The following is a 220,399-nucleotide window of genomic DNA, read 5'->3' as shown; positions in this document are numbered from 1 at the left end:
GGACTGTTGAATTTTATTTTAAAATTTTGCAACTATTTAGATGATATTATAGTTTTTCTTTAATATATTGATGAGGTTAACTACAAGAATATTTTTCCTATCTTGGTTATGAAGTATCAACCTTTTTATATATTGCTGGACTCAATTTACTAACATTTTACTTAGGATTTTTACTTCTTTGTTTTTGAGTTATGTATGAGTAATATTGGTCTGATTATTTTGGTACAGAATTTACATTGGCATTGTAGAGTGAGTTGGGAATATGTCCTTTCTTTCTATTTTCCGGAGGAACCTATGAGAGAGTAGAATGATCTATTCCTTGAAAGTTTAGATGTGCTTCTAAACTTTCTTAATGTTTCTGGACTTAAAGTTTTCCTTTGATTAAAGATTTCATCAATATCTTTAGTAATTATAAGATACGTTTTCTATAGTTTAGAACTTACATTTTGCTGATGAATTGAACTCTTTATCATTATGCAGTGATCCTCTCCATCCTTAATAATATTTTTTGTTCGTCTATGTTATCTAATATTAATTTAGCTACACTAGCTTTCTTTCAGATAGTATTTGTCAGGTATATAATTTTCCATACTTTTACTTTCAACCTTTCCAGATTCCTGTGTTTTGGGAGTACCTCTTGAAACAGTGCCTCAGATTTTTTAACATTCAGTTTGACAACTTCTGATTTTTAACTGAGGCGTTTAGCTAATTTACATTTATTGTGATAGTATATCCAGACTTATTTTTACTATCTTTTTTGGGGGGGAAAGTGTCACTTTTTTATATACTTCTTTTGGGTTGATTGGTGTTTGTTTTTTTATTGGCTTATGTCATTTCCCTCCTTCTATTGGTTCGAAAGATACATATGCATGTATGTTTGTACGTACATATATATGTGTCTTATTTGTATTATTTTAGTGAATACCATTGACTTTTTACCACACATATTTAACAAAGGCCAAAGTTATTATACTAATTCACTTCTCACACAAATGCAAAGGCATTAGGACACTTTAACTCCAATCACCTCTTTTCTGATTTATTGTTCCCAGCATTTTAGTTCTGACCTTGTATTAAACCTATAAATTTTATATTATTATTGTCACCATGATTGTTTTCTACTGACAGTTTTGTTTAGATTCACCATATTTACCAATTTCTTCACTCACTATTCCTGTTTTCATTTCAGGTCTTGAGTCATGCTTCTTCTTTCTGAAGTATATCTTAGAAGTTCAGTTAGTCAAGTCTTCCAGTTGTAAAATCACTTTGTTTTAATCCGTATTTCACCCTCATTCTTTTTTTTTTTTCTTTTTAATATTTGGCTTGTATTTAGGATCTGTTATTACAAAGACAACATGAGTCTTTACACAGCAAGATCTCAAAGTCTGGCAAGATGCCCACACTGTGAGAGGTACGTAGGGACTGAGACTGTTCTCGAACCAGTAGAATCACCTCTACAAGCCCACACTCATCCTGGAGTATATTCTCAGACTAATTTTTCTTTTTCATCCTTAATTATTTCAGTATTTACCTCTCAAAGATATACATAAATGAAAAGAACAATAATAACATAGCAAACATATCAAAACACAATACCATGATCATATCTAAATTATTTTTAAAACCAGGAATCTGCTTCTTTTTGACAAACATTATATGTTTTACTTATTGGAGGTATCTAAAGTAGTCACATTCATAGAGACAGAAAGTAAAATGTTGGCTACCAGTGGTGGAGGTAAGGGGGAAATAGGGAATTATTGTTTAGGGGTATAGAGTTCCAGGTTTTCAAGATGAAAAACTTCTCTCAGACTAATTTCTTCTGCACCCCACAGCCTGTGGGATCGTCTCTGACCAGGGATTGAACCCACACCCCCTGCAGTGGAAGCATGGCATCTTAACCACTGGACCACCAGGGAAGTCCCTCTTAAGATGGTGAGTATCCAATTCTCAGGTCTTTGAAGATATTATTCTACTATCCTTTAGCTTCCAATGTTGCCATTGAGAAATCTGCTAACTATCTGATTCCTTCTTTTGTGAGTAATGTTGTTTTAATATCTAGCTGCTTTTGAGATCTTTTGTTTTTCGTGTTCTGCGGTTTCACTACAATGTTTCTTGGTGTGGATTTCCTATTGTTTATCCTGCTTTATACGTTATGCTCCCTACATCTATGGAGTCATGTCTTTTTTCTGCTCTGGAAATTCTCAGCCATTACTCCTTCAAATTTGGCCTCTCCTTCCTTCTTCTTTGATGTTGATTAAATGGATTTTTAGAACTTCTCAGTCTATCCCGCATATTCCATATCTTTTTTCCTGTTTTTCATATCATATCACTCTGTGCTAATATGTCTGAGTAATTTCCTCAGATATGTCTTCCAAATCACCATATTTGGTTAATCATGATCTATGAGAATACTGGGTGCTCTCTTATGGAGAGCATCCTTATTTGTGCTTGGAGTGAAGGAACGCTACCCACCTGAGGCTGCTCTAGCCATTTGAGGGTCCTGATAAATATGGGACTCTCACGTGCAGCTTCTTCAACGTAGAGCTGAAGGCTTAGTCTCCCAATATTGTTTATGGGTCTGCTATACATATCTGGTCTTGGGACGACCATGCATTTCACATTTATTTACTGCTCACTGCCCCCTACTCTTATTTTAACACACTTTCAGCCAAGCAACCCATGACAAAGTCTATTTATCCAATATAGAGGTGTTTTGAGAAGAAGGGTGTTTCAGAATATCTGGTCTACTGTATTCTGAGATACCATTTGAATTTTAAAAGCCTAAAGATGGGACTGTTAAATTTCACCATGTTTTTGGCATATTCCAAATTATTGAAACAATTTTGAACCCTGATTTTCTTCCCAGCTTTGTTTGATTTAAAATTTGATGACAAGTTCAGATCTCTGTTTATCTAAATTCTTTTTTTTTTTAATGTCATGGACATAGAATTGGAGAATTTCCATTAGAAAATTGCTTCCAGTCTGATACTGTCAGATTAAAGAAAGTTGGGCCACTGTTGTTTAACCTTCTACGAATCCACTGAGCTGTGATGTTATACAGTCTAGATTGCTTCGTCTTGCCCATGAACAGGTAATAAAATGTTTTGTCCAAAGCCTACTACAGTCTGTATACAGTTCCTACAGCAGTCTTCAGATCTACTTATGCTAGTAACTGTTGAACAATCCCTCCTTTGGAGTGATTATGCATGCTGAACCCATGTGAGCTCTTGGTAGTTACCTCTTTTGTTTCGGTTTAATAATCATGCTCAGAACTTTGCTAGAAATCAACACCATCCCTCTTGGTCTCTAGATTCCTATATCAATCTTTCTCCCTATTTGAGGTGGGACCCTAACTCTAATTAGAGTCTTGTGGCATGACTTGCCGAAGATCACTGATTGCGTCTCTGAGGTCATACTCAAATATCCTTTTGGTTCCCTGGGCAATAATTTCTTTTGATCTGGTAACTGGGACTAATTTTTTTGTTGTTGGGTGTTCTTTCCATGTCTATTCTTCCTATTCTGGACTTGGTTTCCCTCTTCGTGATGTTCTAACCTGACCAAATGGAAGCTCTTTCTGTGTGATGAAGATGAAGTAAACAGGAACTTGGTGGTTTTGCTTTCCCTTTGCCATCTGTTAGCGTTACATATGCTCAGTTCCTTTTTTAAATTCATCTTCTTGATCCAAATCTGAATTTAAATTAAACTTTTTCTGTCTTTGGCATTCCAGTCTCAACCATTCTGAGTATTAGTCTCTCTTGCTGCTTGTTAAAAGTTCAGGTTAATCTTTTGGAAAATTTCCATTATCTTCTAACTTATACACAGGTGCTTGGAAAATACTTGTACAGTGTTGGGGAAGAAGAAAATTTCCTCTACCCTTGTAAGTTCTTTTGGCTGGTCTAAGAATTAAACTGACATGAGACACATTAACAGACGAAAATCAAACAAAAGTTTAATAATGTGTATATAAGGGAGAGACCCAGGAGAACTGAGTAACTTGCCAACATGGCCCAAACCCTCACCTTAAATATCATCTTTGGCTAAAGACAAAAAAGGATGTTTGAGGGTAGTGGTTTGGGACTTTACAGGGGAGAAGGCAAGTCACGAAGATGGAAAAGCAAATGTTTGGGCTTCCCTGGTGGCGCTGTGGTTGAGAGTCTGCCTGCCAATGCAGGGGACACCGGTTCGAGCCCTGGTCTGGTCTGGGAAGATCCCACATGCCGCGGAGCGATTAGGCCCGTGAGCCACAACTACTGAGCCTGCGCGTCTGGAGCCTGTGCTCCGCAACAAGAGAGGCCACGATAGTGAGAGGCCTGCGCACCGCGATGAAGAGTGGCCCCCGCTTGCCGCAACTAGAGAAAGCCCTCACACAGAAACGAAGACCCAACGCAGCCAAAAATAAATAAAATAAATAAATAAAGAAGCTTTCATTTAAAAAAAAAAAAAAAGAAAAGCTAATGTTTGATAAATAAGTGTTTGCTGGGCCAGGCAGAGACAGTGGACACAGAGTGAACTCTGCCCTCTAGGCCCTGCCGGGGTTTCCCCCACCATGCCTACTCCATATTCTTTGAAGATATGTCTGATGATAACTCTATCCTGGGAACAGCCCCTTTATCTAAATTGTTTAGGCAGCTAAGGGAGAGGTAAAAAGAAAGATTTCCTGAGTCTTCTGTTTCTTAAAAGTAAGGAGCCTAAATTAATCCTCATGCCAAAGAGACATATTTTGAGGTGGCAAATTTTGCTCCCCTGCAGCAGTCACATTGCTCTCTCAAAGGCTTCCCCTTCCTTCCCATCCAGGACCTTCTCTGACCTAGGCCTGTGCTCAACCGGCATTTTCAACAAATGAATCAATAGTGTAAGGACTGTCGTTTTAGAGCCTCCTCATTATTGAGTCCTTGTTTCCATGATCATATGCTACATTTTGACATATGTTGACTTGTTGTCTCATGATATATTTTTATTTCTTGACTCTTGCTTTGATGTTCTGTTTTGGGGGTGTGTAATAATTCATCCTGTAATTTAGACTAGAGTCAAAATGTATCTCCCACAACTTGATCCTATGCATAAACAGAGGCTTGACAATTATTTAATTCACAAATAAATGTATAAGCAATATTTTGAATTTTTTGTAAAGAAGATGCTTTTTTGCCTAAAAATGTTAGTATTTCATAGATTTGTAGATATAAGCTGCAAGGTGAGCTTTGCCATACCTTTCATAACTAATTCCATTACTAGTTATGGCAGTAGGCATCTTAGTGGTTAGAACATAGATTTTGTGTTCACACACAGCTTGGTTTGGATTCTGGCAGTATCAGCTGCGTGATCTTGGGTAGCTTAACCTCTTTGAGACTCAGTTTCCTCATCTGTCAAATGGGGCTAATAATAGTACCCACTTCATAGGGTTGTCGGGATGATTCATTGAGATAATATATGTAAAGCACTGAGCACGAAGTGAGACACACAGGAAGAGCTCAACACATGGTAGCTAATATTTGCCTGCTCTGTGACACTCATCATGTTGGCCCCTGGGGAGATGGAGGTGGAAAAGGAGTTCACAACTCAGTGGAGTCAAGAGTCACTGAAATGAGTAAATATAGCTTCATGTACAATGTGCTACAAGGGTATGGATGATGGAACAGTTAATTTTTTTTTTTAATAGTGTGGTTTTTAAAATAAATTTATTTATTTTATTTATGTATTTTTGGCTGCACTGGGTCTTCATGGGCGAGCATGGGCTACTCTTCCTTGTGGTGCGTGGGCTTCTCATCGCGGTGGCTTCTCTTGTGGTGGAGCTCTGGCTCTAGGTGTGCAGACTTCCGTAGTTGTGGCACGCAGGCTCAGTAGTTGAGGCTCGTGGGCTTTAGAGTGCAGGCTCAGTAGTTGTGGCACACGGGCTTAGTTGCTCCATGGCATGTGGGATCTTCCTGGACCAGGGCTCGAACCTGTGTCCCCTGCATTGGCAGGCGGATTCTTAACCACTGCGCCACCAGGGAAGCCCCAGAACAGTTAATTTTGCATAGGTAATCAGGGAAGGCTGCTTCAAGGTGCTGACATCTGAATAGCCTATTGGGCAGGGGGCTCAGTGGTTGGCTCAGAATTGCCATGCAGTAAATTTTTGGAGAACGGATTGTGCAAAGGGCTCATAGGCCCAGGGATGCTGCCCAGCTGGCATCTGTGTACATGTGGTATCATGTATTTATCATTTTTCTCCTATGTATATTTCCGTATACTATTGACTTTTTAAAATATTTATTTATTTTTGGCTGCATTGGGTCTTCGTTGTTGCACGTGGGCTTTTCTCAAGTTGCAGTGAGTGGGGGCTACTCTTTGTTGTGGTGCACAGGCTTCTCACTGCGGTGGCTTCTCTTGTTGCGGAGCATGGGCTCTAGGCGCACAGGCTTCAGTAGTTGTGGCACGCGGGCTCAGTAGTTGTGGCACACGGGCTTAGTTGCTCCGTGGCATGTGGGATCTTCCTGGACCAGGGCTCGAACCTGTGTCCCCTGCATTGGCAGGCGGATTCTTAACCACTGCGCCACCAGGGAAGCCCCAGAACAGTTAATTTTGCATAGGTAATCAGGGAAGGCTGCTTCAAGGTGGTGACATCTGAATAGCCTATTGGGCAGGGGGCTCAGTGGTTGGCTCAGAATTGCCATGCAGTAAATTTTTGGAGAACGGATTGTGCAAATGGCTCATAGGCCCAGGGATGCTGCCCAGCTGGCATCTGTGTACATGTGGTATCATGTATTTATCATTTTTCTCCTATGTATATTTCCGTATACTATTGACTTTTTAAAATATTTATTTATTTTTGGCTGCATTGGGTCTTCGTTGTTGCACGTGGGCTTTTCTCAAGTTGCAGTGAGTGGGGGCTACTCTTTGTTGTGGTGCACAGGCTTCTCACTGCGGTGGCTTCTCTTGTTGCGGAGCATGGGCTCTAGGCGCACAGGCTTCAGTAGTTGTGGCACGCGGGCTCAGTAGTTGTGGCACACGGGCTTAGTTGCTCCGTGGCATGTGGGATCTTCCTGGACCAGGGCTCGAACCCGTGTCTCCCGCATTGGCAGGCGGATTCTTAACCACTGTGCCACCAGGGAAGCCCCTCCATATACTATAGCATTTAAGTCTCAGCCTTGTTGCGTTTGTACTTGGCCTTTGTACTTATTGTTACTTATAATGCCATCAGAGCTTGTGTGTGATCCTTGATTGAATAGTTACTAATATATTCTTATTATTAAAAGACTCTAAGTCCTTTGGGGCAAGATGTGTTCACCCAGAGTGTACCTGGAATGTAGTAGGTCCTTGGTAATATTCGATGAATGAATGAATGAATGAATGAACTTCTTTGACTGCTTGCCCCACCACTGGCTATGGGATCTTGAGTGAGTCAGTTAACCCCTCAGTGCTCCCATCTGTAAAGTGGGTTAGCACATCTCACAGGGTTATTGTGAGGACTAAGTGAGGTGATGTCCAGTGCCCGATCAGTAATAAGTGTGCATTAAGCAGTGGTGACCATTGGCACCACTCAGTTCTGACTGGCATGCTGCTGAGTCCAGGAGGTGTCCATAGACTGTGGGGCAGGGTGAAGTCTGGGGCCCTTTGCTGCACCAGCTGGCAGAGGAGAGGTTTCCAAACTCTTTCCTAATGCTGGGGTGAGATCTGTCAGGTAATAAGGAGTTTATACTTAAAATGACTGACAGTGCCATTAGGAATGTGGATTGCCCCTGGGACTCCTCCCTGGCCTCCCACCCACCGCTCATTCCTCAGAGACAGTGAATGCAGCATTGCTGACTTGAGGTGGGACCACAGGTGAGCCCCCTCCTCTCCTCCTGCCTTCTGAGCTTCACTGTGAAATAGAAGCTAATTAAGGCTTCTCTCCTGTCAGTCACCAGGTGGAGAGGAGTCACAGGGAAGGTGACTCCCACCTGGAGCTCAGTGTATCTAAATAAAAAACTCTGGGGGAAAAAGAAAAAAACCTCTCTGGATTTAGAAACTCCAGACCCTAGGAGGCCTCTGGGGCCACAAACTATGAATTAGAAGAAAAGATGAATTACCCATTTTTAAGGTTTTGGAGAGGAAAAGAAATTAAATGTAAAAGACAGGTGTTTTCCAGTGTTCCAATACACCAGGTAAAGCTTATTGATGGCTTCCAGCATGGGGCCTTCCAGGAAGTCATCCATGCATTTCATTCCCTTATTTATTCATTCACCCCCTCAACAGCTGTTTGGTGAATGCTCCCTGAGCCTGAGATTGCTAATAAGTGGTAAGTGAGGACTAAAGGTCAGTCTTAGTCCCTGCTGCCTCTCTGGGCCTGCTCTGGGGGTGTTGAAGGACTGCTAGTTTGAGGAGAGTTAAGGCCAGAGAAGGTAACATGGCCTTGATGAATAAATTGTCCCCAAAGCTCTGAGAACAAGTCCATGAAGCAAGTCAAATGAAGCTCTTGAAGTCTGAATGATGAGGTGGCCAACATCTTAGAAGAAGATGCTCCAGCTCCAGCCAGGGAGATTGTCCCAAACTCTGGATGGATTCCAGCAGCCCTGACAGAAGCAGATTTTACAGGGTGGTCACCAGTGGCCTCAGAGATTCACCTTTGCCACATCTCTGGGGCTTCTCATCCACGTCCCATCCTTAAAACCCAAGACCTGCCCAAGTCAGCCAGGCTTTGCCAGTCTGGAGGGCTTGGCAGGCCCGAGGCTGCCTTTGTGGTGGATTTAAATGGACAAGAGAGTCCTGCTGGGTACTGGTCCCACCTAGGTCTGGAGTGAGAAGCAGACAAGCCAGGGATTCAGTGCAGGAGGAAGACACCTCTGCCGCAGCCCCCCCCCCCCCACAGTGCTCAGCACATAGTAAGTGCTCAGTAAATATTAGTTAAATGAATGAATAAGTACTTTGGTGGAAGAAGCCCACAATACAGTGTGGGTCCAAAGGGAACTTAAGGAAGGCTTCCTGGAGGAAGTGACATTTGAATTGAGGTATGGAAAAGAGAGAGGAAGGAGTAGCCAGGCCAAGTAGGAAAGGATGAGAGCTCTTGGCAAAGGCCGAGGTGGTAGAGTTCAGCCCAGGCGCCCTTGGAGTGCTGGGAAATGAGGCTGGAGTGGTAAACTGAGGCCAGATGTTCAAAAACCTAGGCATTGTGGCAGATAAGTTAGACAGAAAACGGTATTTGACTTTTAATGGGTGATAACTTTTATGCTCCCCTCCCTATTTTTTTGGCCTAGTGAGGTTTAGTTGTCCTTAAAATGAAGAAATGGCCAGAGCGGGCATTTAACCAGTGGTGGCTGAAAGCCTTACAAGATGGCCATTTTTGCCCCCAAGAGCTTTGGAGCTAGACGATCCAGGGTTGGAATTCCCAGTTCTGTCCTTTACAGGGCAAGCCCCTCCTCAGAATTCTGAAACAGGAAGCCAAGCACAATGTCCACCTCATAGGATCAAATGAGATAACCCATATAAGGTAGGGTTACTTTGCTTGCCCGAGAACCTATCTGTCTCTCCGAGCCCTTCGGGGTCAGAGATCCAGCCTGAGTTACTGCCGGGTGCGGTGCCCAGCAGCGCTAGGCACACAATAGGTGCTCAGTAAATGAAATAATGCCGCGACGAATTCTGGCGTCGCACTGTGAAACTGTGTGTGGCCCTCTGGGTTCCGATCCCTCCCCCAGGCCACAAGTGAGCGCCTTCGGGGCGGGGCTGGGGTGTTTGGGTTCTTCTCTTCCCCCACCCTCGCCCCTGGCTCCGCGGCGTGAAAACAATAGGCGCTATTGGATGCCTGGAGACGGGTTGCTGGGGTCGGGTTGTGCGGAACACTAACTTTACACTCCGGGCTTAACGCTATAAACCGGGGGCGCCGGGGAGCTGGTGGTTCTCGCCCCTGAGCCCCCAAGACAGAACGCGACAGCCGGGGAGCAGCGCTGGGGGCCGGGCGCGGGCGGAGCCGGCTTTTCTGTCGGAGGACGTAGGCCCTCACGCAGCGCCTTTAAGGCTCCCGGCCGAGCCGGCCCCGGAGCTGAGAGCGGCGCGGGCGCGGGCGTTGCTGCTGGACCTGAGCAGGGGCCCGGGGCCGAGGACAGGCGTCTAGATAGTGCGGCTGGTCCCAGGCTGCTGAGGTCAGGTGAGGTGAGCGCTGGTGGGGCGGGGTGGGGCGGGCTGAGGCGCGGTGGGGGTGTGCACGTCTAGGAGGGAGTATCCGGGGGCTCCTCCAATGGCCCCGTGACCTACCCTCCACTTACCGAGTGCGGGCTGCCTGGCCTCGCTCCAAGCGGCACGAGGTGATGAAGAGTCGGGAACCTGCACCTCCCTTTTTACTCCGTTCCCCCCCCCTGGCATCAGCCCCTGCGCGCTTCCTTCCGGTGCCTGGATAGGTTTGACATTCCCGAATCCGTGGTCCCCCTACTTCCCGGGCCCGGGGTGCCTGCTTTCCTAAGGCCGCGGACAAGGTGAGGATGGGTCGGGGACCTGCAACCTCTTTCTATTTGGCCTCCCCGCTGCTTGCGCCATCATCAACCCGTGTGCGCTCCCCACCCGATTGCCTGGGTGGTTTGGAGGCTCCTGCACCCCCGTTTCTCCCACTTTCTGGGGAAGGGCTGCTGCTCGGCTGCCTTCCCAGCCGCAGTCGCCTGCCCCCGTCCTGCCCCCAGACATGTGCACCCCTCAAGACCTCTCCCAGCCAAAATCGACCTCCAGCAGCCTTTCAGCTCCCCTTTTCCCAGCCTGCCCCAATTCCCTTGCCCTTGCGCCCTCTCCTCCCCACAACTGGCGAGTCAGGATACTGGTCCAAACACCCTGACAACCCTGAGCCGGCCGGCCGACAACCGCGGCATCCCCAGCCCACTCCTACAAGGGCTTCTTGGCAGTCTTGGAAATGCGGATTGTGTAACGCCAGCTGCAGGGCAGAGCACGTGCGGGTTTGCACCCCTGAACCCGCAGAGGAGTGGAGGAGGCCAAGTTGACAGAGTGAGGGAGGGAGGGAGGAAGAGGTTGCCAGAGGGTGAAAAGGCTGTGCATCCAAGGCCAATGTATGAGTCCTTTTTTGTGCCCCCGGGCCTGGCTGGTTAAGTAACAAAAGGTCCCTTCTGAGACCAGAGGCGAGCATTTGTCTCACCTCTCGCAGGCTCAGAAATCCCTAATGGCTGACTCCACCTGGCTGGGAGTTAAAAATAGTTTATTAGTAATGATAGCTGACATACAATAAGCAAATACAGGGTGCCAGGCCCTTTCCTAAGCACCTTAAAAAAACTTACCTGCCTTATTCCTCCCAACAGCCCCATGAGGTAGGTGCCACCACTGTGCCCATTTCTTAGAGGAGGAAGGTGAGGGGTTCAGAGATGGTTCCCTCCCAGGACACACAGTGAGTCTGACCTCAAAGCCCCCATTCTGAACCACTAGACTTATTTTATTGTTACTAATAAATTCTTATCAACAATATTTTTAAAATATAGGAAGTTAGAAATTAGAGAAATTAATAACCTGTGTTCCTACCATCAGTTTATTTTTCTAAAATTAGGTTTTCAGACCAGCAAGAGATCCTTGGTAGCCTCCTCTAGGATACTGATGCCCAGAGAGGAGAAGGGACTTGCTTGAGGCCACACAGCCTGACAATGCCAGGACCAGGGTGCAAAACAGGTCCTGGGATGGTTACTTGGGTACTTCCTGGGTTCTCTGATGCTGCCTCAGCCTTTCAGCCTAGGCCCCTGGAGACCCTGCCCCCTCCCCCTCTGCATTGTGACCTCCCCTTTCCTTCTCTGCTTCCTTTGCTTTAGCCCAGGCTAGTGAACACACATTCTTCCTGCTGCTGCCTTTGCTTAGGCTGTTCCCACCTCTGGGAATGCCCTTCATGGAATCTCTAATGTCTAAATTGTCAAAAGTTCAGAAATAACAGAAGTAAAACCGCTGAATCACCAAAGTAGTAATTTATTGTGCACACACCAAAAAGACAGAACCCGGAGCACTCAAACCAAAACAATGGAGTGAGGGTCAGGGATATATTATTATAAAGCAGCTTACATAGGGAGAAAGCAGTGACGGTTTATTCTTTACAGTGGTTGGTTATAGTATTAGAATTTTCTTAAATAACAGGGAATTGGTTAATAGTTACCTCATATCAACCTTGGGAAGCAGTTAAGGTTTTGCTTATGATTTTTAGGGACATAAGCAAGAAATGACCCAGGTCAAGTTAGTCTTGCAAAATAAATTAAGCTTTGTTTGTATGACTAAACTGGTCTCATCTGCTCAGGGAAGTTTTAAGGCTGGTCTCCATTTGTTTTTGATTTAACAAAATATTACCTACCCCTTAGGGTCTAGCTCATCTGTCCCCTCCAAGAACACTCCCCTGATTTCTCCCCTGCCCCCAACTAAAATTTGTTTCTTTCTCCCTTGGGATCCCATAGCTGGGATCCTACTACCTTCTACTCCCATGACGGCGTTTGGAAAGTTCTGCAGCACGCATCTGTCTTGTCCTCTTGGGTGCAGTTGTGCTGGCAGGATCACGAGTGTTCCCCAAGACTCCTCTTCCACCTGCCTGGTGAAGCCCCAGGACAGACAAAGAGGTCCATGGGGGATGGGGTGGTTTCTGAAGTAAGGATAAGCTCAGGATTTCTGAACCCTGCTACCCCAAACTCCCTTCATTGAGCTGCAGCTGATCAAAGAGAGAATGGCTCAGTGTGGTACCGAATGTTATAATTACATGTTTGTTTTTGTTTATAACCCAAAGGATTCCCACCAGAAAATCAGAGAGACTTGGGTCCAAATTCCATTTCTACCACTTGGTAGCTGTGTGGCCATGGGCCAGTTACCTAAACTCTGAGCCTCAGCTTCTGGTAATAGTACCTGCTTCAGAAGGCAGTGGTGAGATTTAGATAAAATAAAGCACAGGGCCCAGCATGTGGTAAGCACTCAGTAAGTACCAGCTATTATGAAGAGTGAGCACCACTTTGAATTACTGGAGAATTATTAACTCATTATTAAATGGCTCATACTGACGCTGCTTAGAGGTGGGTCAAGGGCGTTCCGGCCAAGGAGAGGTAAACATTTTTTTTTCTTTTAATTTATTATTATTATTTTTTAAAGATTCTGTACTTTAATTTATTTTTTATTTATTTATTTTTGGCTGCATTGGGTCTTCGTTGCTGCACACGAGCTTTCTCTAGTTGGGGCGAGCAGGGGCTACTCTGTTGCGGTGCGTGGGCTTCTCATTGCGGTGGCTTCTCTTATTGCGGAGCACGGGCTCTAGGCGCGCGGGCTTCAGTAGTTGTGGCACGTGGGCTCAGTAGTTGTGGCTCGCAGGCTCTAGAGCGCAGGCTCAGTAGTTGTGGCGCAGGGGCTTAGTTGCTCCGTGGCATGTGGGATCTTCCCAGACCAGGGCTCGAACCTGTGTCCCCTGCATTGGCAGGCGGATTCTTAACCACTGCACCACCAGGGAAGCCCTCTTTTAGTTTTTATAGGAGTATAGTCGATTTACAATTTTTTTTTTTTGAGATAAATATTTTTTGTACTCAGAAAGGCCAGTGAGAGTTTCTTCAACTCCAAACCATCCATTGCCTTTACAATGAGATAGAATTGCCTTTCTATTTTTTAGCTTTTTAAAAATTTATGAACTTCTAGTTCTGTGAGGATCTGCGCACCTGGAATGAATGTGTGAATGCGGTTTGTTCAATTGTAAGTGATTATGAAACAATGATAGGAGAAAAAAACTTGCTCTTAGAGATGACCTTGGTTTGCAGTGTGTGTTGGTTCAGGCCTATCTTGGGTACAAGAGGTTCCATGCAAAAGTTATCTGGGTTTGGAGGGAAGGAAAGCAAGAGTGTTTTATCCTAGTACTCTAGTGAACTGCTAAGAGTGGAAATCAACTTTCCTGTGTCGTGTTCTTTTCCAGCTCCTGGTTATTCTGATGACTAGATCAATTATTACAATGATGAGTGTTCAAAAGAAGAGGGCCAGGAATGCCCCCCTCAAAGCTGTGTTTGGAATATGCTGGGAAGCTAGTTATGCAAGTTGAAAAAAAATTTTTTATTTTAAAATTTCTCCTAAATTGATTCTTTGTTGGAATACATTAGGATCCCATTTGATAATTTAAGGACTGTTGAGTTTAGATATTTTAAGACATAAGGTTTTGTAGGTTTCACAGTTCTATGGAATTTAGCAGACTTTAGGACTTTTCTTTATTTCTGTGACCCTGTAGGGATATAAACACTTATTGTACTATCCGTTACAGTGACCTTTAGCCACATGTGGCTATTTAAATTAAAATTAATTCAAATTAAATAAAATTAAAAATTCTGTTCTCGGTCACACTAGCCACATTTCAAGTGCTCATGTGCCATGTGGCCAGCAGCTACCGTATTAGGCAGAGCAAATAGAGAACATTTCTGTCTTCACAGAAAGTCCTATGGGATAGCACTGTTTATATCTATAAGGCCATGGGAAAGCCACTTGATTATGGGGTTAAGTTCCCTTCTTTCTGGCAAGTCATCTGCAGGCCAAGAAATGGAGTGTGCAGAGAATGTTTTACTGTCAAGAATGAGGATGTTAATAGATCCCCTTAGCCTCATTTTGGCTGAATGGCTCACTGGCTTTTAACACTGCCGGATTCAAAGGATGGGAGAGAGGGTGGAATCAGATGAAATGTCTCTGGGCAGTGCATCTCTTGGCTGCATGTTAGAACCTAGAGAAGGTTAAAAAATACCTATGCCTGGACTCTGCCCCAGGGCAGCTGAATCTGAATCTCCGAGGGTGGTCCCTGGAATCCCAGGAATCTGTATTTTTCTTAAAGCTCCCTGGGGGATTCTGTTGTGCAGACCGGGTTGAGAACCACTGCCTTCAAGAGAACAACTGCCTTCTAGACTGTTCCCTTAAAAAAAAAAAAAAAATTCCTGAGCACTGGAAGAAAATGTTTCAAGGTAGATTTGGTGAGTGGCTAAAAATGCTCCTGATTAACTACAGTAATAAAGGTTGGAGTCGAGTGGGCTCACTTCCTGTAGAAGTGGTCTCCACTGAGGGCAGCTTTCCCCCTAGGGAGCATTTGGCAGCATCTGGAGACATTTTTGCTTGTCACAACTTGGGGGCCTCTCTCCAGTGGACAGATGCTGGGGATACTGCTAATTACCCTCACAATGCATAGGAAATGCATAGGAAAGCCCCTCACAACAAAGAATTAATCCGGCCCCAAAGACATAATTTTTGCAAACCAAAGTCCTCCCTGACCTTGGATGTAGTTGCCTCTTCAGAAGAGGTCAAGGGGGCTTCCCTGGTGGCGCAGTGGTTAAGAATCTGCCTGCCAATGCAGGGGACACGGGTTCGAGCCCTGGTCTGGGAAGATCCCACATGCCGTGGAGCAACTAAGCCCGTGCGCCACAGCTACAGAGCCCGTGTGCCACAACTGCTGAAGCCCGCGTGCCTAGAGCCCGGGCTCCACAGCAAGAGAAGCCACCGCAATGAGAAGCCGCACACCGCAAGGAAGAGTAGCCCCCGCTCTCTGCAGCTAGAGAAGGCCAGCGCGCAGCAACGAAGACCCAACGCAGCCATAAATAAATAAATGAATGAATGAATGAATGAAAGAAAGATAGAGATCAAGATATCCTCCTAAACGGAACCCTCAGAAACCCTCTTGATCATATTTCAGGTTTTTCAATCCCAGAAGCTGTGTAGGGTGTTGCTGCCCGTGGTTGGATGCCTTTGGGGCTGTACCAGGGAAGCTGCTGATTCAGGGAAGCTGTAGCTCCTGCTGAAGGTGTGGGCAGGTTCTTACTTACACTGCTGCAGGTTGAGATCCTCTTCTTGTGAAGTAATTACCCAAAGTGACAGCAGCCTTTCTCCTAGGTGGTTTAAGCTGTGGCTTTTGGCTGTTGGTATTGGGTGTTTGATCTGTGATATACCCAGAATAGGATTCAAGCTTGGACTTCCCTGGCGGTCCAGTGGTTAAGACTCTGCACTTCCACTGCAGGGGGCGCGGGTTCTATCCCTGGTCGGGGAAGTTCCACATGCTGCGTGGTACAGCACCCCCCCAACCCCGCCAAAAAAAAAAAAAAAAGATTATATGGAATAGGATTCAAGCCTTATATGTGATAAAGTTTGGGAACTGAGCTATGGGTTACACTCTGGGAATATAAAGATAGCAGGCATCTGAACAGACCTGGGCACGGTGGCAGTGCAGGGTGATGGAGGTGTGGTGTTTCTGAACACAAGTTCGTGTGCCCGACACACAGAAAGGCCAAACAAACCAAAACGTCAGAGTTTGGAGCAGAGAAAGTTTATTGCAGGGCCAAGCAAGGAGAACAGGTGACTCATGCTCAAAAACCCCAAACTCCCTGATGGTTTTGGGGGAGACCGTTTTAAAGTCAAATTTGGGGTGCAGGCTGCAGGTTGTGAGTTTCTTCTGATTGGTTGGTGGTGAGGTAACAGGGTGGTGCTCCAGGAATCTTGCGCTCATCCTGAAGTTACCATCTTCCACCTGGGTGGGGGACTTAGTTTCTGCAGAAGAGGTCAAAGATACTGTGATGTATATTCCCTGAGGAGGAACCAGGACCCTGCCCCAAGGCTGCACCATTCTGACGGCTCCTCTGTTTCTGCATTCCCTCTCTTCCCTGATTAGCAACTGTTTGAATCTTCCCTTTGGAACTCAGGGAAGGTCAAGGAGGCTGAATGAAGCCTACAAACAAGAAATGGAGGACACAGAAGGGCTTTTGTGCCTAGGACAGCGCCATAGGGTCCTGCTCGGTTTCAGTGGCCGGGCTTTCTAGCTCCGCCTAGGAAGGCAGGCCAGCTCTTCCCGGCTGTGCTGTGAGCAGTCCCCATGCATCATCTCATTTTGTCCCCACACCGAGGCTCTAAGAGGTTCAGTGACTTGCCAAGGTCACACACGGATCAGTGACAGAGCAGAGAATTGAACCCAGGTTATGGAACTGCGCAGCTGAACCCTCAGAGGAGCATTTACAGATGGGGTAATGTTTTCATAGCCAAGACTTGAAGGATGAGCCAGAGCTCACCAGGCAGGGGCGTGCTAGGGAGAGGGGAGCATTTGTGCCAAAGCTGTGCGGGTGTGAAGGAGCGTAAGGCGTCGGGATTGCAGATCATTCAGGGAAAGGTGGGGCGGGGGGGCCTTCCATGTCATGCTGAGGGCCACTGTGAGCCACCAGTGGAGTAGGAGCAGAGGAGAGAAGAGCTGTGTGCCATTGGGCACCTGGCTTAACCTCTCTGGGTCTCACCTTCCCATCTGAACTGGAGCCGCTAAAGCTACACTGCTCTGATGAGGAATGTTCATTTTCTCGGTGGCAGTAATGAACAAAGTGAAGGAATGGCCTGCGGTGGCGCTGCTGGGGCCGCCCTGCTGATTCATGGCTTTCATGCTTTCACTTGGTATTTATACCAAGTGCTCACCAAGTGTTACCGAGTCCAAGCTAGCTCTGCTCGCTGCACAAGAGGCCAGTGAATCGGAGACGAGGTGTTGAGGCAAGGAAGACGACTTTATTCGGAAAGCTGGCTGACCGAGAAGATCGCAGACTAGTGTCTCTGATAAACCATCTTATCTGGATTTGGATGCCAGTTTCTTTTATAGAATCAGAGAGGGGGAGGTGGTAAGGAAGTAAAGTAATAAGGCAGAATAGAGAGGGAGAGGCGGAGAGGAAGTAAAGTAAAAGGGCCATCGGTCTTGCAGAACCATCTCTTGGAAGGACCAGCCTCCGTGAGGGGATGTGTTAGTTTCTTTTTTTCTTGCAGCCGTTGACAGGTGGGCAGGGTTCCCTGAGGCAGGCCATTAGATATGAGTATAATAACAAAAGCCACGAAAAGCAAAGTTTAAAGTCAAAGAAGCAGATCCAACGTGGGGTCCCATTTAACTCTTCCCTGTCACACAAGGGCAAGGCACGTGTATGCTAAAGTACCATGGCAGATGCAGAGATGTAGTAAGACTTGTCTTCAAGGAGCTTGCAGCCTAGTGGAGGGTACAGCCAGTGTTTTCGTGAGTATTATGGTAAAAGATGCAGGTCATAAATACTTGTAGGTGTGGAGAATGAAGCCGAGGTTGCTAATGGCTGGGGGACTGAAGGAGATAACTCTTAGTTCTGCCAGAAAGATTTGTTAGGGGATGGGGATAGATAGAGGGTATCGTCCAGGTCGACAGAAAATGGGGCAGTGGAGAAAAACACAAAGCCAGTTCAGGTACAGTCACCAGAGGGTCAGATTATCAGCCTATCTAGTAACAGATTCCCCATAGTTTCCAGGTTTTAGCGGGGAAGCAGACGTTATAACAGGAAAATATTCATTAATGGACTTGCCACTTACAAACTTGGGTCCCACCCCATCGTGCCTCCTTCTCTTTTCAACACTGGTGTCCAGCCACGCTCCAGGAGCATCTACCTCTTGGTCATTGTCTCTCCCAGGTCGTAAGGACATTTTACAAATACAAGACAAACCTTGGAGAGAGAGACATGGGATTTCATGAACTCACCGCAGAAGCCGCTTGACTGTGGAGGCAGTAATAGATGGGGTCTGGCAATGTGACACCTGTTAGTTGATGATGAGAGGGTGGGACTTGAAAATCAAAGGATTGAGAGGCCTGGGGCAAAGCAGTAAAGCATTTTTGCAAAAAACGTCCGCTGTGACAACCAAATGTTAACTGTAAGGACTTACCATACTCTAAGGCAATTTACATGCGGTTTATTCTTTGTTCTAGGAATTAGCACAGGATGACAGTTATAACTTAAATTTTGTTCCATATTTGCTATTGATCTTAGGATAGACAGATTTTGATTTTTGTTTACTTATTTGGATAAAGTTCTAAACAAAACTGTGTTCTAACTATGAAATTTTGAGCGTGGCATCACCTTTTTCTGATGCTGATTTCCCTGGGTTACAGAGATCTCTGGGGAAGAGATTCTGGCTAGAGAAGGTAGGGACCAGCTCATGAAGGGCTCTGAATGCTGAACCTCATGCTGGGAGCCAGAGATCTTGTCCTGGTAGAACCTGCCAGCTGTTTGTAACAGGGCTCGTTTTTGTCTCACACTGGCTTTGTCCCTGCAGTTAGAAAATACTGTAGACCAGCTTCCCTCCTTTAGAAATGACAAAGCCCTCTTTAATCTCCTTGCTTTTCTTTTGAGTTCGGAGCACAGATTCGAGCAATGGGAGAGTGTTTTGGGGCCCTGAGGTTCTATTTCAGGCCTTCTGCTATTGCATACCCATATAGAGGGCTATTTTAATTCCTTTCAGTCATGTGGAAAATAGTATGTGATGCTCTTTCTAGCACTTTACCTTTGAGAGCTGATCTCAGCCAATGACAGTGCATGTGTTCGCATTAATTCATAGAGCAGTGTTCGAATTAAAGCTTGTTCTGGGCTCCCTGAGAGCCTGAAGACTTTGTGGTCCTTGGAGGTAAAGGGTCAAGTGGCTTTCGGCTCCTCTTTTATCCAGTGGAAGACTGGCTTGTATTTCTGTAGGGTTTTCTTGCTTTAAGCATGATTTCAAGCAGGTGGTTATTTCAGACTAATCACCACAGCCTACATCTTGATCCCAGAGGCTGATGCTTTGAAGGTGCTGGGCTAGTTCAGGATACGTTGTGCATGTTTCATTGCCTTGCTTCTTGGCCAATACAATTTTTTTAGAAGATATGCCACTGGGTACATAAGCCACCTGCCTTCCAGCTGAGCCCCTGATTGATCTGCCTGCCTGTCTCTCCTCGGCTGTGTCTCTTCTCCTCAGGATTGGGTAGCAGGGTTTTCTGGTTCTCTGATTCTCTGTCTACAGGACCAGCCTGCTAGGCTGAGCTTCCTTGCCCACAGTGCTGCCCCAGGTGGCAGAAGCAGGGGATGGGGCTGTGGGCTTGGCTGGCTCTCGAGCAAAAACCCCCATGGGGAATCAGCTGCTAGTGATTTGGTACAAAGCAGGACGGAGTGAATCTTCTTATCAGTACCTTTCCCAGAACCATGAAGGAGATACACTTTCTGTGGCTATTGAGCATGTGAAATGTGGCTAGCGCAGCTGAGGAGCTGAATTTTACGTTTTATTTAGTTTTGATCATTTTAAATTTAAACAGTCACCATGTGGCTAGTGGCTACTGTATTGGACAATGTAGGATAGACCACTGTACTTGAGTTTATATTGTATTTTTAAAAATATTTTATTTTATTTACTTATTTTTATTTTTGGCTGCATCGGGTCTTAGTTGTGGCACGTGAGCTCTCTTCTTTGTGGCTTGCAGGCTCTTCACTGTGGTGCGTGGGCTTCTCTCTAGTCGTGTCGTGCGGGTTTTCTCTTCTCTAGTTGTGGCGCGTGGGCTCTGTAGTTTGTGGCACGCGGCTCAGTAGTTGTGGTGCATGGGCTTAGTTGCCCTGCGGCACTTGGGATCTTAGTTACCCGACCAGGATTCGAACCTGCGTCCCCTGCATTGCAGGACGGATTCTTTACCACTGGGCCACCAAGGGAGTCCCTATATTGTATTTTTTAATTAAATAGGGAAAACCTTGAACATGCACATGGTAGCAATTCAAAAAGTACAAAAGGATATCAGTGAAAAGTCTCCCTCATCTCTGCCCCTAGCCTCTCAGTTTCCTTCCCAGCCCCAGTCATGATTACCATCTGTATCCATCCTGAAACATTTTACACACATATAAGCATAACATGCATATTTCTCTCTCTCTCTCTCAATGCAAGAGATGTTATTCTACCCATTCTCTTCTGTTCCTTGCATTTTTAGTTAACAGTGTACCTTGGAGGTCATTACCCGTAGAGACAAATATGCCTCATTATTTTAATGGCTTATAGTTAATTTTATTTGTATTTAATGGCTATACATTATACTTCTTTATAAAGTTGTACCATCATTTACTTAACATATCCCCTACGAGTGGGCATGTGAGTTCCAATTTTTTTTGCCATGATAAGTAATACTATAACAAATAACCCTTCACAAACATGTTCTCAAACATGTTCAGGTCTGAACACAAATAAGTTCCTAGAAATTAGATTATTAGATCAAAGGTATGTGTACTTACATTGCTGGAGATTTTGCCAAAATGCCATCTTTAAGGGTTGTTGATGGGAGTATAAATCTGTACCTTGCGTGAGGGCATCTATTTTCCCACGGCCCTAGCAGCACAGTCTGTTATTACACTTTTTGTTCTTTGCCAATACAATAAACAAAGATCACCATCGCCGTGTAGGTTTAATTTGCATTTCTCTTGTAAATGAGATTGAGCATCTTTTTATATGTCGAAGAGTCATTTGTATTTCCTTTCTGTTACATGATCTACTCAGATCATTCGCCCGTTTTTCTACTGGATTTTGTTGTTGTTTTTATTGATTTGTAGGAACCCTTTATGAGTCTGTCGTCTCTGATATGTATTGACACATTGTAACCTTGCCCATGATATCCTTTTTTTTAATATTTATTTTATTTACTATTCATTTTATTTATTAATTTTGTTGTGCCGGGTCTTAGTTGTGGCAGGCAGGCTCCTTAGTTGCGGCTCGCCGGCTCCTTTAGTTGCGGCACGTGTGCTCCTTAGTGGAGGCCAGCAGGCTCCTTAGTTGCAGCTCACGGGCTCCTCAGTGGTGGCACGCAAACTCTTAGTTTCGGCATGCATGTGGGATCTAGTTCCCTGATCAGGGATCGAACCTGGGCCCCTGGCATTGGGAGCATGGAGTCTTAACCACTGCGCCACCAGGGAAGTCCTATGATATCCCTTTCCATGTGGACATTTAAAAACATTTTTATGCAGTCAGCTTATTAATCTTTACGTTATGGCCCCTAGGTTTTAAATCTTAACTTAGAAAGGCTTTCCCTGTGAAGATGTTTTCAAACAGAGTCCTCATGTTTTCTTCTAGAACTTTCATGGTGTTATTTTTTTTTTAATTTTTGAATTTTATTTATTTTTTTATACAGCAGGTTCTTAGTCATCCATTTTATACACATCAGTGTACACATGTCAATCCCAATCGCCCAATTCATCACACCACCACCCCCACCCCACCCCCACCGCTTTCTCCCCTTGGTGTCCATACATTTGTTCTCTACATCTGTGTCTCAACTTCTGCCCTGCAAACCGGTTCATTTGTACCATTTTTCTAGGCTCCACATACATGCGTTAATATACGATATTTGTTTTTCTCTTTTGACTTACTTCACTCTGTATGACAGTCTCTAGATCCATCCATGTCTCAGCAAATGACCCAATTTCGTTCCTTTTTATGGCTGAGTAATATTCCATTGTATATATGTACCACATCTTCTTTATCGATTCGTCTGTCGATGGGCATTTAGGTTGCTTCCATGACCTGGCTATTGTAAATAGTGCTGCAATGAACATTGGGGTGCATGTGTCTTTTTGAATTACGGTTTTCTCTGGGTATATGCCCAGTAGTGGGATTGCTGGGTCATATGGTAATTCTATTTTTAGTTTTTTAAGGAACCTCCATACTGTTCTCTATAGTGGCTGTATCAATTTACATTCCCACCAACAGTGCAAGAGGATTCCCTTTTCTCCACACCCTCTCCAGCATTTGTTGTTTGTATATTTTCTGATGATGCCCATTCTAACTGGTATGAGGTGATACCTCATTGTAGTTTTGATTTGCATTTCTCTAATAATGAGTGATGTTGAGCAGCTTTTCATGTGCTTCTTGGCCATCTGTATGTCTTCTTTGGAGAAATGTCTATTTAGGACTTCTGCCCATTTTTGGATTGGGTTGTTTGTTTTTTTAATATTGAGCTGCATGAGCTGTTTATATATTTTGGAGATTAATCCTTTGTCCGTTGATTCGTTTGCAGATATTTTCTCCCATTCTGAGGGTTGTCTTTTCGTCTTGTTTATGGTTTCCTTTGCTGTGCAAAAGCTTTTAAGTTTCATTAAGTCCCATTTGTTTATATTTGTTTTTATTTCCATTACTCTAGGAGGTGGATCAAAAAACATCTTGCTATGATTTATGTCAAAGAATGTTCTTCCTATGGTTTCCTCTAAGAGTTTTATAGTGTCCAGTCTTACATTTAGGTCTCTAATCCATTTTGAGTTTATTTTTGTGTATGGTGTTAGGGAGTGTTGTAATTTCATTCTTTTACATGTAGCTGTCCAGTTTTCCCAGCACCACTTATTGAAGAGACTGTCTTTTCTCCACTGTATATCCTTGCCTCCTTTGTCATAGATTAGTTGACCATAGGTGCATGGGTTTATCTCTGGGCTTTCTCTCTTGTTCCATTGATCTATATTTCTGTTTTTGTGCCAGTACCATATTGTCTTGATTACTGTAGCTTTGTAGTATAGTCTGAAGTCAGGGAGTCTGATTCCTCCAGCTCCGTTTTTTTCTCTCAAGACTGCTTTGGCTATTCAGGGTCTTTTGTGTTTCTATACAAATTTTAAGATTTTTTGTTCTAGTTCTGTAAAAAATGCCATTGGTAATTTGATAGGGATTGCACTGAATCTGTAGATTGCTTTGAGTAGTATAGTCATCTTTACAGTATTGATTCTTCCAGTCCAAGAACATGGTATATCTCTCCATCTCTTGGTATCATCTTTAATTTCTTTCATCAGTGTCTTATAGTTTTCTGAATACAGGTCTTTTGTCTCCCTAGGTAGGTTTATTCCTAGGTATTTTATTTTTTTTGTTGCAATGGTAAATGGGAGTGTTTCCTTAATTTCTCTTTCAGATTTCTCATCATTAGTGTATAGGAATGCAAGAGATTTCTGTGCATTAATTTTGTATCCTGCAACTTTACCAAATTCATTGATTAGATCTAATAGTTTTCTGGTGGCACCTTTAGGATTCTCTATGTATAGTATCATGTCATTTGCAAACAGTGACAGTTTTACTTCTTTTCCAATTTGTGTTTCTTTTATTTCTTTTTCTTCTCTGATTGCCGTGGCTAGGACTTCCAAAACTATGTTGAATAATAGTGGTGAGAGTAGACATCCTTGTCTTGTTCCTGATCTTAGAGGAAATGCTTTCAGTTTTTCACCACTGAGAATGATGTTTGCTGTGGGTTTGTCATATATGGCCTTTATTATGTTGACGTAGGTTCCCTCTATGCCCACTTTCTGGAGAGTTTTTATCATAAATGGTTGTTGAATTTTGTCAAAAACTTTTTCTGCATCTATTGAGATGATCATATGGATTTTATTCTTCAATTTGTTAATATGGTGTATCACATTGATTGATTTGCGTATATTGAAGAATCCTTGCATCCCTGGGATAAATCCCACTTGATCATGGTGTATGATCCTTTTAATGTGTTGTTGGATTCTGTTTGCTAGTATTTTGTTGAGGATTTTTGCATCTATATTCATCAGTGATATTGGTCTGTAATTTTCTTTTTTTGTAGTATCTTTGTTTGCTTTTGGTATCAGGGTGATGGTGGCCTCATAGAATGAGTTTGGGAGTGTTCCTTCCTCTGCAATTTTTTGGAAGAGTTTGAGAAGCATAGGTGTTAGCTCTTCTCTAAATGTTTGATAGAATTCACCTGTGAAGCCATCTGATCCTGGACTTTTGTTTTTTGGAAGATTTTAAATCACAGTTTCAATTTCATTACTTGTGATTGGTCTGTTCATATTTTCTTTTTCTTCCTGGTTCAGTCTTGGAGGGTTATACTTTTCTAAGAATTTGTCCATTTCTTCCAGGTTGTCCATTTTGTTGGCATGGAGTTGCTTGTAGTAGTGTCTTAGGATGCTTTGTATTTCTGCGGTGTCTGTTGTAACTTCTCCTTTTTCATTTCTAATTTTATTGATTTGAGTCCTCTCCCTCTTTTTCTTGATGAGTCTGGCTAATGGTTTATCAATTTTGTTTATCTTCTCAAAGAACCAGCTTTTAGTTTTTATTGATCTTTGCTATTGTTTTCTTTGTTTTTATTTCATTTATTTCTTCTCTGATCTTTATGATGTCTTTCCTTCTGCTAACTTTGGGTTTTGTTTGTTCTTCTTTCTCTAGTTCCTTTAGGTGTAAGGTTAGATTGTTTATTTGAGATTTTTCTTGTTTCTTGAGGTAGGCTTGTATAGCTATAAACTTCCCTCTTAGAACTGATTTTGCTGCATCCCATAGGTTTTGGATGGTCGTGTTTTCATTGTCATTTGTCTCTAGGTATTTTTTGATTTCCTCTTTGATTTCTTCAGTGATCTCTTGGTTATTTAGTAATGTATTGTTTAGCCTCCATGTGTTTGGGTTTTTTACGTTTTTTTCCCTGTAATTGATTTCTAATCTCATAGCATTGTGGTCAGAAAAGATGCTTGATATGATTTCAATTTTCTTAAATTTACTGAGGCTTGATTTGTGACCCAAGATGTGCTCTATCCTGGAGAATGTTCCGTTGCACTTGAGAAGAAAGTGTAATCTGCTGTTTTTAGATGGAATGTCCTATAAATATCAATTAAATCTATCTGGTCTATTGTGTCATTTAAAGCTTCTGTTTCCTTATTTATTTTCATTTTGGATGATCTGTCCATTGGTGTAAGTGAGGTGTTAAAGTCCTGCACTATTACTGTGTTACTGTCGATTTCCTCTTTTATAGCTGTTAGCCGTTGCCTTATATATTGAGGTGCTCCTATGTTGGGTACATATATATTTATAATTGTTATATGTTGTTCTTGGATTGATCGCTTGATCATTATGTAGTGTCCTTCCTTGTCTCTTGTAACATTCTTTATTTTAAAGTCTATTTTATCTGATATGAGTATTGCTATTCCAGCTTTCTTTTGATTTCCATTTGCATGGAATATCTTTTTTCATCCCTTCACTTTCAGTCTGTATGTGTCCCTAGGTCTGAAGTGGGTCTCTTGTAGACAGCATATATATGGGTCTTGTTTTTGTATCCATTCAGCAAGCCTGTGTCTTTTGGTTGGAGCATTTAATCCATTCACATTTAAGGTAATTATCAATATGTATGTTCCTATGACCATTTTCTTAATTGTTTTGGGTTTGTTTTTGTAGGTCCTTTTCTTCTCTTGTGTTTCCCACTTAGAGAAGTTCCTTTAGCATTTGTTGTAGAGCTGGTTTGGTGGTGCTGAATTCTCTTGGCTTTTGCTTGTCTGTAAAGCTTTTGATTTCTCCATCGAATCTGAATGAGATCCTTGCCGGGTAGAGTAATCTTGGTTGTAGGTTCTTCCCTTTCATCACTTTAAGTATATCATGCCACTCCCTTCTGGCTTGTAGAGTTTCTGCTGAGAAATCAGCGGTTAACCTTATGGGAGTTCCCTTGTATGTTATTTGTCGTTTTTCCCTTGCTGCTTTCAGTAATTTTTCTTTGTCTTTAATATTTGCCAATTTGATTACTGTGTGTCTCAGCGTGTTTCTCCTTAGGTTTATTCTGTATGGGACTCGCTGCGCTTCCTGGACTTGGGTGGCTGTTTCCTTTCCCATGTTAAGGAAGTTTTCGCCTATAATCTCTTCAAATATTTTCTGCGGTCCTTTCTCTCTCTCTTCTCCTTCTGGGACCCCTATAATGTGAATGTTGTTACATTTAATGTTGTCCCTGAGGTCTTTTAGGCTGTCTTCATTTCTTTTCATTCTTTTTTCTTTATTGTGTTTCGCAGCAGTGAATTCCACCATTCTGTGTTCCAGGTCACTTATCCGTTCTTCTGCCTCAGTTATGCTTCTATTAATTCCTTCTAGTGTATTTTTCATTTCAGTTATTGTATTGTTCATCTCTGTTTGTTTGTTCTTTAATTCTTCTAGGTCTTTGTTAAACATTTCTTGCATCTTCTCCATCTTTGCCTCCATTCTTTTTCCGAGGTCCTGGATCATCTTCACTATCGTTATTCTGAATTCTTTTTCTGAAAGGTTCCCTATCTCCACTTCTTTTAGTTGTTTTTCTGGGGTTTTATCTTGTTCCTTCATCTGGTACATAGCCCTCTGCCTTTTCATCTTGTCTGTCTTTCTGTGAATGTGGTTTTTGTTCCACAGGCTGCAGGATTGTAGTTCTTCTTGCTTCTGCTGTCTGCTCTCTGGTGGATGAGGCTATCTTGGTGTTATTTTTTTATGTTTAATTCCTTGACCCCTCTGAAACAATTCAGGGGTTTTGTGGATTTACCTTCAATCACCCATCTATCCGTCTCCTCATTTTTCTGCTGCAGCGCCTTTGCCAGCATCTCTGCTCTGTCCAGCCCTGTTTTTGAGCTTTGTGGTCCCCTCTCTCTAGCCACTCTAGTAGAAATATTGTATTCATTTGCCCATTGGTTGCCACCTTCCTCTCATTCCTTTCTGAGTATAACTTTAGGTAACCCTAACCCCAGATGGAGAAGGGGAGTTTTAATCTTTATTTGAAGGTCTTAGTTAAGTTTGAAGCCTTCAGAACCTCCTCTCACCCAAGCATGCCTGTTTCCCTTATTGCCTTTCTCGCTCCTGCAGCCCAGGAATCACCAGCTCAGTCCCATGCTTTATCCTCATCACAGATTCCTTCTCTGACCTTCATACCCTCCTGGCCAAGCTCTTTATCTCACTTGCCCTGCCTACCCTTTGTGCAGGTTGTTTAATTAGGGGAGGTGACCTGAACCGGAGGGAACTTTAAAGCCACAGGATATTTGCACTTCTCCTGTGCCAAGGAGGAGATGTTCCCCCTTGCTGGTTGGTTGTTAGCACTTCATTCATATTCTCTAATATGATTTAATGCTTTGTCATTTTCTTTCCTTTGATTCCAGAGTCTCATTTTCAGCTTCTGCCAGAGCCAGTAGCAGTTGGGAAAGAAGGCTGTGCTCTTCAAAGAGTGAGTATGGATTTTTAACACCATATATTACAGGGGGGGAAAAACAGGCAGCCCTTTAATGAGAGTGGGGCTACTCTGTAAGCTCCCTGGCACCCTTCTGCAGGCCAGCCTATTTGGGGGCAGAGGTGTTCTCTGTTTCAGTAGGTCTGGTGGGGAGGGGATTGGGCACCTGAAGATTTTTAAAGCTCAAGATATATATCCAAAAGCCCTCCCTTCTCAAAGACTGTGCCTGGAGCAGGGCTCTGAGTTTGAAGGGCGTCAAGGAGACCGGGGCCTGTGGGGACCAGGATGCTTTCCTGGGGAGTGTGACACTTGAATCAGCCCCAAAGGCAGAGAGGAGTTCATCAGGCAGGCGGGACAGGGAGTGCTCCACACGAAGGGGACAGTGTGAGAAAGATGAAGTGTGAGGCTCTGCGGGGCGTTCGTGGGGGTAGGAGTTGGATATTTGGGGTGCAGGCGGAGGTGGGGGCCAGGAAGTTGAGTCGAGATCATACGGAGTGCTCAGAGTTCACACTAGACCAGAGCCCCCAGTCCTTGGCGTGAGCTGAGAAGATTCCTCTGGCAGCTGGTGGTGGAAGGACTGAATGGGGTGTGAAAGAGCAGTCTTCACAGAAATGGGAGCAAGGAGAGATGAGGACCTGGATGCAGTGTGGTGGCTGAGGGAGCTGTGGTCTGACTCCTACAAAGTCTCACACCTGGTGGAAATGTTTCTTCCCCCATGACATTCCTAGTAAATGTTAAGCCAAAGGAATTGGTTGCAAGAGGCTTTCGGGGGTGTAGACCCCCTAAAACTGTGCTGTCCAATGCAGCAGCTCCTATTCATATGTGACTCTCAAGCATTTACAATGTGATGGATGTGACTGAAGGACTGAACTTTGAATTTTATCTAATTAATTTAAATTTAAATAGCCACCTATACACAGTGCAGTTTGTCTAGACTCAGACAAGTTGGCTCCAGCGCTGGCACCTCCCCACCGTTGCCTGACAGGAGTGTTGAGCAAGGAGGAAGAGTGAAAGATGCATCGGAGTCTGGGAGGCCAGACTGATGGGGATACTGTTGGCAGAAATCGACAAGTCAGGAGCAAGGGGAGAGATGTACCTAAGACCTTGTAGGACAGGACTTTTGGGTCATGGAGATAGTCAAGCAGGCTTCTGGAAAAGTCTGGAAGAAGGTCCTGGCCAGGTATGTTGATTTTCACGTTTCCTGTAGGAGGGAGTAGCAGAGGGTGTAGATATGGTGAGCTCTTCCAGGAAGACAATGAAGAGCACATCACAGGACTGTTCAAGGGGGCAGGTAAGGAGAGCATCATGGGACTATCAGGGGAGAGCGGGAGCAGAGAATTTTAGGAACCAGGCTATGCATGCTCAGAGCCATGGCTTGTCTGAACAGCAGGGGTGTCTGAGCTGCCAAGTACAGAGGAGGAATGGGCTCAGCCAGAGTGAGGGGGAGACAAGGCCAGGAGGGCAGAGGTGAGCACCTTATGGCAGCAATCCTAGGGTCGTGCCACACTTTCAGTGATGACTGGGCAGGCTTAACTACTTCCTTGGAACTTTCAGTGTGATTTTCCTTCGCGATGGAGAAGATTACTGTGACGAGGCGTTAGAACTGCTCATTTCTCAAATTACTCTGTCTCATCGATCCTGGGGCTTCCATACAAGAGAATCTTAGTATCTTTTTTAGCTGTTGGTCATTAGTGATAGTTTTGAGGAATCGGTTTATCTTTACAAGAACCTAGTTTCAGGGCTTCCCTGGTGGCACAGTGGTTAAGAATCCGCCTGCCAATGCAGGGGACACGGGTTTGAGCCCTGGTCCGGGAAGATCGCACATGCCACGGAGCAGCTAAGCCCGTGCGCCACAACTACTGAGCCTGCGCTCTAGAGCCCGCGAGCCACAACTACCGAGCCCACGTGCCACAACTACTGAAGCCTGCGTGCCTAGAGCCCGTCCTCCGCAACAAGAGAAGCCACTGCAGTGAGAAGCCCACGCACCGCAACGAAGAGTAGCCCCCACTCGCCTCAACTAGAGAAAGCACGCACGCAGCAAGGAAGACCCAACGCAGCCAAAACTAAATAAATAAAATAAATTAATTAATTTAAAAAAATTTATTAAAAAAAAAAAGAACCTAGTTTCAGAAATCAGTGTTGGGTAGATGCAACAATGTTTAACAGCTGGGATTTTATACTCAGATTTCAGGAACTTAGTGCTTTTGCCAGGTGGAAGACACTGTGGAAAGAATTTTCATATTGTAGAATTAAAGAAAAAAATTATGAGCAGCACTGGTTAGTTTTTTGTTGTTGTTGTTTTTTGGTCTTTTTTGGGTGTGTCAGTTCTTAGTAGCAGCACATGGGCTCTTCGTTGTGGTGTGCAGGTTTCTCTCTAGTTGTGGCGTGCGGGTTTTCTCTTCTTTAGTCATGGCGCGCGGGTTCCAGAGCGTGTGGGCTCTAGCAGGCTCTCTAGTTGAGGCCCGCAGGGCTTAGTTGCCTGCATTGTAAGGCGGATTCTTTACCACTGGACCACCAGGGAAGTCCCAGCACTGGTTAGTTTTTCAAAGACACCAGCAACAATAAGGTAACAAGTTGTTAACTTGTAAAATTAGCATGTTACTTCCTCTTAAAATAGTTCTGGAGAAGTGCAAAGAATGTCTATGGGAACACTGAACTGGGAACACTGAACTCCTGTGCCTTTTGTGTAATTGATGCACAATAAATATCTGCTTAGCAAGTGCTGAGAGAAGGCAAAGGTAGCATGAGCCAGGCACACCTACAGGATTGGATTGAAATGCAGCTCATGCCATGTACCAGTCAAGTGACCTTGGGGGCATTTGTTAGCAACTTCTGTAAGCTTCAGTTTCTCCATCTTTAAAATGTGAGAAATGCTTCTTACTCCCAGTGTTGTGCAGGATAAAATGAGAGGATGTATGTGGACCACCTGCACGGGGCCTGGCATACAGCAGTCATCCAATACATGGAGGCTGTCGCTCTTCTATCTTTGGCTATGGTGGTAGTGGCCATGGTCATTATTGTTGTTGCTATAGTTATTAAAATAATCATTATTTTGAAGAGACCAGGACTTTAGTTTGTCAAAATTGATGGCATATGAGTAGATGTCCAGGGGAAGGCAAGATTCTATAAAAGTGTTTTACGTTCTATTTATTCTTGGAATTTTGCTTTATACCTTAAGATTAAAGTATCAGAACTCAGGATGACGGGTTTTAAAAGTCAGTGAGAACATTAAAAGACAATTGTGATACGTTATGCCTGACCTCTAACCCCCGACTAAACTTGGGAACATGAGTCCAATGTTTATCTGGATCTACTGATTAAGTTTTGTCCCTGCGCTCAGAGATAAAGGCCCTGAATGCACAGCTTGGATGTTAACAGGGGAAGGCCACGTGGCAGGCTCCGGTCTCGGGGTGAGAGCGTGTTACCCTCCTTGGTACCATAAAGGCCAGCTCTCCTTCCTGATGTCCCCTCGTGTCAGACTGTGCCGCAAAGCCGCTGAAATCACTGTCATTAACACTGGGCTGTCTCACGTGACACACCAGATACGTAAAACGAGTTCATTTTTCTTTTTCAGTCTATTCAGCCATTATCAAACACCAGAACATTATCAAACATTACCACGCACCAGATATTTCCCAGATACTGTTTTAGGTTTTGGGAAAAATGTAACAGGGAACGAGATTCTCGTGGGGAGCCAGCCAGATCCTACTCTTCAACTGTCTGGCATAATTTCAGAAATGTTTTAAGTCACCAGAGTAGGAAAAGGCAGACGAGATGTTTTGGACGAATGTGCTCATTAACAGATGAGGAAACCAAGGTCTCCCAGCCGGTGCGTGGAAGAGCCAGCGGAGCGCCCCACCCCCGTCCATCACACACATCTGCCCCGGTGGCAGCCATTCGTCTGTCACCACCATGATGTTCACCAGATCCGTGTATCACCTATTAGCATTTTTCTTTAACTCATTTCCTTCTTTTAACTTAGATTAATGTGCATCACTACCGTAAACTGAAAATATCCATAAAAATCAACACAAACAACGTTATTAAATAGCTAGATACTGTTGCCTGCGGGAGGCTCAAGGGTTAGAAAGCTATTTAATAACCACACTGAGAGTTTCTCTTTGACCTAAGCAGGGCGGGAAAAGAACTGCAAAGAGATGACTTTCTCAGTATGAGTGAGTGTTTCCTGATGCTGTGTAGCCCTGAGTGTCCTCCTGCGCCCTGAAGTCATCTTGCAAACATCAGTTGTTTGGGCCCTGTGCTTAGGGAAGCTCCACGCTCTACCCCTTAGTTGATGTTCAGTCATTGGTGATTCTGGGTTCACAAGGCTTCAGTTTTTCTGTGTCCAGCTTCCGCCTTGGGTGCATAGAACATCCTATAAACAAACCCCAGCAGGGTAGGGCAGCTGCCTTTTCAAAGGCTGGGGCAAGTCCTCTGTAAAACGAAGGATGTTGCAGAGGTAGGAATAATGGTCAGCTCTTTATAGAAAACTTAGAAAACATTAGTGTCTTCACTCAGGGCCTGTCTGTATTTGATGTCATCAGGGAAAGTGTGCAGGATTCTTTGTAACAAGTCCAAGCCTTGCTAAATTGATGATGTTCTGCAAAAGCTCCTCATTAAAGACTTTATTCTGCCGTTAAGTGGAGGATGGAGCCAGATAAAACCTTCCCCCAAACTGACTGACATCCCTAGCAGGCATTGATGAAGCCATGAGGTTTCTTTTTGATGATCATGACTTCATGTTGGGGCTCCCATCTCCAGTGTCAGAGTCTGTGACATATATGGCTTTGGGCATAAAATGTTCTCATTCCTAGTCTAAAAGAACATCATGCAATTAACTTCCTGCAGCTCAGGAATCAGAATTCACGGTGACCCTCAGCAGTTTTTAAGGCCTTTATGTGATGTGGAAAAGTCCTCTTGAATCTGACATTTCCCATCTTCATCAGCTCTTGTGACCCACACTATTCACATAGATTCGTAAAATTCCCTTCACTCTGTGATTAACTTGCTTACCCCTTGACAGTGGGGCCTTTGTAGCACCGTAAATTGTACCCAGCATTAAATAGGTGACTCCTCTGGGGAGTTTTGTAATTATTGAAAGAGAGAAAAGTCAGGTCTCTTATAGCATCATTGGGAACGGTTGTCCCTAAGACAAATAGGATTGAACCCATTTTGTAACTTTGATTTTCATTAATTCATTTGCACCTTATTTGTGTCCTGGGCTTATTCTAGGCACTGAGAAAGAACATGTATGATTACTCCTACCCTCTAGGAGCTCTGGTTCTAGGAGGAGAAAGAGGCCAGTGATTATAAGTGTGCTGGAAAAAGTGTTTACAGTGACTGAGAAACTGAGAGGACAGTTGAATCAGAAACACAGACAGTGCTTCTGCCCCTGAGAAGGCGGCAGCTTTCATTACCATAGACTCAGTACTGTCCCCGGATAGAGTGTGTGTGAAACTGAAAGGAACCATCTAACCCACCTACAGACATATCTGTTTCCCCCTCTAGACCGAGGGGCTTGTTTCACCAAACCTCTCACAAGAGACCAAACATCTAAATGGAGATGTCACATCTTCATGGAGAAATCAGGGGTGACAAATGTGGGTATTTAACAGCAGAGAGGTTACAAAGATTGAGAAAAGGCCATTTGAAAAAAATTAGACCAAGTGGAGTTAGGAGCACAAAGAGTGGGTCCAAGTCAGAAACTTGTTTTATAATCATGACTACCAGCTGAGTGACCTTGGGCAAGTTACTTAACCTCTCTGTGCCTTAGTTGCCTCAGCCTATAATTAGGGAATAAAACACTCACCTTGCCTGTTTGATGGAGTTGGTGTGCTCAATCAAGGGTTAGCAAATTACAACCTGAAAGCTGTTTATTACAATAAAATTTTATTGGCACATAGTCACACCCATTCATTACATGTTATATGGCTGCTGTCTCACTACAAGGGCAGCTTGAAGAGTTGCAACAGAGACCTTATAACCCGCAATGCTGAAATATTTACCATCTGCCCTTTACAGAAAAAGTTGGCTGACCCCCATGCTCAGTGGTCATACTGTGCCGTCATGAAATCATTATAAAATTGAAACACACATCAGTTGATAGAGGTGTATGGGACAAAGCCTTCCACTTCACAGGAAATATAAGGAAGACCATGATTTGCTAGATGTTTGCTTTTTCTTGAAGAAGGCTCTTTTTTATGTTAGTGAGATACACACTTAACACAAGTGGCCAAGTCCTCAGATGGCAAAGGGCCACACCTGACTTACAGATCCTTGCAGGAGTTGTTTTCTCTATTGGGGAGGATGATGGGACTTGAAATATTTTTTATTCCATGAAAAAAAAATAAACCATGTTGTGAGTAAGTTCATGAGACAGGACTGGGTGGGGACCTCTAATTCAGTGGTGATTTCTAGAGTGCCTAGAAATGGGTCAGGCCCTAGTCTGAATGCTGGGGATACAGTCCCTCCCCTCCTGGAGCTCACATCCTAGCCTTCAGATGGGTCCACCAAGTCTATGGAAGGACATCAGAAAGTATACTGAAAACTCTGCTGTTCTAATGTGTTCCCTCCTAACTTTTTACTGTATATTACTTATATTTGAAGTCTATGCCTGTACATGATACATAACCAAAGATTTTAAAGCGTAGACCGTGAAAAGCAAGTCTCCCTCTATCCCTGACACCCATCTGATTCCCCACCTCAGATGCAACCACTGTTGCTGGTTTCTTGTACACCTTCCAGTGATAGTCTGTATATAGATAAGCATCCATGTGTACATGTGTATTTTTTCCTTCCTCTCTTCCCTTCCTCCCTTCCTCCCTTCCTCCCTTCCTTCCTTCCAGGTCTTCTGTCCTCCCTAACTTTTCATTTTTAAAAATTGCAAACCTAATAGGAAAGTTAGAGGTTACCAGTACATTTCACCACACTTACTTTATTTCTCCCTCCCCTACACACACACGCACGCATGCACACACGCAGGCAAACCCAGATGCACACACATGCACACACATGCACACTCAGATGCACTCATGCTCACACACACACGCACACGCACATATACATTTTTTCTCTCCTCAACTTTTAAAAGTGAGTAGCAGATATTACTATTCTTTATCCCTTAATACTTCAGCAGATGCTAGGAACAAGGACGTTCTCTTACATATAAACATAACCACAATTTCATCACCACACTCACTAATACAATAATATTGTCTAATAACCAGTCCTTACTCAGATTTCCCCAGTTGTCCCCACAGTTTCCTTTATAGCTTAAAAAAAAATCCAGGATCATCTTAAGGATTCCTCATTACATTTAGTTGTCCTGCCTATTTAGATTTTTTAAAGCACTTGCCTACTTTTGTTTCCTCCTGATCCTTGCTCTCATTCTGTGTCATTCACTTCTCTGTCCCACTTTGCTTCTTCACCTTGTCTCCTGAGACAGACTTTTTTTTTTTAATTTTTAAAAAAATTTTTATTTATTTTTGGCCGCATTGGGTCATTGTTGCTGCACACGGGCTTTCTTTAGCTGCGGCGAGCTGAGGCTACTCTTTGTTGCCGTGCGTGGGCTTCTCATTGCGGTGGCTTCTCTTGTTGTGGAGCATGGGCTCTAGGCACGCAGGCTTCAGTAGTTGTGGCATGCAGGCTCAGTAGTTGTGGCTCGCGGGCTTAGTTGCTCCAGTGCATGTGGGATCTTCCTGGACCAGGGATCGAACCCGTGTCCCCTGCATTGGCAGGCAGATTCTTAACCACTGCACCATCAGGGAAGTCCCTGAGACGGAGTTTTTCAATACTGTCTCTCTCTTCAGCCCCTGCAGGTGTCAGCCAGCCCTAAAGAGCAGGATGGATCTTGACGTGGTTAACATGTTTGTGATCGCGGGCGGGACGCTGGCCATCCCAATCCTGGCATTTGTAGCCTCATTTCTCCTGTGGCCTTCGGCACTGATAAGAATCTATTACTGGTAAGTTCATTTTATAGTTCAAGTTTTCAGGAGTATCATGACCACGCCATCTTCCTGCTTGTCCTTTTTGGTTGTGGCTGTTCAACATTTATCATGAAATATTTCAAACTTACAGAAAAGTTGAAAGACATCCTTTCTTGGATGTTGGGAGTGTTCCTGAAGTAGTGGTAGCTTCTCCCCAGGTAAATTCTTCCAGGTTTCTGATGGTGTCTTTGCTCAGGAGACCACCCTGTCTCCCAACATCACTGATTCATGGGAATTCCTTTGGTTTTTCTTGGTCGTTGGATTCTGATCCAGTGATGTCTTGACAGGTACAGTGAAATGCACTGAAAAATGAGTCAGAAAGAGCAGGATCGTGGAGATGGCATGGGTAGGACAGAATGGTTTTAGATTTTTTAAAAAACAATCATTAGTCGCGCCCACCCAGGGATGCCAAAAAAAAAAAAAAAGTGTTCATTAGTAAAGTGACGGAAAGGAAAAGAAATTTCCAAAACTTCTGTCATTCTTGAATCACCTTTATGCTTCTTGCTCTATCTGCATACCACCTCTACTTTTCTTCTGTATTTTCTTTAGATTGACTTTTTAAGAAAACCTTCAATCAATTTAAGAGTGACATATCACTACCTTAAGTGGAAAGCTTGCCATACATGCCAAAAATATTAAATTAATATAAGAAAGTAAAAATAAGCACAATGCCATTAAACTATGTTCATAAATTCTAGCCTAGATACCATTGCCTACCAAAGACTCTCTCCTTTCTCTTTGGTACAAAGTCTGAGAGGTGTGAAAGGTATAGAGCCTTTCTCCTTGATGGAGTCAGAAGGTTAACAGTTGAAAAGAGAGAAGCTTTCTCATGATGTGCTTCAGGGACTTTTCATGCCACAGTCCATTTACCAAATAAAATCACCTCTTACACTCCCATGGATTCGTCCCATGATGAAGGAAATACTGAAATAGACCTGGTTCCTCTCTGTGCCGTAGGGAAGCACACTGAGATTTTATCACGACTTCTGGAACTTAGGACTGCCTTCTGTGCCCCGAGAGAAGAATGCAGGGAGGTTGTGCTTGTGCCCTTTATCTGCCCTCCCTTCTGGCTCCCTTTTGTTTCATTAGAGTGTGGAATTTTCCGCCTGCCAGCCGGGCTCTGATCCTTGGAAAGAAGCTAATTGAACAGAAGGGAGCTTTCATGTTTCACTCACTCTTGTGGGGAGGTGATGACCCCTTCATAGGGTCACCCAGGACCCGCCTCCGCATTGATGAAGCTAAGACTCCGGCTGCTTAAGTGCCATTGCCCTTGAAGCACTGGCAGTAGGAGTGCTTCGGGGCCAGGGCTCCCATGTGGCCCCTGACACGGAGAGGCCAGAGTGGTGTGCCCCTCTGCACCCTGCAGAGGCACCGTGGACCTCCACATGCAAATTTCATTTTTCTTGAAGTGAAGCAGAGAATGCAGTTCAGCGATGTGACCCATAACCATGTACATGGCTGCACGCAGAGGTGTGATTATTCTGCCCACCACCACATGCGGAAACCAGCCTCTGCTGCAGAGTCCCCCAACACCCGAGTTCCTTGGGCCATCACGGAGAAGGCTTTCAGAGTCAGAATGTTAGAATAATTCTGATGCTTGATCTCTCAAGAGAAAATTAACTTCATAGCAAATAATTCACTTTTTTGAGTTAAAATTCATATAATTTAAACGTCACCATTTTAAAGTGTGCATTTAATTGGCTTTAATATATTCACCTTACTGTGAATTACCACTATCTCATTGAGAACATTTCCATCTCCCGCAAAAGAACCCCCCTACTTGTTAGCAGGTACTCCCAGTTTTCTCCTCTCTTCATCCCCTGGTAACTAGTAATCTACCTTCTGTCTCTTCGGATTTGCCTGTTGTGGACATTTCATATAAATGAGATCGTACGATTTGTGGTTTTTTTGGGTCTGGCTTCTTGCGCTTTTCAAGGCTTACTCATGCTGCAGCGTGTATCTGTACTTTGTTCATTGTGATGGCTGAATAATGGTCCATTGTATGGTTATACCACATTTTAGTTATCCAAATGGACGTTTGTGTTGTTTCCACTTTTTGCTATTATGAATAATGCCTCGTAGCAAATAATTCACTTTTATTAACAAGTAATACCACCAAAACCCAGCGAGGCCCCACAGAGAACATTCAGTCCTTTATTATTTGACGGCGCAGATGCAGGTGACCTTAAAGCCTGCCCATGCCTGTCACTTCACTCAGAGCTATAGCTGGAGAATGAACACAATGCTCTTTATTTTGTGAACTCAGCCACACAGGCCAAGACGAAACCCAGTTGGCTGGGGAGGGTGAAAATCCTAGAAATCCTTTCGGATTATGCCGGGTAGCGCTGTGGCAGAGGGGCTGTGATTATAGTAATAGAACCCGTAATGCCATTGCAGAGTCGCCGGAATTCCTGTGAGCGGCTTCCCCCACCCCACTGAAACGCACAGCCTGTTTCCTTCAAATCACCTCACTGCAAGGGACACTTTCACAGTGGTTGTCATAGGATGAGCAGCTTTGCTGTGAGTCACTTATGTCCCATAACCACAGCTACTCCTCCAAAGGCCTTCATTTACTCCGCTGCCCGTAACGACCACCCATAGGTTCACCCTGCAGACCTGGCTTAGCCAAGTTAATTTTCAGGATTGCGATGTGAACAGGAACAGCAGGCAGTAGAGGTAGCTGGGCATCCCTGATACCCCAAGCCACGCTGCCGAGTGAGCATATGGGTATGAGGAAGGCATCTCGGGGCACTCTCACCTGGACTTCCCTCTGGGTCTTCTGAGCTCCTCAGGGCACAGTGTCCCCGGTGGGTCACAGCCAGCCTTCAGAGAACTCTCTCTGGGTCTAAGTGTCCCTGGAGCGTGGCTAGCACAGTTCCACAGAGATGGGGACTCTGATAGCTCCTGCAGGAGATGGCAAACACGTGGCTGTGAGAATCCACAGAGAGCCACACTGGAGATGCCGTGGCCACTGTGGGTGACATCAGGGGCTGCTCTGGCTTTCGTTGTGTAAACTGTCAAAACTGTTCACCGAATGAAAAAGACTGAGATTTTTAAAGATTTTTGTTTTCCCAAAGAAGCTCAGTTGTGCGATCAAGATAAGAAATCATACATATAAGAGAGAGAAGAGGATTAATTGGAAAAGAGGAAATAAAACTGCTGTTGTTTTTGATGGCATGATTGTGTACGTAGAAAGTCCAGAAGAATCTATCAATAATTTGTTAGAATTAAAAATGTGAGGGGCTTCCCTGGTGGCGCAGTGGTTAAGAATCTGCCTGCCAATGCAGGGGACACGGGTTCGAGCCCTGGTCCGGGAAGATCCCACATGCTGCAGAGCAACTAAGCCCGTGCACCACAACTACTGAGCCTGCACTCTAGATCCCGCGAGCCACAACTACTGAAGCCGCACGCCACAACTACTGAAGCCCGTGTGCCTAGAGCCCATGCTCTGCAACAAGAGGAGCCACTGCCATGAGAAGCCCGTGCACCACAACGAAGAGTAGCCCCCACTCACCACAACTAGAGAAAGCCCGTGCGCAGCAACGAAGACCCAAAGCAGCCAAAAATTTAAAAATTAATTAATTAATTAAAAAAAATGTGAATTTGGCAAGATTGCTAAATACAAGATAAGTAAACAAAAATCAGTTGTATTCTTATATAATAGCAACAAACAAATAGAAAATATTTGATCCTCCCTCATCAACAAATATAAAATACCTAAGAATAAATCTTAGTAGAAGAAGTAGAAACAACCCAAATGTCCATCAACAGTTGAATGGATAAACAGATATGGCATATCCATACGATGGAATATTATTTAGCCTTAAAAAGGAATGAAATACTGATACATTCTATAATGGATGAACTTGAAAACACGCTAAGTGAAATACGCCAGACACAAAAGGCCACATATTGAATGAACCCATTCATGGGAAATGTCTAGAATAGGCAAATCCATAGAGACTTGAAGTAAACTAGTGGTTGCCAGGAGCTGCAGAGGAGAATGGTGAGTGAGTGCTCATGGGTATGGATTTCTTTCTTTTTCTTTTTTAATTGTGGTAAAATATGCACAATATAAAATTTACCTTTTTAACTATTTGTAAGTATATAGTTCAGTTGGGTTTCTTTTTTCTTTTTTTTTTTTTTTTTGAGATTGAAGCACTGCAAGCTTTATTCAATGGCCAGAGAATGGAGAAGTGGGAACTTAGTTTACAACTATCAACTTAGTTTACAACTATCACCTTAATGGCGAGAAGGATTTGCTTTTTTGGGGGGGGGGGCGGATATAGTTTTTTACAATGTTGTGTTAGTTTCTACTGTATACAGCGAAGTGAAGTAGAGTACCCTATGCTGTACAGCAGGTTCTCATTAGTTATCTATTTTATACATATTAGTGTATACAGGTCAATCCCAATCTCCCAATTCTTCCTACCCGACCCCCCTTTCCCCGCCTTGGTGTCCATACGTTTGTTTTCTACATCTGTGTCTATTTTGCAGTCAGGTTTCTTTTTGATAAAAATGTTCCAGGATTAGTGGTGATGGTTGTACAACTTTGTGAATATACTAAAAACACCTCAGTTGTACCATTTAAAAGGGTGAATTTTATGGTATGTAAATTATATCTCAATAAAAAGAAATGTATATTCAACATCCTTGTCCTTAGGGAAATGCAAATGAAAACCACAGTGATATACTACACACACATTAGGATGGCTATTATTAAAAAAATGGAAAATAGCAAGTGTTGGTGAGGATGTAGAGAAACTGGAACCCTTGTGCTTTGCTGGTAGAAATGTAAAGTGGTATAACTACTGTGGAAAAGTTTAGTGGTTCCTTAAAAAGTTAAACACAGAATTACTATGTGATCCAACAATTCTACTTCTATACCCCAAAGAATTGAAAGCAAGGACTCAAACAGATACTTATATACCAATGTACATAGCATTATGCACAATTGCCAAAAAAATGGAAACAATCCAAATATCCATCAACAGATGAATGATAAACAAAATGTGGTATATACATGCAATGGGATATTATTCAATCTTAAAAAGGAATAAAATTCTGATGTAGGGTACAACATTGATGAACCTTGAAAACATTATGCTAAGTGAAATAAGCCAGACACCAAAGAACAAATATTGTATGATTCCACTTATATGGCTATCATATTTGTCACAAAATTTTCCTCAATTTTCCCTGGAATTTTGGCAAATGATATATTTGAAGGACAGAATCTTTTTTATATAATAATAAAACTACCATTTATTGAATATTTCCCGTGTGTTGGGCATTGAACCAGACTTTGTAATGGATTATCTCTTTTAACCTTAACCATATCCTTAGTAGAATGCAACGTTTTCCCATATTATAGATGAGGAAATTGAGTTTCATGATCATATAGCCAGTAAATGAATGAGCTGGGATATGAATGAGTGAACAAATTCATGTTACCATATCATATTTCATATCATGAAATATGCATGTTTTGTCATGAGAAGAGCTGTTAAGCTAGCCAGTTTTATTGTGTCTTTAATGTTTTGAATAGGCAATATATTCATTGAAAAAGTACTAAAAAAAGCATGGTAAGTCTCCCTCCCACCGCTGTTCCCTCTCCACCTACTTCTCACAGTATTTCCCACCTCCGCTCCAGATACTCATTTTAGTAGTACCTTGTATATGCTCCCATGCATTTTGTATGCAGGTATGAGTAAATATGAATATATATCCTCATCTCCCTCTCCCTTTATTTTACACAAAGGGTTAAAGTTGGTCCATTTAGTCTATTTGCTATTGTAAGACTTGGCTACCTCTTTGGTGCAAAGTATACCACAGAGTGAATCTCTGATAGAATTAATTATCTTTCATCTTGGAGAGATTCTTCATGCAGAGAGTTCAATTTGTTTAGATGGTAATTTCATATTGAAATCAGTTTCAGGCCAAACTCCAGCACTGCCAAGTCTTATGTAACCAACAGAAGCTGAGCTTTCAACCAGCTGCCATATGTTGTAAGGAATAAAACCAGAGGACTGATGAGATAATTCTTAAGAAACACGTTCTCACTCTCAGAGTCTCTAGGAAAAATATATCTGGAGTGGAAGGCAGGGGAGGGCATATGACCTTTATCAAGCTTATCCACCATAGTGGAAATAATGTCTGTACAAAACCAAATGTTTGTTACCATAAATTCTGCATCACAATTAAAATCCAAACAGTTTTTTTTTTAAGCAGTCAAATCAATCAAAATCCAATACTTGAGAATGAAGAGCTTCTTTGAAACCACAGTAACACTTAAATATGGTTAAGACTCTGATGGCCAGTCCTTGTGTCTGAGTGATTCCCTGGGCCCAGCAGAGGGACCAAGTTTCCAGAGCCCTGAAGACAAGGGATAACACCCCAAAATATGGTCTGATTTTCCACTCCACGTTCATTGGCCAGGCAGCTGCTAAGAACAAAGGCTGCATCTCCCAATACCTGGCAAACAAATGCAGCATATCCTCATAAATTGATTGCTTCTCTGAGGTGCCCTCCAGTGTATTTGTGGAGAAGCTTCAAGAACAAGTCAAGGAGCAGCTGTCCTTCAATGAGACTGGAGAGGTTCCATGAAAGAATCTGGATGTCATGAAGGAGGCAATGGTTCAGGCAGAGGAAGCCGCCGCTAAGATTACTAGGAAGCTGGAGAAACAGGAGAAGAAACGCTTAAAGAAGGAAAAGAACAGCTGGCTGCAGTTCCCCTTGCATCTTCAGAAAACAGCATCAGTGCTCAGGGGGAGTGCGAGGAGACAAGTGCAAGACCCACAAAGAAGACAGTGAAAGCTCCAGGAGGCTTCTCAGGAGAATGGCACAGAAGATTCTTCGGTCTCTTTCTCCAAACCCAAGAAAAAGAAATCTTTTTCCAAGGAGGAGCTAGTTAGTAGTGATCCTGAAGAGACAGCCGGCGGTGGAAATCTTCCCAAGAGGAAGAAATCTTTCCCCAAAGAGGAACCAGTTAGCGACCCTGAAGAGTCAGGAAACAAGAGTGTCCCAAAGAAAAAGAGGAAATTCTCCAAGGAGGAGCTGTAAGCTGTGGACCGGAGGAGGCTGCTGGCAGCAAGAGCAGCAGTTCCAAGGAATGAAAAAGTTCCAAAAGCTACCCCAGGAAGACTAGAATGGACCTTTCCCTGGTGGGGTGTAACCTGCGGAGGTACTTCCCAACCCATCTCCTGTATCCCAGTAAAAACGAATTCACAAGAAAAGATAAATAAGGTTAAGACTCAAATGCAGAAATTTGGTGGATTGAAAGGCTAATTAAACTTCCAGCTTGCTCAAATAGAATTACAAATAGGCAAAGTAGTGTTTTTCACAGCAGTCACTGGAATCACCCACACTGGACAGCTGTGAGGTATGTTGAGCCCTGAGACAATAAGGAATCCAGGCATCCATCAGACAGCCTCCTGTTGTCCTTTCTTCCCATCCAGAGATTTGTGGATGTGGAATGACACCACCGCCAGCAACTGCAGCCTTGATGAGTCCGATTCTTCATCTCCGTGAGTAGCAAGTTGTAGGTGACAAGAGGGAACACACTTTACCTTTAAGTCTTTTGATGCATTTTCTTCCAATTAAAGTACCTCTGCAGTGAGGTCCTCTAGGACTCCAGCGCGACTGCCCTGTACCCAGAGTCACTGACGCCCACAAGTCCACAGCTGCTCGTCCCAGATTTCAGGTGTCAATGAACATGGTCCACCAGGAACTGCAAGCCAGCTGTCTTTGAGGGGAAACCACCTTTGTCTTGGCATCTCTGGAGTCCTTCCCAGCCTTACCACGAGCCGTTTCCAATTCTGCTGAAGCTCAAACAAGCAAGGCAGAGAAAGGACTCAAGTCAGACACCCAGTGAGGTCCCATTGCCTGCTCCTTCTTTGCACTGTGATTCAAACTGCTAGAAATTCATGTTAACAAAGGGTTATTATGTGTCATGCTTCTTAAGAAAACACCCCCTTTTCCCTTTCTAATAGACTGCTTAGTAACATATATACATGTTACTTACAGAATATTCATGTAAGGTGCTTTCTGGAATGGTTTGGCTTAGTGCTCCTTGAGGGTGAAGCTCTGGGGACCCCAGAGACATGCGTGGAGGACGAGGGCTGGGAAAAGTGTTGGTCTTACTTCAGAGTGAGACGATACAGAGTCCCCCTCCCGAAGCTGCTTCTCTGGAGCTCAATGACTTTGACTTGCTTGTATTTTCTGTCCCCAGGTACTGGCGGAGGGCACTGGGCATGCAGGTGCGCTATGTGCGCCACGAAGACTATCAGTTCTGTTACTCCTTCCGCGGCAGGCCTGGGAACAAGCCTTCCATCCTCATGCTCCACGGATTCTCTGCCCATAAGGACATGTGGCTCAGCGTGGTCAAGGTGCAGTCCTAGAGCCTTCTCTCTTCAGAGGGTGTCACTCAGTCAAGAAGAGGTTTCCACTTGGACACGATGTCATCAGGGGTAGAAAGCAAGGGGAACCCAGAACTGTGGCTCAAATCATCCTAAAATTAATGCAGTATATTATTCAGATCCTTTTATCAGACAAAATTTATTGAATTGAATGTTATTTGTAAAATCTGTGCCTTAAAAATCGTTTCACCGTATGAGTATTTCTTAGGGAAGATTTCAGACACTTAGCTTCATCTCAGGCCTGTCATGACTATCAAGATCCAGCTTTTAAAAAATCATTTTTTTTTTATACTCAAAGATTCTCCTCTTCCTTCCCCTCCTCCTCCCTTTTCTGTTTCTCCTTCTCCCCTCCCCATCTCCTTCCGTCTTCCTTCTTTTTTTTTTTTTTTTTTTTTTTTTTAAATTTATTTATTTTATTTATTTATTATTTTTGGCTGCATTGGGTCTTCATTGCTGCACGCGGGCTGTCTCCATTTGCGGCGAGCGGGGGCTACTCTTCATTGTGGTGCGTGGGCTTCTCATTGCGGTGGCTTCTCTTGTTGCGGAGCACGGGCTCTAGGTGCGCGGGCTTCAGTAGTTGCAGCACACAGGCTCAGTAGTTGTGGCTCGCAGGCTCTAGAGCGCAGGCTCAGTAGTTGTGGCGCACGGGCTTAGTTGCTCCGCGGCATGTGGGATCTTCCCGGACCAGGGAATCGAACCCGTGTGCCCTGCACTGGCAGGCGGGTTCTTAACCACTGCGCCACCAGGGAAGTCCCCCGTCTTCCTTCTATTTCTGCTTTTTCTTTTCCATAGCCCTTTAGAGAAACAGTCTTGATCTGGTAGCTTTCTGGGATAGTTTTCCAAATCACTCCCTTTCTGTCCTGGTTTACTTGGGTGTGGCAACTTGCTTTACTGATAAGAGTGAACAGCTTGTGAAGATGGGGGCTGGGAGAGGTCTTGGGAGGGAAGCACCCCAGGCTCCCACCTCAAGCAGGACCATACCTGAATGATCCCAAGTATGCTTCACACCAGGAGGAAAAAGCTCATACATCCTCTACTTCCTTATGTTCTTATTTCCAAATTTCACTATGACAGTCATCCTCATGCCTTAATGAACCTCTCACTTGCTGTCTCCATCTTTCATATAACTGGATATTTGTTTATTGATAATTGATGTTTCTCAGGTTCCTGGTTAAATGTGGCACATATTTAAATGGAAGAAGGTGTTTAGGATAAAAATACCCTAGGAATTAGACCTAATGCAGGAAAAAAAAAAGTTGAAACCAGAATTAGGGCAATCAGACATGGTTCTTAGGAAAAGCATTGCTCCTGTGGGCGCTGGAGCTGGACAGGACTCTGGGAGAGCAGAACTATCCCTTATAGTCCCAAGTCAGTGGCTGCATGACTGGAGTTAAGTGTGGAAGGGGTGAGGGAAAGGAGAAGGATGTAATACCTGCCAGCTGGTGTCAAGAAAGAGCAAAGGACGCAGGCCTGCTACCCTGACCTTTGTCCCCCTTTTCCAGTCATCCCCTGAGTCCCCTTCCATTTCTGTATTAGATTTTGGGGGTTTCTGCTCCCTATAAGGCTACTGGCAATGTTTATTCATATCAGATGTTACTAGGGTAAGATACTGGGTGGTCCAGGTTCATAACCTCCCCGGGAGTGGCTGTCCAGGTCACTTGGTAAGTAGGGGTAGCCTCCCCAGAAAAATGGGCAGACATGTTCTACACTGCACATACTGACACTCTGCGCCTGTGTGTCCTCAGTTCCTTCCAAAGAACCTGCACTTGGTCTGCGTGGACATGCCAGGACATGAGGGCACCACCCGCTCCTCCCTGGATGATCTGTCCATAGATGGGCAAGCCAAGAGGATACACCAGGTAAGCAGGAGGCTCCACCAAAAATTGCCCAGGTGGGTCTTGCCCACCATTGCATGCCCAAGTCTGAAGAGCAGGCAAGGGAGTTCCATTCTGACTCAACCATTCTCCAATGCATTCTGCCTGCAAGTAATTGCAAGCAAAATGGCAGCAGCCCAGTGGTATCCTTGGTCAGCTGTGGAGGACCAGGGCTTATTGCAGACTGTTCTCCTCTAAGCCTCTTGCAGTTGTTTCTAAAGAAATACAATCTGGGCATTTTCTCAGCTCTTCAGAAAGGGAGTTTAGAATTCCTCAAGACCATTTATTTTTTTAGAGTCTGTTTTTCTGCTTACCAGCTACATGATGACAATAACAGCATGTCTGCCTAATTGTAGAGGACGGGGAGGGTGCTTTTTGCATTTTGTTCTAATTTAGTATCTGTCTTCAGCCGCCTCTGACTGGGCTTTCAAGGTTATGGGGCTCATGAACTATTTCAAAATTTAGTGATTCATAAGCTTCAAATTGATATATTTTCCCCAGTTGAGGATATTTATTTAATGCCTGCCCCTCTCCTCCCATTGAACTATGTATTCTGTTGAGGTCAGGAACCTTGTTTCTTTGACTCTTTGCTGTATCCTCAGCAGCTGACCATAGTTCCTTGTACATAATAGACATCCAATAAATATTTTTTAGGTGAATGGGGAGATGGGTGGATAGTTGGTTGAATGGTTGGATAGATGGAAAGTTGGATGGATGGTTGGATGAGTGGTTGGATGGTTGAATAGACGGATGGGTGGATTGTTATCTGAATGGATGGTTGGATGGATGGGAAGGCCTGTAAATTAGGGCAGCAGTCAGCAAACTGTGGCCCGTGGGCTCTGTTTGGCCTGCCACCGAGTTTTTTGTAAGGTAAGTTTTATTGGGACTCAGCCACACTCACTCATTAACATGTTGTCTTTAGCTGCTTTTGTGCTACAACAGGAGAGTTGAATAGTTGCAACAGAGGTCATGTGGCCCACAAAAATTTTCCCAAGAAAATATTGACTCTCGGAACCTTTATTTTGAAAGTTTGCTGACTGATGAATTAGGGGATCCTTGTTGATTTTATACTTACAAATGACCCTTCAGTAACCTGTGCCAGGTAAAGAGAAGTACATGCATGTAACAGGGCTCATCTGGATAATAGATGCAGTAGATTCCAGATTCCCTTTCATCAACAGTCCTTTTCACTTGTCCGCATAGGAAGAACAGAGGTTTTCTACTCTGTAATCACCACTGTCATTGTCCACAGCTGTATAACCAAGCCTCTTTCTCATTTCCCTTCCTAGTTTGTAGAATGCCTCAAGCTGAACAAAAAACCCTTCCACCTGATAGGCACCTCCATGGGCGGCCACGTGGCTGGGGTGTATGCTGCTTATTACCCATCAGACGTCTGCAGCCTGTCTCTTGTGTGCCCTGCTGGTGAGTTATGAGGCTGAAATAACCCTATGAGTGACTTGAGCACAGCGGGGTCTGAATCTCTGAAGACATAAATGGCAGTGTCTGCTATGACTGTTTTTTTAGAATCATCTTTTCGATGATATTTTAGAGATACTAATCAGATTGCTTCAGTGATACAAACAATAGTTGTATAACCATAATCATAACCATATTGAGTGTTTTTTTTTATTTTAACATCTGTATTAGAGTATAATTGCTTTACAATGGTGTGTCAGTTTCTGCTTGATAACAAAGTGAATCAGTTATACATATACATATGTGCCCATATCTCTTCCCTCTTGCATCTCCCTCCCTCCCACCCTCCCTATCCCACCCCTCTAGGTGGTCACAAAGCACCAAGCTGATCTCCCTGTGCTATGCGACTGCTTCCCACTAGCTATTTATTTTACGTTTGAAAGATATGGAACGCTTCACGAATTTGCATGTCCTTGCGCAAGGGCCATGCTAATCTTCTCTGTATGGTTCCAATTTTAGTATATGTGCTGTCGAAGCGAGCACTTGAGTTTTAAAATATAGAGCCAGCCTTATTCCACAAAGAATTTGAGGTGGTTAATTTAAAAGTGTATAGTACCTTACGACATATAAATACTTTGAAATATAATGATAATATTAACACACAACATTTATTGAATCCTTATGAGCTAAGAATTTATATGGATTTATATGGATTTAATTCTTGCCTTAACCTTATAAGGTGAAGGTACTATTATTATGCCTCTTCCTTTTTTTGCTGAAAACTCAGATCTTTATTCATTATAAGATTTTTTTTTAATTAATTAATTTATTTATTTTTGGCTGTGTTGGGTCTTCGATGCTGCACGCGGACTTTCTCTAGTTGTGGCGAGCGGGGGCTACTCTTCCTTGCGGTGCATGGGCTTCTCATTGCTGTGTCTTCTCTTGTTGTGGAGCACAGGCTCTAGGCACGGGGGCTTCAGGAATTGCAGCACATGGGCTCAGTAGTTGTGGCTCGCAGGCTCTAGAGCGCAGGCTCAGTAGTTGTGGCACAGGCTTAGTTGCTCCAAGGCATGTGGGATCTTCCCAGACCAGGGTTCGAACCCGTGTCTCCTGCATTGACAGGCGGATTCTTAACCACTGCACCACCAGGGAAGTCCCATAAGATTTTATTTATTTTTTAATCAACAAACTAGTTTCTCTGTTCTTAAAGGTATTCATGTCAACTTGAGCTGTAACATGTCCCCTGAAATTATGATCTGAAGTTGGATTTTTTTTTTTTTTATTTTTATTTTTAAAATATGGTACTTCATGAATTTGCGTGTCATCCTTGTGCAGGGGCTATGCTAATCTTCTCTGTATTGTTCCAATTTTAGTATATATGCCCCTGAAGCGAGCACTAAAGTTAGATTTAAAATTTTTTTTATATATAAGCCTTCAAACTTGGATTTAGAGTGTGTTAGTGAGAAAAATCTTAATTTTTCTTTCTTCTTCCTTTGCTTGCTCCCCTCCCCACCCCCAGTACTTTACTGGAGTATGGTTTATACATAGTAAATTGTCCAGATTTTTAGTGTATATCTCAGTGACTTTTTACATATGTAATTCTTACCCAGATCGATTATGTATGCCCATTTTATAGGTGGGAACATAGAAGTAATTATGTCAGTGCTGGAGCCAGGAAAGGGACTGACCCTGGGCTGTCTCGCTCCAGAGCCCAAGCTGTGGTTTTTAGGGGAAGTCCTTTCATATTCACTACCTCTTTTATATATGACTCATATTCATTACCTCCTTTACCCGCTAGAATCCAGCCATGAATTGAACTTGTACACCTTCCACTGAAACATAACTAAATTTACCTTTGAAATCTTTTACTTACTCTGAAAGTTAAGTTTTCAGGTCTGTTAAGCTCATTGCAATCGAAGGCAAGCTCCCAAAGGGTTTTCTCTTCTCCTTTTCCCAAGCACTGTGTCTGAAATCATTTAGTCTTATAAAGTTTGAGAATTGGAGGAATAGCCCCTCTGGAAGGTTATTTAGATTTTAAATCACTTACGGAAGGTCAGATCTTAAATCACTTACGGAAGGTCTTTTTTGAGTTTATGTTCATTTGCTCAGAGAAGAGTTTTACACAAGAGTTTCCATTAGAAGTTTAGAATTACATTTGTTTATATACGAAAATGAAAAGATACGCTTTTTTTACTTTGAAATAATTTTACATTTACAGAAATGTTGCAAAGATAGTACAGAGAGGCCCACATGCCCTTCACCCAGTTCTCCCCTTTAACAGCTCATGTACCTCAGTAAATTTGTCACAACTAGGAAACCAACACTGGTTCATTACTGTTAACTAAACTCCAGGCTTTATTTGGATTTCATTAGTTTTTCCACAAATGTCCTTTTCTGTTCCAGGATCCAATTCAGGATATACCACATGACATTTAGTTTAGGATTATTTTTAAAGCAGAAGGAAATAGATCATGTAATCTGCCCATGGCATCATGAGAGCCACACGATACCCATGTTAGATTTAGAGGAGTTGCTGAATATAGGAGTTTTATAAAGTGTGGATTTCTGTGGCACAGTATGGATACCACTGCCTCTCTTGTAAAGCTCTAGCTCTTCAGCTAAGTTAAACACCTAGAAATTTGCTCAGTGTTGGAAATGAAATTAGTTTTACCCTCCTGTATACGTCAGCTCGTGTGAACTCTTGGTGTCGTGCTTCAGGTGATAGAAGATAATGGTCAATCTCAAAGCTGTTCAGGCTCAGGATTGCCTGATGCTCCCCTGGAGGAGGAGGGACTGTGTGGAGGGCAGCTACTGCCCCAACATGGGGGGGAGCTCACAAGGGGACTCATTCTTGCTGTGTTTATGGATTGACCGCAAATAAGAGATTAGCAAGTGGGTCCAGGCGGACGGAAGGAGTAGTCAGTCACTCCAGTCCAGTCACGTATCTCACCAGGTCTCCTCTCAACCATACAGATGTGAAAGGGGCTCAGGCAAGCTGTCTTCTAGACTGGTGCTCCTTAAACTCTATCCTACGTATGAATCTCCTGGCAACTTTAGTGAGATTCTGATTTAAGAGACTTAGGGGAAGGGCTGCTGAGATGCTGCATTTCTTATGGGCTCCCAGTACTGCTGGTCCATGGACCACAGTTTGGGTAACGAGCCCCTAAAATATTGCGAAGAATTATTGTCTGTGTTTCTCAGAGTGTGGTTCTGACTTTGAGCAAGGATGTCGGTACCAATGAGAAAGAAATCTACTGGTGAAAAACACCAGAAATATATTAGTTCTGGGCTGATACTGGAAGTTCTCTATATAAAATGGGGTTTGGTAAGAAGGTAGATATATTGCCAAGCTGTTTTGGTTTGAATCTCACAGGTCTGCAGTACTCAACTGATAATCAGTTTGTACAACGGCTCAAAGAACTGCAGGAGTCGGCTGCCGTAGAGAAGATTCCCTTGATCCCATCCACTCCAGAAGAGATGAGTGAAATGCTCCAGCTCTGCTCCTATGTCCGCTTCAAGGTGCCCCAGCAGGTAACGTGGTCTCAGCAGCAGTGTGCCTGCCCTCTGTCCAGGGCTCAGGTGGCCAGTACCTGCTTTCTCCTTGCGTTCCTGCCTTATACTCATCTGTTCATTCATTCAGCAAGTATCTGTATCATGCCCATGATGTATCCGGTACTGTGCTTGAGCACGGTGGGGAGTAAATAAGTCAGAGAAGGTCCCTGGGCAGATGCAGGCCAGTGGGGGAGGCAGACAATTAACAAGAAGACAAATAATTACACATTGTAATAAGTTTTATAGAGGAAATGAAGATGGTGCAGAGATTGAAAACAGGGGAGGCCGGAGAAGCTTTGATAAGCCTCTGTGAGACAGCAGCATGGGCAGCGATGGATAAAACACAGCCAATTCAAGATGCTGGAAGGAGGCCAGGGTGACTGGAGCCTAGAGGGTGAGGGAAAGAATGGGTTGAGAAAAGGTTGGAAAGGGATTCTGAGGCTGAATCAGAGATTCTCATTTTTTTAAAAAATCTCAGGACCCCTTTACACTCTTAAGAATTATTGAGAACCCCAACAAGCTTTTGTTTATAGAGGTTATAACTATTGATATTTACCGTATTAGAAATTAAAACTCAGAAAAACTTAAAACACAAGGAATACACAGCACTTATTTCATTAGCCTTCAGACTGATGACATTATCCCTCATCATGTAGGCTCTGAACATCAGTATGCTTTAGAGAGAATGAAAGTGAAAACGACAAGTGACATTTAGTGTTATTATGAAAATAGTTTGACGTCTTGGACTCCCAAGAACCACTTTGAGAACCACTGGGCTAGATCATGTAGGACCTTATAGGTTATGGGAAGGAGACTGGAGTTTTTCTAAGTACAATAGGAGAAACACTGAAGGATTGTAGGTGAGCACAGGCAGAAGCAGAGAAACCCATTAGGGTGCTGTTGTGGCTTGGAGATGAGGGTGGTGTAGACTGGGGTGGTAGCAGTGGAGACAAGACCGGAGAAGCTTTGGGAGGAAGAAGACAGGACTTACTGGCAAATTGGAATGAAGGATGAGGGAAGGTGAGGAGTCACAGGTGACCTTCTGGTACTTCAGTTGGATAAAGGTAGTGTTTTCTGAGTAAGAGAAGGAGACGGATGGTGGGCTTGAGCAATAAGCTAAGAGCTCCATTTTGGATGTTTGAAGTTCAAGTTCCCTGTGAGACCATCAAGTGCAGGTGTCAAGTAGACAGTTGGCTATACAGGTGGAGCTGAGGAAAGTCTGGCCTGGAGTTGTACAATTAAAGCCATCAGCCAATGATGATATTAAAGGTCTTGGGTCTAAATGAGGTTGTGTAGGGAAAGTGTGTGGAAAACCAAGAGAGGAGAGTCTGAGGCTGAGACCTCACAACAGCAAATTATCTCACTCTGTTGCAGGAACTGGACCCTGCCTCAGGGTGGGGTGGGTCCTCCTAGGAGTTGAGAGAATGGGCTCTATTTAGAAGTTGTGAACATGACTCATTCATGGGTGTGGCCCATCTCTGAGGAAGCACCCAGAATCAGATTCTGCGGTATGTTCTATCCACGAAATCCTCTTTTCAGTCATGACATTGCACTGATCCCCTGTCCACTGATCTCTTTCCAGAATAGAGTGGCCAAACAGGGTTTTAGAAATTTCCATGTTTTGAGTTGTCAGGGATGTGAAAACACTGGGAGAAAATAAATGCAGGTCCCAAAGTCTTTTCTGGAGCACCCGAGCACTCAGCCCATTGTGTCACATTGTGTTATGATCTTCTGTTTGCTTGTTTGTGTCCTCCGTTCTTACCTCTGTAAGAGCAAGGACTCTGTCTTTGGCTGTTCACGCATGAGGTAGCTCCTAGGTGTAGATTCGATGGATCAATGGATGGGAGGAAGCCTGGATAATGCAGGGATGGAGAATGGATGTGTAGGTAGATACAGGATAGATGGATGCATGAACTGATGCATGTGCCTGCATCAATGATTTAAGGATGCTGAAAATAGCTGGATGGCTGAATGCTTGGTTGGATGGATGGGAAAATGTCTGGAGACAGCAGGGATGGAGGGTTGGTGGATGCAGGATAGATGGATACATGGGTAGACGTGTGCATATATGATTCAGAGGTGCAGGATGGATAGGTGATGGAGGATGGATGGGTAGGTGGGTAGGTGGGGCAGAGGTGGAGGATGGATGGATGGAAGATGGATAGATGCGTGAGTGCAGGATAGATAGTAGAACAAAGAAAACGTCTGATGCTCAGCACTGTGTGTTGGACAGCTTGCCATTGGTCTCACCTCTGGGCTTCCACTTCCAGAGGAGTCAGATTCTGTCATGCTCCAGAGGGTGCGTTTAGTCCAGAGCAGTTATGGCAGGATCTTCCCACTTCAATCAGTGCACAGGACTCCTGAGAGTGCCTTTAAGGGGTTCAGACCATTCCCAGGGAGATGAGAGGAGTGATGGCTGCTAATGTGAGCCCTGGACACTACCTCAAGAACCCTGAGGCAGGGGGGAGAAGCGGGCCGTGTTCCTTCTGGCCACAGCACCTCTCTGGGCCCATCTCACAGGTCCCGGAGGCCTGGCCTGTCCACGTGTGCTGCTGCCTCACAGCCCGCGGCAGGGAGGGCCAGGGCAGTGTCACACAATGAGCACAGGACGCTGGAAGCCTTCCCACAATTTCCCCAATAGTTTATTTCTTCATTGTTTGAGACGCCCTTCATCCCCAATGGTTTAATTTTTTTTAAATAGACCTGTTTTGCATTGGGTATTACTGAGTAATTACTTGATATTATTTCCATCCTGATTGTGTCTCAGGCTAAGCGGAGATTTTCTCAAAGGTAAAGCAGCTATGAGGCCATCTCGGGTGTATTTTACATGCCGCAGGGGACCTTTGGCTTCACAGTATTACCAAAGTTCCTTTCTAATGAGAAGAAAAAAGCCTCTTATGAACCTAACTCCCCATTACATTGCGTAGTACATCATGGGAATTTGGAGGACCAGGCCCTACAGACCTTGACAATGCCCTAAACTGCTGGAACCCTAAACTGCTGGACTTCTTTTCCTTCGTTGTCCCAGACCCATGTGAGGCCTGAGGATATGAATCTAACCTTGCCTTCTGACTTTGGGTTATTTATCCTCAGATCCTGCAAGGCCTTGTCGACGTCCGCATCCCTCATAACAATTTCTACCGAAAACGTAAGTAGCCCTGCGTTAAGCTCTGAGCTTGTGTGACAAGTCAAGCTTTATGGGTGGCTGGCTCTTTTTTCTTACATTTCTGAGACTGATAGTTTTCTGGGGCCCCTCAAGAAAAAAGCGGTGGCTTAGACTCAAAGACCATCTATACTCGGTGGTGTCCACAGCACAGCCCAGCATGCACTCACTTTGTTTTCCTTCTCTCAAAAGTGTTTTTGGAGATCGTTAGTGAGAAGTCGAGATACTCCCTCCATCAGAACATGGACAAGATCAAGGTCCCGACGCAGATCATCTGGGGGAAACAAGACCAGGTATGTAGTGTGTCCCTGTGGCCTCCTGTGCCAGTCACACCGGGCTCTGAGGAAAAGCTAGAGGTCATTTATAATGGGAGGCTGGCTGGTTTCTGATCCCAGGAAGAGGTGGCACGCACCTGGTCCAGGTGCCAGTGTTCATGGGGAGCATCATTCTTTGAGCTGAGAGCAATGACATTGACCTCTTAAAATGTAAGGCAATTTTTTTAAAAAATTTGCTTACAAGCTTTATTTTATAAATGTATTTATTTTATTTTTTAATTTATTTTTGGCTGCGTTGGGTCTTTGTTGCTGTGCACGGGCTTTCTCTAGTTGCGGCGAGCCGGGGCTACTCTTCGTTGCGGTGCGCGGGTTTCTCATTGCGGTGGCTTCTATTGTTGCGGAGCACGGGCTCTAGGCTCACGGGCTTCAGTAGTTGCAGCATGCAGGCTCAGTAGTTGTGGCTCACAGGCTTAGTTGCTCCACAGCATGTGGGATCTTCCCGGACCAGGGCTCGAACCCGTGTTTCCTGCATTGGCAGGAGGATTCTTAACCTCTGCGCCACCAGAGAAGCCCGTAAGGCAATTTTAAATCATTTTTGCAAATTATTTTTCTCAAAACCATATAATCACATGGTACAAAAAACTTCAAAGAGTACAAAAAGATTTATAATGCGAAGTTGGTCTCTTTAACATTCCAGATCCCAATTCCCATTTCTTCGAGGCAACACTTACAGTCTTGTGTATCTTTCTTAAATTTTCTAAGGCAGGAGTTGGCAAACGTTTTCTGTAAAGGGCCAGATAGTAAATATTTGCAACTTTGCTGGCGATAAGTTCTCTGTCACATCTACTCAACTGTGCTGTGTGTTGCAAAAGCAGACGTGGGGACATGCAGACAAATGGCAGGCAGAGCTCCAGTGAACCTTTAGTCACAAAACAGGCAGGGGACCATTGTTTGCCCGCTCCTATTCTAAGCATATATCAATATGCGTAAATAAGTTTATCTGTAAGTTTTTCAAACATGCTATATATATATTGTTTTGCACCTTAGTTCACATATATAAGAAAGATATACCTTGGAAATCACTTCATATCAGCCCATACAGATCTACTCATTCTATTTTTAAAAATATTTCATTTTGAAATAATCACAAATTTATAGAAGAATTGTAGAAATAGTGCAGAGTACTCCTATATTGCTTTACCAAATTTCATCTGTTTTAACTGCTTTATTTTATTTTATTTTATTTTTAATAAATTTATTTTTAATTTTGGCTGCATTGGGTCTTCATTGCTGCATGCAGGCTTTCTCTCTAGTTGCAGAGAGTGGGGGCTACTCTTTGTTGCAGAGCATGGGCTCTAGGCTTGCGGGCTTTAGTTGTGGCATGTGGGCTCAGTAGCTGTGGCTCATAGGCTGTAGAGCGCAGGCTCCATAGTTGTGGCGCACGGGCTTAGCTGCTCCGCGGCATGTGGGATCCTCCCGGACCAGGGCTCGAACCCGTGTCCCCTGCATTAGCAGGCGGATTCTAAACCACTGTGCCACGAGGGAAGTCCTTAACTGCTTTATTGAAATATAATTCACACGCTGTAAAATTCACCTTGTGCACCCCACTGTAGCCCAGTCGTAGAACACTTCGGTCTCTCCCCAAAGTTCCCTCTTGCCCATTTGCAGTTAATCTCCATTCCTACCCCAGCCCCATGCAACCACTGATCTGTTTTTTGTTTCTGTAGTTTTGCTTAGAATATAGTTTTCTAGAATTTTCATAAAATGGTATCGTATTACATGTAGTCTTTTGCATCTGGCTTCTTTCACTCAAGCATAATGTTTTTGAGTTCATCTGTATTGTTGCATATACCAACAGTTTGTTCCTTTTTATTGCTGAGTGTCATTCCATGGTATGTGTGTACCACATCTTATTTATTCCCAACTTTTTAACAGTTGCCACACTGGCTTTATCACCCTCATCTAGATAGACCTAGAAATATGTATTTTTGGACAACTTGGAGTAGGTTGCTTACATTATGTGCCTTTACCCCCAATATTTCAAGGTGTATTTACTGCAAACCAGGATATTCTCTCACATAATCACAGTACGTTGTCACATTTAGGAAGTTTAACATTGATGCAATAGCTTTTAACTAATCTACAGTCCATATTCCAAATTTATTTGTTGTTTCAATAATGTCCTACACTGAATGTCAATATTATGACATAGTATGAGTGTGTTTCACGTTTGGTGATTGCAATCATTGTTGCTTTTGTTGTGGTCATCCATGTACAATGCTTGGTGTCAGTCTATTTATCTCTTGTAAAAATAAAATACAGTGTGTGTGTGTGAAAAAAAAAAAAATAACATCCTACATAGACTCCTCCTCCTCCTCCTGCCCCATGAACCAGGATCACATACTGCATGTCATGTCTCTTTCGTCTCCTTTAATATGAAATGTTTCCCTCAGTCTGTTTTTATCTTTCGTGACATTGAGATATTTGAAGAGGGCAGGCCAGTTATTTTACAAAATGTTCCTCAGTTTGAGATTGTTTGCTGTTTCCTCATGATTAAATTCAGGTTATATATCCCTGCCAGAATATCTCATGGGTGATAAGATATCACATCCTCAGAGGGACAGTGTCTTTCTGCCACCGGGTGATGGGGATTTTTTTTTTTTTTTTTTTTTGGCCACTCTGTGTGGCATGTGGGATCTTAGTTCCCCAACCAGAGGTTGAACCCGTGCCCCCTGCGGTGGAAGCACAGAGTCTTAACCACTGGACCGCCAGGGAAGTCCTGGTGATGGGAATTCTGATTGTCTGGTCACGACGTCTTGTTTTCTTCATCATAGACTAATTATTTCTCCCCTTGCAACTGATAAGCAGTCTGTGGGGAGGCACTTTGAGACTGTGCAAATATCCTCCTCCTCATCAAACATTCCCCTTAGATTTATCATTTGTGAATGATCCTTGCCCAAAATAAAATTTTATGTTCTTTTTGGGAGCTGCATAGTACTCCATTATATGGCTCTGCCACAGTATATTTAACTAGTGCCCTATTGATGGTCACTTAGGTCATTTTCAGTTTTGCCATTAAACAACACGTCAGTGAACATCGTTATACGTGTGTGTTTGTGGAGTGTTGAGAGCATATCTGAAGGGTCAGTTCTTAAATGTGGAATCGCTAGGTCAGAGGCTTTGTACATTTTTCAATTTTGATAGGCTTTGTCAGATGGCTCTATTAGTTTACTAGGGCTGCTGTAACAAAGTACCACAAACTGGGTGGCTTAAACAACCGAAATTGACTGTCTCACAGTTCTGGAGACTGGAAGTCCAAGATCAAGGCACAGCAGGTTGGTTCCTCCTGGGAGCTCTGAAGGAGAGTCTGCTCCGTGCCCCTCCCCAAGCTTCTGGGAGCTTGCTGGCAATCTTTGGTGTTCCTTGGCTTATAGATGCATCACCCTCATCTCTGCCTTCATCGTCACATGGCATTCTCCCTGTGCCTATGTGTCTCTGTGTTTGAATTTCCCCTTTTTGTAAGATGCCAGTCATACTAGATTAGGGGTCCACCCTGCTCCAGTGTAACCTCTTCTTAACTAATTACATCTACAACGACCCTATTTCCAAATAAAGTCACATTTTGAGGTTTTGGGGGTTAGGGCTTCAACATACGGATTTGGGGAGGGGGCACAATCAACCCATAATAAACCCTCCAGAGAAATACTCATTTATACCCCAGAAGCTCCCCTTTGGTTTGCAACTGTTCTTTAGAAATCATATCCTACTGAAAGTTCTTGGAAAGTTAAAAGCAAGAGGAGACGGTGGGAAATGGAGCCCCCAGGCAGACAGAATTACAGTGTCTGTTAAAGGGTATCTAGCGGTCTTATGCTGTTGACTGTCGTGAGAAAGGAAATTAGAGTAAAGCTTTCCCTGTTGAGACAGCTCCCCTGTGGACACCAAGGTGAAAGCCACCATTGCGAGCCCTGGGCAGGCTGCACATCCCCACTGTATGTGTGTGAAAGCACAGGCAGGAAGTCAGGCTGCACCACAAAGGCTCACGACTGCGGACGACCCAGGAGAAGAGACTGGGGAGGAGGAGCCAGGTCTGTGCGCCTGGCGCAGGTGGGGAGGCAGCGGTGGTGTTGTCCGCGTGCAGCTATCTCACGTCAGCCAGGTGCAGCCAAGAATGCACAGCACGGAAACGAGGGCATCCAGAGCAGGGAGGCCTCCTGTGCTTCCTTCCGCACCACCCAGGGACTGAAAGCAGCTTTGTGGACGCCTGATAGGAAAAGTGGGACCCAGGCTGGGCCAGCAGGGAGTCATTCAGTCAGAAATCAGAGTCAGAACAGTAAAGGCCTTTCTTCATTCTAAAAATCCCAAAGGTGATGTGGGCTCTCAGGGACCAACAGGGAGAGGCGAAATCCTGTCATGCTCCCCATTAGCTGTTCCTTTTTGCATTTTTGCAGCCCAGGGTGCTCTGCATTCTGCTCACCCCGCTTCCCAGTGGGCGGCAGATCTTCGTTTTAATGATCTGGGTTGATGAGACTAAAGCTCAAAAACAGACTGTGCTCGAGTTTGTTGGGGTTTTGCTTTTGCTGTTACGGATGGAGAGGAGGGCCCATCTTGTCTGGCATGAGTTGAAGGTGAAAGTGATTAAGAGAAGGGGAGTGAATACAAACGTGACACCAAAGGAGGGTGTTGGGGAGAAAGTCGGTAGGTTGGCGTTGAAGTAGCAAGGTAACCCAGGTGAAAATGAAATTGCATTGTTCAAAATGTGCTGGCCCTGGAAAAGTGGTGGCCTCCACGTTGGAAAAGCACTCCCTGTTATTCACAAACTTCAGTGCCGGAGGTCCCACAGCTCAGGGACCCCCCGCAAAGGACTTTCAGGGCATACTCCTCCAGCTTGTGATAATTAGTCTTCCCCTCTTGCGCGTCTCCTGTGTCGCCTCCCCACAGCTTGGGCTCCCCTAGTCCAGGGGCAGGGTGCGTTCTCCTGGCCCAGCCTGATCACATCACTGGCCACTGGCCTTGACACAGCCCCACGGCCCCCAGCTGCCCTCAGACTGAGGCCTGACTCCCAGCGTGGCTGGAGGAGTGGGCCCCCTCTGTCCCACCCCGCATCCATCCCCACTCAGACAGCACCAGGCTCCTTGCTGTCCCCTGCATTTGCCATGACCTCCCACCCTTGGGCTGCTCCCTCTTCCATGAATTCCCCTCCCGTGTGGTTTCTCAGCTCCCAGGATCCTCCCCCATCAGAGTCCTCGCTACATCGTGCTGCATTTGTCTGCTCTCCTGTCTGGCTTCCCCACCAGACCAGGATGTCCTCAGGGCAGGGACTGTGTTTCCACCTCAGTAATGCCGCCAGCAGCACACCTCTAGCGCCGAGTTGCAGGATAAAATATGAGGCATGTGGTCACTTCCATCAGAGAGCCACAAGCCCCAACACTGAAGTGACTTGGTCCTAAAAATCACCCCTGCCAGGCCTGGATGGGAGTTCTGTCCACGGAGCGCACAGGGGTCTGAACCTTTTCCGTCTAGTTTCCTCTCTCATACTGCAGGTGCTCGACGTGTCTGGGGCGGACATGTTGGCCAAGTCGATTGCCAACTGCCAGGTGGAGCTCCTGGAAAACTGTGGGCACTCGGTGGTGATGGAGAGACCCAGGAAGACAGCCAAGCTCATTGTCGACTTCTTAGCTTCTGCGCACAACACAGACAACGACAAGAAGCTGGACTGAGGTCCCAGTGGCAGCCTGCACTCTGCACCCAGCATCCACTCCCATCTCCAGAATCTGACGCAGCCACCACTTCTCAGGGATCCTGCCCCAAATGCGGTGGGAGCGCCAGCGTCCCTGAGGAAGCCAAGTCCTCCAGCCCCAGTCTCTACAGATCCACAGAGCTGCGGGGGCCACGAGGAAAACTCCAAGATGTTTTTCACAAAATGCACATTCACATGGAACGAAATAAGAAAACCCATCCATGAAATCTACCCAGAAGTCTTCAAGTTCATGTCACAAAGCGCCCACATTGGACCATAACCACCGAGGACATTTTCTTTAAGATGTTCCTCACAGACTGAGGCTCGAGGTATTTCTGTTGCTTCTGACACTCTCCCGTGCATGCTCAGTGGCTGTTTTAGGAGCGTTAGTCCCCATTCACCAAGCCCCTCTTGTTTATGTCTAATTTAAGTTTTACGTAGAGTCCCATATGTGAATGCAGCCCGTCAACTGCAAGACCACGGAGGAACATGGCAGGCTGTAGAAAATATTTACACACGCAGAAGGGCGTGTTCTGCCTTGCCAGCTCTCAGAGCAGCAGAGAACACAGGTGGGTGATTTGACCAGCACCCCTGTGTCAGGTATGTCTTGAGTGAACCCAGGACAGGGGCAGTACAAAGAACACCTGGCAGGGTGGGTTCCCTGGGAATAATTTATTATTTTTAAAAAAGAACTAATAAAGCAATAATGTTCTAGACATCTATCTAAATAATCAGACTCGGGTTCCGCTCCCAAGCACCTCTTTTCTATCTTGCTGTGCTATTGAAAACCCTTGGATGTAAAATACTAGTTTGTTAATGAATTCTGTGAATTCTGTGAACAGTAATGTGATTGAAAATAAATCTAAACCTCTGTAAAAGTGACCGCAATGACATAAAATAAATTTTAATAAGTCTAGATCAGCAACATGCAAGTGGTTTCTGGTTTTTGTTTTTTTTTTTAACATCTTTATTGGAGTATAATTGCTTTACAATGGTGTGTTAGTTTCTGTATAACCAAGTGAATCAGCTATACATATACATACATCCCCATATCTCCTCCCTCTTGCGTCTCCCTCCCACCCTCCCTATCCCACCCCTCTACTGGTTTCTGTTTTTAAGCTCTTAATGAAGTGCAACATTGGCAGATGTTCTGTTAACTTTAAAATGTGTTTTTTAAAGTAAGGCTTGTTCTACAGGCATTAGAAGAGCTTGCTTGCATGAGTTGCTAGTTTCATTTCCAGAAATCATGTTTGCAGTTTTTATTCAATTGAAATTATATATCAATTTTTAAAAATTAATTAATTAATTAATTAATTTTTGGCTGCGTTTGGGTCTTCATTGCTGCGCGCAGGCTTTCTGTAGTTGTGGTGAGCGGGGGCTACTCTTCGTTGTGGTGCGTGAGCTTCTCATCTTGGTGGCTTCTCTTGTTGTGGAGCACGGGCTCTAGGGCGCACTAGGACTTCAGTAGTTGTGGTGCGTGGGCTCAGTAGTTGTGGCTCACGGGCTCTAGAGTGCAGGTTCAGTAGTTGTGGTGCACGGGCTTAGTTGCTCTGCTGCATGTGGGACCTTCCCGGACCGGGGATTGAACCAGTGTCTGGCAGATTCTTAACCACTGCACTACCAGGGAAGTCCTGAAATTATATATCAAAAACAAAAGGCATGAGTCATCAAACTGTTCCTTTTGACTCTCTTCTGTGGCATTTAGGAACCTAAACTCCCCAGGAAATTCACTCTTTCAAATCTTCTTACAGAGTCTGCAGCCATGTAGTTGTGGAAATAAAGTGAGAACTTTGGTGAACGTTGTGGTTTAAATTGGAATTCAGGACTTGGTCTGAATATTTTAGTTTATCAAGGAAGAGTAGAATATAGATCTTAAAAACAAGAGATGTGAAAATATGACATCAAACTTGTGGGATGCAGCTAAAGCAGTGCTCAGAGGGAAATTTATAGGCTGAAATATGTATATTAGAAAAGAAGAAAGGCTAAAAAATAAATAATTTAAGCTTCTATTTTAAGAAGCTAGAAAAAAAAAGTAAATAAATCAAACCTAGAAAAAAATAGAAGGAAATAATACAAATGAGAGCAAAAATCAATGAAGTAGAAAAGAAAGTAGATATTTGACACGTTGCTTGTTCCAGTCTCCCATATTCACCAAAAATTCTGAGCCTAGTAAGGCTCTGGGAGGAGGCAGTCTTGATAGATTTGGGTAGGGAGAGATGGTTTCCTTGGGGTCCCTGAAGAAGCCCCAGACCTGGGATACCTACCCCAGATCATTAAGCCTATTAGATGCAGCAATTGTTATGTCCTGGGTTGAACTAAGAATCAGGTCCAAAGGAGCCACTGCACTGCACCCTCAGTGGGGTCATCCAGAAAGGGGCATGTGCTGGCCATCCCACCTGGAAGGATAGTGGGCAAGGTCTACAGGACACGGCTCCCACCTGGAAGTGGAAAGCACTCCACTGTCACTGGAAAGCATCACTGGAACCCACACCCCCTGCAGTGGAAGCACAGGGTCTTAACCACTGGACAGCCAGGGAAGTCCCTGGAGAGGTTTTTTGTTTTTAATATATTTATTTTTGGCTGCATTGGGTCTTCGTTGCTGTGCACGGGTTTTCTCTAGTTGTGGCTTGCAGGCTCTAGAGTGCAGGCTCAGTAGCTGTGGCGCACTGGCTTAGTTGCTCCGCGGCATGTGGGGTCTTCCCGGACCAGGGCTTGAACCCGTGTCCCCTGCATTGGCAGGCAGATTCTTAACCACTGCACCACCAGGGAAGCCCGAGAGTTGTTTTTGACAAACCTGCAAAGTAGGTTTTCAAGGTTCTCTCTTGGCCCTGCACTTCTGGTCCCACGGTGCTAGGAAGACTCGAAAGCAGAAAAGCACATCTCCCTCTTGAGCCCCACTTCCTGCCTTCGTGATTATGAAGAGCCTGCTGGTTACTGCCCCACTGGGCCCTTTGGAATGTCTTTAATGACAGTCTTAGAAAGAAGAAAGGGGTCAATCATCACAGCCCTCCCTCCAAGACTGCCCGAAGCTTCTGAAATAAGAGTGGAAAGCCCCAGGAATCAAAAGTGGGCTCTTGCCTCACTGCCTGGAACAGGGTTGTCAAGGCTGCTAAGGATGGAGCCTGCAGGCAGATGTTGAAGAGGCTGAGGGACCAGCAATGTTTAGAACTCAATCTGCCGTTAGTCTGGGCTTCTTGTTCTGGGCAGAAGTGACACCAGGAGTGACTGACGCAAGACATTGGATGGAGCTGCCCGTGTGTGTAAGTCTATCTTCTAGTTCCACATCCCAGGGAAACTTACTTGTTGCTTTGTCCAAAGGAGGTCCCCAGAAAGTACTGGGAGATTGTAATGTATGTCAGGCCAGGCTGAATCATGTAAATTACATGACTGAATCATGTAAATGTGCCAGGCACTATTCTAAGCGTTTTCCATGCATTACCTTATCAAGCTCTCACACAGCCCTAAAAGGGACATAGGACACTGTGCCCATTTTACAGCCAAGGAGACCAAGGCATGGAGAGGTAAAGTGTCTTGCCCAAGCTCACACAGATAACAGAGAGAAGCCTCTTGGTTAATGATTGAAGGTGTCTTGCAAAAACAGTGCTTTTACCGGTTCAGGAAGGAGCTCTCTTGCTCAGTTTCCAGCAGAGCCTGGGGCCCTGTTGGCTCGCCTGTACCAGGCCAGTGTGTGGCAGCTTCAACCACAGATCACTGAGGTCACACCTTGGGCCCCTGCATGTGGGATCTAGTTCCCTGACCAGGGATCAAACCCGGGCCCCCTGCATTGCAGGATGGATTCTTTACCACTGGACCACCATGGAAGTCCTTGGGGTACAAAAGCCTTTCTGTGTTCCCTGTTTCCTGTTTGTAGAAAAAGGCTTTAGTCTCCTAGGCCTTCCCTGAGTTCCTGAAGAGCAGATTCAAGAAGTTACTAATTAGGAAAGTGAGAGAATGCAGAAACAAAGTAAAAGCATTCAAGAAACAATAGGTCAGTAATAAAACACAGTCCTAGTTCCTCCTGGAGGGATATACGTTAACAATCCGACACATATCTTTGAGTTGCTCTGCTGGAACTAAGACCCCACCCTACGCCCCCTGCAGGTGGAAGATGGTGACTACATGCTGAGCACAAGCACTAGACCCCAGACAGGCTGGAACCAGAAGGTTGATGATTGGGATTCCTGAAATATCACCTGTTACCTCACCACCAAACAATTGGAAGAAAGTCGTCCACCCTGCAGCCCTCACCCCAAATGTTGCCTTTAAAAACTCTTCCCTCAAAGCCATTGGAGAGTTTGGGTCTTTTGAGCATGAGCTGCCCCTGCTCCTTGCTTGGCCTTGCCATAAACCTTTCTCTGCTCCAAACTCCGACCTTTCAGTTTGTTTGGCCTCACTGTGCCTCAGGCACATGAACTTGGGTTGACCAAGTCTTTTATTAAAAGTAGCAATTTATGGGCTTCCCTGGTGGCGCAGTGGTTGAGAATCTGCCTGCCAATGCAGGGGACACGGGTTTGAGCCCTGGTCTGGGAAGATCACGCATGCTGCGGAGCAACTAGGCCCGTGAGCCACAATTACTGAGCCTGCGCATCTGGAGCCTGTGCTCCGCAACAAGAGAGGCCACAATAGTGAGAGGCCCGCGCACCGCGATGAAGAGTGGCACCCACTTGCCGCAGCTAGAGGAAGCCCTCGCATAGAAACGAAGACCCAACACAGCCCAAAAAATACATAATTAATTAATTAAAGGTGCTAATAATTAAAAAAAAAAAGTAGCAATTTAGGACTTCCCTGGGGGCGCAGTGGTTCATAATCCCCCTGCCAATGTGGAGGACATGGGTTGCAGCTCTGGTCCGGGAAGATCCCACTAGCCGCGGAGCAACTAAGCCCATGCACCACAACTACTGAGCCTGTGCTCTAGAGCCAGTGAGCCACAACTACTGAAGCCCGCATGCCTAGAGCCCGTGCTCCACAACAAGAGAAGCCACCACAATGAGAAGCCCGTGCACCACAACGAAGAGTAACCCCTGCTCACCACAACTAGAGAAAGCCTGTGCGCAGCAACAAAGACCCAACAGAGCCAAAATTAATTAATTAATTAATTAATTAATTTTCAAAAAGTAGCAATTTATTGGGTCTATTTCAGAAATGTTTGCTGAAATACTCTTAGGCTGGGTTCGAGAGCATTTTTTAAAAAAACTCTCATAGTCTCTCTCTGTCTCTTTCCAAGTCTTTCTGTCTCTGTCTCTCCTCCCCCACCCCTTGCCCCATCTCTGTTTCATCATTTTGTCTCATACCCGTCTGTCTCCATCACCCACACAGACACTCTTAATAGTTGGAAACCAGACTCTTCTGATCCTTCAGTCTTTCAAATCTTCCAGCATCACTCCTTTAACCATACAGACTGGGCTTTCCCGTCAGCCACTTCTCCCTCCCCCTTTCATCCCTCCCACACTGGACGACGTTCATACAACCCTTCCATTCCTGGAAAGGAGGCAAAAAAGCAGCGGGAGTGGTCACAGATGGCACAGTGGAAATGTCCTCAAGTTACCTGCCGCGGTCAGGGCCAGAGGGCAGCGGTGCTGGGGCTGCTGTCCTGGTATCCCCAGCTACCCTTGGGGCCCAGTGTTGGTCTCTGGGCCGGAGATCACCAGGATGTGGGCTTGGGGTTACCAGTGCTTGTGATGGGATGAGGGTCTTGTTGGGACCATAGGTCTAGTCAGGGAGAGGGAGAGGATGTCCTTTGAGCAACAGGACAGCCCCTCTCTCTTGGCTCCTGGAGGAAACTTTCTTTCCATGGTTTCTGGATCTTTGGTCTCTAAACCCTCAGCACAATGACTAGGAACCTCAGGGCACATGTAGAAGGCTGCCAAGCTCCAGCAGGGTGTGAGAGGAGGAGAAGGGATTCTTAGGGGCAGAAAGTGGCACCAAGGTGACAATCCCAGTGACCCAAGGTCAAAGCTGGCTGGGATTGGGTAACTGTTGCTGAAGGGCAACTATTAGTGTGAGTGTAGGTCTGCAATCCCTTACCACATCTCACAGAGCCAGATGTGATACCGAATTCAGAACTTTTCAGATTTTACAGAGGTGGTATTGTATGTATGCCATACGTTGTCCAACACCCCCAGTGGGATCTGGGGCAGCTTTACATGATCAGATGCATTCGTATTTCTGCTGTATGCTCTATGCATATCCACAGCAAATGGGACAAAAGCTATAAAGAGCTTAACCTCAGTTCAGATTAAGCATTATGCCAGATGAAGAAAGATTTGGTTCCTGGATTTTTCTTGGATTTCAGGATTGCAGATACGGGACAGTGAACCTGCACTCCCTGTCCCCTCTCTCTTACCTTGGTGGGTGGGGGTTGGAGCTGACATCTTGAGGAAGAGTCTGTTCTTCCAAGGTGGAAGGAGAAGCATCCAGATGGGTGTGGTCCAAGGCTCCGCCTTGTGACCATTAGGGGCAAGTCCTGAATTTTATTTAACAATTATCAGTATTATAAAAGTGATGCCCTGTCACTTTAAAATAAATCAAACAAAATGAATGCTAAAACATTGTGAGCATCTCCTATACCCTCCACACAGCCCCACCTGTCTTCCATCAGTCTACTTGGAACCCTTCTAGATGTTATACTTATGTATATATGTATGTTTGTGCACACGTAGACACAGACATATGTGTAACTGGACGAGGCCGGTACCGAACCCAAGTTTGACTGCTTGCCGCTCAAAAGGTCAGTACTCGAGAGACAAGTGTTGGTGAAAAAAGTTGTTTTATTCAGGAGGCCAGCAACCTGCGAAAATGGTGGACAAATGTCCGAGACCATCTCCTAGTTGTGGGTTAGAGGACAAAGGTTTTAAAAGAGAGTTTCAGGAGTGCACAAGCAGGGGGCTACGTGCAGAACAGCACGGTCAGCTCCAATAATCATCTTGAGATGGGTCGTGCAGTGGTCTGGTCAGCGTCATCTTGGTGTTTTTTAACGTGTACTCAATCAGTAATTTACTCCAAGGTTGGTCTGCTTCCACCTCCTTAAGGTCATCCCCTGGAATTCTCAAACAAGCAAGATTAATGCTCTCGTAGTTAGACATGGAAGGACTTTTGTACCCGGGAAGGCTCCACAGGGTCCTGCTTGGTTTCAATCCCCCCTTTTCTTTGCTACCCTTCAATCCTGAGGGGAACAGGGGTGCGACAAGAAAGGGAATAAAGTTTTGGATAGAGAGACTAATCATAAACTTGTCAAGGGAACTCAGTTTTCCGGGGACTTGGTAGGAGTTGAGTGCCAGACACAGGATACCAGTGGTGAGCCAACAAAGACAAGGCCCCAACCTCATGGGCTTTACACTCAAGGTTTGGCAGCCTCGAGGCCCTCTCCCATGTATATCCCTGACTCATACCACAAAATTGATGGTAATACGGTGCAGTGTGGAGAGAATCATCTAGAGTCAGATGGCCCAATCCACCACTTACAACTGTGTGATCTTGGGCAAGTAACTTAGCCTCTTGTGCCTCAGTTTCCACCTCTGTAAAATGGGGATGATCATAATAATAGTCACTTTAGGACTGTGTGAGAGTTCCATGAGATAACATATATAAAGGTTTTTGCATAGTACCTGGCACAAAAGTAAGCACTTGATTGTTGAATACACACAATATGTTTCACGAGTGCAGAGGCCATATCGTCTTGTTCCCAGTGCCTAGCACGTAATAGGGGCTCAGCAAGTACTTACTCAATAAACGAACAGATGAAACTTGGCTTACATTCGGAAATAGGACCATCTGGGTTTTTTTATGTCAACCCAGACAGAACACCTACTATGCGCTGGGAGCCACAAGAGACACTGAGAACCGGTTCTGTCCTTTGGGATTGCTTTATTTAGGAGATGCTCAGCAGAAGAGACGCTAGATATAAATTTTTTGAACGAATGAAGGCATAGATAAATGATTACGAAGCACGCTCCCGGGCACAATAAACATGCCCTGAGTCCTTTACCCCATGCAGACATTTGCGCACACGGCTTTCTGCAGCGTGGGCACTAGAGGGCACTAAGCATGGCGAGTCTCAGATTCAGAGTCACGCCTGGGTCCTTAGGAGAACCTCGCGCGGTGACGTCATATCCTCCCTAGACGTCACGCATCCGGGGGCGGGACAGAGAGGAGCCAAACGTAAACACCCCGGAGTTCGGGCCGCAGGCTTCGGGGGAGCTCCAAGTCTTGGTGGATTCTTGCAGGTAATAGGAGTCCGGGAGGCGGCAGACCAGTCCGACGGAGAGCGGGTAGGCGGATAGCAGGGCAGCTGTTTTCCGGGATTGGGCTCAATTGGCCGCACTGGTGACGTATGGACGCGCGCGCCAGGGGCGCATGCGCAAGGCGGAGGGACGGCGGGCAGCGAGGAGCGGTCAGAGGTACCTACCGCTCCGGCCGCGGACGCCAAGGGCTGAAGGCGAGGCTGGGCCGCGAACCTCCCAGGGCCTTTCTACAACGAGGTCTCAGTCGCGGAGGGCGGCTGAGAGGACCGAACGGGTCACGTGTGTAGAGCGCATGCGCCCGGCCCCCAGGTGGGCGCTAAATCAATGGCGGACGTTAGTCGAAAAAAGTTGAAAACGACTTAAGTGCCCAACAGTACGGGGTCGAGGGTTCTGGTTTTTTTTTTAAATCATTGACTTCGTGCCAAAGTTATATATTGAATGCTTGTTGTATGCGATGTATTGTTTTAGGTTTTCGGGAAACATCAGAAAACAAGACAGACAGATGCCTGTTTCTTTTGAAGTGCATATTCTAATAGGGCGGGGGAGGGAAGTACGAATAAAGAATAAATGAATTTTACAATTATGTTATGTTAGAAGGTGGTGAATGCTATGAGGAAAAAGTAGAGCAGGGGCATGGGGGCGATGACATTAGATATAAATGCCACTGGAATAAATGGAGGAATGAAATTAAGCAAAGCCATGAAAGAGGCAAGGGAATGAGCCATGTGGCTAGCTGGAGGAAGAGTATTTACAGCATGTGGAAAAGTAGGAGGGAGGCCCAGAGGCGGGAGGGAAAGAGCTAGGAGGCCTGTGTGGTGGGACTGAGCAGGGGAGAACGGTAGGACGTGGGGTCAAGGTGGTGGGAGGAACCAGCGGTACAGATCACGGCTGTAAACACTTTGGTTTTACTCTGAGTGAAACGGGAATCTTTGCGAGGTTTTGAGCAGAGGAATGATGTGACTTGGATGGTTTTTAATAGGGTCACTCAGGCTGCTGTAGAGACTAGATTGGGGAGGGAAGCAGGGACACCTATTACTAGTAGATCAGGTAATGAGCATCCCTACAGCCACCAAAAAGGCTGACTTCAAAGATGATGATGACAGCCACCATGGAAGTGCTCACATTTTCCTGGTGAGCCTGGTGAATATGCCGGGCTGTAGGGAGGGTTTCACAAGCATCATCTCCTTTAGTCTCAGGACAACCTGCAGAGGGCAGAGCTATCACTAACCCCGAGGCTCAGCCCTGTCAGAGGTGACTGCTCAATAAACACTTGCTCCTTCAGTCTTTTTTTGTTTTTTGTAAAATAAACATAACATAAAATTTACCATTTTTAACTGTACAGTTCTTTGGCATTAAGTACATTCGCATTGTTGTACAACTGTCACCATTATCCATTTCCAGAGTAGTCCTGAAGTCTTTGTTGTTATTGGCATCCTAAGCCCCAGTCCAGTCTCACTTTCCTATCTCAAGCAGCCAACTCCTCTAAGGTAGTCCGTAACACTTAAAAAACACCTATCGTGTGCCGGACAATGAATGGAATGATTGAGGGTCCCGTTCTCCTTGCCCCTTTAGTCGGGGAGACTCTGGTGATGGGGAAAGAAGCACCAGGTAACTATTGCTGCAGTTCTGAAACCAAAGATACTCTTGAACATACAGGCCTCACACTACCACCGTTTGATCAATCCTGTATTCAGAAAGTGTTGAATACTCTGTGCCAGACTCAGTAAATATTTGTGTTTGTTGAATGGATGGTTGGATGTACCTACTTGACCCTGACTTCTCTTTTTCTCTAGAGGTCATCATTTGGGAGTCGTTGGAAGCGGGCCCAGAGAGGTTTTTGTAAATGCTGGTCTATAGCTATGTGACTTTGGAAAAGTCCATTTCCTTGGTTCAGCCTCAGTTTCCTGGTCCCTTTAGTGGGGGAACCAGATGTTAAACAAATAGACAGTGTTAAGAGATTGTGTAACAAGAGAACCTAACTTAGGGTGTCACGGAAGACCTCCCTGAAGAGGCAGTATTCCTGGAAGAGATGAACTTTAAGCTAAAATTTGAAGGATGAGTAGAAGCTATCCAAAGTGAGAGTGAGGTAGGAGTGGAGCCAAAGGACAGGGATTCTCTACAGGGGGACTAGCATGTTCTGAGTTCTTGAAAGTTCCAGATCTGTTAGAAATGGCTTGAGTGTCCATTCCAGAATTCCTCTTAAGACCTTTGCTGTTTAAGCTCAGTCTTTTGCAAGGCTGCCAAATAGCCCTGTACAGGCCTGGCTTCTAGACAGAGAACAGGCAGATCCAACGTGGGGGGAGGCCAGGAGAACTACCACCCCTCATTCTTCTGTTAATGTTCTATGTTGACTGAGAGTAAATAGGAAGAGGGTCTTTGGTCCCAGATTTTACTCCTTTATGCTTTTTACTTTTTTTTTTTTTTGCATGAATAGGCATCATGCCAGAGTGGTCTTGAGGCAGCTCAGGAGTGGTTGGAATCTGTGTGTGCCTCTGGGCAGGTGTTAGCTATCTTTGCTGAGCCTCAGTGTTCTCTTCTCAAAAATGGGAGTACTGATAGCTTTTAGCTCATGGGATCATTTTGAAGACATGACCTAAGTCATGTAAAGTGTTTAGCACAGAGCTGGGTACTCAGTAAGGGAAAATGTTTGCTGGGATTAAATAAGAGTACGGTGGTCTGGCATATATGAAATATAGAAACTTCCATTGTTTCTCTATGGGTAACATCAGTTTGACCAGAATTAGATAAGTTTTTGTACTAAGAGTTCTTTTAAAAAATCATATAGGTCAAATTCTCATTAAAAAAGTGAAAAATAGCTTGTATCTTGGTAATTTCTAGCCCCCTTGCCCCTTCATGTAGGTGTGATCAGCATTGGAAAAGATGCCAGCCCCAGCTGCCACATATGAAAGAATAGTTTACAAAAATCCCTCTGAGCACCACTACATGAAAGTCCACCTGTAAGTTCAGTCTCTTGAGTTTTATTTTCGACTGCTTTTTTATGAATCTGAATAGCATGAAATTTAATGCAATGCATTTTTTAAAAAATATTTTTTACAGAGAATTTCAAGATCATGGCATTGGACTGAATGCTGCACAGTTCAAACAGCTGCTTATTTCAGCCCTGAAGGACCTGTTTGGAGAGGTATAGAATCACTTGGTAGTTTGAACACTCCTAAGGTCTTTGTAAGACATAGTGAAAGGACACTCTTCCCAACATTATTTTAAAACTTTAAAACCACATTTGAAATTGCAGAAGCAGACTTTCAGAAGTGATGAGTTTTGTGTAGGTTTGTTCTCATATGCCTTCTAGTTGACAAGAATTTGTTAGACAAATGTTTAGTGTAGTGCAACTCAAAGTATGGTATAGACTGGCAACTTGCAAACTGCTGGGGTTTTTTGGGGTTTTTTGCCTATTGTGGCTTGTACCAGAATGTAAATGAGCACACCGTTTCCTTTACTGAGACAGTCTCCAGTGAAAAAACCTGAGCTGGACTAAACGGTGTGCTCACTGATACTGTTGATTCCCACTCCGGTGCAACTCCTTATCACAGACCAGCACTTTGAGTAGTCTGTTTTCGCATTCAGTTGAAAACAAGTAGAGTTTTGAAGAGAGAACAAAGACAGATGATTCTCAGGAAATTATTTTCTGATACATATATTGTATCAAATTAAAATCTGTCAAGCACTCATCAAAATTAAAAACTTTTACTCTGCAAAAGATTTGGTTCAGAGGCTAAAAAACAGACTACAGACTGGGGGGAAGATATTTGTAAACCACATATCTGACAAAGGACTAATATCTAGAATATATAAAGATCTCTTAAAACTCAATAGTAAAGAAAAAAACCCAAACACTCCAATTAGAAAATGGGCAAAAGTGGGAGTTCCTTGGTGGCCTAGTGGTCAGGATTTGGCACTTTCACTGCGGAGGCCCGGGTCCTATCCCTGGTTGGGGAACCATCCTGTGTGCCGCGTGGCATGGTGCGGCGCAGCCAAAATACAAAAAAAAATTCTTAAAACTGGGCAAAAGATATGAACAGACATTTCACTAAAAAGGGTGTACAGTTGGCACAGAAGCACATGTATGGAAAGATGTTCAGCATCATTAGCCATTAGAGAAATGCACATTGAAAACACAATGACACATTACTACACACTTAGCAGAATGACTGAAATGAAAAATAGTGATAACACTAAATGCTGGTGAGGATGCAGAGAAACGAAATCACTCATACATTGCTGGTGGGCATGTAAAATGGTACAGCCACTTTGGAACACAGTTTGGCAGTTTCCTTTAAAAAACTGTGGTAGTTTTTTTTAAACTATCGTACAGCCCAGCAATTGCATACCTGTCTGTTTATCCCAGAGAAATGAAAACTTATGTCCACACAAAAACGTGTACACAAATGTTCATAGCAGCTTTATTAGTAAGAGCCCCCAAATAGAAATAAGCCATGTGTCCTTCAGTGGGTGAATAGTTAAACAAACTGTGGTACATTCATACCGTGGAATATACTCGGTAATGAAAAGGAACAAACCATAGATACACCTGACAAATTGACCGAATCTCTAGAGAATTATGCTGAGTGAAAAAGCCAGTCCCAAAAAGTAATATACTGGGTGATTCCATTTATATAATGCTCTTGAAATAACATAATTATCATAATTATATAATCTAGAGAAAGATAAGTGTTTGCCTGGGTTTAGGGATGAGGAGGAGAGGTGGGTATGCCTGTAAAGAGGGTCGAAGGAGAGAGCCTTGTGATGGTATAGCTCTTTATCTTGATAATGGTAATACTTGAATTAAATTACTTATATGGTAATATTGCATAGAACTACACATATATAAGTGTAAACAAATATGAGTGCATGTATAATTGGCAAAATTAGGATAAGCTCTGATTTATTAATTTTGGTTTTCTGGTTTTGATATTGTACTGTAGTTATGCAAGATGTTGACACTGGGGGAGGCTGAGTGAAGGGTGCGTGGAATCTTCCTGCACATTTTTTTTGCAATCTCATGTGACTCTAATTTTTCAAAATAAAAAGTATGAGAAAATAAAATGCATGCACCCTCTATATGTCAAGTATAAAACCTGCTTCCTGGGGATGTAGTTGTAAACAGACAGACATGGCTTCTGCCTCATGGTCTTGGTTATTGTAGTAGGAAACCATGTTGAACAATTAATGGCAAGAATGATGAGTATCTTGAAATAGGAAGTATGTGGGTCCTGTATGTTGAAGAGTGTAGCAAGCAGTTGAGCTTAATCTTGGGAATCAAGGAAGGAGCAATTTAAACAAAGACTTGAGAAGGGTAAAGAGGGCTTAGCAATATGAAGAGGTACAGGAAGAATGTTCCAGGCAGGGGGAAGTTATAAAAAAGCAGGCCCAGTACTCCAGCACCATTAAATAAAATACTGATTTTTTGGAGAAGAAAAGCAGTTGACAGAATTAGTTATTAGAGTTCAAGAGTAATGATGATAATAATAGTCTGCTAACAGCATTATTTCATACTTAGGTTGATGCAGCTTTACCCTTGGACATTCTAACCTACGAAGAGAAGACCTTGTCAGCCATCTTGAGAATATGCAGCAGGTACGACAGACAGTGGAACACTTCTAGTTTAACAGAGCAGAGAGACGGATGGCAAAAAAAGAGCAAAAGTGCTCTCTTCTGAGAATGAGAAGAATTTTGTCATTGTGAACTCCGAGCAGCTTTTGGAAGTTTAAATTGGGGAGAATATGAACATTCATCCACCAGGAACTTACACCCTAGAGAGCCAAACTTGTGACTTGCTTACAACTGTAGTGTTTCCCAATTGATAGTCATGGTTGCAAACTCAGAAGTGTATATTTTAGAAACATTCCTGATTGAGGTTCAATTTTTTCTTTGCCTTTGACATAACTGTACTTTTATTTTTAAAGTTTTCTCATTTTAAATAGGTTTTCTGGTAGAAACTACTTTCTGGACCATCACAAACAAAAGTACTAGGGAGATGTTGCAGGGACAAATCTTTACTTACGCCTTCTTGATCTTTCCATAGTGGTCTTGTCAAATTGTGGAGCTCTATGACCCTGTTAGGATCCTATAAAGGCAAGAAATGTGCTTTCAGAGTGATTCAGGTAAAGACCATTCCTTCACATATTCCAAATGAGGCTGAGTAGTAGACCAAACTACTTACTAATATGTGTCTCATTTTGGCGCTTGCATAAATCTAGTGTGGTTAACATCATCCAGCTGGGAGGGGAAAATTCAGGGCTTTATTAATTACAAAAATGTGAGACAAAGCACTTAGGTTTTAAATTGTATGGGGGAGGTTTGGGGATAAAACTTGGAACACTTGTGGAAAAGTCTTAACTTTTGTTGCTTAATGCCTAGCTCCTAATGTATTGGAATGCGCTTTCTGAGTTTATCATGACCACTTATTTATCTAAGGCTAGCTCTCAGGATGCTCTTTAAAATGCTACTGCCTCAGTTTGGCTTATCCTATAGACTAGGGCATGTTTCTACATTGTCCTGTGTTGCAGTACAGTTTTCTCCTGATACTGCCTTAAACTTTTTCTTTCTCTTATAGGTTTCTCCATTTCTCCTTGCATTATCTGGTAACAGTAGAGAACTAGCATTGAATTGAATAGTCTTCAATTTCAGAAGTATTCCTCACTCTCAAAAGTACATTTTGGTGCCAGCATAACGTTTGAAGACTGAAGCAGCCCAAAAGCTCCTGTTGACGGAATTTGAGACCTCTGAAGATGTTCCCAGTAATTTCCAGCCATCGCCTTTGGTGGGGTAGGCTTCAGAGGAGTATCTGCCTGAACCAAGCAGTGCTAAACAGGCAGCACTTACAGCATGTGCACATCAGAGTTGGAGACCGGGCTGAACTCAGTAGGGCCTTCACACAGAGGGATGTGGCTATCTTCTCAGAATTAACAGGGGATGTCAATCCTGTGCATTTGGATGAAGATTTTGCAAAACACACCAGATTTGGAAAGACGATTGTACATGGAGTTTTGATCAATGGACTTATTTCAGCTCTCCTAGGTACTAAAATGCCAGGGCCAGGCTGTGTATTTCTTTCCCAGGAAATTAACTTTCCAGCCCCTTTATATGTTGGGGAAGTTGTTTTAGCTTCTGCAGAAGTGAAAAAGTTGAAGCGGTTCCTTGCTATTATTGCAGTGTCATGTTTTGTAGTAGAAAGTAAAAAGACTGTTATGGAAGGCTGGGTTAAAGTTATGGTCCCAGAAGCTCCCACATCCTGAAATATGTCTTTAATGATGCAAGTTCAGGCATCAGTGTTACTATTATTGAAGAGCCTCTGAGGAAAACAGGGATTGCTGTTCTTCACCAGGGAGGGGCTGATAGACCCATAAACCCACATTGGTGGAGGGGAGCTGGTAGAGGGGTGTTCCATTGTCCACTTATGCATTGGCCTTATGCTTCACACAGACTTAAGTATATTTATCATCTGTCTAGGTTTCTAAAACTGAAAAAATGGGAATTCCCTGATGGTCCAGTGGTTAGGACTCCGGGCTTTCACTGCCATGGGTGCGAGTTCAGTCCCTGGTTGGGGAACTAAGATCCCACAAGCTGTGTGACACAGCCAAAAAAAAACCAAAAAAAAGGTGACTAGAGGAAATCAGAGGTGGGCTTCCTTGGTGGCACAGTGGTTAAGAATCCGCCTGCCAATGCAGGGTTCACGGGTTCAAGCCCTGGTCTGGGAAGATCCCACATGCCGTGGAGCAAGTAAGTCTGTGCGCCACAACTACTGAGCCTGCTCTCTAGAGCCTGTGAGGAACAACTACTGAGCCCACGTGCCGCAACTACTGAAGCCCGCACCTAGAGCCCGTGCTCCACAACAAGGGATGCCACCGCAGTGAGAAGCCCGCGCACCACAACAAAGAGTAGCCCCCGCTCTCTGCAACTAGAGAAAGCCTGTGTGCAGCAACGAAGACCCAGTGCAGCCAAAAATAATTAATTTAAAAAAAAATCATAGGTGATTCTAAGGTTGGACATTGTGTCCAGGCTCCCATGAGGTGCCATTAAAAAAAAAAAAAAAACTGAAAAAATATTGGGAGAGTTATCATTTAGCTTAATGTTCTACTTTTAGGATTTCAAACCTGATTAGGTTTGCATTTGGATAAGGTAAACCTACCTATATCTGTGTAGAATAAGTTTCTCACTGAATTTATAACTAGCTAGCATTTAATTATTGACGGCAACGATAGAAGATAGGTCATCTTTGAACACCTATCTTTTACCAGTAAATATTCTTAGATCCTGTTCTTCAGCAGTTTCTGGGTCAGAGTTGATTGTAATTTGTTACTGTTTACACCAAGATGGTAATTTGTTCAATGTTCAGTGTCACTTGCCCTTCAGATGGTTTTCCTGTTATCGGAGGAGGGCTTATGTGCAGATTTGGACTCAGTTATGTAAGCTCTCTTGGTCTCATGTATAAAACAGGGATAAAAACACCTACCACACGGGATTGTTGGAGGTGACAGATACAAATAGTTAAGCACAAAGTCTAGCTTATAAACAGTAGCTACTACTATTGCCCATTCTCTTCTGTGAATAAGGTTAGAGGTTTTCCTGAGTTTGGTGCTAACTGGCCAAAAGTTAGAGAACAGACCAGTCTTTCAGGATGTCAGCCAATCTCTATTGGTATTCTAAACTTGGAATAGATCTTGAATGCAAAGCTCCTATTTTAGTAATCCAGATTTTTTTAATCTCTCCCTTGAAAATACTGTGGGGTCCCCCCCCTTATATAAATAATATATGCTTTTATTTAAAAAATTATAAGGTAAAACATTTAAGGAACACTGTGGAGGCCAAGTTCTTAAGAGTTGATGGGTATTAGGAAATGTGCCTATGTGTTATTACTAACTGGTCATGCCCAACATAGCCAACACTATTAAGACAAGAATCTGTAGTAGAACATACAGGTGGTCCACCTGTGCTCTGTAGCTTTAGATGGTGGCTCAGACCACAGCTAGATGCTTTGATCAGGAAGGTAAGATCAGGTTTAATTGGTTGCATAAACCAACATTTCCTGGAAAAAGATTTTTTCTTTCTGCTGATGGATGAGTAACTAGATTTTTTATTTTTTTACATCAAGGGTATCAGATTACTAGAAGGAATTATTCTAGTCACTAGAGGGCAGTGATGTGTATAAATAAAGTGAGTATTTTAAACTTTAATACTGTACCATACTCTAGTTTGTGTTGGTGAGATGAAAATACCAAAATCAGAGTGAGAAGCAAGGATGCCATTATCATGAGTTTCAAAATGGACAGCATGTGCAGGTTTAGATCCACCTGAAGAAGGTGTATTTATAGGTGAAACACTATACATGCCAAAAATTTGATGTGACATTGAAAAACAAAATGGGGAACTTGAGTCACAAAATAGAGACTTGAAACTAAGACTGTATACTCCTGCAGAACTCCTCCTCTGGGACTTAGCAGCAGTCCTGAAGCATGGGTTCCGAAGTAGAGTGTAATGTAATCATTAATACTATAAGCTACCATTCTTTCAATGATAAGCCAGTTTTCTACATTAATTCTAATCCTGTAAACAGTTTTATGAAGTTAATGTTCCATTTTATAGGCAGGGAAACAGACTGATGTGGTGTGACTTGCCCAAGGTTGTACAGGTAGTATGCAGTAGAGCTGGGATTCAAACAGCCCTGCTTGGCTCCAGGGCATTTTTTCCCTCACCCTGTGGGTCTTAAAATGTTCCCATACTGGAACACTTTCAGTTTCTATAATGATATCTTGTTATGTGGCGGTAAAGTATTTGGAACCACCATTCTATATAATTCTGCTTATATTCAGAATGTTCTAGATCTTATTCCCTTGCTACAGTTGTAGTGTTTTTCCTCTTCGCTGTTGCTTGATGGCTTCTACCCATACCTATTGCCTACACTTTTTCTAAGCTGACATTCAGTGATTATTTGTCTTCAGAGTAGAATTACTGAGTTATTCTAAAAATGAAAAATCATGTGCAAGTCAAGTATGGTGGGGAGGGATGTATGTCAGATCTGGCGGATAGGTGATTAATACTCTAACTTAAAGTAGCTTCTCAGTATGAGCATTTCCTTTTTTTTTTTTTGTGCTCAGTAGATGTCATGGTCTTCTTTGTAAACCAGTGATCTTTGTAAACCAATAAAAAGTTGGAATAGAGAAGCAGGCAAGAAGTTAGGGATACTTCTCTGTACACGATGACTTGTTATTTTTACTCAGCCAAGATTCTCAGACCTCTCATGGTCTGTTACAGCTGACTAACAAAAACTAGCTGGTTGGCTTTTTCATTTTGAGCTCTGTACAAGTTGCCAGAAAGAATGACTCTTCTAATGAAAGCATGGGTGACCCTCAAATCAGGAAGTCCTCTCCCAGGTAATTGCGAAGTGGCTTTGACTGTACAGGGTCACAAGTGGAAGTGAGTACAAAAGTACTGACATAAAATATGAGGCCAAATTGTACTAGCACTTTCCACATAGGGGCATTGTAAGACTGCAATTTATGTAATGTTTGATTGCCACAGAAATATATACCCATCTTAAGCAATTTCAGTCTAATGTACTGGAAAATTGCTTAACAGATTTTTATATTCTATTAGAAACATTTCCATATTGGTGAAGTGCCACTCATTTCTTTTTCTGAGCAGCAAATCTGAAGTAGCAGCAGGGAGAAAGCCTCACCACAGCCACCATTCATCTTGTGTATTCAGCTAGAAAAAGAAGAAACTGCTAAATGCACATTCGTACCTCTTAGGTAACCACAGGTTTTCATTTTGTGCTGAATTATTAGTCATTTTTCTTCTGTGTTCTCAGAGTATGATTAAGAGACCAATTTACTCCCAAAGAAAATAGCTACTAAATTACATCTATTAAGTTTTTATATTAAAACATACTCTACCAAAGGTTGACAGTCACTCTGAGCAGTTGTGCCACTCTGAATGCCTCATGTACTGGCATAATTTATTAACTGGCTCTATTTGAACAGAATGCAAGTGCTGTGGAATTACTCTTGGGCTGCAGTTGAATATCTCCAGTGTCCCAGATGTTTCACTTCCTTTGTTCTTGGCTTTTCTTCATATGGATTATAAACACAGCAGAGACTAGAATTCTCGACATCTTCAGAGAAATTTTGAGTTGGAGCAAAATCGTAAGAAAACCCAAGACAAATGTGGACACTACATAAATAGAACAGGATTAATAGAAGGCTCCACCAAGCCGTCGATTTCTAGGCTATAATCAATTTTTAGGGTGGCTCTTAGGTACGCCACAGTTCATATGACCTTATAAACGCTGAGCAAAATTCCTCTGTGATGTGATGGAAAATAACACGTAAGGGAAGTAAGAAAGATCAAATGTGAGTTGTTTGATTTATCCAGATCATGAATATTTAAAGAAAAATTCATTCTGAGTTGGGAGGGGATGCTGCTTAGGAAGCAATGAGTTTTTCACAAGCTTCTATATCTTGATTTGTAGAGCAGTTGCCAGGTCTAGAAGCAACCTCACTAAAACTCATTATCTTCAGTCAGTCTGGCCAAATGTCAAGCTGTTAGATAAACAACCTGTGGGCCATCTAAACATTTGGCAACATACAAGAATGTAAAATTTTTTTTCCCCCTGCCATCCCTGAGTAGTGCATGTGGCAACAACTAAGGTACAGCATACCTCATTTGCTTTACCCAGCATGAGACTGGAAGCAAAGTTGATTTGATTCAGATCAGCTCTGGACTGGGGAGTTGCCCCGCCTTCAGTATGAGCCAGTTCAAAAGCCAAATGGATAGCGAGACTGTCATAGGATTGGGGCCAGGTCTCCAGGGGATCTATTTAGTATTTATTCTGAGAGGCTTACTTTAGTCAAGAATTTCTAGAGAATGAGAAAGGCTAGATTGAGAGTTAGTCTGTGGCTTCATTTCATCAAATATATGGTTTCTCAGTTTCGTTTTCATAGGAAGACAACAGGCTGTCACTTGATGACCTTTGCAACTCAGTTATATAATACCATTATTTTTCTCCTAATCATACAAATATCTTCACTAGAGACATTTTGAAAAGTGCAAGAAAACAAAAAAATAGCATGATTCCACTTGCTAGAGACCCTCAGTTAATACTTTGGTGGGCTTCCTTCTGGTGTTTTTCCTAAAATATATTTTTAAATCTTGGGATCATAAAATGTATATATTGCTTTTTTCTACTTACTGTTATATCTAGAGCATTTCCCAACATCATTCAACATCCTTTGATAATCTCATTTTTAATCATTGCAAAATATTCTGTTTATGATTGTACCATGATTTGTCCAATCTCCTACTGTTAGATATTTCCTTGAGTGCTATATATTTGCACTTGTCTCTGATTATATCCTTAGGATACTCTCCTGGAGGTGGGATTACTGCGTGAGAACATTTTCAAAGCTCTTGATATGTGTTGTCAAATCCCAGTTCCTAGTGCCAGGCCTATTACATGCTTAAGTACTCAGTAAATAATTGTTGAATGCATAAATGCCTTTTGGAAAGGTTGGACCAATTTATACTCCCACCAGCGGTATGCGAGAAGAGCCTTGTCTTGATCAGCCCACATGATAGGAATAATGATTAAAGCAGAATTTTGGTTTCTGTGATTCTGGTAATGAAATAACCCATTTGCCTTAAAGAAATGGAAGTAAAAAGTTGAACCCTTCCTAAGTGATATATAGTTTTGTTTTAATAGAATGCTGCTTTTAAACACACTGGGACAAACATGGAATGCAGAAGAGTTTTGATTATTTTAGGATGTAATCATGAAGTTCCATGTTTCCCTCTTCATATCTCTCTCTCCACTGAGTCTTGGCCTCTAAGTCAGTCTGTCATGGCTACTTGGCCACTTGGAGTTGCCCAACAGTCCCCTTAAGCTTGAGGTCTGGGGAGGGTACCCTTTAGATACTGTCTGGGCTTGTGCTGTGATGTCAGATTGCGGTGGTGGTGTTTCCAAGAAATTTTGTTCTGTTGTCTGAAATGTAGAAATTTAGGGAAGATAAATTTAAGAGTTAGAAACTTCCATTCTGAACTGTAGGGGAAGGAAGAAACTAATATTGTCTGAGGTTTTATTATGTGCTGAGCCCCTTCCCATGCTACTGCATTCCTCATATCAACCCTTCCAAAAAGTATTATCTCCATTTTGCAGATGGGGACTGGGGCTCAGAGAGGTTGGGTAACGAATTCAAGGTCACACAGCTGGTAAGTCCTGGAGCCCTGAAGATCCTGGTCATCTAATTCCAAGTCTAACTCTCTCCGCTGCCCTGGGAGACAGCACTGTGGGTGGGCCAGGATTACGGCCTTGGGTTCAGACAGATGGGGCAAATTTGGGGCTGAGAAGTTGGTGGCAGAGTTCTCTGGCTCTGGGTTTGAGGTTCTTGGAGCCAGTACAGTGGGACTGACCACTGCAAGCCTGAGGTTGAGAGTTCTCAAGTTTGAAGGCCTTGTGGGCTGAGCCAAGAGCTGGGGCAAAGGGTAGAGGTTGGGAGTTTGTGGACCAATACCCAATTTTTAGGGTCCCCAGTTCAAAGAGCTCTGGGTCAGAGGGTGCTGGAGTCTTAGGGCTCCAACTCTGGGGTCCAATCCTGAGGGCCCAGCTGTTAGGTTCTTGGGTCTGAAGAGCCAGGTTCACGAGTTCCCCATAAAACCTGAATCTGAGGGGTTTGTTTTAGAAAGTTTCTGGGTCTGCAGGGCACAGACGGAGGGTCACATCCTGAAGCCCCTTTTTTTCTGGGTCTTAAGGATCCTTGGACCTGGGAGGCCTGAGTGGGAAAGGTCCAGGTGTAAAGGTGTCGAGACTGAGAGTCCAGCTTCTGAGGGCCTAATGCGAAAAGCCCATCGGCGAGAGGCTTGGGATCTTTGAGCCTGAGGGATCCTGACCGCAGGGCCCCAGACGCGGTGTTTTCGGCTCTGAGGACCTCTGGAGGTGATGATGGCTTAGGGTGAATTGCCCCGAGATCTGAGGCCCGGTGCTAAGGGTACCGGGTCTGCGGTGCGGCTCCTTGGAGGCGCGGGTCCAGGGCAGAGATGACTGCGACAGTTTGGCGCTAGGAACCCGCGGGAGGCGGCGGCGCAAAGGGTTGCCAGTGTTGACAGCAGCCGCGGAGGGGGAAGGTCGGCGCTAGGACCCCGAGGGCCCGGCGGGCGGCGACGGCGCGTGGGGCGGCGCGTGTTGACAGCGGCGGCGGCGGCGGATCCCGGCGGGCGAGGGGAGTCGGCGTCTCTGGTTCCTGCCCCTGGTCCCGAGGCGGTGGTGGACGGGCGTTCCGGGATGGCCTTCATGGAGAAGCCGCCGGCCGGCAAGGTCCTGCTGGACGACACGGTGCCGCTGACAGCAGCCATCGAGGCGAGCCAGAGCCTGCAGTCCCACACGGTGCGCGGCCCACCGGGCGGGCGGGCTGGCGGCGCGGGGCGGCCCCGGGCCCTGAGAGGGCTGCGGGCGGCCGGGCGGGGCCCGGGGCAGGGGTCGGCGGCCCAGGCCGAGACGGCTCTGGCGTGGCGTCGTTCCTCGGCCAGGGTCCCCGGGGCCCAAGCGGTCGCTTAAGTCCGGAGGGGTCGAGGGTGGGAACCGCAGCCCCTTGGGCCAAGGAGTGGGAGGGGCTCGGCGGTGCCCTAGAAAGGGACTCCGAGTTGGGGGAGGTGTTGGATTCCCGGGCCCACGTCGGGCCGGCGGAGTAAAGAGACCACTCAGGACCCTCTCATCCATTTCTGCCCTCCGCCAGCCATCTCCTCCTCTTTGGGGCCGCTGAGTTTCCCTCCTTTAGGCTGGGGATCTGAGTGGTGGGGATGAGGGTGTGCCGGGCCAAATGGAAGTGTGACTTTAGAGCCTCCTTGTTGGGATAGCAGTGGCCGGGGTCTGCAGCCCCATTTCCAGGTCAGCTGTTTGACCGAGGCACGGGGAGATGGTGAGGGAGGCGGTCTGGGGCCCTGCTGAGGCAGGTGTTTGAAATTGCTCCTTCCTTCCTGTAACTTGCTCTTTAGCAGGCAGTGGTAGCAGTCATTTGAGTTTAAAATCCACTGGAGGAGCATAAAGGAGTAATAGGTCCTCATAGTAAACACAGGCAGAGTTCATTTCTGTTACATATAGTGTCTTTTATGGGTCTTTAAAACCGTGGTTGTTTTCATTTACCTGTACCTTTTTTTGAAAAGCACAATGTAATTTACAAGCAATAAACCCAGAAACAAGCAAAAAAAACAGGAGCTGCCAGCCAGTGGGACTTTGCTTGGGAAATAATGAATGGGGAGAGATTCCTTAAATTGTAATGTTTTGTTAGGTTCCCAAATCAGATTCTGGCTCAGAGGCTTGTTTGTTTACCATTGCAGGGCGTTTGGGGTTCATCATCTGGAGGCTAAAGCCCCACAATAGCCTTCTGTTTCTCTTTTTGCTCAAGCTGTTCTGGCGACTTCAAAGAGACCTTTTATTCTGTTGTATTAAAGTGGGACTTTTTTTAACCTCAGTTTCCTCTTCCGACAGCCATGCTTTGTAGGGCTTGTATTGTTCAAAGTGTTCATATCCAGTTAGGAAAATGATCATATATTTTTTAAGTACATTTTCTTTCGTTGTGCATATCTTTAATCCTGTTCTACAGACTTGTGAGAAGGCACTGTATAGGACAGAATTTGTTAACACCTCTGTAATTTGTGCCTAAGGGAATAGGGAGGGGTTAAGGGTTGAAATTTAGGGCTGGGAGTCAAGAATAAATTCTGCTATTTAATTAGATTTTTTTACTTGACTATTGACCAGGGAATATTACCAGGGAGTGGGGTTGAGTCTTTTAGGCTTATTTGGTACTGAAAGTCCAGAGAGAGATGCTTGTAAATGCTCACAAACCACTTCTTCCAGAAAGCATTTCATGATGGCCACTGCCCCAAGCCATGTGCTCACCTCCACCTTAACCTTGATCAGTTTATTCTGTATTTACTTCTTTAGTTTACCTCTCCACCAGGCTGTGAGAGGAGCGACACTTTTGTGTTCATTTTTGGGTCCCAGTTCCTGGCGTCTGATAGGATTTCATGTGTTTGTTGAATGAATAAATAAATGAATTATAACCTTACTTCCTCTTTTTTTCTGTTTGTGTAAAATGGTAGTGATAAAAATTGGAGCAACATGACATATGAGGTTCTGCATTAAGGGGTGAGTGCTGCAGCAAGGCGGTGAAAGATGTAGTAGGATTCCATTTTTATTGCAGAGATTTTCTTTAAGTAATAAAGTAAAATAATTTAGGGTAGAGAATGGCAGTTCCTGTAATGATGACGGAACACAGACAGTGACTCACAGGAGACACATAGAGGCAGATGTGGTAGAGTAAAAAAATTGCAGCATTGTCTTGTGTAATTTTTGACTGTTTTGTGTTCTTGTCATTTTAGCTGTAAAATCTAAGAGTGAAAAGTATTGCATCAGCCCTGAACTTTATTGAGAAAATGATATGTGATGCAAACTTTTTGGACTATTAGTGCCTTAAGAGTAAGTCCCTTTAAAACAGGAACTGTTGGAAATTGTTTTGGAAAGAAGTAGTTGTTAAGAGTGGTCTGCAGAAGAAAAAGGCATTGTTTTCTGTTGGGAAGGTTGAAGGTGGCTTTCTGGCTTGTTAGCTGAAGAGAGATGGTCAGAGGACCATCAGAGTCAGAGGACCGTCCTCCCTTTCAAATGCCGAATCTCTAGGAAGTTGCTCCTTGGCTGTAGGACAGAAACCTACAGAGAGGGTACATAGTAGACATCCTTTGGGTTGGACGAGGCAGGACCTTAATATGGATTTGGGCTGATGCTAGTCATGTGATACCATTGGTTGGGCAAGTTACTTAACCTTTTTTGATGTTTAGCTTCGTCATCTGTAAATGGGGGTAATAAATGCCTGCCCTGCCTGTCTTCCACAGTTGTTACAAAGATCAAATGAAATAATCTTTATGAAGTATCTGTAAAGTGCATTCCTTCCTTCTTCCATCTATTCACTTTATGGCGCGATATATGCAAAGGATTAAACACATTAATGCGTTTTTATTGCAAGTAAGCTAATTTCTGTGCGTGGTTGCTTTCATTTATCAAGGTTGTTTAGCCTTGGGAAACAGGATTTATAGCAGAAAATTTTTTGTTACCTATGATTTAGGATTTATGGACTTGGGAGGGGAAAGTTCTGTGGATTGGAAAATACAGATGCCAGAAGGATGAAGGGAACACAAGGTCACCACCAGAAAGGCATATTGGGATAAGCAACTGGCGGAAGGTGCAGGTTCCTAGGTGGTTCTGTGCCTGAAGGTGGTTTGAATGATTTTATTTGCACTTTTATGGAGCCCAATTAATTTAGCTTCAGGAAATTGACCAGGCCTCTGCTGCAAGGAAATGAAGCTTCCATAAAATAAGAAAGGACAGTATTTAGGGATGCTTTCAGCAAGGGGAGTCGGGGGGTAGAAAGGGAAGGATTTTCCTGACGAAAGGGATTCTGGTAAAAAGCCACACAGGTAAATTGTGGGAAACTTTGGGAGCATTAAGAATGAAGACAAGGAAATATGTAAGTTCTTGACTAAACGAAAGGGAAAACTTTTAAAGTCAGTAGACTGAAGAAAAATGCTTACTTAGCTGAAACAGAAACCAGAGGAAGCTGCCAGTTTTGGAGAAGGTTGTTATCAAATACGCATATCTGGTTTTTGCTGGTGACTGTGCCGTAGTGCCATAGCTCTTAATCTCCATTTCCTCCTTTTTAGGAAGGAAAAAGGTTCTCGGAGGTTCATCTGAATCAGGGCCCATTGATTCTGTGTTTGGTGCATTTTGTTCTTGAGAAACAGAAGATAATTTCAGTGGTATTTGAGGCATAACAGAGAGTATTTTAAAAGTCTGTGGAAAAGATAATATTTCATGTTAAGATCTTTACTGAAAATGGATCTCACCTTGAACCTTTGATTTTGGAAACTGCATTCCTGCACAGTTTGTTTATTCAACAATCCTCATTCCTTCAACAGAAATGTACTGAGCACCTAGTTGAGTGCCAGGCACAAGCTGGAGATCTGGTGGTGAACTCAACCGCTTCTGCTTTCATGGAGCTTTGTTCTATGGGATTCTGAGATCTTCTGTCTTCCAAGGTGTATACAAGTCAACCAGAATCTTTACCTGTCATAACACAGATACTTTAAAGTTCCTTTTGTGGCTTGGTTTAATGAGCTTCAGCCTCTTCATCAGTGACCTTTTTTAATAGTCTTTTAAACTCTATTCACGTATCACTAGAACACCTGTTCAAATGGGATGCCAAAACAGGAGACGTCGTTGCCTTAGAGATCCTGACATTTTAAGGCAATCCAGTGCTCAATATAAGAATCCATCTGGGGTTCCTTTGGAGATACTATTTGGAGATTTCTTTCAAATTCCAATTTATACTGAATATTTTGAAAGTTTTTTGGAGATGTGTGCCTAGACAAGTGGAGACAGTATGATAGTTAACTTGAAGCACTTGCACACATTATAAGAAGATAACAGTAGTGGTTTTCTGGGAATCTAATCACCGGTCTTCCACTTGGTTATACATTTGGTTATATATTTGGTTATATATTTCTCTCCGCTTGTCCTTGAAACCCATGATGGGTGCAGTTGGAAAACTGAGTTGGAAGCTTAGAGACTGGTAATTCGTTAATTTGTAGAGTCAGTCTCTTCTTCATTCTCTTCCTATTGAAGAAGTCAGTTTTTTCGCAGCTTGATTTAGGGGCTGAGGACTCACTTCTCCTACATCACCTCTTTCGAGGAGCATCCCACTAGAAAGGTTTCTTGTTGTGGGAATACAAATAAGAACCTGGCTGTAGTTACTAGAAGGAAATGCAGGATTCTGGGGCTAAAGTTTATTTTATGTGAAAAGATAATTTGCTTTGCTCCCCCGGGGGAATAGTGGAAACAGCCACCCATGTGTACACAGCTTCCATGTGGGTTGTGATCTTGAGATTGTTCAAAATACAGGTTGTTGATTGGATGCCTAAATGGGTTCATTTGGGGCAAGTTAAACAAACCCTCTGTTCTCCACTGCAGGCAGGTAGTGCTAGCAGTTTCCGGGCAGCTTCACATGAAATGAAGCTCCTTTCAGTCCCACCCTGAAAAGGGCAGAGCTGGACCCAGACATTGTTTTAGAACTCATAAGTGCTTAAGTGTGCGGGGCGTTGTGGACGGAGAGCAATAGGCTTTTCCCGTTGTTCTCCCCTGAGCCTGAAAGTCATCCTTGTCTGTGACTTCTTTCATGGGTGACATGCACATGGTTTGGGGAAATTAAGGTGTGCCTCTTCTTCAGAGGTGATGATGGGGGCCCCGTTTCTTCAGTTTGAAACTTTTGACTCAGGGCTAAGGAACAAGTACTTCACCTTGGGTAAATACTCTGACCTCAGCAGGGGGAAGAGTCTAGGCAGCTTGGCCATTTTGTCTCTGGCTGACTTTCTGACCACCAAATTTGAGGTAAATTTGACCATTTCTAGCTAAACATCAAGATATCACGTGTTTCTTCCTGCTTACTAAAAGCGTGCAGTTGAAAGCAAAAGGGAATTCTGTTGTCATCATTGTCTTCAAATAATCCAGTAGTTACATTTTTGTGGCTAACAGGTATTTATTAACATAATGTTAGCTTAGGGAATCCGTTGCAGAGTAACAGGAGTCTTCCTGGAAAGTTGTTTGTGTAACAGCTTTATATAATTCACATACCATACAGTTTACCCATTTATGGTATACAACTCAATCGCTTTTAGTATATTCACAGAATTGTATATCTGTCGCCATACCCAATTTTAGAACATTTTTGTTACCCTGAAAAGAAGTCCCCAACCCCTTAACCCTCACCCTGGAAAGTTTTATAACATTGCAGGATGCTAACCTCGGGATATATTCTGAGTCCTTTAACTCTTTGGGTCCAGCTCATTTAAGGATCTCATCAGAGGGACAAATTCTCCAAAAACAGTCATACACACGTTTATATGACCTCTCAGAACCTCACTGACCTGAAGCCTGCTCTTGGGCTGTGGACCTTCAGGCTGGAATCACTGGAAAAATCTTGAAAACTGTAAACTTGGAGAGTTACTTATTTCAGTTGGTGAGAGATGTGCATCTAAAAAAATGTGCTGCACTACCACATATACCCTTACTTTTTTTTTTTTGCCACGCCCCACGGCTTGGAAATCCGTGGAATCTTAGTTCCCCGGCCAGGGATTGAACCCGTGCCCTTGGCAGTGAAAGCTTGGAGTCCTAACCATTGGACTGCCAGGGAATTCCTACATACAGCCTACTTTAAGAAAACCCACTGCAGTTGACCCTTGAACTACACGGGGGTTAGGGCACCAGCCCTCCTTGCAGTGGAAAATCTGCATGTGACTTTATAGCCAGCCCTCTGTATTGGAGGACTCAACCAACCAAGGATGGTGTAGTACCGTAGTGCATATTTACGGAAAAAATCCCCGTGTAAGTGGACCTGCACAGTTCAAACCCCTGTTGTTCAAGGGTCAGCTGTATCTAGAACAGTAGATGAATTATGTCCTGTTATTGTGAAGAGTTGCTCTTAGTCACAGCCTGCCTGGGGCATGTAGGTGTGCATGCCAGGTGACTTAGTGGACAGAGTGCACAGGGGAAGGGCAAAGGGCGCTGTGCTGGAAAGCCCGGGCCTCGGATCTGCCTCTTATCATATCACCTCTGTTTATGATATCCAAACAAGGCTGCCCACATTTCTTTGACATGGCTCATCAGAAACAGGCCATTTCTCCTCATTAATTCAGCTGAGGCTCTTTTGGGGTGCTGGGAGGAGGGAATGAATGGAGGATTGCTGTGGGACAATCCTGAATCAAAAAATGTCTGAGGACCACCTGGAGATGTGAAAGGGAAGGAGTGTTGTTCATCCATCCTTCCTTTGAGCCTGCCCTTCCCCAGGGGACAAGTGATTCCTGGGCAGGGACTTCAGTCCTGCAGGCTTTGCTCTTTGCAGAAGCAGAGGGGAATGAAGCCCGAGGCGGGCCTGCTCACATCAGACCTCTAATGTCAGGGTAAGGGTCTGGCCAGTGCGATGGCACCCACTGACCCAGCAGAGCACAGGGAGTGGCTGGGGGCCCATTGTAATGCTCTGGGCATCTCTGCCCATGACCAGGTAGATAACCACACTCAATAGCAGCCTTGCGCTCATTTGTCCCATGGGTCCTTCGCGAGCTCCGGTCCTTTCCGGGCAGTGTGGTCAGCTCTGGGGGAGCAGTGGGGAGAGGCCCTGCTCTTGGCGCTCTCAGGCTTTTGCGGGTGGAGAAGTGGGTCTGTGCTTGGAGGGCACACCTCTGCCCCTTCCCATTCCTTAGATGGAAAGGGCCACATGGACCTCTTGTTCTGCCCATGTGGATGCCTTTCTCTTTGAGGTGTTTTTTTTTTTTTTTTAATCTGAAATCCAGCCTTTCATGTCTATGTATTGCTATTTTGATTCGGTTTCAAACCATGTTCCTGCCACATAGATAGTAAGCATTCGGTAAGTATTGTTGAATGCGTGAGTTTGTTGAATGAATGCATTTATTCAAGGCGCAGCTCAGGAAACCCTTCCTGTGGACTGCTACCTACCGTCTTACCTACCAAGCTGAGTGTGGTTTCCTTCCTCTGAAATTCCCATTCAGTTTTAGTTGTCCAAAAGTTGCAAGCATTTTACACTGATTATTTCTTATTCCCTGTTTTCTATTTATACCCTCCCTTTCCAACACATGTGAAACTGTAAATAACTTGAGGAGGGGGCAGTGCCTTAATGATCTTGCTTAGTCTCTCCAGCCTCAGTTTCTTCATCTGTGAAGTGGGGATAGTAAGAGGATGCTAGGGCTGCTGTGAGGATTAACTGAGCTCAGACACACGGGGCGTTCTGAACAGAGCTCAGCACACAGATCTCACTGTTTTTGTTGTAGTTTATTACCTCTGTATTTTCTAGAGCACTAGTAACTTTTTAGGCACTAGTACTTTTTAGGTGTTGAATGGAAAAAGGAAAATTATTTATTTAAAAGTTTGTCTCACTGTCAACTGTGACTGCTAACAAATAGCAAAAAACGCAGTAACGTCTCAAAGAACACTCCCACTGCCCTGTCACCCCTGCTTGTTTTTCCCTTTTACCCTGGAGGGACACGCTGTGACAGCCAGGCTCTGAGATACAGCACAGGGTCTCCTTACCGCGCCTGCCTGGCAGCAGAGCTGGCTGTTGGTGTTCAGAGGTGGCAGAAGAGGTGGAAGAGGCAAGTGGGCAGGCCACGGGCTCAGCTGCGGGCCTGGCAGAGGAGCTCCCGGAGGCCAGGCCTGAAGGGAGGAGGCCCCTGGCCAATGCCCATTTCAGCTCCTCACATCCCAGCTTTTATTCATCGCCATAGGAATCCCAACGTCAGTTCACACACACTTGACCTCTGGCAGCGGGGTGAAAAAATAAAATCGTCCTCTGCGTTGTTCTTTTTCCTGCCACTTCCTCTGACAAGTGACCACGCTAATTGACATTTGTGGGGGTAGGGGACAGCTGACATCTTTCAGAACGCTGCTTCCTGAGAAATGCATTTATATTCTATGTGGCCCAGCTGTCTTCCTTTCCCCTAAGAGGAGTGCAGTCAGGCTGTGGGTACATATCCTGGGCTTGGATGCAGTCTGCTCTATGAATGAAGCATACAGTTTCTGCCGTGTCAGAATGCCTCTAAGATGTTGGGAACATTAATGAGCATTTATGAAGAGTCTTCTGTGTGCCAAGCACTGTGCTGTGTATTAAGGTAAAAAGATGAATGAAATAGGGAGCTTATATCCCGGTAGAGGTGGCAGACCTCTAAACCAAAGAAGAAGTAAGGTATTGAAAGTGCCAGTCTGGAAGGATTGGGACTTTGGGATTAGTAGATGTAAACTATTATATATAGGATGGATAAACAACAAGGTCCTACTGTATAGCACAGTGAACTATATTCAATATCTTGTGATAAACCATAATGGAAAAGAATATGAAAAAGAATATATATGTGTATGACTGAGTCACTTTGCTGTACAGCAGAAATTAACACATTGTAAATCAACTATACTTCAATAAAATTTAAAAAAAAAGAAAGAGCATGCCAGTCTGCCCTGGAGCAGGGAGGGCAAAGTGGGCGTGACTCAACCCAGGTCCTCCTGGGGGAACTAGGAAAGGCTTAACAGAGCCTTTCAGAGAACTTGTTCTAAATCAGCACTCCCCAGGCCTTTTTTTAAAAAATACATCTTTATTGGAGTATAATTGCTTCACAGTGCTGTGTTAGTTTCTCTTGTCCTCAGGCCTTTTTAACTGATATATATATATATATTTTTTTTTGTTGTTGTTCATTATTTATTTATTTATTTGGTTCTGGCAGGCAGGCTCCTTAGTTGTGGCTTGCCAGCTCCTTAGTTGCGGCATACGAACTCTTAGTTGTGTCATGCATTTGGGATCTAGTTCCCTGACCAGGGATCAAACCTGGGCCCCCTGCATTGGGAGTGTGGAGTCTTATCCACTGCGCCACCAGGGAAATCCCTCCCCAGGCCTTTTTTAACTCGCAAACTCTTTTCATAGTAATAATGAATTGTGAAAACCTCCTCTGATTTTAAATTTAAAAAATATTTTATTCAAATTAGCACATTTTTGAAAATTATATTAATGTTTGGGATCAGAATTATACTGGTTTCTGAAATCTTACAGACAGTAAGAATTGTGATAAGGTGAATACAACTTAAGGCACCGATAAAGAGCTTCTTCAGACAATTTGCAGAATAACCATTTTTGTGATGATTCGCACTTCCTGTGTTTCTCACTAATTTCTCACTAAGTCATATTTTGCCATTGGCATTCCTTAAGCCTGCCTTTAGTCATGGTCCATTATGGGTGTAAATGAAAACATATACGACTAAGAACAAAATAATTTTAAAAGCTATGTAATGGTCAAAACCATGGTAAACCAACTAAACGATGCACACTCTCATCTGATCTCTGTGGTGCCTCCCATACTTCTTGCATGCTGCACACTTGGAGGCTCTTTGCCTGTTTTGAGTTAAAGGGAGAAAATATTTAAATAATTATTTATTGACAGATTTTTTTTTTAAAGTAGAAATAGAAACAGAAGCCTTATAGCCTTTAACACATAAATTCTGAAACACTTAACAGAGCCCCTAACTGTTCATCTTGTTCCAAACTCTTACTAATCCACCATAAGGATCTCAGTTTAAAAAACTAAAGAATGAGCAGCTATGTCCTCTGAGGTCAGGATGCATTTGCAGGCTGTAGGAGGTCATTAGTTTATTCAGCTGATACTGCTGTGAGTATGCCCCTGTGTTCCTGGCACTATCCTAGGTACTTGGGATGTAGGTCTAAGCAAGATAGACTTGGTCCCTGCCTTCATTTGTTCATTCATCCCTAAAGGATTTACTGTGGAGGATTCTGGTGTGGAGTAAAAGATGGAAAAGGGGGACTTCCCTGGTGGCGCAGTGGTTGGGAATCCGCCTGCCAGTGCAGGGGACATGGGTTCGAGCCCTGGTCCAGGAAGATTCCACATGCCCTGGAGCAACTAAGCCCGTGTGCCACAACTACTGAGCCTGTGCTCTAGAGCCCGCAAGCCACAACTACTGAGCCCACGTGCCACAACTACTGAAGCCCGTGTGCCTGCAGCCCACGCTCCGCAACAAGAAAAGCCACTGCCATGAGAAGCCCGTGCACCGCAACGAAGAGTAGCCCCTGCTCGCCACAACTAGAGAAAACCCGTGCACAGCAACGGAGACCCAACGCAGCAAAAATAAATAAATTAAATAAATTAAAAAAAAAAAAGATGGAAAAGGGAGACTAGAGCCAATTGTGGGGCCCCTTGGATGCCAGGCTAAGGGATCTGAACAGCAGTGAGGGGGCTTGAGCATATATGTGGCAGAAAGTGGTATTTTAGGAAGCTTAGTTTGCTGGTGGTGTTCGAGGTTCAGTAAAAAGGGTGAGGGAAGGGGAGAAGAGAGTCCAGGGTGATAACGAAGCAGTGCAGTTAGAAAGGCCACATCTCAGGTCAGTGGCAGAAGGGAGAGAAGGTAGAAAGAGAAGGAGGAACACATCAGAGGGAAAGTCTGCTAGGTAGGGGCCGGGAGGGAAAAAGAGGCACTAGAAATGATTAGAAAAATAGTACAAGGTAAGCAAGGGGTACCTGGTCTTCCCAGGAAGATCGTGAGTCTAAGTTTGGTTTTAGACAATACTTGTCATGATAACAGCTAACATTGTTTAAGCACTTATTATATACCCTGCCCTGTGCTAAGTGCTTTACATTACTTATTTGATAAGTTTTGACAAATGTAAATGTAACCACTGTGTAACGTTTTCATCACTCCAAATATTTCCTTGGTCCTCTTTGCAGTCAGTACTTTCCCTCTGATCCCTGGCAACTACTGATCTGCTTTCTGTTACTATTGTTTCACCTTTTCTAGAATGTCATATATAAATGGAATCTTGTTGGATATAGTCTTTTGTGTCTGGCTTCTTTCACTTAGCATAAAGCCTTGAGCTTCCTCCATGCTGTTGCATGTTTCTTTTTATTGCTGAGTAGTAGTCTACTGTATGAATGTACCACAGTTTGTTATCCATTCACCAGCTGGAAGACTTTTGGGCTGTTTCCAGGTTGGGGCTGATTATGAATAGAGCTGCTGTGAACATGCAAGTCTTTTTTTTTTTTTTAATTAATTTTATTTATTTATTTATTTCTGGCTGTGTTGGGTCTTCGTTTCTGTGCGAGGGCTTCCTCTAGTTGTGGCAAGCGGGGGCCACTCTTCATTGTGGTGCGCGGGCCTCTCACTCTCGCGGCCTCTCTTGTTGCGGAGCACAGGCTCCAGACGCGCAGGCTCAGTAGTTGTGGCTCACGGGCCCAGCTGCTCTGTGGCATGTGGGATCTTCCCAGACCAGGGCTCGAACCCGTGTCCCCTGCATTGGCAGGCAGATTCTCAACCACTGCACCACCAGGGAAGCCCAACATGCAAGTCTTTGTGTAGACATACTTTCATTTCTCCTGGGTAAATATCTAGGAATGGCATTGCTTAGTCATATGCTAAGTGAATATTTAACTTCATAAGAAATTGCCAGACTTTTCTAGATTCTCATTTGATTCTCATAACCACTCTGAATTGAGTTTGTTATTATTCCCATTTTTCAGTTGGAAGAAAGTAAAGTGCAAAGAGGGTATGTAACTTGCTCCAGGCCATAGGACTGGGGGCAGCAGATCGAAGGTTTGTATGGTGCTAGTGGACTTTGAATGAAAGAGATACCAGTCGGGAGCCATAGCCAACCTGATCTGTTATTACGGCCACACCAGTATGATGGCTGCACAAAGCCTAGGCCTAGCCAAGGACAAGTTAGTGGTCCTTCCCTGAGCCGCAGAACCAGACACTGAGTTGGGTGACTATTTTCTCAGTTCTTCCATTCTGGCTGCTAGGAGTGGAGTTAATTCATTACATATAGTGGAGGCCTTAGGGCAGTGCTGTCCAATGGAAGTATAACGCAAACCATGTGTGTAAATTAAAATTTTCTAGTAGCCCACATTAAAAACGTATAGAGAAACAGGTGGAATTAATGTAAATAATATAGCCTGCTTAACCCACTATATCCGAAATACTGTCATTGATTATATGTAATCAATATAAAAATTATTAATGCATTTTACATTCTCTTTGTCATATGAAGCTTTTGAAATCTGGTGTGTATTTTCCAGGATTAGCCTCATTTCAGGTGCTCAGTAGCCACACTGCTTGTGGCTACTATACTGGACAGCACAGATGTAGACATTAAAAATAATATCCAGAGGCACAGTTACTAAAATGGAAAAAATTCATGTTATATTAAGTGGGAAAAAAGCAAGTTATAACACTATGCTTAGTATGCTTACATTTTCATAAATATCTGTTTATATCTGCAAATAAGTAGTCTATAATGGTACTGTAGCCACTGGACTACTTAAATTTGATAAAATTTAAAATTCAGTTCCTAAGTCACACAGGCCACGTGTGCATAGTGGCTGCCATATTGGACCTCACAGCCTTAGGTCATTATTTTCTTCAAACCACTGACCTGATTGGGGAAGGCTGAGCTAGAGAGTAGAACCTTTTGGTCTGCATCCAGCGGGGCTTTGTGACCACTGAGGTCCAGAGCCGCCATGGTTTTTTTTTTTTTTTTTTTTTTTTTTTAAAGAATTGTTTCTTTTTTTTATTTTAAATTTTATTTATTTATTTATTTTTGGCTGTGTTGGGTTTTCGTTTCTGTGCATGGGCTTTCTCTAGTTGCGGCGAGCGGGGGCCACTCTTCATCGCAGTGCGCGGCCTCTCACTGTTGCGGCCTCTCTTGTTGCGGAGCACAAGCTCCGGACGCACAGGCTCAGTAGTTGTGGCTCACGGCCTAGTTGCTCAGAGGCATGTGGGATCTTCCCAGACCAGGGCTCGAACCCGTGTTCCCTGCATTGGCAGGCAGATTCTCAACCACTGTGCCACCAGGGAAGCCCACCGCCATGGTTTTTAACAGTAAAGCACAGGAAAGAGGTGCACTTATTGTGCAGCTGTTGTTAGAGTTTAATAGGAGCGTAGTGTAGAAACAGAACGGCCTAGTCAAAGACCCTGTTTTCTTTTGGTGCAACTGCCATTCAGATTGCTGAGTACTCTGTAAATCTGTGTCCACTTTAGGCATGTTTATATAAAAATGCTTCTTTCTGCTTCTTCAAAACCTGCCTAGTGTTCATAGTGGGGCTTGTTTAAAATAGTTTTCTTATTTGTACACAGTCTCTGTGCAGTGCCCAGGTAACATCCAGCCCAGATGTACGTAGACAACAGTCTGTGTACATGTAGTAGGAGGTTAGGTTGCAAAGTGCAGGGCACTGAAGTCAGGAGACTGGGCTGGGAGGTGCTGTGCAAGCCCCACAGCCGTATTAACTCAGATCACCCAGGCCTGGGTTCTCCTGACTTGGCCTCCACTCTCTCCCAGCCTCTTCCTGACTTGATGGACTGGTTCTGCCTGTTCAGCCAACCTCAGTTCCTCAGAATGAGAGGGTAGATGGTGAGAAAGCGTTCTGCCCAAGGCCATAGAACCGTCAGTCAGGCCTGGGGTGGAGTTTGTTCTCAGCACTTACTAGCTAAGTGTCCTTGTTCAGGGCATCTACCCTCTCTGAGCCTTGGGATTCTTATAAAAGAGGAATAGTGATATCTACCTCCACGCACTCCTGGGAGATGGAATAAGCTGAGGAACAGAAGGCGTAGAGTAAGTGCTCCATAAACAGCAATTATTACCTTCAGCTCTGAAGAGATAAATGGCAGCATGGTGTGAATAGTCACGTATATGGTTAGTTATGAACTGGAACTCGTGTCTCAGGAAAGAGCACAGTGACATTTTTAGGCCAGGTAGAATAGATTTATGTGTAGTCAGCTCTCCATTATCCTTAGAGATGGTGGCCAGTTCTACTATAAATTATTGAAACCAGTAGGGACTCCCCTAGCTTGACTTCAACTTATAGTTTCAAGCTTTTTTCCCACCAAATGTTTTAGCACCCCTGATACAAGTAGAAGAGTTCATTTATTTGATTTTCATCTTCTGTTTTTCCAGTCTTCCCAGCACAGTAAAAGTGCTGATGAGTAGTAAAATGACCAAAAGATCCCTTGCCAAAGGAAAAAAGATGCTAGCTTGCATTTATCATTGATAACATACTGTGCTCTTATCTAAGCTCAGATAATTTCAGTCCTTATCACTCAGGATTCCTTATTTTATTTTATTTATCAAAATTTATATATTTATTTATTTATTTATTTTTGGCTGTGTTGGGTCTTTGTTGCTGTGCGCAGGCTTTTCTAGTGGCGGTGAGCGGGGCTACTCTTCATTGCGGTGCACGGGCTTCTCATCGTGGTGGCTTCTCTTATTGCGGAGCACGGGCTCTAGGCGCGTAGCTTCAGTTGTGGCACACAGGCTCAGTAGTTGTGGCGCACAGGCTTAGTTGCTCCGCGGCATGTGGGATCTTCCCAGACCAGGGCTCGAACCCGTGTCCCCTGCATTGGCAGGTGGATTCTTAATCACTGCGCCCCTAGGGAAGTCCGGGGATTCCTTATTTTAAAGTAGCATGTTTGTTTTTTGTTTTTTTTTTAAATTTATGTATTTATTTTTGGCTGCATTGGGTATTCGTTGCTGCGTGCGGGCTTTCTCTAGTTGCGGTGAGCAGGGGCTACTCTTTGTTGCAATGCACCGGCTTCTCATTGTGGTGGCTTTTCTTTGTTGCAGAGCACGGGCTCTAGGCGTGCAGGCTTCAGTAGTTGCAGCACGTGGGCTCAGTAGTTGTGGCTCGTGGGCTCTAGAGCACAGGCTCAGTCGTTGTGGCGCACGGGCTTAGTTGCTCCGTGGCATGTGGGGTCTTCCCGGACCAGGGCTCGAACCCGTGTCCCCTGCATTGGCAGGCGGATTCTTAACCACTGCGCCACCAGGGAAGTCCTGAAGTAGCATGTTTTAAACTACATGTGTGACAAACCAAGGAACTTCTTAAAAAATTGTTTTTCCTGATTGCAAATGTAACATATGCTCATTAAGGATAAAGTGAAAAATAGAAAACAATAGCTAAGAGAATTTAAATCACATATAATTTCACCTCCGGAGACAACAACTGTTAACATTTGGTGTAGTTCCCTCTTCCTATCAATGTTATCACAGAATTTTTGATCCTTTTTTAATAGTTAACATTATAATATATACCTTTTCCCATGTATTGAAAAATCATTTTAATACATCCTTTTTTTTCTAAGTGGACCATTTTTTTTTTTTAAGATTTATTTATTTATTTGGCTGCTCCGGGTCTTAGTTGTGGCAGGCTGGCTCCTTAGTTGTGGCATGCAAACCCCCAGCTGCAGCATGCATGTGGGATCCAGCTGCCTGACCAGGGATCGAACCCGGGCCCCCTGCATTGGGAGCGTGGAGTCTCATCCACTGCGCCACTGGGGAAGTCCCTTTAAAGTCTTTATTGAATTTGTTACAATATTGCTTCTGTTTTGGTTTTTTGGCCGCGAGCCACAAGGCATGTGGGATCTTAGCTCCCCAGTCAGGATTCTAACCCTCATCCCCTGCACTGGAAGGTGAAGTCTTAACCATTGGACCTCCAGGGAGGTCCCAGTACATCCTTTTAAAGACTTGTATATTCTTCCACTATGTAGATAAACCATAAATAGCTTGTCCAATCCTCTTGTTGCTGATATCCAAGTTATCTTAGGGGGGGAGGCTTTTTAATTAGCCCCCTTTAAAACTGGGCGTAGAAGCTGGGACGATAGAGGCTGGAAGGATGGTGCTCCTTGTTAGCAATCAGAGACTGATAACATTGTTTCCCATGTTCAGAGAAAATGGCTGCTTCTTCTTTCTCGTGGGTGCTCTTGGTGCTGCTGCTGTCTCGTGTGTGCTGATTCACCTGCAGACACCTTGCCTTCACTATTTTCTTAGCAGAAAAGAAAACTAAGTTACAAAGCTAGCCTTTTTTCTGGAAGTTCTAAGTACACGACCCTGCCTAATACTCGCCACAACCCTGTTGGAAAGGTATGGTTTTGCAGATGAGTAAACCGAGGCTCAGAGGAATTAGGTCACAAAACTAGTAAATGGCAGAGAGCCGTTGCCCTTTCCCTGGAGCCTTGTGGTTGTGACGCGGGGAAGGGGCGCACATCGTAGCTGATCTCTACATAGTGGCCAGCTCCTGCTGCGTGCTCCAAAAGGACTCTGGGTGGCCTGTCTCCGGGCAGCAGCAAACGGGGGTAGATAGAGAATTAGCCCAAGGAAGAGGAGCACTTCAGTCCTGGCAGGTACTTAGGTTGGTACCAGCTCAGGGCGTGAGGGATGAGGAGTTGGCCGCCTTAGATACCAGAACCCACATAAAAATCATGATTGCCAGCCAGATCAGAGTTTGTGTGTTTGTCTTTTCTAGCCAGTTAAATATGTCGTGTGTGGTTCTCTGAGATTATGTTCAGTGTGTCTGTTTCTGCCCTTTCAGGGCATCAGCCCAAGACATACGAGGATTATTGAACAAGGGAAGGTTGTATTTCATTTTTAATTACTATTTAATTGAGCCTCAGATTTTCCAGGGTTTATTTTCTTTGCTTTGACGTAAGATGGAATTCATGGGTTCCCATCTTAGCAAATTATGTAATTGCTTTGGCATCATTTAGGGGTCTCTGTACTATAGAATGCTACAGAAACTGCTGTTTAAAATGCTGCATCCATTCCGTAGTCGTGTCTCAGGTCAAAGGATTTTGGAGTGCCGCTTTCTCCTGGCTGGAACATTGGCTGTCTTTGAAGTCAGCGTGGAGGCCAGCTCCCCTGGCAGGGCAGGAGTCCGTCACGCAGAGGAGAGCGTGGACTTCAAAAGGCCTGGAGAAGGAGGCATGCGCAATACAGCCTCTGAATCTCACTGCGCGGATCAGAGCATGTTTGTGATGTGTTCCTTGCCCCTTCTGTGAATGCAGAGTGGAAACTAGAGAATTTGTTTTGCATAAAGTTAAAGCACAGGGTTCTGTGATTCAGTCAGTTAGGTTTTAAATGAAATTTATTTCACTTGGTTGAAAAGGAGATACACTTGGCTTCACTCAAAACTTAACCTGAGTTGCCAAAACTCAGGTTAAGATAGTGGTGATTCTTCAGATGCCTTTTAAAACCCTTAACGCTTTCATTCGTTTGGGGGCAGGTTTTGTACATTATTGACTTGCACAGCAATTAAAATAAAGCAAAGGCATGTTCCATCCCCGAAAATCTGCGGATGAAACAACGATAAGTAATGAATATTCAGCAGAGCAAGGAGTAATCATTAATTCTAAGTGGAATATTAAGGATGGTAAGCAGCCAGGCAGGTGGCCAGTGGGCTGAGCAGAAGTCCTGCAACCATGAGAATTTCCTCAGAAAGCTTGCTGTCCAGCAGGGTGGTGCCCCCCACTGCCCAGAGGCCGCAGCTGTTGTGCCGTGTGATACCGCGGGTTTGACTACTGATTTTATAAAACCTGAGGGCGTGGGAGACCCGTGGGGATTTTCTGGAGAGTGCTGTCAGACTTTAGCTGCATATAGGTGCACATGAAGATAGCAACACGCTGCCTCCTTCCCGAAGGTGCAGGCGGTCAGTTAACAAATACCCATCACCGAGCATTCGCTGCACTTCTGCCCGTTGGCTTGACCTTGTGCTGGGTGCTATTTGGAATATGAAGAAACGTGTGTTCTAGCCCTTGAAGAACTTAGTTCAGTTGGAGAGGAAACCCAGTCCCCCACCCCACCCCGCAAACATAGGCAGACATGGGACAAAGATAGCCGTAACATGGTTGAAAAGCTGACCTTCCCAGGTTTTGCTTAGGTAGAAAAGCAAAGGGAGAGGAGTAAGTAAGGGGTGTTGAGGATACACAGGGTCTGACTGGGTAGAGGAGGGATTAAGCAGAAAGAAAGGGTTAGGACAGTTCAGGCAGGCGATGGAAGAGCATGGAAGCTAGGCTAAGGAGTTTGGGTTTTATCCCGTGGCCAGTGGGAGCCCTAGAAGGTTCCTGTGCGGGGAAGTAGCATAGTGTTGGGTGTCTAGCAAGGTCACTTGTGCTCAGCCTTCTCTGCGGGCCTCCCTATGAAGGGAAAGTGCCGGGAGGACGCGGGTCTGGCAGTGAACTGGGAGTGGTGTGGCTCGTGGGCGCTGGAGACACACAGATCTGACCTCCTATCCCAGAGCCACTGCTCTCCAGGCAAGGCGTTTATGCTTTCAGAGACTCAGTGCCCCTGGCTGCAAATGAGAGTTATTGTTCTTCCTTGTTCACCTGAAGGGGACGTTGGTGGATCTTGTGAGTGGGGCCACCACAGTAGGACCATTCGGGAAACCCTAGAGGGCTCAGGTTAGGTAACTCCTACACCCAAGAAAAAAGGAGAGTGCCTGCGAAGAGGCCAGGAGGGCTGAGGGTAGGCGGAGAGGATGCTGTGAGTTGTGGTGGGTGCTTGGTTCACTGGTTTCCTTCCTCTCAGGACAGGGTGTTTCTTTTTGTAATGTGAAGCTGCTTCCTATTTAAGAGGTTTTAGAACCGTGATTCTCGCCTCTGGCAGCACATTAGAATCACCTGGGGAACTTTTAAGACCTACTAATGCCTGTGCCTCAGCCCAGACAAGTTAAATCAGAATCTGTGGCAGGTAGGGTCAAAGCATGGGTTTTTGTTTTTGTTTTTGTTTTTTTAAGTTCTCTGGGAGATTCTAGAATGTAGGAGGGTTGAGACCCTCTGCTTTAGAGGTAGAGATGTGGGAACGTTGACAGGTAAAATACCTCCAGACAGCTGCCCCGTCTCTCCGTACTCTGAGTCTCAGTAAGTCTGATAGCTGTGCCAAAAGGGAAGAGAGAAGAATGCCGTGGGTTAGGTGGGTTTGGAGGTTGGCTTAAGTTTTGGCTTTAGCTTCTTTTACACATTTCTTTCCAAGTGGTCTGTGTTTGTGCCCTCACTAAAGTAATTTCGGGTCAGACAGATTCAAAATAAGTTTTCCTCCCTAGTTTTTCCAAAATCTCATCACACTGAGGCATCTTTGAATGCCTGCCAGCTACAGTGCAGTGAAATCTCAAGTATCTTTTCGGAAACTCGGGAGATACAAAATGTCAGTGAGGATGCTTACTGGGGAAATGGCCTGCATTGGAAGCATTAATCAACAGTTGTGGAAATGACAGCCCCTACCCCTGCACCCTCAGGATGAGTCCACCTGAGTTCCCCAGACTGGTGAGGACCCCCATCTTTCAGGGCTGCGGAAAGAGCCAGGCTCAGGGCGTCTCCAGGTCCCTGGGGGTTGCCAGCCATGTCTGGCAGGTTGGAGGGTCCTAGGAATCAGTGACTGGGGTTCCGGTTCCCAGTCAGCTGCTTCCTAGCTGTGCAACCTTGGACAGCTCACTTAATTTTGCTGAGATCTACCCTCCAGGCAGCTGTGAGGATTGGATGAGAAGTGTTAAGGGGCTTAGGAAAGTTCCTGGCACAAGATCAGTGCTTATTTTACGTTAATTCTCTCTTCTCTTCCTTAAGTCAGAAATCACATGGTCCCAATGCCTTTCCACTTTGAAGAACTTCGGTACCAACCACCCTGACTTGCCGAAATGCCCACCCTGCCCCGCCAAAATAAGGGTGTGGTGTCATGAAGAGGAGCGGGAAGAAGGCCCTTTGGGCACGTGGCAGCAGATGGCAGGGATGGGCAGCCGGCATAGGTCTGTGTGACGCAGAGCCGCCCTACAGGGCTCTTAGCTCTCCCTTCTGTGCCTGGTGGTTTATTGTCTCTTACATAGACTGCAGGTTCTGTTCCACATCAGAGAGGGTGGCAAAGATGGGAATGATTCACCGGAGGATTCTGGGCTGGTGACTCCAACTCTGGAGGTGGAAGCCTGACTTCAAATGTCGCGTTTCTGCTGGTCTCCAGGGCACTCCTCTCTCTGCTTTAATCAGAGCTTCAGCCTGGTTGCAAGCAGTAGAACAGCTGTGCTATGTTTAGTTGACAAATTGGAGATTTGAGGTGAAAGTATTTCCTTTTGGTCAGGCTGGGTGGTGGTATCAAGCAAACGAAAAAAATTAAAATGTTTTGTAGTTAGGGATGAACTTGCTCCATTCAAGTGGAATGAAAGTATTTCTGAGCAAAGTCACCGTGCCTATTTCCCATTGTCTTTCTGTATCTGCAACCACACGGCAGATGGGACCTGAGGGCAACACTGGAGCCTTAACGTCTCTTAAAGTGTCTTTACAGAAGAAACACAATGGGGTTTTTGAGGCCACCAGTAATTAAGCGAGCCCTCTAGGTGGGCGTGCACATATTCTCAACAGTGTGGTGTGTGGAGTACCAGTAGGCTGCAGCCGGGGGCAGATGATGACAGAAGTAACCCCTCCACCACCCTGCATCCCCAGCCTCCATAGACCGGAATGACCTGTTTTACTCGATGCACCTGGACCTGGGTTTCTCAGCCTCAGCACTGTTGACGTTTAGGGCCAGGTAGTCCTTCCTTGTAAGGCTGTCCTGTGCATCGTAGGTGTTTATCAGCATCTCTGACCTCTAGCTATCAGATGCCCATAGCACTCCCTCATCCTGTGACAACCAAAGATGTCTCCAGACATTGCCAGGTCTCCTCTGGGGCAGAACCACCCTCTTTGGAGAAACACTGATATAAACATAAAGAGTGTCTCGGCAGAAACATGAATTAGGATGTCAGTTTGGGATATCATAGTCTGACATCAGGACCCAGGCACCCTCTTATAGTTACTGCTTCCCTTTTGCCAAATGCTTTTCCCCAACATTATTGTGTGCCATATTATAGCCAAGTTAAAAAAAACCCAAAAAAAACCCAACCCCCTAAACTGTGCATATACAGAGGGAAGGAATGGAGTCAGACTGTACCTTTCTTGTTTAGAATTATACCCCCAGCATGAACAAAGCACAGGGATTGGAACATGATAGGTGCTTAATTGATGTTTACAATTGGCCGCAACATCTTTGTAAAACACAGGTCTAAGCTTTCAACCCAAAGTATATAAAGCAGGACAGCAGTGTTAGCACCTACCGAGTGCTCAACATTGAACTGGAATTTTTTAAATTAATATTATTCCTCTTATAAATCATAGTGAAGCAATGGATGCTTGAAGTGATTTTTGAGAAATAACAGTTCCTCCCTGACTTAGACATCAACTTGTCTGTGTGTAGTTGTTTGGAAGTACTCAATTATATGTGCTGATTTTAGCTCTACTATAAGAATGTAAAAGCCCAGACAATTTGCCAGGAAGACAACCCTGAGAAAAGAAGAAAATTTCAAAGCTAATGGACTGATCCCCAAATACAAGAATGTCAGATATTTTTAGTGTTTTATCTTTGTGTATTCAGAAATAATTGCATTGGCATATTGCTTAAGAGATTTGCTGTAGTACCCAAGTTAATTTTGAAATATTTATTTTATAACCCCACAGGAAACCAGCTAAGCAGGGTGCCAGGTACATAGTTGATTCGCTCGTAAATTGAGTGGATATTGTTGAATGTACTATTCTTAACATAGTCCAGAGCAGGAGAAATTCCTGCGTATGTGGATTTTATCAACCTTTGCAAACTAAACAGAATGGAAATGAATGGTAGTGAAAATAAGATCTATTTTAAAATTCAGTTACCAAGTTAACAATGCTTATTTGGCTTTATTTTCTAAATAACCTATTTAAATCAGAATTAATTCAGTAGAAAGGATTTGTTGAGTACTGTGTTGATAAGCACTTGTTGACTAGTGACTATGAGTAATACCTGAATCGTACCATCCAAAGATGTTAAAAGAATTCTGAGCATTTGAGGAAAAAACGTTAATGTTTTTTATATGATTTCATCTGTACCTTCATCATAACTCCCTGTGTGTATAAGCAGAAGGCTGGACTAGGTCTCTGTTTCCTTCTTATTTGATTAGTAAGAATTACCTGGGGAGGCTATTAAAACTTCTAATTCCCGGTTTCTATCCTAGGGATTCTGATTCAGCAAGTCTGGTGCAAGGCCTGGGAATGTGTATTTTTAACACCCTGTCTTCTCTTCCCTCCCCAGGAGCAGGAAGATTTCAATGATCAGGCACCTTTGGGGGTCACTAGATTTGGTTTCTTTGGAAAATGCCATCACTGCATATCTATTCTACCTTTTTACTTGTTTTCTTAACCATGGCCTTTTCTAGTTGACTATGCAAATAAAATGCAAACTTTGAGTGGTAAAAATCATGGATCTTAGTCTTTTGACTCTACCATACTAGTTTTGAATGCCTAAGGTTGAAATTTTTAATTTGAGATAATTGTAGATTCTCATACAGTTATAAAAAACATCGCAGAGAGATCCCATATATTCATTATCCAGTTTTTTCATTGGTAGTATCTTGCAAAACTTGGTACAATATCATGACCAAGACATTAACATTGATGTAATCAAGATACATAATCAAGAACATTTCCATTGGTTCAGACATCCCTCATGTCTTAGTCCATTCAGGCTGCTATAACAAAATGCCATAAACCAAGTGGCCTATACACAACAGAAATTTATTTCTCATAGTTCTAGAGGCTGGAAGTCCAAGACTAAGGTGGCAGCATGCTTGCCTTCTGCTGATGGTCCTCCTCCGGGTTCATAGCTAGTGGCACCGTCTCAAACTATCCTCACGTGGTGGAAGAGGCAAGGGCCCCTCTGAAGACTCTTTTATAAGGGCACTAATCCCATTCATGAGGGCTTCACTCTCATGACCTAAGTACCTCCCAAAGGTCCCACCTCATAATACCATCATCTTTGGGGGTTAGTATTTCAACACATGAATTTTGGGGGGACAGAGACCTTCAAACCATAGCACTTCATTTGCCCTTCTATAGCCACACTTGTTTCCCTTCCACACACACCCTCCTACCCCAGCCTTAACTCTTGGCAACCACTAGGCTGTTCTCCATATCTATAATTTTGTCATTTCATGAATGTTGTAGAAATGGAGACATGTAGTTTATAATCTTTTGGTATTGGCTTTTTCACTCAGCATAATTCTCTGGAGATTCATCCAATTTGTTGCATGTATCAATAGTTTATTCCTTTTTGTTGCTGAGTCATATTCCCTGGTGTGGATGTAGCAAAGTTTAACCATTTACCTGCTTAAGGACATCTGGCTTGTTTCTACTTTTGGGCTGTTACCAATAAAGCTACTGTGAACTTTCATATGTGAGTTATTGTATGGACATAAGTTTTTGTTTCTCTGGAATAAATGTCCAGGAGTGCAGTTGCTGGGTCATATGATAGTTGCATGTTTTAATTTTTTAAGAAACTGCCAAACTATGTTCTGGAGTGTCTGTACCATTTAAAATTCCCACCATTAATTTATGAGTGATCCGGTTTGTCTGTTATCCTAGCCAGCATTTGGTGTTATCATTATTTTTTGTTTCAGCCATTCTCATAGGGATATAGTGATATCTCATTGTGGTCTTAATTTACATTTGCTAGATGACTAGTCATGTTGAATATCTTTTCCTGTGCTTGTATGCCATCTGTATATCCTCTTGAATAGCAGAATATTGTTGGATGGAGTGCTGTTGTTGGATAGAGTGTTCTATAAATGCTGATTAATCTGTTGGTTGATGGTAATGAAGTAAAATTCATATTTTATGGCAAGACAAGAAAAATTCGAACATAAAATTTTTCTCAGCCCATTTAGGTTTCCTCCCTCCCTTTTAGTATGTATTGTGTGGCTGCATTAACTAGACCTCCTTAGGAGATAACATTCCTTCTTAATCTCGCAAAGGGTCACCATGACCCACGACTTGCTTTGTACGTGCAGATCTGGATTGTGTAAACTGTTGATATGTCATTTGATGTATAACCGTTTGTCTTAAAAACTTACATAACTGTGCTTTGACCTCTAACAGGCGGAACAGTCCTCAGAGCTTTCTGAAAGACTGTCTCCTGGGTTATAGCCCCCAGGTTGGCTCGAATAAAAGTTTTCATTTCTTTCTTAGATTAATTGGTTATTAATTGTTAATTAATATTCAGTAAGATTATTAATCTTATTGATTAATTTTTCATCAATAATGGTATTGTTGAATTCGTCTATATCCTTACTGGTTTTCTCTTTAGTTGTTCTATCAATTGCTGAGAGAGGGGTGTTGAAGTCTCCAACTGTAATCATGGATTCATCTATTTCTTCTAACAGTTCTATCAGTTTTTGCTTCACATATTTTGCAGCTCTGGTATTTGGTGCACACACATTTAAGATTGTTATGTCTTGCTGCGAGATTACCCTTGTATCTTTATGTCCCTCTCTGTTTCTAGTAGTCTTTGCTCTGAAGTCTACTTTACCTGATGCTTTCACTTAATATTTTTGATCCTCTGATTTGGGTGGTTTTTTTGTTCTGTTTTGTTTCTTATTAAAAATTTGTTTTTATTAAAACAGTTGATTTTACAATGTTGTATTAATTTCAGGTGTACAGCAGAGTGATTCAGATATGTATTCTTTTTTAGATTCTTTTCCATTATAGGTTATTATAAGATATTGAGTATAGTTCCCTGTGCTGTACAGTAGGTCCTTGTTAGTTATCTATTTTATATATAGTAATGTGTATATTTTAATCCCAAACTCCTAATTTATCCCTCCCCCTCGGCCCCCACTTTCCCCTTTGGTAACCATAAGTTTATTTTTTATATCTGTGAGTCTATTTCTGTTTTGTAAATAAGTTCATTTGTATAATTTTTTTTTTTAGATTCCACATATAAGTGATATCTTATGATATTTGTTTCTCTCTGTCTGACTTACTTCACTTAGTATGATAATCTCTAGGTCCATCCATATAGCTGCATGATTTGGGTGTTTTGTAATTGAGGCTCTTTTCCCCTTCTTTTTTAGGAATATATCATTCGGGTACAAAGAGGAATTTCTGTAGAAAATAGCTGGCAGGTAAGCTTTTTTTTTTTTTTTTTTCTTTAGAAAAAATGTTTAAACAAAATTCTGACTTGGGGCATCTAAAAATCTGGAAAAACTATATTAATCATATGTCTTTTAGATATAAACGTTTAGCTCTAACATATGTATTATAAAAGGCTTTTATGTTCCCAGTTGTTTGGTTTAATTCGTGTATGATGTTACTACAGAGAGTAGTAATTTGTTCTCCAGCTGGACACAGAGTAAGTGGGGTAGGCAAATTACTTGTTTTGTTCCTAGCAATTCAAACCTCCTCCCCTGAAGCCATGGTTTGGGTGAGGCAGGTTAACATTCAGTCCACGAGGTAGAAGGGTGAGACACTGCCCTGGACATTGTGCATTTCATGGACTCCCAAGTCCAGTCATGGACAATTTCTAGTGCTAGTTCCCGCACTGACCATAGGTAGGGATCTGCTTACAGCCCCAGGGCCTGCTTTCCTCACAGGTGGCCTCAGAGAGGCAGAACTTAACTATATAGATCTAGAGGTGCTTCCCATCCCAGTTGACTTGCAGAGGGTGGCTGAATTCAGTACAGGGACCATTTCTTTCCTGTTTTAGTAATTACAATGACCCTCCTGTCTTCCAAAAATCTTACCTTGTCCTTCATAGCCCAGGTTGAACCTTACCTCTCACCTTAAGCAGTCTTTGACCTCAGTGACCCATACTTGGTCTTTTCTTTGCCTGAAAATTCAAACTGCTTTTTGTTGGAATAATTATAATATTTAACATCAGTTGAGCATTTATTGTTAGGCACATTAATTCACTTAGCCCTTGAAAGCCAGTTCTGTGTGATAGTATTAGCCCCATTTTACATTCAAAAGGTAAGTAACTGGTCCAAGGTCACGCTTATATCCCTGCCAGAACAGGGTTGGAATTTGCACATTCTCTGTGGTTAACTATTGTACTACCTTTTGCTCCTTTGCACTTATCAGGGATGGCCTCATGTTTAACTTTCTGATGTATATATGTCAAACAGGCCCAAGGGCAATATCCTGCCAGAAAAATCAACCCTTGATGTAGTCTTCTAGATCCAGTGCTTTAGAGTCCTGGGGGATACTTAACAAAAATGTAGATACTTAACCTCCTTAAATTCCTGAATTCCTAGGTGATCTCCACGTAATTCTTATGCACACTAATATTTGAGAATCATCAATAAAGATTGAAAAAACTTTTTGAAAGCAAAATAACTTCCCCAGAGACTGAAGAGCTAGTGGAATTTGGCTATGGCCTAACCAATGGCATCAACATAACTAAGAAAGAATGCATACACAGTGGATGTGGGCTGTTGGCCAAGAGGGGAAACAGGGGGAATCAGAGAGCGGTGTGACATCTCTGCCTGCAGATGCGTCCAGTCTCTAGACTGGTTGGATCTCAAATGGGGGAAGTTTTATCCAGGGCAAGGATGAAATGGCCTCCAGACTGTCCACATGCTTTAACTTTAATTTCATATTCACTAAAACTTTTTTTTTTTTGTAAATCATTAATTCATCTTTCTAGGTGCCTGGTTAATAAAAAAAAAAAAAAAAACTTAAAGGGCTATTCACCCTGGAAGCAAATACATCATCATTCTTTCTTACTTGTTGGCATCTTGCGAGTTTGGCTAGCATTAACCAGTTTCCCACGGCCCAGCCAACTCTGGGGCACTGCTCGGTCTGTTTTCTGGGGCTGCTGAGTTAAGCAAGTTAAGCACCAGGTATATAAGCCCTGCTACCCTTAATGCAAGTGCCTTGGCTCTAAAATGCCAATAAATATTAAATAGGGAAATGAAAATTGATGGTCTTTGCTGAATCAAAACACCACTTTTATTTCTTACAGATTGTTAGGAGATACAGTGACTTTGATTTGCTGAACAACAGCTTGCAGGTAATTATTTTAAAACACCAATGACACACATTTATTGCTTGGGGTATCTTGGAAACTGGTTGGAAACAACAATATTAGGAACAAGAAATTAGCAAATTTCCCTAGCAAAGGAGATAAGCTCATACTTTAAACAGATGATGTGTGACTCTAAAAATAAACTTTGGGGAATAAACATCATTTATAATAGTCACCTTGCAGCTGGGCACCTTTGTGCCAGACTGTGTCCTCACCACAGTCATGGGATGCTGTGTGTTATCTCCTTTTCGCAGGTTAGGAGTGACTAAATGGATTGCTAGAGTTGTTCACTGAGAGCTGGGACGCTCAGACTCTCTTAAACAAGGCTGCATAGTCGGCATTGCAGATCAACAACACTCAGCAGTAACTAGAGACTCAGCCTTTTTCAGTGTAACTTTTTTTTTTTTTTTTTTACTTTTTAAATTTATTTTTTGATTGCATTGGGTCTTCGTTGCTGTGCACGGGGGTTACTCTTCGTTGCGGTGTGCGGGCTTCTCATTGCAGTGGCTACTCTTGTTGCGGAGAACGGGCTCTAGGGCATGCGAGCTTCAGTAGTTGTGGCACGCGGGCTCAGTAGTTGTGGCGCACGGGCTTGGTTGCTCTGCGGCATGTGGGATATTCCTGGACAAGGGATAGAACCCATGTCCCCTGCATTGGCAGGCAGATTCTTAACCACTGCGCCACCAGGGAAGTCCCTCAGTGTAACTTTTTTCTCTTAAATATGTATTTCTAAATCCCTTGGATTTAAATGTTTGTAACTTCGTGGCCATAATGGAAAGAGATGAGCTGGAAACAAAGCTAAGGCTGGTAATGATCGAAGAGTCCTAGAGAAGTGTTAGCACTGTAGGTACTGGCAATACCACCCATGTCTTCACCTGGTAGATTGGTCTTCAGGGGCCATGGTTTATTGAAGACCACTGGGCTTGTATCATATCTCAGCTTTGATTGGTAGCATAAACCCTTGAGCCAGAGTGCTTGGCTTACGACCAGCCCAGCTGGGAGGTGAACTGGCCATCATCACTCATTCTGAGTGACCTCTGATCCTGTCCACAAAGGTCAGGAGGACTGCTGCCTGGGAGGCAGCGTAATGCTTCCTTTCCTTCAAAAGGCCATTTTTTATTGACCAGACTTTGGAAAAATAGCATTTGTAGAGTCCAGACTTTCACATTATTTACAACACTGCTGAAAGCATGAATGCCTTATTTTCCTTCCAGTAGAACTGGCCTGGGTATCTGCAGACCTTCTTGTAATTGACATATGGTCATGCATTTCACACATGTTGTCTGTCTACATTTTTTTAAAAATAAATTTATTTAATTTTTAAATTTTTGACTGCGTTGGGTCTTCGTTGCTGTGCACGGGCTTTCTCTAGTTGAGGCAAGCAGGGGCTTCTCTTTGTTGCGGTGCGTGGGCTCTAGGCGCGCGGGCTTCAGTAGTTGTGGCTCGTGGACTCTAGAGCGCAGGCTCAGTAGTTGTGGCTCACGGGCTCTAGAGCGCAGGCTCAGTAGTTGTAGCTCGCGGGCTTAGTTGCTCCACGGCATGTGGGATCCTCCCGGACCAGGGCTCGAACCCGTGTCCCCTGCATTGGCAGGCGGATTCTTAACCACTGCGCCACCAGGGAAGTCCCAGAAGGGGGAGTGATTTTGTACAGTGCCGTTCAGCCATGGCTGAGTAAGAATCATGGAAAAATACTTCTGAAATTGAAATTGCCTAGGCCTAGCCCTCAAGAATGGGGGATGGGGAGGAGGGTTTTATTCCCTATTTGTTCTTTCTTTGGGGATATAAAGTTCAATCTCCATGACTATTCAATTATAGCCTTTTTAATATAATAGAATTTTATTTTTGCATCAGTGTAATTTTCCTTTTTAAAATGGGTACTTTCACTGTGCATCTTATTTCAAATGCAAATATCCACATGTATTGATGTTGGCTTGTGCTGGGCAGGATATGGCCAGACAGCACTTCAGTGGGAGGTTTTTCTGGATCCAAGTAAACAAACAGAAGAAAGCACATACAGCTTTTTGGCAACAAAATAATTTCAAAACAACCTCCATAAAACAGACCAAAAAGATTCCAAAACCACAGAATAAAACTGTGACCATGAATTTCAGTGTCTGATTACCCTTCTGACAGATAAATGAGTTCCTGCTGAAAAAAGAGAAATACAATACACATATGCAGAGTTGTCTGAGTCCAATAGGAAACATACCTAAGCAAAAAAAAAAAAAAAGCAGGATGTAAAATTATACATGCAATATAATAATTACATTGAAATGTTTAGAAAAAAAGGTTGGAAGGAAATATGCCAAAATGTTAACAATGGGGATCCCCAGGTGGGAGGCTTATGGGTTATGTTTTTTTCTGGTTCTTTATACTGTTCTGTACTTTCCAAGTTCGGTACAAGAAAACACATGCAAGCTATGTAAGTAGAAAAACAAAAAAAGCTGTACTTTCCCAACTTTTTATAGTGAGCATATCTTGTGGTAACAGTGAAGAAAAATCACCACCTTATTTTAAAGGCACCATCAAATTGGTGACCATTTAGGGAGATAGCACGCGACACAGAAAAAGAAGAAGGAGCTGCAGTGATGGGAACTGGCAGGGAACCCTCAGACTTGGCATGGGACCCAGCCTCTGCCCCTTACCAGCACTGAGACCTGGCCTCAGTTACTTCCTCTATCTATCCTCTCTCCCCATCTGAAGCCAAGGGGTTGAACCAGATGACTTCTCAGGTCTGTTGTAGCACAGATATTTTGTAATTTGGTTGTACTGCCCATTGTTGACGTAGGAGAGACTCTACTGAACACTGGGGGGAAATGGGGACAAATTAGGGTCTGTTGAGAGCTTAGAACTCCCTAGAATACTCCCTAGAATGTAGCTGAAGACAATTTGCAGATCGCTAAGGTCTGATAACAGAAATGAGAGGCTAGTAGATTCAGAGTTAGAAGGTTTTTCCTCCAGACAAAAAGCTAGTTTTCTTGAAACTGATAGAGTTTGACATGGAATTTAGAAGCTTCTGCTAGGCTAGCATGGGTCAGATTATGGGCTCCAGACCCCAGTTTGGCTGTTATCCCCCCTTTGCTTTGTCACTCTGCAGGTGTTATGAATGGAGGAACTTTGGGGACTTCTCTGCTGGCCTTCTTGTTCTCTTTTCCTTTATACAAGCAACTCAAGAAGGGAATCCATAGGGCACGTTGAAGAGGGAACAATAAAAAATGGGATGATTGGCTTGAAGCCATCCCTGTGGAGGTGTCTAGGAAATCACTGACTTAGTGGCTTCATCACTTTATGTGCCAGTACTCTCTCTCCCTCCTTTCTAATTAGTCATGGGAGTTCTGAATTTTATATTCTGTGACTGGTAAGCATTTGAGAAATTCTGGGAGGAAGCTGAAAGAGAAGTTTCTCTTGAATGTTAATCTCCTTTCAAAGGCAAGATTTTATTTTATTTTATTTTTATTTATTTATTTATTTTTTAGTGAACTTAAAAAAAAAATTATTTATTTATTTGGCTGCGCCGGGTCTTAATTGCAGCACACGGGATCTTTGTTGCAGCATGCAGGATCTTTTAGTTGCCACGTGCGGGATCTTCACTGTGGCATGCGGGATCTTTTTAGTTGTGGCATGTGGGCTCTTAGTTGCAGCATACGGGATCTAGTTCCCTGACCAGGGATCGAACCCGGGGCCGCTGAATTGGGAGCACGGAGTCTTAACCACTGGACCACCAGGGAAGTCCCTCAAAGGCAAGATTTTTTTTTTTTTTAAGATTTTAAAATAACACACACAGCATAGTTTTAATACTTTTAGGAATATTTATTGTGAGATCTTAAACCAGGGCAGGAAAACACCTCCCATCTGTCTAGCAGACTGACATGGCAGGGACACTCTAATCACAGCTGTTGGCAAAGAACTCTGTTTCACCTGTTGATTTGGAAGAGCTGATGGGATGTCTGGGCAGATCAATACATTTTCCTAAAGAGAAATAAAGCATGAAAAAAAAGATTGGTTCAAGCTTGGAGGCCACAAAGTGTGAAACAGATAGCTTATCAAATTCATGAATGAAAAACAACCCCCCCCCCCAAAAAATAGCCCTGTTGGGGTTTGAATCCGATGTTGTCAGATGTGACTGTCCATTCTGAGTGATGTGAGGTTCAGCTGGGTCTGCTCTTGGGCAGGTAGTACAGGAAAATGTGCTGATATTGGCTGATAGTAATTTTTTTAAAAATCCTTGTTGTGTATATGATCACTTTGATGAGCAAAAGGGTTTTTTCTCTTTCTTTTTTTTTAATTGAAAAAAGTAGTAAATGAGAAATGTTAACATTTCATAGTATAGAAATAAAAATTAATTCACCAACCCACTCCCAGAGGTAGCTATTCTCAAGCAGGTAGTGTGAGTCCTTTTAGACATTTTTGGTGCATATATAACTATATGCCTGGGCTTATACACACACACATACATACACACACGAATGAGATTATATCCTGCAACTTAGTAAAGGAGTTTTTAAAAGAAATCAGTTATGTTTTCAGTAATATATTACTTTTGATTCCCCTATATTACTCAATGCTCCTGAACAAAAATAATAATAAAATGATTGGCTTGGATGTGTGCTAGCTGAGTGATGTGCTTTCTTCATAAGTATGCTTTGTATTTAGCTAATAAAGGAACTGCTGTTAGGTAAAGCCTAATTGTATGAGTGAGGAAAACAACCTGAAATTGAAGTGTGTCATCTGGCAATGAATTTTGCCATGGTTGAAAATTCACTCTAAGTATGTTCTGACATGTTTTCATAAATATGTTGGAGAAATAGGCAATTTAGAATTGTCAGCCAACCTTTTCATCTTGCCCAATATCAAGTTCAAGGTCTTCAGCATTGTTTGAAAAATACAACAGAGTGGAAGAGGCTAAGTTAGGTTCGTTCACATGGGTGATTTAGATGACATGCTTGTCTGAATTCAAGATGCCCTTCTCTTTAGACCTTCCCCTTGATCAGTACACATGCCACTTGGACAGCTCTAATCTACGTACAAGTGTAGACTAGCAGTGCTCTTTCAAAGCAGTTTTGCTCATTAAGATACCAATCTGACACTTTGTTTTTTTAAGTTTAAAAAATAGATTCATAGGGAATTACCTGGCAGTCCAGTGGTTAGGGCTTTGTGCTTTTACTGCCAAGAGCCCAGGTTCGATCCCTGGTTGGGGATCTACGGTCCTGCATGCCGCTCAGTGTGGCCAAAAAAGAAAAAGGACTTATAAAGTTTTTTTGTTTTTTGTTTTTTTTAAATAAATTTATTTATTTTATTCTATTTTTGGCTGCATTGGGTCTTGGTTCCCGCGCGTGGGCTTTCTCTAGTTGTGGCAAGCGGGGGCTACTCTTCGTTGCGGTGAGCGGGCTTCTCATCACGGTGGCTTCTCTTGTTGCGGAGCACATGCTCTAGGCGCCTGGGCTTCAGTAGTTGTGGCTCCCAGGCTCTAGAGCGCAGGCTCAGTAGTTGTGGCGCACAGGCTTAGTTGCTCCACGGCATGTGGGATCTTCCCGGACCAGGGATCGAACCCTTTTCCCCTGCGTTGGCAGGTGGATTCTTAACCACTGCGCCACCAGGGAAGCCTGGGACTCATAAAGTTTTAAATGATCTGGAAAATGATAGATTGAGCACCTGCATTTACTTTTCCTCTCTCCCAAAGCCACTCTAAAACAACAGTAAATTGATCTTATACACACACACACACACACACACACACACACACACACACCCTCAAGGACAAATAGAATAGGAGAGGAGAAAACTACAACAAAAACATTTGAAACTGAAAATCCAATGGATGAGAGCTAACTAATTAAGCAGATATGGGAAGGCAGAATTCTGAGATGGCAGTGAGGGTGGCTAACTCCACTGGGTCCCGATTTATACCACAGAACCGCCAAAAGATTTAGCAATTGACAGCACCAGCTGCTGCCTGCAGCCTGGGCTGAGGTCAAGCTAAAATCAGGAGTTGAAAGTATGTTTAAGCAGTCAGATCACCAAATCTCCCCATCTGAGCAACTTATGGCTGCTCTTCTCCCTCCAGTAGAAAAACTGAGTTTATTCCCTGGAGAGGGTAGAACAGTCTTTGGACTGGAGAATGCAGGCATAGTTGGAAAATTTACATAACAAACAGGAGACCTGACTACTCCCCACCCCTGCCCCCAGCTAAGCCCTCTTCTTCCTTTCAGCTCCCAGAATACTGGCAGTCAGATGTAGACCCTCCAAGCAGGAGACTGGAAGATTCTTTTGGGAGGATCTGTCCAGCCTAAGAGGAAAGAGCTAGAGAGAGTGAGGTCACAGGTTCTTAGAAAAATTGTCTTTTATAATCTCAGAGAGATGAAAAATTGCATTACATTACATCAGGATGCTATTAAGGAAAGAAAAGTATTTAGAAGTAAAAAAGATAATAGTAGGAATGAAAACTCTTTAGAAGGGCTGAAAGATAGAGGAAATATCCCAGGGACAAAATGTTTAACATAGGTGGAAAATGGGAGGGAAAAGATAAGAATAGAGGACCAGTCCAGAAAGTCCAACATTGGAAAACAGGAGTTCTAGAAACAGAAAGCAAAGGGAATGGAGGGGAAGAAATAATGACCTAATACAAGAAAATACCAAAGAATGTAAGAATATTAGTTTCTAGATTGAAAGGGCTGAGTACTCAGCGCAGAGAATGAAAATAGAGCCTCATAAAGGCACATGGAATTCACAAACCGAGGTCAAAGAGAAGATCCTAAAAGCTTCCAGGGAGAGAAAAAAACCAGAATCAAGAATCTACTGCTTGAACCTTTAACAGCAGCACCAGAAACTAAAAGACAATAATGTAGCTCCTAAAAATTCTGAGGAAGAAATATATTTCCAACTTAGAATTCCATATCAAGACTCGTTATCAATCAAGTGTGAGGGTAGAATAAAGACATTTTTTAACATACAAGGTTTCAAAAAATTTATCTCCCTTGCTCCCTTTATAGGAAGCTGACACAGGGTATCTCCACCCAAAGTCAGGGAATTATCTAAGAAAAGGGCAGGTATGGATATAGAAATGGGGTTCAGCAGGAGAAAGGGCAAAAGCTTCCCCAGCATGATGGTGAAGGGGGGTCCCAGGATGCCAGCTTTGCAGCAGGTGTAGGGACCACCAGTCCTGCTTGGAGCAGGTTGGTGGGTTCTGGAAGGTACTCCTCAAGAAGATAAAATTGATACATCTTTGTGTCTGAGTGTGTTGAGAAAAGGCTTAGGCGGAGAGTTTGGAGTTGAATAGAAATCTTAAAAAGACTACTAATTGACAGAAAGGAATAATAAGCATGTCCTTTGGCTCAGTTGTGAATATCATTTACCTAATGTAAATATGAATATTGCACTAAATAAAATTATAACATCACTATATTAGAAGGAGTAGTAATAGAACGTGTATGGAATGAGATTAGGATGGTGAAAGAGAACTTAATCCTAATCTTCCATAATTAGAAACTTACAGATAATGCATAAAAGTGAAAAATCAAGACATAACAATGTGAACATTCCCCTATTCCAGAAGATCAGCTGAAAGAGTTGAATGTGACTGCCTCTGGGGAGTGGGGAATGGATATGTCACCTGTTGCTGGGGTGGTAGGAGCACTGTGGGACTGCTAGTAATAATAAAAAAAGAACTGTTTGACTCTTGAAGTGATGTTCATGTATATGTTTGATAAAAAGAAAACCACATTACAAAATTAAGTTTTAAAGTTGCTACGCTGAATAAAGCATTTTATCAATTCTCAGTTGTTACAGTTTTTCACATTTTTATAGTATGACAAATTAGGATGCATCCTAAAATGCCTTAGACCTAATGAAATATGATGGCTCAGGATTCTGATAATGTATCTTATTTGGGGATGACATGAGTATAATACTTTTTTTTTTTTAATTAAAGATTGCAGGCCTAAGTCTACCTCTTCCTCCCAAAAAATTGATTGGTAACATGGATCGTGAGTTCATAGCTGAGAGGCAGAAAGGTCTTCAGAACTATCTCAACGTTATCACCACAAATCATATCTTGTCTAATTGTGAGCTGGTTAAGAAGTTTTTAGATCCAAACAACTATTCTGCAAGCTATACTGGTAAGTAGAAGGATCTATCAGCTACAGTCCCGGGACAAAAGAGGCACTTTTCTTTGCTGGAGATAATATACGTGGGAGAAATTCTCCTTCCAAATGGGGAGATGTGTACATCTGTTACAGGGTGTTATTCATTTACTAATAATTACCTGATTGTATTTTTACCATAGATATATAAGAAGAAAATTGTTCTAAAATGTTTGTGATGTCTGTTTAGAAAAATATGGAGGAGAACTTATTGTCTATGTACAGAGTCTTGTCTTTATTATTTTCCCTGACAAAACAGAGAGTAAATAGTCCACAATAATCTATACAGTAATCTCAATTTGATTTGTATTTGGCTCTGTTTTTGTGTTTACAGTATATACTATGCCTGGTTTTTCTGGGAATTACTTTAAACACAACAGTGATCCAGAAGTGTTCTTTCTGTGTCTTCCCAGTTGCTCGCTGAAATCTACTCTGTGCAAAGCCTAAAGAAGAGGTAGTTCTCTTCCAAACCTTCCCTGGGTCAGGGTGGCAGCCAGGGACCTGAGTTGGAAAGGGTGCCAGTCACACACAAAGCTAGCATCAGTAATGTAAGCTCACTGTCAGTAGAATGAGTGATTAAATATTTAATACACTCTGGTGTGGCCTTGAAGAGACCAATAGAAACTGTTGTAGAACTGAAGCAGTGACTAGAATTCAACTGGTTTTTTAAAGCTAAACCATGCTTAGAGTCTGAGTGGAACTCTGGGTATTATTAATAAGCTGATTTCCTTGCTAAGAGAATAGATTGTTTACAGACTACATTTTAGGTCCTCAGAACGCTGCTTTTGAAGTAATTGGAGGGAGACCCTTATTTCTGTGTCAGATAGAGGGAAATAGAGGACTACTTGTCAGGCACCAAACTTTTCTGCATAATATAATCCACCTGGGGAGCTTTAAAAACTCCTGATGCCCAGGCTGCATTCATGCCAATTAAATCAGAATCTCTGTGGATTGGGTTCGTAATTTGTAAAGCTCCCCTAGAGATTCTAATTGCCTCCGAGTTTGACAACCACAGTTAGAACTTGCTACTGACAGTGTGGTCCTCTGACAGCAGCACTGGCATCACTGGGAGCGTGTCAGTAACGCAGGATTTAGGCCCCAGCCTAAACCTAGAATCAGGATGTGGTTTTAACAGGGTTGCCGTGTGGTTTGCATGCATATTAAAGTTTGAGAAGCCTTGTCCTAGAACATACCTGCCATCTTCTAATGGAAGTGCCTGTAAGAAAAATGCGTTTCTAGAATGCAATCAAGTGAAGGAAAGTTAATTTCAAACTCACATTTACTGTAAGTAACAATGAATTGTTACAAGGCTTGCATCCTTCCCCCACGTGTTTCTCGGTTCACATAGGAGAAAAGGGGCTCCCAGGACAGTTCGCATTTTTTCAGAGTAGATCTCGCTTGGCTTTCATTTCACCATGCTTTATTTACCTCACTTGTTCTCAGAATTATCAGATCATGGGCCTTCTGGATTGACTTTTTTTTTTTTTCTTAATTTTATTTATTTATTTTTGGCTGAGTTGGGTCTTCGTTGCGGTGCGCGGGCTTCTCATTGTGGTGGCTTCTCGTTGCGGAGCACGGGCTCCAGGCACGTGGGCTTCAGTAGTTGTGGCACGTGGGCTCAGTAGTTGTGGCTCACGGGCTCTAGAGCTCAGGCTCAGTAGTTGTGGCGTACGGGCCTAGTTGCTCCACGGCATGTGGGATCTTCCTGAAGCAGGGCTCGAACCTGTGTCCCCTGCATTGGCAGGTGGATTCTTAACCACTGCGCCAGCAGGGAAGTCCCTGTATTGATTTTTATCAAGTCAGTCCCAACCCAGCCCTCTTCATTGGTTTATCCACATTTTTTCCTGAGGGTGTCTGCTAATGTTCTCCTAGGGCAAGCATCAGGGTGTAGTGCACACGTGATGATGCCATTCATTCCATAAACCTTGACTGTCTGCTCTGCCTATGCCACGTGCTGGGTGCAGGGCTGGGTGTTGGGGTGCAGGTGTGAAGAAGTTGTGCTCCCTGTTCTCAGGGAGCTTATACCAGAAGTACCTTGAGTTGCCAGGGGTCGGAGCTAGCAGGGATCTTGGAGCAGACGTATCAGAACTAACCCTCTTGTTTTATTTCTTAGTGTTATTTTTTTGTTTTTGTTTTCCTTCCAGTTTTATTGAGATATAATTGACGTACAGCACTGTATAAGTTTAAGGTGTACAGCATAATGATTTGACTTACATACATTGTGAAATGATTATCACAATAAGTTTAGTGAACATCTCTCATCTCATAGAGATGCAAAATTAAATAGAAAAAAAATTTTTCCTTGTGATGAGAACTCTTAGGATTTACTCTCTTGTTAGCTTTCATATATAATGTACAGCAGTGTTAATTATATTTATCATGTTGTGTATTACATCCTTAGTACTTATTTATTTTATAACTGGAAGTTTGTACCTTTTGGCCACCTTCATTCAATTCCCCATCCCCCTAGCCCCTAGCCCCTACCTCTGGTAACCACAAATCTGATCTCTTTTTCTATGAGTTTGTTTGTTTTTGAAGAATAATTGACCTACAACACTACATTAGTTCCTGTTACACAACACTGTGATTGGATGTTTCTATACATTTCAAAATAATCATCATGAAAAGTTGATGATGTCAACTTACGATATGTCACCATACAAAGATATTACATAGTTATTGACTGTATCCATCCACGTGGTTGCAAATGGCAAGATTTCATTCTTCTTTGTGGCTGATTAATATTCCATTGTGATACTTAGATTGCTTCCATATCTTGGCTATTGTAAATAATGCCACAATGAACATGGGGGTGCATATATTTTTTTCTAATTTTCATTTTCATTTTCTTCTGATATATACCCAGGAGTGGAATTGCTGAATCATATGGTAGTTCTACTTTTAATTTTTTGAGGAACCTCCATATCATTTTCCTTAGTGGCTACACCAAGTTACATTCTCACCAGCAGTGCACAAGGGTTCTCTTTTCTCCACATCTTTACCAGCACTTGTTTTTTATTTGTGGTCTTTTTGATGATAGCCCTTCTGATGGGTATGAGCTGATACCTCATTGTGTTTTTTTGGTTTTTTTTAAATGAAAGCTTCTTTCTTTCTTTCTTTCTTTCTTTCTTTATTTTTGGCTGTGTTGGGTCTTCGTTTCTGTGCGAGGGCTTTCTCTAGTTGCGGCAAGTGGGGGCCACTCTTCATTGTGGTGCACGGGCCTCTCACTGTCGCGGCCTCTCTTGTTGCGGAACACAAGCTCCAGACGTGCAGGCTCAGTAGTTGTGGCTCACGGGCCTAGTTGCTCCGCAGCATGTGGGATCTTCCCAGACCAGGGCTCGAACCCGTGTCGCCTGCATTGGCAGGCAGATTCTCAACCACTGCGCCACCAGGGAAGCCCATCATTGTGGTTTTGATTTGCATTTCCATGATGGTTAGTAGTGTTGAGCATCTTTTCATATGCCTGTTGGCCATCTGTATGTTGTCTTTGAAAAAATGTCTATTCAAGTACTCTGCCCATTTTTTAATAGGGTTGTTTGGTTTTTTGATGTTGAGTCGTATGAGTTCTTTGTATATTTTGGATATTAACCACTTGTCAGCCATATTGTATGCAAATATGTTCTCCCATTCAGTAGGTGGCCTTCTTGTTTTGTTGATGGTTTCCTTTGCTGTGCAAAAGCTTTTATGTTTGATTAGGTCCCGTTTGTTGGTTTTTGCTTTTTGTTTTTCCCTTGCCTGAGGAGACACATCCAAAAAAATATCGCTAAGACCAGTGTCAAAGAGCTTACCACCTATGTTTTCTTCTAGGAGTTTTATGGTTTTAGGTCTTACATTTATGTCTTTAATCCACTTTTTAGTTTATTTTTGTATATGATGTGAGAGAGTAGCCAGTTTGGTTCTATTGCATGTAGCTGTCTAGTTTTCCCAATACCATTTATTGAAGAGGCTGTCTTTTCTCCTTAGTGTATTCTCGTCTCCTTTGTCGTAGATTAACTGCTCATAGAAGTATGGGTTCATTTCTGGGTTCTCTATTCTTTTCCTTTTTTCTCTGTTTGCATGTGCATATGTGCACGTGCATGCCAATACCATACTGTTTTGATTACTGTAACTCTGTAGTATACTTTGAAATCAGGAGGATGATACTTCCAGCTTGTTCTTCTTTCTCAAGATTGTTTTGGCTATTCAAGATCTTTTGTGTTTCCATACAAATTTAGAATTATTTCTTCTAGCTCTGTGAAAAATGCCAATGGTATTTGATAGGGATTGCACTGAATCTGTAGATTGCCTTGGGTAGTACAGTCATTTTAGCAATATTAATTCTTCCAATCCGTGAACATGGTATATCTTTCCATCTGTTTGTGTCCTCTTCAATTTCTTTCATTAGTGTCTTAGAGTTTTCCAAGTACAGGTCTTTTACCTCTTTAGTTGGACTTATTCCTAGGTATTTTATTCTTTTTGATGTGATTGTAAATGGAATTGTTTTCTTACTTTTTCTTTCTGATAGTTTGTTGTTAGTATAAAGAAATGCAACCAGCTTCTGTATATTAATTTTTTTTTTAATTTTTATTTATTTATTTATGGCTGTGTTGGGTCTTCGCTTCCACGCGAGGGCCCTCCCCAGCGGCGGCAAGCGGGAGCCACTCCCCATCACGGCGCGCGGGCCTCTCACCATTGAGGCCTCTCCTGTTGCAGAGCACAGGCTCCAGACGCGCAGGCTCAGTAGTTGTGGCTCACGGGCCCAGCTGCTCCGCGGCATGCGGGATCCTCCCAGACCAGGGCCTGAACCCGCGCCCCCCGCACTGGCAGGCAGACTCCCAACCACTGTGCCACCAAGGAAGCCCCCTGTATATTAATTTTGTATTCTGCAACTTTACCGAACTCATTGATGAGTTCCAGTAGAACCCTCTCATTTTATACATGAGTGGCCCCCCCAAGAAGGGCCTTACCTAGGGTTGCAGGTTTGTATGATTGTACAAGTGTCCAGTGTCTGAATGTTTCCCAGTTGAAATGCTCCTCAGCCCCTGGAAGGTTGTCTGATCCCTGTATTTCCTTCTATTGTACTTCTCTCACATGCTGCTCTTGTCCTGATCTTTCCCCTCTCCCAGCATGACAGACAGTCAGGAGTCCAAAGCAGATGTGGGCAGGAGTATAAGAAAATTGTCAGAGACTCCTGCCAGAACTCAAATGCTCAAGAAGCTGCTGCTATTTAGAGGGCACAGTCCTGATGAAACAGTAAGGGATGGATGCTGTTTTCAGAGAAGTGCTGATTTATTTCCCCCTTTGCATGAAATGTCAGAACTTGTCTTTCCTCTATGCTGACTCACCAGCAGCCTCAGGAAAGGGAAACCCAGGCCACCTCCTCCACACCGTCTTAATTGAGCCATTCCCCGAAAAGCCAGACAGACTTGTTCAGGTTTCCCAAAACTTACAGCGTGGCTCCCTGCATACCTCAAACTTCTGGCACTTCCCTAAGCAGAGCCAGTTTCCCTTTAATATGGATAACGTCTCTACCTCTCATCAGTTTCCAAATGGTCTGTGCTCACCACCCAGCTTCACTGCAGCAGGATTTGAGTTCTGCATTCAAATGTGGCCGAAATCACCGTGCTCACATTCCTGCCTGTTGCTCTGACTGAGCCCGAAGGTGCTTTGTTGGAGGGGAACTGTTGATACCACCCGTTCCCCAGGGGATGGGTGAGTAGGAGCTCAGAGGACATCAGCAGCTGCCTCCTCTCCTCCCTGGGTCCCCAGCTTGGGATCGCTGGTCCCTTTTTTCTTTTTCTTATGTTTTCCTTATGACCAAATTCACAGAAGGGAAGTATAGGTCCTTGGTGCTTTGTTGAGGGCAGGTTTTGGGGTGTTCCTTTGAATTAGAAAGTCTAATTGAGGGCCAGCTACTGTACAGGGAAAACAGGTGTCTCCCGGTCATGAGGGGTTTGTGTTGGGAAACACATGCATGCACGCACACACACACCACCTTATTCATCTTGTTAGCAAGGTGCTTCACTGCACTGTAGCCGTCTTTCCACCGTAAACAACTCGGTAAGGAAGCTTTTAATGTCCATGCAGAAGTCACTTGGACCAGAAATCAAGAGGCCTGCATCCTGGTCCCAGCTTTGTTATTAGCAGCATCTCCACTCTGTAGGCCTTGAGGTCCCGACCTATAACACAGGAGGTGGGGGTGGGGAGAGTGGACCAGGTAGTGTCGAAGCTCTCTTCTAGTCCTAAAAGCCCAGGAATGCTATGAACAGGTCAGATAGTAGTGGACTCCAAGATGAGGGGAAGGAGGGAGTGAGAGAGGGATTGGGCAGGAGGGGAGGGTGGGAGGGAAGATGAGATTATATTCAGAACAAGAGCAGGATGCTTCAGAGAGGCTGGAGGCCCACATCCGCTGTGCAGGCCGCTGCAGTATCACCCGCTGTAGTAGTTTGGGGGATCTGGAGCCCAGTCGTGGGATGGGAGGAGTCAGTGTTTATTCCCTTTAGTCATCCCACGGGGCTGGGATCTAGGACGTCAAAGGCTGCACACAGTGGGGGCAGCTGGTACGTTCTGAGCTGAGAAGTCTGAGCTCTGTGGGAAACACAGGATGGAGTTGAAGGCATCGCTCTGCATTTCCTGTCTGGGGCTTGTTTATCAGCATCTACTGAGCGTGCAGCTTTTCCCATGTGTCAGTGCTAGAGAAATATAGGGCAAATGCCTTCCTTTTCATGGATTTCATGTTCTAATGGGAGAGAGTGTCCACATCCATTGAACATGTATTGAACCCTTAGTTCTTACTTCATCAACTATTTATTGAGTACCTTCTGTGTGCCAGGTGCTACAAATACAGCACCAAGGAATGAATAATCTCCTAATCCCATGCCCACCCCATGGCACTTCTGCAGGGAGATTGACAGGTGAAGACTGTGGCAGGTTAAAAACATGGCAGCACCTTGAGGGTGGGGGTCAGGGTGCAGATGATCCAGATCTGAAGATGGAGGAAGGCTTCCCAGAAGAGGTGATACCTACATGGAGATCTGTGGGGTGAGTAGAAGTTAGCCAGGCCAAGAGGCAAGGGCCAGTGCTCCCAGAGAGAAAGAAGTATTTTTGTATGGCTGTGGGCTCTGCCCTGTTTAAGATATTTCTTTCCAGCTAGAGTTCACAGTCTAGTGGGAGACAGTAGCCCTAATGTGAGACAGAACCCCATAGGAGAGGGACAGGTGTAGCACCAAAGTGTGCAGAGGAGGGAAGAAGGGAGGGAGTCCTGGCTAGGGGAGAAGCAAATTTGGGCTAAGCCTCAAAGGATAGATGGGTAGGAATAGAAAATGCCAAGGGGTGGAGGTAGGCCAGTCTTCAGGGGCCTTGGCAGGCAAATCTCAGTGAAAAGAGTGTGAGGCTCATACACTGTTGGGGGTAGAGACAGAAGGGTAAGGTAGAGCCAGAGCTAGAAGCTTGGTCTTGATTTGGGAAGGAAATGGGGCCCCAGTAAAGGCTTCTAAGCAGAGGAGTAGATGTTTAGGTTTGAAGTGTGTTACCTGAATCTGGGGAGAGAAGGGATTAATATCGGGAGCATGGTAGTCATGTGATTTACTTGGCAATAAATCATAGTTCAGAGGAAAGAAAATGTCCTGTCTACAATTCCCTGACCCCAAAGGTAAAAAAAGCTATTTTCTAGTCCTTAATTTGCCAATAACAAATCTACCGTATTCCACTTGCTTACAGCTGTTTCCCCCATTCCTAAAACAATGTATAATATATAGTAGCATACAGTAAACATTGTGGAATAATGATATTGTGCGGAATTATGAGTCACTGTTAGTTTTGAACCAACTGTCCTTTACAGCCTCTGAGAATGACATTGTATCCCATTTAGAAAATTATTTTTCATAATCCTTCTCAAAGTTGTTATGATTTTCACGTAAAAGAATATCTTTTTAAGTAGTTTATGTTCAAGTTATTTTGGAAATACTGAAAGCATTTTATACCCGCATTACCTCTAGAGGAGGTTCAGGGTCCCCAGTGTCGGTTATAAAAATTCATCTACTTCTGCCACTTCGAACCTCTCCAAATGGGTGGTCACGTTGGAGTAGTTGAAACAAATGTAAGTGGAGCCTGTTCTGTGTCTGTCATCTCATGTTCTCTTGTGTGTGGACAACACTGACACTTTACATATTGAGTCAGTAAGATTGTTTTCTTCCCCAAATCTCAATTCATAATGTACTGTAAAATATATCAAAATGATATTGTTTGCCTAGCTCTCGGCATAGTTAATTCCAGACTAGGTCATTTTGACACATGGAAAACATTTCTGCTAAATCCCTCGTGCCTGGAATGTAACTAATGCTAAGCAGAGGTGCAGTTCCACAATGAATTTGCAGGATTGCTGTTTGCTTTCAGGGATCCAGTGTGGCTTCATTCACTCACTACATTGAGGGAAAATAGCAAATTATAGATGTTGCTTTTTGCAGGAAATGTAAAAACACAGTTATTCTGATAATTTCTTTATACAGTGAACTTTAAAGAACTTCCTCTTTTCATTGTCTTCTTAGAAGGGGGAAACGTTCTCATGATAAACAAACACAAAGAGAAGGGTGGATTTTTTTTCCAGTAAGCAGGCGTACGGTAATTTCCCACCATAGAACCATATTGTTGCTGTACATGGATGTTTTTCTAAAACACTGGCTTTTATTTCCAGTATGTATATATTTAAGGCTAATCGCTTCTTTGTTGGTGAAAGCTATAATTTCATGAGGAATGAAGGTGGGATAAATATCACTTGGAGCAACATTTAATGCTATTCCAAGCTGAGCTTACCATACGCTTTGAGTTTTGTGCTCGGGTTGTTGTCTGGTGCATATATTGAATTCTTGGGTTAAGCCAACTAGTTTGCATATTTTAGATCTTCCAGTTTAAGTAATTATTCCATTAGTAATTACTTTCTTTTCTTTAATAAACTTTTTATTTTGGAATAATTTTAGATTTACAGAAAAAATGGCAATGATAGTACAGAGTTTCCATATACCCCTCACCCATTTTGCCCTAATGTTAACATCTTTTGTAAGCATGGTACATTTGTCAAAACTAAGGAATTAGCATTGGTACATTACTATTAACTATAGTTTTATTCAGATTTCACTAGCTTTTCCATTAATGATCTTATTCTATTCCAAGATCCAATCTAGAATCCCACATTTTATTTAGTCTGTGTTCATTTTTTTATAATTAAGTTTTTCAAGAAGGTCATAGACCATAAGAATTTCATTTGCAAGAATAATATCTTAAGCGTATGGCAGTATCCTGATAATGTTTGACTAATGAGTTTCTAAAATATCTTTGCAGAGATTGCCTTACAACAGGTTTCCATGTTCTTCCGATCAGAACCAAAGTGGGAGGTGGTGGAACCATTGAAAGACATAGGTGAGAAACTGGCATGCCCATTCCGTTAAGAAAGATCAGAGAACTGGGTTCTTTGTCATGCTTTCTTATAAGTATCCCAAGGAAGTTTTTATGCAGGTGAAATGCATAAGAAATGCAGGTGATTTGTTTTTCTTTTTGCCTCCGTACTGTTTGAGGATGCAGTCCTTAAGTTTTATTACTTAATGAATCTTGGTTAAAGCTCCATCTGAAGATTTGGATGGTAGTAACTAATAGTTTCAGAACCATCATTCATTCTTGTTTTATCTTTTTCACTAAATCTAAACTGAAGTGCTGTTTTCCCTTTTCCATGAGTAGAGTAATTTCTTTGCCTTTCTTTTTTTTAGTTCAGCTTTTACCATGTCAGTATTACCAAATAGTTGTTTAATGGTGCCTATATAGCTATGAATAATATTTCCAAAATTAATTTTTATTAATTACTTGGTCACCAAAACATATCAGTTGGTGTAAAATCATGTAGCTATAAACACATCTCTGCTTTTATGACAGGTTGGAGGATAAGGAAGAAATATTTCTTGATGAAGATTAAAAATCAGCCAAAGGAACGGCTAGTGTTAAGCTGGGTAAGCTAGTTTTTTTTACTTCAGGCTCATTTCAAGGACTTCAGATGGGTTTATGAAAGCAGATATTGACAAGAGAATTACAAAATTGTATTGTGCTCCTGAGTGATGTAAAGGCCTCCTTAGTCACACATCAAAGGAGAGTCATTTAAGTCACTTTCTTATGCATTTGGTAGTATTGATGTGATTATATTTGATCAACTAGTAAACATTTGGAAAAAAATGCAAACAGTTTAAAATAGTTCTCTGGAACCTCTTTAGGGTTGACAGTTTGGCAGTTTGTTTTAAAGAAAATACTTGGGTAATACTTTGTTTTATCTATCACTTTGAGAGTTCTAGTGATACACTTGATAAATGGAATTAGGTAAGATTACAGTTAAGTCCTAGTATTTGTATGTTTATATGCTATCTCTCCAGAAAGGCCGTGAGACAGCAAGAATTAATGTGGTTTTCATCTTTGGTTTACAGTTATATATTTGGACAGATTAAAAAAAGGGAAAGACTCGCGAATTCCCTGGCGGTCCAGTGGTTAGGACTCCCGCGCTTCCATTGCAGGGGGCACAGGCTCAATCCCTGGTCGGGGAACTAAGATCCCGCAAGCCATGGGGCGCTGCCAAAAAAAAAAAAAAAGAAAGAAACATGAAAAAAAGGAAAAAGGAAAGACTTATAAGGAGTTTTTCTTTTGATGACCAAGACAGCACCCTGATATTTCTTCCCATGTTTGCAGGCTGACCTTGGTCCTGACAAGTATCTGTCAGATAAAGATTTTCAGTGTCTAATCAAACTTCTGCCGTCCTGTTTGGTGAGTACAAGTCCTTCTATTATTCTTGGTGCCGATGAGAGATTCACAGTGTTTTCTCATGAGTGACCATGGACAGAAGAGCTGGAAATAGTCTCTAGGCCTGAGAATGGAGAGGTACAGTGGATTTCATTTCAGACTGAGAGCGCTCAGGGCTACTCCCATAGATCAGAGGCCATTTAAATGACATTCATGACCTCTAGACAATCCATGACACATGTGGTAATGTAAATGTAGTTTTTGTGTTTTAAGCCAATACCAGAATAGGAAAGCAGCCACTTCTCTGAGCCTCTTGTTCTTGGTAAGGACGTTTGTATCAGTGAAAGAGCTGTTTCCAGCCTGAGAAAACAGAACTGATACAGTTTTAGGTAAACTGGATGAAGGATTCTAATCGAAGGCTTTCAGTGGAAAGAATGTCATGAGTGTATTTCAAAATATATGCAGAAATTTTTAAGGAAAAGAGTAATCTGGCCAGAAAATTGAGTTAGTGTTAATGTTCTTTATCTGTTTTATGCATGAGGATGTAGGACCCTTGAATGAGCACAATTATTCTGACCTGTCCAGTTGGGTTAGCAAGTTCATTCTTTTTTTTTTTTTAAGTTTGTTTGTTTGTTTGTTTGTTTTTTGGCTGTGTTGGGTCTTCGTTGCTGCACGCGGACTTTCTCTAGTTGTGGTGAGCGGGGTCTGCCCTTCATTGCAGTGTGCGGGCTTCTCATTGCGGTGTCTTCTCTTTGCGGAGCATGGGCTCTAGGCGTGAGGGCTTCAGTAATGGGGGCACGTGGGCTCAGTAGTTGCAGCACGCGGGCTCTAGCGTGCGCGGGCTTCAGTAGTTGCGGCTCACGGGCTCTAGAGCGCAGGCTCAGTAGTTGTAGTGCACGGGCTTAGTTGCTCCGTGGCATGTGGGATCTTCCTGGACCAGGCATCAAACCTGTATCCCCTGCATTGGCAGGGGGATTCTTAACCACTGCGCCACGAGGGAAGTCCCGGCAAGTCCATTCTTGAAGATAGAGTGTCTTGTCAGGCTAGCAAAACCAAGCTTTTAATGAGGTGTGATGCCTGGCCAAAAAACAAATGCTGTGGTCTTTGAGTTTGATTAGTTGTGTCACACAGGCTGTGAGCACCCAATTCTAAATTTCTTTTAATGGATGTGCTTTTTAAATAGAAGATAGTGCAGGACTTCTCTGGCCGTCCAGTAGTTAAGACTCTGCACTTCTGCTGCAGGGGGCATGGGTTCAGTCCCTGGTTGGGGGCACTAAGATCCTGCATGCCATGTGGCGTGGCCAAAACAAACAAACAAACAAACAAAAGTAAATAAATAAAAAGCTGGTGCATATTAATTACAGAAACTCAGAAAACACAGATAAGCAAAAATAAAATAAAACTTGCCCATAATTCCAACCAACCAGAAGTATGAACCAAAATGTCCAGTTGTTACTTTTCTAGAATTTTATATGATTATATTTGAAAAATTATATAGATATTGTTTTAAAACCTGATTTTTTTGTTGTTGTTAATGGTATACTATGAACATCTTTTATTGTTAATAAATATAGTATAATATCATTATTATTGGCTGCATTAGAATTATCCTTGGCTCTACCTCAGTTCACTCAGCTAATCTATTAGACATTTGGGTCACTTCTAGTTTTTTGCTCTTATTAAAAAAAAAAAAGCCATAGTGAACAATTTTGGCTAAACATTTGTACCCTTCCTTAATTATTTTTATAAGATAAATAGCTAGAATTAATTAATAAGTAATTGAAGGAGATTTTTTTGACACTATATAAATAGCCTGTTCTTTATCAAATCCACTAGTTTTAGCATTCATAGAGATTTTCTAATTCCATCATTCCTCTTCTATTTATTAGTTGGCATTCTACTGTAAGGAAGAGCTTCCTCTTCTCTCTTCTTTGTCTATTTATATCAATATGGACTCAAGGATTTTTATTGTATTCATTGGGTTTCATTTTGAGGTGATGAAAATGTTCTAAAATTAGATTGTGTGATAGTTGCACAGCTCTGAGTGTACTGAAAACCATTGAGTTCACTTTATAATGGGATGTGAATTATATTTAATAAAACCATTAAAATATCAGCAGCAATCGCCTTGATGTGATAATCAGGAGAAACTTCATGATCAATTTGCTGTATTTCCCTGGGCACACCCTTCCATCCCCCGACCCACTCAATCCCTGCTCATCAAGTCCTTGCACAGCCCAGCTCCCAAGGGTTTAAATGCTCATGGTACTCCTTTGAGCTAATGGACACTGTAATACCTGAAGCCAATTTGTCCATGTAACCAAAATTCCAGGTCATGTGAGGACTTTTCTTTCAGTCATTAAATAATTTGTCTTACTCCCCACCCCACTTTGTCGACATCCATTGCACACTCCAGTAGAGGGACAGGAAGATTCATGCTAGCTGCCCTGGAAAAGGGCCAAAATGCCGAAAGATGGCTGCTGTTGCTTGTTTCCTGGCTGTTACACTCCCTGGCTTGTCACTAAACAGCAGTGTGGAATGTTAGGCAAAGCTGTGAGTGAAGACACATTTATCCTGGTTCCCACTTGGCTGTTCTAGGATTTGGCTGTATTTCTTACCAATTTACGGAGGCAGAATATTAAAACCACTGTTCCAAAAATGCAGACTTTCCCTCTCTTGCACCACACTTTTGTCTGAACTGTGAGACTACTCGTACCAAAGTAGACACCTTCACTTGGAGAGCTTAGCTCATCATTTATCCACTTCCTTTTGTCACTATAGTTTACCTTCCTTCTCTCATCTAAAAAATGAATTACTATTTGACCATCTAATAACTTGAAAATGCCGTGTGTTCCGGGAATATTCTGCATTTATGTGCAATTAAACTATCGAGCTGGTACTTGACTCTGCATAACCAGATCCTGGATCTAAAAGGAGAGTAGATGCTGATGCAGATAAATGCGAATTTCTTTTTTGTTTTGGCAGCACCCTTTCATCTATCGTGTTACCTTTGCCACAGCTAACGAATCCTCAGCATTGCTAATTAGAATGTTTAATGAAAAAGGAACTTTGAAGGACCTGATCTACAAGGTACTTGTGGTGCAAATTCATGGTCATAAAGAAGTTCTCATGTCCCTTAAGAACCTTTTGTTCATACTTGATCCCTAGGCTTCCAGAAGCTAGGCCCTGAGGATTTAATTTTAATTTTATTTGGAATTAATTTTTATCTTAGCAATAGAAACTACCCAATTTGGCTAAAGAGCATTCCTTTCTCCACATGAGGGAAGGTTGAACATTACATGACTATATCCGTTACATTGTAGGCTGCTCTTAGGTCAGTTTTAAAGTTTATGACTTTGACTTAACAAAGCAATGTTGAACTATCTCAATAAAGCTGTAAAAAAAAATTAAAAAAAAAAAAACAATACTGAGAAACTTTACAAACTCATAGAAAAAGAGATCAGATTTGTGGTCCCCAGAGGTGGGGAAGGGGGCGGCGAGGGGGAAGTGGAAGAAGGCTGTCAAAAGGTATAAACTCACAGCTGTAAGGTAAGTAATATCAATAAGTACTAGAGATGTAGTATACAACATGATAATATAATTAACACTTCTGTATGTTAAAAAAAAAAAGCAATACTGAAGAATTCTAACAGTATACAAGACTTTGGCGTCTTCACTGGACTAGAGAAAGGCTGGAACCCAGGTCAGCCTCTTTCTGTTAACTGTGCAGACTGCTGTATTTAAAAGCCCACATCCTGCCAGCTGGACTCATCTGGTGCCCCCCAGCCTCTTAGCGTCCTGCTTGTTCAGGGAGGCCGTGTGTAGAATTCGACCAATCTACTGCCTTCTTATGTGCTCTTTGTTCCTTTCCAAAGGCAAAACCAAAAGACCCATTCCTAAGGAAGTACTGCAACCCTAAGAAGATTCAAGGCCTTGAACTCCAGCAAATAAAAACATATGGGCGGCAAATATTAGAGGTAAGAGTTATTTAATTTTTGTTTGAGTTGCGTTGGAATTTCACCCAGCCTCACCATACTCTTTTGGGAAAGATCTCAGGCAATATCCAAAGTAGTTTAAGTTGTCTGATGGCTTATAAACTGGTGGCATTGTCATATTTTATCCCAAAAAGCAAATATTTGAGACTAAGGCAGTAATTTAGATCAACACAGTTCCAAAAGCTTAGCTATTGGAAATTCCTAAGTTAGTGTCTGATTTAAGAACTTTATTGTGTGAGTACCAACTTTTGTGTTATTTTCGGTTGATCTTTATCTTGGTGCCAAGATAACTCAGCTATCTTGTTCAGTTTTTTTCTGGGAATCTCCCTAGTGACCGGTTTGGTTTTGTTTCAAAATATATTGACTGAAAAAGCAAAGTTTAACCTGTCTTGTATCTGAACGAGTTGCGGGGGGGAATGTGACCTCTACCTATTTTTTAATAGGTACTGAAGTTTCTCCATGACAAGGGATTCCCTTATGGGCATCTTCATGCTTCCAACGTGATGCTGGAAGGGGACACTTGCCGGCTGCTGGACCTTGAGAATTCCTTGTTGGGCCTTCCTTCCTTCTACCGATCTTATTTCTCACAATTCAGGAAAATCAATGTAAGTTGCTGAAAGTCATGAAACAGCAGGTTTATTTTTAGGTATAAATTATCCCCATGGCAGGATGCATGATCTGCCACTGTAAGAAATATGCACTAAGCAGTGACAGGTACAGTTGGGGTAGGCATGCCTCTTGGCGCTGTTCTCCCACAGCACTGCTGTATCTCCGAGAGGCTAGTTGAGGTGGTAGCTGGGACAAGGAGGGCATAGAACCAGTGACTGGAATACCATGGAGGGTAGGACCAAGACCTTTGGTCAGAGCAATGCTTTGTGAGCTTTTACAAAAGGCTTTGGAATTGGGTCATCACTACCGGTTGTGAGTGGGGTTGCCCCTGGGCCATGTTTCTTAGTGGAAGCCCAGGGCAGGAGGCTTGGGATTCACAAAGCCAAAGCAAAGGCCAAATATGCCGCTGCTCTCTTTTCTTCTGCAGACATTGGAGAGTGTGGACGTCCACTGCTTTGGCCACTTACTGTATGAAATGACTTACGGACGACCGCCAGACTCAGTGCCTGTAGACTCCTTCCCTCCTGCACCGTCTATGGCTGTGGGTCAGTATGGGGTGTGGAGGGGCCTTCTGGGCCCTCGTAATGTGCAGAGCTACTCACCCTCTTTCCAGAGTCCAGGGAAGACCCAGAGGAAGTTGCTACGTTCCACAGCCAGAAAGTCTTACTCGTATAAAAGTAATTTGAGTGACTTCCTTAAATGCATTTCCCTGAAAATTCAGAGAGCTTGTCTATTTGTCAGGCTATCTGAAACCTCAGGGGACATTTTACAACATGCACTAGAACTTTGGAAGCAAGAGGATGTGAAGAGAAGCATAGCCAGACTGAGTCTGATATAGAAGCAGGAGCCAGGAGCAGGCAACTTGCAGCCAGTCTTGCGGACTCAGGCAGGTGTCAGGAGTCAGACCAAAGCTGGAGAGAGACCTGCGAGGACAGCCACAGGCTAGACACGTGGTAGAGGAGAGCCTGGCAAGCCCAGGGCTAGGAAAGGCAGACAGGAATGCAGACACCTGGCACCTTGGATCCAGGAGCTCTTCTAGCATTACTGAGGGGGCTGAAGCGAGTGCGGGGATGGGTGGGCACCTGTAAGAAGGGATGTGAGGACTGATGCAGAGTCATGCTGGGACCCTTTCATCCCCTCCACAGCCAGCTCAGAACTCACTGCCAGAGCAGAGGGAGGGGAGGGCAGGGCAGGTCTTGGACCACTGTGCCTCCCAGGCATGCGGGGCAACCCTCCACCAGTGTTAGCTTTGTATCAAAGGAGATGGTTCCAGAGAACAGGCCCCGAGACTTCTTTGGGTTGAGTTTGAACAGGACAGCTGAAACTGAACAGTTACCTGCAAGTAGAAAAATCTGGCTGCTTTTGTTTACATCATCCAAGGTGTGGGCTGGTGCGATACTAACAGTTGGCATTTCGTGTGATGGTTTTGACTAAAAGCAGGCAAGCAGAGGAATGTCGCTCAGGTTCAGAATTTTACTTCTGTGTAGTGTTTACTTCTCTTTTCAGAGGGCAAACATATTTGTGGATGATACCTTGAATCCCTCCTCCAGTTATCTCTGGAGTATATTTAGCTTTCTGTCAGCATGCGGCTCCTGAACCGTTTCTTTTGAGGCGTCAGTGGTGTCAGTGTTGCCAGCATCCGCCTCCCCGGCACGTGTGCCATCTGTCTGTGCGTGAAGAGTTTTGACACTGTCCTGATCAGCCCGCAGACAGTTGTTGCAAAGCGGTGTCAAACTTTTCATCACCAAGCGGATTTGCCAGCATGTCCTGTGGAACTAAAATGTGTATCTGTTCATTTCAAGTGGCCGTGTTGGAGTCTACGCTGTCTTGTGAAGCCTGTAAAAATGGCATGCCCACCGTCTCCCGGCTCTTACAGATGCCGTAAGTCAATCCCACACCTTGGCTGTAACCTTCCTAACTGTGTTGACCACTAGCCCAAGTGTCTGGTCCTGGTAGAGACTCAACAGCGTCCCCGCAGAGTCACCGTGACCTGCTTGCTGACGGTCACTTGCCGCATGATGTCCTGACCTTTCCTTGTGACCTCCCTGCACCATAGCCTGACTGCTCTCTCTTCACATCAGTGTCATCTTCACGTGTGTCTCTCCCTGTCCATGTTGGCATCGTATACGTGGACTTCCCGCTTGGGAGGTAGTGAAGGGGGGCCACCCTGTTTCAGTGCACCGCGTGGCCCACGGCAGTGGCTGCTTCACTAGCCGCTGGCTGGGGAGGGTCTGGCCTCTCGGAGGAGGGCAGCGTGGCTCTGGCCTCCCCTGCACTTGTTTGTTCATTTACTCACTGGGTAACACGTATCTAACGTCTGACGTGTACCAGGCGCTGTGCTGGGTCGTAGAGCTCAGAAGACATTCTCCTTTAAACAGGGTTATGAATAGTCAATTGAGGTGGGTGACAGAGTGCTTTAGGGCCTTTCCTTTAGGTATGTTTTCTGTTCCTTCATGGAAAGGCAGCCGGGTGGTCAAGAAGCACGTGTCTGAGGTTAGATAGACCTGGGGGTGGGTCCAGCCTTACCACTTCTACCTGGGTGACCTTGGGCAGGTTTCCTAACGTCTGGAAGCTGAGTTTCCTCATCTATAAATGGGGACAATAATAGCCCCCACCTCAGAGGGCTGTTGGGAGGATTTATTGCGATGATTCCTAGTACAGTGCCTGTTACTAAAGCAGAGCTTATTAAATCTTAGTTATGCTTACTATTGATTCAGCTTATACTCTGTGCCTTTCGACTTACCAAGTGCTCTGTAAACAGATGTATTTGGGAAACAATTGTATGGGGAAATAAGGCGGGACAGCTTGAGGTACATACAGCCCGAGGTCAGAGGAGGCGGTGATAACTTCAGATTCCCTGTGTTAGGGGAAGTCTACTCCAGCTCCGGCGCTGTCCTCGGCCCTGGGGAGGCTGCGATGGACAGAGCAGCCCAAGCCCCCGCCACGTGGATGTGACTTCCTAATGTCTGACTGACACTGGTGCCTCCCTCCCTGAACCAGCCACCATTAATAACAGTGTAAATGTGGAAAAATAGATCTAGTCAGGGAAACAAAACAATTTTCACACACACTTTTAGAACATATGCATTTATAGTTAGGGAACAGCTTGTATCCACGTTAATTTACTTGGGTTTGTAGTTGCACCCCCTGCTCCAAAGCTCTTACATTTTTCTCCCAGTCTTCCAGTTCTAAAGTGAATCCAGATAATTTTTCTTCACTTAAGTCTTTCTACCATGTGGGCTTCAGCCTTGAGACAGCACTTGGAGAGGTGTGAACTCTGTTCAGTTCAAAATGTGTTGTCTGGAAATAAGTGGACCCTCGGCCTTGAAGGGGAGAGTTATGTCTCCACCTCCAGGCCGCCCAGGGAGTGCTGTGGGGAAAAGTTAACCCTGTCACTTCTACTTGTGATGTAGTTCCTGTTTTTTAAAAAGGGGGACCGTTCAAGGGAAGACTTACTTAGAGCCTTTTGGGCACTGCCCAGACAACCATTTAAATTCTCTGACCTGTTTTAGCCAAAACAGTTCAGAATTCCTCATGCTATTGTTTTTAATAACACACTTTTGGGCCTCCCTGGTGGCACAGTGATTGAGAATCCGCCTGCCAATGCAGGGGACACGGGTTCGAGCCCTGGTCCGGGAGGATCCCTCATACCGCGGAGCAGCTAGGCCCGTGCGCCACAACTGCTGAGCCTGCACTCTAGAGCCTGCGAGCCACAGCTACTGAGCCCGTATGCCGCAACTACTGAAGCCCGTGAGCCTAGAGCCCGTGCTCTGCAACAAGACAAGCCACCGCAGTGAGAAGCCTGTGCACCTCAACAAAGAGTAGCCCCTGCTCGCCACAACTAGAGAAAGCCCGCGTGCAGCAATGAAGACCCAACACAGCAAAAAAAAAATAAATAAAATAAATTTATTAAAAAAATAAATAACTCCCTTTATAGAAACAAAAAACAAAAAACACACTTTTGAAGAGAGAATTGATATTCTCCCAGAGCTGCTGTTTCTTTTTAAGAGAGCATGAGAAACACTACTTTTCTTAGAAGAAAATTATTTTCTCGTTGGATTCCAATCAGAACAATTCCTTTTTTACTTACTCTCATTTTTTTTTATTAATTTATTTTTTAATTTATTTTTGGCTGCGTTGGGTCTTTGTTGCTGCGCTTGGACTTCCTCTAGTTGCGGTGAGCGGGGGCTACTCTTTGTTGCGGTGCACGGGCTTCTCATTGTGGTGGCTTCTCTTGTTCGGGAGCACTGGCTCTAGGCGTGTGGACTTCAGTAGCTGTGACTCACGGGGGCTTCAATAGTTGTTGCCCACGAGCTCAGTAGTTGTGGTGCACGGGCTTAGTTGCTCCGCGGCATGTGGGATCTTCCGGGACCAGGGCTTGAACCCGTGTCCCCTGCACTGGCAGGTGGATTCTTAACCACTGCGCCACCAGGGAAGTCCCTCTCATGTTTTTTTTATATTGAGCTCTAGAATAAATTTTATCCTCCTCTGGGGCAAAAAAAAAAAAAGGAAAGCCAATTATTCTGTTTAGAAATATCTACTGCATATATTATTTGCAATATAATATAAATACAATAAATAATGTGCAAATTTCTTTTCAAAATGTGAATTAATTCACTATGTAGCATGAGAAGACTGTCACCCCTCAGTGGGGAAATCACCTCCCCTACACGGCTGACCCACTCCCCCTGGAGAGCTCCAAGATGGTGGGGAGTGGCAGGTTTCTGGAGGTCACCTTGGGTGGCCCGGAAACTCCTTTGAGTTTGATAAACAAGAGATGGTGGGTTGGCCCGGGGCTGGAGGATGTTGGGGGGAACCTGATGGGCGAAAGATGTCTCATTCTGCTTTGATCCTGTTTTGGGAGTGCACCTGGTTTAAGAAAGATATTTTTGTTTGTTTCTTTTCTTTACAGATTATTCAGTGATGTTCTGCTAACTACTTCCGAAAAGCCACAGTTTAAGGTAAAGCAAATTATATCATTTCTTGGTTTGTGACATAAATGTGTACTTGGAAAGTTCGTGCTTTTTTAATCAAAAAAAAGAAGGTACAGTATTTATAAGTGTGGACTGGAAAAACGCACACTTAAGAGCATTTTTATTTGGGGACCTTACTGAGGACAATAGCCGGGAGACAGCCTCTCTGATAGCTCTAAGGAACTATGAAGAGACAGGGGAGGGGCCAGATATATATGAACTTTTTGCTAGAAAAAAACATGTAGTCAAGCATAAAAAGATTACTGCTAATCACAGAAGACAGACATCTCAAGTTAATGATTTTAGTGTTTTTCTATGTATGAAAGATGCCAAGAATCTGGGGTCATTGAAATTTTTCCTTAGATAGGCATCTTAACTCTCTAGGGTCCTGTATATCCAAAGCACCACCGAATGCTTCCTGTTTTTCTCCATCCTGAATTCCCCCCAGGGCGAACCTTCGGAGGGCAATTGCAATGGGTTGCAGCTTAATCCTTGTGGAACGGGAATGGCCAGCAGCCTTCTTTATTTTACATAAAGAAACATGGCAAATAATCTAAATATCCTATAATGAGGGAATAGCTTAATAATTTAAGTACATGTATTGGATTAAATGTGTTTTATCTAATAAAAGTAAAATTTATAAAGACATTGTAGTAGCCTGGAAAATGATTATTATTTGGGCTAAGGGAAAAAAACAGGATATATAGTGTGTAAAAAAAAATACCTCTGTCTAGAATAAGGACTGGAAGGAAGTATCCTGGGAAGTGGCGGTGTTATGCGGTGTTGTGAAAAGAGCAGGGGCTTTGGAACAAACATATGGACACCAAGGGGGGAAGCGGGGGTGGCATGAGTTGGGAGATTGGGGTTGACGTGTATACACTAATATGTATAAGATAGATAACTAATGAGAACCTGCTGTATATAGCACAGGGAACTCCACTTCGCTGTACAGTAGAAACTAACCCAACATTGTGAAATAACTATACCCCAATTTAAAAAAAGGAAAAAAAAAAAAAGAGCAGGGGCTTTGGAACTCCCTCAAACCAGGTTGATGCCTTGCTTTGCTTTCACGATACCAGCCATTTATCTAAGGCAGGGTTTCTCAGCCATGACCTTTGACACTTTGGGCCAGGTAGCTGTTCTTTGTTGCTGGGGCTCTGCTGTGCGTTGTGGGATGTTGAGCACCCTTGGCCTGTACGCACTAGATACAAGTAGTGCTCCCATTCCACCCCCCAACGGTGTGACCGTGAAAACTGCCTCCAGACGCAGCCAACTGTCCCCTAGGGAGGAGATGGGGGCAAAATCACCCTCATTTGAGAGCCACTGATATATGGGCAAGGACCTATTCTTTGGGTCTATGTTTACTCGTTGTGTAGAATTGGTGAGTAAAGCTTGTCTGTTGTCACTGGACAGCTGAGATGATCCCTGAGAACGCCTAGTTCAGGGCTGGGCGCTCACTGTTAGCGTTGTTTTGGGTAGTGAGATGAAGGGTATTTCTCTTTCTCCTCTCTCTATTCCCCAAAAACCTGTAAAACTCTTACAAAGAAATTACATTCAGGGGGAAAAAAAAGAAAGAAAACCCCAAACAAGGTGGGGTCAGAAGACTTATAGGCAAGGGAGAAGCTTTCCTCTGTCCTGTTTTGCCAGTTAGAGGAGTTCTGACAGTAATAGCTTCTTTGGATCTGATGTAGGAAAAAAAAACTTTTAAATTCATGTCTTCTTTACTGAAACTCTTCAGGAAATGCATTCAGCCTTGTAAATAAATATGCTTTCCTCCACCCTAGTAGTCCAGCCCAGGGGTCATCATTAGCCCTTGTTCTTCCTCCAAGCCAGAGAGCCTGCAGCAAAGACACTGTGATCTTAAAAACCAGCGTTAATCTCTTGTATGTCTGTTTTCTTTCTGGAAAAATACACAAGAGACTGGTGATGTTGGTTGCCTCCATGGTGGGGGACTAGGTGGGATGTTTTTTACTGTGGATATACCCTTTTTATGCCTTCTGAGTTTTGAACCATATCACTGTGTATTACCTACTCAAAACTTTTTTAAACTTAAAAATTTTTTAGTATTCATTTTATTTATTTATTTGTTTTTGGCCGCGTCGGATCTTAGTTGTGGCATGCAGGCTCTTCGTTGTGGCGTGCAGGCTTCTCTCTAGTTGTGGCGCGCAGGTTCCAGAGCACATGGGCTCTGTAGTTTGTGGCACGCAGGCTCTCCAGTTGAGGCACACGGGCTCAGTAGTTGCCCCGCAGCATGTGGGATGGTAGTTCCCCGACCAGGGATCGGACCCGCGTCCTCTGCACTGGAAGGCAGATTCTTAACCACTGGACCACCAGTGAAGTCCCCTAAACTTAAATTTTTAAAAGAATAATAGAGACAAAAAGTTGAACATGGTCTGGGTGTCTGTTTTCTAGGCCTGAACTCCTCATGGTTTGAAAAACTAGTAAATTAAGAAATGACAAGCTCAGAACCACACTAAGCTTTTGTTGATAGCATCTTCCAGTAGGAAAAAACTTAATCTTGTGAAATTCAGAAAATAAGTCTTAAGAAAGAAAGGAAGGAAGGGAGGGAGGGAGGGAGGGAGGAAATAAGTCTTTCACAGAGAAAATCCCTCTGAAGTTATAAAATATTATAATTACTTGAATTTGTGTGTGTGTGTCCCAGTAAGCTTTGTATATTTTTTTGTTTGTAATTATGATAAAAACATCATGTAAAATGTATCCTCTTAGCCATTTTTAAGTGTACAGCTCAGTGGTGTGAAGTGTATTCACATTGTCGTGTAACCGATCTCTGGAACTTTTTCATCTTGCAAACCAAAACTCGAGAACCATCCTAAGTACAACTCCCAATTTTTCCACCCCCAGCCCTTTGGCAAACACATTTTACGTTTTAGATATCTCATATAAGTGGAATCATACAGGATTTGTCCTTTTGTGACAGGCTTATCTCACCCAGTATAATGTCCTCAAGGTTCATCCATGTTATAAGCATGTGACAGTATTTCTTTCCTTTTTAAGGCTGAATAATATTCCCCTGTGTGTATATACCACATTTTATTTATCCCTTCATCTATCGATGGACATTTGGGTTTCTTCCATCCCTTGGCTATTGTGAATAATGCTTCAATGAACGTGGGGTATGCTTTGATATCCTGCTTTCAATTCTTTTGGATATATACCCAGAAGTAGGATTGCTGGATCATATGGTAATTCTATTTTTAGATTTTTTTTTTTGAGGAACTTCTATACTATTTTTCATAGCTGCTGTGCCATTTTACATTCCCGCCATTAGTGTACAAGTGTTCCAGTTTTTTCCATCCTCACCAACATTTGTTATTGTCCGTTTTTTCGATAGTTACCATCCTAATATGTGAGGTGATATCTCATTGTGGTTTTGGTTTGCATTTCTCTCATGATTGGAGATGTTGATCATCTTTCCATATGCTTGTTGGCCATTTGTGTATCTTCATTGGAGAAGTGTCTGTTTAGGTCCTTTGCCATTTTTTTCCTTTGATTTTCTGCTCTTTATTTATTTATTTTTTCAGGTTTATTGTGGCATAATCCATTCTTGGTGACAAGTCCATTTTATAATTGATTACTTATGTTTTTGTTTTTGAGTTGTAGGAGTTCTTTATATATTCTGGATATTAACCCCTTATCAGATGTATGATTTCCAATTATTTTCTCCTATTCCGTAGGTTGCCTTTTCACTCTGTTGATTGTTTCCTTTGATGTTCAGAAGTTTTAAGCTTGATGCAGTCCCATTTGTCTATTTTGGCTTTTGTTGCCTGTGCTTTTGGTGTCCTGTCCAAGAAATTATTGCCAAATCCATTATCACAAAGCTTTCTCCCTGTGTTTTCCTCTAGGAGTTTTATGTTTTTAGGTCTTAGGTTTAGGTCTTTAATCCAATTTTGAGTTAATTTTTGCATACAGTGTACGGTAGGGGTCCAGCTTCATTCTTTTGCATGTAGATATCCAGTTTTACCAGCACCATTTATTGAAGAAACTGTCCTTTTCCCACTGTGTGCTTTTGGCATGAGGGTTAATTTCTGGGCTCTCTGTTTGTTCCATTGGTCTGTGTATCTGTCTTTATTGCCAGTATCACACTGTTTTCTGTAGCTTTGTAGTACATTTTGAAATCAGGGAGCGTGAGACCTCCAGTTTCCATCTTCTTTTTCAGGATTATTTTGGCAATTTGCGGTTCCTTGAGAATAACTTTAAATACTTGAAACATACATCATGCTTATTTATGTGTTAGTTTTATATATTTATTGCTAAAGCATGCTAATGAGGTGAGTGTGTTTGGGGATACCAGAAGTGGCCAGGATAGGAGTCAAGTGGACAGCTTGTAACTGATTTACTTCCAGGTGTCCTCTTCCTTGACTAGCAACTGTTTTTCATTCAAACTGGGACTTGAGAGACTCTCCAGCTATTTTACTCAATAAATTATGTACTTTCTCTTCTTTCAGATCCCCACAAAGTTAAAAGAGGCATTGAGAATTGCCAAAGAATGTATAGAAAAGAGGCTAATTGAAGAACAGAAACAGGTAAATTGCTAATAGTTCCTCATTGCTTTTTGATCTTTTAGTGTCCCCATCCTCTGCTGTGGTGATCACAGTGATTTACTTGTAACTGAGTGTTCATTCCATAAACAGTTCTTGCATACTTGCTCTGGACCAGGCTCCATGTTCAATGCTGTGAGATAGCCGAGTACTTCACAGTCCTACCCTCAAGGAGCTCAGCCTGTGGGGGAAACAGACATGTCCACAAAGAGCGGTCATCCTTTATGATCAGGACAGACTGGGCGGTGGTGGGGCACACATGCTCCATGCTCTAAAGGTGCCGGGGACCACACTCGTTTTCCGTAAGAGAGAGAAAGGCAGGAAGGAACTCGGGGAGAGAGAAAGGTCTTCATCTGCGGGCACACTCTTCTCCCAGACATCCAGGCCCAAGCTTGGAGGCAGACAGGCTGAGCAAGGAAAGATTTTTCATCCAAATGATTTGATTTGGCAAAACATGTTAGAGATTTTCATTAGTGTAGGATATGCTTACAGTTGTGGTGAATTGTGGTCTCTTAAAGATCCACCAGCATCGAAGACTGACGAGAGCTCAGTCTCACCATGGATCCGAAGAAGAAAGAAAAAAGAGGAAGATCTTAGCTCGAAAGGTAAGTCTGGTGTCTCTCTGAATTCTTTCTTGCGAATTCCTGACTACAGGTGAAGAAAGTTCTAGGTTAATGGTGCCCATTTAGTTAATGACAGATTCTGTGCTTTATCTCCGTGAAAGCTAAAACTGTTTCCAGATGACTGGTTTGCAGCTTCTGAAAGAAAAGCCATATAATAGCAGCAGAGAAATGGACCATAGAGTTTCCTGGCTTGCTGGGCTGATTATGGCCTTAATGTAATTGCGGGGAATGACTGGCCTGAGAGAGTAAACTCAGCATTCTTGGTTTTATTTCTCCCTTTAGTTTTGGCTTGTGGCTTCTTCACTGTATTAAGTTATGAGGCCAAATATGACTTTGTGTGTAGCTAGTTTAACTATGCCTGGAAAATGTTTTTATTCTGGTATGTTTATTCTTTGCTTTTCCCCCTCTATTTTTTACTTGTAAAGAAGTCAAAACGATCTGCTGTTGAAAATAGTGAAGAGCATTCAGCAAAATACAGCAACTCCAATAATTCAGGTAACTGGTTATAGGTTGTAGTGGGGCCCAGGTCCCAAAGGTTAGGACCAGGAGTCAAGGGTTCTTGGGTTTTCCTGGGCAGTGTGGTGACCAATGCAGAGAACAAAAGAACTCTGTCCCCGGGGAAGGATTGCCACAGCATTCAGAAGCTCACAGGACTCAAGTGCTAGAAGGCACCTCAGAGCTCACTGGGTATCCAGCCTCCTCACTGATGGCAGCATCAGCCCTGGAAGAAAAACCCACGCAACTTACAATGCAAGGCGTCCTGTTTATCAGCAGAGTCTATAGGAACTGAAATGGCCCTAAATCCTGCCCTCTGCTTGGTCCCCACGTGGCAGAAGGATATGCCCTCCTGCATCAAGGAAAGGCCTCTATAGTGTGTGGGGATCGCAAAAAGCAACATTCCAGAAGGGCCAAGATGGCACAGAGTGCAGTGTCATGAGTTGGCCATCCTTGCTGTCACTCCTGGATGCCCCTTGCCCAGCCCTGCTGGCTTTGGGCCTTAATGTCCCCATCTTTGGAAATCAGATCAAGTGATCCCTTGGGACCTTCTAGTTCTTCTGCCTTATGGTCTGTGAAGTAGAGTTCCACATAGAGAAGGGAAGGTTTCATCCTAACAGGGGCAGCTTTGGTTTAGCCCTGGAGGGCCAAAGGAAGGGGAGGGTTTTTTTAGGTTGAGGGATAGCTGCATATACTTCCAGGCAGGATAAGGACCAAGTAGAGACGGAGAAGTTGAAGATGCAAAAGAGAGAGTGATTGTTGGGGGGAGTGAGGGGGCTGGGGGTCAAAGGGTTAGCATCAAGAGCCCAGCTGTCAGTCTCTTGGAGGAAACCCATCCATCCCTTCCTGGTGTCAGGAGCCAGGAGGGGTAGGTGAAGAGTTAGAGGTGTTTAAAAGTGGAAGGAAGGGAGGAAATTGAGGGTGTTCACAGCTCATGCCTTCTCAGGTCTTCTCAGGGAAGTCAGTGAGGAAGACATCTGCCAGGGGCAAGAGAAGAAGAAGTGAGGGGTTCGCAAGACCTGAAGGCTGGTCTAGCCATAGCCAGAGAATGCAGGCAGTGTGGGTAGAGCTGAAATTGGAAGAGTTGGGATGGAAGAAGATCATAGACTCCAGAGGGAGGGTGGGAATCATGCCAGCACCACTGCTTGGAGAGCCAAGCCAGAGAGGGGCTCTGGAGGGAAGAGCTAGGAGGGAAGAGAAGGAGGGGAGGCTCCAGGCCCTGAAGGTCCCTGTGAGGACCAAGGCAGGCTCCTTGGGGATGGAGGCTGTTGTGGCCGGCGGGTAATTTCAGAGTTGGAGGTCTGTTTTCTCCATGGTTGATGGGATGGACATGGGCCAGTCATTGTCATCACTAGGCTGAGACTCGTGTCTCCAACTAGCCTGTCACCCTGGCAGGCACTCTGTCCAGCATCTACTTCTTTATAAAGCAGAGAAAGCCTGGCTTGGTGTACTCCACCTTCCTGAGGCCCTGCCTGCCTGCAAGCCTCTTTGCCAGATGCAGCTGGATGGGACGCCAAGGACTCCCAGACATCACCTCAAGGAGTTTAGGAAAGCAAAGTAGCAGTTGATGGAAATGTATAGATCATCTCCAGACCCCACTGGAATCACAAATTCAAACCTTCTCCCCCTTCAAATCTGTGTTAGCACTACCAGCAGTATGAAATCAGGATGGGTTGACTTTCACCATCTTTTTCAGTGAAACGCCTCTCCCTTTTATCGGGAGGCGAGAGGAGATTGCAGATAGTGGAAGGGTATTCAGCTGGAGGGAGGTGTGGTTTCATTAGGACATTCTCCTTGTGCTCAGTGTCCGTGCTGTGCCCCCCACGTCCTGTGGGTGTGCGTGAGGTGGTGGGAGGCTGCCCCAGGACAGCTAGTGGCTTCTCAGGGGCATGGCCTCAGCCCCCCAGGAGCTTTGGTAACCCCTTGATAGGACCGCCATGTGGGGGAGGGGGCTTATGTGGGAGCTTCCGTCTGCTCATTGGGCTACTTCCATGTCAAGCCAGGAGGATGTATTCTGGGGATTTCTGAGCAATGGAGGAGACACTGGGGACTTGGCAATATTTGAAATATAAAAAGGTTACTAGGTCCAGAAAAAGCGTGCAACGTATGGGAATATGCACATTATTTTAATGTAAATAATGGTATTTACTGAATTTCGGGTAAGAAAAGGCCTGGGAAATCCACACACTGAGTAGGCTGAGCCTAATCAATTGAATATGCCTGCTGGTAAAATGGAACTTCCACAGAGAGTATTCCTGGGTGGATGTTGTGGGGAACTCTCGCTTCTTTTGGAGAGGCCTCCACCAGATTGCTCTGCACCTCTCTGTCACCTCTACTGCTGTGGCACTGTCATTTGTCCTTCATTACCCGAGGACAGGGGTTGGGTCAGGAAGAGACACTGCAGCCAGTTGCATAAGCCATTGGATTGCACAAAGTTGGTTTCAAACCAGGCAGGCTGTGGGGAGCAGTGGGAGGCAACGAGGCCTGGGGAAGGAAGCTGGCTGGACGCCTGTGGTCAGGGGTCCCGTCCCTGAATTCTCTGCCCCACCTCGCTTTTTCCCACAAGGCTCACACACTCAGCCAAGGGCAGATTCTCAGACAGTGGTGGGTGCCGGCTCCGGCCAAGCTCCAGATGTCTTCCTCTGGTCCCCATGAGGGTTTCTCTGTGTTTTCTCTCCGCAGGATCTGGGGCCAGCTCACCTCTCACATCCCCGTCATCGCCGACTCCACCCTCCACAGCAGGTTAGTGAGGAGGCAGAGTAACCTGCCTTCCTCCCCTTCTGCACCAGCCGGGGAGAAGGGTGGGGCTTTCTCTTCTCACCTGGGCCCAAACATTTCAGGGGTCAGAGGGGACCAGCCTCCTCCAGAGAAACCGGTGGGAGTGCAGATTAGCAGTGTCACTTGGGAGAGACGAGGGTCCAGGTCTCTAAAGTCGGATTTCACAGGGAGCGGGATGGTCGGCTTCAGGGCTGCTCACCGCCCCCACCTCCAGCTCGCTCTCTGCTGAAAAACCTCCCTCACGCAGGCTCCTCAGATCACAGCCTGTCTGGGTACGTGCTCAACTGAACAAAACAATCGCGCTGCTGCCCAGGGGCCCGGTCCTGCCAGGGCTCTCTCCTCAGGGAGCCCAGCCACAGTGTCGGCTTTGTCACAGAGCACAGCTGGTGAAATGCCTGGGTATGGGAGTGAACTACCCACCGAGCTTCTGATTTCCTGATAACTATTTGTGCTTTATTCTGCTCTGCATTTCATCACCTGAATATTTTTCTGTGGCTAGCTAGCCTTTGTTTTGCCTTTGTGACTTAAATCAGATAGATACTGGGAGTTTTGTTTGAAAAATGTAAAAAGAGTTTATTTCAGGGAATACTTATAAAAATTATCTCTAATTCTGTGGAGTAGCCTCATAATGCTATCTTTCTTCTTTTTTTTTGAACTAATATCTCTCTCCTAACCATTTTGCAAGCCTCATAAAAACACACTGGGGCACCAGTATCTCCTTTCACTTCTTAACTGAACCAGATGTTCTGGATGTCAGCGAAGTCGGTTCTGCCACTCAGAACTTGTCGGCTGGCTGTGCTTGGAAGAGCTGCTGCAGCTGTCTGGAGGGAGAGTCATGGGCTGGGGTTGATTTATGAGTTGATGACACCATATTCATTAAGGCTTAAAGTGGTGCCCAGGAGCTACCAAGAGCATTACCCAACAGCTCTCAAATGCTTCCAACTGACCTTCCAAAAAACCCCCCAAAACAACAGTCAGATGTAAGGGGACTGGTTTGAAGGCCTCGCGTCTGTCTGGTGGGTGCCTCTCCTTGCTGGCCGAGCCTGGTCACTGGTAGTTTGCTGTCGAGTGTTCTGGGCCCAGGGCCTATTTTAATAGCAAAGTACCTGGCTGATGGGGGATAATACTCTATTTCCTGTCTGACTTTGTCAGCAGATTTTACAAGAAAGCTTCCAAATATTGATCAACACAGAAAATAGACTTCTCTGCCTTTTGTAGAGGTGACCTGTATAGGCCGATCAGAAATTTCGGGGAGCCACTGCCCAGATCATGCTGAGGCATTTTCTAGAAGATAGGATATTAATTTCACACCACTTAGACATATTAAGGAAACTGGAGAGAATTAATAGTGAGAATCCCTGAAGCCTTCTTTAACAAATGAGGTGTCTCTCCGGTAGCTCAAAGCACCTTGCTGGGTGCATTGGAGGTGGGAAGTTACCTGCCAGTGCTCATTTTTAAACGCCTGGGAGAATTCAGTCTATATGGATTATTTTTGATGAATCCTCTAATTGACCTGAGTTCTCAGTGGGAGGATTCTCATACAGTAGCAGGTTTGCATGAGATGAGGTAACTTTTAGAAAAAGAAGAAAAAGAGGAATCTTTTATAATTAGACTCAAGGTTGGAAAAAACTTCATCTGAGGCAAGAGGGAGCAGTTGGGTGGATAGTTCCCTATCCTGAAGGGGAGTTGTAAAGATTCAGAGGGAAACATATGTGAGGCCACAGGCACGATGCCTGGCAGAAATGGGAGTTTCCCAGCAAGTATTGGCTCCCTCTTTTCCTTTATGTCCTTTAATGTTTTATTGATGAAATGATTGATTCAGCCCCAGAGACTGTACTCTGACCTCTGCTGGTTATTTATTGTAACGCGTCTCATAAAAATAATAGCTAGTATTTGCCTATCAACCTAGCATTTCAGGCCCTAAGTGAGCCACCCATGGTGAGTTTATTCATTCAGCTACTGGAGATGCATTTATTGAGAGCTGCTGTGTGCCCAGCACCGTGCTAAGCGCTGGGTCACAGAGATGAGCAGGCAGACAAGGCCCCAGCTGAGGTGGCCTCACATTGCCAGCACCTCTCAGGAGCTCCAAAATGATAGATACAGTTCAAGCAAGTGCTTTCCTTGGGCTCCACCCGTGGTAATTTTTTTCTCCCAGTAGTTCCCCTTCTTAAATAGAGAATCTCCACCTGAAAAAACTAGTCCTCCAACAAAGTGACATCTCGAGCTTCTATTCTGTACAAGGCATCAGGGAGCTACAAACAGGTGATAGTCTCATGCTACCGTACCCATGCGAGATGCTCAGTGAATCCTTATGGGTGGATTTGCTTGGACTTGGTCTGCCTTCAGGGTTTCTGCTGGGTGAGGGCAAGGCTCTCAGCCTACGGGTGGCAACTTCTGGCTTGGAAGCCCTTGCTTAGACTGGTCCTTTTCCTTCCAGGACAGGAGGCCAGGCTTCTCATTGGGCTCATCTATGTTGCCGCCTCTCTGCATGCTGCCTGTCTTATTGCTGGAATCACATTTACTCCAATTTATGTCTTTACTTCTAGGCCACATTTATGGTTTATCTGGGAACTAAGTTAAGCATAGTGTCTTCCAGCTTTATGATAAAATGCAGTTTTCTCAAGAAATGAAGGAAAATTCTTCATTTTCAAGGGCTAGTTTAGAAAAGGAATTTCTGCTAAAGGTAGCATCTCAAACACAACTCGATCTGGGAGCCCTTGGGAACTACACCTTGGGCTGCGGAACCTGAACTTGAGGATCACCACTCGCTAGTTCCAGGACCTTGGAGAAGATACTTGACCTCCCTGGGCTTCAGGTTTTGAAACTGAGTGAGGCCCTGTGGGGCTCCCGGGCACGGAGGCCCTTTTGTCCCCTGTTTCTTGTAGGCAAGACTCCAGGCTCCATGACCTTCCCTGAGTTCCAAAGGGCAGATTGGAAGAGTTGCTAATCACGGGAGGAGCAGCCAGGAAACCACCTGAGATGAGATTAAGGAAGTGAAAGTCCTGCACACGCCCTAATCTTGTCAGAGACTCCACCCTTGGACCTGTTGTTATCAAACCCTTCATCAGATCCTCTGGGGTGGGGACACATAGTTTCTCCAGGCAGGAGCCTGCTGTGTCCCCGTTTGCCTGGCAAAGTAATAAAGCTATCCTTTTCTACTTCACCCAAAACTCTGTCCCCGAGATTTGATTTGGCAGTGGTGTACAGAGAGGCTGAGCTTTCGGCATCAGTTTCCCATTTGTAAAGGAGGATGATAACAGTGCCTGCCTAGTGGGTTTATTACGAGGATCCAGAGAGTTCCATGCCCATGGAGTTAGAACAGCGCCTGATACACAGTAAGCCCTCAGGACACTGTTAGTTACTGAGAGACCTTGAGTGAGTCACTTTCCGTGTCTGGGTTTGGGTTATGTCCTCTGTAGAAGGCAAAAGCGTGGGGGTCAGAGGAGACTATCTCACAGTTCTAATCAAGCATCCTCTAAACCCACTGTGGACCCCGCCCTTTGGCAGTTTGTTCAGTAGTAGATCAACTGAGGCAAGTTCAGTTTGACAGCATTGCCTTTCTTCCTGAAAGTATCAATTTTAAGCACATTCGTGGTAGCTGAGGGTGGTCTTCAGCTCAGTTGCTTTCGGGACGGGGCAGAAGTGACAGATGTTTCTAAGCGAAGGGGTCTTACTCTCATGAGCCCTTTCCAGCATTTGGGTAAGGACTGGGGCCTCTCCTGTTTCTTACTGCACTTCCCCGCCGTGGGCCTCTTCTTGAAATCCTTACCAAATTGATGGGAGAAATATTTCCTTAAGTCTGCTGGCAATTCCATCAGGTAGGGTGGGATTCTCTAAAACTCTTTTTTTTTTTTTTTTCAGTGAGAACATTCCTAGCACTTTCTTTTTTTGCTAAAGTTTCTGTTTCCTGCCTCTAGAAGATCATTCTTTCAAGAACTTTAAAATACTTTATCTTGACTTATGTCATGGTCAGTGTCACCAACTAGTGTTTACACTCTGTATTCATGGAGCTGAGTGGTTTAGACGGGCCTAATTTACACACAGATACTTGCTCCTACCCTCCCTTTGGGAGGAGACAGACCTGTTGCCTTGCCATTGTGTGTGTGTGTGTGTGTGTGTGTGTTTAAACAAAAGATTTGCAGAAGAGTATTTGGGGAAAGCTTAGTAAGCAGGGGACCCAAATTATTACTGTTGTTGTTGTTAATAATTGTGTTTAACATCTTTTGAGTGCTTCTTCTGTGCTAGGCACTGTTCTAAGTGATTTATAGTTACTGTTTTATTTAATCCTCATGAATACCTCCCTATCCAATGAGCAGGGATTATACTTACAGCTCCATTTTACAGACAAAGAAATTGAGGCACTAGTGGCGTTAAAGGACTTTGACCAAGGTCACACAAGTGGGGGATACTAGAGCCAAGACTTAAACTTGGTTCTGTCTTTGCTCATCTCCTTGATTTCTCCTGAGCGCCTGCTGCCTCAGGTGCACTACAGGGCCTGTGCTGCTAAACGCTCTGCTTGGCTGGCATGAAAAGAGCTCCAAAAGAACAGTTAGAAACCCCGGGCTTGGGTCGTAGCGCCACCACTTTCCAGGTGGCCTTGGGCAAGTAATTTCCATACTTTGAAGCTGTCTTTTAAGAGAATGTATGGTCTTTATGAGGTAGATAATGTACACAACAGGGCTTTATAAGCAGTAAAGTACTGTCAAATATAAGCTATGAATGCCTTGCAAGAGAATTCTAGCCCTTCTTGCTTGAAGTTTATCATTTTAAGCAATACTTTTGAAGAGAGAGCTGGCGTTTTGTAGAAACCCAGCCTGTGAGCATGACTGTAGAGAGAGGGAAGTTTCATATCTGGAGAGCTGGAGGAGGGAAAACAGGGCCTTGTGGGCACAGAGTGACTGAGAACTTGAATAACAGGAAGGAGGGTTAAGAATCAATAAGGCGCAAACTATGATGCATAAAATAAGCTACCAGGACATATTGTACAACACAGGGAATATAGCCAATATTTTATAATAACTATAAATGGATTATAACCTTTAAAAATTGTGAATCACTATATTGTGCACCTGTAACATATAATATTATATAATATTGTATATAATATTGTACATCAACTATACTTCAGTAAAAAAAAAAAAAACTACAAAGAAAAGGAATAAGTAAGGCACAAGAAGAGATGAATTCATTTAGAATGTTGGAGCTTCCAGAATTTATCTAGCCAGGTCAAAGTCTGAAACCCATTCTAGGCTCAAAATCAATGGCTCTGGCCCTAAGAGCTGCCTCTTTTTCTCAAAACTACACAAACACAAAGCAGTTTCCATCTTTAGGATACACAGGCCTGCCCTGTAGCACTTCTCCGAACAGTGTGGTGGTTCTTCTCTCCTGCCGGCTCACAGCCTTCCTCCCCGCTTCCAAGCCCAAGTGTGTGAGCTCCTCCCCAGGATACTCAGCTGCTGGGGGTGGGGTGGGGCAGGCAGTGTCCCCAGCATCCTCCCAGAGCCACCCCAGGTCAGCAGTGGTCAGCCTGCCCTGCCCCACGTGGGCCTCGCTGAAGGGATTCTCCTCTGGGCAGTGGGGCACATTGGTTTGGAACGCTGGGATTCACCGTCAGGGAAAGGGTTATCTTTCACAATTAACCTGGAATCCAGTCAGTTAAAAAGAAGATAGGAAGAAATGTTTGCCTTTTTTTTTTTGAATGGTTTTCTAGCCTTAGGTAAGCTAATGCTGCTCACTGCCCTGTCAGCCTCTGGAGCCCGCTGCCTTCAGGGGAGAGGCCCCATGCTCCTGCCCGGGGGCCCCCCCTTAGACTTCCCTGGCTCTTGCTCTTCCCAGCTTTAAAAAGACAAATCTCTATTTTAGACCATAGAAGACTTGCTTGGGGAAGTGATGTTCTAATTTCTCTCCCCTCTTGATAAACTGTCCTTATTTAGTACACTAGGTACGCTCCCAGTACCCATTCCGCTTTTCAGGGGAGGTAAAGCCGTGATGGGTCTTCTTAAGTGAGTGCTGTGCTTGTAAATAACTAAAAATATCTCAGAAGAAAGAAAAAAAAAAAAAAGAATGAAGAGGAAAGTGACTCATTAGTTACTCTGTTAGCATGTTTGCCGTGTTCTAAAAGGGTCACAGTCATGTTTACACACCGGTGCTTCTTGTGGTTAACTTAAGTGTATCCTAGTTTGGCAGTGAGAATGATCAGCATGTGATTCAGACTAATATTTTACTGTCTCTTACTATTTGATTAAATGACACTAAAATCTGAATAATGACTTGTGTCCCCTCTCTCCCTCTCTCTCTTTGCTGTTTTCAGTAGAGCATGCACCATTTTGAACGTGAATTTTCGGTAAAGTAAGCTATACTGATTTTTCTAACTTTAAAGATGCTCTGTTTCTGTATGTGAAACGGGACCCAGTGTGTCTAGCTCACTGAAGTGATGAGCAAATGGGAAAGCAGATTCGAGACGATTTCCTTATCTGAATATTTAAATGAAATACAGCATCTTTAAAAAGCACCCAAGTGACTTCATTTACATTCATTTCATTTTCATCATGACCTTCAAAATCTTCATTTTCACTCTGATTTTAGTTTTAAAATAGAGCTCTAAAACCTGTAAATCAACTGCATGGCATTTTGGTGTCTTTTAATTTTGGAAACCAGCACCTCACAGTCCTGTTGCTGCAAACGTGTCGGTTCCTTGTTCCTCTGACAAAGGGGAAAAGGCACTGGGCAGTTGCGTTCTTGGTCACAGGGAAGCAACATATGGCTTGTATAACTGACAATAGGGAAAAACAGTTCTTTTTTAAGCATCCTTAACAATACTTGAGTTGGGACATGAGTACAGCCTCCGCATCTTTCTGAGCTAAGAGGCCAAGGCGGTTCCAGAGAGCTGGGGCCTGCCTGCTTCCAGGGGTCGCTGCCCTCCACTCCCCCTCGAGGGTAGCTGGTAGGTGTGGTGTTGGTCTGGCGGCCATGTGGCCTCCCCTGATGTGTGTGGAGACCACAAAGGAACCCAGACCGCAGACATTAGTAGACTACCCACTGTCAGAGTTGGCCCAAGGCAAGGGGACCCTCAAACGTCCTTTTGACGGGGCTGGGGAGGATGTTTCTGGCAAGACATTCCTACCCAGATCTAATCTATGCTCTTGCTGCAACAGTCTGTGGCCTGTTCCAGGGCCTCCGCTGGATTTCCAGGCTAGGCTTCCATCTGGGGTTCTGGGGAGGGTGGAGTAGTTGGCTCTTGGGGTTTTTGTCTAAGAGAAGGTAAGATCGGAGAGATCAGGGCTGACCTGGTCATCACTGTAGGTAAGCTGTTGCGGAGCATCCCTCATGCTGGGGTGTTGCAGGCCAATGTTCTTCAAAGCTGGGTGAATTCATTTGGCAATCAGTCTGACACGGAATCTGGTTTTGTCTGCGGCCTGGGGATGAGGGTGATAGGAGGCCTCTGGGGGGGGCGCCCCCTCATATTTGGGGAGTGGGGCGCCCAGGCATTAGGCAGTTGTTCCCAGGTTTGCTCCAGGCCAAAGAGCCAACTCTGAATTTGGCCCCTTGTTAACATTCCCCCCTCCCACATCATTACCAACGTGTTGTAGCTTAAGCTCCAGTGAACCTTTAAAGGAATTTTGTGGACGACAGAAGAGGCAAAAAGGAAAAGCTTAAAAAAAAAAAAAAAATCGATGGGGCCTGTAATCAGAGACTGTGAGTCCCTGGGTCTGTGTTCTTGCCTCCTCCAGTGTTGACCTTCAGACCTGGACCTCCTCTCCCCTTCCAGAGGGTTCTGAGCTGCTCCTGGCCCTAATCATACATATCAGGATCTGCCCTAGTTGTTGCAGGCCCAGTGAGGAAAGGTGGACCTCGTGGGACATCGCGCCCTTTACAACTGGTTGGGCCCTCTGTGAGGGGACCGCAGGTGACCTGCTCTTTCCTCTTGGATGGGCATAGTCTCCTTTCTCACAGCCCTCAGCATCCTATTATAGGCACAGGCTACCCTGTGGCACTTTGGACAGTGTATTTATTTATGCTGCCTACATATTCAAAGCGATTCATTCAGACAGTTTCAGCCTTTACTTGGAAGATGAAGATCCATTTACGGAATACCACCCCCCAATTTCCAAACTCTGTGGTAGTGAATTTGCACTTTTAATTTTGAGTGCCTAGTAATGAGGCCAAAGTCAAGGGATGGTTCCTCATGAGGGCCAAGCAGTTTAGTTCTGTGCCAAGATAGCAGCCTGTACCCAAGTCCAGTGCCTGAGGCCCATCTCTAGTCTCCGAAAATCCTGGGCTAGAAGACTTGCAGTCTCTGGATGGCCAATTCCATGCCTTTAGTGGAACAAAGTGCTAGTGCAGCCCTGTCTTCTCGTCTGTAACCCGCACTGACTCTTCTGCCAGGGTCAAAGCACAAAGCTGGGAGGCAGACATGCTGGCACTCATTCGGGTACGTGTTGGGCCGTACATGTCAAGTCCAGATTCCGCTGCCCTTTTCTGGCCATTGGGTGAGAGTGCTGGGAAGGGGAGGGGGCAGCTGGGAGGGCATTGGCGCCCACTCAGTCCTCCGGGCTCTGCAGTTGAGTTCCAAGAGGCTTCATAGGCCGTCTCCCCTCCTCCTGGTATTTTACGGGTCACTTTCCAAGAACCCCCTTCAGAGGAATGCTTATGTCACACACTTACTCTCCCTGCTCTTTTCGTCTCAACAGTCATTTCAGGTTTGAAGTCCTTTTTATCTCTGTAACCCTGTAACGTAAAGCCAGGAACATTTCCCCATAATCCACCTTGGCATAGAACATAATAGAACTTCATTCATTAGTTGTTATTGTCCAGAACCAGTGAAAATTACATTTTGTTCATTTGTCTGTATTTAATGTTTATTTGTATTGCTGTATTATTATTTGAGAATTCCAAGATTGCAGAGCATGAGTGTGTGCATCTGTGTGATTCTTTAATTTCAGCTGCCTTAGGTTTGGGTAAAGATGTAAAAGAAGGTAAGTGGTTTTCTATGAAATACAGTGCTTTAACCATTGCCTATCACAGTTGGTAAAAAGGTTGCACTTACTGAAGTATTTTATCGATGATCCTGACCACTCATCCATATAAACTCAAGTAGCGGTTGGTATGTTTACCTAGTATCACCACAGCTCAGTAGCAGTTTGAGGGAGGTGGTAGGGGAGCCATCTAGCAGAATGTCTTCTGTGGTAGCACTGGGATGGGGTAGAGGGTAAGACTAGAAAGAGATGTGGAGTCACAGGGAGCTGCAAGGGTCACAGGAAATGGGGCAACTGTGACACAGGCAAGTTCTTTAAAGCAGGGCATTTTTTTTTTTTTGTGGCCATGCCACATGGCCCGCGGGCTCTTAATTGCGGCATGCAGGATCTTAGTTCCCCGGACCAGGGATCAAACCCACGCCCCCTGCACTGGAAGCACGGAGTCTTAACCACTGGACAGCCAGGGAAGTCCCAGCAGGGTTTTTTCTGTACCTAGTGTTTATTTTGTCCCAAGAGGACAATTCATTCATTGATTCAGAACTATAAAATTCGAGCACCCAATGTTCGTGTTTCTGAAAGCTAAGGGAGGTTTCAGATACCTGTCCAGTTTCCTTCTCCTTGCCCACCAGGGTAGAGCTTGGCATTCCAGTCTCCCCTGACACTTCAGCAAAGACGTAGGGTTAGGGCATTTCCCTCCTGTCCCTGGGTTGCACCACAGTGGAAACACGGGTGCTTGAGGAAGATTCCTCCTTGAGAATACCATTGCTGGAGAGAGAAAGCCCTCTGCGCCTTGCTGTGCATTGCTAATATTAGCGTTTTATGTTTTTTTCGTGCAACCTAATAGGAAATGATTATTCAAGACGGATGCCCCTGGAGAGCCCATAACCCAGCAGACAATGGTTACTTGCCGAGAATCCTAAGTGATTTGTCATTTTATGTTAAATCACGTCCTTCAAATATTGTGTGTGTTGGAGCAGCTAAAGAACCGTTCATCCCTTACTAGTAATTGATATTACAGTAGCCCAGCTCTATGCATACAGATGTCTATCTTTAATTGCTAGCTCAGGAATAGGTGGAGCTGCCTGGAACCTGGAAAAAGTAGCTAATGGAACTTTTCTTTTGGGACCATGATTAAAGTTTGGAAGTGGAAGTAGAGCCTCATCTATGCAGAGAATGTCACTATGTATAGTTTCATGTAATCTGTGATATTTGTTCAGTCTTTTCTCACATGACTGTTACTTGGGAGAAATGGCCACTTTTAATTAATTCCCCTTTAATGCTTCTACGTTTCAAGTATTTTAAAAACATCACACAGTACAAGGTGTGTTGGCCCGTTTGAGGGAAAACACTTGCAGTCTCACCGAAGTCCTTTCTGCCCAGGACTGAGCAGTAGCACGGGTACTGGGTGTGTGGAGATACTGACTGTGCCCTTTCCTCCACAGGGATGTCCGCGTTACCCCCACCTCCTCCACCTGCGCCTCCGCCACCAGCAGCCCCCTTGCCTCCTGCGAGCACAGAGGCGCCCACACAGCTTCCGCCCCAGGCTGTGAATGGCGTGAGCCGAGGGGCCTTACTCAGCTCCATCCAGAATTTCCAAAAAGGAACTTTGAGGAAAGCCGAAACCTGTGATCATAGCGCTCCTAAGATCGGCTAAAGCTTTGTGTTTACACTTGGAGGGAAAAGTTGTTTTGTTTTTCCTTCCACCTCCAGCCCCTAAAGTACCCTCTCTCTGGATGAATAATTGCTGAGCCAGTACAGTCACATACGACTTCGCAGATGCTCATGTAAGAGGCTTTTCAAGAGGGAAATAGTCTTCAAGTAGAATAAAGTCAGGCTGGCATTGCTGCCTTAAGAAACAGTTTGCTCCTTTGTTACTGTTGTAAAGGAGTCTTGCTCTTCCTCTAATGGTCATCTTTTGGTGGCAGCAGCATATTGGAATCAATTATTTCCACCAACAGAAGGAAGTGGACAAAAAACAAAAACAATGACAATATACAGTCACAGCGGTGAACGGCCTTTGTGTTGCAATCCCTCCTATCCCATCAGACAGCTCCTAGAAATGTTCCTCTCATAGTTCATTTTTCTATTCTAAAGCATTTTCTGGTTATTTCTTAGATAACTCCCATTTTTGCTACCTTAATTTCATCCTAGACATTAACACTGTAGCCCAAAGCATAGTTATGTCGCTGAGAGTCAGAGAAGCAACTGAGTTCTTCATTTTCCCTTGAAGTAGAATGGGGAAAGTTCGTAACAGTCTCTTAAGTTCAAACAGGAACTCCATTGTGGTTATAGAACTCAGGGCTGCTAAAGGAACTACTCTAGACTCTTAGTTCTTTTTAGTTAGTATGTATCGAACAGACAAAAAAATGTTGACATCAGAAAAAGCTCTTTCCAATTAGAGGATCTTCTTAATCCTCAGCAATTAAGTCAAGTTGCGTTTGTGGGGGTGGGTTATTATTACAACACAAGTACATCTGGCAAAATCAGTTCTGATTTTCCAAAGATTTATCCAAATATATCATCTTTTTAATGTTACTCATTTATTAGAAAGATCCTTTATCCTATGATTTGCTTAAACCCTTAAATAAATTGCACTTTAAAGGATTATAAATAATCCATCTAAAAATTCAAGTTACACACATCAGTGTTGGTTACTATGCAGAGAGAATGTCATTGTGTATAGTTTCATGTAATCTGTGATAAATGTTCAGCTGTATTTTTTATTAAAATAAACCATGTCTAGAAAATGGGTTGTTTGTAGCTTGGCTAGATATTTTAAATGGGAACTTTTTGTAGTAACTTGGGTAAATATAAAGAAAAGATTCACACAGTATTTCTAAGGTTTCCTCCCTACCTATTCTATCTCTATTTTCTTTTGTGTCGTATTTTCCCTCTTAATTAATAAGAGCTAACAATCCTGTCTTCCTGTTTTAATTAGGTACCACTTGTATGCTTCTATAACTAATTTAAATCTATCTTTTCCATCTCAGCTTCTGAAGAGGGCAGTGTATGGCAGAACGTGTGTTTGTTGGCAGTGGGAAAAATACCTGACACAGATTTTGGTTTAACTTTAAAGAGAACCTACTAGAATTAGGCATTTGAAGAGTCGAGGGGCAAGTTCCTGTTTTAAGTAAGTGATGCAGTCTAGGAGATTAATGATTACTGATTAGTTCCTGATGGCAGTAATTTCTTAACAGAATTTTAAGACTTCTATCCCACATTTATTATCTCAAGAATATAAAAATACAATTAGTCATAGTTAGGAATTCCTTTATTCCTTATCAAAACAGTCTAACAGTAAATGTAGATTATATGCTTTTATTTTTACATATAAGTTCTCTTTTTTTGGAGATATCTTTCATCAGGACTCTTGCCACATTTATACCTTGTCCTTCTAGTAAGAGGGTAAAATTTTACATTAATCGTATTCAAAGAACATGGCTATTGTAACAGACAAAGCGTGGAACCTAGGCAGGAGAGTGGAGAGTTTTTCCACAGACATATTTAAACTTCTTCCCAGTACAAAAACATCTGTGTTGTTGCTTTAGACATAACTTTACAAATCAAAAGGTCTTATAGGACAATCCAGATGAAATGTCATTAAGTATTTTAAGGAAATCCCAATGACTTGAAATTCAAGTCCAAGCTAGATATTTAATGTTTTCTTTATTGCAAATATGATGTCTTTAACCTGAGGTACAGAGTTGTCTTCTAGAACCTTTGCATAAGGCATAGGGACATCGGCACCAGTGACACGAACTACAGGAGCATCCAGAAAGTTGAACGCGGGGCCTAAGAGGAAAGGAGGCGCAAATGAGAGAGGCATGAAAAACCAGCTGAGCACCACCACCTCAGCATAGCAGGTATGGCTGCCCAGAGAAGGAAAATCTGAAGAAGGAAATCTGAAATCTGAAAGGAATGCTAATTACAGAGAATTGTTTCTGGTCTTGCTTTTTAAAACATTTACCCAAAGGAAAAATCCCAAGCTGACAAGTTGAAAATTCAAGTCATTTGACCACCCCTAGCTTTTGATTGTTTTGTCCTGTAACACAGTGTTTATTATGGTTTAACTGTTCTGGAATCAGTTTCTCTGAAATACCTTCCATGATCCTGGCACAGATTTCAGCTCCTACTCCAAACTGTGGCCAGCCTCCTTCCACAGTTACAAGGTGATTGGTCTTCATGACACTGGCTTCTATTGTTTCAATGTCCATTGGTCTGATGGTTCGCATATTTATCACCTAAACAGATAATAAATAGCTTTACAGAGCCACTTCCTCACAAATATAGTCTTATCCCCAAAATGCTACTTCCTTTCTTGTTTCCTGTTAATCTTTGGGTCTAGGGAAACATAATCTGCCCATTCATGAACAAAATGTCAAAAGGAAAACTAATTAAAACAAAAATCTTTATCTCTACTACAAGCATCTTTGGTCACTTACCGAACTCACTGATCCTCCCTTGGCCTTAACTTCCTCCTCATCAAAATAATAACTAACATGTGACTGCTTACCCTGTACCTGGCACTACACTAAGTATAATTCTACAACCACCCTGACGGGACAGTAAATGTATTATCCTCATTTTATAGCTGATGACAGAGATTTAGAGTATGTAACATGCCCAAGTGTAACTAGGAAGTGATACCTCCTGGTTATGAAAGGGTTAGACTCGATGACTTCTAAGTTTTCCCTTCTCCCAAACTCCAGCTCCAAGGTTGGATCTTAACTTGACAAAATACATACTAAAAAGATCCAGACCCTAGGTGGTAGAAGGCTAGGTATTTGAAAAGCAAGTAGGTTCCCAGCTTTAAGCAGAGGCAGAATTAAGTGACAAAGCAAGATTTTATACCTAATTAACCTGTTATAGAACTCAAACGCCTCTTTCTGGGTCTTAAACTTAAAGGGACCTTTCTGATTCTTTTTTTTTAATAAATTTATTTTTATTTATTTATTTTTGGCTGCGTTGGGTCTTTATTGCTGTGCATGGGCTTTCTCTAGTTGCAACAAGCGGGGGCTACACTTCGTTGTGGTGTGCAGGCTTCTCACTGTGGTGGCTTCTCTTGTTGTGGAGCACGGGCTCTAGGTGCGCGGGCTTCAGTAGTTGTGGCTCGCGGGCTCCAGAGCACAGGCTCAGTAGTTGTGGCACACGGGCTTAGTTCTCCACGGCATGTGGGATCTTCCCGAACCAGGGCTCGAACCTGCATCCCCTGCATTGGCAGGCGGATTCTTAACCACTGCGCCACCAGGGAAATCCCCTGATTTTTTTTAAGAACAAGTGAATATCCACTCACCTCACATTCAATTCCCTCTTTAGATAGCACCGTCGCAGCTTCTAAGCAGTGGCTCACAGGTCTTGAATGGGAAACTATGGTTACATTTGTCCCTGAAACAAAGTGGTCACAGATCAGAGGTCAGGTGAAACCAAAGACACTGTCCTGCTCTGCAGCCAGCTATGGTTCTTCTTCATTTTAGAATCTTAAACTCAACTACATTCCAGCGAGATGAGGAATGTGGCAGCCTTCCTAGAAACGAAATACAAATCTACTGGACCGAGATTTAGAAAAGAACAAATATATGCACAATCAGGGCATGACACATTTTAAACTTGAACTCATCCTATAATTTCCTAGTCAAAGTAAAGGGCAGTGACTTCTAGACTGAATTTGATGAACATAAATAGAGGGCACGGATTACAAATAATGTTTACATGTATACTAATTTCTCTTACCTTGCCTTTCTATTTTTGCTTTTCCAATAGGAATCAGAAAATCTTTTGACTGAGCCTCTGGGGGAAGTTCAAAAGGAACTCCATACATCAATTCATTCTCCAGCACCACCACTGCAAAATATAAATATTTAAACCAAAGTAACTACATGACTAAAAATGTATATGCAACACTATCATTCATATTGTGAAAAGTTTCACTGTGCTGATTAGGAAGCCTCATACCTATCGTGTCCAGTAGCCTTGAGGATGGTTTAAGTACAGACATCTGTAGTCTGGGCGATCCTGATTTTATCTATGGGGTTAAACCGGTGTTGTAGGTATGCAGCAAATTTCTCTGGTATCTAATTGGCCCCGTTATAGTCAGAAATAAGAAAAACACCACACTTTTTCCTATCTTTACTATATCTGTAAATCACTAACATTTTATATGATATGTCTAAGCCTAACTAGAAGTCTTCAATGGTTCCTTCCATGCATATATTTCATTTTTGTTCTTTAATGTTCAAAAGAGACCCACAACACGTCACGCTACTGACCTGGATTGTTATCCCGAATGGCTGATTTAATAAGTCCTTTTGCATCCTCTGAACTCCAGGGGCTGACCACCTTTAAGCCTGGGCAGTGCCCATACCAGGCAGCAAAGCACTGTGAGTGTTGGGCAGCTACGCCTGCTGAAGCGCCATTGGGCCCCCTGAAGACTATGGGCACAGGCTGAGAGCCCCCTGACATGTAGTAGGTCTTGGCAGCTGAGTTTATAACCTGGTCGATGGCTTGCATAGAGAAATTGAAGGTCATAAATTCACAAATGGGCCGCAACCCAGCCTGTCAAATCAAAAACATAGATGTTAAAAAGACTAGAAACAGCAATTTAGAGTGGCAAACCACCACTTCGCTCCCCCAACATTCAAGCAATATTTTTAAAAGGTCATGTTGAAAGTAATCTCTTTGCATAAGATTCATAAAGAGGACTACATACCATAGCAGCACCTACAGCAATTCCAGCAAAACCCATCTAGAACGTAAAATGCAAACATAAGTAAAAATCCACAAAAATTAGAACAGTGGGAACACTTTAATAGACATGCCCCTCAAAGGTCTGCTTCCTGATGGAAGGCTTACCTCAGATATGGGAGTGTCTATGATCCTCTTATCTCCATATTTCTTCCACAGGCCTCGACTAACCTACAATTAAGCAATGACCCCATTACTTTTAATTGTACTGGGGGCAAATGGCCACCTCAATTTTGTATAGCTTTCATGTATCTTGGTTACCTTATATGCCCCATCATATTGGGCAACTTCTTCCCCAAGTAGAAATACCTTCTCATCTCTTTCCAGCTCCTCATCCATACCTTGATTTATAGCCTCACGAACTGTCACCTGTCACAGGTATGGGAAAGCAGTCAATAAGCTACAGCATTACTTAGGATACTATTGAGATTCTCTCTCTTGACCTAGGCTGCCCACAGCACACAACGTAAAAACTATCACTAGAACAGGCTTCTCTTCAAAAGTTCAAAAAATTGAAAAAGTAACATTTCTATCACTCATAGCCAGTCTTTGATTGGATGTGTAAATGAGAAGTATACTGAACACTTTATTGATGTGCACCTAAGCTTAAGAAATCTGCTTGGGGCTTCCCTGGTGGCGCAGTGGTTGAGAGTCTGCCTGCCAATGCAGGGGACACGGGTTCGAGCCCTGGTCTGGGAAGATCCCACATGCCGCGGAGCAACTAGGCCCGTGAGCCACAATTACTGAGCCTGCGCGTCTGGAGCCTGTGCTCCACAACAGGAGAGGCCGCGACAGTGAGAGGCCTGCGCACCGCAATGAGGAGTGGCCCCCGCTTGCCGCAACTAGAGAAAGCCCTCACACAGAAACGAAGACCCAACACAGCCATAAATAAAATAAATAAATAAATAAATAAAATTAAAAAAAAAAAAAAGAAATCTGCTTGCTGGCCAGACCAGTTCATAGGTGGCTTCCTAAGTAGAGAAGTGTACTAGTTAATTTTATTTCCACATCTGGTACACTGTGGGGCAGAGAACAGTCAAGGAAGCCTAAATACTACTACATATTGAGCACTCACTAGGTGCCAGGCACTGCCAAACACTTTGCCTTCAGGATGTAGGAGTTATTTTACTACACAGGTTGGTAGAATCCTCCAGTAACAAAAAGGGGAAGAGAGGGCAATTCCTCAAAACGCTGAACACAGAATTACCATGTAATCTAACAATTCCACTTCTAGATATAGACCCAAAGAACTGAAAAGCAGGGACTCAGATAATCGCACACCAATGTTCACAGCAGCATTATTCACAAATCCAACAGGTGGAAACAACCCAAATGTCCATCAAAGATGAATGGATAAGCAAAATGTGGTATATGCCTACAACGGAATATTTATTCAGCCTTAAAAAGGAATGAAATTCTGACACATGCTACAACATGGATGAACCCTGAAAACATGCTAAGTGAAATAAGCCAGACATAATAGGACAAATGCTGTATGAGTCCATATATAGGAGGTCCCTAGAATAAATTAATAGGCACAGAACGTACAATAGAGGTTACCAGGGGCTAATGGGAAATGGAGAGTTATTGTTCAATGGGTACAGTTTCTGTTTGGGATGATGATAAAGTTCTGGTGGTGAATGGACAACGTGGTGAATGTACTTAGTCCCACTGCATACACAGTTTAAAAGGGTAAATTTTGTTATGTATATTTTACCACAATAAAAAATTTTAAAGGGGAGAGTGAGGGAAAAAGCGTCAAGTCTAGTTCCCTCAGATCGGACATCTGATTCCCCTGAGCCTCGCGCGGGTGACATGCGGCCCCAGCCTCCGCGCCGGGACGAGGGGCCTCGCCGGCCCGGCTAGCGTCCAGGCCAGTTACCTGCAGTGCAGCCGGCGCGGTCCGGTGGAAGCGCCTCCTCAGCAGCCCGGAGACCTGGCGGGGAAAGAGAGAGAGAGAGAGAGAGAGGACGCTCAGAGGGGACGCAGACTGGGCAGAGATCGCGCAGGGTCATGTGCCCGAGAGCTGCTGCCGACCTGCTCAAGGGGTCTCCGCGTCAACCCAGCCACCACCGCCATCTTGACCGTGTCCTCTAGCCGCCGCCGAATGACAACACAGCAGGGACGCGGGCTACTCAGGCCCCATTTCCCCTGCCGGCGCGGGCCAATGGCAGGGCACGGCGTCTGCGTGCCCCGCCTCCCAGGGCGCCGGGGGCCGAGGGGCGGGGCCGAGGAGGCGTGTCGGGGGTCTCGCCACTCAGCCTGAGGCAACCTGGGATCAACGTTATTGAGAGCTGGCGGCTGCTGGCGCGCCGGTTGCACGCTGGGAGCACGTCCCTGCGTGTTGCTACGTGGATCGCGGGGACCAAAAATCAGACTCTAAGAAGCATAACTCGAGGCCGAGGGACGTTCAGAATTAGGCCAGGCTTCTGCAGGCGCTGAAATTCTTTGGTACGAAGTAGCCCTTTTACACAGTTTGGTGACTGGGGATTTACAGTCTTAGAGGTGAGCCTAAGTTCTCTTGGAAGCACTGTCTGTTCGTTCTCTTTTTTTTTTTTTAACATCTTTATTGGAGTATAATTGCTTTACAATGGTGTGTTAGTTTCTGCTGTATAACAAAGTGAAGCAGCTATACATATACGTAATCCCCATAGCTCCTCCCTCTTGCGTCTCCCTCCCACCCTCCCTATCCCACCCCTGTAGGTGGACACAAGGCACCAAGCTGATCTCCCTGTGCTATGCAGCTGCTTCCCACTAGCTATCTATTTTACATTTGGTAGTGTATATATGTCCATGCCACTCCCTCACTTCGTCCCAGCTTACCCTTCCCCCTCCCCATGTCCTCAAGTCCATTCTCTACGTCTGCGTCTTTATTCCTGTCCTGCCCCTAGGTTCTTCAGAACCTTTTTTTTTTTTTTTTTTAGATTCCATATATATGTGTTAGCATACGGTATTTGTTTTTCTCTTTCTGACTTACTTCACTCTGTATGACAGACTCTAGGTCCATCCACCTCACTACAAATAACTCAATTTCGTTTCTTTTCATGGCTGAGTAATATTCCATTGTATATATGTGCCACATCTTTATCCATTCGTCTGTCGATGGACTTTTAGGTTGCTTCCATGTCCTGGCTATTGTAAATAGTGCTGCAGTGAACATTGTGGTACATGACTCTTTGAATTATGGTTTTCTCAGGGTATAATGTCCAGTAGTGGGATTGCTGGGTCATATGGTAATTCTATTTTTAATTTTTTTAAGGAACCTCCATACTGTTCTCCATAGTGGCTGTATCAATTTACATTCCCACCAACAGTGCAAGAGGGTTCCCTTTTCTCCACACCCTCTCCAGCATTTATTGTTTGTAGATTTTTTGATGATGGCCATTCTGACTGGTGTGAGGTGATACCTCACTGTAGTTTTGATTTGCATTTCTCTAATGATTAGTGATGTTGAGCATCCTTTCATGTGTTTGTTGGTAATCTGTATATCTTCTTTGGAGAAATGTCTGTTTAGGTCTTCTGCCCATTTTTGGATTGGGTTGTTTGTGTTTTTGATATTGAGCTGCATCAGCTGCTTGTATATTTTGGAGATTAATCCTTTGTGAGTTGCATTGTTTGCAAATATTTTCTCCCATTCTGAGGGTTGTCTTTTCATCTTGTTAATGGTTTCCTTTGCTGTGCAAAAGCTTTTAAATTTCATTAGGTCCCATTTGTCTATTGTTCTTTTTATTTCCATTTCTCTAGGAGGTGGGTCAAAAAGGATCTTGCTGTGATTTATGTCAAAGAGTGTTCTGCCTTTGTTTTCCTCTAAGAGTCTGATAGTGTCTGGCCTTACATTTAGGTCTTTAATCCATTTTGAGTTTATTTTTGTGTATGGTGTTAGGGAGTGTTCTAATTTCATTCTTTTACATGTAGCTGTCCAGTTTTCCCAGCACCACTTATTGAAGAGGCTGTCTTTTCTCCATTGTATGTTCTTGCCTCCTTTAGCAGAGATAAGGTGACCAAATGTGCGTGGGTTTATCTCTTGGGCTTTCTATCCTGTTCCATTGATCTATGTTTCTGTTTTTGTGCCAGTACCATACTGTCTTGATTAATGTAGCTTTGTAGTATAGTCTGAAGTCAAGGGAGCCTGATTTCTCCAGCTCTGTTTTTCTTTCTCAACATTGCTTTGGCTATTCGGGGTCTTTTGTGTTTCCATACAAATTGTGAAATTTTTGTCTAGTTCTGTGAAAAATGCCATTGGTAGTTTCATAGGGATTGCACTGAATCTGTAGATTGCTTTGGGTAGCATACTCATTCTCACAATGTTGTTTCTTCCAGTCCAAGAACATAGTATATCTCTCCATCTGTTTGTATCATCTTTAATTTCTTTCATCAGTGTCTTATAGTTTTCTGCATACAGGTCTTTTGTCTCCTTAGGTAGGTTTATTCCTAGGTATCTAGGTATTTTATTCTTTTTGTTGCAATGGTAAAGGGGAGTGTTTCCTTAACTTCTCTTTCAGATTTTTCATCATTAGTGTATAGGAATGCAAGAGATTTCTGTGCCTTAATTTTGTATCCTGCTATTTTACCATATTCATTGATTAGCTCTATTAGTTTTCTGGTAGCATCTTTAGGATTCTCTATGTATAGTGTCATGTCATCTGCAAACAGTGACAGCTTTACTTCTTCTTTTCCAATTTGGATTCCTTTTATTTCTTTTTCTTCTCTGATTGCTGTGGCTAAAACTTCCAAAACTATGCTGAATAATAGTGGTGAGAGTGGGCAACCTTGTCTTGTTCCTGATCTTAGTGGAAATGGTTTCAGTTCTTCACCATTGAGAACGATGTTGGCTGTGGGTTTGTCATATACGGCCTTTATTATGTTGAGATAAGTTCCCTCTATGCCTACTTTCTGGAGGGTTTTTAACATAAGTGGGTGTTGCATTTTGTCAAAAGCTTTTTCTGCATCTATTGAGATTATCATATAGTTTTTATTCTTCAGTTAGTTAATATGGTGTATCGCATTGATTGAGTTGCATATATTGAAGAATCCTTGCATTCCTGGGATAAACCCCATTTGATCATGGTGTATGATCCTTTTATGTGCTGTTGGATTCTGTTTGCTAGTATTTTGTTGAGGATTTTTGCATCTATGTTCATCACTGATGTTGGCCTGTAGTTTTCTTTTTTTGTGACATCTTTATTTGGTTTTGGTATCAGGGTGATGGTGGCCTTGTAGAATGAGTTTGGGAGTGTTCCTCCTTCTGCTATATTTTGGAAGAGTTTGAGAAGGATAGATGTTAGCTCTTCTCTAAATGTTTGATAGAATTCGCCTGTGAAGCCATCTGGTCCTGGACGTTTGTTTGTTGGAAGATTTTTAATCACAGTTTCAATTTCAGTGCTTGTGATTAGTCTGTTTATATTTTCTATTTCTTCCTGGTTCAGTCTCAGAAGGTTGTGCTTTTATAAGAATTTGTCCATTTCTTCCAGGTTGTCCATTTTATTGGCATAGAGTTGCTTGTAGTAATCTCTCATGATCCTTTGTATTTCTGCAGTGTCAGTTGTTACTTCTCCTTTTTCATTTCTAATTCTATTGATTTGAGTCTTCTGCCTTTTTTTCTTGATGAGTCTGGCTAATGTTTTATCAATTTTGTTTATCTTCTCAAAGAACCAACCTTTAGTTTTATTGATCTTTGCTATTGTTTCCTTCATTTCTTTTTCATTTATTTCTGATCTGATCTTTATGATTTCTTTCCTTCTGCTAACTTTGGGGTTTTTTTTGGTTCTTCTTTCTCTAATTGCTTTAGGTTGTTTATTTGAGATTTTTCCTGTTTCTTGAGGTAGGATTGTATTGCTATAAACTTCCCTCTTAGAACTGCTTTTGCTGCATCCCATAGGTTTTGGGTCATCATGTTTTCATTGTCATTTGTTTCTAGGTATTTTTTGATTTCCTCTTTGATATCTTCAGTGATCTCTTGGTTATTTAGTAGTGTATTGTTTAGCTTCCATGTGTTTTTATTTTTTACATGATTTTTCCAGTAATTGATATCTAGTCTCGTAGCATTGTGGTCGGAAAAGATACTTGATACAATTTTCAATTTTCTTAAATTTACCAAGGCTTGATTTGTGACCCAAGATATGATCTATCCTGGAGAATGTTCCATGAGCACTTGAGAAGAAAGTGTATTCTGTTGCTTTTGGATGGAATGTCCTATAAATATCAATTAAGTGCATCTTGTTTAATGTGTCATTTAAAGCTTGTGTTTCCTTATTTATTTTCATTTTGGATGATCTGTCCATTGGTGAAAGTGGGGTGTTAAAGTCCCCTACTATGATTGTGTTACTGTCGATTTCCCCTTTTATGGCTGTTAGCATTTGCCTTATGTATTGAGGTGCTCCTATGTTGGGTGCATAAATATTTACAATTGTTATATCTTCTTCTCTGATTGATCCCTTGATCATTATGTAGTGTCCTTCTTTGTCTCTTGTAATAGTCTTTATTTTAAAGTCTGTTTTATCTGATATGAGAATTGCTACTCCAGCTTTCTTTTGATTTCCATTTGCATGGAATATCTTTCTCCATCCCCTCACTTGCAGGCTGTATGTATCCCTAGGTCTAAAGTGGGTTTCTTGTAGACAGCATATATATGGGTCTTGTTTTTGTACCCATTCAGCCAGTCTATGTCTTTTGGTTGGAGCATTTAATCCATTTACATTTAAGGTAATTATCAATATGTATGTTCCTATTACTATTTTCTTAATTGTTTTGGGTTTGTTATTGTAGGTCTTTTCCTTCTCTTTGGTTTCCTGCCTAGAGAAGTTCCGTTAGCATTTGTTGTAAAGCTAGTTTGGTGGTGCTGAATCCTCTTAGCTTTTGTTTGCCTGTACAGGTTTTAATTTCTCCATCCAATCTGAATGAGATCCTTGCTGGGTAGAGTAATCTTGGTTGTATGTTTTTCCCTCTTATCACTTTAAATATGTCCTGCCACTCCCTTCTGGCTTGCAGAGTTTCTGCTGAAAGATCAGCTGTTAACCTTATGGGGATTCCCTTGTATGTTATTTGTTGCTTTTCCCTTGCTGCTTTTAATATATTTTCTTTGAATTTAATTTTTGATAGTTTGATTAATATGTCTTGATGTGTTTCTCCTTGGATTTATCCTGTATGGGACTCTCTGTGCTTCCTGGACTTGATTGACTATTTCCTTTCCCGTATTAGGGAAGTTTTGAACTATCATCTCTTCAAATATTTTCTTAGTCCCTTTCTTTTTCTCTTCTTCTTCTGGGACCCCTATAATTTGAATGTTGGTGCATTTAGTGTTGTCCCAGAGGTCTCTGAGACTGTCCTCAATTCTTTTCATTCTTTTTTCTTTATTCTGCTCTGTGGTAGTTATTTCCACTATTTTATCTTCCAGGTCACTTATCCATTCTTCTGCCTCAGTTATTCTGCTACTGATTCCTTCTAGAGAACTTTAAATTTCATTTATTGTGTTGTTCATCACTGTTTGTTTGCTCTTTAGTTCTTCTAGGTCCTTGTTAAATGTTTCTTGTATTTTCTCCATTCTATTTCCGAGATTTTGGATCGTCTTTACTATCATTACTCTGAATTCTTTTTTCAGGTAGACTGCCTATTTCCTCTTCATTTGTTTGGTCTGGTGGGTTTTTACTTTGCTTCTTCATCTGCTGTGTATTCCTCTGTTTTCTCATTTTGCTTAACTTACTGTGTTTGGGGTCTCCTTTTCACAGGCTGTAGGTTCGTAGTTCCCGATGTTTTTGATGTCTGCTCCCAGTGGGTAAGGTTGGTTCAGTGGGTTGTGTAGGCTTCCTGGTGGAGGGGACTGGTGCCTGTGTTCTGGTGGGTGAGGCTGGATGTTGTCTTTCTGGTGGGCAGGACCATGTCCAGTGGTGTGTTTTGGGGCGTCTGTGAACTTAGTATGATTTTAGGCAGCTTCTCTGGCTATGGGTGGGGTTGTGTTCCTGTCTTGCTAGTTGTTTGGCATGGGGTGTCCAGCACTGGAGCTTGCTGGTCATGGAGTGGAGCTGGGTCTTAGCGTTGAGACGGAGATCTCTGGGAGAGTTCTCACCTATTGATATTATGTGGGGCCGGGAGGTGTCTGGTGGTCCAATGTCCTGAACTCAGCTCTCCCTGCTCAGGGGCTCAGACCTGACACCCGGCTGGAGCACCAAGACCCTGTCAGCCACATGGCTAGGTATGTGGGGAGTTTCTTGCCTTTTGGGAAGTCTGAGGTTTTCTGCCACTGTTCAGTAGGTGTTCTGTAGGATTGTTCCACATGTAGATGTATTTTTGATGTATCTGTGGGGAGGAAAGTGATCTCTACGTCTTACTCCTCTGCCATCTTGAAGGTCCTCTTCTCTGTTGGTTCTTTAGAATGTGAACAAGAGCTTTCATGTGTGCCAGGCATTGTGTTATTTAATTCTCACAAGAACCCTCTCAGGTAATTAGTGTTATTATTATGGGCTCCATTTCTCAGGTGGGTAGACTGAAGCTGGGATTGGTTAAATGAGCCAGGATTTGGCTTTAGGATTGTCTGACTCTGAAGGGTAATCTTTTCCCACTGCTTCCTAAAGTGGAAGTTGGGGTCCCGCCTGGGAGGGAGTTACAACAACCCGCATTTAGAGAGGGACTTATGGGGCCAAACACCCTACTAGGGAAGCCTCCTCTCCTTGGTCTCATTTCGACTGGGGTGGGGCTAGGAGGTGGGGAGGGGGTGGGGGGTGTCAAGTGGGACCTCTGGGGACTCCCTCAGTCCTCACTCTTCCCCAGGACATTCCAAAAACTTTTCTAAGGGCTGCGGGCTGCTGGTCTGCAACCTCAGAATCTGGGTTTACTGTAAGGGCTCTGGGAAGCCAGTGCAGCAGGGCAGCGACTAGGTCACAGGAGTGGGTCTGATTGCTGAGTGAGAATGAAAAGAGGGGGATGAGCAGGGAGACCCCAGGGAGTCTTTGGCAGAGGGAGAGCTGGTCTAGAGGGCAGTTTCAGCATGAAGAGGAGGGGACAGGTTTGAGATCTATTTCAGACTGGAATCAATAGGATTGCCGTGAGGAAAGGGGAAGAGTGGAGGAAGGTTTTGGGGTTTTTTGTTGTTGTTGGATGGAGGGGGGGAGCCTGAGAGCAGGTGGGAGGTAAGAATCCATTCTGAATAAGCTGTATTTAGATGACTGGATCATACCCAGCTTGAATATGGAAGCTTGGAGCTAGAGGCTAGGTAGCGCTAGAGAAATAAATTTGGGCGCAGCTGCATAGAGATGGCCTTTAGTCTCTGGGCCTCTGCTTCATCGTCTTTAAAATGGAGAGAGAGTCTCTAAGGTATGAAGTCAAGACCTTCTGTCTCCCTCATCTGGCACCGTCCTCTAGTCCCTTCAGTCTGTGGACTGAAATAAAAGCGCACAATGTGAGAGCTGTGAGTTTCGTTTTATTTGGGGATGTACTGAGGACTATAGCCCAGGAGACTGCCTCTCAGATGGGGCTGAGGAACTGCTCCGAACCGGTAAGAGGGGAGGTCAGCACATACATGATTTTGGAGAAGGGTATGCAGTCAAGCACACATCTTGGTAGAAGGTTACTGCTAGTCATGAGTAGATATTTTAGTTAATGATTTTTTTTTAAAATAAATTTATTTATTTATTTTTGCCTGTGTTGGATCTTCGTTTCTGTGCGAGGGCTTTCTCTAGTTGTGGCGAGCGGGGGCCACTCTTCATCGCGGTGTGCGGGCCTTTCACTGTCGCGGCCTCTCTGTTGCAGAGCACAGACTCCAGACGCACAGGCTCAGTAGTTGTGGCTCACGGGCCTAGTTGCTCCGCGGCATGTGGGATCTTCCCAGACCAGGGCTCGAACCCGTGTCCCCTGCATTGGCAGGCAGATTCTCAACCACTGCACCACCAGGGAAGCCCTAGTTAATGATTTTTAGTGCTTTTCTAAGTATAGTAAGATGCAAGAAATTGGGTTCATAAATTTTTCTCCTGAAACTATTTATTTGAAGGCCTGTTTCGCCAGTTTTCTCAGAGCATAGAGTGCCTCATTGTCAGTCTCTGTCCTGAACACCTTTCAGGGTATGTTGATGGTCAGAGACTGCAGTGGCTAATGACTCAATACTTGTAGAGCACGATGGTGAGCAACATTCTCTACTTGGCAAGTTCTTGGCAGGAGACCCCAGCAGTTTCCAGACAGCCACGGCGTCCCTGGGAAATCCCTGAATTTGAGATGTCAGCCCTCACGGATTCCTGGGTTCTACTCAGAATGAAAATGTGTGTCAGTTCTCCCACCACTCCTGTCTGTCCCACCATCCAGCACTAAAAGATTTCAGGATTGGGAATTCCCTGGCAGTCCAGTGGTTAGGGCTCCACATTCCACTGCAGGGGCATGGGTTCAACCCCTGGTTGGGGAACTAAGATCCCACAAGCCATGCAGCATGGCCCAAAAAAAAAAAAGATTTCAGGATTAAAATTACAAAGCAAAAGGAGACATCAGGTAAGGGAACAGTGACCCAAAGAGAAGCCAGAATCCTGTCCTTTGATCTAGACAAAGGACAGGACTTTTGGGCTGTATTTACACAGAGATCCCAAAAAGCCAGGAACCCTGAGTCCTTGCAGCTAGTCTGGCCAGTTTAGTCAGGAAGGCCGCGGCGACTCCAGAGGACTCAGCTGGCCTCAGGTGAGAATTTCCTTTTAAAACAATGACTGTGGACATTTCAGACACATTGAGTATCTTCATCAGTATATGTGCTTTCCTTTTAAACTCTATAAATGGCCAGTTTGGAAAAGCTAGGCATAATTTTATGTTTCGGAGTAAAAAGCACAAAAGATGGAAGTGCTGAATTTTATTTTATTTTATCATTAGTTTTTTAATAAACTTATTTATTTATTTTTTTGATGTGTTGGGTCTTTGTTGCTGCGTGTGGGCTTCCTCTAGTTGCAGCGAGTGGCGGGGCTACTCTTTGTTGTGGTGCACAGGCTCCTCATTGCAGTGGCTTCTCTTGTTGCGGAGCACGGGCTCTAGGTGCGTGGGCTTCAGTAGTTGTGGCACGCGGCCTCAGTAGTTGTGGCTCACGGGCTCTAGAGCGCAGGCTCGGTAGTTGTGGTGCACGGACTCAGTTGCTCTGCGGCATGTGGGATCTTCCCAGACCAGGGCTTGAACCCGTGACACCTGCATTGGCAGGTGGATTCTTAACCACTGCGCGACCAGGGAAGTAACAGAAGTGCTGAATTTTAAATCCGTTATCTTTTTAAAGCCACTCTACATTTATATGCTCGCTGGATTTTACAGAAAGGGATTGGAAAGTGTAAGTTGGCCAACTAGGCCACTTTTCTCTTGGAATTAAATCTTCCCAAAGTTCCAGGAACATTTGTCCTCCAGTCTCTTTGGGTTGTCAGTCATCAGAAAGTCCTTTATCCAAAGTTTTCAATCTCCACAGGCTTGACCAATATTTTTTTTGTGGTGGTTTTTTTTTGTTTGTTTGTATTTTGGTCATTGCAAGTAAGGTTTATTAAAGAGGACTTCTCGCTCCTCCATCTTTTTAGGTGTAACTTAAACACAGTAAAATGCACATTTCCACCACCCCAGAAAGTTCTCTCATGTCTCCTCTTAAGTTATTCCCCACGTATCACCTCACAGGCAAACACAGATCTGGTTTCCATAGTCATATTTCTGTTGGCCTGTTTTAGAACTTGAAACAAATGGAGTTATACACCGTGTGCTCTTGTGTCTGGCTTATTTAGCTCAGCAAAATGTTACTGAGATTGATTCATCCATGTTAAGTATTAATAATTTACTCCTCTTTTTTTTTTCTCATAAATTTTTCTCTTGAGAGATCTTAAGACTCACAAGAAGAACAAAAATACAAAGAGTGTGCAGGAGTTTTCATATACCTTCCAACCAGCTTTGCCCAATGGTAATATTTTTTATAACCATAGTACGTTGTCAAAACCCAGAATTTAACATTAGTACAATACTATTAACTCAAGTAGACACTTTATTCAGCTTTCACCAATTTTTATATGCATTTGTGTGTGTGTGTGTGTGTGTGTAGTACTATGGAAATTTATCATAAGTACAAATTCATGTAACCACCAGCACAGTCAGAATATAGAATTTTTCCATCACTACAGAGAAACTCCCTCGTGTTACCTCATAGATACACCTTCTCCAACCCCTAACTCCTGGTAACCACTAATCTCTTCTCAAACACTATAATTTGTTATTTCATGGAATCATGCAATATGTAACTCTTTGCAATTGACTATTGTCACTCAGCCTAATGCCCCAAGATCCGTGCAAGTAGTTGCATGTATCAACATTTCATTCTTTTTTATTGCTTAACAGCTGTATGGCTATATCAGTTTATCCATTCATCCACTGAAGGACTTCTGGGTTGTATTCAGTTTTAGCTATTTCCAATACAGCTGCTGTGAACATTGGTTTACAGGTTTTTGTGTGAACATAAATTTTTATTTCTTTAGGTATCCAGCAGTATGATTGTATGTTAAGTGTATGTTTAACTTTTAAGAAATTGCCATACTGTTCTTCCAGAGTGGCTGTACCATTTTAGGGTTCCTCCAGCAATGTAGGAGACATCCAGTTGCTCTGGGGTCATTGCCAGCACCTGATATTGTCAATAATTTTTATTTCAGACATTCTAATAGATATATAGTGATATCCCTCGTGATTTTGATTTGCATTTCCCTAATATTTAATGATGTTGAACACCTTTCTACATACTTACTTGCCATCCATCTTTGGTGAAGTGTCTGTTCAAGATTTTTGCTCATATTCTAATTAGATTGTTTTATATAGTGATAAAATATGAATAACATAAAATTTACCATTTTAACCTTTTTTTTTTTTTTTTGGCTGTGTTGGGTCTTCGTTGCTGTGCGCGGGCTTTCTCTAGTTGTGGCGAGCGGGGGCTACTCTTCGTTGTGGTGCGTGGTGGCTTCTCATTGCAGAGCATGGGCTCTAGGCACGTGGGCTTCAGTAGTTGTGGCACGCGGGCTCAGTAGCTCTGCAGCATGTAGGATCTTCCCGGACCAGGGCTCGAACCCGTGTCCCCTGCACTGACAGGCAGATTCTTAACCACTGCACCACCAGGGAAGCCTTTTTTAACCATTTTTTAAAAAATAAATTTATTTTATTTTATTTATTTTGGGCTGCGTTGGGTCTTCATTGCTGCATGCAGGCTTTCTCTAGTTGCGGCAAGCGGGGGTACTCTTAGTTGCGGTGCGTGGGCTTCTCATTGCGGTGGCTTCTCTTGTTGCGGAGCACAGGCTCTAGGCGCGTAGGCTCAGTAGTTGTGGCTCGTGGGCTTAGTTGCTCTGTGGCATGTGGGATTTTCCCGGACCAGGGCTCGAACCCGTGTCCCCTGCACTGGCAGGTGGATTCTTAACCACTGTGCCACCAGGGAAGTCCCTTAACCATTTTCAAGTGTACAGTTCAGTGGCATTAAGTGATTTCACACTGCTGTTGAATTACCATCGCCATCCATCTCCAGAACTTTTTCATTTTCCCAAAAGGAGACTCTCTATCCCATTTCTGAGCAAAATATCTTTTATAATTTTTGCATATTTTATTCCAGTATATCCATATACACTTTGTTTTGTATTTTATTTTAAATTTCAAAAATGTTTTGAATAGGAAATTCATCCCATTGCAGGAAAAAAAATTCAAGTAGTACAGAAAGGTACGAAGTAATCGTCCTTCCTGCTCCTGAACCTCAGTTACACTGCCTCTGCCCCCTGCCACGGCAGCCACCGTTACTCATTTCTTCTGTCTGTTTACAGAGAAGGGCTATTTATGTATAAGCCCTTTCTTTACACAAATGTTAGGTTTTTAAAAATATTTTTTTAATGAGCATATAGTAAAATTAAATGTGTGTGTGTGTGTGTGTTTCTAAGCTGGTATAGATTTGGGTAATGACAGCCACAATCAGCATACACAATGGCTCTATGACCCCCAAAACTCCCTCTGGCTGTCCTTGTGACACCACACCCTCCATCCCTAATGCCTGACAACCCCTAACCTGTGTCTCTGTTGCCACACTATTGCCTTTTCCAGAATGTTATACAAATGCAATCACACAGTATATAACTTTTTGAGACTGGCTTCTTTCACTCAACACAATGCCTTTGCGATTCACCTGTGTTGTCACGTGTGTGGATAGTCCATTCTTTTTTATTGCGAGTAGTATTCTGTTCTATGCATGCACCACAGTTTGTTCATCCATTTACCTGTTAAAGGACATTTTAGTTGTTCCCAGTTTTTGGTGATGATGAATAGAGTTAATATAAAATTTTTGTACAGAATTTTGTATGAACATACATTCTCATTTCTCTACCATGCGATATTGGGATTGCTGGCTCATATGCAAGTGTATATTTAACTTTTAAGAGACTGTCAAACTGTTTTCTGGAGTACCATTTTGTATTCTCAACAACAGTGTATGAGAGTCCCAGTTGTTCCACATCCTCACCAACTCTTGATGTTATAATTTGTCTGTTTTTGTTTTTTGCCTTTCTAATGGGTGTGCAGTGATATCTCATCATGGTTTTGATTTTCATTTCTCTAATGGCTAATGATGTTTAGTATCTCTTCGTTTGCTTATTAGCCATTTGTATATCATCTTTGGTAAAATGTCTGTTTAAGTCTTTGCCCATTTTTTCTTGGGTTGTTTGTTTTCTTAAGGTTGAGTTTTACATATATATGTGTGTGTGTGTGTGTGTGTGTGTGTGTGTGTGTGTGTGTGTTTGTATGTATATGTATATATTCTGGATATAAGCTGTATGTTGAATATGCGATTAGCAAATACAGTCATCCCTTGCTTTCTGCGAAGGTGTTGTTTCCAGAACCTCTCCCATCCTGAGGTTACCTAAATTTGTGAATGCTCAAGTCCCTTATAGTAGTGAGACAGGCTAGGACCTGGGATCTGGGACCCTCTACTGGAGTGCTTGCACCTGGACAAACGTCTCCTTCGGCAATAAAATACAAAGAAAGTATAAGGGACTAAAAATAACTGCATGCATGTGCAGTTGGGGCAAAGTGTGAACAGTAAGATGCAAAAAGGCCAAACCCCAACTGCCACTTCTGAGGTGCCCAGAGCAAAAGCAGGGTACCCTGATGATCCCTGCACACAGCACCACCAAGGGGGTGGGCAGAACATCTAAGCCAGCCCGCCTCTAGCCTTACCCCATTTAAGGAGCCAGCTCACCACCCCCCTCGGAGAGTGAGCAAGGGTAGCTGTTACTTGTTCTCACTCCCTCGTGCTGCAGCCCGAGTCCCAATAAAGCCTTGCCCGAATTCCTTGTCCGGCCTCTTATCAATTTCTAACAGTAGGACCTCTGACACAATCCTCTGTTGGTTGAATCTGCAGGTGTGGAATCTGTGGATACTGAGGGCCCACTGTATTTTCTCCCAGTCTGTGACATATCTCTTCATTCTTTCAACACTGTCTTTCAGAGAAAAGGTTTAAATTTTGATGAAATTCAGTTTACCAAAATTTTCTTTTATGGTTCATGTTTTGTTGTCATGCCTAAGAACTCTGCCTAACACCAGGTTGTAAAGCTTTTCTTTAATGTTTTCTTCTACAATTTTATAGTTTTACGTTTAGCTCTGTGGTCCATTTTGAGTTAATTTTTGTATAAGGTGTGAGGTTTAGGTCCAGAGTTTTTTTACATATAGATGTCCAATTGTTTAACACTGTTTGGTAAAAAGACCATCTTTCATCCATTGAATTGCCTTTGCACCTTTGTGCAAAAATCAGTTGGTTGTTTTGAGTGGTTTCTGGTTTTGGACTCTGTTCTGTTTCATTGATCTCTGTGTTTATCCCTTTTTCAGTATTACACTGTCTTAATTACTGCAGCTGTACAGTAATTTTTTAAATCAAGTAATGTGAGTCTTCCAGCATTTCCTTTTCAAGGTTGTTTTAAAATCAGCTTAACTGCAGCTACAAAAAAAAAAATCTTGATAGAATTTTGATTGGAATAGTGTTGAATCTATAGAACATTTTGGAAAGAACTGGTATCCCATTTACTTCAGTCTTCTTTGATTTTTTTCATCAGGCTTTTGTAGTTTTCAGCATACAGATCTTGCACATAGTTTATTAGATTTATGCCTAAGATTTTCTGTCCTTTTTAGGCTATTGTAAATGTTATGTTTTAAAAATTTTGGTTTCTGGTAGTTTACTGCTAGTATACAGAAATGCAGTTGATTTTCAGGTGTTGACATAATGTTCTGCAACCTTGCTAAACTCATTTGTTATTTCTAGAAGATTTTTTTGTAGATTCCATGGGATTGTCTGCTTGGACAATTATGTTGTCTGCGAGAGAGACAATTTTATTTCTATCTTTCTAATATTTATGTCTTTTCTTTCTTTTTCTTGCCTTTTTTGCTGGCCTTCTAGTACCCATGTTGAATAGGAGTGGTAAGAAGGAACATCTTTGCCTTGTTCCGCATCTTAGAGGAAAAGCATTCAAACTTTTACCAGTAAGTGTGATGTTTGTTTTAATTTTTTTGTAGAGATCCTTATTCAGACAAAGGAAGTTCCCTTTGTTTCTAATTTACTGAGTTCTTTTATCCTGAATGGCCATCGAATTTTGTCACAAGCCTTTTCTGCAACAATTTATATGATCATTTGATTTTTCTTCTTTAGTTTGTTAACATTGTAGATTACATTGATTGATTTTTAAAAAATATTTATTATTTATTTTATTTTTAGTTTGGCTGCGTTGGGTCTTAGTTGCGACACGCGGGATCTTCGTTGTGGCACGCAGTATCTTTAGTCGTGGCATGCAGGCTTCCTAGTTGCAGCATGCATGCGGGATCAAGTTCCCTGACCAGGGATTGAACCTGGGCCCCCTGCATTGGGAGTGCGGAGTCTTACCCACTGGACCACCAGGGAAGTCCCTACATTGATTGATTTTTAAATATTGAACCAATATTGCATTTCTGGTATACACTCTGCTTGGTCACAGTGGGATATATGTATGTACATATACACATATGCACACACACATATATTGCTGGATTTTGATTTGCTAATTTTTGTTGAGGAGATTTCTGTCTATGTTTATGAAAGATAATTGGTCTATAGTTTTCTTCTTTTGTCTGATTTTGGTATCAGGGTAATGGTGGCCTCAAAATGAGTTGGGAAGTGTTCCCTCCTCTTCTGTTTTCTGAAAGAGGTTGTGTAGAATTGGTTTTATTTCTTCTTTAAATGTTTGGTAGAATTTATATTTGAAAACATCCAGAGATTTCTTTTTTATGGAGTTTTTTTCTTTTTTTGTATATAAGGTTTTTTTTTTGCAATTTAATCATTCAACAATTTAAAAATATGTATTTATTTATTTATGGCTGCTTCAGGTCTTAGTTGCAGCACACAGGATCTTTCGTTGTGGCGCGCAGGCTTCTCTGTAGTTGCAGTGCGTGGGCTCTGTAGTTGCAGCACACAGGCTCTCTAGTGGTGGCGTGTGGGCTCAGTAGTTGCCCTGCCGCATGTGGCATCTTAGTTCTCCGACTAGGGATTGAACCCACGTCCCCTGCATTGGAAGGCAGATTCTTAACCATTGTACCACCAGGGAAGTACCTTTTTATGGAGCTTTTATTTATATATTTTTTAAAGTTTAAAAAAATTTTATTTATTTATTTATTTTTGGCTGTGTTGGGTCTCTGTTGCTGCACGTGGGCTTTCTCTAGTTGTGGTGAGCGGGGGCTACTCTTTGTTACCGTGTGCGGGCTTCTCATTGCAGTAGCTTCTCTTGTCGCAGAGCATGGGCTCTAGGCACGTGAGCTTCAGTAGTTGTGGCATGTGGGCTCAGTAGTTGTGGCTTGTGGGCTCTAGAGCGCAGGCTCAGTAGTTGTGGTGCATGGGCTTAGTTGCTCTGCAGCACATGGGATCTTCCCAGACCAGGGATCAAACCCCTGTCCCCTGCATTGGCAGGTGGATTCTTAACCATTGCGCCACCAGGGAAGTCCCTTTACGGAGCTTTTAACTACAAATTCTATTTCTTTAATGAATATAGGATTATTCAGGGTATCTTTTTATTCTTGGGTAAATTATAGTTGTTTTTATTTTTCAAGGAATAAGTCCATTTCATCTAAGTTGCCAAATTTATATATGTTGATTTGTTCACAAAATTCACTTTTAAAGTCTGTGGGGTCTGTAGTGATATCCCCTTTGTAATTCCTGAAATTAGTAACCTGTGTCTTCTTTTTTTTAATTTTATAAATTTATTTATTTTTTATTTTTATTTTTGGCTGTGTTGGGTCTTTGTTGCTGTGTGCGGGCTTTCTCTGGTTGCGGCGAGTGGGGGCTACTCTTCGTTGTGGTGTGCGGGCTTCTCATTGCAGTGGCTTCTCTTGTTGCGGAGCATGGGCTCTAGGCGCGTGGGCTTCAGCGGTTGCGGCACGTGGGCTCAGTAGTTGTGGCACGCAAGCTCTAGAGCACAGGCTCAGTAGTTGTGGCACACGGGCTTAGTTACTCCATGGCATGTGGGATCTTCCTGGGCCAGGGCTCGAACCTGTGTCCCCTGCATTGGCAGGCGGATTCTTAACCACTGCACCACCAGGGAAGCCCCAGTAACCTGTGTCTTTTGTCTTTATTTCTTCGTCAGTCTGGCTAGAGAATGTTGATATTTTACATTTTTGTAGGTAATCCAGAAGGTTCGGTTCAGGTTGCAAGTTTCAACCTGCCTGCTGTGGGCTGTGGTTCCAAAGTCAGCTCAGTTTTAAAGCATTTGCAGTGCCCTTTGGATCAGTCCCACGTGTTTGCTACCCAGTGGTCAGTCGGGGACCGTGGTAGTGTGCTACCTTGTAGCTCAGATGGCAAGGCTTGTGATATGCTGTTTAGTGTCAGATCTGTACATGTAAGCTCCAGGGTGAGCCCAGGAGGTCATACATAGCTTTCTGGGATGTCTCTCTAGATCTCCCTCATCTCTGTGATGTTCTGAATACCTTTTGATGCCCTAGACCCTTCCTTCCTCGTCCCCTAGCCAGAAAGATAGGTGTATTAGTTTGCTGGGGCTGCCATAACAAAATACCACAGACTGGGTGACTTAAACAACAGAAATTTCTTTTCTCACGGTTCTGAAGGCTGAAATTCCACGATGAAGTTTCCTGCAAGGTTGATTTCCTCTGAAGCCTCTCTCCTTGCTTTCTTGCTGTGTCCTCACATGGTCTCTCCTCTGTGCATGTACATGTCTGTGTCCTAAACCCCTCTTCTTATAATGACACTAGTCATATTGGATTAGGCCCTACCCTAATGACTTCATTTTACCCTCATTACCGCTTCAAAGGCCATCTCCAAATGTAGTCACATTCTGTGATACTGGGGGTTATGACTTCAATATATGAATTTGAGGGGAACCATTCAGCCCCTAACAGTGTGGCTTTAGTTTCCCTGCTCTGTTGTGCACTTCTTACTGCTGTGTCTGCGTCTGGGACCACGGGAGGACAGGGAGAGAAACAAAGCAATGGTATTCTCTCCATGCTCTTGGAATCACAGCTCCTCTGGTTAGAGACAAATTTCCCCTCCATTAGAGTTTTAAGCATCTGACCACCCACTACTGCCACCAACACTAAGGTATTGCCTGCAGGGTGGGGCAGGAAAACAGAAAAAAGAACAAGAATAACAAAAACCAAAATGGAATATTCCCCTGATTCCCCACTCCCCAACCCCCAAACACACACACACACACACACACACACACACACACACACACACACACACACACACACACCCCTCAGATCAGAAAGAGAGGGCTTCTCTTGGAACTCTTTCTGTCTGCACCTGATGAACACTTCTGAGTTTTGAGCAGGTGCACTTGAATCCAGGCTGGGCAATACTGAAGGGAAAAAACCTGAACTTCTCACCAGTTTTGTGGACCTTTGGATTCTGGTCTGTTTCCCTGATTCACCTGCTGCCATTTGCTTTTCAAAATCCTTAGGTCACTGCTCCATGCATTCTGAAAGGGTTTGTAGTTGCAGTTAGTGTGATAGATAGGGCAGAGTGTGTTACTCCATCTTTCCTGGAATCATCACCCTGTACGTTGGCTTAAATGTTACCTTTTAAGACACATGTACTGCCCTGTGCTGTTTTTTCATTAGAAATATACCTTGGAGGGCTCTGCATATCAGTGCAAGTAGATTTCCCTCATTCATCTTCACAGGTGTATAGTGTTCCAGAATGTGGCTGTATCATAATTTGTTTAACTGATGCCCTATTACACCATGTCCTAGTCTTCTGGTCTTTACTGTTATAATCATGGTGCAATGGAATGTCTTGTCCATATGTTTTTGCACACCCACGTAAAGGCATCTGTGAATAATTTCTAGAGGAAGAATTTCAAGGTCAAAGTAACTATGTGCATTTTAAATTGTGTTCAGTATTGTCATATTGATTTCCAAATTTACTTTCCAACAAAGAATATGTAAAAGTGCCATTTCCCCCACACTTCTGCTGATATAGTTCATGTGTGCACGTTTCTACATTGAGATCTGTATTAAAGGTCCACTGGCAGAAACTGGCATCCCAGCACTGCCACTTACTAGCTTTGTGACCTTGAGCTCATTACTCGTGGCATCTTTGGTTAAATGGGTGTCTTGAGTCTTTTTGTGCCACTGTAACAAAATACCATAAACTAGGTAACTTATAAACAACATAAATTTATTTCTCAAAGTTCTGGAGACTGGAAAGTCCAAGATCAAGGTGTCAGCAGATTTGGTGTCAACCAGCCTGCTTCCTGGTTCATAGATGTCTGTCTTAATGTCCTCAGATAGCAGAAGGGGTGAGGGAGCTCTCCAGGGTCTTTTTTTATAAGGGCACTGATACCATTCATGAAGGCTTTGCCCTCATGACCTAATCACCTCCCAAAGGTTCCATCTCCAAATACCATCACATTGGGCATTAGGTTTCAACGTATGACTTTTGTGGGGGACAATACGTTCAGTTTATTGCAATGAGGATAAAAGTAGTGCCTACCTCATAGGACTGAGGGGCAGGTGCCTTCCCCGGTTCTCTCTCCACAAGGACTGGAGGAAGTCTCTGGGTTCGTGGGCAGTTGGCAGGAAGGTGTGAGGCCCCAGAGAGATACTAGTCATGGCCAGCAGAGCGAATGGTGACTCACTGGTTTATCTACAACTGGTTTCCCCTGGTGAGGAAAAGGATTAGTCTGACCAAATATAGTTCAGTATGTGGTAAAACCCACATAGTCAGAGATGCTAACTAGGTCTCTAAATAAATAAATAAATGTAATATAATGTACATATATACTGTAAATAACATGTAATATAATGTGTTATATATGTTGCATATAAGTGTGTGTAGAGAAAAAAAGAGGCCTAGCTAGCATAGAATCTCTCACTACTTGGTTTTTACCACATACTGAATTGTATTTTATATTTATGTTATCTGATAACACGTATATTACATGTTAACATATATTATGTTAATATATGTGTATTGTATATATGTATATTATGAATTACATATGTTATATGACACATATATTTAGAGATCTAGGTAGCATGTCTATTTGGTTTTTACCACATACTAAATTATATTTTATATTTATTTTACTTTTTGATATCAGAAACTAGTGAAACTCATTACAAGATAGTCCGTGGGAAAAGGTGGATATTTGTAGGCATGAAGCAATTTTCTTGGAGCAGCCCAGAAGGGTTTACTGTCATGGCCACTTTAGGCCTCCTCCCTGCTCCCTGGCCTGCTTCTAACAGGGTGGTTATACACCCTACAGGGTACTATGACCCTCCTGCTCTGGACCTGCCAGGAGCCTTTGAGGAGTTGAGAGAAGTTTGGAAAAGTGGAAAGAGGGCTGAATTGGGGAAAGGCCCAGATGCTAGGCCCGTCTGGGGGCCCTTGGTGCCTGGCCAATTTGGAGTCACTGAGCTTTTTAGAGGCCTGTCGTCTGTTCCGTAACAGCCCTGTCATGTCTGTGCTGCCTGCCTTGGGGTGATCAAAGGTGATGAGTTGACTATGGGAACTAAAAGCTAATGAAGAGAAATGTGAGAATGACTATAGTTAGCATTTATTTATTGAGCAGGTACTCTGTGCTTGGCACTGTGCCAGGTATTTACATATATCTTATTTAATGTAATCCTCCCTCACAACACCTCTCAGAGGTGGTTATTATTATTAAGAAATTTATTTATTTGGATAGATGATATACTGTGTACAAAATTCAAAGGACATAAAGATTTTACTGTGAGTCTCTAATCGAATAATTCAGGCAAATTAATATAGAGATAAAGCAAATATGGTAAATGGTAACAGTTGTAGAACCTCAGTGGTGAGCATGTGGGAATTCATTGCACTATTCTTTCAACTTTTCTGTATGTTTGAAAGTTTTTCATCATAAATTTGGGGGGAGGGAAAGTGAGTCTCCCCCCTATCCCCATCTCTTTTATGAATTTCTCTCCCAGGAGGCAAGCACAGTTACTAGTTTCCTGCTTCCCCTTCCAGAGATACTCAGATTTTATTAGTGTGTTCGCACAAACTTGCATGCACACATATCAGTGCCTTAGGTTACATCTGGCACTGCATTGATAGACTTCAGTTTTTGGAAGCTTTAGAAGCGTAGCTGCCTTGGAAAGCCCATCCAGGTGAATTCCCACAGTCCCTTTCCCAGGGGTTGGAGACTGTTTTGTTCCCCAGTCTCACCCCTAGAGGGTGCCCTCCTCCATTCGACTGGAAGCAGCAAGTGGCAGAAGGTGCAGAAAGGACAGTATCACGGCCGCTGCCACATGACTCACGAAAAGGGGGGCCTCCAGAAGTATAAATACTTTTGTTCTCTGGCCTTAGCCACATTTTTTGTGGGAAGGAAAGCTCAGACTCTGAGCCCACAGTTTGGCTTTGCAGTAGCAAAGGGAAAGGTTGCTCAGAAAGCTTCACCCACATGCTGTACTGTGAACTTTTAAAGGATAAATAAAACCCCCCATTTCTGGGCACAAGAAACACTTCATAGCATCCCAGACATTTTGATGTTGATTACTTGACTAGACTTAGAAAATTCATTTTTGACCAAAGGAAAGCCATTTTGTTTAATATATTAGAACTTCTTTATAACACTGGGGTTGGAAGGTGTCTGTGAATTAATAACACCAGTCTTATTCTATGTCTGGTTGTTACATAATTTAGGGAGACAAGTTTTCACCACATTATCTCAGGATCTGTGTAAAAATGAACTGTATTATAATAGTGAGTGTATAACTTTAAAAATTTATCTATTTTTATTTTTTTAAATATCTTTATTGGAATATAATTGCTTTACAATGTTGTGTTAGTTCGTGCTGTATAACAGAGTGAATCAGCCGTATGTATACATATATCCCCATATCCCCTCCCTCTTGCGTCTCCCTCCCACCCTCCCTATCCCTCCCCTCTAGGTCGTCACAAAGCATCGAGCTGATCTCCCTGTGCTATGCAGCAGCTTCCCACTAGCCATCCATTTTACATTTGATGGTGTATATATGTCAATGCTACTCTCTCACTTCGTCCCAGCTTCACCTCTGAGTCGTCAAGTCCATTCTCTACGTCTGTGTCTTAATTCCTGCCCTGCCACTAGGTTCATCAGTACCGTTTTTTTTAGATTCCATATATGTGCATTAGCATCCGGTATTTGCTCTTCTCTTTTTGACTTACTTCACTCTGTATGACAGACTCTAGATCCATCCACCTCACTACAAATAACTCAATTTTGTTCCTTTTTATGGCTGAGTAATATTCCATTGCATATATGTGCCACATCTTCTTTATCCATTCATCCGTCGATGGACATTTTGGTTGCTTCTATGTCCTGGCTATTGTAAATAGTGCTGCAATGAACATTGTGGTACATGACTCTTTTTGAATTATGGTTTTCTCAGGGTATATGCCCAGCAGTGGGATTGCTGGGTCATATAGTAATTCTATTTTTAGTTTTTTAAGGAACCTCCATGCTGTTCTCCATAATGGCTGTATCAATTTACATTCCTACCAACAGTGCAGGAGGGTTCCCTTTTCTCCACACCCTCTCCAGAATTTATTGTTTGTAGATTTTTTGATGATGGCCATTCTGACTGTTGTGAGGTGATACCTCATTGTGGTTTTGATTTGCATTTCTCTAATGATTAGTGATGTTGAGCATCTTTTCATGTGTTTGTTGGCAATCTGTATATCTACTTTGGAGAAATGTCTATTTAGGTCTTCCACCCATTTTTGGATTGGGTTGTTTGTTTTTTTGATTTTGAGCTCCATGAGCAGTTTGTATAATTTGGAGATTAATCCCTTGTCAGTTGCTTCGTTTGCAAATATTTTCTCCCATTCTGAGGGTTGTCTTTTCGTATTGTTTATAGTTTCCTTCGCTGTGCAAAAGCTTTTAAGTCATTAGGTCCCATTTGTTTATTTTTGATGTTATTTCCATTTCTCTAGGAGGTGGGTCTAAAAGGATCTTGCTGTGATTTATGTCATAGAGTATTTTGCCTTTGTTTTCCTCTAAGAGTTTTATAGTTTCTGGCCTTACATTTAGGTCTTTAATCCATTTTGAGTTTATTTTTGTGTATGGTGTTAGGGAGTGTTCTAATTTCATTCTTTTACATGTAGCTGTCCAGTTTTCCCAGCACCCCTTATTGACGAGGATATCTTTTCTCCATTGCATATTCTTGCCTCCTTTGTCTAAGATAAGGTGACCATATGTGCGTGGGTTTATCTCTGGGTTTTCTATCCTGTTCCATTGATCTATGTTTCTGTTTTTGTGCCAGTACCATACTGTCTTGTTTACTGTAGGTTTGTAGTATAGTCTGAAGCCAGGGAGCCTGATTCCTCCAGCTCCGTTTTTCTGTCTCAAGATTGCTTTGGCTATTCAGAGTCTTTTGTGTTTCCATACAAATTGTGAAATTTTTTGTTCTAGTTCTGTGAAAAATGCCATTGGTAGTTTGATGGGTATTGCATTGAATCTGTAGATTGCTTTGGGTAGTATAGTCATTTTCACAATGTTGATTCTTCCAATCCAAGAACATGATATATCTTTCCATCTGTTTGTATCGTCTTTGATTTCTTTCATCAGTGTCTTATAGTTTTCTGCATACAGGTCTTTTGCCTCCTTAGGTAGGTTTATTCCTAGGTATCTTATTCTTTTTGTTGCAATGGTAAAGGGGAGTGTGTCCTCAATTTCTCTTTCTGACTTTTTGTTGTTACTGTATAGGAATGCAAGAGATTTCTGTGCATTAATTTTGTATCCTGCTACTTTACCAAATACATTGATTAGCTCTAGTAGTTTTCTGGTGGCATCTTTAGGATTTTCTATGTATAGTGTCATGTCATCTGCAAACAGTGACAGTTTTACTTCTTCTTTTCCAATTTGGATTCCTATTATTTCTTTTTCTTCTCTGATTGTTGTGGCTAAAACTTCCAAAACTATGTTGAATTATAGTGGCGAGAGTGGGACCCTTGTCTTGTTCCTGATCTTAGAGGAAATGCTTTCAGTTTTTCACCATTGAGAATGATGTTACCTGTGTGTCTGTCATATATGGCTTTTATTATGTTGAGGTAGGTTCCCTCTATGCCCACTTTCTGGAGAGTATTTATCATAAATGGGTGTTGAATTTTGTCAAAAGCTTTTTCTGCATCTATTATCGTATGGTTTTTATTCTTCAGTTAGTTAATATGGTGTATCACATTGATTGATTTGCGTATATTGAAGAATCCTTGCATTCCTGTGATAAACCCCACTTGATCATGGTGTATGATCCTTTTAATGTGCTGTTGGATTCTGTTTGCTAGTATTATTTTTTAATTAATTCATTAATTAATTTATTTTTGGCTGCGTTGGGTCTTCGTTGCTGTGCTCAGGTTTTCTCTAGTTGTGGCGAGCAGGGGCTACTCTTTGTTGTGGTGCGCTGGCTGCTCATTGCGGTGGCTTCTCTTGTTGTGGAGCACAGGCTCTAGGCCTGTGGGCTTCAGTAGTTGTGGCACACAGGCTCAGTAGTTGTGGCTCATGGGCTCTAGAGCACAGGTTCAGTAGTTGTGGCACATGGACTTAGTTGCTCTGTGGTATGTGGGATCTTCCCGGACCAGGTCTTGAACCCGTGTCCCCTGAATTGGCAGGTGGATTCTTAACCACTGTGCCACCAGAGAAGTCCCTGTTTGCTAGTATTTTGTTGAGGATTTTTGCATCTATGTTCATCAGTGATGTTGGCCTGTAGTTTTCTTTTTTTTTTTGTGACATCTTTGTCTGGTTTTGATATCAGGGCTTCATAGAATGAGTTTGGAAGTGTTCCTCCCTCTGCTGTATTTTGGAAGAGTTTGAGAAGCATAGGTATTAGCTCTTCTCTAAATGTTTGATAGAATTCACCTGTGAAGCCATCTGGCCCTGGGCTTTTGTTTGTTGGAAGATTTAATCACAGTTTCAATTTAAGTGCTTGTGATTTGTCTGTTCATGTTTTCTATTTCTTCCTGGTTCAGTCTTGGAAAGTTGTGCTTTTCTAAGAATTTGTCCATTTCTTCCAGGTTGTCCATTTTATTGGCATATAGTTACTTATAGTAGTCTCTCATGATCTTTTGTACTTCTGCGGTGTCAGTTGTTGCTTCTCTTTTTTCATTTCTAATTCTGTTGATTTGAGTCTTTTCCCTTTTTTTCCTGATGAGTCTGGTTAATGGTTTATCAATTTTGTTTATCTTCTCAAAGAACCAGCTTTTATTTTTATTGATCTTTGCTATTGTTTCCTTCATTTCTTTCTTTCTTTTTTTTTATTAATCTTTTTAGTAATCTTTTTATTTATTTATTTATTTTTATATTTATTTTTGGCTGTGTTGGGTCTTCGTTTCTGTGAGAGGGCTTTCTCTAGTTGCGGCAAGCAGGGACCGCTCTTCATTGCGGTGCGTGGGCCTCTTCACTATCGCGGCCTCTCTTGTTGCAGAGCACAGGCTCCAGACGCACAGGCTCAGTAGTTGTGGCCCACGGGCCTAGTTGCTCCACGGCATGTGGGATCTTCCCAGACCAGGGCTCGAACCCATGTCCCCTGCTTTGGCAGGCAGATTCTCAACCACTGCGCCACCAGGGAAGCCCCCTTCATTTCTTTGTCATTTATTTCTGATCTGATCTTTATGATTTCTTTCCTTCTGCTAACTTTTTTTTAATAGACCTTTATTGGAGTATAATTGCTTCACAATACTGTGTTAGTTTCTGTTGTACACCAAAGTGAATCAGCCATATGCATACATATATCCCCATATCCCCTCCCTTTTGTGCCTCCCTTCCATCCTCCCTATCCCACCCCTCTAGGTCATCGCAAAGCACCGAGATGATCTCCCTGTGCTATGCTGCTGCTTCCCACTAGCTAACTGTTTTACATTCAGCAGTGTATATATGTCGATGCTACTCTCACTTCACCCCATCTTCCTCCTCCCACCCCGTGTCCTCAAGTCCATTCTCTATGTCTACATCTTTATTCCTGCCCTGCAACTGGGTTCATCAGTACCATTTTTTCTGTTTTGTTTTTTTAGATTCCATATATGCGTTAACGTATGGTATTTGTTTTTCTCTTTCTGACTTACTTCACTCTGTATGACAGACTCTAGGTCCATCCACCTCACTACAAATAACTCATTATCATTTCTTTTTATGGCTGAGTAATATTCCATTGTATATATGTGCCACATCTTCTTTATCCATTCATCTGTTGATGAACATTTAGGTTGGTTCCATGTCCTAGCTATTGTAAATAGTGCTGCAGTGAACATTGTGATACATGTCTCTTTTTGAATTATGGTTTTCTCAGGGTGTATGCCCAGTAGTGGGCTTGCTGGGTCATATGGTAGTTCTATTTTTAGTTTTTAAAGGAACCTCTATACCATTTTCCATAGTGGTTGTATCAATTTAGATTCCTACCAACAGTGCAGGTGGGTTCCCTATTCTTTTTATTTATTTATTTATTCATTTTTGGCTGCATTGGGTCTTCATTGCTGTGCATGGGCTTTCTTTAGTTGCATCGAGTGGGGGCTACTCTTCCTTGCGGTGTGTGGGCTTCTCATTGCGGTGGTTTTTCTTGTTATGAAGCACAGGCTCTAGGTGCGTGGGCTTCAGTAGTTGTGGCACATGGGCTCAGTAGTTGTGGCATGCAGACTCTAGAGCACAGGCTCAGTAGTTGTGGCACATGGGCTTAGTTGCTCTGTGGCATGTGGGATCTTCCCAGACCAGGGCTCAAACCCATGTCCCCTGCATTGGCAGGTGGATTCTTAACCACTCTGCCACCAGGGAAGCCCCGGGTTCCCTTTTCACCACACCCTTTCCAGAATTTATGGTTTCTAGGTTTTTTTTGTTTGTTTATTTCTAGGTTTTTTGATAATGGCCATTCTGACCTGCGTGAGGTGATACCTCTTTGTAGTTTTGATTTGCATTTCTCTAATAATTATCCAGAGAAAACTATAATTTAAAAAGATACATGCACTCCAATGTTCATAGCAGCACTATTTACAATAACCAAGACATGGAAGCAACCTAAAGGTCCATCAACAGATGAATGGATAAAGAAAATATGGTATATATATATATCATACACACACACACATACACAATGGAATACTACTCAGTCATAAAAAAGAATGAAATAATGCCATTTGCAGCAACATGGATGGACCTAGAGATTATCATACTAAGTGAAGTAAGAAAGAGAAAGACAAATACCATACGATACCACTTATATGTGGAATTTAAAATATGACACAAACGAATTTATTCATGAAACAGAAACAGATTCACAGACATAGAAAACAAACTTATGGTTACCAAAGGGGACAGGGGGTTGAAAGGGATAAATTAGTAGTTTGGGATTAGCAGATACAAACTGCTAATGTATAAAATAGATAAACAACAAGGTCCTACTGTATGGCACAAGGAACTATATTCAATACTCTGTAATAAACCACAATGGAAAAGAATATGAAAAAGAATATGTATGTATAACTGAATCACTTTGCCGTACACCAGAAACTAACACATTTACATCAACTACATCTCAATAAAAAATAAATAATTAAAGAATGGGTCTATAAATAAGTATTTTCAGAAATGAGGCTCTTTGAAAAAAATTTATGTTGCTTAAGATACAGCATAAATATAGCAATATAGCATAGCTGTTCAGAAGACCAGTTTTGCCACTTAAAGGAATTTGTACTGTAAACATAGTCATAAAAGCAATGGGTGAGGGACTTCCCTGGTGGCGCAGTGGTTAAGAATCAGCCTGCCAATGCAGGGGACACGGGTTCAATCCCTGGTCCAGGAAGATCCCACATGCCGTGGAGCAGCTAAGCCCGTGCACCACAACTACTGAGCCTGTGCTCTAGAGCCTGCAAGCCACAACTACTGAGCCCGTGCCTAGAGCCCATGCTCCACAACAAGAGAAGCCACCACAATGAGAAGCCCATGCACCACAACAAAGAGTAGCCCCTGCTCGCCACAACTAGAGAAAGCCCGCGCGCAGCAATGAAGACCCAATGCAGCCATAAATAAATAAATCAATAAGTAAATTTATAAAAAAAAAATGGGTTAAATAGATTTATGTATAAGATGATTCATGGTAACTATTTATAATAGCAAAAAAAGGAAATAACCTAAATATTCAGGGTCTGGATTAAAAAACTTATGTGGGACATCCATGAAATGGAATATTATGAATCTGTAAAAGAAATAAAAGTGCTTTCCGTATACAAGAGGCATATCCATTTTTCTTCTTTACTAGAATATCTTCAGAATGGTTATGAAGGGAAATTTGAGAAATCAGATGATGCTTTCAACCATGATTTTCTTTTCTTTTTTTAAACTTTCTTTTCTTTAATTAATTAATTGATTAATTTATTAAAAAAATTTTTTTTTTGGCTCTGTTGGGTCTTTGTTGCGGCGCACGGGCTTTCTCTAGTTGTGGAGATCATTGCGGTGCGCAGGCTTCTCATTGTGGTGGCTTCTCTTGTTGTGGAGTGTGGGCTCTAGGCGCATGGGCTTCAGTAGTTGCAGCACGTGGGCTCAGCAGTTGTGGCTTGCGGGCTCTAGAGCTCAGGCTCAGTAGTTGTGGCACACGGCCTTAGTTGCTCAGTGGCATGTGGGATCTTCCCGGACCAGAGCTTGAACCTGTGTCCCCTGCTTTGGTAGGTGGATTCTTAACCACTGCGCCACCAGGGAAGCCCTAAACTTTCGATTTTAAAACAATTATATATTCACAGGAAGTTGGAAAGATAGTACAGGGAGGTCCCTGTGCCCTTCGTCTCGTTTCCCCAATGGTTGCAGCTCAAAGAACTATAGTACAATACCAAAACCAGGAAACTGATATTGGTACAACGTGTCTGTATGCTATTATATCACCAGTGTAGAATGGAGTAACCACCACTGCAGTCAAGATACACAACTGTTTCATCACCACAAGGATCTCCCTCTTGTTGCCCTGTGTCAGTTACACCCACCCTTCCCTGCACCATCCCTACCCCTGGCAACCACTATAACCGGTTTTTCATCTTTAAAGTTTTGTCACTTTGAGAATATTATGTAAATGGAATAATGCAGCGTGAGATTTTTTTTCCACTTAGCATAAAGCCCTTGAAATCCATCCAAGTTGTTGTCTGTATCAGTAGCTTGTTCCTTTTTATTGTTGACTATTATTCCATGATCTGGAGGTACTACAATTTGTTTAATCATTCACCTATTGTATGACATTTTGGTTGTTTCCAGTTTGGGGCTATTGCAAATTAAGCTACTATGAACAATCATGGACAGGTTTTTGTGTGAACATAAGTTTTCATTTCACTGGGATAAATGCCCAGGATTGCGATCAGTGGGTTGTAGGATAAGTGTATGCTTAGTTTTTTAGAAGCTGCCAAATTATTTTCCAGAGTGCTGTACCATTTTACATTCCCAACAACAGTTTTCTTTTCATGCAGAATGCTATTGACTAGTGTTACCACAACGGCACGAGGCCAAAGGCACATGAGAATCTGAGCTATTTTGAATTTCTAGAGAAAATAAATTTAATATACATTAGATGGAGGAAAAAAGAGAGGTCAGGACTAATCTCTTTGCTGGCCCACAAGGTCCCATGTTTATTGTCCCAGGTTTTCAGAATAATTCTTCCCTCACCATCAAGCTAACCTTTGGTTGGAAAGCTGCAACACATTGTACAGGTCACCTGGGTGTACCCCTGACCTATGACCCCTGCTTGTATTCTGTCCCAAGGCACCCTCTGAAGCTTGGTCTCATTCTGGAATGTTCTACCTCCAAGAATAGTCATTTAGAGATTTTAGAGTCATTTCAGAGCCATCCCTTCCCAGGGACCTCTGTACTTACACACCCTGCCCCCCAGATCCCCAGCACTAAATAGCATTAAAACTGTTTTGAATATGTCTGTCGACCCTGACCCCCACCCTCCAGGCTTTAGTTGTTAGGGTACAGGCGTGAGGTCACACACTTCCCCATGTCAGGAATGCAGGCTCCAGGTCATGCTGCCCTTCCTGATGTCCTTGGACATATAATAACTCCTGAGCCTGAATTTCCTCACCTGTACAGTTGAGGTTATAGATTAACAACAGTACCTGCTAACAGGGCCATTCGGTTGTTCTGCAGGTAGTTATAGGGTGTCTATTATGGGCCAGCTGAGGATAGAGTGGTGAACAAAGAGGAGGCCTTGCCCTCCGGGAGTGCAACTAAAAGAGGAGACCATAACTGCCGTGCTCAGCCCAGCCTTTGGCATGTAGTTGGCCCTTGAGAAATGTTAGTTATTTCATTATTGTAGTTAAACTCAATACTTGTTTGTGGACTTGAATGGAATATGAACCCAGTATTACACATCTGGTCTAGTATAGTCTCATTCATTGTAGTCAGCCATTAATTGCCATTAATTGTTAGGAGTGTGCTGGTTTATCCCATGGCTAAAGTCAGATAAATTGCTGACCAAAGTCACTCCATTTTGTGCTTAACACTTAGGTTTATTCTGAATTTAATATCTTTTTTTAAAAAAATATTATTTATTTATTTAGGCTGCTCTGGGTCTTAGTTGCGGCACGTGGGATCTTCGTTGCAGCATGTTTAGTTGCAGCATGCGGGCTTCTTAGTTGTGGCATGTGGACTCTTAGTTGCGGCATGTGAACTCGTAGTTGCAGCATGTGTGTGAGGTCTGGTTCCCTGACCAGGGATTGAACCCAGGCCCGCTGCATTGGGAGTGCGGATTCTTACCCACTGGACCACCAGGGAAGTCGCCTGAATTTAATAGCTTGAGTATCAGATTCAGAAAGTGTCTCTTGCTGTAACAGCTTTGAAAAAGAGAGTCTTTATACAACTTGCAAAAAAGTCCCTAACAGTGTGTTCAAAGGTCCATATATTATCAAGACTCCCACAACAATAAGGAACAATTTCATTGTTTATAAAAGGCAACATGTTTCATAAATACTTAATCAGAAATACAAAATTTAGCAGGGGAAAAAACCCTTAGAGGAAATTAATTTTTTTAATTTGTAAAAATGCCAAAAAAGGTAGCCAAAAAAAAAAAAAGAAGAAGATGGCAGCTGAATGAATGCAAAAATACTCAAAAGAGTATTTGTCTGAATTTTAGGCAAACTGTTCATTATGCAAATTGGTCAATGAACAAACTGGTCACTAGGTAATTTATCATTAGGACATGTGGCTCTGGTCAGAGTAGTCTGTTCCTAGGGTAGAACCAACATGGCAGCCATGGGCAGGTTGGCTATTATGATAGGGCTGGATGGGAGTGTCCTATTGGATGAGTCTAGGTTACACCCCTGCTTCCAGGAAGTGGGGGGAGGGATATGGGGCCTCTCTGACTTCCATAGGGTAAGTTGGGGCCCTGTTCACTTCTATGACCCACACAACCACAGAGGTCTCCAAATAGTAACCAGCAGATGTTCATTATGGTAAATGAATAGACAAACTCAGGTAACACGGACTCCAGTCATTGTTCATCAACCATCCAGTAATGTGACTTTGCAAAAGTTCCCTAAGCTCTCCTCAGCCTGAGTTTACTCATGCATAAAATGTCAGGGTGGACTTAGATGGTCCCTGCAGTCCCTGTAGGCTCTACGATTTCCCGAGATTTCACTGCTATCAGAACTCCTCCCATGCTGTGACCTTTCCAGCAGACTAGAGGCTAGAATGGAGATAAGGAGTACCATTTTTTGTGAAGCGTTTGAAGACAGGCAAGACTTTGCTATAGCAAAGGTTAATGTGCTGTGTCTCAAAGATCCATTTCCCCAGGCTCTCAGAATGTAAATGTTAAAGTGATGAAAACAGTGAAATCTAGGCTCTGGTTCATTTGAATCAGGGCTGCTCACCCCTCATGGTGCAGCCCTGGAACAGAGGGCCTCCTCTGTGGCCTGCAGCTTCATAAACTTGGGTTTAGTCTGTCAGCACTGATTTAAAGAGATTTGGTAGTTCAGTTTACTTCTGGGAAAAAACTGACATTCACAGCAGGGTTTGGGGGCTAATAGTGAAACCTGAGCTGGCTTCTTCCCCCCTGGAGGGGCGGAGTGAGTTAGATGTTTGCACGGAAGGCTGTGGTGTCAAGTCTACAAATTCGCAGGCCTTATGCTTTCTCCACTTTAAACCGAAAGGTGTTGCAACATACTTTTAATTGCTAAACCCTAGCTGCAAACCCAAATCTCTGGATTTGATAAGAATTGGGTGTGAAAGGCTGTGAATAATGGTGGTTTTCTTTCTTTTTTTTTTCTTATAAATTTATTTATTTTTATTTTTAGTTATTTTTGGCTGCGTTGGGTCTTTGTTGCTGTGCGCGGGCTTTCTCTAGTTGCGGTGAGCAGGGGCTACTCTTCGTTGCAGTGTGCGGGCTTCTCATCGCACTGGCTTCTCTTGCGGAGCACGGGCTCTAGGCGCGTGGGCTTCAGTAGTTGTGGCACACGGGCTCAGTAGTTGTGGCTCGTGGGCTTTAGAACGCAGGCTCAGTAGTTGTGGTGCACGGGCTTAGTTGCTCCGTGGCATGTGGGATCTTCCCAGACCAGGGCTCGAACCCGTGTCCCCTGCATTGGCAGGCGGATTCTTAACCACTGTGCCACCGGGGAAGCCCCCTAATGGCGGTTTTCTGCCAGGTGTGTTTATTTGTTCCTCCTCTCCTTCATTTGCTTCCTTGTTTGTGCCTAAGCCCAGACCAAAGGTGTGCTCTCCTCGAGGTGATAGGCCTGTAGAGGTGACTACAGTTTACTTTCATTTCTATTCCTTGCTGGAATCTATGGACCTTGTATCTACCCCAATCTCCTGAGAACGAGCAACTCTGAATTCTTCTTGCCATAGCTGGTTGACTGACTGATTGTACATCTCAAATGCAAAACTTTGCATTTTCAAATACTTTTGTGTCTGGTTCAGAAGTGACAGAAAAAGAGAGAGCTTGCTGGTGGTACTGTCTTCCCTAAAAAATAAGAAATACCCTTCTAGGTCTGTTTAAAAAAAAAATTTTTTTTTTTTTTGGCCTACTGAGACTTCTTCAATTCTTCCGTCATTTGGGCTTCCTAGCTCCCAGCCAAGCTCACTCAGGATGGGATGCCCTGCAGGGTTTTGGCAAGACAGTAAGAACTGGCCTTTATTTCTTTATTTATTTGTTTTTGGCCATGAGGCATGTGGGATCTTAGTTCCCCTACCAGAGACTGAACCTGTGCCCCCTGCATTGAGAGCGTGGAGTCTCAACCACTGGACCAACAGGGAAGTCCCAGAACTGGCCTTTAAATCCTGGCTCGGACACTTGCTATTTGTGTAACCTGGGCTCATCATATACCTCTCTGAGTTTCCACAAAATTTCCATAAAACAGGAGCAATAATAAAACGTACTTCAGGGATATTGTGAGTATACATAGTAGGCACTCAATTTCTAGTTCTTACCTCTATTAATTGAATCTATCAATTTAAACATCAAACTTAGGTCCTTCTGAAAACTCTTTAAGTAAAGAATGCCATGGATGGATGGATTTAGGAATTCATGTTTACCAATACAGCTTAAAGGCGACGTTTCAATAGGATGTTTTTAGTTGCAAGGAAGAGAAAATGCTGACCCAAACTGGCATAAATAATAAGAAAATACGTTACCCAACGGTGTGATGGTTGATTCAGTGGCTTACTGGTGTTGGTAAGGACCCAGGTTTCCCTGCTGTCTCTCAGCCTCCTCTGCAGTAGGTTGTATCTACTCGTGGTCACAGGTAACTGGAGCAGCAGGTAGAGGCATCATACTTAGACACAGCAATATCCAGAGGTAGAACAAGGGGGCTTTTATTCCAGTGTCCTCTTCTTCGGAGCCAGAAAACCTTTCCCAGAAACATCCCATCAGATATATCCTTACATTTCAGTGGGCAGAACTGAGTCGCATGCTAGAGACGACTAATGAGAATTAAACTAATGAGTCGTCTAATGAGACGACTAAGATGGAATTAAACCACTTAGGATTTATCTCTAAGCTAGGGATGAGGTGAGCATTTCCTAAGTCACGTTGGGGAGGATAGCTCCTTGAATGAAATCCAGGTTCCATTAGCAAAGGAATATGGGGAGGGTTGTTTTGATCACCTCCTCTTCACCCTGTTAGTGAGGAGGGATTCCCACCCTAGGGTTATGGGGGTGACCAAACACACGACACTTGACACTGGGCAGATGAGACTGACAGCAGTTTATTAGTCACCTATACTCAGCCTTGGGGAGGAGGACACCACACACCATGCAGGGCCACATGGGAGGTACACTCGAGAACACAGTATCTGTAGTCACAAGAGGTGAGGTGCCCCTTAGTTGCTGCAGGAGGATGTGATTGGCTTGTTGGAATAATTCCGTGGGCTGGCAGGAACTGAAGCCCACTTCTCAGGGATAAGCAGGAACTGTGCCTGGTCCCTTCAACAAGAAGGGTTATATGGCTAGGGGACCTTATGGGTGCAGCATAGTGGGGAGGGGGACTTGCAGTTAGGCCATTTAAGGTCCTCCCAATTTTATCAGATGTCAAGGCAGCACATAATATTGAACTTTAATGTTAGGGCTTAACACCACAGGGATGGATGTGGGATATATATATATGTGGCAGATGACCATCCATCTGAGCAACCATCCCTTCCTGCCTTCTGTCATCCATCCATCCATCCGTCCGTCCGTCCATCCATCCATCCATCCATCCTCTGTATCTTCCACAAAAGATTGACTTTCTTTCTGCTTCTCTGGTTGGTTTCCATGGTGTCCAGCTCATAGTTGTTTGTGAGTGGTCAACATTTGGATCAGCCCTTCTAGTCTTGTCGCCAACTCTTCACCTTTTTCAACTCTGCACTAGCCAGCAGAGTCAACTCATTGACTCTGGAATGTGCTTTGTTCTGCTGCTTCTTTTGCTAGAACCATCCTCCTCTCTTCTCCACTTGTCCAAATTCCCTCTCCCTTGAGCCAAATCCCTCATCATTCAAACACACCTTCTCTCCCTTCCCTGAATTCTGGTTCTTCATGTCAGCCCAGAACCTTTGTGGCAGTTGCTTTGTGTGAGTGCATAACCACACAATCATCGAAGTCCTGTGAAAAATATCCATGATACAGATACAAAAGCAGTATGACTAGAATCTCTAAGTGAACATTTATCTAGCACCTGGCATGTAGAAGGCACTCAATAAAAAAGTGTAGAAATGGTCAATAAAACACCTGAATAGCCTTAAAATTCTGAACATTATTTTTAAAAGGCTGCGTATTGATTGATATGCAGAGATTTTCAGGGCTCAGAGAAATGATTTCTCTTTTTCAATCTAGGTCACCGTTTAATTGGCTTCAACATTTGCTGCATACACCCTTAGAATTTTCACATTACCTATGCACTGTCTATGTTATTACTAACATGTTTCTTTAAATTGATTCATTTTAAAACCTATTCTAGATCTAAGCAATAGTATCTGTGACATCGGGGGCTTTATGTGCTAGTTATTTTCATGTATCTTAGAAAAAATACACAATTAAGATATCAAATAATTGTCTATGTGACACCTAAACTTATTTTATGTGACACACTTGGGAATCTCTGATCTTGCTATATTCATATCTACATAATTTATGATAAAAAGCCAGTCAGACACAAAAGACTACTATTGTATGTTTACTATTGTATGCTTTTTTTTTTTTAAAGGACTGACAGCTTCCATTCCTTCCCCGTGTATGCTTTTATATGAACATTTTAGTAAAGGCAAAACTCTAGAGACAGAGGGAACAACAGTAGTTGCCTGGCGCTAGGGATGGAAGTGGGGATTGACCTTGAACAGGCAGCAGGGAACTTTCTGGAGTGACGGAAATATTCTAAAACTGGATGGTGGTGATGGTTGCACACTGTATGAATTTAGAAGAATTCATCAAACTCTATATTTAAAATGGATACACTGAATCTTTTGTAAATTGTATCTCAAAGAAGAAGGAAGAGGAGGAGAAAAAGAAGAAAGAAAAGAAATAATCAACAAGGAGGAAAGAAATAATCAACAAGGAGGGGGCAAGACGGGGCTTCTGGAGTCCTGGTGATGTTCTGTTTCTTGATCTGGGTGTTGGTTACAAGGTATGTTCACTTTGTGAAAAACTAATCAAACCATTCATTTATGCTTTATGCACATTTCTATATGAGTGTTATATCCCAGTAACAAAATTTACTAAAAAGAAGAAAAAATCAGCCAAGGTAGGGACACCATTTCTTTCCAAGTAATAAAAAGTTATTACTTTCCTGTTTATTATTTTGTATAATCACATTGCCCTGGCAATTTAGTTTCATGACCTTAGGTGTTCAGGTTTTGTGTGTCTTAATACAGAAAGGGTTATAAAAAGATACATTTAGCTACTCACACAAGTGCTATAAGAATGTCAGTGGAAGCAATTGTTTCTTAATTATTCATTGCAATTATCAACGTGGACAATATTCAACTTGCAACCAAAATAAATAGATGTTTTAAGAGACCTTGGTGGAACAATCAAATCATCAATCTCAAAAAGTAACCCCCTCTCTCAGCCCAGTTCTCCCACTGCCTGCCAGAGTTTCAATTCTATATTTATCTCTTCAAATCAGCAGTATAGCAATTAGTTATTATAATAAGAGCTACCAATTTATTGTGTGCCGACTTTATGCGAGGCCCCGCATTATCAGAGTTTTCCGTACTTTAATTGCCTCACTTCATTTTCACAACAACCCTGCCACAGAGTTGTTTTATTCTACTTTATAGTAGAGGAAACTGAGGCTGAGGGGTCCAGGCCCGCATTACTGGTGAGTGACAGAGCCAGAGAGCCAGCTGGAGTCCCACCCAGTGTGCTTTGCTCTGTCTGGGACCTGACGTCAGTAACAGGAAATAAGTGATAACGTGTAGAATTCTGAATCCCAAAACATGGCTCTTTACACGGTTACTATAGTTACTTCTCTACACGATGCTCTTGTTTTTTGCCAGGATAACAATGGATCCACTATTAGCCATTGAGGTGTTGAACCTCCACCATCATCATGAAACCCGAGGACATTTCAGTAGGTTTAAAACAGTGTTCCTGCCTTTTTTTTTTTTTTTAATTTATTTATTTATTTATTTATTTATGGCTGTGTTGGGTCTTCATTTCTGTGCGAGGGCTTTCTCCAGTTGCGGCAAGCGGGGGCCACTCTTCATCGCGGTGCGCGGGCCTCTCACTATCGCGGCCTCTCTTGTTGCGGAGCACAGGCTCCAGACGCGCAGGCTCAGCAATTGTGGCTCACGGGCCCAGCCGCTCCGCGGCATGTGGGATCCTCCCAGACCAGGGCCCGAACCCGCGTCCCCTGCATTGGCAGGCAGACTCTCAACCACTGCGCCACCAGGGAAGCCCTAATCAGACCTTTTATTTCAGAAGCCCCTGGGATATTAACAGATCCTGTACTATGGAAGCTTTACAAATATTGTTATTTGCACCTTGTGTGAAACATAGGGGCTTTCTAAAGGTAATACGGCTGTATTTTAGGCAGAGTCCCACAGGACTCATAAAAGCGATGCATTTGGGTGGGTGGGGGGGTACACGGGTGCTCCCTCAATGCGTTGAGGGAGGGAGAGGGCATCCAGGCAGGAAGACGTGTGGAAAGAGAGGACTTGGATGTATTAGGAAGAAGAGACTCCGCCTGGGAGGGACAGGACAGAGGGGACAGGAGCTGTGCTTTTCAAGTGAATAAGGCTCTTGCTAAACTAGCAAACCCACGCGGAGGAAGTGGTTTGGATTAGGAATGAGGCAGGAGGAACCAAGGCCTGAAATGTGTTACTGACAAGCATTTAGAGCACTGAGCTGTCAGGGAGAATGAGAACTCAGAATGGGGAGTTGCCTTGCCTCCTGTGTGCCAGCTGGCCATGCTATGGTCAGGCAGCTTGATTCCCTTTGGGCATCTATGGGCTCTCAAGGCCTGTGCACTTCGCAGATATGGCACACGAAGACGCACACGGGACTAAAGGCAGAGGCCAGATCTTCTGATCCCTTTAATTACAGAGTCATGAGGATGGTGACATCCAAGGACGACCACAGGGCCTCTCTCTCACCACTGGTGAGAACCAGATTCCTTCCCCTGGTTCTGTAGCTCCCAGCAGAGTTTTGGAAGCTGATTAAAGAGAAAATCTGTAATAATAGGTAATTAGAAACCTTACAAAGAGGAAAAATGCTCTTATCAAACTTACCAAAGCATCTCCATGGCTGGAAGCGGGGAAGGCATTGGAAACCTCGCCAGCAGCAAGGGCCACTTGTGCCAGCGGTTGGCCGAGAGGCTGGGGCAAGTGTGCAGAGGGACTGGAGCTGGTCCCCAGGGGTGGAGTGGGGAGACTGTTTAGAAATGTGTTTCCCAGTCAGCAGCCAGTGGGTAAAAGGCTAAGGAAAGCCTTTTACCAGCCCCAGGAGAACCTCAGCTGGTGAAACCAGTGGCACAACGACCAAAGGCGACTGAGGGGGAGAAAGGGAGAGACACACACACAAAAGAGACAGGACCCACCACCAAGAAAGGCTGAGTTGAGTGGGTTTCTCCACTGGCCATCCACTTGGCTATTCAGAATACCCCAGGAGGGTAGTTGGGAGGAGTTCAGCAAAGTCTTGGGTCCAGATAATCCATGCAATTAGCTGCTTTAAGGTCCCTTTCCTCTTGGGGTCCCTTGGGACCGTCTGTCCCCATCTTGGGAGGGGTGGTGGGAGGTAATTGTATGACCACAGGTGGCTGAGTGTAGGTTTAGCCCCCAGGTGACCTGCTTGGACTTCGATAGCTCTCCAAGCAGTTGATCAGCATCCCCCAACCTTTGGGGGCACCTCCCTACCCAGGGGATGGTCACAGCCTTTCTCCAATCTATGGCTGAGGCATACACTCCCACCCTGCTCCCCGCAGGACCCCCCATTTGAATGCTCAAGAGGCTGTTGGGGAAAACGCCCTGAAGGGACACAGACTTTCTTTTTTGCATTCCTGGTCCACCAATCCTAAGGCTCCCTGAAGCAGGGGGCAGCGTGAGGGGCTCTAAGTGACAGAGGTGAGGTGGGGTGGGAAGGGGTGCTCCCCGCTGTGGGTAATCATCCAAGAGATTCATGCTGCTTTGGGGGCCGAGTTTCATTTGCTGGTTCCTTTTCCTATCTTGTTTACTGTTTTCTCTTTGGTGCTCTTTCATTTCTCTACTCAGTAAACCATACTGCCCAGGGTTATGGCCAGGGTTGTCCCAGGTGAAGCAGGACACCCTGAGTGAAGACTGAGACACAGCCTTCTCTGTCAACAAGGTCACGTTCCAGCTGGTAATGGACAATCATAAACGGAGTGAGTGTTTATGCTCAGTGGGGGCCAGCAGGGGGGTGGTTTGGGAGCCCAGGGACGGGGAGGGGTTGAGGCCAAGGAGATCTCCCAAAGGAGGGGGGAATTGGTGCTGGTTTGTGCTAGAGTTGCCAGATAAAATACAGGACGGCTTGTATTTAATGCAATATTTGTGACAGACTTATACTAAAACAATTATTTGTTGTTTATCTGAAATTCAGATTTAACTGAGCATCCTGTGTTTTCATTTGCTAAACCTGGCAATCCTAGTTCCTGATGAATATACAGGAGTTAGCTGAGTAAATAGAGGGACAGGAGGAAAGGGCATCCTGTGGAGGGAACAGCACGTGCAAAGACCTGGTGGTGACCATGCTTCACTTAAGGAACTGAACATTGCCCAGTGGCTGCAGCATGGAGTCCAAGGGGAAAGGGAGGGGGCAGAGAGAAGGCACTGAACTGTCACCTGTTTGTTGAGGATGTGCTAGGTGCCAGGCACATTGTGAAGATCTAGGGTGCTGTTGTGAGCCAGACAGACACAGGGAGCCCATGGTTCAGCTGAGAAGCAGTGAGGGGAGGAGGGAAGGACAGGCACTGTGGAAGTTATAGCTGGGGGACATCAGCCTGGCTGGGAGGTCAGGGAAGGTCAGGAAGGGCCTCTCTGAGGAGATGACAACATGCTGAAGGACGAGGAGACAGGCTTGCCCCGGGCTGGGGGAAGCGTGTTTTAGGCTAAGGGAACAGCATAATGGAGGCCCTGAAGTGAAAAAATGTGCAGCGGGTCCCAGATGCCAAAATGTGGCAGAGGGGCTGGGGTCCTGAGAGAGAGAAGAGGTGCAGAGGAGGGGGCTGGACAAGTGGGCAGGGGCCGGATCCTGAAGGCAGTGGGAGCCATTGAAGGAGTTTAAAGCAGGCAGGGTGACACAACCAGCTTTGTGTTCTTAAAGGTGACTCACGGTGGAGAGAAGAGGACGGGTGGGTAGTGTGGCGGCAGAGAGAATGAGGGAGGCCAGGAGGGGCTACTGCGGATGCCCAGGATGGACAACTTGGTGGCTTGGCCCGGCGCGATGGTGCTGGAGATGGAGAGAGAGGGAAGGAGAGATGGATCCAGGCTGCACTGAGGAGGAAGACTTGGCAGGGCTGGGTGATCTGGCACGGGGATGTGAGGGGGTGGGAGTAGCAGGCATGACTCAAAGCTTCTGGTTTGGACAGATGGGAGGATGGTGGCACCACTTGCTGAGCTGAGCTGGGGACTTGGGAGGCTTGGGGGTGGTGAGGCAAGAGGGTTCAGGTTTGCACATGTGGAAGGTGAGGAAGCTGGTGGCGGACCATGGAGGACAGACTGTGAACGAGGAGAAACCCAAGGGGAGGCAAGCAGAGCTGTGTTCAGATCTCTTCTCAGACTTGGCTGTGTGGCCTTGATCACCGACTTCACCTCTCCTTGCCTTCATTTTCTCACCTGTATTCATGGGATGATGTGGGTCATCTTCACAGTTGTGGGGGTGTGGTGGGAAGCCTCCAAGATCACCCCTAATGACCCTGCCTCCTGGTATTCAGGTCCACGTGTGGTACCCTCCCACACTGCAATAGGGTTGGTCTGTGAGACCAGGAGACTATGGGTATGTCACTTTCAAGGCTGGGTTATAAGAGACATTGTGGCTTCTCTCTTAGATTGCTTGCTCTGGGGGACGCCAGCTGCCAGGTTGTCAGGAGAGGCTCATGTGAAGAGGAGCTACTGCATTCTGCGAAAAACTACATGAGTGAGCTTGAAGCAAATGTTCCTGCCCCAGCCAAGCCTTCAGCTGACTGCAGCCCCAGCTGACATCTAGACTGCAAGATCCGCTACCTACCTAATCTGCTTCCAGAGTCCTTCAGAAACTGAGATAAGAAATGTTTGTTGGTGGACTTCCCTGGTGGCTCAGTGGTTATGAGTCTGCCTGCCAAGCAGGGGACATGGGTTGGATCCCTGGTCTGGGAAGATCCCACATACCATGGAGCAACTAAGCCCGTGTGCCACAACTACTGAACCTGCGTGCCACAACTACTGAAGCCTGTGCGCCTAGAGCCCATGCTCTGCAACAAGAGAAGCCACCACAATGAGAAGCCCGAGCACCGCAACAAAGAGTAGCCCCCGTTCTCCGCAACTAGAGAAAGCCCGCACGCAGCAACGAAGACCCAACGCAGCCAAAAATAAATAAATACATAAATAAATTTATTAAAAAAAAAAAAAAGGAAAAGAAACGTTTGTTGGGGGACTTCCCTGGTGGTGCAGTGATTAAGAATCCTCCTGCCAAAAAAAAAAAGAGAATCCTCCTGCCAATGCAGGGGGACACGGGTTCAATCCCTGGTTCGGGGAGATCCCACATGCCGCAAAGCAACTAAGCCCATGTGCCACAACTACTGAGCCTGCACCCTGAGCCCGCGCACTGCAACTGCTGAGCCCACGTGCCACAACTACTGAAGCCCACGCACCGAGAGCCCGTGCTCCGCAACAAGAGAAGCCACCACAATGAGAAGCCTGAGCATCTTAACGAAGAGTAGCCTCTGCTCGCCACAACTAGAGAAAGCCTGCAAGCAGCCAAAAAAAAAAAAACAAAAACAAAAAAAAGAAACGTTTGTTGGGAATTCCCTGGCGGTCCAGTGGTTAGGACTTGGCACTTCCAGTGCCTGGGACTGGGTTCAATCCCTTGTCGGGGAACTAAGATCCCCCAAGCTGCGTGGTGCAGCCAAAAAAGGAAGAAAGGTTTGTTGTTTTAAGTCCCTAAATTTTGGGACAACTTATGATGCAGCAATAGAGGACTGATCCAGAGGATAAAAGCACTTAGCATAGTGCCTGGCACATAGTAGGGGCTTTAGGAAATGCAGCATCTGTAGGTCTGGAGTTATGGATTTGGGAATCTTTGGGCTTAGAGACAAGAATGGAATCCACAGAGGTGGCTGAGCCAGTCCACAGGGAGGAGTAGATGGAGAAGAGAGTATGGCCTTGGCCAGAAACCTGGGCATAAGGAGTGGGTAAAGCAAGAGGAGGAGCATCTCCATGAGTCTAAGAGGAAGGAGGAAAACTAGAACAGGGTTCGGGGAAGAGGTTGTCCCTAGGAGAGTGTGGTCAGTGACATCACTGCAGGGAGGCCTGAGAGGAGATCTGAGGAGTGTCTTTCGGATTCAACAACAAGGAGTTTTCTGGTGGCCCCACGAGAGCTATGCAGGTGGAGAAGTGGGCCCTAAGGTCAGATTGAAAGCTGTGGGTTGGTATATAAGGGTAAACACTTTCTACCCCCAAGCCCCAAACCAAGATGGTTTACAGGAGAATCCTATAGAAAATCTAAACCACAGAAAAACCCCAATCTTATAGAAGCTGCTCTAGTGAGTAGACACCGATTCCTTAATTTATTTTTTTAAAAATTATTTATTTATTTATTTATTTGGCTGCGTCGGGTCTTAGTTGCGGCACGCAGGATCTTTGTTGCAGTATGCGGATCTTTCATTGCAGCACGCGGGCTCAAGAGCGCTCGGGCTCAGTAGTTGTGGTGCATGGGCTTAGCTGCCCTGCGGCATGTGGGATCTTAGTTCCCCAACCAGGGATTGAACCCCACGTCCCCTGCATTGGAAGGCAGATTCTTAACCACTGGATCACCAGGGAAGTCCCCCCTTAACTTATTTTATGAGGCTCATGTAACTTTGATAGCAAAATCAGACAAAGAGAGAATAAGACAGGAAAATAGTAGGCATATCTCATTCATAGATACGGACACAAAAACTCTAAATTATTAGCAAATGAATCCAGCACTATATTGGAAAAAAAAGCACATCATCAAGGAATGCATGGATGGGTTATAGTAAAATCCATGGTTGTAATTAATTACATTAGGGGGGAAAATCTCACATTTGATAAAATTCAACACCCATTCAGAATAAAGCAGAATGGTACATCCTTACTTTGATAAAGGGTATCTACCAAAAATCTACAACAAACACCATATTTAATGGTGCCATATTAGAAGCAGTCAAGAACAAGATAAAAATGTCACTATCATCATTGTTACTCAACATTGTGCTGGAGATTTTAGTCAGTGCAGTAAAATAAGGAAAAGGAAGTAAAGACTGGACAGGAAGATACCAAATGTTATTACTTACAGACTCTATAACTACTTACATAGAAAATTCAAGAAAGCCTGTAAACTTCCTAGAACTAAATTAGAACTAAAAAAGAGTTTGCTGGATATAAGGTTATTATATAATATGAACTACATTTCAGTAACCATCAATAGGTTATAAAATACAAATTTGAAAATATAATTTACAATAGTATTAAAAACTTTGAGATGTGTAGGAATTGTTCTGAGAAAACCACTGACAAAATTAATTCCTCTCAGTTTTTAGTTGAGGAAATAGAAGCCCCGAGAGGAGAAATGACTCCTCCAAGGACACCAGTAAGCCAGGGGCAATTTTGGATTTTCAGTGGCACCAAATCCTGGAGATCTGTGTTGGGTACTTTCAGCATTACCTTTCTTCTGTAAAAAATAAAACTCGTATTTTTCTGATTATAAATTCAGCATCCGTGCATTCTAGAAAATATAGAAAATTCAGAAGAACATTTGGAAGTAGTAAGTCACTAATATTCCCATCATACTGCCTAGAACTAGGATCAGTGATTTCGTGTATTTCCTTCAAAATTTTTGCCTGTGTATATTTACATTTTTAAAAATAAAATTAGGATTATACCATGTATACCATTTTGTGCACTGCTGCTTTTCACACACATTTCCCTGTATCCTCACCTAGTCTTTTTGAGTATGATAATGTAGCACTCAGTTATGTTGATGAAGCATATGTCATTTATTTAACGTATTGAGTTTTCAGAGAAAAACCAAGTATCAGATATGACTGTGATGATCCTGCAGATAAAAGTTAAACCCCAGAGGCAGCTCACGCAATCGCAGCCATGAAGCGCAGGTGAGTTTCCAAGGCAAGTGGTTATCCTGCTGAAGGGGAAATGGCAAATACCAACATCACATACCTGGTCCCACCTGGAAAGGGTTGGAGATCTGGTTAGCAGGAAGTGAATGGGATTTGGAAACAGTCTATGCTTCGAGACCAATTAGCTCTGAGACTTTAGGTAGTTCCCCACTCTTTGCAGCCTTGGCTTCCTTCGTGGCGGTAGCGGCGCCAGCTTCATCTAGGGCCGGCTCCTTCAGGCCTCAGAGCCTTTGCACTAGTCGTTTCCTCTGCTGAAGTCACTCTGCCCTTCTCCCCACCTGGCTGCCTTTCACTACTCCCCGACAAGGCTGGAGAGGTGACCTTACTACCTATCCCACAGAAGACAAGGCCGGGAGGTGCTCTGGCCACAGTCCCGGAGTCCAGATCTTCCATAGCCACTGTATCTGAAGCAGAGGTCCCCTCCCCTTATTCTCCATCTGATTCATGTACCTCCCAACATTTATAATCATAACTTGTCATTATTTTGGCTACTGGCTGTTTCCTTGGGTCTTTTCTGTTTTCTCCTCTCATTAGGACGCCCCTCCCTCTTGGTGACCGCTTTACTCTCCAGGCCTGGAACATGGGAGTTCTCGGGGCCCCATGAGAGTTCGTGAAATGACAAGAGAAACAACTGTGGGGACCCTAGGCCTGAGAACTTAGCGAAAACTGCCGGGGTCTGGGCTGATCCCAATCTGCAGGCGGAGGCGGGACGTCGGGCGGATTCTGGGCGGAGCCTCAGGGGCTCGATTGGGGCGTCGGGGCGGGGCTTCGGGGCTGCTGCGGAGCCGGTCTGACCTAGGCGCCCAGGCTACGCCTGATTGAGTTGCTCTGGCCGCTTGGCCCTCCGGCCACCATCCCACGCCGCCGTTAGGGGGCGTCTGCGCTCGTGGCGCCGCGTTTCGGCTGGGAAGGCGCCGCCCGCGCCGGGCGGCAGGAGCCGCAACTCCGGGCGCGGGATCAGTCGTCCCTTCTGCCGCCGCCACTGTCGCCGCCGGGCGCGGGCTCACTCGTCCACGCGCTCTCGTTCTCCGGCCGCCGGCGTCTCCCGGACCGGCCACCACAGCTGCCGCAGCGCAGTGAGTAGTAGGGGCGGGCCCACGGCGTGGGGGCCCGGCTCGGGAGGGCCGGGCACTAGCAGAAGCCCGCGCGGAGCGGCCCGGGGAGCGGGGTTGAGGAGAATCCGGGCGGCGGCGGGGCCGCACTGAAGGGACCGTGGGGAGCCCGGGCGGCGCGCTCCGGGGCTGGCACAAGCCCGCGGCGGGCTGGCTGCGGCCGGGGGCCGGTCTTGGGCGGAGGTTCCGGGCCCCGCCCGGGCGGGGGGGGACGTGCGGGTTCGGCGGACCCGGGTTCCAGGCTCGGGTGCGTGCCCCCTTCCAGGCCCTGAGAGTCTCCCGTCCCACGCCGGGGCCGGATCGGGGCGGGGGACTCCGCCTGCGGGCAACAGCGAAGCCCGGCCCGGACGGGAGCACCTCGAGGTTTGCTCGAAAATGATTGTTTGGGGTGGTGCTTATTGGCCACCGTTTGCCTTAATTTAAAGCCTACGCCTTAGGGGATTTTCCACCCCAAAGAGACTGATTCCAGCTGAGTTCTTTATGCTCAGATTTGTGTGTGTCAGGGCATTTTTAATGCTGGATGTCAGAGGTGATAAATGGCCGTGGAAAGGGGGAGCCCCTGAAGCACCTGCCGGGCTGTCAGTGGTGGAGGCTGTGTCTGGGGGGTGGGACTCGAGAAATGAAACAGAGATCCTGTTTGGATATTCTGCTGAAGTTATGTTTCTGCAAGTATACCAGTTCTAGGACAAGTTGATAATTCCAGTTTTAGGGCTTTGTGATAGAAGAGGTTTGAGTGGTCAAGAGACCCGAGGTGACCTGGTTTGGCTAAGAATGTGTGGGGTAGCCTAAGTGTCCCTTACTCTTTCCCCTTGGCATGTTCATTTTCTTGCTGTCACAAATACCTAGGTACATGAATGATCCCAAGATAGGAAAGAAGGGAGGGGCCAGCATTTAACACAGGACTGAGCCCAAGATTGAGATGTTTTCAAATGAACAGATGTGTAGCTAGGAAAAGGAAAATCTTTTTACCTGCATGGTTGGCAGGTTGAGAGAACTTGCCCTTTGGCTGAGAACTATCAGGCCATACTAATACTTCATTTTGTATAACACCGTAGATATTAAGGATTGAGTGGTCAGGGACCTCCATAGATGCCATTTCTAAGGTTTGTGTGATTTGAATTTTCATAAATCATATTTTAAAGCATTACTGCATAAAGGAATTCTAGGGTTCTATGAATCCCTCAGTGTGTCTTGGATTTTGATATTTGGAGTCTGTTTAAAATGGAATACACATATTTATTTGGATTGGTTTTACCTTGTAGATAATCCTGAGTCATGCTTTAGAGAAGCTGCTTCTGTGATGAAGAGCTCAGATGTCTGGTGGTCTCTGTGGAAGCCAGATGCTTCCCTTTACCTGTAGTTCTCCCTTCTGGAGCTCGGGGGAAAGGAGGATGGTGTCGGGGAGACTGGAAGCAGATTAAGAGGCCTTCTCTTCCATGTATGACCTGTCTCCATGCCCGTGCTCTAAATTACTTGTGTTCACACTCTCAAGTTTCTCAATTTACCACAGAAATTTTATTTATGGTACTGCCACTAGTATTTTCACATTTGTTTGATACTTGTCAGTTTACCAGTGTGGTTTTTTTTTAATATATTTATTTATTTTGGCTGCGTTGGGTCTTCGCTGCTGTGCGCAGGCTTTCTCTAGTCGCGGCGAGCGGGGGCTACTCTTTTTTTTTTTAAATTTATTTAATTAATTAATTAATTTATTTTTGACTGTGTTGGGTCTTCGTTTCTGTGCGAGGGCTTTCTCCAGTTGTGGCGAGCGGGGGCCACTCTTCATCGCGGTGCGCGGGCCTCTCACTGTCGCGGCCTCTCTTGTTGCGGAGCACAGGCTCCAGACGCGCAGGCTCAGCAGTTGTGGCTCACGGGCCCAGTTGCTCTGTGGCATGTAAGATCTTCCCAGACCAGGGCTCAAACCCGTGTCCCCTGCATTGGCAGGCAGACTCTCAACCACTGCACCACCAGGGAAGCCCTAGGGGCTACTCTTCCTTGTGGTGTGCGGGCTTCTTATTGCGGTGGCTTCTCTTGTTGCGGAGCACGGGCTCTAGGCGCACGGGCTTCAGTAGTTGTGGCTTACAGGCTCTAGAGCGCAGGCTCAGTAGTTGCGGCGCACGGGCTTAGTTCTCTGCGGCATGTGGGATCTTCCCGGACCAGGTCTCGAACCCGTGTCCCCTGCACTGGCAGGTGGATTCTTAACCACTGTGCCACGAGGGAAGTCCTACCAATGTTTTTTGATTCATGATCTCATTTTCTTTTCTGCAAGAAGCAGCTGGGCATAAAGAGTGATTTACTCAGAGTCTCATAATTAGTAATGGAGCCGACTTGGGATACACATCCTCACTGGTGACCAGTTCTCTTTCTTCTGCGCTGGACTGCCTGTGACTTTAGAATTCTAGTCTGGATCTGTTACCCTGTAGGCCAGTTGTTGCCTTTGTGTTGTGCCCAAGTGGTATAATTACTTTTGGGAAGGTGCTGTTATTCCATTTTATTTTACAGAAACTGTGGGTAAGAGGAATTTTATGGTTTTGTGACTGTTTGTGACAGCTCTTTAGTATTAAAGTCACTTTTCAACGTAGAGCACCTTTCTCCTAGACCACAAAAGGATTAGTTTTCGGACAAAACAATCCATTTCTGCAGTGGTTATGGTTGGGGTAACCTAACACCATAATCACATTCCCCTTGTGCGCCTGGCTACCTATGCCACCTTGTATGTGAATGTTAACCCAAAAGACTCCTTTAGATGTCGCTGAACTAGTTACTATAAAAAGTATTTCACTTTCAAACTCCCACATTTCAAGAACAGAGAAATTCAGCACAAAGGTAATTCTGAGGGTATGTATAGGTGGAATTTATTGAGTCTTCTTTTCTGAATGCCAGACACAAAGATTTCAGTAGGAAGGCATTTTAAAAGGGCTACCTGGAAACTTTGGGAAGGCGGTAGTTATACATTTTTATTATTTATTCAAGTTTGGAGGTGTGTATTGCAGTGTATAGGTTATTATGTAGGAGCAGGACTTTTAGCCCGGAGAATTCTTAGTCTGTAGCAGAAATGATAAACCCAGAATATTTGTGTTAAATTAGTTCATCATAACCATGAAGCCTGTAATTGAGTTCTGCAGTGGTGAGGAGAATGACTTTCAGGTGTTCTTATGCTATTCTTTAAGTCATTAACTTGTTGAATTGTGCATTTTTCACATTTGCTACTGTGGAAAATTCTTAGCTGTTTCTTTTAAGACTTTTATAAATTCTTGAGTGTGTGTGTGTTTTCCTTAACGTAATTATCTGCTAACATTACACTGTCAGAATTTGTACATTAGTCATAATTTTCAGTACTGCTTTACATTCTTTGGGAACAGTCAGCTGGTTGTTTCCACATGTATTTTATTTGCACCAAAGGTCAGCTCTTTTCAGGTGAGCTGATTTTACAGGGTCAGATGTCTTTCTTTGAACTTTACAATTGTTTGTGCTTGGCTGCATTCACTGTTGTTTAAAATGATTGTTAGTAAGGAAAGTCACTTTAAAGGAAAATTTTTTTCATTGTTACCTTCATAATCTCCATTCCTGGACAATTTTCTGAAATGTTGGATTTTTCTTTGTCTTCATCAAGTAAAACAGGCCCATTTGATGCCCATTTCAAGATCTTCCTTCAGCTGCCTGTCTTGTGGTCCTTTAATTTCTCATTAAGCCCTCCACTGGAGAGTGCCAGAAGGGAGAGAAGATGAAAAGCAAATGAATCATTTTCTAATTGTTAGCAGCTCTGGAAAATGACTTAGAAATTGAAGCTATTCCGGAAATTCTTTTGCATTATGTTTTATTTCATTCATCTGCATTGTCTCTGAGACGGTCCTAATAGTCATCAATTCAGAGGTCGATTATCCAGCTATTGGTTGACCAGGAATCTCTTTGCTTTTTTTTTGGTTTGCTTCTTGCTGTATCTGAGCATCTTCACAGAGGATGTTTAGAAGTAAGGTGCAGAGATAAAATTTAAACTAATGAATACTATTTTTTCCCCTTAGAGCTCTTTAGTGAACGTTTTGATTTGGGGGGATAGTTTAGTAGTTGTTATTGGAAGTGACTAATAGTAACTTCATTTTATTTTGATGTATCTTACACACAAATGAAGGGAGGCTTTTGGGTACTTTTTAAGAAACATGGGCTTATATAGATTCCCAAATTGCTTTCCTGAATTATTAAGTTTGAGGTTTTATTACATCTTTGTACTGGAACAGAACCTTGGCTTTTGCTGTGGAACAGGTTCAGGGGCATCATCTAATTGTGTGTGTGTGTGTTTGCTCAAAAAGTTATCTTGTTTTGATTTAGCAGTAAAAAAGAAAAAAAAAAGGATTAATAGTGGACAGTCCTTGAATAACAGCTGTAACTTTGATGATGTCTGTTTTTTTACTTGTCTTTGGTCTCCCATTTCTTACCATTCGGATATTCATGGAGTGGAGTTCTTTACTTCACTTAAGACAGAGGACAGGGCTTCCCTGGTGGCGCAGTGGTTAAGATTCTGCCTGCCAATGCAGGAGACATGGGTTCGAGCTGTGGTCTGGGAAGATCCCACATGCTGCGGAACAGTTAAGCCCGTGCACCACAACTACTGAGCCTGAGCTCTAGAGCCCGCAAGCCACAACTACTGAGCCTGCGCGCCTGGAGCCCGTGCTCCGCAACGGGAGAAGCCACTGCAATGAGAAGCCCGCGCACCACAACGAAGAGTAGCCCCCATTCACCGCAACTAGAGAGAAAGCCCACACACAGCAATGAAGACCCGATGCAGACAAAAATAAAATAAATAAAATAAATAAGTTAAAGAAAAAAAAGAAAAGACAGAGGATAGCAGCCTTCAATTACACTAGTGAGTAGGTTCTTGCTATTTTGCTTCAGGGGAATTTTTACAAACCCATTATGATTGCTCACTTTGAGTTACTGTTAAATTTGTAAATAAATCCCTACTGGGTGGATAGGGTTAATAGATGGCTGTAGGGGTGTTTTAAGTTAATCCTTTCGATTTCTCATTTCTTGGATTCTATTCTTTCAGTTTCTATCCGAGGAGGGATTTTATGGAAAGATCTGGACTAGGAGTCAGGAAACCCAAGCTCTTGTTCAGTTGTTAGTTACTTTCTAGCTGTGGGGACTTGAGCAAGTCTCTTAATCTGTCGGTTCTCTCTTTTGCATCTCTAAAAGGGGGATAGTTATTCACGCTCTGCTACTGTATCGGGAATGTTGGGGGGACACTCCCCCCGCCCCCGCCCATTACTTAAATTGTTTCTTTATTCTAGAATCCCTTTTCAGGTTGTCCTAATATGCCTGCAGAGCTCCACTGAGTAAGCTCTTCCCGGAAGTCCTCCATTTTCACGTTTGGAATGGTTCTGCGTCTTCCTTCGCTCAGGTCTCTGCCAGGCCATTTATTATATAGTACTTTTTGTTTGTTTGTTTGTTTTCATTTTTGGCTGGGTTGGGTCTTCGTTGCTGCACGTGAGCTTTCTCTAGTTGAGGCAAGCAGGGGCTACTCTTCGTTGCGGTGCGCGAGCTTCTCATTGCGGTGGCTTCTCTTGTTGTGGAGCACAGGCTCTAGAGCACAGGCTCAGTAGTTGTGGCTCACGGGCCTAGCTGCTCCATGGCATGTGGGATCTTCCCGGACCAGGTCTCGAACCCGTGTCCCCTGCATTGGCAGGTGGATTCTTAAGCACTGCACCACCAGGGAAGCCCTTATATAGTACTTTTGAATTTTATTCTGTACTTCAGTTGCTGCATGTTGCCTTTCTTCATGGATTGAAAGCTCCACGAGGGCAAGGACCATACCTTTCCTCGCTGTACTCTCCAGTAAATGTTGGTTGACTGAATTATTTTTGAGGCTGTCAGTAACAAATACTTCAGGTGATGGGAAAATGCCAAAGATGGGCATCTTACCAGAACTTTTGGATGACTGGCCTTTTAAATCGCTCAGTTGCTGATCTACTGATCTGTCTGTTGGATCAGTAACTCAATCAGGTGCTCGTAATACAAATTGGTAAAACGTGTTTCTTGGTTCTGTTACTTCAAATACTGTTTATGAAGCAAGTCAGAGGAATGAAAGGTTGTCACAACAGCCCTGAATTTGACATTTGTTCCATTTCTCACCCTGTACCATGTGGAGACCTATCTATATCCAACTGCTGAGTGTGGAGAATAAAAACTGAACCCACGTTGTCTGGTCCACATTTTAGCTTGTTTGCTTTGAAGAATTTGCAAGGTAGAGAAATAGATGCTTCAGGCTCTGATTTCAGCCCCTGCTGTGCTATGCAAATGTTCTCTACATGCCTGAGTGACCTTTTGAGAAAGAGCCTTTGTGATCTTCTGTAGCCAGGGCCTGTTCTGGGAATTAGTGTGCCAGATTCCTCTAAAAGTGGGGAAAGTGAATCTGTGCAAAGACCACGTTAACAAAAAACAAACAAACAAACAAAACAGTGCTTTTCCTGGATAAATACCGATAACTCCATGTTTCTTACTGTCTCTTGCCAAAGCTTTTGAAATTTGCTCTGGAGTTTGCTTTGCCGGGTGATTTGGGGAATGATGTGTGTGAGGGAGAACTGACTAAAGCAATTCAGTAGCTGGGAAACTGTTAAAGTACTTTTGAATTCTAGATAAAAGTAAATTCAAACTGGCATCATTAGTATCTAGGTGTGTATCAGTGTCTTCAGACTGGCTCTCCATAGGTGCCAGCTGACTGACTCTCAGATTTGTAAGGTTCTTTTTGCCCCCTGCTGTGCTTTAATGGTTTGGCATTTCACTGTTTTCTATTTGTTTTGATTATTGTACAAAATGAAATGTATCGTTATTAAAAGTATAATTAGTTTTTCTATTTTACAAAAGAGCTGCCATTCTGACATATTTCTCCTGGAAAGAGATACCGGTGTCTTGGAGGTTTATGGTTTTTAATGCTTTTGCTAAGGTGTTTAGTTTATATAGCTGAAATGCTGATGAAAAAGTTTTCCCTTTCTCTCTTTCTCTTAACCTTTTTGATAAGGATCATCACAGGCTTGTACCAGGATAAGGTTGTAGAGGTAATCGTAGTGTTCTCCTGTAGGAATTCTAAAAATTGAATTCTCAGAGAAGGTAGGTAGAGTTTGAATGACTGGTTTACTCACTAGGCTCTACCTTCTTCTCTAAGTATAGGATAACTCTTTCTCTGTAAAGATTTGCCGGTCTCTTGGGGACCCATAGAAGGCCTTAGAGGAATCCTTTCCTCCCCAGATCTTTGCCTTGTAGCAGGTTTTAGTTGAGCCAAGATGAGTAGTTTTCTGGTGTTTGACCTGCTCTGTTGGGTGAGAAAGCTTTTCTATTCTGTTTTCATAGTTACATGCACTGTCACATGTCTTTTTCTCTTCCCCAAGTTTCCCTGGAACCTGGGCTCCCCGAGACGCAGCACTGGAGCAGATGGATAATGGAGACTGGGGCTATATGGTGAGAGGCTTTTGCAGATGCGTTTTGAAGGCTGGCAAATTATTTTTGTGTGTCTTTCCCTGCCTCTTATGTATTCTTAGGTATAATACATCTCATAAGAATGAAAATTATCAATGGTGCAACCCCCCCCCCCCAATTAGTTTAGATGTATTTTTTGGGTGTTTTAACTTTGTTTGGTGTTTTTAGGTAAGCAAGCTCAACATGGACTCTCTATGTAACTTTTTATAATCATTTATTTTTTTGGTCTTTAAAGTATGTTGCCCTTAAAACTCTTCCATCATAGAGTAGTGACTGTTAAATGTCTAGTAGGTAATGGGTAGAGAGGACATTTTCTTGTGGTTGGGGAGGTGTACGGTTGAGAAGGTGCCACTTCTCCCACTAGAACTTTTTTTCGCATGTGCATGTGTCTTCCTATTTTTCTTTTCCTTTGGTAAGAAATATTTTATTTGTATGGTACCTGTCTTTATCTGTCTTATTTTATTTCTTAAATATGATTTTAAAAACCAAAGATACGTATTATTTAGAGAAGCTTGCTTTTCAAAATTAAAGGCCAGATTGCAACATTAATATTACAAAAGTGAATATACTATCAGATTATGAAATTTGAAAGCTGCTATTATCCATTGGGTATATGAGATTGTGTTGACCAAACTGTGTATTTTAACTTAGTATTTGATACTGTTATTTCCATGAAAAAGTTAGGAAGATTAGTTCTACACAAATTTTTATTTTTAAAATAAATTTCATGGTTTTTCCCCCTCTTTTTGAGGGGGAAAAGACAAAAGAAATATTGAAAGTAGATGTTTTATGTTATCAAATCATTTTTTATTCTATTTTATGTTAAATTGAGTTAAGAAAAATGAAAGTTTTTTTTTTTTTTTTTAATCTGAAAAAAACTTAAATGAGTATATTTTAGTTTGGCCTTTCTCCTCCCATAATATACTCTGACCTGAAAACTTCTCTCTAGATACTGGGCCTGAAATAAAGTGGCTTTGGAAGCCATGTCCTCCTTTTTTAGTGTAAGGCTTTGAAGAATTGGACGTATCCCTTTTCTCTTTTGAAAGCAAATGTTAGATCCCTTCATCCGGGTGGGTTTCTCACTGAAAGTAAAGCTATATTTTGCATCAGTGGATTGCTAGATGTGTTGTAGCCTGAATCTTTTGCTTTGCTTGTTACCACTGATTTTCTTAATTTGTCAAAGTTAGGATTTAAAAAAGTTTCAGATGACTGATCATTTTTTAAAAAATTTCAGATGACTGACCCAGTCACGTTAAATGTAGGTGGACACTTGTACACAACGTCTCTCACCACATTGACACGTTACCCGGATTCCATGCTTGGAGCTATGTTTGGGGGGGACTTCCCCACAGCTCGAGACCCTCAAGGCAATTACTTCATTGATCGAGATGGACCTCTTTTCCGATATGTCCTCAACTTCTTGAGAACTTCAGAGTTGACCTTACCCCTGGATTTTAAGGAATTTGATCTGCTTCGGAAAGAAGCAGATTTTTATCAGATTGAGCCCTTGATTCAGTGTCTCAATGACCCCAAGCCTTTGTATCCTATGGATACTTTTGAAGAAGTTGTGGAGTTATCTAGTACTCGGAAGCTTTCTAAGTACTCCAATCCAGTAGCTGTCATCATAACCCAATTAACCATCACCACCAAGGTCCATTCCTTACTAGAAGGCATATCAAACTATTTTACAAAGTGGAATAAGCACATGATGGACACCAGAGATTGCCAGGTTTCCTTTACTTTTGGACCCTGTGATTATCACCAGGAAGTTTCCCTCCGAGTCCACCTGATGGAATACATTACAAAACAAGGTTTCACAATCCGAAACACCCGAGTGCATCACATGAGTGAGCGGGCCAACGAGAACACAGTGGAGCACAACTGGACCTTCTGCAGGCTGGCCCGGAAGACAGATGACTGACCTCCAGCACTGGGAGAAGTTCCTGGAAGTGGGCTCTCCAGGAGATCCAAGAGGCTGATTTTTTTTTTTTTTTTTAAATCACAGTGTGAGATTTTTTTTTTTTTAATATTTGTATTTATTTGAAGGCACTGGGGACCCGAAGGAAGTTTTGTGCTTTAGCAGGACTCCTCTGTGTTTTGCTCCCTTCACCCTGAGTATGCATGTGCCTGTTCAGAGCCTCCAGATACCTTTTTTATAAAAAGAAGTCTGAAAATCATGATGGTATATAATCTACCCTTAACAGAGCTTTTTTTATTACAGTGCTAAAATGATTTCTGATTAAATAGTCCCTAACTCAACTAGAAGGCTAAAAACGCAGGAATGAAAGAATAAACAGAGTACTCATGATGCCTTTGGGAAAAATCAAAACATCATGTAGGGTGACCTAGTTTTCAAACCAATAAGCAGTATTATAATATTAAAGGAAAACTGTTCCAATCATTTAAAAGTACTTGTTAAGTACTGCTTTTTACAGTTACGACAACTGTTTCTTTCTATGCATATAAATCAAGCAACCAAATATGTAGCCATGGAAATGTCTGACTAGAAATATTTATATTGGCTTCTGAATACAAAATGTCCCTGTGATAGAAATCTTACTTCTTATGCCTGGTGCAGTATAATTCCCAAATGTACTGTCTACCAGAAAAAATAAATAAATAAATAAATGAAATATGAAAATTAGGTTTGTATTTATTGATTATCGTCAGTTAAGGGGGAAAATCATATTCCTTGTCTAAAATATGCATTGTTTTATGTCCCAATAAATGCTGCCTATAGCACATTTGTATTTGATTCAGGAGGACTCAGTGGAACTTTAGGATGCGGTTTATAGAATTCTACTATGCTGTTGAAGCAGGGAATTGATGGCATTATTAGTTTTGTCTAAAAGAGTGCATATCTGGACAGTGAACGTACAGTTTGACAAATGTTTTTCCAGTAGGACTTATTTTGAAGATTATAGATTTTTCTTCAGTAAGCCACCAGTTGTCATTGCTCCATGACCCTCATTCTAGCTTTGTATCGAGCACAGGGACAAACTGACTCTTTAGCCATTTTATTCTCATATATTATGGTGACCCACAAATGTATTTTGTTATTAAGGTTAAATTTCTGAGGAGAAGAAAACTGCAGTGAATGAAGGATCTAGAACAGTTGGAAATATTATGTACTTTTTAAAATTTTACTGTAGTCTTATTTTGCATAGTTCATTTGATTCTGTTTCTTGGAAGTTACTGGAAGGATTATGTTAACTATAGTGAAACTTCCTAGTTTGCTAGAACACCTTTTAAAAGAAAGTTCAGAAATTTCTTCCCTGTTGTCTAAGGGAGGAGTAGAGTCCTGAGGCTGTGTGCCCCGGGGAAGCTCACTCCTTTTCTCCTCTGAGAAGATTCTGAAATTCTCTCTTTCAAAGGAGGATGAGAACATTTACTTACATCCATTTTTGCCCACGTCTCTCTGAAAACTTAAGATTTGACAAATGACCAATATCCAGAAACCTGTAACTACCCCATTTTTACCATCTTCAAACTAAAATTCCCTTAATGTTATTGGTAGGTTGCTGTGGTTTCAGTAAATGTACTAAGTATGAGGTTATCTTTTTAGAAAATTGTCATCTGCTTCAAATTGATTAGTGGTTACCTAAAAAAGAAACAAGAAAAGGAACAGCCCAGCCAGTTATGTGTTGTTGAGTTAGCTGAGGTGAATGAAAGATGAAATTATTTGGGTTGAAAACAGGTATGGAAATGGGAATAAATAGTTGTTCCAAGGTTTTAAGAGTTAAACATCTGTGAGGTCTCTTCCTTGTCCAGATTACTGGAGATAGGTTTGCTTTTGGTAAATTTTCTCAGATTTATAAATTATTAACAATTAAATGATTATTTATATGAGTAAATTAGGAAAAGTAGCCCGCTGA

General features: G+C 43.5%; 6 protein-coding genes, 2 non-coding genes and 1 pseudogene across 32 annotated transcripts; 6 read left to right on the top strand and 3 right to left on the bottom strand.

The window, feature by feature from the left end:
* Window positions 1–9,741: 9,741 nt before the first annotated feature.
* On the top strand, window positions 9,742–60,990 carry ABHD6 (abhydrolase domain containing 6, acylglycerol lipase). 4 transcript variants are annotated; one of them, XM_028169147.2, is made up of 10 exons: window positions 9,742–10,091; window positions 27,588–27,652; window positions 35,464–35,616; window positions 43,871–44,027; window positions 45,803–45,916; window positions 47,221–47,353; window positions 50,721–50,878; window positions 53,993–54,047; window positions 54,255–54,355; window positions 59,878–60,990. In XM_028169147.2, exons 3-10 carry the CDS (start codon window positions 35,498–35,500, stop codon window positions 60,052–60,054), a joined length of 1,014 nt encoding a protein of 337 aa, XP_028024948.2. In that variant the 5' UTR covers window positions 9,742–10,091; window positions 27,588–27,652; window positions 35,464–35,497; the 3' UTR covers window positions 60,055–60,990. The 4 variants fall into 4 exon arrangements, with proteins under 4 accessions (XP_028024948.2, XP_057411633.1, XP_007192391.2 ...); XM_057555650.1 differs by having other exon boundaries at window positions 9,742–10,096; XM_007192329.3 differs by having other exon boundaries at window positions 9,742–10,101.
* Window positions 42,262–42,787, top strand: LOC103019364 (nucleolar protein 56-like; annotated as a pseudogene).
* On the bottom strand, window positions 47,787–47,890 carry LOC114239172 (U6 spliceosomal RNA). The gene has a single exon (XR_003624370.1). It is a non-coding gene; the product is annotated as a U6 spliceosomal RNA (small nuclear RNA).
* On the bottom strand, window positions 48,640–48,744 carry LOC114239171 (U6 spliceosomal RNA). Its single transcript, XR_003624369.2, has one exon. It is a non-coding gene; the product is annotated as a U6 spliceosomal RNA (small nuclear RNA).
* Window positions 60,991–68,201: 7,211 nt separating the features above from the next.
* RPP14 (ribonuclease P/MRP subunit p14) lies at window positions 68,202–75,026 on the top strand. 6 transcript variants are annotated; one of them, XM_057555162.1, is made up of 7 exons: window positions 68,406–68,623; window positions 70,749–70,810; window positions 71,174–71,271; window positions 71,372–71,456; window positions 73,833–73,909; window positions 74,358–74,436; window positions 74,889–75,026. In XM_057555162.1, the coding sequence occupies exons 3-7, from the start codon at window positions 71,195–71,197 to the stop codon at window positions 74,943–74,945; spliced, it is 375 nt and encodes a 124-aa protein (XP_057411145.1). In that variant the 5' UTR covers window positions 68,406–68,623; window positions 70,749–70,810; window positions 71,174–71,194; the 3' UTR covers window positions 74,946–75,026. The 6 variants fall into 6 exon arrangements, with proteins under 6 accessions (XP_007192392.1, XP_007192393.1, XP_007192394.1 ...); XM_007192330.3 differs by lacking the exons at window positions 68,406–68,623; window positions 70,749–70,810 and adding an exon at window positions 68,202–68,296; XM_007192331.3 differs by lacking the exons at window positions 68,406–68,623; window positions 70,749–70,810 and adding an exon at window positions 68,202–68,341.
* Window positions 75,027–75,063: 37 nt separating this feature from the next.
* On the top strand, window positions 75,064–81,002 carry HTD2 (hydroxyacyl-thioester dehydratase type 2). Its single transcript, XM_057555161.1, has one exon. It carries the CDS (start codon window positions 75,064–75,066, stop codon window positions 75,568–75,570), a length of 507 nt encoding a protein of 168 aa, XP_057411144.1. The 3' UTR covers window positions 75,571–81,002.
* Window positions 81,003–82,479: 1,477 nt separating this feature from the next.
* PXK (PX domain containing serine/threonine kinase like) lies at window positions 82,480–158,245 on the top strand. 7 transcript variants are annotated; one of them, XM_057554166.1, is made up of 19 exons: window positions 82,480–82,709; window positions 107,651–107,701; window positions 109,540–109,587; window positions 117,530–117,716; window positions 127,056–127,133; window positions 127,641–127,714; window positions 128,439–128,513; window positions 131,475–131,579; window positions 132,365–132,466; window positions 132,928–133,089; window positions 133,521–133,638; window positions 134,896–134,974; window positions 138,006–138,054; window positions 142,533–142,610; window positions 143,144–143,230; window positions 143,674–143,743; window positions 146,426–146,485; window positions 155,464–155,500; window positions 156,939–157,125. In XM_057554166.1, exons 1-19 carry the CDS (start codon window positions 82,608–82,610, stop codon window positions 157,123–157,125), a joined length of 1,749 nt encoding a protein of 582 aa, XP_057410149.1. In that variant the 5' UTR covers window positions 82,480–82,607. The 7 variants fall into 7 exon arrangements, with proteins under 7 accessions (XP_057410149.1, XP_057410145.1, XP_057410144.1 ...); XM_057554162.1 differs by lacking the exon at window positions 155,464–155,500 and adding an exon at window positions 152,835–152,864 and having other exon boundaries at window positions 82,482–82,709; window positions 156,939–157,008; XM_057554161.1 differs by lacking the exon at window positions 155,464–155,500 and adding an exon at window positions 152,832–152,864 and having other exon boundaries at window positions 82,482–82,709; window positions 156,939–157,008.
* A 504-nt stretch (window positions 158,246–158,749) lies between these two features.
* On the bottom strand, window positions 158,750–164,415 carry PDHB (pyruvate dehydrogenase E1 subunit beta). Its single transcript, XM_007192336.3, has 10 exons — window positions 164,275–164,415; window positions 164,120–164,173; window positions 162,499–162,606; window positions 162,346–162,408; window positions 162,203–162,238; window positions 161,763–162,048; window positions 161,227–161,337; window positions 160,790–160,881; window positions 159,596–159,737; window positions 158,750–159,288 (listed from the first exon to the last, which is right to left on the bottom strand). The coding sequence occupies exons 1-10, from the start codon at window positions 164,314–164,316 to the stop codon at window positions 159,143–159,145; spliced, it is 1,080 nt and encodes a 359-aa protein (XP_007192398.1). The 5' UTR covers window positions 164,317–164,415; the 3' UTR covers window positions 158,750–159,142.
* A 37-nt stretch (window positions 164,416–164,452) lies between these two features.
* On the top strand, window positions 164,453–219,135 carry KCTD6 (potassium channel tetramerization domain containing 6). 11 transcript variants are annotated; one of them, XR_009009408.1, is made up of 6 exons: window positions 164,453–164,742; window positions 178,625–178,707; window positions 199,624–199,764; window positions 200,639–200,712; window positions 202,850–202,980; window positions 204,643–207,687. XR_009009408.1 is itself a non-coding variant. In XM_057554168.1 (3 exons), the coding sequence occupies exons 2-3, from the start codon at window positions 216,480–216,482 to the stop codon at window positions 218,443–218,445; spliced, it is 714 nt and encodes a 237-aa protein (XP_057410151.1). In that variant the 5' UTR covers window positions 164,453–164,742; window positions 216,437–216,479; the 3' UTR covers window positions 218,446–219,135. The 11 variants fall into 11 exon arrangements, 6 of the variants coding, with proteins under 6 accessions (XP_057410151.1, XP_057410150.1, XP_007192407.1 ...); XR_009009409.1 differs by lacking the exon at window positions 178,625–178,707; XR_009009407.1 differs by lacking the exon at window positions 178,625–178,707 and having other exon boundaries at window positions 199,348–199,764.
* The last annotated feature ends 1,264 nt before the right edge of the window (window positions 219,136–220,399 follow it).

The sequence above is a fragment of the Balaenoptera acutorostrata genome, chromosome 10 (genome assembly GCF_949987535.1).
Source record: "Balaenoptera acutorostrata chromosome 10, mBalAcu1.1, whole genome shotgun sequence".
NCBI classification, from domain to species: Eukaryota; Metazoa; Chordata; class Mammalia; order Artiodactyla; family Balaenopteridae; genus Balaenoptera; species Balaenoptera acutorostrata.
This window is presented reverse-complemented; position numbering and strand designations above follow the sequence as displayed.

Coding starts and splice junctions, on each gene's coding strand:
- KCTD6 (XM_057554168.1), top strand. CDS start 216,480: ATGGATAATGGAGACTGGGGCTATATG. Junction 216,507..217,758: donor ATGGAGACTGGGGCTATATG/GTGAGAGGCTTT, acceptor AAAAAATTTCAG/ATGACTGACCCAGTCACGTT.
- ABHD6 (XM_028169147.2), top strand. CDS start 35,498: ATGGATCTTGACGTGGTTAACATGTTTGTGATCGCGGGCGGGACGCTG. Junction 44,028..45,802: donor TGTGGCTCAGCGTGGTCAAG/GTGCAGTCCTAG, acceptor GTGTGTCCTCAG/TTCCTTCCAAAGAACCTGCA. Junction 50,879..53,992: donor GCTTCAAGGTGCCCCAGCAG/GTAACGTGGTCT, acceptor ATTTATCCTCAG/ATCCTGCAAGGCCTTGTCGA.
- RPP14 (XM_007192330.3), top strand. CDS start 71,195: ATGCCAGCCCCAGCTGCCACATATGAAAGAATAGTTTACAAAAATCCC. Junction 71,272..71,371: donor CACTACATGAAAGTCCACCT/GTAAGTTCAGTC, acceptor TATTTTTTACAG/AGAATTTCAAGATCATGGCA. Junction 71,457..73,832: donor TGAAGGACCTGTTTGGAGAG/GTATAGAATCAC, acceptor TTTCATACTTAG/GTTGATGCAGCTTTACCCTT.
- PXK (XM_057554166.1), top strand. CDS start 82,608: ATGGCCTTCATGGAGAAGCCGCCGGCCGGCAAGGTCCTGCTGGACGAC. Junction 82,710..107,650: donor AGAGCCTGCAGTCCCACACG/GTGCGCGGCCCA, acceptor CTTCTTTTTTAG/GAATATATCATTCGGGTACA. Junction 146,486..155,463: donor GACTCCACCCTCCACAGCAG/GTTAGTGAGGAG, acceptor CTTTAATTTCAG/CTGCCTTAGGTTTGGGTAAA.
- PDHB (XM_007192336.3), bottom strand. CDS start 164,316: ATGGCGGTGGTGGCTGGGTTGACGCGGAGACCCCTTGAGCAG. Junction 162,239..162,345: donor TAGACACTCCCATATCTGAG/GTAAGCCTTCCA, acceptor TTTACGTTCTAG/ATGGGTTTTGCTGGAATTGC. Junction 159,289..159,595: donor CTGTGCCAGGATCATGGAAG/GTATTTCAGAGA, acceptor CTTTCCTCTTAG/GCCCCGCGTTCAACTTTCTG.
- HTD2 (XM_057555161.1), top strand. CDS start 75,064: ATGTTCCCAGTAATTTCCAGCCATCGCCTTTGGTGGGGTAGGCTTCAG.